At 32.7% G+C, this 231,869-nt stretch overlaps 8 protein-coding genes and 2 long non-coding RNA genes across 24 annotated transcripts; 4 read left to right on the forward strand and 6 right to left on the reverse strand.

Moving 5' to 3' along the window:
- Positions 1-9,240: 9,240 nt before the first annotated feature.
- LOC132704099 (sodium- and chloride-dependent GABA transporter 1-like) lies at positions 9,241-37,609 on the reverse strand. Of its 6 annotated transcripts, none has more exons than XM_060673865.1 (11): positions 37,494-37,609; positions 31,222-31,482; positions 29,599-29,862; positions 29,452-29,545; positions 28,458-28,584; positions 26,293-26,531; positions 25,311-25,527; positions 17,675-17,827; positions 14,149-14,352; positions 12,069-12,236; positions 9,241-9,501 (listed from the first exon to the last, which is right to left on the reverse strand). In XM_060673865.1, the coding sequence occupies exons 2-11, from the start codon at positions 31,475-31,477 to the stop codon at positions 9,352-9,354; spliced, it is 1,872 nt and encodes a 623-aa protein (XP_060529848.1). In that variant the 5' UTR covers positions 31,478-31,482; positions 37,494-37,609; the 3' UTR covers positions 9,241-9,351. The 6 variants fall into 6 exon arrangements, with proteins under 6 accessions (XP_060529848.1, XP_060529847.1, XP_060529851.1 ...); XM_060673864.1 differs by lacking the exon at positions 37,494-37,609 and adding an exon at positions 34,958-35,014; XM_060673868.1 differs by lacking the exons at positions 31,222-31,482; positions 37,494-37,609 and adding exons at positions 30,379-30,495; positions 30,548-30,702.
- Positions 37,610-38,903: 1,294 nt separating this feature from the next.
- LOC132704101 (uncharacterized) lies at positions 38,904-66,139 on the reverse strand. The gene is made up of 9 exons (XM_060673870.1): positions 65,782-66,139; positions 60,110-60,209; positions 59,752-60,004; positions 58,428-58,644; positions 55,862-56,167; positions 53,954-54,235; positions 47,923-48,144; positions 40,168-40,383; positions 38,904-40,111 (listed from the first exon to the last, which is right to left on the reverse strand). Exons 1-9 carry the CDS (start codon positions 65,909-65,911, stop codon positions 39,960-39,962), a joined length of 1,878 nt encoding a protein of 625 aa, XP_060529853.1. The 5' UTR covers positions 65,912-66,139; the 3' UTR covers positions 38,904-39,959.
- On the forward strand, positions 40,377-50,528 carry LOC132704102 (uncharacterized). The gene is made up of 5 exons (XR_009619228.1): positions 40,377-41,002; positions 44,028-44,197; positions 47,874-48,065; positions 50,025-50,346; positions 50,419-50,528. It is a non-coding gene; the product is annotated as an uncharacterized LOC132704102 (long non-coding RNA).
- A 4,038-nt stretch (positions 66,140-70,177) lies between the features above and the next one.
- On the reverse strand, positions 70,178-82,007 carry LOC132703724 (protein PTHB1). 4 transcript variants are annotated; one of them, XM_060673157.1, is made up of 11 exons: positions 81,705-82,007; positions 81,556-81,644; positions 79,832-80,096; positions 78,515-78,765; positions 76,674-76,973; positions 76,398-76,623; positions 75,527-75,774; positions 73,610-73,899; positions 70,864-71,169; positions 70,576-70,777; positions 70,178-70,519 (listed from the first exon to the last, which is right to left on the reverse strand). In XM_060673157.1, exons 1-11 carry the CDS (start codon positions 81,968-81,970, stop codon positions 70,365-70,367), a joined length of 2,598 nt encoding a protein of 865 aa, XP_060529140.1. In that variant the 5' UTR covers positions 81,971-82,007; the 3' UTR covers positions 70,178-70,364. The 4 variants fall into 4 exon arrangements, with proteins under 4 accessions (XP_060529140.1, XP_060529139.1, XP_060529141.1 ...); XM_060673156.1 differs by having other exon boundaries at positions 70,179-70,516; positions 76,674-76,976; XM_060673158.1 differs by having other exon boundaries at positions 70,180-70,519; positions 76,674-76,976; positions 79,832-80,076; positions 81,705-81,845.
- A 169-nt stretch (positions 82,008-82,176) lies between these two features.
- On the reverse strand, positions 82,177-84,697 carry LOC132702895 (pleckstrin homology domain-containing family A member 3-like). 3 transcript variants are annotated; one of them, XR_009618985.1, is made up of 7 exons: positions 84,435-84,697; positions 84,271-84,387; positions 83,994-84,146; positions 83,813-83,934; positions 83,539-83,688; positions 83,343-83,430; positions 82,177-83,084 (listed from the first exon to the last, which is right to left on the reverse strand). XR_009618985.1 is itself a non-coding variant. In XM_060671754.1 (6 exons), exons 1-6 carry the CDS (start codon positions 84,484-84,486, stop codon positions 83,395-83,397), a joined length of 630 nt encoding a protein of 209 aa, XP_060527737.1. In that variant the 5' UTR covers positions 84,487-84,697; the 3' UTR covers positions 82,177-83,394. The 3 variants fall into 3 exon arrangements, 1 of the variants encoding a protein (XP_060527737.1); XR_009618986.1 differs by having other exon boundaries at positions 82,177-83,280; XM_060671754.1 differs by having other exon boundaries at positions 82,177-83,430.
- Positions 84,698-84,844: 147 nt separating this feature from the next.
- Positions 84,845-86,084, reverse strand: LOC132702897 (uncharacterized). Of its 2 annotated transcripts, none has more exons than XM_060671756.1 (3): positions 85,891-86,084; positions 85,538-85,836; positions 84,845-85,415 (listed from the first exon to the last, which is right to left on the reverse strand). In XM_060671756.1, the coding sequence occupies exons 1-3, from the start codon at positions 85,943-85,945 to the stop codon at positions 85,335-85,337; spliced, it is 435 nt and encodes a 144-aa protein (XP_060527739.1). In that variant the 5' UTR covers positions 85,946-86,084; the 3' UTR covers positions 84,845-85,334. The 2 variants fall into 2 exon arrangements, with proteins under 2 accessions (XP_060527739.1, XP_060527740.1); XM_060671757.1 differs by having other exon boundaries at positions 85,345-85,478.
- A 1,097-nt stretch (positions 86,085-87,181) lies between these two features.
- On the forward strand, positions 87,182-89,638 carry LOC132702896 (uncharacterized). The gene is made up of 3 exons (XM_060671755.1): positions 87,182-87,341; positions 87,907-88,032; positions 89,289-89,638. Exons 1-3 carry the CDS (start codon positions 87,293-87,295, stop codon positions 89,561-89,563), a joined length of 450 nt encoding a protein of 149 aa, XP_060527738.1. The 5' UTR covers positions 87,182-87,292; the 3' UTR covers positions 89,564-89,638.
- Positions 89,639-89,953: 315 nt separating this feature from the next.
- On the forward strand, positions 89,954-93,342 carry LOC132702894 (endoplasmic reticulum resident protein 44). 2 transcript variants are annotated; one of them, XM_060671753.1, is made up of 5 exons: positions 89,954-90,149; positions 90,509-90,584; positions 90,676-91,038; positions 91,088-91,477; positions 91,562-93,338. In XM_060671753.1, the coding sequence occupies exons 1-5, from the start codon at positions 90,102-90,104 to the stop codon at positions 91,888-91,890; spliced, it is 1,206 nt and encodes a 401-aa protein (XP_060527736.1). In that variant the 5' UTR covers positions 89,954-90,101; the 3' UTR covers positions 91,891-93,338. The 2 variants fall into 2 exon arrangements, with proteins under 2 accessions (XP_060527736.1, XP_060527735.1); XM_060671752.1 differs by lacking the exon at positions 89,954-90,149 and adding an exon at positions 90,254-90,408 and having other exon boundaries at positions 91,562-93,342.
- Positions 93,343-93,519: 177 nt separating this feature from the next.
- LOC132702893 (potassium voltage-gated channel subfamily H member 8) lies at positions 93,520-229,152 on the reverse strand. Of its 3 annotated transcripts, none has more exons than XM_060671750.1 (16): positions 229,080-229,152; positions 212,121-212,224; positions 179,087-179,320; positions 170,366-170,503; positions 165,479-165,615; positions 150,543-150,777; positions 142,235-142,392; positions 134,042-134,237; positions 128,879-129,061; positions 116,254-116,453; positions 111,677-111,926; positions 108,343-108,535; positions 104,023-104,107; positions 101,278-101,441; positions 98,718-98,958; positions 93,520-95,471 (listed from the first exon to the last, which is right to left on the reverse strand). In XM_060671750.1, the coding sequence occupies exons 2-16, from the start codon at positions 212,194-212,196 to the stop codon at positions 94,887-94,889; spliced, it is 3,075 nt and encodes a 1,024-aa protein (XP_060527733.1). In that variant the 5' UTR covers positions 212,197-212,224; positions 229,080-229,152; the 3' UTR covers positions 93,520-94,886. The 3 variants fall into 3 exon arrangements, with proteins under 3 accessions (XP_060527733.1, XP_060527731.1, XP_060527734.1); XM_060671748.1 differs by having other exon boundaries at positions 165,479-165,669; XM_060671751.1 differs by lacking the exons at positions 179,087-179,320; positions 212,121-212,224; positions 229,080-229,152 and adding an exon at positions 176,489-176,646 and having other exon boundaries at positions 165,479-165,669.
- On the forward strand, positions 109,684-114,244 carry LOC132702899 (uncharacterized). Its single transcript, XR_009618987.1, has 3 exons — positions 109,684-109,772; positions 113,703-113,782; positions 113,905-114,244. It is a non-coding gene; the product is annotated as an uncharacterized LOC132702899 (long non-coding RNA).
- Positions 229,153-231,869: the final 2,717 nt, after the last annotated feature.

A 231,869-nucleotide genomic window follows, 5' to 3' on the forward strand; every position in this document is an offset into this window, starting at 1 on the left:
TTTTATTATTATCGAATGGCAATAACACAGTCTAGTTTTAAATGTTAATGTTTACAAAGGTTAAATCTTAATATCTAGGTTTTCAATCCAAACAACAGCCGATGGAACGGCCCTCAAGAAGTCTGTTGTCGTACACTGGCTCTGTCTTTTTTCGCACTCGTATGCTAGGTGGCGGATGGTTTGTCGCCTTGCACAGTCGCAGCAGTTGGTTTCTGATTTGCCCCATTTGTGCAGAGAGTCCGCACAAACACCGCATTCTGTACGGATCCGATTTAGGGAGCACCAGGTTCCTCTCGGTAGTGTAGAACCTGGAACAGTTTGGTTAACGTGGAAAACGCTGCAGATATCTGGAGGAACGCTATTTTGCCACATCTGAGCCCATTCGTCTTGTAGGTGGAAGTTATTGGATATAAGCGCTGCCGCTGTTTGAATTGGAGGTTTTCTGGAGCGGAGCCTGTGCCCTAGTTGAGCGATATCTTCATGGATTTGGAGTTGGGGATTGTTTTGTATTTTTCTAAGTTCTCTGCAGAGAGCTTCCGATTGCCGGAGATGGGCTGGTGGAATGTTGCAGAGCGCGGGGAGCCAATACGTGGGTGTGGATTTGATGGTTCCGCTGATCATTCTAAGTGAGTTGTGGATTTGGACATCCACTAGTTTTGAGTGGGGGCTATTCGTCCAGACAGGAGCGCAGTATTCAGCTGAGGCACCCCAGCTGGTACCACACAGTTTGGATATTATGTTGTTTCTTGTCTTAAGTTTGGCGGCTACGTTGCTTAAATGTTTTTTAAAGGAGAGTGTACGGTCTAAGGTGACGCCCAGGTATTTCGGGTGCTTGTTATGTTTTAGTAGGGTTCCGTTAAATTCGACGTTGTTGTTAAGGTGGAAGCAAGAAGTCTCAGTTTTGGTCGCACTCGGTTTCAATCTCCATTTCGCAAAGAAATCATTCATGGCCATCAGATCTTCGCCCAGTACATCTTCTGCAACGTGGAGGTTTTTATGTCTGAAGCCAAGAGCCATGTCGTCGGCATAGTTAAATTTTTTAGAGCGAGTTTCAGGTAGGTCTGACACATAAAGGTTAAATAGCAGAGGGGCAAGGACAGACCCCTGCGGTAAACCATTATTTAGTACTCTCTTTTTACTTGATTGATCATTCAAATGCACTTGGAATGAGCGATCGCTAAGCATGTTGTCGATAAGGCTTGTAGTTGCTTTGCATCTGGTGATGTTCAGAAGTTTGTATATAAAACCCTGGCGCCAGACCGTATCATAAGCCGCGGTTAAATCTATGAAAACGAATGCCGATTTCTCCTGATTTTGGAAATCAGCTTCTATGAATGTTGTAAGGCTGAGAACTTGATCGCAGCAGCTTCGGTTTTTTCTAAATCCCGCCTGCTCTATTGGGATATGCGGCATGATTATGTCGGATATGCGGTTGTATATTAGTTTTTCCAGTAGTTTATAGCAGGAGCTGAGTAATGCGATGGGTATATAGCTCTCGGGTCTGTCTTTATCTTTACCAGGCTTGAGCAATGAGATTATTTTTGAGTTTTTTAGTTTTGGTGGTATATAGCCATTGTGGAGAATCTCAGAGTAGAACTTAGCCAGCCAAGCCTTTGTTACAGATCCACTATAGGACAAGAACTCTACATGCAACCCATCATAGCCGGGCGCTTTTCCTGTTTTCATTTCCTTTATAGCGTTTTCAATCTCCTCTGTTGAGAAGGGTTTAGCGAAATCGGATTCTCTTGTGATGTTCTTTTTTAGCTGGGATAGCTCTTTTCTAATTTTGGTTGTGTGACTTTTGTCGTTGGGCGCTCTGGAAGTTGAAACAATATGGTCCGCTATCTGATCTGCGGATACCGCGGGGTCGTTTCTCACAGGTGGAGAACCTGATCCGAGTTTTCTTATGAGGCTCCAGGCTTTTCGGATCGAGTGTTTGAAGTCCACATTGGCGACGGTTTGGGACCATTTATCACGTCTAGCGTTGTCAAGGCTCTGCAGTATTTCGTCAGCGAGATCAGGGTCTCCGCTGTTGAGATATTCCTCATATAAGGATTGACTGTCCTCATGCCAGCCGGGAATGTACTTTTTTCTATATCCTCGAGGGATGGACTTTTTTGCGGCGGCGATCACCGCTCCACAGAATCTGTCATAATTTTTGGGCTTAGCCGGGATCCAGTGCAGAGTTCTATCCAGAATGTGTTGGAATTTTCCCCAGTCCGCTTTATTGAAATTCCCTTTAATGTAGAGTTTTATGGAAATAGTAAATTCTCGAGTGGTCAGTGAATTTGTTAAAACAATAACATTTTGAGGTGCTGAAAGAAAAACCACTTCGTGAGTACTTTCTTTTGTATTTTATATTGATTAGACCGATTTAAAACTAGTTTAAATTGATTACTTAGTACTGAATTAGACTATTTTTTACGTTTGATGTACCAAAAATTAATCGGAAACTATTTGTCATATTAGCAGACAAAATAATAAGACGGCCTATTCATAGTTGGATTTTGTTGTTTAATAGTAAAACCAATCATTTTTTGGGTTTAAATTTATGCGATCACCAATGTTCGTGTTAAAAATCAATTAAAAGCCTTATGTAGTGTTAGCAGACAAAATAATAATTTCTGCGATATATTTTTTGTCATAGTTGCTCTTACTAAAACATGGGTTGCACGATTTGGCAACAATGAAAAATGTTATTGCCTATGAAGACTTAGAATAGAAAGCGGTTGAACTACATTCAAATAGACTACTGCCAAAAGTTTCACAAATTCCAACAATTCGGAATATAGACGCTACGGAGATAAATGCGACAAGACGACGTAGAAGATTTTCGTCGAATGTGGTGAAATGGAGAACCACTTATATGCGTATACGTGTACGAGCTGGTGTAGCCAGGAGGCGAATAACTTAGCGCAACTTCTCCGATTTGATAAAACATTATGTAGCGAACCGAAAACTTTGAATGTCTTATCCCCATGTCGGTTTGGGATTGGGAGTATAGACGTTTCGGCGTTTTATGTCCTTTGTGCGAAGCGCAGGAATTATGGAAATTGCCGTGGAGATTTTATTGGAAAATATACAATGGGTTATAAGTTATAAGTAGTTTTTCTAAAAAAAAGTAATTGTCCTTATTAAAATAAAGGTTAGGTTATTAATTTTCCTCTCTCGTCTCTAAATTAAAATACGAAGATTGGAAACTATTGTGGCAATATGAACTTTGCTGATTCCCGTTTCGAAATTACTGGTGGAGAACTATGCTAGTCCATAAGGTTGAAAAAGTCTTTTTGCCTCTGCTTTTGAATTATATTACTACCAATTATTCCAATTAAATTAATTAATACAATAAATTAATTGTAATTTATAGCAAATAATAATATGCGACCGTGTTATACTTTGCTTATTATTCTAATAAGTTCAATGTTACTAATTCTATAGATTCAGAATATTCACGAAGCCCTTACTATACAGGACGACTACTAATAATTTACGTAAAATATTTTTAATTTATCCCAAAAAGAGAAAATTCACAAAAGAAACCTATTCTATGATTGGAGCATTTTATAATTTTCTTTTGTTGTATTGCCACAAAATGGAGTCATAACTACTGATGATGTATCCTTCCTTAAGAATAACACCAAATTTGTATATTATGGTTTCGATTATAATTTATATTTATCTAATAATTTACGCGAATTAATTTTAACTTTTCCCAAAAAGAGGAAATATACAAAAAGAAACTATTCTATGATTATAGCATACACATTTATTTCTCCTTTTATAATTTTCTTTTGTTGTATTGCAACAAAATGGAGTCATAACTTCTGAGGATGAATTAGAAAAATTTTGTAAAATATAACTTGCGTTTGATTCTGTATGATACGATTATCCTTCCACAATAATGACACTAAATTTGTATATTATAGTTTCGATTATAGTTTATATTTATCTAATAATTTACGTAAAATATTTTTAATTTATCCCTTACAGAGGAAATACACAAAAGAAACCTATTTTATGATTGGAGTATTCTATAAATTTCTTTTTTTGTATTGCAACAAATTGGAGTCATAATTTCTGATGATGAATTAGAAACACTTTGTAAAATATAAGTTGCGTTTAATTCTGTATGATATGATCCTTCCATAAGAATAACACAAAATTTGTGTATTATAGTTTCGATTATAGTTTATATTGATCTAATTTACTGAAAATAATTTTAATTTATCCCAAAAAGAGGAAATATGCAAAAGAAAACTATTCTAGGATTGGAGCACACAAATTTATGTATCATTTGATTTCGAGGAATCTTCACAGGTGCTGGCAGCTGTTAATCGCCATTTGATATTCAGAATATTTCGGAGAAGCACTGCCTCCAAGTAAACGTTGACAAGTCCGTTTTTACATTGTTTGGACGTAAGAAAAACAAAAGTTCCTTTCTACTATTTTTATAGATGACAAAGCAATATAATGACATTGTAAAAAATTTAAGTCTACTATTGGTTGGTGAATTACGGTTTTCAAATCACATATCTAAAGGCCTTCAAAAAGTTTACTACAGCAAGGTTATTTAAATAGAAAAGCAAAAGTATTGTTATGTTTTCACAACTTAATTTCTATGATGTTATCTTTCATCCATGTTTGAATCACGTTGATATTTTTCGTATCCATAAATTACGAAACTGCTGTTTGAGGCTGATATTCGTTGTAAGAAAATTTGAGCGTATAATTCACACCCTTAATAGTTAATAGTATATTATGCAACAAGTGCGGTAAACGGGATTTGACTCACGAGTTTATTTCACACGAGCGGAGCGCCGCGGAGCGAGTGTTTAATAAACGAGTGACTTAAAAAGTTTACCGACCGTGTTGCATGCTATACTTTTTCTACCATCGTTAGTTCCTGGGTACATTTTCGCAAAACAACACGAATACATTCACTGACATGACCGTCAGAATTGACAAACGTCAAAATTCAAGGCTTGGGAAATTTTTCCGAAAACATCCGATCGCTTCCAAACCCGTGCATTAAAATTGTTGTTACATTGTGTATAATACTTTATCACAATTGTCACATGTGCCCTTTGCAATTCTTAGACCTTAAGTTTTCAGTTTCAGTGATACGTCACTGAAATTAACCTTTTCTAAATTTATTTGCTTTTATTTATTATTGACTTGTTGATTATTGGAAATAAAGACCTTTATAATAATAATAATAATAATTATTATTATTATTATTATTATTATAAACTGCTTTTAGTATAGTCAACCCAAAGCATTGTGCCCACAGTATCTGAGAACTTATAGTGTTGCTTATTTAGCTCACTTGTGATGTTCCATGCCGTGAAGCAATTTAGAGTGGAATTTTAATCAACGTTCTTTGTGTCAAATAAGAAACCACAGAGCGCGTGGTCCGTCCCACAATTTATCTGTTAACTAATGTCGAAATCTTATCTCTCAATTTTATAACTACTGTTAACCATACTACTTTTGAATTTGATTCGAAATTTACAATTTTCTTCATTTTTGCCATTTTTAAGAGTTAAGGATTAATTTTCGATCACATTTATTGGATCGGATTTATTGCTAATTCTAATCTCGCTTGTTGCTCTATCACGGACAAATTATGGGTAATTCCGAATATTGCGAAGTAGACTTAAAAATGCGGCAGATATTTATTTCACTTTTCTCTGCCGTTTCGACGTTTTCTTTTTAGCAGACGATACACCCGAAATCAAATAAAAATGTGACCGATATCGGTTTTCAATAAATGTGTCCCGGTTATGTGCTTCCTCCGATATTCCGAGTTTTTGTTCGCCACCAAAGGGATGATCCAATGCGTTATTAATTTAACGGGATATAAAGTTTCGTAACTTGAATTTACCCTCGCAGTGTGTTCTCCCAATATCGCGTTATAAAAATAAAGGGTTTTCGCATAGACTGTCTCCAAGCTTTTTGGTGCGGAAAATCATTTAAGTAAGTTTTACGCGATTTACAGGTAAGTTTCGCTTAACACTATATGCGTAGCTTGGAAATCTAATTTGCACAGTAGTTGTAATTACAAAACTTCGCTGAATGTAAATATGATTTCAAGCGACCACAGTAGCCTGTAGCAAAATTCATACTGGTCCTACAATTTTTAGAGTAAATCACGAAATTTTAGAATTAAAAAATAAAAATAATTGCGTATTCCAATCCGGACGCTTTATTTGTACTCTAGGGAATATCGAACAAAATAAATAAGAACTAAAAGTTCAGGTTTTCACGAAATTATATATTATGACATGACAATTGTTTCGACAACACCGTCTCTTTATCAAATGTCATAATATATAATTTCGTGAAAATCTGAACTTTTAGTTCTTATTTATTTTGATAAATGGATTTTCATCAAGTAAAAGCCACCTCAGTTCAATTTTTGAAAGAAGCTGAAATTGATTTCTTGGCTACTTGGTATTTTAAATTGCTTCTACGTTGCCGAATATGTTCCCAAAACATTTGGTTTTTTAACAAATGGCTGCAAAATAAGGTTTTTTCCAAATACATAAAATTGAAAACCAGCAACAGAAGTCCCGCTGCAAAGAAAGCCCAGATCCAAGAACGAAGACACGAGTATAGAAAATGTCATAATATATAATTTCCTGAAATATGAACTTTTAGTTCTTATTTATTTTGATAAATGGATTTTCATCAAGTAAAAACTATGTGAAATTATTCTGGAATTTCCAAGCAGGATTAGTTATGTCTCAAGTTATACCTATGAAAATATTCTACTAACCTTTTCAATTGGTCATACTGAATTTTCCATAAACTTGACGAAAATACTTCTCCAAATTCATGTCATTTTATTTACTGGCTGAAAAAACATAGCAAATATGAATTTTGTAATAGTATGGAAAATTTCTGTTGACATTCATATCATAAGTATTCTCTCTGTTTTGACGAAGATATTCGAAAAAATTCTGTATTTTACGATTTATGTACAAAAAATAATGTTTCCGTAAAGGGTTTGGTATGTCGAAAGCTTGGGATAAAAAAATGAATTCTGTTTTAGTGTTTTTAGACTTTTCGAAGGCATTCGATACAATTAGTCAAGGGCTGCTGGTGGTTAAAGTACGATACTACGGTTTCAATGTAGAATCTTCTAATCTTCTCAAATCGTACTTAACTTTTAGACTTCAATTCTTTCTGCTTTTCCTTAGTTATATTTCTGATATCTTGAGATCCTTAAAATTCTATAAAATTTAATGGAATTGGAAATTGAAATTTATTATAAGTTCAGCCCCTACAATTATAAAGAATTTGAAGCATACATTAATTATGACCTTCAAACTTTAAATCAGATATCTCAAGACCACAACTTAAAACTTAATCCAAGTAAATCATTTTTTATGGTGTTTGGGAATGATAAGAATGTTAACTTGCTAAAGGACAAATTACATACAGCGATCAGCAAATCAAAGTTAAATTTTGAAGCTTAAAAGATTGTGCCAAGAATCTGGGAGTTATCCTAGCAACCAAACTTAGATTCAAAGAACACTTAAAAAAAATATTTCAAAAACCCTTTAAAATATAACAAGAGACATATTTTAAGTAAAGAAATGAAACGAAATTTTTTGTTTGTTGTTTGTTTTTGTTTGCATCAGGAAAGTGGGAAGCGTGTTCAGATAGTACAGAATACATGTATTAGGTTTATCTATTTTGTGAGGAAATTTGTTCATGTCTCACACTTATACAATGATATAAAATGGCTCAAAATGAATGAACGAATAATCCTAATTTGTCAGTTTCCATAAAAAATAGCTTAATATTTCATATTACAATATTAATATTAGAAATAATGCCAAACTAACTTTTATTCCCCATCTTCTAATTCTCTATTATAATTTTATAGCGTTAATATAGTATAGTATAGTAGTGAACTATGTTTGTCTTTGTTTGATTCAGTAGACTAGCCAAGGCCCAAATCTTGGACAGGTAAATGAAATTATTGCTTTCTAATAACTTTGTCATATCATATTGTTCAAACAAAATCATTATTATTATTATTATTATTATTATTATTATTATTATTATTATTATTATTATTATTATTATTATTATTATTATTATTATTAGTCTCCACTAACAAATTCATAATTTAATAATAAATTCTGTGTTAGCTAAATATGTCATTAGTTTCCAAAAATGTGTATGCAAACGGGCTTTAGCTTTAGTCTATCTAACCTGGCTGGGCCGTATGTATTTAATTATTAAAGTAACGGCAAAAGAGTGTGACTAGGTGCAGTCGAAGTTTTGCAAACTTTGCAAACGATTTCTGAATTTTTAAGCAAGTGGAAGACCAGAATTTTTTTTACCCCAAAATATGGTAATCCCAGCTTTGTTATGGAAACTCGAGTAGAAAATTATTATTTGAAATAATGTTTTTAATCCAAACGTGTTTCCAAAGATTTAATGCACAATTCATCTCTTACCAAAAAATGTGTTGTCGTCTGAACTTCAATCAATTTGTGGAATAAGAAAGCATAATTCGATCAGTCAGTAACTTTACCCTCTCCCGGAGCTGTTCAAGAGATCTTTTCTTAGTGTGTAAAAATAATGAATAAACAAGGAAGCTTAATAACTAAACTGTCTTTTAGAAATGCCCTTTTCAGATAGGTATTTTTTGTATGTTAAGCTATGTTAAAATGTTAAAATTTTGTATTTCCTTCGTTCATTTTTTTATTTGTGTTTTACCATCTCACCATGTATGTAAGGTGATTTAAAATGTTTCTCCGCAAATAAGCGTTAGGTGTAAAAACACTTTTCGGATCTTGATGTACTGATTCTCGCTGTTTATAATTTGATTTTTTGTTATAACCCTAAATAATCAATTAAGGGTCTTTATTATTATATAGAATTTACGCAATTACTGAACAAAGGCGGAAAAAAGGCCATGAGATCTACTGTCGGGCCGCTGCCGACTTAAAAGTCATCTAAACCTAATGGGAGTGACTGAAAATACTAAATACGCTAAGCTAATGCTAATGCCAATGCACATACCAATACGAAAGTCCATCAAAAGTGTGTTTTTATCTAGTGGGTATAACCAAACAAGCTACACCAAGGGGTCACCATCGAAGCTGTAATCTGTAATCAGAGAAACGAACGTAAATAGGGCTCTAGAACTACAGTGAGAGTCACATTCCTCTCTTACTCTTACTTCCCGAAGCTATTAATTAGAAACAATCTGAAGGCAGTTATTTATTTCAAGAAAACTTCATCTATAAACAACAAACTAGAATCACAAAAATATTTATTTAAATATCATAAGCTAGTAATACAGATAAGGTATGAGGAACTATCTTCTGGTCAGGAATCTTCTGGTTTAGTAGTTTCAAAAAAAGAAGGAGACGGCGTTATTAACCCCACACTACTCTGCGTAATTAGTTGCCCGGTTGACTTATCGCACACGGAAATCTTCCTCTGCTTTATAGTCGGTACCAGTCCATTTCTCAAGTTCTGAAATGCAACAAACATCACCATCAATAAATAAATCCTTGTTCCATTACGTGCTTAATAATATAACCAATAAAATACCTTATCCATGTTGCGGAACGGACAATATCAATTTTTATTACTTCCGCATTGATAAATCTATAATAACATGAATAATGTATACTTTCGATGCGCCAAACATAAAGATTTATCGAACGACTTTGTCTATTCTCGTTTTTAATTTAGTTATATTTTAGTAATTATGAACATTCCTATTTTTGAAAGAATTTATATACAATAGTACAGACATAAAAAAGTCGTTTATGACAAATTAATTCACTTTTACACAATGACAGATTGTTTGTTGTTGTGTGACATGTATTTCACAGATCTACTTGTTACCCTATCCGTTTATAATTTTTTCTAAATTTCAACAGCCGCCTAGTTTGGACAGATGCAATTTTTGTTACTTTTAAGGTAATATTTACTCACAACAAAAAAAATCTAACTTGCAAAAAACGTACTATTATACTACACACAATTAAAATTTTCATTGACTAGCAAATAGCTATCCGTCAAATTGAAGTTTTTTCAACAATGTAATTAAAATTTTCCAAGACTTAAACTGGACAAATAATAAATAGTGATATCATTATGAAGATGTTGTGCAAAACCGAAAATATTATCTAATAAACTTCCACAGGCTACTGTAATACTTCTCATAAAACTTCTGGATTTCTCCTGCATCGGTTCTTGTTGAGTCGAACTAGCTAACGTTTCCCCAATCATCCTGTTGGCATCTTCAGAGCTTGACTGTACCTGCTTTTATATTGTTTGAGGGAGATTGAGCTAAAACCCCTTAAATCTAACATTGCAAAGCCTAAACGCATTGCTACGAACACAAATGAATATTAGGAAAAGAAAGCTCTCGACACCTTCCATCTGTAACCAAAATTATGGAATCGCTACGTCGATGATACTTTTGTTATTTGGCCTCATGGTCAACAATCCCTAGTAGATTTTCTTAAACATTTAAACTCTATACACCCTAACATACGTTTTACCATTGAAATAGAAACTAATAATAACCTCCCATTCTTACACATTCTCATCAACAGAAAATCAGACCTAACATTGGGTTATTGTGTTTACAGAAAACCTACGCACACACACGGCTACCTTAACGCATTGTCACATCACCATCTGGCCCAAAAATCATGGGTTATCAACTCTCTTGTTGACACAGCCGCAAAACTCTCTCAGCCCGAGTCACTGAACCCAGAATTAAATCACCTTACCTCAGCTCTTCTCTCTAATAATTTCCACATTAAAGATATCAAGCGTTCCATCACAAAATACACTTCGCCACAACCTTCCAATAGCAATGAAACCGAAAGAAACGCCACATCTTCTTATATTCAAAACTGACCACATACTAAAACTTCTAAAGATATATAACGTTGAAACCAGATTTACCACTTGTCCAAAAATCTCTCAACAATCTTCGATCCGTCAAAGACAAATTTGCATGTGAGATGCCAGGTATTTACAGCATTCCATGCATATGCGGCAAAGAAACATTGCAGAGACCGGACGAAAAATATGAACTAGGCTCAAAGAACTCTTTCATGTTCTTAAGACTAAGACAAATAAACTCATCAGCAGTTGCCGAACACAATCAGGAAACCGGACATAAAATTTTATTCGGTAAAACTAAAATTCTTGCATGTAGTCAATTCTTCTATCAACGAAAAATCCGAGAGTCTATAGAAATCTGTAAAGCAGGTATAGAGTAAAATGCGATCCAGTTTCAGTCAAGCTCTGAAGAAACCAACAGGATGATTGGCGAAACGGTTGCTAGTTCGAGTCAACGAAAACCGAGGAATCCAAAAGTTTTATAAGCAGTATGAAATATTATCATTTAACGGATTTGAACGTGCTGCATTATTTCTGCGCAAAACATGCTTCTTGTCTAGGGGCGAGCAAAGATTTAATTGCCATTTTGATTTTTTTTATCCTATGGGTTCGGCATTTGCAAGTGTTCTGCGAACAAAATCACAATAACAAAACTTTGAGACGAAATCTATTCTTTAACTTTTTACAATTTTCAACTTCTCATATAATTAAAAGATTCTAAGGGCTAATCAATCACTACTAACTAAATACTGTGTGTGCTCATGATTCTACTCTGGACATTATTTTAGAAAAATGGCAGATTGTTTGTTGAGTGACATGTCTTTCACAAACCTATTTGTTACACTATTCGTTTCTAATTCTAGTTTGGACAGATGCAATTTCTGTTACGTTTAAGGTAATATTTATTCTCAACAAGAAAAAGAGTGATAAATTTTAACTTGAAAAAAAACGTACTATTTACTACACACAAATAAGTAAAGCGAATAGACGTTTTTTCATTAATGTAATTAAAATTTTCCAAGGCTTACACAGGGCAAATAATAAATAATGATATCATTATAAACACTGTGCTATATGCATGTCTATGTGCATAATAAGTTCTCCTCTGCACATTATTCTTTATAATAATAATAATAAAAACTATCATTGTTTTTGTCGAATTTACGAATACTGACCTTTAAAATAGAACTTGGCTGACAAAATGCGTAGAAGACGGCATATAAAGGAACCCATAACATCGAAGATAGGCTAATTCCAAATCCCAGGACGTTAGCCCAAAAGGGATATTTGTATTCGCCGTAACGCAGAGTCTGATATTCCAGGCATTGTCCAACGAAGATCACCTTATACAATAGCGTGACCAAAATTTTCATTTCGAATGAGAAAACATTAAATGTTTTCGTGTGATGCTTTCGGAAATAAATCAATTCTATATTTTGGGAGTTCCATATATGTATATATAATTCAGAAGATACAAATTGACGCAAGGTGTGTTTAGAATTTGCGAACGGATTTTCCAGAAAGGCTGCGTGTTCACGTAGGTGTACCTAATATCTAAATGGAATGAGATCGAGAACGCGACAAGAATTAAATTATTTTCTAGAAATAAATAATGCCACATACCTTTAAGAGTAAAAGCATCTGCATTACAGCAGCAGTGGAAGCGCGAAATATGGGACGATAAAATGGAATAATAAATTAAATTACATTTTAGCGCATATTAGTAAAACCAAAAAATGATAGTGCATACCTTTTTGGTTCTCTTCTATCTCTACACTACATCCAGCTTTTCAAAACTTTAATATTTATGACACGAAAAAGCTACACAACAAAACAATTTTATTCGCTTGGGAATTGGCTAACTTGTTCAACTTGAACGACACTACTCTTATCTATGTAAAATTCAGTAGATGCAAATGGAGATTTGGAAGTTTGAAACCAAACTTGTGATTTATTTAATGGAACTCCCTGTATATTAGTTAATAATTTTATTAGACTTGTTATGAGCTTTTCGGAGCATATATGTTGAATTTATTTTTAATAGTAGGTTATCGTAATAGAGATTTTTTTGACATTAATTTCTCCTTTCAAGAACTTATTTACCTATCAAAATAAATTTGTGTATGTGCTATACTAAATGTGCACTGATAATACAGCTTTATTATGTCTAATTTTCATTGAATAATTGTCATATTTTGGGTAAACAGGAACCATAGCAGGATGAAGAGAAGAAAGGAAGACAAAAATTGAAATAATAATTACTACAGTTTGACAAATATTTGCAAGACATATTTTTATACATACATTGCGTTGCAGAAATCAACCACAGATTAAAAGTCATACATTTTTAATGGAAGACCTTGTATATTACACGCTTAATAAAATCCCCTAAAAATTCTGAACATTATATTCTTATACCGAATCCCATAGTATTTGAGATATATGCGCTTTAAAAGCAACATTCAAAAATTAAATAATATTCTAGAATTTAGAATTTATATCTTAAGTCGCTGTGAAGTACATCTTCACCAAAAAACACTATGCTTGTATATAACTATGCTCCTTTTATCAAATACAAAATGCTTTATTCGGAAAGAAAAGAAAAGTGAATTTTGGAAACATTTATTATACCAAATAAGAGGGCAAAATTGGCTCAAAGGCCTGTAATAGACGTTGGTAGCTAGATTCGATGAAGAGGCTTTTTGTACGGAACATGCTGGTTATTTCGTTTGAGTCAATTTATCGCTTTTATTTGCTTTAACAAACATTTCCAAAATTAATTGTTTTTTTCTTTCAGAATAAGGCATTTTAAAATAAAAAGAATTTGTTTTTGAAGTCTGTAACTGGTATCTATCACTGTCGGTTATAAACAAACATTTTGTTCTTTGGTTACGGCCTACTTCACTGCCACTTAAGATATAAATTATAAATTGTAGAATATTATTTTATTAAGGGTATGATATAGAGGGTGGTCCATAATAAATATAAAACTTGTCTGTGGGTGATTTCTGCAACACCCTGTATATATGGAAATATATCTTGCAAATAGCTTACAATTTTTGGAACAACTTTTGTATTTGCCGTTTTTTTCCCTGGTCGTTAAATATAGAAGTAAAAAAGGAGGGGGACAATATAAATGATCATCCTGTACATATTTTTTTCAATATTAGGTACCCGAAAGCCACACATCTGCCTTAATTTATATAAAATAATATAGTTTTAACTTTTGTACATCATAAAAAATTTTTGTCTCACCAAAATGACGGCCGGAGCAAAATATTTCCAGCAAATCCTCCAGAAACAATTGGGCCTGAGTCCCATCATCTGTTCGACGCAATCGCTTAATTTGTCAACGCCGAATACCCACGAGATTGCCACGGTTTGGAAAAAACAAACCCACAGCAGCGACATCCCGCTTGCCGAATAATAATCCATTAATTGGAAAATGTACATCCCTCCCTATAGAAAAGGGTAACTAATATAGCGGGATTATTAAGCGGAAATGACAATTTGACGGAAATCGAAACACAAGAGCTGCAAATTCGATTACGGTAATGACAAATTATGCTCACAGATCACAACAAACATTCGTAATACAGAGTAGTTCAAAAAATTAAAATATACAGGGTGTTTGCTAGTTGGCTGTCAATAATTAGGAAAGAAATTTAATCTCTTGGATTCTTTCAATCCGACGTGCAGTTTTCGCTTAAAAAATAAAAACCTCTTCTCGGTATAGTCGTAAGAATATCGTTAATATGATAGCATGCAGTGATGCAGTCATTATTCTTAAGTACAAACCCTGGGACGGATTAAAAAAAATTAAGAGAACAAATCTGCTCATAAATGAATAAAGAAATCAGTGACGTGCCAGTGACTGTCTATGAACAAATTATATTTTAGTTAATTAGGTCGCCACTGGCAGAACTTTTTTTTATGAAAAATAAAATATCTATTTAAAACAAAATACCTAGATTATAACTAGTGTACTTCAAAAAAAAATCAATCACATTAAATATTACTTTTACAGTTTTAATGAAATAATATAACATCCTAACAACAAGATAAATAATAAACGATTTTTATTTAAAAAAAAAACACTACCTACTATTAATAATTTTTAACAAGATTGTCTGTTAATAAATTAATAACAACCTTTTTAAAAAAAAGTGGAACATAGATACTAGATAGATTGTAGAAAGTGTTCTCCACCTTGAAGGATACACGCATTTTCCTCATATTGCTGCGCACTCTTTGAAGTATACATCCAGTGTTTTTTATTAAATCGCATGGCTTTATTACGTACTTTGTATTTGAAATATTTAAATAAAACAAATAGACAGTTACATAAGAAAGAAATAATAATTATAATAATTCTCTGCGATATTCTAGAGCTTTTTATTTTGTTAGCGAAAACCGTACATCGGATTGAAAGAAATCAAGAAATTAAATCTCTTCAGCAATTAATGAAGATTGTAAGAATAATTTTTATTTTGGGAGAATTCAGTGGCGTGCTATCAATGTCTGCCAAAATAGACAAGTTAAATTCTGTAAATAAGTCCTATTGATACATCGCATATGTGTGCCAAATTTGCCAAAACTTTACCACAAAGCATCTCATACGTTCATATGAAGTTGCCATAATGGCTCCTTTAATTATTGAAATGCGATTGGAAAACACCCTATATATATATATATATATATATATATATATATATATATATATATATATATATATATATATATATATATATATATATATATATATATATATATATATATATATATATATATATATATATATATAGACATATATATGAATTATCACTTTTTAATCTTTATCAATTCAATCTTTCTAAACCGTTAAAAATTATTCCAACAAAATTCGTTTGGTAAAACCAAGATTACTGATTTTTCAACTGAAAAACAACTTATGCGAATATGGGTTACACTGAGAAACTTAAATGCTTTCTGTGAGCTTTTTGTCACAGTGCCAATGCCATACCAATTTCGTTTCCTTCATAAACCGTTGTTGTTAATTATTTTTATCTGTTATATAACATTGACTCAATGGCTAAAAACAAAAACGTTGAAAACTATAACTGCCTACTAACCAAAACTAACCATAGAAAGGTGTGACTATATTATCTTTTCCATCAATTGAAAATTTAAAAGATATTATTAAAAAAGAAATCAAAAAATTGGGTTATGCTGAAAAACTAAAAAAAGTAGTACTCATACTATTCTACCAATATTTATATGGAAATATAAATACAAAACAAACTACATTACATCCTCACAGATGAGCGATAGGATTAGATTTAAAATCGGTCGTCACCGTTCAAAAAGAGAGCCAGGCCACAGCTTTGTTTCGGATTTACTTGAAGGTCTGGGACGATTAGAGATATTTAAAATTTAATAGCTAAGTTTACAGAATGAATTATACAGACAGACGTTGATGTACGCGTTGACGAATGCGCATTCCGAAACGTTAGTGTGCACGCAAATATGTGACGATTTTCCGCATACACACTAACGTTTTTGTATGTACGTTTTTGAATGCACATTCATCAACACGGAAAGTGTGTCTCTAAGGGCCCCAAAGGTGCTTCTCTATAACAGCTTTGTTCGAACTGCAGTCAGAAACCGATTTGGAACTGTAAATTTCTGCCACGCAACTGATTTTTGTTAGGAAAAAATATTAATCGTATCCAAAACATCAGTTGAGTGCCAGAGTTTGTAGTTGCAAACCGGTTTCTGACTGCGGTTGGAATAAAGCTATAGCCTCAGATGTTTTTTTTTGACAGTAGACAGTATGTCAACCAAAACATTTTAATTCTACTCTGAATTGACTTGTTATCGGACGTAAGTGGCAGTAGTGGCCGTTAAAGTTAAATTAAAGTGACATCCACGAGATCACTGACCTACAGTTATTTAAGTAATGAAAAAACGATCGACAAAAAATAGAAACCACGGTAGATTTGAGTGAAGCAATTTATGTATTATTCTGTGAACTTTGCTTTTAGTTTCCATATTGGTTGTAAAATCTTGTTAAAGCTAACACAAGAAACACCAATGCATTAAAAGTTTAACATCGCTTTAGGAAGCGCTAATCTGAAAATCTAGTAGAGATTGAAAGTTTAACATAAAAGTTTTATAGTTTGTTGAGATATTGAAGATATTGTAGGTTCATACAGGGTACCCTCAATTATCTGTAGCGGCGCTAGTTTTAGATTTTTAAATAAGAGCCCCTTTATATTTGTTCATATTTTAATTCTTCGCCAAAAATTAAATTACTGTTTAAGCTATAGCAGAATTTTGATTGATGATGATTTTGATAATATATATAAATATATTATATAAAATTGGTATAACATTTAGCCAATGTAACCACAGAAGAAAATGTTTTTGATCTAATAAAAAAAAATCTACTTTGCAATATGCAACGGAAAAAAGTAGTGTTTTTAAATGAAATATCCACTATGCAATAAATCTTTTTTAAGAAAAATAGTCATAACTATCATTTCGTGCATTATATCCTCTATCTAAATTAAACAGTTACAGATTTAAGTTAGATTAATTTTTTACATAGAACCGAAAAATATGGGGTGTTCTACTTAAAAAGTTAATGCAGCTACAGAAAATTCGAACATGAAATTAATGCGTTCTCAAATTTCCCGACACATTTAAGAACTCTGCTTTATCCCTACTAAAGCTAGTGTAGTGGTTAGTTCCATGTGGAACGCGGTGTACAATATCAGTTACTGTTTGTTCAGATACTTACATGGGTGACCATTGGTATTCCGAGCAGGAACATGACCAGACAAATTAGAGCAGTAAACATTTGCCTGCGCGGTCTAAGCTGAGTTGACCAATTATCGATCAATCCCGTTATAAACGACTCGACCAGACAGAACTCGCTGTCAATACCAAGAAGCTGAAACGGAATTAATTGAATCGAGGTAATGTTTAGAATAGAAAGAGGGCCGTAATTTAGACGTAATTACAATATTGAAGTTCGTCCTGATAAATGGACGCTTGCTTCGCTCGAAGAGATTAAATAAGGCCGTCAATGAATTTCCAGTTTGTAATAAATATCGTATTGAATTAATAGCTGTTTGCTTTGTTCGAGCAGAACTGCAAACTATGCATGAAAGCTTTGTGCGGGTACTGATAAATTTAATTCGGAGGGTACCCGTTATCATTTTAATTTTTGACAAGGACGATGTTACAGTTTACGTGTTATACCTTTAGTTGTATTATTTTACTTGTACAATGGCAAGTACAATAACTGGAATACATTAATAAGACTTAGTCTGAGGACAGAGCAACAACTAAAAATGTGGACCAAGCGAGAACTTGCATTTATTCTTTTCCATGCATTTTTAGAGAAAAGAGATTTATATATTATATTTCATGTCTTTATGTATTTTTTTTTGTTTTTGCATATCTATGCATTGTTCTTATAATTAAGAAGAGGGTGTAAGGCAGTTGTAAAGTCGTGGAAACGAACGAAATGCCAGCTGCAATTGTCAATCTAAGAACCTAAAACGATCATGGCGGTATCTTCAAATGGCAAATAAAAAAAAACATGCTGCAAAACGTATTAACTTAAACAACATGCAAGAGAATTGCTAAATCCAAACAAACACGGCTATGTACGATACACTACAAATTCAGTTTTTTCGCTAATTCTTTGAATATTGACGCAGTTATAAGAACCATACACACAGTTAATAATTGAGAAGATCCTTACAAACCAAAATGGCAGCCTTACTACACTGACAAGGAAATCCATGCATAAGCGGCACAGGATTGTCTTAGGGAAGTTTCTGGTTTTCAATTTACTTGCTGCAAAGACAATGCCAAAGTTCTAGTTATTTTACTTAACGATGGACTTAGTTTTTCAATAAACTGAAATTTGAAGTAATTTTGGGAGGTAGATTGTTCAGCGTTTACTGGGTTGGTTGGTATGTAGCCTAGTTGTATGCCCTGTCCTCAAAACTATTCTGTATCCCAATTTTTTGGCTTCGTTTAGTTAGCAGTACCGCTTTACTCTCCTTTGATACTTACTTGGGGTCACCGTAGCAGTAGTGCGCGTAGTGTTATTTTAAACGCAATGAGAGCGTAGTATGAGAGTATTTGAAGAACAAACTTGGTTAAAATAATACAAGTTTGTGGATATATAGTGAGCGTGTTGCGAGTGCTCCTTAAATTTTTGTGCCGGAAAGTATCAAGAGAAAAGAATCATGAAACAGCTATATATAGTGTGTCGATTGAAAAATCGACAAAGCACATACATAATATATTTAATTGTTGCTTTTAATCTTAAAAATGATCAATTGCACTGAAAAACGTTCAAGATATGAACCGGTTGCTTCAGATCAAACCAATTAAATATGATAAATGTACTTTTCGCCAAGTTATGAACTGTAATAATCTCAATATTCTATTTTTTCGAAAATAATCCTGCATAGAAAAATAGGGGTGGTGCAACAGAAAAAAATGTGATCGAAGCCCCAAACGTTGCACTTAACTATTTAATGCCTACACGACGGATAATGTGTCGATTGATCCGCTGGAAATTTGCCAGCTAGGTATAATACTTATCGATCGCGAAGAGGCGTCGGCTATATATAGCACAATATCTATAAATTAACACCTTATCAATTGAGAGATCAACAATTTACTTATATTAGGTAAATGGTCTCGTTATTGATATTTGGCTTTTAAGTTAAGTTCCGTCATTTTATATTTGTGTGTATAGATTTGTCACTCGTTCCGGTGGCAGAAGCTGTTTAAGGGGTTTATGATTTTACTAGTTTACAATTAAAAAATTCGATAACCAGGAAACGACCATAATACAAATATTTTGTCAATAACTTTAAAATGAAAGAAGATATCGAACTTCGACTTTTACAGTTTTGCCTATAAATTTTTCACATCAAAGCTATTAGGTTTTATTTAAATTTGCGTGATATTTGACACTCTTGAGATAAGAAGATACTGTGACAAATTCAAAATCAAAATAATAAAATTTAAAAAGAATTCAATAATTTTCTCATGTAGTCACTGTAGTCATATATCTTACCCATTAGCCCGGTCACTATTGGGTAACAGTGTCGTGAAAACTTCTACTCATCTTCTAACCAGCAACACACCTTTAGGCGCAGACGAATAAGAGTATTCAAACCACTCGTCTATGGGCGAGCCAAGATATAAATGGAAATGTCTTAATGCATGTCTACGAAGGCATATTCGCGATTTTCATTATTTTGGTTAGTTGTCTTATTGTTTTTAAATATGTTCCATTCATAGCGAAAGGAAGCTACAAATAGGCAACGAGAACATTCAAAATCGAAGAATACCTAATTTTTGATTTGCAATCAATCTATAGTATTTCTCGAAAAACTTCGTTGACAAAGGAAACGTTTTTACAGTTGTTAACTAATCTTTTGACTAGGTGTAACTGGTACATATATTAAAGAGAGCGAGAATATAGAACAAGCCGGAAAGCCTAGAACAGAGATAAAATTGGTGGGAATATAACTAACGAAGACTAAAACTTTAAAAGAGTGACAGAATTCAAATATCTCGGAACAATCATCCTAGGATCCTAGGAAATAAATGGGAAGCCAATGTCTCTAAGCCCTTCAAGATCGAAAGAAGTCGCCAGGTTAACCAAGATCAACCCATATGTGACGGTGATACGAGTGAAACGAAGAAATCTTAAAGCCGATACGCGATAAGGCTACCGAAACATGGAGGATGAGAACCAACAAAGAATTGGAAGAGCTTTTTGGAGTCACTAACATAATCAAGGAAATAAAATCCAGAAAACTCCAATGGATCGACCACGTGAGAAGACTTCCAGACAACAGATTATCAGGGCTTGTATGAAAGAAAGCACCAACTAGAAAGAGATATCTGGAATGACTTCCACTTCGATGGCAAGCTAACATAGCAAAAGAGTCTATGGTCATTAATAAAGGAGGTCTCGATGGGCAGTGGAAATGCCCATGGGTCGTCAAGTCGGCTAAAACCCACCCAGGGTTGCAACGCCATGGAGCAAGCAAAAAAAAATTACACTTTTTGTGAAAAAGTTGGAAAGGTCCACAAATCGGGCCGCGTTTCCCAGTTTTTTAACATATTGCGTTGCTGTAGCCAGCTGTAGCTATTTTATGAAATTTGTTATTTATTCTAAAATGAAAACAATAGAATAGCAGATGCCGTCTAAACTGCAGCAAGGAATAACTTTTAAAGAAGATGGTTACAACTAACGGTTGACTCAGGCTATAGGAAGGCCTTACCAATAAAATAAAAAAAATTGTAGGTGAAAAAACACAAAACGTGGAAAAATGAAAATTAAAGCAAACTCAAACTTTACAAAGAATAAACTCATTACAGTTAACATCTAATAAGTAATAGTAAAATTGTTAAAAGAAATAAAAACTTTATAAGTTAAAGTAATTCATGATGAAATAAAAATTAAATATTGTAAAATTTCCTCCAGATTTCCATACAAACAAAATAGACCACAAAATACCAAAGAAGTTCCTCCAGATTTCCATACAAACAAAATAGACCACAAAATACCAAAGAAGTTCCTTGGTATCGATCTGATGATTTACAGACTCCCCATCTGTTCCAAATTATTAACCAAAAAATGAAAGCATAATGAGAAAGGATCTGAAAATAGAATGTGACTAACCAAGGGTGAGGCTCGAAGTTAGACAGTCAAAATTAGGCAACAACTTGGATGTCCCAATCCATCTGCCGATCAGTTTATATGGCGAATTGATGACACTGGCGGACAGTAATTTGAAGACCCCTGATCTGGGGTAACCACGCGATGCTCGTTCATGCTGACACAGTTGGGCTGTACAGCTAACAATTATTATTGGTGGCTCGACTCTCGTAAAGGCAAATTGGATACATTTCCAATCTACGAAGCCGGTTTGAAGGCGCCCGAGCGTGCCGTTGTATCGATAAATCGCGAGGGCGTTCATTAAAAATAAAATCGGAAATATCGCAAAACTCCGACGCCTCCCGATCGACATCAATTTTTCATGTGACATAAGGAATTCGATAGAAAAACAAGGTGCCTGATTGATAAGTCGCCCGACTTTACTGGCACAAAAAACAACGAAAATCGTGTTACATTCATAAAAAATGTAGCAGGATGCGAGGGGAAAATCGTTTGTGAAAAATATGTTACGTAGTGCGGGCTACAGGGTCCGTTAATGAAGAGAAAATTTGAAGGTCGAAGTTTTTTCCGACGATATCACCACTTTCATAAAATCATATTATTTTTTCTCTTTTGGCACATTAAGATTTCAGCTTTCTGCCCAATTTAACTTCTTAAAAAAACCTTTTTATTTCTTATTTTACTGGAGTTTTAAATTATATGCTATTTAAACTTGACTTTTCGAATAATAATAAATTAAGAAATAAAAATAACTAAGTTTTCACTTATAATTTCCTTGGAGCTTGATTTATTTCCAATGAGTCAATTGTAGTTAAATCCAATCTTATCATGCAGGTAAAACCAAAATATTGTGCAATTCCATATATATCGGAAGAAAAGGAAAATGGTTTAATTATTTTACGTTTAGTGTTGTTCTGCAAAATATATTTTTATTTTTGACAATACTAAATAGTTTTATAAAGAAACTTCCACAGACTACTGTAATACTTTTTACAAAATTTCTTTATTCCTTCTGTGTTGCCTTTTTCCTGTGTCGAATTTGCTAATGTTTCGCTAAACATTCTGTTGGCTTATTCAGAACTTGACTGAAATTGGCTCGAATTTTACTCTGCAGCTGCTTATATATTGTTTAAGGGGGGCGGAGCTAAACGAGGGACATAAATATCGTCTCGGATGACTGATTCCCATATTGTACACTGACCTTTTTGTTACGTTGTAGAGACCATAACGTTATACCCGATTTTCTTAAAATATCCCATCACGTCAAAACCTCATCCGCTTATAAAATTCTTCGAAAATCTAGTTTCGCTTTACTTCGAGAAAGAATTCATCATACCCGTAATGAAATAGACTAAATCGTTAAGGCTCTTGTGTCTCTACATCTTGAAATGGCTTTCATCTTGTCCCCATCCGGTGGTCATGAACACAAATGAATATTAGGAAAAGATTCAAGATATTCTTACGGACGGATCATATCGTCAACTTAAAAAAGATCCTACGTCATCTATGGATCACAACTTTAAATCAATTGTTAAGATTTCTTCTCTTCTCCGTGCAAAAATCTATCGCCCCTCATGATTCTAAAATTCCTTCCTCGTCTCTATGGACTCCCAATGATTTACAAACCAGGATTATTTTATTATTATTATTGAGTTGGAAACTAATAATAACCTTCCATTCTTAGACATTCTCATCAATGAAAAATCACACCTAACATTGGGTCATTGTGTTCACAGAAAACCTACGCACACAGACGTACTGAATCCAAAAGTTTTGTAAGAAGTAATACTAAATAGTTCAATTAATTTTAGCAACTATCTAAAATCATTGGTATTTAATTGGGATAACCATGCAGCGGTAGTGGAAACAGTGAAAGTCAGTTTAAGGACTGTCCAGCAATTTATATATAAAAAATCAAAGTATTATGCTAAAAATACTAAAAACTGTAAACGAAAAAATTGTTATAGAAAAAACAAAGAAAACTCTCGTCGTCCCTTTTAGAATCGTCGTCTTCTAAGTTGTCCTCGAAGGGAACAATGATCATCAATGCTACTTCAACATCCAGTACTTGTCGATCCTGCCAGTCCCTTATTATTTTTTCTGGTATGTTCCATGAATTTATTGCAGTACTAGTGGTGCCTAGTGTGATGCAAAGCATTTTACCAAACTATTTGAACTTGCACTCATTTAAAACCATCACCAGCATGTTTGTCGTAATATGATGTAGAGCCTGATGACCATGTATACACAACATTTCATCTTAAACGTTGATAGAATCAATTTCAACAAATTTCGTAAGAATGACAGACTGCTTTGTCAAATACAATTAAATCAAAAAATATTTCACAGTTCATATTATCAGAATAGTCCAAATTTTTGTTGTGGAAGAAAAAAATTATCTTGCACCTGCAATAAATCCTGTTGAATGCCCAGCATGCAAAATAATAAAATCGTTTAAAATTATAAGATTTTTATTTTCATATTTTGTTTAGAGGGTACAATTAAACAAGATGAAAGAAAAACAAAAGTGAAACTTTATTGTTATCCGACCTGCATGATAAGACCGGTTTTGGCTATACTTACTATACCATACACCTGTCAGCAAAATTATCAATCACTAATTTTTTTTTTGAGCTTTGAGGGTTGGACTGGAGATAATTTTCAAAATATCCGGAACCGGCAAAAAGAAAAATCATATAGAAATGGGTTGGTGGATATTTGGTTATTGTTCAGGTGGAATATGTTAAAAAGAATTCTCAAAGTCAAAATTACACTTTTTAGTATTAATGTTACAATGCTAGATATCCAACCACAGCACAAAATAAGAAGGAAAACGATCTTAGATTATATAATATAACCTCCCCATTTTAAAAAATAGTAATGCCAGATCCACTTTTTATAATTTGAATTTGAATAACAAATAATTACCAAAAGTAATAACAATTAAAACCTCTAAAATTGATTTTTTTTACTTTTTTACTTCTTCGAACTATACCATCTATTCTGACACAATACCGTGAATTTATTTTACTTATTCCTAGTATGAAAGATTATCGTTTTTAGCTTTATTCAAAGGACTCCTATCTTATAAGTGGTGAGATAGATAAAAGGCAGGTATTTTGTTATAAAATGATGGCACAAAAATGAAAACCCGACGTCCTACATTCTAAAATCAGTCAATAAAGTGGTAATTTAGTTGGAATGAAAATGTGGTAGCATGGTTTTTAAAAGTTTGTTCTCGTGAGGAAATTGGTACTTTTCTGTGCACACAAATAAAAGCCTAAGGTGAAATTAGTCCTCTTGTTTCCTAATAGATTATTACTGTTATTATTATTAATTAATTAATTACAAATTCGCTTCAGATGAATGAATATCCTTCTATTTTTAGAAAAATACCACACTCATGCATTTTATTTGTTTGCAATATCATTCTTGTATATATTTTTCTAATGAACCTTATTAATAATATTGTTATTACTACTCCTTCACCATTATTCTATTTAAAAATGTACCTAATAATAATAGGCAGAAAGAGCAAACATAAAAAAGATTATGGAAGAAATAAAATTCACCGTAGAGAAATAAGAACAGATTTTATATATAACGCTGTGGGTCATATTTCATAATTGAACATTTTAAATTTTTGAATTCTTCTTCTAATAAAATACAACCGCAGCAAATTCTCGAAGGAAAAAGTTGAAAAATCTCTTACCACCAGCATGATGAAAAACGTCGCTGCCCAGAACGGCGATCCGGGTAATTTAAGGACTACTTCCGGGTAGGTTAAAAAAACAAGCCCGGGGCCACTCTTAACCACATCTCCCACATCCGAGTGTTGCTCGTGTGCTAAATGGCCAAGGATGGAGAATGTAACTATTCCGGCAAGGACCGATGTTAACGTGTTGATGATGCAGGTAATTATCGCGTCTCTAAAACATTTTCAGAAAAAAAAATAATATTTTTATGAGGCTTCCGTACCTAAGTAGGTAATAAATCACAGATTTCAATTTAATGTATCTGTTATATAGAAAAACAAACAGGACAATTAAACGAAACACATTTTGATTATAACCAGGATGTCTCCAAAATGTGCGAAAAAAAATGTTAACCCAAATTCTGGACGAAATACGACAATCTAAGCAAGTGGGCACTATATGGAAACTTTTTTATTCTTCACATACAAAAGGTTATATTTTGGTGTAAGACTTGAAATAGAACCATCACATACAAAATTTGTATACGTAGCTATAGTTGTACATATTTCAGGTTTCAGACCATGGAGAACTTTTTATAAAGAATAAATAAGCTAAGTTTCCCATATGGTGCCGACTTAATTGCACACCCTATCTTTATTTATTTGATTCTAATTCTTATTCTTCTTTTTTACTATTGGATAAATGATAATTTTAATCCGTTGAAATAATATGTCAGCATTATTTAAATTTTTGTTGCCCTTATTTCTCTTTTGTAACTAATTTGAAATAATCCTAGGGACTTCATAAGCTATTAGACAGTCGCCGAGTCAGTTTGCATATTAAATTCTTGATTTAAATTTGTAACAGCTGCCCTGTGTTATTAAATATACGCTTGCTTGACTAGTGTTGGTAAATTTTGCTGCTTTTATGCAATTCATTAGTTTCATTGCAAAAATGTGGTAAAAATTGATTAAGGTGTCGATTCAAATCCGCACTCACTTATACGAATTGTGATGGAATTTATTGTAAGATCCAAGAGCAGGCAATGCGCCGCATCCGATGCTGTAAGCAAAGAATATTTGCGATGCCCCGTCCATCCACGGCCCTGGAGTTGATAAAACCTCCCAACGGGGCGTTACGTAATAAAGCAGACCATCGCCTGCGCCCTCAAGAGTCACAGCCCGCACGAGCATGATGAGCAATATTACGTAGGGGAATAGCGCAGAGAACCAAATTACCTAGAACGCGTTAAATATCATTTTCTATCTGAGGAGACTGCTTTCGCTGCAAAATGGCACACAAATAATTTATTAATTAGTCTACAAATTGCATTTCTCATTACGTTATCAGTTTTAATAAGTTAAATTACAAGTCATACTTCACCAGAAATATAACAAAGCCGCAAATCATAATTAATTAATCAGTGCCCTACTCGCTGTGAAAATATTTTTGAAAAGAAAACTTCTATGGTGCAACCTGATCTTTTCACAAAATTTTCCAAAAAAAAAACGAACCAAAAAGAATTGTTACAACTTCACATAGAGTATAAAAAAACATGTCAGAGAATATTTAAAATTTTGAGTGAACCTCCACTTTTTTGCTAAAGGACAACTGTACAGAGTACAAAGACGTTTATTTTGCAGCTCTTAAATATATTCGTATTGTTGGATGACTTTTAAAAAACATTTATCGACAAAAAAATCCAATCCATTGTGTGATTGCTTTCCATTGCATTCTTATAATTTATTTTATCTTTTTCTCGAACTCGTCATTTGTATAATGAGCATTTGTGTTTAACTTCGAACGCGCTCATTGCATTGCTTTTATTTCTGTTCGAGCCAGCATCAATTATTATATAAATCGATTTCGAATTTAAAACAAAGCTAATGCAGTTTTCGAAACGAATTACTGAGTATATTTACTATTAATTATTTCCTCTGCCGGCTAAATGATAAAAAATCGTAAATCTAACATTGAAGAGGAGACAATACGAAACCAAATAATATAAATTATTGTTATTTGATTTATTGTATTCACTCCTAAAACAATATTTATTATTCCCTTTCAAAATTCTCATAATTATTAATTGAAATTTGGAGCAAACAAAATTATATTCAATCATCATCAATCACATAGACCCAAAATATTTATATGTACGTAAAAAGGTATTAGATATGCTTTGAAACCCAGCTAAGTGTACAATGATTTGTTTGAAAAAAAAAGATCAGAGTCTTTTCGTGTGAAATAATAATTTCTAGGAGATTCGGGAAAAATTTCACTATTTCTTCTTGGAAGATTTAAGCAGGTTTTTAAAAGCTCGATTGCACTACTAGGAATAATTAAAAACTTTTCATTTTTTGAGAGAATTTTACAAAAATCGATACTTTAGACAGCTTAGTCAAAAACTGATCTGAGCTTATAGGCAAGCTCAGAGACAAGCTCAACACACTGGCATAAGATCCTCCCATATCCCTTTAAATCCCAACTTATAAATACAGTATCTAAAAAATAGGTCAATGTCAATGTTGATTTTTAAAATGCATATTAATTAACAACTTCTTTTATTAGAATAATTGTAACACAAATTTTCATTTCCAATAAGATTTTTCAAGCATTCGTTGCATGTTATGTATTTTTATTAAACTAAACAAAAGTTAAAATGGTATAAATTTGTGTTTTTTCTTTCAAAAAATCTGCTAATCATTAAAAAATTGTAACACATAAAAATAAAAAAAAAAAAATATGGTAAAAGAATCTTGAAAGTAAAATTTGGTGAGACGTAAATATTAAACAAACATTTTTTTAATTACTATTTGCAGGTTTTTGCTAAAAAATAGACAGGATCTGTGTCTAGATAAGGATGCACTAGAATTTAAGAAGATATCTCGAAATATACCGGAGATATTAATAAATATACATTTGACATTTGACATCCTGTATATTGTAAACAAAGCTTTCAAATTTAAAATGGCAAAAGAAAAGGCTTATTATGTTATGTAACATTCTGAGTAAAGCTATTAAAAATGTTAAACGCAACAATCACATTTCATATAGTTAAATATGATATAGTTATATATAATATAGTTATTGCCAAAATATTCAAGTTTTTTGACGTAAACTTTTGATAAGCACACTGTACCATTCTGGCGGACATTATTACGTACCTTTCCACTCTGGTGCAATCCTTTTCGTACAACAAAGTAAACCAGCAACCATCCGATGAGCAGACATACGAAAAGTCCCCATTGTATATCCAGGGGATTTGGATTTGTCATTCCGAGCACTTTTCGCCTATAAATTTTGTAAATTTCAAATCACGCCATATTCATCTGTGGAACATTTCATAAGTAAGATATTTTATTTCAACTGTTCCCATTAACAGACAGTTTTTAAAGTAGGTAAATTAATACGATTCTCACACAAAAAAATGCTTTTTCTAAATCCCGTCCACTTATCGTGCAGGGAGTACCGTGGTTATAACTTATTAGTATTATTAAAGGTATTTTGTGAAAATACAATGGAAATATATTTGTTTTTCTTTTTTTAAACAAAAAGTTTTGCCAACTTTACGTCGTGATGAAATTTTCTTAGTTTTCCTCTAACGTATTTTAGTGTTAAGAAAGATCCCTGGATCCCACTATAAATAAAAAACAGTTAATGAGTATAATGAGTCACGAATCGTGCACCTTATTGAACCGAGTATTTTCAATTTTACCATATTCTAAAACTTTTGACTGGTTTAGTTAGTCACGCTCACATTTTTAAACAAAACTGAAGCTATATCTAAATTTTAAAATTCTTCAAAAGGTTAAAAAAAAACGTATTTAATTACAGCATGTTTATAATATCATTTAAAAACCATGATTATTCAGGTATAAATTGACATTTGTTTTCACCATCAAAGTCCGAATCGACCTATCCGAGATACTATCAAATTATTAGAACCAGCATAACGAGCTAATTACAATTTATTTTTAAAATTACCATATTTGAATAGAAATTCAGCTGCAAGGGTGAGTTCTTAGTCTGTAGAAATCTTTTGCTATCTGGCAAATTTCAACGCCATTTTTTCCTTATCCTTATCATTATACTTGTACATTGTACATTAAATTAAAATAAATATTCAGTCCGTTTAGGTACAATTTGGTGTAAACTTACTCGAAAAATTCTTCGACTGGGGACGAACTCTTATTCACTTTTTCGCTGATATTGTGAAGACTTGAATAACACTGTTCGGTATTCCACCAGTTTTCTGGAAACAAAAAACTTTTCAGGCTCAACGTATCAGCTGAAAAAAATCCTCACCGCATCCTGCCCACGGAAGTTTTGGTAACGCAGAAAACGTGCTGATTATATAAAACAATGTCCACGCAATAATAATACAATAATACACGTCCAGGAGGAACACTATTGTCATGGTTGCGAATCCGACACCCTTCAAAATGGGACACAGTTGACCCACGAACGTCATCCCACCTGATCCCAAGTACTGTCCGATCGCGACTTCTTGAAAGAACAACGGAATTCCGCAGAATATCATCGATATCGAATAAGTTATTAAAAAGGCTCCTGAAAGGAATATACACAAAATGACGTTTCGAAATGGAGAAGTTTGGAGGTTACCAAATTTCATAAAGAAGTACACAGTGGTTGCCAAACTTTAAACCACATTTCACTTTTCTACAGAAACGCGGTGTATAATTCATATATTTAATTGAAACTTTAATTGATTACTGATATCTAAATAATAAATCTTCCAAAATAAAATCTTCCGTGTTTCCATTTCCCGTACTAAGCAACCATTTTTTTTTTCAAAGAAACTTCCACAGGCTACTGTAATATTTTTTACAAAACTTCTGGATTCTTCCGGCGTCGGTTTTTGCTGAGTCGAACTTTTCGCCAATAATCCTGTTGGCTTCTTCAGAGCTTGACTGAAACTGCGTCAGCAAGTTCGACTCAGAAAAAACCGAAGCACGAAGAGTCCAGACGTTTTGGAAAAAGTAACCATAAATATTTTAGTAAAACTTATATCCAAACAGAGCTTAAATTATGCAAATAGAATGAAAGGGTTATTTTTCTCCTCACTTGTTTGAAATATTCAATTATGTGGAAACTGTCACTTTAAGATTCATTAGCCATGGTCGCGAGCCACCTCGAACGTTTCCGATACTTTAGTCACGCTCACTGATCGGTAACTTTTAGCTACGGAAGAGTTAAGGTCACGTCACACTTCACTTAATGAATGTATTCGTACCTTCTTGCAAGAATCCAAACATTTATATTTTTACTTAATAATAGTTAATAGTTTGATTTATTAAGCTACTGGGAATAAATACAAAAAAAAGTAAATAAAGAAAGTGTGCGAACATAAATGAACTAAAATCAAACTTTATAAACGAAACTTATACTTGTTACTATCACCATTAGAATGTAAAACTTAAGAAAGCTGTATAAAGGGTGCCTTTTTTTATTTCTCTCTTATACACATTGTGGAGAACTTCTTAGACTACTGCAGTGCAACAAAAACGGCTAAAAATATCAGAAATCGTCCGATCGCTCCCAAATACGCAACTGACGTTTCGGAAATACCCGAAGTTGCTATAGATGGTGGATAACAAAGCTGATACATTCCGGACGCTTGATTTGCGCATAATTGAAATTATAGAACGTTTTCGTGAAATCAATACTTAAAAGCTGTAAAATTTTGGGGTCAAAGCTTATTCATACACCGAAATTCCTATTCATAATATTTTATTTATATCTTTTTTAGTTTTGCTACTATGGACCTTCGAAATAAGCCCACAATTTTTGTTTATCCACAAAAGTTGTTAGTCAAATATTTGCAATTTGCGAAACATTTGAAATAACCGGGAAATCCCGCGATTCCGTTCGATATTACTGCGTTTGCTTAACGGACAATTTCCCTACCTCCGCCATTTTTATAGCATAAATAAGGAAACCGCCAAACGTTTCCGAGACCCACCGACAGGCTAATACAAGACATTAAGAAGTCAAGCTTATTTCCCCATCCTCCTCTATCGTCTTCCTCCGCCACAGGTGGTCGATAACTAACCCTTTTGCTATCGTCGTTTCCTGCATTCTGTTGGATCAATTTAGGGCCCTCGGCTTTATTTCTTTCAATATCGTCCTTGCCGTCGTCCCAAAAGTACAATTTGTTCGACATTTTATCTGAAAAATGAAGTTTTATTTGATTAAACCGCCTACGCCTTCATTTTCGCCGGTAATCGTATCAATATAATCTGATTACTTGCACATTCAACTAAGTTCCGTGCAAGAATATCTTTTTCCCTTTAATTTCTGTATAAATTAAAGGGTTTTTTTATTTGGCTATATCGCCGATATAATGTTCCACCATATTGGAAAAAAGTTTGAAATTCTGAAATTAGGGTTAATTTGTCTAGACGGAATCCACTGTAATTCGATAAAAACGGAAAGCATGGGCGTACGGAAAAAGATAATTTTCCATATTTTCTGTCCCATAGCGTATCCGAGTGACAATGACAGGGACACCGTGTATCGTAAGTAAAATTAAACTTTCAAAAATGATTACTGTTTGTTCCTTAAGTCTAGTTTCTTGACTTGAAGTCTGAGTTTCTTTTTAATGACAATAACTTTACAACATAACAAATAAAGATAGATGTTCTTTCTCTTTCTATTGTAGAAAAAATATAAGTGAATACAGACAAATGTTATGTATACCGCTTGAAAACTTCACATCACTTGTGTTGGCCTTTTGTATAAAAAATCTATTTTTCTATATTTTTGGTGCAATTTGTAAAAGGTTCAAAAATACGAATATAACATAAGTAGCAAAAGCTGACGAAAATGTTTAACTTGTCTCAAACTCGGTTGCACTCTTATTTGATTTGTAAGTAAAGCGATTCGAGGCTAATTATATTATAATGAGCACGCTATCAAATACTTTCCACCAGAAACGCTAAAATATATTCTGAAATATTTATCGATTGATTATATACAAATTTTTCAAAATCAAAGAAATTTATTTAAAAATTCACCTAAATATTTGGTTACAGCTGATATTAACTGAACCGTATCGGTCAAAATCTTTTTCATTTTCGAAGCGAAATCTTAGCGTTAAAAACAAACAAATATTAGCAAATTATGCAATTATAACCAAGCACAGATATTAATTGTTTAAACATTTTTAAATATTTTTCTTATTGTATTCAATTATATATTTCGTCTGTTTATCACTTATATATTCCTAATACGGTGCTCAGGCACCTCTATATTTTGATTGCCTAAATAAATGCAGATTTGAAGTTTTGCGTAGTCATACAGGTTGAGGGTTCCCATTTTCTGACATATTGAATTAAAACTTAAATGCAAATATACCAGGGAATACGAGAAAAAGTTATTTGAGAAAATTGTTCCGAATGTTAGTGTAATCTCACATACCAAATTTTATGAGAAAATTCGAATTTTTAGTTTATTCGTTACTTTGGTACTACTCAAAATTGTATATTTTATTTTTTTATTTATTTATTTAAATAGTTAGAGAGACATAACATAAACATTTACTCTAATGTAAAAACGTGAGAATGGGAAAATCCTGAAATTAATAATTATAGTTAATGGGGCATTATACTTTTTTACCTTAGTAATAAATTGCAAGTCCAAATCGTGTCGACCATTGTACTTGGAGCGCATGGAGAAAGTAGTGAGTAGTAGTGAAAATTTTAAAATATTAGTTCTAGTCTAGAGTGAATACGGGGAACCAGAAAATTTAATCTATGTAATAGGTCAGTACAATTAAACAAGTTATTTGAAATTTTAAATAAAGTCAGATCACTAAGAGACGCAAAACCAAATAATAATGTATGTGGGGATATACTTAGTCCAACTTATACCATACATACTTCAAAAACTTACGCTGAATTTTTTCCACGCTGTTAATGTGACAATTGACCCATGAGACCAAACTACTGATACATACTTCAACTTTGACCTAACGTATGAGTTATATAATATTTTTATCATTTCTGTATTTTGAAAGTCTCTGGTGCAACGTACGAAAAATACGCAGCTTTTTGAGGCTTCTGCCAGTACATTATTAACATGAGGAACAAAGGGTAATTTCGAGTTGAATATTACTCCCAAGTCACAAAAAGTGTTAGAAGGGGAAAGAGTTGTATGAAAAAGATGATAGTCATATTTCAGAGTTTCACTATTGGTGGCAAAATTACACTTGACTGTATTAAGTTGCAAATTTAGGGACCAATTGTGTGGGATGGAAAGTAACAATTTCACACTTGTAAAATCATTAATGTCAAAAAGATTAAAATTTCATTTTATTACATTGATTTAGTAATAAATTGAGATAATCCGATTGTTTGGTGATTTTGATCATAGTAGCAAAGAAGCTGCTGCGGAGCTTAATAGGAAACATCCGCAACGTGTTCCCATCAAACACGCTTTTAATCATTTTGTGAATTGACCGACAAAAATGTAATGGAAAAAAATTGGTATGTTGGTGTATATTTTCCGATACTTCTAAAGCGAAGCACAATATCAAAATTTGACCCTATTTGTTTAGTAGGCGGCGTTCAAAACTTAAACTGCAGTTGATTGAGTTAAAAAATGTGAACTATTTAAACTTCAAATCAGTAATGATTCAAATATGCTGCCTGCATCTTAAATGCGATACACTGTATAATCTAGGGTTCATAGTGTGTTACTAGAGCGTGTTAATGTGTGTGATTGTGGAGAAAAAAAATAATACAGAGAGTTGAAGTAATGGATATGCACTTTTTTAATTCACTGCTCGGAAAATATTACGCGAGACATACCGAACCCTTCTAATCCAGAAAACACTGTTTACCTTTCGAAGTAAATATTTTTAAACTTACCGGCACGTCAACAATTCGTGTTAAAGTTGCCTGTGTGGACCTTAAACTAAAGCTAAAGCTTACATCGCCAAGAGCTTGGATCGATGCACAAAACAAAGACAATTAACTACTCATTTACACCATTATGTCACGAACTTGAGGCAGATCAAGTTCCATGCGACCAGGTGGAGGTCGTGTTTCTTTTAATTGGATTGGCTTAAGCAAATTAGCTTTCCGGATATAGTGTTTTACATAAAACCACAATTACAGCTCGATCTCCATATATTTCTGAATTTTCAATAATAAGTTTATTTGTTATACAAATGGCGTCAATGAATTGACAGATACGATCATAGAACAACAAAAAAGAAATTTAAGTAGACTCAAAAAGGTAAAAAAAAACAAAAATGACATGAAGCAGATATGATTGGAGAACGGTGAAGTTGTTATTGATAGTAGTAACATTTTCCGGCCTCCGGTTCAATTGTCCTTGGTATCTGACTTTTATTTAGCCTTGTTATACTAGTGGAAAATCAATGATGAAAATTTGCAATAGTAAATGGATTTTTACACTCTATCTATGTTAAATAATCAAGTGCTAAATGGAAAGCTGTTGTTGTCTATTCGAATCTCACAATATGGTCATGGTAGCACCAATTAACGAGTATTAGATTAGGGTACAAACCTTTGAAACCAAATTCATTTTGGCTAAATTAAAATGTTTATCAACTTGCTGATCTATATTCAAAGGCTTTCGACGGTCATGTAACTAAGCGCAGTTAAAGCATATTTACCATATCTTGCCAAGACGTTGAGTTCACCCATCGCATCACAACCGTTACACCATATTCTGAAAGTTTACTTCCTACTAAACGGTCAGGATTACAGTTTCATTTTTGGCATTCAAATTTGAGATGATATAAAAAACGAAAAAAGCTATTTTAGGATATCCATTACGAGACTGGGTATATAAATAAAAAATGACGTTGTCGGATGGCGTACTTGGCTTTTTTTATCAGAGCAAATTTCGAATTTGGTTAATGGAGTTTCGGTATAAAATAATCAAACACTTCGGTGCCGACGATGGGGATTTTCGACGCAATGGAATGAGAGCCGCTTTTGCTTTGATAAACAAAACAGCAGAAAGTTGTCAAGTGAAAGGTATATACGGTGTACCAAATTAAGTGAGAGCTATTGCTAATTTTTTTATTATTAAAGATACCAAGTGGCTTAAAATATTAGCTGATAAGACATGCTTATTAAGATTTACAAAAAAATGAATGTGTCATTTCCAAACATCGGTAAAACTCGATGCGATGCTGCAGAAGTTTGTTCTTAGGTCAATAAGCAAGAATGTTATGTAAATATATTAAACGTGGTTAATATGAAATTTTTAACGATTATAAAATGACGCATTTAGTGAAATGAGATATTTATAGGTTACAAAATGTGTATTAAAAAAGCTCCGAAAATGTCTTGAACATTATTTAATCTAGAGTTTAGATTTAGTTTGTTAAAAAGCCGAATATGAGAATATTTCGGTTGTTTTTTTTAATTTTTGCTTCATCTTGTACAGGAACTAAAAAAGATTTGCAAAAATTTGGTTTGAAAAGTTTATTTTTCTATTTTAATCGCTAGTTTGCTAATTGAACCTACTTCGTGTCTCTCAAAAAGTTCAAGAATATCATGATTAATATTCATATAAAAATTTAACACATTTTTCTGTCATTTATTACGACCTCGTAAAAAATTATTTATTTTTATTGTCTTAGTGTTTAATTTGAAGTTTATCTTATGAGTAACGCAACAAGTGATACAGCCAGAGAATTTATTACAACTTTTCAATTGAAGAGAGTCCGATAATTCAACTTTGCCTGTCGAATAAACGAGTTTGTTTGTAATAATTGGCTTATTCTACTCCGCTTTTCGCACAGTAAGTGTACTGGACGCGCAGGAAAATGAAATCAATTTTCCGACGATAATTTCATAAACGATTTGTTTAGTAATGCTAAATGGGTTTAACGAAGTTACAATTCCAACAATTGCCTGCCAAGAGGCCTTTTCCATATCGGTTAATTAAAATGAGTTTGACATTAGGATAAAAATAGCTGCGTTTCGTCACGTGGTAGAAAATATCGTTTCCTGAGAGTACGCGCAGATTTTAATTCTATTTTCCTTAAGACCGAAACGTATTGTTCGAAAATGCAAACCTTGCATAGTGCGTTAAGGGAAATTGAAACATTTGCTCGTAAAAGGTCGTAAACGTGTCTTTGTGTTTGCCTAAGATGAGCGCTTTTACAATTAGAAATCTCAAAAGATTTCCTGGTAAGGAAATGTCAATTTACGGCGAAGCATGTGGTGCTTGTTTCTAAGACACCCTTTATAAAATGTAGACGTCTGGAAAGGATTATTTTGATCAGGTTACTTGTGATAGTACTAATAATAAATAATAACAATAACGAAACTGTTCTTTATTCAGATGGACGTCTTGGTATAGTCATCTTTGTCTTCCTGTTAGAAATACTCCTGGGATCGATATATAATATTAAGAAAAAGTAATTAACAACAAGAAAAATGTACAAAAAAAATGTTTTTCCAAGATGTGACACGAATGTAAATTAACTTGCAATTTTACGATAAGTTTGAACTATACTGATAGAGATTACAGGTTAGAACCATTTTTGTTAACATAAAAATTTGTTCAAAATTTCGAATTCTTCGGAATATAAATGCTTAAACCTTTGTATATAACCTCGTAGGAGCCTTTGAATATACCAATTATGTTATTGGTTCAATATTTTGCTAATGAAGCAAATAGCTGAGGAGCATTGATTCCATTAAATGCTTCTAAAAATGTGAATTTTCGCAACCTCTTAGCGCAATTGCTGCAAAGATAAAGCTGTGAAGGGTCCAAAGAGAAAACGTAAATTTATTCGAAATTATGTATATTGACTTTGCACTTTTGGAGACGTCGCAAGTGTTGTCCCTATGACGTCACATTAAACTTATTACATATTAATATTACATGTTTACTTATCAAGCAATAATATCAAAGAAATGTTTCAATTCATTATGTCGACTTTTTTACTAAAATGCCGCCTTAACGATTTAATTATGTTATAAATTTTTCCAATGAATAAAATATCTGCGGCAATAAATTTCTAGACAAACCTATGGTTAAATTATTATTTTTTAAGTAAATGGTGGAATAAGTTTTGTCCTTTTTAAAACTAATTTCATTATATTTTCTATTCAATATTTTATTAGAAAAAAAGACGATAATTAAATATTATTCGGCCATTGGTTACGTATTTAGAATAACCTACTAACCTGTTAAATATCTTCCAAACTATTTCCATGAAAATGCGTTTATTAATAAACACTGCGGACGTACGTGGTGATGCAGACTCGCACTTAGTTAACTAGTGGACTGCAACACATTCTTCGTTTTGCTTTAAATTGCCACATCTGTATCAGCGATATTCAGTTTTTGTCGGATCCAATCAAGTCAATAATAACGATCCACGGTCGGTGATTGTTTGGCGTTTCTCCATCAATAATAATCAGTACGCATTGTTAATATGTCTTTCACAGACGATTTCTAATTTGAACGGTCGAAATTCGAGACTTTTTCCCAAGTTATTCGAATTTTTAGGTAACAATTCAATATCTCAGAGCTTAACGCTGTATGGATATCGAACGAGACCGCAGACATTCTTTCTGCATAGTTTTTATGAATGAAAATTAAAAATTTAATAAAATACCAAACGATAAAAAAATGAATATGTCTACACAGGGAATTTTGACGATAAAATGTCAATAAAATTTTTATATTTTCATAGATTAGGAACAAATTCAAATTTCTCATCCCAAAAACCCTTCAGACACCAATTTTCCTTCAGAAATGGGCATTATTTAGAAAATTGTTTAGAAAAAAACATAAATTAAAATTAAACTTTTTCATTCTTTGTCTCAAAAAGTAGCAATTCAGATCACACGTTTATAGTAACATTGTAACTTAAAAAAAATTAGTAAATCACACTTTGCAATATTGGATACTTATTAAGTAACACTCTATATTAACAAGTCGTCACTCTTTAACAAATGGGCATCCTCAAAATCCTGCGCGTTTTTTGAGATAGTAACATTCGCCGTGCAATTTTCTTTGCAATATATGGAAACTTTTCCCTTAAATTTGATTTGATTTTTTCAAAAATTAAGTTAACTATTTTTTCTTGAACATAGCACTTATCATTTTTTGCAAAAGCTTTATTCATTAATTTTTTTTATTTCACAGAAAACAAATATTCGTGTTTGTGATTTTCTAGGGTTAATACGGCGATTCAAATAAAAAGTTAAATAAGTTTGAAATTTAATTTCATAAATTCTTTTCTTATTATATCTGAAGATATTTCTCAATACGTGCTTATACACTGTCAATATTTGGAATACAGTCTGTTACCAACAGAATAAAGGAAGTCAAATTCACATTTTTTTTCCAGAAATGTTGTCCAGAAGAGACAGAAATACGATATTTAAATTTAGACCTTTTTAGAAAGGGAAACAAAAACCCATGTCAAATTAAAAAAAAAAGTTTAATTAATTAATTAATGCAACTTTGTCACAAAAATGTAGTCAATATTTTTACTGCTTTTAAATCGTAGATTTTGTTTCTATACATTCATTTGGACAGTGTGTGTATCTTCTGTCTCTACTCAAACGAAATAAAAACAAATCGCGCTAAAATCAACAGGTTTTATTACGGAAGAGTAAACAGTTTCTAAACTATAGTAAATTAAAGGTACATAGTTTGGGGCGTAATTTATTACATTTTCATGATACGCCGACACGAAATATCACGTTATACAAACGACGTTGTGTAAATGTTTTACTTGGCGTTTAGTCAATCCAAGCAAATCGCCCATTTTTAAAATGAAAAAATGTCCTTCAGTAAAGAAATTCTCAAATTCTTAACTTTTAGAAAATGCTATTTAGATGTCGTCACTTGTTTTCAATAAATGACACTGTAAAAAATCGCAAAAAATGTGTCCTTTCGATCTGTCCTTATGGGATACTCCGTTAATATTGAAGATACGAAGATGCCGTTTGAACATTGTTCACTCTACCTTTTTCATGTTTGAAAAATTGTGCCTACGGATTCTGAGATACGAGGGAAAATTAAAAAAATTACCATATCTAACGTACTACGACAGATATTTCGATTTTATAATATTATGTTATGCAACAAATGTGTTTAATAAACGAGTGACTAAAAAACTTTACTAAACGTGTTGCATACCTATACTTTTTCTACGAACGTTAATTTTTCGGTAAATTTTTGCAAAACAACACGGATACATTCACTGGGCTTAGAAAAATAATTTTTTATTGCAAATTATTAAAAGAAATTAGATGCGGATTTTTTTTTGCCCAAAGTAAGGCTTTAGGTGCTTCCTAAGATAGTCCAATTTAACATTTATTTTCTCTATGTATCATTATCTTATTTTTATTTTTTCATTATTTTTAATGTAGCCATGAAATGTTTTCTATTATGTTTTCCAATATCCTTATGAAAAAAATATGTGCAAACGGCATTTCTGTGTCTTTAATAATAAAGGACTTCGCCGTAAGGATAATTAAAAAAATAAAAAGAAAATGAAGAAAAATAAATGTTGTGGTAGGAAAATCCTCTCTTCATTTGTTATTAATAATATATACAAATCGAAAATCTTTTCGATTTAACTCTATATTTATAAATAGGGCAAGAATCAAAAAGTCATACATAATCCGTAGTCCTTAAAGCAAGAAAAAATCAGGTCCGATGTAATTTCCACAAGATGGAAAATTAGATGGGGTCGCCACCATTTCGCCGATATCACCAAACTGAAAGACCGTGTCGAGACCTTTCGTCCAACCAACCGATTTTTCATCACGTAACATCCACATTCCTATAATGCCACACGAAAAAGTGCATAAGTTAATAAGATGTAATATCACTTCTTACCCGGATTTTTCGCTAGGAATCTAATCACAACGACCCCGTATTTGGGCACCCTGACCGTATCCTTCCTCACCGGATTCAGGAGGTTTCTCTTGAGAAGGTGATTTGTCTTGTCCAGATCCTCCACTTCTTGCCTACTTACTGGTCTATCGAATTGTCTGGAACCGACCACGTAAAAGTGAACACCGTGGAAATGGAACACGTGCTCTTCATCGCCGCCTGGAACGCGAATAAAATAATGCCACACCAAGGTGTTTTTGCGTAGAAACTTTGCACGTTGTCATCCAACTAACCAATTGTCAGATTGAAGTTTAAAAAAATAAAACAGTGTCACCATAAATATGTGTAAAATTAGTGAATGATACAGTATACTTATTTCGAATGGCACCATGCTGATTACCAAAAACGTATTTCGCTGATTATTACAAAGTATGGGTTAGTAATTGACATTGACATTTTCACATTGCGTAGACTTTTAATTTCATTTTTATAGATACCAATACGTTTAAAATTATCAGCAGCGATCATTCATCAACCTATTGTATCTTTTAATAGGTACTATTTACACATCTTCTGGATCCCCCCTGCGTTGTGGATAAATCGAACTTGCTGACTTTTCGTCAATCACCCCCTTGGCTTCTTCAAAGCTTAACTGAAACTGGCTCGCATTCTACTGAGGCCGGCGAAGCTAAAAGATGGGCATGAACATTATCTCCGATGACCGATTCCCATATTGGTGAAAAGGAACCGAATCGCAGTTAAGATTGTTTGGTTGTTTAGAAATATCTATTAATTCTGAGATTATTCTTTGGTAGAAGAACTGATTACGTGCAAAAAGGTTAGTTTGATAAAATAAGATTTGATATTCGGTTTTATGATTGCGTTCGGAAATTGCTGATGAGTTTATTTGTCGTAGTTTTAAGGCTCTTTTAGCCTAGTTGATATTTGTCGCCCTGCTTCTCCAATGTATTCTTCGATATGCGCGGAGTGCTGTAAAGTACTAGTTACTCAAAGGAATTTTGTCTTTGGCGGATCGAAGATGAGAGATTTTTGGACCAGTGGTAAATTGGGTTTTAACATTATATTTCTTCTTCTTTCTTTGGTATGTGGTCAGTGATGTTTTGAATGCAATGCAATATGTTCACAGTTTCAGTCAATTTTCACTTTTTCTTTTTTTGTGAGACAGAAGCGTTAGACGTGTTTTGTGTGCTCAGCGAATTTATGCACTCAAAAAAATGTGTAAAAAATGGAATACAGTGCTACAAAACATTTGAAATGTTGACATGCATTTTATTCCGAAGTGTTGGATATGAAACGTGTGGCAGCAAAATTTGTTCCGAATCTGTTTAATTTTAAGCAAAAGGACCGTCGAAGGAGCATCGCTCAAGAGCTGTTAAATGACGTCAATATTCCTGCGCAAAAAATTCATAACTGGTGGGTATCATGGGTATATAATTGTGACGTCCAAACCAAAGCCGTCGTCTCAATGGCAGAATCCAGACCGCCAAGACCGAAAAAAGCACGTCAAATTCGATCATATATCAAGGATTTGCTTACTGTTTTCATTTATTATCGTGGCGTAGTACATCAAAAGTTCTTACCACAAGATGGTAAGGTCAATAAATAGTTATTACCCTGAAGTTATGCGCCGTTTGCGAGAAGTAATACGAATACAACGTCGGGAATTCTGGGAAAAAATTCATGGATTTTTTAGCGAAAAACAAAACCACAATCATGCCTCAGTTACCATATTCACGGGGTATGGCATCCTGCGACTTTTTCCTGTTTCCAAAACTTAAGAAACCCATGAAAGAAAAGAGGTTTGGAACGATTGAGGAAATAAAGAAAAAATCGTGGGAAGAACTCAAGGCAAGACGTGCTTCGAGGATTGGAAAAAAATGTTGGCTCAAATGTATTATATCTTACTTTGAAGGGGACAACATTAATTTTCATGAAAATTAATAAGAACTAAAAGTTCAGATTTTCACGAAATTATATATTTTTACAAAGCAATTGTTTCGACAACACCGTGTCAAATTAATTAATGTTGTTGTATTGAAGTTTAATAATGGAGAGGTATTTAAATCTAATTGATCCTTAAGCAATACATTTGAATGTCTCATTTTTGTTAATCTCCATGGCTTCTAATAAATGTAATTTTCTACTTTTTCTGGGCTGTATGTAAAATATCAGAATTGTCGTCAAAAATGTGTTTTGCTGTGTTTAAGTGTGTAGCATAATTAGAATCTAGACTATTGTTTTTAAACGCTCTTTTATGTTCGTTAATGCGTTTCTTGAATTGTTTTAAATTGTTTGTTTTAAATTGTTAAATTAAAATTAAACTGATCTAATTCTAAGCTGACATAATTATCTTTTATCCTTGAATTTGTAAGACCGTTACATATTACAGTATATTTTGAACATCCTTAACCATCTTATAATATGTGGTTAGCATAATCAGCTTCAAAAACTGAAAAACACCACAAATTACTGCTTATCTCATCACCCCAATATTTTAAGGCGCATTTCCATGGTTCAACTTGGGGGATTATCCTGGATGTATCATCAAGTGATTCCGACAATTGACAAAAAAAAACAGATTTATATGTATCAATAGTTCATTTAAAAATGTCGCCGTGCACGTGTAGGAATTGCGGTACTTAGAGACTATCTTTTAAGCAAACTAGGAACACAGAAAAAAAAGACGTTGGTGAATCCAAGAAATATTATTGCTTCTAGCACCCCGGATCAATTTCGTTCAATATTGATTCTAGTTTGTGTTCCAATTTCAATAATTCATCCAAGTTGATCATGCAAATTGAATCGTGTAAACGCGCCTTTAGATAACATTTCACGCCTACGAGGCACACAAATCACCACCTCCTACATAATTGTAATTTTCCCATTCCGCGTTATCGGTCAGCCTTAGTCAGCAGAAGTTTATTTTTGCTCTTGCTTATTCGCAAACGTAGCTATAAAGAAATAGATATTTCCTAACGTTTCCTGCATGAGAGTAGCTCATTGTTTGTAATGTGCTCTTTGTTGAAAATAGCGTCCTAACGTCGAAGACAAAAAAATTTAATTTTGTCTACTGCAGAGATCGGTAGTTCAAATGACATTTTTCAAACTCTTAGAACTAAAAGCACCCCTAATAATAATAATAAGCTTTATTGTCGAACAATAATATAAAATATATCTATTTACAAGACAAATCATTAATTTATGAAACCGAGAGCCGCTTAAATTTGGTAGAAGGCCAAGTATCGCGTTGGTACTTTGTCGGGAAGTTGCAAGTATATCTCTGCAGGTGTAACGTGCTATGTGGGTGAGCGCATCAAAATTTATTATTCCGATAATTGTTATGTTTCTTGAGCGCCACCCATCACCAGAGCAATTTGTGTTGTGACACAATTTATTATCATCAAAAATTGTAAAATCACCATTTAGTTAAAATATGCATAATTTGAATCTCCTTCTTATATTATAGTTAGGAGAACTTTAAAGGTTATAAGTAAATTAAGTTAATAGTATCGGCATACAGTACAGGCTCTATATATCCCATCTAGTAACAACATTACTGTAATTTCATAATAACCTAATTTCGACTAGAACATACTCATTCGTGCTATCGCTTCCAACAAAGATTGGTTTCCGGCATTATTTCTTCTCATGTCCCTGGTTGCATCATGGTACGAAAGTCGTATAATAATTTTAACGTCGAAATTCAGTTTCGTTTAAATTTGTAACGGCCTCGTAAAGATACTTTATCGCTCCATTAATTTTGTCCTAACGAAGTACCTTTCACACAAGCTAACTTTGAATTATAGTTTGTCGTAAACTCGTGTTTCAAATTAATTTTCTAGAGCAGCGTTTTCTGTTTTGCTTGATGGATCAAAATCGATGTCTCAGCGACCGGCTGCGTTTCCGCTTTGTTTAAACGAAGTCAGATGTGTTACGAAATCTTGCACAATAGCATCGATAGTGTTAACTATGCATGCCAGAAGGGAAAAAGAAAATTACCTCATAAATCCTGGTAAAGTATAATTATATTAACTTATTTCTTTCAGTTTCGCCGGTATACAAAAAATTTCTAATTTTTTGTACAGTAAAATCAGTAAAATTGAAAGTTTTTATACAGGGTGTTCGGAAATTGAGTTCGGAAACTTGGAGGGAAGGTTCGACGTTCTAAAATAAAGTGTCACTGGAGGGCACTTTACCTATGACATTTTTTTTTAATTTCATTATATTTTATTTATTTAGGCTGATATTGCAAAGTAAGACAGATTGCCTTAAGCAGAATCCCAAATTCTCTCTGGTTTTAAGTCGATAAGTCTTATCGTTTAGCCACAAATCGACTTTTTTATTCTCGGCCCGGATACTTCTAATTTACAGAACAGCATTATTAAATTGCAGGCGAAAAATGGCATAAGTCAAAACAATAATAAATGTTTAATTTAAGTAACATAAATACAATTAACATTTTCGAAAATAACAAATTATGAATAATAATCCCGAATTAAACAGTATACAACGCTAATTACAATTCATTTTCAAAATGCCCACCATTTATTTCTAAACATTTTCTTGTACATTTTAAGAAATGCTGTTGAACACGAAAAAATAAGCCGAACTTATTTCTAATGATTTCGCGACCGTATATTATTTTTTGTCGTTGATCATTGAGGTCTGTTATAGGTGTTTCGAACACCAAAGACTTTAAGTGCCCCCAAAAAAAGAAGTCCATCGAACAAAGATTTGGTGAACGAGGCGGCCTGCCTGATTTAAATACGTTCGTACAGCTAATACAAAATGGGGTGGAGCACCATCTTGCATTAACCACATGTTTTGTCTCCACTGCAGCAAAGGTGGTAATTCCTCTTGGAAAAATCGCAAATACATTTCCCGATTAAGCGATCCTTTTTCAAATTTCAAGTCCTGTTAGGCAAAATCACATTTACAGGTAAAATTCGGGCCGAGAATATCGACTTGAAGCAAGAGTGACCATTTTTACGGATTTGCGATTCTGCTTAAGGCAACCTGTTCTATTTTGCAATATCAGTCTAAATAAATAAAATACAGGGAAAATAAAAAAATGTTCTAGGTAAAGTGCCCTCTAGTGACAGATTTCTGAAACACTTTGATTTTGTAACAATGACTTTTACTAAATCAGGTGTGTGTAAATGCCAGCTTATTCCGTTGGGAATTAAGCCCACTGTATAGCATTTCCTTTTTGACATTATCAAATTTCGAAAGTAATTCGCTATTGATAAACAAAACGGAAAAAACATTATGAATGAATAGCTTGTTGTCTTCATATATACAAATACGATATATAAACATGTCTTTGTCGTTCTAGTTGTAAAGGTTGAATACAAGAGAATAAAATTTGAAACTGGCACGTAAAACACATATAAGACGATAATTTTTGCATTTTAAATATATGCCTTTAATTTTTCAAAGAAATTTCCTCAGGCTACTGTAACACTATTTACAAAACTTTTGGAATTCTGGTTTCGCCAATCATCCTGTGTGCTTCTTCAGAGCTTAGCTGAAACTGTTGGCTGTTGACATCTTCAGAGCTTAACTGAAACTCTTTTAGTTAAACAGGATGATTGGCGAAACATTAGCAAGTTCGATTCAACAACAACCGACCCAAGAGAGATCCAGAAGTTTTGTAAACAGTAAATATATGCCTTATGTCTACATTACTTCGGAAAATACATTAAACTGCTATTATCTTTCTAAGTTGCCAAGGCTCATTATTATAAATTTTGATTTATTTTTTTAAAGAAAATTTCTTTTAAAAAAACATAGGATAGTTAATTATTAATTAATTTTTAATGTTTTACACTATTATTATTATTATTATTATTATTATTATTTTCTTTTATAATTTCAGAAAATTTGATTTTTTTTTTAATTGTAAAATTTAAGTTTTTTTTTGTTATAATGTTGGTATGGCATGTCTTTTCTTTTTTTTTTTCGGATGGGGTTTCAATGTTTCCAAGCCTTTTATTATTATGATTGTTATTTTATTATTTGATATTCTTTATTGTCATTTACACTAATATCTAATCTTCTGAGACGACAGAAATCCGTACAATTAGGCACATACAGGTATTACTTTACCTAGGTGCCAGATTAGCCATAACGATGTGGGGCATATGTAACAGTGTAAGCATAGTAATTATAGGGTTTGCTGTGTAGCAATTATTGCTGTGAATTAAATTGAATTACATCACTCTCTTAAGCATCTATAATACTAATAATAATAATAAACTGTCTCTATTGAAAACCAAAATATTACAATATAAATAATAATACAACACCACAATTGTCAGCAAAATACATACCCGTATATACATCGTTAATACAAGACATAGACGCATATCATAACTGCATTATATCTAAAAGATTTCTGGAAAGTTACCGAAGTGTGTCTAGGAACGCAATATCTTAAACAATGATGAGTGCCTCGATTATGAATATCATTTCCTCTGCAAAGTTTATCAAACAAGTACGACGGGGTCTTACTGCAGTTTAGTAAAAAAAGCAAAAAAGCAAACTGAACTTTATATCGGTCCTCCAGCTTGAGCCAACCCGAATCAGAGAGGCACGGTGAAATATGGTCATATTTTCTGAAGTCGTTGGAGTCTCTCCTGATCTCGATTAAGTATAGCTAACCAAAACTAATATATCACAGAGTTTAAGTTTCACTTATTTACTGAGAAACTATTTATGAATATACAATGTCTTCCACTTATAGAAGGATTTTTAAAACACTGAGCCCACATGCTTAGAAAACAGCAAGTCACCGTCAAACCATAATACTAAATTTTTACACCCGTCTGAAGAAGGAGAAATAATATCATCATTTGGCGTCATCTTAAAAGAGGAGTTTTTTACAAGATATTCCCTTTTATTTCTAAATAATAACATCTACGTTTTGTTAGGATTCAATAAGAGGTTGTGAGCCGCAGATACCTCCGACATTATTTTTAAATCTAAATTTATTTTAGTAGCGGCATTTAAAGCTTCACTAGCAACAAAACATAAATATAACAGTATCATCGGCGTATTGATGAGATTTACAAAATTTAAGAAAAGTAGAGAAGTCAGCTGTATAAACTGAGAACAGAATAGGTCCCAGAGTACTCCCCTGGGGAACACCCCTCTCCAAAGCAATGGTATCTGAATGAGTATTTCCTACCCTATAGTATCTCTGAACAAGAAAATTTTTAAAAAATGAAATGCCGAAGAATTGCAGTTTAGCTAAGAGAAGGAAATGATCCAATGTGTCGAACGCTTTGCTTATAGTAAGAGTATGAGACAAGATTTTAATTTAGAATCCGCTGCTCTCGATAAATCATCAGTAACACGAAGCAAGGCAGAATTAGTGCTATGAAGAGCTCGAAACCCAGATTGAGTGCCTGGGAGGATTTTGTTGTCGCATAGGAACATAATATAATCAATAATCTATATCTCTATAGCTTATTAATAACAAACAGCATTTTTTAATATCACATTCTTTTACCCGTCTTTTCACAAATCGTGGGGCAATTGACAGGACTTACTTGTAATTAATTTTAAAATGGTTTTTGCTTCATATTTCAATACACAATGATTTTTTCTGTTCATTATCAATAATAATTTGTTTATGGGTTGTTTACGTATATTCCGAACTCCCAAAACTGCTTTCATAATTTCAGCAACACTCTTCCAATTCGCGAAAGGCAACCTTCAAATATTTATACTCACTCTGATCGATCAGAACGACCTCAACCGAAGATCCGAGTTTTACAAACTGAACGTGGACACATTCGCAAACATTCCGATCCCTACATCGCTGGGGCGAAACGAATTGGCTGCAAATGACGTCAAAGGGAACATCCGAAAATTGTGTAAGCAAGGGCGATGACGGAAAACTGAAGGTGTAATTGTTGACTCTGTAAACTTTTGACCGCAAGTCCGTGAATCCACCTGTAATGTTGAAATTTACCAAATAAATACGTCCCAAACAGAATATAATCTGTTGATATAGATGATATTTTGTTGCGGATGGTATTTTTTTGTGCGTCGAATGTTTGCCGATACGTTAAGTGCCAAACTATTATGCTATTACATTTAAAGTAAATATTAGTGTGGGTGGTCAGTACAAACTCTCCATATTATTGGTTCAGATTTTAACGCATTTACTCCTGACAATCATTTATTTAGTTGAAATCAGCATTCATCATTTTTAAAATTGTTAACAATTCGTTAGTACCACATCAACTTAACAACATTGCATTTCGCTATATTACATTTATTATTTTTTTAATTTTATTATAAAGATTTTTTGATATCGAGAACATAATGTTGAAACTTGCTGTTATTAAACAATGTTTTTTTTTTATTAAAAGAGGTTGAATGTCAGTAATGTTTGATCCAAGATTGTCAATTCAATATGAAGTATATCATTAATGGTTTATGCGCTGTAATATTCATTCATTCGATATATTTCAAAGGCTTTAATTTTTTTCATTGTGGTCACTTTCAGTGTCCAGGATTCCGTCCAATGTAAGAATTCAGAAGAAAACACTGTTAAAAAGGAATTTCTTCATTTTGAGAAAAGTGCTACGGGCCTGTTGATTTCAAGCTTTAACCTCCAGATCCTGGTAAAAATATTTAGCAAACCAACACCCAAAATACTTGAATTTAGCTAAATGTTGAATCAGGTCGTTATTTACTCTTGTTGGCTTCTTCAGAGCTTGAGCGAAATTGGCTCCCATTTTACTCTGTAACTGCTTATGTATTGTTTTAGTAGACATAAATCGCGGTTAAGTTTGTTTGGTTCCTTCTTTGGTAGAAAATTGATTACATGCCTTCCGAAAACAACTCCACACTTGCCACGGTTGTCCTTCCTTACATTCAAAACATCACTCACCACATATCAAAAGTTTTTAAGAAAACGTTAAAAGTAGATTTACCACATTGTTCAAAGATCTCTCAACACCTTCAATCCGTCATAAACAAAATTTCGTTTAAGATACTTAGAGTTTACAGCATGAATAGGCCTGAGACTACGACATCAAATCTTGTCAAATCTTATTGAATAAAACTACAATGCTTGCATGTAATCAATTCTTCAAGCAAAGAAAAATTCAAGAATCCATAGAATTCTGTAAGTAACCAAACAATCATAGAATAGAATTTATTGACCACATTTTGTTCATACAATTATAGCTAGTCATGAATACAATATGTAGAAAAATATGCATATTAAAACAAAACAATGAATCAATTGTATAAAGAGTGTATAAATTATATAAAACAGTGTATAATACATAAGAACAGGAACAGTGTAGATAACAAAGAACAAGACGTTTTTATAAATAAACCAAAGGAAGCAACATCAACAAAATTATAGAAGGTCATTGCACAGACACTTCTTTGACTTCAATAACATCGGGAGTATCCATGTATTTCCCGATTGAGTAAAACCAGTGCTTTTTAAAAAAGGTTAAGATGTTTTTTTTGTAATTTTCTATTACTTAGAACTTCCACGTTAGCTGGTAGTTTACTGTACCAGTTTAAGTTTAGTGAATTATTTTGAATTTTGGTATATTTGAATTTTGAAGCACGAAGTAGCTTGTTATTTCTAAATAGTCGTGGTAACAGGAGTTCTCACTGAAACTGTCTATGTTTTTGTATATTGCAAATAATTGATAATAAATATACAAACCGAAAGTGGCATAAGTTCCAAACTTCTCCAAATTTAAACTATCGTCAAGCGTTACTCCCCAGAGCCCTACATTCTTGCCCTCCAGTAGATTAATATTAGTTCAGAAAACAAGACGTTGTGTCTTATCTGTGTTTAGTTTAAGGTTATTGTTGGTCGATCCAAGTTGCGCCATCCGCTCAACATTATCAACATTAAGTCATCGCCATAAGTCACAAACGATGTATCGTCCGAATAAAGTGTACATTTATCGGGGAACAGAAAATGATACAAGTCATTGATGTAAATAGGGAATAGTAGCGGGCCCAAGACAAAGCCCTGAGGCACGTCACTGCTCACAACCCTCAACTCCGATATGTTATTGTTAAAGACGACACACTGTCTTCTGTCAGTTAAATATGAGCGGATAAGATCCTGATGGTGACCACGGCACGATATCTGCCGAGCTTCTCCAGAAGCAGGTAATGAGAGACGCAGTCGAAAGCCTTAGTGAAGTCACATAGCGTGAGTGCAGCTTGGTCCCCCTTTTCCAGGCCCTCCGCCACGTCTCCCACAACCCTGCGAACCGCCTGCACAGTGGAGCAGCCGGTCTTAAAACCAAATTGGGAATCCCAAATGCATTTTGTTTTTTGGAAAAATCGTGATAATTGATTTTTTAAAATATCTCGAAGATGTTACCAAATATGGGAACTATTGATATGGGTCGGAAATCATTTGGACACTTTGTGTTACCTTTTTTAAATATTGGAACCACCCTCGCGACCTTAAATGGGGCGGGAAAACTTCCACTATCAATACATTTGTTAAATAAAAATGTGAGAGGTGTTACAATCTGGTTCATAATGTCCTTCAAAATAATACTATTGTCATCATAGTCATAAGAACTAGATTTTTTCAATGCAATTACAAAACATCGTTTTCTGCAATCCAGTGTAAGAAGAAAGATGAAGTTACATTTGGGATTTTATTTAAGCACTCACTCTGTACTTCAGGGTTGGCAGTTAAAGAGACCAGAATATCAGCGGCAACATTGGTGAAAAACGAATTAAATTCATTGGGTGAAAGAGTGCTTCAAGGGTCACTTTTTTTATAACAATTTCTTTCATAATTCATAATTTTCCATGTATAAAGACTGACTAATATAGTTATCAAACACTTTTTTGTTTATGCTCTGGCTTTTTTGTTGTATCAGCAATGTTTTTTATCGCTGTTAACTTATTTCTCATTTGCTTTATGTCATTAAATAATCCATTAACCTCCACTCAGGTCTTTACCTACCTACCCACAATCATTCGAGACAATATTGATAGCCGTCCACCCAATTTCATTTAAGCCCTAAAGAAGTCAACAGAATGATTGGCGAAACGTGAGCAATTTGGTTTGTAAATAGTATTTTAGTAAAATGTAGAAGTTTTTTTGCAAAATTACGAAGATTGATGTTTAGTCGTTCGTTCATTGCCAGCTATCGAAACTCTATTCAATAATTCTCAGTTCTCAATTTACCTAACGGAACGGTATCGACAACGTCCCTTATATAGCTCACAATCGCTTAAATTTTGGGAAAAAAATTATTCAGATATTGTAAAAGTCATTTAGTTTATTAAATCCTATATTACTATTCTATGTAATTTACTAATTAAAGTATAAAATTTACATATTTTCATACATATAATTAAGGAATTAAAATACATAAATACGCCACAGAGTCGCTAGTAAACCAATTTTAGCAGATGCACCAGGTGCCCTGACTGCGAAAATGAAGCGGAGTGGCCATGTAGCCATGTAGCTAATTTCTTTGGTAAAAATGTTATGCCGCCATTTGCAAAATGAAACTGCATGAAGCGTTACCGCTATTACTCAATAAATTTGTGCAGTGCTGCATCTAGAGCGTCAAATTCAAATTCGCTAACGCCAATCTAGCAGTTATGCAAACTAAGTTCCACCTCTCTAATTGTCTACATTTTAACTTAATTTACGTTGTATCGCAACGCAACTTTGCATAACCTTAAAGTTACGTTATGTTTTAAGCTCGATGATGGATGTAAATTCAAACAAACTTTCCTCTTCCTAGAATGGTTCATTTTATAATGTCGACGGTACAAAAGATATAGACAGTAGAAATATAGATTGGAACTAAAATGAAATAGGTAAAGTCTGTTCATAGATATAAGAAAGTGACTAACTGATACGAATTAAGTAAAGACCCGGGCAAGCTGTAAGAATTAAATATGGCCGAAAAGGTCCGTACTTTGCATAGAATTTAATTATTTGGGGTTTTGTTTGGAAAGATACTAAACAGTATTTATTTATTTATGTAGGTATTTATGTTTCAATCTAAAATAAAATTACAAATTATTTTTATTACCTACTCAAATTACTAAAAAATAATTCGCGTAATATATCAGTATCACTATCGCTATCATCGCCTGTTCTAATTATTATTTGTTCTATATTATTTGCAATATGGATATACGATTGTTCTGCTTTTTCTATATGTTTAACAGAATTTTCCCAACTTTGTGGAGGGATGTTAAAAACTTCGGTTTCTATAAGTATGAGGACATTGGACATTGGACACGGGACACGGGGAAAAACATTGTTACGACGAATGACAAATTTCAGTTGGTGCAAAACATGTGATTAAATATACAGTGGTAAGGTGGAAGCCTTAAAACTGTATGCCCTAGATTTTGTGCACAATTATCATAGACTTATTCGTTTTGTAGGTTCAAGCTTTGTAGAACTTCAATTAATTCCTTTTTGGTATAATCTTCGTGAAAATAAATGTCGTTATTATACACGTAGTTTTGGATTGTTGCTTTTGTGTCACATGAGGAAGGAGTTTTTGTCAACTATCTACTGTGATAACTTGCATTGTCCATTACAATTACGCTCTTAGGAGGAATGTTTGGAACTAGTTTGTTTTTAAACCAACTTTCAAATAAATCAGCGGTGGTGTCTTCATGATAATCCAGAGAAGAATCTTTAATATTTTTCGCAGACAGAGAAAGTCAATTTGGAATCCAACCATCTTTAGAGCCAGCATGCAAAATAGTTATTCTTTTACCTCTTTTTGATAGCGCGTTTGTTTTACACTTATCACTTGAGTCAACCCAACCCTTTTCCGGGGTATCATAAGTGTCGAACCAGGTTTCATCCAAGTAGATAATTAGCCTTTGTTGTTCTCTGTAAATCCTAATTTTTTCTAAATATTCCAGTCGCCATTTCCGAATTCTAAAAGATTCCATTAAAACTTGCCTTTTGTCAATTTTATTCAATCTAAAACCCATGTGTTGAATACACTTCCATAGGGTAGTTCTGCCACATTTAACATCGGTTTCATCTTTTTCAGCTTCCTAATTAATATATCTAATGTAGGCACGCTTTGTTCCTCATATAACTGCTAAATTTTGTGTACTATTATATCTTGATCACTTTCATCTACACTCGCGAAAATGTCGGCATGGCTTCTTTTTTTCCTCGCTAAAATGGGATTATTCACAATTTTCCATACAGTTGATGTTGGAATTTCCGTCAATTTGGCCGTTTCTTCTAAAGATGCTTGCTCGCTGGCACTACGTTCAATGAGAGACAAATAAACATTTTTTATAACGTCCTTAGTCTCAATAGAATAGCGTTTTCTACATTTGGGCAGGAGCAACTCCTGAGATACACTAGACTCGCACACTATTCAACACACGCTGTACTACACACGAAATAAGAATGATTACTAATAAACTTAAACTAAGTAGTATACCAAACCAAAGAATATTAAACGCAGGTAGTAGGTATAAAATTAATTTCTGTTACGGACCACAATTTTACCTGAATTTAAATTTCGAAACTTTAGATAATAATCTTGTTGCATTGTATGTTAATGACCACCCTTGGATAATCCCATTCAAAAGTAATTGGTCACTTTCTTGTATCTATGAATAGACTATAACTGAATGCTTTAAAAGTAACTATTAAAAAAATATATCAATTTAGCAAAAAATCAGTCTTTTTTTATGTGCTATGAAAAGAAATAGGCATATCTCGCGTTAAAGGGAAAACAACTTAGCTTACCGTAACTAGTTTCCTTTTCTCTGTATTTGTAATCGATTTCGAGGATAGCAGTGTGATCAACTTCCCGGTTCCTCAGCTCTTCGTCAATTTTGATTAAAGCCTTGACGTCCTGCAAACAAACTTTACCGATCTGAGTGTCGCAGAATGAGGTATTGAAGCTTCTAGCTATCTCGTTTCTCGAAACTGAATTCTTTGTGGATTTCTTCACCGCCTCGTAGTTGATAACTGCCAGACCACTGAGTTCGTTTCCGCAATTGGATTTCACATTTAAAAAGAAAGCGCCTACGAGTAAACTACGTAATAATAATCATATATCATAAAAAACTATTTACAAATTACTTCAAAACCAAAGCAACTACCATTTCAAGTATACCAAACTATTTTCGTATTTATTCATAGGCAACTTAGATTATAGAGACATACTTTTGATTAGAATGATAGACTTACACAACATTTGTTTAATAAACCAGAAAGCGAAATGGAAATTGAGTATAAAACCAAAAACAATTGCATAGGATTAAAATTTAAATTAAGATCGACAAGAATCAAAAATTCTTTAGATTATTTATAAAAACAAATATAATTTTTTTTAAGACTTTTTTGAATAATTATTTATACTTAATTATAAATTTAAAGTTTTGTTTCGTAATTATTTTATATAAAACGTTTATAACTGTAATGATGGGTCATCGCCGATGAAATCAGAAAATAACTTCCATTTTACAGATCAGAAAATGCAATAGTGACATTTATAAGTGTGGAAGGAAAGAAATTAATCGATTTTTAATTCAGTTTTTTTTTTCGGAATGCCTCTGGAAGATTTTTGAACATCTTTAACATCTCCATCAAACCTGGAAAACCTTATATATAAAAATCTGCAACTTTAGTAGTCGACCAAAAAAGTCATGGAAGTACCGTAAATTATCCAAATTGAATTTTTTTCAATTATTTATGATTTTATAGGTTTTAGTTATTTAAGCACGTTTTCTGACAATTTTTGTTGATGATTGATCAAAACTAACCAAAACTAAGGAAAACATGAAAGCACTCAGGCGAACGTATTTGTGACTGTTGTTCCAAATATTCTGCCAAAATCAAGTAATAGTCGAACTTGTAAGTACATTGAGTTTCAGAAACAACTGTATGGAGAAATTCTGAAAAAGTATACCTACAGTTCTTCTATTAAACAGATATCTATTAGAGGTTATAAAGTGGACGGTAAAAATTAATTGATGTCGCCAATGATATTATGATATTATGACCTTCCCAATTTTCCTTATAAACAGTGATTTGGTCATATTATGGGAAAATAGAAATTGACGAATTGTCAGGTACCATTGGTATAAAATGACAGGTGTTATTGGTTATGGGTTGAAAAGGAGATTTTTGATGCATGAACATATTGAATCACCCTTCTTAACATCTTTTGCCATCGTCACTTTAAAAGTATTTTTTAGAAACAGTGTTTCTAAACTTGTTATGGGTAATAAATTTTAGCTTTTATTTGTTAGAAATGTTAGTGTAACATTTAATGGTTAAATGAAGTGGTATTTTATATTTAATCATTTTTTAATCATACAAAAATTAGGGCAGTGCTTATATTAGTTTTACAGATCGAATTCGATGATAATTTGCCAAAAAAATGGTAAATATGGAAAGCATATTTTGTGGCAAAAAACGCATAAAAATGGGGAAGTTTGTAAATGCAGATTTAATGGTGACGTTGTCCGTCTATATCCCCCGACTTTACCGAAGCGATTTTTTAGTGGATAATAAAAATTAGATTTTTATGCCGGATTTTCCCGTAGGCAAAAACAAACCCGCGAAATCCTCAACGCAAACAAACGAACATTTCCCACCGCCGAAACCGAAAAACTCATACATGCTTAATGAAGTTTTTCCTCTCACCATTTTCGGCCGACGCTTTCAAAACGAAATCTATCCTTTCGCCTTTGGCGAGCTGCACGCTGCTCACTTCGTACGGATTGATGGCGTTACCATCCAATTCAATTATTTTTAGCATGTGCTTATCTATGGATAAACTGACGGGGCAGCCAACCGATCCGCCCGTATGTGCTGCCCTAAATCGGTATCTCTTGCCGGGTTTAACATGGTAAACTGTCAGGCTTGAACCTTGCTCGCTCGGAGCTCTGCCGTTTATCAGTAAAGCTTTGGGGACGTCTTTTTTGGCCATTCCGTCGTACGTGAAGTCTCCTGAAATAAGGAAATTGTTTAAAAATTAAATAGAGCCAGGTTCCCGTTTAACGTGTGGAAAAAAAGTGTTAAAAAAGAAGAAGAAATTTTAGTTTGGTGCAACTGAAATTTGATTAGGTTCATGTCATGTTATAACTCGTAACTAAAATGGCGTTTATCAACCTTTTACAGAATCGTTAGAAAAATTAATAAAATTTTTATTATTATATGTATATAATTATAAATTTTCTTTTATTTAACTTTCTTCAATACTTATGTTTCCAACTATATCTCGAAAACAGTTTGTCTAAAAATGTTGTCTTCCGAAATAAGAAAACTGTTTAAAAATTAAATAGAGCCAGATTCCGGTTTAACACCTCAAAATAAGTCTATAGCGTGTGGAAAAAAATAAGTTTAAAAAAATAAGAAGAAGTTTTAGGTTGGTACAACTGAAATTTGGTTAGGTTCATGTTATAACTCGTGACTAAAACCCCATTTATCAATCTTTTACAGAATCGTTAGAAAAATTAATTAAATTTTTATTATTATATGTATATAATTATAAATTTTCTTTTGTTTAACTTTCTTTAATACTTATGTTTCCAACTTACGTTTTTCTTATAATATTGAGTTTTTAAGGGTTAGTTTACGTCATATGTGCGTAAGTGTAATACGTCATTTTAAAAAATAGTATGCTTGGGCTATATCTCGGAAACAGTTTGTCTAAAAATGTTGTTTACCACACTACTAGATTCTACGAAACAATATCGATGTATACCATTTTTTATCTTTTTGGTATCTTACAGGAGGTCCAAAATATGATACCACTATGCCATGCGATAACGAACCGACTTTCACGACAGGCGGAATTCCGCATACAAAAACCTTAAACTACTGGTCGGTAGAAAATCCGGAAAAATATTTGTTAATTAGCTCCGTAAACTTTTCGTGTGGTTGAAAAAGTAACCAAATCATTGGACCCATTTTTTATAGCCCGACGATGAGTGGAGAAATCTATTTACGAATTTTAATGGCGAGGAGACAGTATGTTTTAGAAAAAAATCAAGATCAATGAATTGGGGAAAGTTATATGCCATAGCACCACTTCTTGTAATATTGCTCCAGTGACAGAATATTTTATTAATACGGCACAATATTTTGGTGTCAATGGCCCAGATACTGTTTCTTTTGTGGAGGTATTTAAAAAACAAAAATTATTTTGGAAGGCGTGACATTAAAGTCCTAATGATTTGCATCCGGACTGCATAGTTAACGCATTAGATAAGTTAAAAAGAGAGAACCAAACGTGTATTCAGGACAACGGAGGACATTAGGGCAATATGTGATCTCCCACAAATTTAACAAACTTTATGGTTGCGCAGTCAAATATGGTCTTGCTCATCACGCATACATATATGAATATTCTCTTTGTTATTGTTGAGTTTAAAGTGATGTAGTTGTAATTTGCTTTTTATTTTGTTTAACTTAAACATACCGGAGATTTCAGTCAACGTGGCAACAGGGCGCTGCGCGCAAGACGGGCCTAGCCTAGGCTTTTGCTAGACCAGTGACAACAACTTTGTAGTGTTATGAAGTATACGTTCATGGCGTGGGTCGCGAAGTCGTCAAAATTTTGAGTCCATTGCCGTTTTATTTCAATAAATATTAAGTGATGGAAGAAACGCTTGTATTAAAAAACAGTTACCTTTTCGTCAATAATTAGGTCGAAATTAATAATTGTACATTGTACAAACATTCATTATTATGATTTTTGTCATTTTTTGAAAATATTTTTTAATATTTAGTTTTTTTTTCAACTGAAAAAATTATTCTTTTATCCCAACTGTCATACGTAAACAAAAGACGTGGAGTTTTCGTGATTCCATGATGATTCTTTGGGAACTATGTGACGATTTTATTTCGAGTAATTCTTACCTTAATGTAAAAAATCACTATTACGTGATATGTTTTTGAAAGCAGCGTAAAAAGGTAATTTCTTTTTAAGAAACAACATAAATGCCTCCCAATTAAAAAAAAAAACATAACTTGTGTTTTCATCGGGGTTTTAAAGTATGTATGTCTATTTGAATATGCCGATTTAAGATTGTGAAGCATATAGCCCATTTTAGCCGACCACACGCAACTATTTTCCAAGTGCGGCCCTGTACAGACGTATCATCTTTCATGGTCGGCCCACCCATTTGCGAAACTGAATTCGAGCAATAAAAACCTGCTCCCGACGTTAAACGTACTTTGTAACATCCTATTCAGTTTTTCTTACCTGACCACTCAGATATAAGCACAATATGATCTTTGGAATCGAAATCGTAAAGCTTTTTATGAGGCTCTATTTTATCCGCTTTCCTAACGACCAAAGCACCGAAAAGCCCCCTCGATCTGTCGTTGTCTGAGAAGGCGTGGTAAAAGTGTGTCCCCGCGTACGATGCCCTGAATTTGTACTGGAACGTTGTGAAGCTGGGAACGGGACATTGCGTGATCTGAAAATACATATTCATACAAACCTATTTCCTCAATAACTGTTATCGTCTCTTTTGCTTTATTTTTTTTTTAAATATTGAAGGTGCTACAAATTTTTTGTGCAATATTGTTGTGGCTAATAAGACTTTCCATTTGAGCGTTTGGTTTTCGTTATACATCATAGCATATTCGCGGGTTCCTGATCATGTTCACTGAACGCCCCACTCCTCACCCCACCCAAATCCCCACCAATGAACCCTCCACTCCTCACACACCAATGAACCTTTCACTCCTCAATAAAACCAAAAACAAGTACACACTACAAACAATAGCAATTTTTCCTTATAAATTTTTGACCTACTTAAAAATTGCTATTTTTTGTGGTCTGTTCTTGTTTTTGGTTTTACTGAGGAGTGGAGGGTTTTTGTGTAAGGAGTGGAGGGTTCATTAATGGGTGAGGAGTGGGGGGTTCATTGGTGTGTGAGGAGTGGAGGGTTCATTGGTAGGGATTTGGGTTAGATGAGGAGTGGGCAGTTCAATGAACATGATCTGGAACCGGCGAATATACCCTACTAATATGTAATATGAATTAATTAATTTTTAGTAAATTAAAAGTATTTAAAAAAACATCTTTATAGACAATTTCAGAGAATGCAGATTGTCAGTTTATATCAGCAACACACTTTAAAACTACTTCTGGTTAAGGGAAGGGGAAAGACTTTTTGCATTTTACTCTGTACAGTTTTTAGCTTTTTGGAATTCTGTTAAAAGTTTGTGTTAGATGCTTCTTAAAGTACAACATACGACTATATTTTTATTGCTTCGGCCCGATGTATCGTAAAAGTCAAACCCCAGGCTCTAGCAGCGATTTCCTTCCAAGTCAAGTTCTTTGAATCGCTTTTTTTTTCCGAAGTACAGACTTGTAGCTTGTTAACTTGCTTACTTTGTAGTTGCTGCTCATTCTCTTAGAAGCGTTGATGCACTTAAGGACTCAAATTTAATAATATTAACCACCTCTTTCGTCATCTACAGTAACGATCGTTATGTTTATGATTAAATATTAGGAGGATATAGGTTACTTATTGGTATTATTAGCTCCATCATATTTCATCAAGTGGAAAACTTACCATTGGCACACCATCCATGAAGGGAGTTTCGGCATTAGGTTGCCCCCTCCAATGCAACGATACGCTATGACCAGGAATTTTATTTATCACATCAACTATCAAAATGTCGTTCTCGCAGACTTGTATAGCCGGCCCTGGTAACTGTCGATTCGCAGTTATAATCCCGTTGGAATTAGAGGTGTCGGTCATAGCGCAAAATATGTTATTGCAGTGGGATGACGTGGAGGAGTTGTTTCTGCAATCTTGACAAATTCTGTAGACCAAATACCAAAAATTGGTTGATTTCTTAAGCACCTATCTCAGAACGGATCCAATTCGTTTCTTTTTAACTCAACAGGATTTTTTTTAATATACTCACCGATTATCTATATGATACATTTCGATATTCAGTTTCACCCGGCATATCATAGGCCAGTCTAATTGATGGCAGGGTCTATCACAGCTCTTGAAATTTTGATCTAAAATTAATTCAAAGAAAAAATCACCCAAGTCACATTTTATTACTTTTTTCAGAGTCAACAGTAAATATCAACCAGTTTACGAATAGAAACCGTTAGTCTTAAAATTAATATGGAAAAAGCCAAACACGGTAAAAAGAATAACAATAACGATACTATATAACATAGAGCTAATAAGGTCTGAAGACAGATAAACCACATTTCCACTAAGGATAATTAAAGGAAAAATAAAACATCAATAGGATTAATTATTTGCTCATTATTCCGGTTGGCAATAGATTAAAAAGTTTTACTCTCATCGAGTCAGGAGACTTCTGTTTAGTCTACACTAGGTTACACCAATAGTGGCTATTATAATTACTTGTTTCACCATTTAATATATTCCGGTATTTGTTTCTAAAAATGGTAATACTAAGTTTGAGAATGAGAATACCGGCCAAAGTCAGCAATTGCTTGGTCTTAAAGTGAAACTATCAAAGACACCTTCTGTCACCTCCAGATACAAGTACCTCAAGATAAATAGTATTTTAGCATGGCACATATCAATTAGTTGTTTTGTTGTTAATATTATCTTAAATTTCGTAAAGAAAACACTGACTTTATTTTTGACAGCGGTTTTTTAAATTTAGATTTTGGGCTACTGTTTTTCCATTGATCTTTGTGCTATCTATCTCTTTAGCAACTTTTACAATAAGAGAAAATTCATTTATTTGTTTGGGGTTATGAAAATATTGCATTTTATTAGAAGACATAACCGCCATCGTCTAACTAACCCACACAATCAGGTACAAGAAGTTCGAAAATACTATTTAGGTAGGTAATAAACTATGACGGTCCCAGGACAAAACCCTGAGGCACTTTTATCGAGACGTATGAGAAGTGTGTTTGAAGTAATTTTGTTGTTGTTTTTGTTTATTGCTCTGAATTATCTATCCAAAATCGTATTGTTCTCCACGCATCCAATGTCTTGGTTAATTCTCAAGAAACCGCAACAGTACGCTTCTTCGCATCCATGTCTCCAAACAAAGCAAAATTTTAATTTCAATTTTATTATAAAATGTATCATTTGACTATAACTGAATCTTCATTTTATGAAATTATCACGGAAAATCGGACACATCGTGATATCTACAAATATTTTATAGATGTGAAAACCCCTACGCCTACTTCTCGAATGGAGAAACCTGTACGAATTAAAAAAGAATTTTCTTAATCAGGCATTAATAATTGCAAAAACGCATCGGTGAAAGTTTTCGCGGTCAGCGAAATGGTACTTGCTATCTGTTGCTGATGGCAAATCTGGGACGTTGCATTAACAGTAAATCGCAGACACCTCATTTTTAATCCTATTTTCCAGTACCGCGAAATCAGAAAACTCTTATTTGATGTCAGTTTAATCCACCAAAGAAATTTTCAATAAATCAAGTTTATATTAGCAATAAAAACAGCAAAATTCAAATGAATAAATAAATAGAGAGTATTTATTAGTCAATTTATGCTAAAATACAACAAAAATATTTAAGATGATCAAATGTTCGACTTCCTCATTTAAAATAAATAGCCAGGTGACATTGCATGCATCATTCATAAACTATGCACCTGCACTTTTACCAGGAAAAATGTATTTAATGCATTCATTATAATAAATATGTCTTGAAAACTATTTTTTATCAAATCGAAAATAGTACTGAAGTGGCTTTTACTTGATGAAAATCCATTTAAATTAGTTAAATAAGAACAATCGTTGTTCAGATTTTCACATAAATATATTTAAATGACAGCTGTTTCGGCAACACCGTGCCTTTATCAAATGCATTTGATAACTAAATTAACTAAATCGAAAATATGCAAGAGTTGGTTTTCAAAAATTGCATAATTCAAGTTTTTCGCTTTTTGCAAAAGAAAACAAGTGTGAAACTTGAATACCGAATTTAAAACATGGAAATTTGCTTAGAATGAACTTGTAACTTGTAAGTTCTCAACTCACAATCAATGATTTTTAAACAGTACCATTTTAAACTATTGTCTAAATCTCTTAAGAAATACGGCAGAATGTTATATTTAAACTGTTTTGAAAAGATGAAATAATGATCATATTAGACCCGATGTCGCCAAACAGGGAATGTTATAGTCGGCGACAAAATATACCACGATTAGCTTCTAACTATATCAGTTGTTATTATTTAGACAAATGCTAAATCTTTAAACACTTCAATTTCTCTATTTTCCAAAAAAAAATGCTTAAAGGCAGTTGCCGTGTTCGGTAGTCTTTGAGAACCGGTCACAATCTTCTTCCTTTGTTATGAATTTTACTGCTTGGAAATATTAAAATATCTCCATGTCGTGTTAAAAGGTGTGTTGAATTTTATTGACGGAAATAATTTACAATGCAATTAGCTATCTTCTTCTATTTATGTTGTAACTGTGTTGCATTACTTTCATGTGGGGTCGTTAGAAAAACGCATTTGTTTATTTTTAATAAGTTAATAATATCTGCAAAAAATATTTAAAACGCTTGCTGATTTGCCTTTATTACTGACGTAACTGCCAGTGTGTTAAAATGTTTGTAAAAATCGGCTATCGCAACAAACGAGGAAAACAATCGAAAGTGGTGCTCAAAGCTTACACAAATGGCGTTGTAGGTAATCGAATTAGATTAATTTAATGGTGAATTCTTTTCCGGTATTCGATTACCTAATGCTTTTTCTCTGCGGTCAACATGATATTTACCGAGAAAATTATATTTCAGGTTCCAAGCGTTTATTTATCGAATCGAGTTCAGAATACGGAATGTCTGGTTGTCCCAGAGTTAAAGGTTACTTTAAGTCTGCTTGTTATTTGTGATTTCCAAATATTAAAATTATAATGAAAAATCAAAATCGATAAAATGGACCAGGTTTTTGACTAACCTAACATCCAAAGCTAAAAAAACAATCAAATCAAAAATAGAGAATATAACATAATTTTTGTTCCATTGTGACTGTTGGAAAAAGATTTAGTATACCAGAACTATAACACGAATCTAAATAGCAAACTATAAGGTTGTTCGGAAAGTCATTTCGTTTTTTCCGGTCAGAGGACTTAATTACGTTTTTTCGAAACCAACTTCACACTTAAGCCGCATAACCATTATATGTCTTGAGAGCTGATATTGCAAGGCTTGTGTGTGAAAAAGTTCTATTAATTCTACGCAGTAGTTTTTGGTTGGTGCCCGTTTAAATATGGAGAGCAATAAGCAGCATTTTCGTCATATTTTAGTTTTTTACTTCAGAAAAGGTAAAAATGCTGTCCAAGCGAGAAAAAAAATGACGGATGTGTATGGAGAAGGCGTGTTAACAGTACGCAAGGGCCAGAACTGGTTTGCAAAATTTCGATCCGGCAATTTTGATGTCGAAGATGCACCACGGTCTGGAAGGCCGGTCGAAGCTGACAAAGATGCGATAAAGGCATTAGTTGATGCAAATCGACGAATAACCACACGAGAGATCGGTGAGAGATTAAATTTGTCGAATTCGACTGTTTATGGCCATTTGAAAGGCATGGGCTTAATCTCGAAGCTCGATGTGTGGGTGCCCCATGTTCTTACGGAGCGAAATTTGTGTCGTCGCGTTGACGTGTATGATTCGCTCCTCAAACGTCAAGAAAATGATCCATTTTTGAAGCGGATTATTACTGGGGACGAAAAATGGGTTGTATACAACAATGTTAAACCCAAGAGGTCATGGAGCAGAAAAGATGAACCGGCTCAAAGCGTGTCAAAAGCCAACATTTACCAAAAAAAGGTGATGCTCTCCGTTTGGTGGGATGTCAAAGGAATCGTTTTTTTTTTGAGCTTTTGCCGGACAATACAACGATTAATTCAGAAGTCTATTGTCATCAACTGGACAAATTGAATGATTCACTTAAAGAGAAGAGGCTCGAATTAATCAACAGGAAGGGTGTAGTGTTCCACCAGGATAATGCGAGACCCCACACAAGTTTGGTCACTCGCCAAAAACTTTTACAGCTTGAATGGAGCGTACTGCAACATCCACCATATTCTCCAGATCTGGCGCCTTCCGGCTACTATTTGTTCCGGTCCCTGCAAAATTTTTTGGATGGCAAAACCTTTACCTCAAATGAAGATGTCAAAAACCACCTGAACCAGTTTTTTGCCAGCAAGGACCAAAACTTTTATGAGAGGGGAATTATGTTACTGCCAGAAAGATGGCAAAAGGTGTTGGACCAGAATGGCCAATATATAATTTAATAAAATATTTATTCATTATACGAAAACTGTCTTTCATGTTCCCCAAAAAAAACGAAATGACTTTCCGAACAACCCAATACTTTAAAAAATGTTACTTTTTCATGACCCAATGTACACAGTCGCTATGGACTAAGTGCCACTAACCAAGCAACTGCATGGTGTGTTTTGCTTGCTTTGGGTCCGATAGTTCCGTTTTGATTGGGCTACCACATAGACCAAATAATGTAATGCACGTCATATTTACATAAGAATTTGTTACTATCACATTTCCGAAACTTTTCCCGGATATTTCACTTATCATAAATAATATAAACATACAGTTTTCGCAGTAGCGCAATTTTTTGTGAAAGGAAAAAATACAGCATAAACGGAATTTGTCTAGCCCTTTTGGTTTATGTTTTTTTTTAATGATATATAAGAAATATTTAGGCTATATTATTGCAACATAATTTCAGCATTTGGTATTGTCAATATTTACTTCATGCTTAAAATGTATCGGATTTCTGTTCTAAAAATGGTAGTTTACTCTAATGAATTATCTAGCATATTATCTACCAATTTAGAAATGCAAAATTTTGAGATTAATTATCATAATAACTGTACATACCTTAAAATATAATTGTATTAAGGTAATCAAAATGGTACCTACCAGCCTATTTAACAAGATTTTAAAATAGTTGCAGTGAAAATCAACAAATACAACTATGGCCTGTTTCTTCAATATATGGGTCTATATCAATTAGCAATTTTCGCTTCTGACACATTAGTTTTTTTAATTTTATGGCCAAAAACAATGCAAATAATAATTAAAACCATAAAAAAGAAACGTATTCTGGTTTAATGCAAAAAATACTGGGTTTGAAGTTATTTGAGTTTTAGCTAATAATCCTAACCGAATTTTCATACGAATAATGAATGAAATGAATGAAACAATTATTAAGTAAAAATATTGTGAAGTTTGGAAAATATTTGGAAATTTTGTAGGCAGTAACTTTAGTGACCCGATGGAAGATACTTGTGTTCTAAATTTCGTTTAGGTATTGTTTTAGGTATCGTTTCAGAAATAACTTAAAAAAAAAATTGGAGTCAATGAAAAAGGCGTCATCTCCTGAAGAATGCGTTTTCGGGCATATGATCATTTACCAAACTGATGTTATTTTCAATATTCTTTTTTTAATATTATTTTTAATATTCCTAGGCATTAACGTATTTACATATTACTCTAAACCCCAAATGTTTAATGTTGCGATTTCTGTACAGATTTTTCAAAATAACCGTGACACTGAATTTAATTTACTTCGAAAAATGTTCTTAACGTCTTACCTGGCATGGGAGTCAGATACAGTATCGTGACCACGGCGGCTGCCATCCCTAATACTATGGACAGTCTTAAGAGAATATTTTGACCAGCGGACATTGTAGAATTGTTATTCTTTTCAGGATAACAAGTCATGTCAAAAACACTTAGCCGGTAATAATTTTCACATCGAACCGCAAACGCCAATGAAACATTATTTTTGCCGTTTCACATAACAATTTCGATTACTTTTTCACATAACGATTATAATATGGAAATACATTTTACATTACTTTTATGGGTAAGATATTGAAAAGTTTAATGTTCAATTGGCTGGTCGCAGCGCATTTGTCGGCACGTAAAACAAAACACCGGAGCGTAACATCCGTTGCGGACGGCAAGTGGGAGAGGAGCGACTCTTTCTTCAATATCGTGAAGAGTTTGGCCTGCAATTGCAAAAAGGGAAAGTAGACTAAACGTACACCGTACGTCCAAACCGCATACTGCAGTTGCAATCTAGAGCAATCTGCTTCCTTGGATAATATTTTTAGTCGTATGAAGAAAATGAATACTTTATTTCATCCATTCATTTCCTAGTCTTTATTGTTGAAAGGTCTAACTAAATTCAAAATGGCCTACACTACCTCTGTCAAATCGTGAAAGATTTTTTTTTATTTACTGGTACCTTATAGGCATATAATGTCAGAATTTGTTAATGGTCCGGCGTATTGGTAAATAAAATTTAATGTTCTTCCACAAAATATTAAAGACCGAGAAGTTAATAGTGTATTATGCAACAAGTGCGGTAAACGGCATTTGACTCACGAGTTTTTAATAAACGAGTGAGTTAAAAAGTTTACCGAACGTGTTGCATACTATACTTTTTCTACGGTACACTTCGCAAAACAACATAAATACATTCACTGGCATGACCGTCATAATTGACAAACGTCAAAATTGAAAGCGTGGGAAATATTTCCGAAAACATCCGAAGTGACGCTTCCCGCACGCTCGATCGGTGTGTAATTAGGTATTTTACAGACGGGAGTAGAAAATAGTATATTATGCAACAAGTGCGGTAAACGGCATTTGACTCACGAGTTTATTTGACACGAGCGGAGCGAGTCTTTAATAAACGAGTGAGTTAAAAAGTATACCGAACGTGTTGCATACTATACTTTTTCTACGACGGTTAGTTTTTGGGTACACTTTCGCAAAACACGAATACATTCACTGACATGACTGTTAGAATTGACAAACGTCAAAATTCAAAGCGTGGGAAATATCTCCAAAAACATCCTATTGCTCCTAAACCCGTGCGGTAAAATCCCGGAAATGTCCGAAGTGGCTCGGATTCGTGGGAAACGAAACTGACGTAATAAAGCGATGTTTCCCGCACGCTAGATCGGTGCGCAACAAGTGCGGTAAACGGCATTTGACTCACGAGTTAATTTGACACAATTGGAACGAGTGGTTAATAAACGAGTGAGTTAAAAAGTTTACCGAACGTGTTGCATACTATACTTTTTCTACGACCGTTAGTTTTTGGGTATATTTTCGCAAACCACGAATACATTCACTGAGATGACTGTCAGAATTGACAAGCGTCAAAATTCAAAGCGTGCGTTAAAATCCCGGAAATGTCCGAAGTGGCTCGGATACGTGGGAAACGAAACTGACGTGGTAAAGCGACGTTTCTCGCACCCTAGATCGGTGCGTAATTAGGTATTTTACAGACGGGAGTAGAAAAATAATTTTAACAAACTCAAACTTAAAAGTTTTGATGTGTGATTCTTAACGTTTGTTTTTAATTAAATTAAAGTGTCTTAGGTATGGACTTTGTCACAAACGTATGCTATAATTGTATTACTAATGTAATATAAGCTGTGATAGATTATTATTTTCTTCTTATTGACTTATGTAAGTACTTATGTATATCATGAAATGAATAAATTGATTGATTGATTAAACCATTGAGAAAAAAATGTGTACCTTTTGTTTGTGAAATGAACTAAGAAATTGAGTTAACGGCGACAATATGCAAATTACATATTTTATCAAACTGATCAACGATGAAAGCTGATCTAAATCGGAAATGTGTACTTTATTAACAATATGCATATATAAGGAAAAGAAAGAATTTTTAGAACATATTCTGAGCAATAACACACGATGAACTTAGTTAACTAATTACTTATATAAGCAGGCTTCGTTAAACTTAATATAGACGCGCCTTTCTTTCGAATCGCTCTCTACTATTTTGACGTTAAATATTAGCGGACCCGTAACAGAAATAGCAAACAACTAACGGTACCTGTAAAGTTTGGAGTGTTACATCATCATATATTAGAACTTCGGTGAAAGTAAAGTTACGCAATGCGTGAAAGTGAAATAATATTAAATTTATTAGATACTTTAAAAAATAGGTGCGACTTGTTTATGTTCAGTAATATTGTTCGCGAAATCGATAAAGCTTCTGCTATCAGCGTACTAGCTATGTCACAGGCGTTGTCAATGAATTAATCTGTTTCAGTAAAAATTAACAAGCAAAACTATATGCTAGTTACCCATAACTCGCCTTCAAGTAATGAAGAAAGAAAATTTTATTTACTAGTAGGTAGACTCAAGGTTTGAACTTAATTATTTTGGCTCTTTCCAAAAGCCTAGGAACAACAAAATTGGATAAAGGTAGCGAAAAGGTAATGGAATATTTTTTACTGGAATAATAACCTAACTACAACAAGATCACCTATAAAATCAAACCAATTGAGAAATCAGAGATTTGGACTGAATTTTTTAAAATATTTAAATCATCATCTAAAGAGCTCAGAACTGGTGTCCCACAAGGACACCAGTTCTGACCTTTATCTTTAATATTTATCTATGATATATTATATATATTCTTCACTAGACAATTATATCTCCTTGTGTGCAGATTATACTGCTGTTGCAATGACACCAAGGAGTCTCGACAATCTGGCTCCGTTGGTCGCAAAGGCAGTAAATGATATGACCTCATGTTGTAAGCATAACCATATTTGTTTCAATCAACCCAAGATAGAAGTGATGTTATTTTCATTTGGATTTGAACAAGAACATGGGTTAGAAGATAAATCACTCAAACAGACTAGCGGCGTTAAAGTTTTAAGTTCGTTCATATCATAAGCAGTAATTTGTAGTGGAGAATCCAAATGAATGGCGTATTAAAAAAAGGATATGCATATGTTTTTTTGTTTGGTAACTACTTTAGCTTTTACGATTATGTTATTTCGGGTATATTCAATCGTCCTTGTCTTATTGTCCGATGATGGTGCCATGATGATGGTAAGTTTTTGCTTCAAAGTTGAACACTCGGATAAATCCATAAAGGCACTGAATGGCGAACTATAACAATTATTTTCTAAAAATGTTACTTCCAAACTTTGGTAACATTTTTTTCCGCCAGAGGTCTCATTGAATATTGAAATGTTGTACACCAATAGTGAACTGAAGTTTTGGTTCAGCAAAAACGTATTATTCACAAAATAATACCACAGAACAGAACCCTGTTCCCAAAACTAAATATATTTACGTTTCTCCCTCTCTCTATAATAAATAGAGAAAGTTGGTTTACAATTTTAGAGCCAGTCTTAATTTGCAAAGTTACAAGTTAGCCCTACGATTTTACCAATAACATTATATAAAAAGCTGCTTTTGCCCAACCAGTATTGCCTCCACATTTATTATAGAAAAAAAATTAAGTTTATTATAAGTAAGATTTTTTAATTGTTTTTAATTCTATCAATGAAACCATTAATTGCAGTAGAGTATGATACACTCTGCGTTTTCTTTTTATGTTGGTGGATATTAATTTTATGTTTGTATGGTATATATTACAAAAGACAGTTTCGTCACAGGAAAAAGCAAAATGCCTAATTATTTATAATAATTAAAAACATAAAAATCATTGTATAAGACAATGAAATAAAATAATATTACGTGAAAAGACCAACAAACACAGAACACAAACTTTTATTTTATTTATTCAGAGAGTCTACAAAAAACATTTGTTGTCAGTAAAGTTTTTTTTTTAATTCCTTATGGTTTACATCTCTTAATTAATACGACGGTGATTTTGTATGGCAATAGTTTTTTTTAACTAAAAGTTATTTTTTATCTTGTCGAATAGGAATTTTTATGTATATAAATTAAGTTTTGGTTAGTTAGTAAGTAAATATATGTCAGAGTTTTTTTTTTAGTTTTGGTTACTTGGTTATTCCTTTTGGTTGGACAAAAATCGAATCTACTGTTCTCCCCTAACATACGATATTGAAAGAGCAATTGCACCGAGCATCCTAACGAAAAGTACTTAAGAAAGAAGCAAAATATGAAACTAATAAGTTTTTAGAAGACTTTATTAACCTTTGTTGAGACTTAGGCTTTTTTTTATCAGAGACATGAAAGCAGAAGGCATCAGTGAGAGAGGATATACCAACAGAAATTTAATTGAAGCTTTTGCGTGTCCATTGTATCAGCGGTTAATAAATTCATATTTTTTTAAATGAAACGCAAACTCCAAAGCAATAACCGTATAATGTTTAACAGCCACTAAAAACGTGCAGTTACGACTTTAATTTTCAACACTTTCGATCATTTTATGTCTTCGGTTTAATAGACTCTTTCTAGCGGATAACAATCGCGAACTAGACTCTCCGAATTGACTGCCAATCGGTTTTTCTATGTTCTCTTCTTCCCTCGCCGAATCGATCGTCGATGATTGCTCTTCTGAAAGCAAAACTCACTTGGGATTAACTTTTATTGACCTCTGACCCTCTGCTAACCTTCGAAAAGGCTATCTCTTCGTTTGGTAGCTCGTTGCTTGGGTAAACGCTCTAAAACGTGAGCAAGATGTTTTTGTAATTTTGTGATGTCTTTCACTTCTTCGAAACTCGAATGGGGAGCCCGTAGCTTATCTTTTTCCGTTTTCGCCAGTACCGTTCGTAAGAGGTAACTCAAAGATGCATCAACGACGTCCTCCCACGCCTAAATTCAAACGACACAATACCTGACAGTTCCATTTTACAGCGAAATAAATAACACATGACAATTTTTCATCCCTTTAAGCTTACTTGAGTGTCGATGTCGTAAACTTCACTGCAAAAAGTGGAATTTATCATCCCCAACAAATCGGCATCCAGATCCAGTAAACTTAGTAGCTGCCTCACTAAATGTAAAACGCAAGACAAGCGCACCTGAGCGTTTGATAGATTGCCAATTTCATTTTCCAATTTCTCAGTCGCCTCCACTATATCCGAGTGCGTGTCGTTTAGGAGCAGTTCGAGATTTTTTAACGTAGCTGGATCTTTCGACTTGAACTTACTTATGAGTCGTTTTTGAATCAGCCTCTGTTGAGCGCTTAGTTGAGACAAATCGTTCTATAACGTAATAGAAATTAAATTAAAACTGTCTTTTGAAAATTAACCTGTAGGAGCCTCGAAATGAAGAATAGGTTGAAAAGATTACACAAACTCGTATAGTTACACTCATACCGCTAAATTTAAATTTTATACGAAATTTAATTTAAATTGGGAAAAATGTTCAGACCTATCCCAAATTTTTTGTTATTATTTAATTTAAATGAAATATGGGACATAACCTTGCATTTTGCGCAAAAACAAACTAACAATTTTTTATCAATTGACGTATTTGTTAGCAAAATGATTTCTTCTGAATAGTTCTTTTATTTTCGTTAGTTCGTTTTTTAGAAATATTAAAAATCAAAATTTTAACATATAACATAAGTGATGGAAAACTGAAATAAATTTTTCAATTTAACAAATAAACTCTAATACCATACAGTTAATAATATACACATCCGAATATACAGAGTGTTCAAGGCGTTTTGGAAATAAATTTTGAACACAATTTGTAGCTCGGTTATGCGTAAACTTATCGAAAAGGTAATAGCTGATCTACATATGGTTTTTAGGTATGATCCAGTGGCGTAGTCAATGTTCTTCGGAAACAAGTAAATTTTAATATTTAAATTAAATTTTTAATAATTTTATTAGGCTTAGTGTTAGCTTTTAAAAATATATAACACCCAAGAACTGTTTTAAAACGACCCTTATTTTCATTTTTTAATTATGAATATGCCATGGAAAGTACAGATTTTTTTGATCATATATTACATATTTTATTACAAAAAGTTTAGTTACCCGTCAAAATGAACTTGTATGTACGAAAAATTATAAAGGCGAGATTGCAGACAATTTTCGTCCTACTGCGTATTTTCCAAAGTCTTTCAGGCTTTTGGTAAAAGAAAGAATTGTATCGTAGTTTGATAACAATAAAGTTTTGGTGGAGAGTCAGTTAGGGTACCTTTCGAGGAAATCAACATTGAAAGCAATTATAGCGAATCTGAAAAATGTTTTGGAGGCTATTGATGGTAAGGTTATTCCCTGTTAGGCTTTGTTGGAACTTTCGAAGGCTTTTGATTGCGTTAGCCATGAGTTTCTAGTAAACAAACTTGAATTTTATGGTATGAAGGGTCAAGGTTTGAACTTTTTTAAATCTTAGCTCAACGACAGACGACAAATCGTTACGTTACTTAACGGTGATGTTTCTGAACCACATTTTGTTTCGCTTAGGGTGCTACAAGGCTCAATACTGGGACCAATCCTTTTCCTAATATTTATTAACGGCTTACCCTCGAATATAAGATCGTATATAGTTTCTTTATATGCAGATGACACAACAAAACTCGGTTAGAACACTAAGTGACGCAGTATCTGCAAGTACTCAGACGATTGTTGATGCAGAAGAGTGGTTTCCATCGAATCGTCTTAAATTGAATGAAAATAAATCGGAGGTTGCCTTTTTTTCAAGTGTACCTGACGTTAGCTTTCACAATGCTAAACTTCTGGGTGTGTACATAAAGAGTAGACTTAACTGGCACGTACATATAGTTATGCTGGCCGAGAGATTAAACCAAGATACATTTCAGATTCGAAAACTTAGCATATTGTTGAGGGGAAATTCATCAGATAGAATCTTTTAAATTAAAAAAAAAATGATTCGAAGTTTGTGTTGTGCACAAAGTAGGATCACTGTAAGCCACTATTTAAAAAAATAAAAATACTAACAATTTTCATCCATCAATGCATAATGTATGTCCATGAAAATAAAAAAGAAATGAATTTCGACTTTCATATGTATGATACCAGACATAAAAATGATCTATGTGTTTCCTATCATCGTGTAAACAAAATTCAATAGTCCATTAATTTCACAGGTATTAAATTGTGTGTGCGTAAACTGTTTGTTACATAAATTGTATGTTTACTGCGAAAACTCATATTAACAACTTTAAATGTATTGTTTATAGATATTTGTGCAATAAATTATTATTATTATTATTATTGTTGTTGTTATTGTTATTATTATCGAATGCGCATTGACTTATTATATACAATTTCTAAAAATTGAACAATTGAACACTCATAACAAGCCCAATACAATTATTGAAGACATACAGGGTGTTCAATAAAAAAATAAACTTAGTTTGTACATTACAATTTGTGAAGTTTAGAAGAAAACTGACTACTGACCCACTTTGAAGATATTTTTTATTTGTTTACATTTTTGGTTCGATAATATTAAGTAGGCAATGATTATAAGCCTTCCATAATCATTCGTTTAAATCGCATGAAAGATTCGATACTAAAGGTTGTCAATTTTAAAATTATTTTAAATTAATAACCGCCTAATCGTCGCCGAAATTCTTTCACTTTACAAGGCAAGTTGTCCCGATCAATTAATCGCCATTAGAGAAAGTTTGCGCGGCATCAGATCAGAGAGATTTGTTCAGTTTACCTGTAACAGAGACACGTTTTTCTTGCAATCGAAATGACGTCGAACATATTCGAACAGTTCGTCCACGGGTAGATCCGGGTTAAAGGAAATCCGGAAATCATCCCTGTTTCCCTGGCACTTCCTCAATCGCCAAATCAACTGCTCGACCAGTAAACTTAATGAGGCGAGCGAATTCGACTGTAAACGATACCTTTCCGATGATTTCGCTAACAAAATTGTTCCCACCGCGCCAGTGTTATTTTTCAAGGCAAAAGACTTGCTAACTTGAGAAGTCGGTTCGTTGGCGTATTCTAAAAATTACGGGTTAATAAATTTCAAGTCCAAATGTCAACACGTTTAATAAAGTGCTGGCAGAGGAGGGTCGTCACCTTGACGTCATTAACAGACGTCTTGTTTACGTTAATAATTGGTCGGTTCGCAACTTGGGAAACATAATGTCGCAGCATTATATTCAAGCAACATTCAAAAAGAGTTTCAACAACGGACTTAAACAGGGTTATTCACGCTATACGGCCAAAATTAAAGGTTTTCAAAAAATTTTAGTTCTGGGATATGTGAAGTCCCATTATGGTTAGTTATTAAAATTACTTTCGTGCTACACAGGTGGTACCAAAATTATTATAGTAGCATCACCTCTAATATTTTTAAAATGGAATTATAGTATTTTTAGATTCAACGATCAATATAAGGTTTTTCATACCCAAATCTTAAGGTTTTTTTTTTAATAATTTGAGTTTTGCCAAAATGTAATTTAATTCTAATCTCGCTAAAACATAGGAATTAGTTAAATAATGTCAGAGAAAGTTTCAGTGGAGCGTAAGAGCCAGCTTATACAGGATGACGAAAAATTGCAGTAAAGTATAATAATAGATAATATTTTATAACCCAATTATATATCTTATACAGGAGAAAAAGTATCCTAATCTAATAATAACTGCAAGTAACTATAACTTGGTTAATTTAAATGGAGTATTCTATAGCTAGGTAACTAACGTTTTAGCAGACTACGTATAATTACTGTATTTCCGACAAGATAAACGTTTTCTTGGAACCAGTTGGTATTTAGAAATTTAGTGTTATTTTTGATAGTTGTTTAAATGTTGACATTATTATTGTGATGCTGCTTAGTCTCAATCAAGATATACGTAAAAGAAGAGCGAATTAATATGATTTTGTATTTATAAATTAATATTATTTTTGATAGTTGTTTAAATTTTGACATTATTGTGGTGCTGTTTAGTCTGAATCAAGATTTGCGTAAAAAAAAAAGCGTACTGATGCTTGGAAAATATTCTACAGATGTTTCTTCAGTTTCACTTATCTTTATTAGTTCGTTTGTATTAGTTAGTTGCCGCGATAGCTTGAATAAAAAATACTTTTCAAGTTCATAACTTTTTTTTAATATAATAAAGTATAATTGTTATTATTCATATTATTGTTTATGCTATAATTTGGAATCCTTAATAAGACTCAGCTAAGGCAATTAAAAAGCATATACTCTCGTAAGTTATAAATAATAGCATTTCATTTAAGTTAATCAAATTATGACCACTTAAAGTTATTAGTAGATTTCAATAATTTTTTCGCCACTCTCTATATAATTAACGTGCAAAATATAATCCATGGTTAGACAGTTCTGGAGAATTCGCTTGCATACTTTAAACACTCGTTACTTAATATATTTAAGATGTTTGAGTTCGGTTACATTTTGACAAAATTTAAATTATTCAAAGTTTAATCATAAATATTCTTGAAACTTATTTTGATTGCATAATGCAAAAAAATCTAAAATACAGGGAATTGTATTTTCAAAAATACGACTTTGACGATTTGCTGACGACCCTCTTGCTACGTGAGATGTGAGGTGCATGAAAAAGTGACACATTAGTTACAAAAATTATTACAAAGCCGTAATACCTGAAAATAACGTATTTAAAGGAACGTGGCTGTGAGTAGTTGTCAGTGTAATTTTGTGTTCACATTCTTTTTCGGGATCACAGCTGTCCAGTAGAAAATTCGCGGGTAACATGACATTCCTCGTTAAAGATCTTGGAACGCCAAGGGTCGAAATCACAGTAGCTGTTACGGTCACGAGAAGGCTTGGCACTTCCGAAGCCTCTTTGAGGAATACGTATGACGTTAATGAGGTTTTTTCGCTTAAATTGCTTCATAATAAACAGATAAAAAAAAACTGTTAATCTCTCATTTAAAAAAAAAGCACTCAGTAAGCATTGCCTTTCTCGAAAATTTGGATTCGAAGTGTGAAGCTGGAAAAAGCTATTTCGGATATTGAAAAAGTTTAAAGTATTGATAAAAAAAATTTGTTTTCCGGTTGAACACAACAAAGGATAATTTTTCGAAAATATATAATAGATTTCGCAAAAAAAAACGCCATTGCACTTCACGAAAAAAATATGCAAAAGGGATTTTTCAATTAGTAACAGAGGCTGTTAACCTCAAGATAATCCGACCAATATTTTTGGCAAAAAAAAAGCATTTTCAATTTTTAATCCTTTTTTAGGATTGGACAAGAAAAATACAAAGTAAGCGGCGTACATGTTTTAAGTCCCCCGTTGTATCGAAGAAAATAAAAAATGTTCCGATCCATGCCTTTTTTGCCTTAGAACGCATAATTAAATAAGTATTAAATAAAATATGTATATATTCAAATAAGTGAGAAACCCCAGAAAATACTCGCAAGTTTGTACATATTACTATTTAATTCATTTTATGGTATCTTAAAATGGATGGAAAAATTTTAAGTTTACAAAGACAGTGCCGTAGGTACCTAAAAAAATGACAATTTGGTATCGCTGCTAAAGGCCTGCACACGAATACCGTAATCTGAACTTCTTGATGAGATACTTGAGGCACGATGTCGATGTAAATGGGACAAACGTAGTCCCATGAGACATTTTCAAAATTGTAATCACCGACCGCACCAATTTCACTTTTAACTCCGGCAGTAACGTGGACTTGAAAATCCTTTTCGAAATTACTTTTTAAACCAATATCTAAAACCACAAGCGAAAGTTATAGTACAATGAAATAAACATCAGTTCACCGTTTGCGCTTGAGTTCCGTATGGTTCTCTCCAAGTCCATCAACTCTTCATCTGCCTTTTCAAAATCTATGTCTTTTATGCTTAAAGGAGGCGCCACGAAAAAACTTGGCTCGGTTCCCAAATAGCAACACTCCAATCGACCTTCCTCGCTGAGCAAAACCAACGATCCTTTGACATTTTTGAGGCAAGCACGGCTTAAAGCTATCGGCATGAAATCCAAACTTGCTGACCAATGCAATGTTGCATTTTGGTAAATCAATAGATTACTTGTTTCCGAAATCACCAGACAAAATACATGATCTTCTAAAAGTATTCGCAGTATTGAACTGTGATGTTTAATTTTTCCCATATAGCCAATCCTAATCTATCTATCAAACTAGTTCCGGTAATTTTTTCCATGCAAATATTATTTGGTGTGGTGAAACGGGTAGTAATAGGAATTGTTTTCTTTCTTATAAATCTTATTACTAATTATATTGTTATTGTATATTAGTTATATTGATTCGGAAGTCTACATGTTTAGGATTTTTGGAGATCGTTAACAGGTGATTTGTGAAATTATTTCAAACGTTTATCCTTCGTCCGACGTCATTTTTAAAAATGGTTATTAATTAATTAGACAACTTCTTGAACTTCTATGAATTAAAAATAATTCAAATTTTGATACTCTTTACTCATTGATTTGTCACAAAAAAATAAAAATTTAATCTCAATTTTTCAAGAAAGAAAAAAAAAACAAGAAATATATAAAATATTGCTTAAAAGTTAATACATATTTTGATAAATAATTGTGAATTATTATTTTTTTAAATAATAGGCCTGAAAAATACATGCTGCTATTTTCGGGCCAATACATTTTTAACGTTACACTTAATAGCATATTAAGCAAAGAATAAACGCCATTTTAATCACGAGCAGAGCGCAGTGGAGTTAGTTTGTGGAGTATAAACGAGTGACGAGTTTACTCTACTTTTCCTACGCTTTTGGATTAATTTTGGCCAAACAGCACGAATTGATAAAACGTTAAAAAACCATCCATGACTAAAATATACCAAAAACATCCTATTAAAATACCGGAAATGTCCGAAATGACTCGCGTTGATGGTTAACGAATCTGACGTTTAAATTAACAGAAGGAGGTATAGAATATTACTTGTATTTTGATGTATATATATATATATATATATATATATATATATATATATATATATATATATATATATATATATATATATATATATATATATATATATATATATATATATATATATATATATATATATATATATATATATATATATATATATATATATATAAATTGATTATTATAAATTTTTCCACTCCGTTCTGTAAAATTCTCAATTGTACACCGCTCTAGCGTGCGGGAAGCGTCAGTGTCTGGGCTGTTTTCGGAGATATTACTTAAATTCTGATGGACATTTCAATGAATTTGTTGTTGTTTTTCCAAAAAAAATTAAAGGTCTTTGAAAAAGTATATTATGCAGTACGTTTGGTAAACCTTTTAATTCACTCGTTTATTAAACACTCGCTCCGCTCGTCTCAAATAAACTCGTAACTCAAATGCCGTTTACCGCACTTGTTGCGTAATATACTATATTATGTAATGAAAATATTTATATGATGAGTTAATAATTTCAATAGGAATATATCGGTAAAAGTAATCAAACGGAGACACCTCATTGTCCCATTTTTATTAATGAGCAAGAGAAGGACAACAATCCCTATTACTAGCCGTATTTTACTACTGTAAAATTTGCCTCACTTTTGACTGATGCCGTTTGCATTTCAGATCGAGTTCACTGAAGTAATTCTTCCCTTACCTAGGGGGTAAACATGAAAGGCGACAGGGCAGTAGTCAAATTTCTTCATGAATTTGAGCTTTCCGCTGTCATTCATGCAAAACAAATTTCTTTCGCCCAATACCAAGACGGACACATCCTTGTTCTTCGTTTCGACGACTTTAATATCCAAAGCAGCTTCGCCTAAATTATAACTCCAATCGGAAGCGATTTTCGGCTTCGAATAAATAGGATCAGAAGACTCGTCGGCTGCATCTGACAGGATTTTATATCTAAAACACCAGAAACGATTCTGATTGTTTTGTGTATAATTTTCTAAATAATTCCCATTTCTAACTTTCAAAAATATTATATTTGGTTAAAAAATGAATTCCTCAATCATTTTTACTCTATTTATAAATTTATTGAATGTTTAAATAATTTTCTTTTCGAAGTTTAAAGAAACTTTTTACCTTAAAATTCCCCCTGTGAAATACCCTGTAATAATGACGTTAACGATAATAACTATCTCTTTCTTATTGCGCGTGACATAACAGGGAATTATTTAGATTCTAAATTGACTTTCAACGGCCACACTGAAAAAAGAGTTGTGAAAGTTATAAGAACACTTGACTTCATCTGCAGTGGATTTTTGATCAGTTACTGCCGCTGTTAGACTCCACCAACCGTTAACGGGATCAATTTTAGAGTTCTCTACCACAGTTTACAAACATTTTTATAATATGAAATGCAGCTTCAAATTTAACAACAAAATGATAAATTATTTGAATTATAAGTTCTACAATTTCGTCTATTATCCGAGAAAAATGTGCCTATATTTTGACATTTGTTTTTGTATATATTTGCTTAAGCGTTGAAGTAGACTGTAATAAGATAAAGTATTTCTACCGAAATGCTTCGTGGCAGAAATATTTTCGTTCTGTGTATTTTAAGAGCAGCAGTAAAGGATAAATAGAATGTTAGTATCATTGTCTGTATTTCGTATGTAAAGTGTACTCTGTTCATGTACTCTTATAATTAAATAAATTAGGGACACTAAAATTTAAAGGTCAAACACGCACTCTTGCAAACCCTATCAATTTACACATCTTTAACTATACAACTGGGGCAAGTTGATAGGAGGGTCAAGGAACCTTATATCATAGGACGCATATTTCCTTGACGTCGTGCAAGTCAAAATTAAGTCTTCGAATATTTTAATAATTGTTCAAAAATTAAAACATGTGTTTCCAGTATGTCGACTTCGTTTGTTTTAAAATTTACTTGTAGCTTTTTTTGCTGTCCATTATTATTTAATTTACAGAATTCCGTTGAAGAAAAATATTAAGTGTTTCTTACTTGAATGACATTAACTCCCAACCCGTATTGGTCGTAACGAAACTGTCACTACTTTTGACGTAAACGATTGGTCCGGGTAGCAGAAAATCAGGCAATACCACGTACGTGCCTTGATTTTCCTGTTCGAAAAACACGAGTAAACCATCCAAAGTTTGAACGCAAATAAAATCTCTGTTCTGTAGTCCGCCAAAAGGTCCTATGACCATACTTGCTGCTGACTTTCGCAGTTTGTGTTCGTATAAGATCTGAAGGAAACACTGGTTACCTGAAAGATCCGCCCACCATTTTAATACTTTTGATTTTTTAGAAATTTGACTGCACATCAAGAACATCATTCGAACTACGACTTATTACAGGAGATAAAATTAAAAAAAAAACCAGATCATCCCAGTTTTACAGTTCTTGTAAGCTGGTCAAAGCATCCCCTGATCTGCCAAATCTGACATTTTTTCAGAAATTTGTGAAAAATTCCAGTTATTTGAGAAAATTCAAAAAAAATATGTGGTGGATGCCAATTTATTCTCTTGCCTAAGTTTTTTGAAGTACGCTGCACAAAACAATTTATTTTATTCACAATTGGGACATAAAATACAAATACAGAAAAAGAGGAGTTACCTATTTAAAACACAAAATATATATAAATTAAAATATTAGATATTTAGTTCCTTTTAAATAAATTACTATAACATAACACTTTTTACAAAACTTCTGGATTCGTCCTGCGTCGGTTTCTGCTGAGTCGAACTTGCTGACGTTTCGCCAATAATCCTGTTGGCTTCTTCAGAGCTTGACTGAAACCTTGACAGAAATCAGCTTCAGTCAAACTCTGAAGAAGCCAACAGGATGATTGGCGAAACGTCAGCAAGTTCGACTCAGCAAAAACCGACGAAAGAGGAAGTTTTGTAAAAAGTATTACAGTAGCATGCCGAAGTTTCTTTGAAAAATTTACTGTAACGTAACATTAACATAAACTTCGAAAACAACAGAAATATTTTGTTAAGTTCGTATGTTGATAGAAATATAGAAAAAAATTGTCTCTGGAGTTGGTTAATTAATAAAATATAAAAAATTATATTAATTTGAAAATTTTGAATCGATAGGTATAGGAAAAGCTTACAAGTGTTCCGTTTAAAAAATTATGCAAAAACTAGATGACAGTTTGTCAAGTTCGCAAAGATTTTCGAAAACCCATCTATGAGATGTTTTACTAAATTGTTAATAATGCATTCGACTGTATTAAAGTCCGTTTTTAATTTAATGGTAACAGTTTGGAAGATATATAAGTTCATAAAAAAAGTGTTCGAAGTGTTTTCGGAGCGCGAGCATTGAAGATGCCAAGTGAGATTTTGGCGAAACGTCTGCAGGATTCCAGTCGGAGTTCAACAAGCGAACGGATGATATCCCGGAATATAGTGTCATCACATTTTTCCATCCGCGAATCAATACGTGAATATATATATATATATATATATATATATATATATATATATATATATATATATATATATATATATAGAAATATATATATATAGAAATATTTAGGATGTTCAATTAACAAAAAAAAGTATATTTCCACGCATTTATGAAGCACTCTTTACAATTGAGAAGATTAATGAAATGTTCGTCTTTCAATTTTAAGCAAAATTTATTAGCACAATTTTTCGTAATAGTGTTTAACTAAGAATACCACTTTTGCGCCACCCTTAATATATGCACACCCTTACCTTGTTCGTTTTTTCCGTTTTTGCTAACCACATTGTAAATAGATAATAGTTTAGAATGCAAAACAACTAAATGTAATTCAGTCGTTCCCCTAAAAACAAAATAGTCTCGCCATATTTTCATAGAAATGCCATATCCAAATAACACTTACGAGGCCACTTTTCCGCAACCGACTTGCAAAATCGGCTCGTCGAATAACTTTTCTATCAGTAAATCGTTTGGGCGAAATCCACCCAAGCCACCCGTTTCTGTTAAATCGCAATTGGGGCTAAAAATTCGTAAAGTTCCGCTCTGACTTCCCGTTACAATATAATCAAATTCAGAACGCAGTTTGGCTGCGATCATGGAACCCTGGTCGAAATATTCGCCGTCTTCGCTATTTGTACACCAAAACTGCCTAACTTTAAACAAGGACATTGCTAAAGATGTTCCCTTGACGTCAATTGTGGATTTAAACCAGCGGTTAGGAAGTTTATCGATTATTTTGCGAGTGTCAACAATGGCTTAAAAATCGATAGTCCCATATATTATTTTCGTACTTATTTGGGAAACAAATTACCTCGAAATATTCATTCTAATATCGGGCATTTCGAAAAAAAAGAACATCTGATTGTATATTTGATTTATTTTAAGCACACAATACAAAATGTTTTACAAAAATCCTATTTGGTAATATTTTAGACATACATACACGTATAATTAAGAACGACATATTGTTTCCAAAATGCTTGAGAGATTCTGATGAAAATTATGTAAGAAAAACATAAATTTTGGGTTTTAATTAATATAGACCACATTATATAAATCCACAATAATTAGATAACAATAACAAAAAAGCTAGGTACATATATCACACTTTCTAATTTAATTTTTGGCCAATTTGATGGTTTCCACTACTTAACAAAACAGGACCGGATGGACTAGAACCCACTTTATCCCCTCCACATGTAAAACGCATATTTTGTCTTTTTGGAACCCTTATATTGGGTGCATTTTAAACAAAATGGATATTTACATCTTTTATATAATAAAAGATTTGATATTAAAGCATTGTATTTCATAATACGATGTTCATTAGTATACAATAAAATGTAATTATAAAAATAATTGTTTGTATTTGGAGTACAAATTTGATGCAAGTATAATATAAGGTCAGAAAAAAGCATAAAATGTATGGAAGAGTTATGATAAGTACACTATGGGAAAATGGAAATGAGAAACCAATTGCAGCTCCTTACTTATACTTATTCCTAAGCAAAACTGTTTGCTTTCTCTCTACAAACATTTTTTAAATACAAAAGAATAAGAACCACATTAGCGACGACCTTTTATTTTCAATATACTATTTTCGTTTTATTGTTTTTATGGATTTCTAGAAACTAAGCATAGAAACGAAACAGTGTTTTATTATATGCAACATAAAAATTATAATAAAATAACGCTAACTTCATCTCAGATTCAAATAATCATTCATTTTTTATACCTACCTTATTCTGTCACTAAATCAAATTTCATTCTTCTTCCTCACAAACTGAAATAGTAGTTAGAATAAAATATTAATATTAGAGAAACAATAATATTTTATTCAAATATTTCATATCTAGTCACAAATTGTGGAAGACAATGACAGATAAAGCTAACTCACAGAGCAGTATCCGAAATTTCCTCTGCAAGCATAGGTATATGTCACTTCAAAAAATTTAAACTCAAAAACAAAACTGCAACAACTAAAACTTTTGACTAGAAATATTCAAATGAAATAAGAGCAACAAAAAAATAACTGCCTTACTGCTAATTTGCTTTCTGTCGGTTCGGGTTTTATTCAGTTTAACTCTTCACCACTACAGCCTCACAGAATGTGATTTATTCAAAACTTGCTGGAAAATTAAAGATATTAATTGCCTATACATTACCTTATTTAAAATATAACTAATTGTCTAATTGAAAAATTGTAAAATCAAAAAGTTGTATTATTTCAAGCATACCTTTTTGTTTGGAATGACTGGTGGCACAATGGCATCAGTATTATGTGGCAATTCAAAATTTTCACCATTAGATAATTTCATACATTCCTCCAATGTCTTTATAAATGTATCACATGTGGCTCCTAAGAGCCTTGTAGCTTCATCCATTTGCTAAACAAAAAAAAAATAAAACTACTTGCTTGAAAATTTGAAAACAAATCTTTAGGCAAACTTTGAGTGAGAGAATAAATCGGCATTTGAGAACTTTTAATTGTATTGTATTTTGTATACCTACTTCAAGTTCCACTCCATTGGAGTTTTGGGTTGAGTTTTTAATAACATGAACTTGTTGCATTAGAAGGTCGCAGTACAGTTTCAACTCTGACTTTTTTGATTTTAAGGTGTCTGGAGTTTCACCTGAAATGATAATTGTGATACTCAATCTAAAGAACTGACATTGAAAACAACAAATTTACCATTTTCTTTAACAGCCTTTGTTTGGACACATGCTTTTGCAGTTCCTAGTGCTACTAACCATTGTTGTCTATCTTGAGAAGTCGCGGCGCGTAAATACATGTGCTGTTCACCGGGAATCACAAGATCCATTCTAGTGTGGTCCACCGAACTGACTAAAATTTCATACAATTTGTTACAGTAGACTGGAATAAAAATAATCAAAAAAGAAAATTGTGCTTCACAATGTCACCTTAATATAATAAAACAAATGATTATAATTTATTAATAATGTATTACCATTAATTTCACATGTCTGTACCCTCATAGAACCTTTACACCCTTGGTTGACTTCATCTTGAGATTTATAGTAACTTAGTACACCGTTTTCTAATATAAACCATCTGGTCTGCCATCCTAAAAAGAGAAATTTTAAGAGGTTCTATAAAGAAACACGAATTTACCATTCCAGTAATTTGTCCATTTCCAGAGAACTCCTTCCATCTTGCTGGACATATTTTGATCATAATATGGCTTGCCACTTTTAATAAATGAACCACAAAAAACAATGTCCTTTCCCAGCTGGTACTTTCAAATTAAAATCACCGAAATGTTCAATATTTATCCAATACAAATACACGCACACATTTCACCACTCCTTAGATGTCAGGGACAGTATACCGAAATGGTCTAGTCCTGCAAACGTCACAGGATACAATTGTTGCCGCGGTGTTATGACGTCATAAAGAAATGGCATTCAAATGCTTAAGTTTATAATTTATAATAAATAAAAAATAAGGAAAAAAACTAGATAAAATTGAAACAAACTCTGAAGAAAAACAAAGGGATAATTACCAAAGACAAATCTGCAATATTACTTAAAAACACATGTAATAACATGAATGTCAATTTTAAAAATACATAATTACACACATATTATATTAAAATGAAAAAATTTAACGTAAGTTGGACAAACAAAATTGCTTTGTATAAAATTCACCTTAAAACTAAGTAACAGCCTTACATGGACGGAATATAGAAACGCTGAAGTACAATAGTAACTTAAATTAATTTTCCAGCAAAACATAAACTGCTAAATAACATTTGATGTATCCTGTTTCAAGATTTTTAAAATGGAACTTAAAATTAAAGTACAGCAATAAATAAGGTGGTAACATTAAATTTATAACATAAAATATTTTGAAACTTTTTCAAAGACTTGAGTACTTTAGAAAAAATACTATGGTCTATAGTCAAAGAGATTTTACATATATGTCAAAAATGTGCTTTAGAAAGATTCTTCTTCTTCTTCCCTTGGTAATGAAACATTTTAATGGCAGGTGTTAATTATTTGACTATGGCTATCATAAAAATCCCAGACCTAATGCAAGTGCCAATAATAATGTAGAAGACATAACAAAACTTCCTAAATACATGGCCCGTGACTGCAAAAAAAATTGATTATTTTCATTTCACAAATAGTAAAGTTGTGGCTGATTTTTCGGTACCTTCAAACACAGATACTTGCTGTTGAGTAGTTTAAATAAATAAAAATGTAAATACTCACAATTATGTAATAATTGCACCTGTCTCCTTTACAACACTCGGAACATTTCCAATCTTCATACCAAATGTGAGTACAGGTTGCCATATTACTACTCCTATACTTTGCACATTTATCATTTGTTGAACACCTCTTTGATATGTAATATTGCTTCAGGGCTCCTTCTTGAAAGTATGGAGTTGTGCCCCAACTTATTTCTGTCAAGCATACATCTTCCCCATATTTACAAGTTTGTATTGTTCTAACACATTTGCCCTTATTATCTTCTTGTTTATCACATACATAACATTCAAGCGTTCTACCTGCAAAACAAAACCCACAAAATAATTGCCACAACGAAATTTTCAATCACTTACAGCTTTCACACAAAAATGTTAAAATAATGAAAAAAGGAATCGCATAACTAATCATATTTGGAGGGGAAAGCGACCTACAATCAATTTGCCCAAAAAAAATCAGTAATAAAATGTTGTTAATGCCCAATCTTTTATAAGAAATTATAAACAAAATAGTTACTGGCTATTCACAACAAAATCAACAACGCCCAGCATAAACCATAGATACATAAAAGCACGGAATATTTAAAAAGTAAGGCTTGGATTGGTTAGTCAATATAATATAATGGTTGGACCGTATCGATATTTGAAACAATTCGATCGCAAAAGAAATGTATTTGCTGAAAATAATTAAACAAGTTTATGCAAGTTTACGCACACCTATCCTTGTAATATGGCCTTCACAATTCATTAAAATTTCATACTCTTAAAGAAATAACAAAATTTTTATATATGTAATTCCTATTTATGAAAATTCGCTTATTGATTTATATAGCTTTTATTTAATTAAATATAAGGTTATTCATAAGAGATGGGTATGTCCGAACAGTAGATACTGACAATATTCTGATTGAGCTGAATATGCCCTATACAAAGGTATCGGTGATACGAGCGTTCCAAGCTTAAATTTTATTTTGAATTTTCTCATTAATTGATTAATTGAGATTTAAAATTAAAAATTAAACTTTTCGGAAATCTTTACTACCTTTTAGGTGAAACAGGATCATTTCGCCCGAAAAGAAATAATGGTGTCTCAAAAACTATCACCTTTTCTACTTTTAAGTTTTTATAAAAAAAAAAAAACAGAAAAAATACCTTGAACTTTTTAAATGCAAATAATTCAAAAATCGACAGACAGCCTAAACAAGAGTACCATTTCCATGAAAGATTGAACATTCTTATAAATTTTTACCATAATTATAACACCACAGATAAAAAAATTATTCGATTTCTTTAGATAATACGGTGAAACAAGCGCCCTCTAGAAACAACGTGCAAATAAGTTTAGAGATTTATCGAATCTCCTAGTATAGTAAAAAAAAGTATTACAGCAGCCTGTGGAAGTTTCTTTGAAAAATTACCCAGTATACCAATATCTCAAATTAAGCCAATATTTATACCACTATATTAAAAACCAATATTTTCTTAATTTCCCTTACCTTTTCCGCGCATTTATCGGAAGTAACACCAATTTTCTCACTTCTGTTAGATATTTAGTCCCCTTCCACACAATACGCAGGCGCACTTTTCTTTGCCGCCAAAGCGGGATTATTTTTGCATCCCTCGCCTTGCATTTCCCCTCCCCTCGCACGTATCCCCCTATACTCCCTTTGGGAACGGGAGTGAATAAGGTGTTGGAGATTCGCTTCCGTCGCTGCCTGCTGCAGTGCTTTGTTATGCGCAAATTTAACCCGAAGTCAAAATGAATCGTGTGCTCATGTTGCTGTTATGGATAATATCAGAAATTTGTGGTAAGTTTATGCTACATTTCGTTTGGATGTTGTACACACGTTATTATGACGTAGAATATGTTACACTTTATAAAAATAAAAATAGCTTTAACTCTCTGTTGCATTTGGTTGTCAATTTTTTAAACTGTTTTAAGGAATTTTCGCTACAAATTTAAATTTATCTCCATTTTGATATTTATTTTTCAGAGTGTCACTTTTGTTTTTAAATAAGTAATGACAAATAAAACAAACTTTGCATAAAAATTATTGCGCCAAAAATTAGAGAATATTAAACAATATGGTGCAAATGATCTTTTAATTATTGGAGACTGCTACATAACCCGGCGCAGACCTCTCGATGCTGTGGGAAATTGGAGCTGATAGATCGATATCCGGTTGGAAATTTAAATGCATCTTTTTATCAAAGCTGAAATTATGAACGGTATTTCACTACCGTATTTTTTTTATCATCCAAATCGAAAAATACAATTTGGTTAATTGAATATTAGAACTTCTTTCGCTTTCGTTAATACGATAGGGACAAAAAGTATAATAGTAATAATAACAATTTTTCTTTTTTTGTAAGGCATTTCGGCGGGAAATTTATCGTGCTATCAATGCACTAGAGACAAAAATGTCGAATGCGGAAACGAAGATCTTAAGCCATGTTCTTCAATATCCGATAGATGTGCAATTCACATATCCAAGAGTGGTAAGTTTTAACCTTGACCCAAAAGGTGGACCAATTGAAAATTACAATAATTTCAAATGACATTAAATTCAAATTTACTGTAATAGGTTTTTCAAAACTTTGAAACTTTGTAAGGAGCAATTATATTTTTTATAATTTCTATCCCCGTAAATAAAACAGAAACATCCATTTCCTCTGTAATTATATTTTTGAAAATACTAAAATTTTTTGACAGTTAAATACTAACAATATTAATAATGATACATAAATAATATAGGGTAATTTTAGTACTTATCATTAAGGTTCATTGTTCTGGTTTCGTAAAAAAAATATTGTTTTGAAGAAGAATGTTATTTCTGTTTTAAATACTAACAATATTAAAAATGATACATAAACAATATAGGGTAATTTTATTACTTATCATTAAGTGTCATTGTTCTGGTTTCGTAAAAAAAATATTGTTTTGAAGAAGAATATTATTTGTGTTCTTTTTTTTTGTAAAGTTGATTTTGAATTAAAGATTAATATTTAAAGTCATAAAAATTTTACTTAGAAAGACGACCTGCCTATGAGCTCTTTTTTTTTAAATTGCGTATAATAGGCTCGAGGATTTAGTATTTTAACTGCGATAACTGAAATGAAAGACCTTCGAAAAAAAGAAAAGACGCGACAGTTAATACTATTTGAAATGAATGATAAATCTCATCATTTGAAGCAAAAAGGTTCTTATAAACATGAGTTCCAATGTGGATCAGTAGCGCAGCAAACTTTTTTTATTTTCAATTTTAACAAATTTTGTTCAAGAATAACAGGCAACAGGCAAAATTAACTGTTAAGTTTATATTTATCTCGAAAAATTTCGACGGGGTGGAGGGGGGAATAAAGACGCCTCTAACCCCTAAAAACGTATCACCCTGTTGATTTTAAAAATCTTTAGAACTAATGAAAAATGAACGAGATATTTAAATTATTAGAAAACAATCAATAAACTTTTGCCTCAATCAGTAGCTCTGGTTAAAATGATGAGATCCATCTTCACTCATAGCAGTTTGTACCTTAAAACCTAAATCACCCTGTATATCGCTAAGATAAGAGGCGGTCCCTAGAAATATATAAGCATACATATTTTAAAAAGTTTGTGTTTAGATTTTATCGAACACGTTAACTAAACACTTGTTTGTAAAACAGTGTATAATTATATAAGGCAGATATAATGCGCATATTGTGTTTCCCTGTACTGTATGTTACGTTTGCACCTTATTTCGATTTTTTTGTAGCTAAGGATGGATTTTCCGTAAAACGCGAATGCGGCTTGGCGCCGTGTGGTTTCGATGACGAAATGGTTAACAGAGGATTGGGACTTGATAACTGTGACCGAAGCAAAGAGGAATATTCCTGCACCTACTGCTGCAAGCAAAGCGGATGCAACAGAAACGATTCTAATGGCAAAATTCCATCGCTCACGCTTATCGTGTTCATGTTGATAACTCTGCTAAACCTTGCTCGTGACTTTATTCCTCCTTATTTCACGACAAATTCTAATAACAATTGAAAAACTTGTAAAAATAAAAATCTATTGTGTTATTGGTTCACTTATTAGATGTAATAGTTACACGTAAGTAAGAAACAGATCACTGATATCTGAATTTCACTTTTATTCATTGATATATAAAAAATATTCAGTAATGGTCCTTTAATTATATAAATACAAAGGTTTTTAACAAATTAATTAATCTGTGGAAACTACATTTCTTGATTTTGGGCCAAAAGTTTGGTTTTATAACGAGTAAAACCACTGAACTAGCATGGTTTTCTGATATTTGTACGCCAGGTTTTGTCGAATTGAACCACTATCTATCGATTGTACGACACGGTCCTACTTTCGGAAAAAGATTCACTAACATGAATACTTTCTACATTTTGGCGTCCCAACAACGCTGTGTTCTGTGGTCCGTGTTTGACATTGACATTCGGTGTAATGATAATACTACTTCGGTTACTATTAGGGTTTTCTGAGGTTAATTATTAGTATTTTCTTTTATGTTAAGTGGAGTTTTAACATTTTTTTTTAAACGGCGTTAATATAAAGTATGATTTATTTAAATTACTCCAAAATAAACTTTTTTTTAGTGTTCACGGTAAGTAAGCTAATTACGTTATCCCGGAAATTTTGCCACGACATGGAATTTTTCAAGTACATTATCTGATTTTTCATTACAATTTGCATTAACATAAGCTGTAACATTTCTAGCCATATGTAGTGTTCTGTTATAATTTATTATGCCTAAAAGAAATAAAGTAATCATAACCTTAGTTATGTGTTGGAAGCCTGTAGTTTATTTGCCGAATATTTATGGGGCAGGTTTATTTTTGAACCTGCCGTTATATTTACTTATTGTATGTATATTATGTATTTAAGGTATATTTTCGTAGTATTCAAATTTGACTGAAATAATTAGATATAGACCTTATTTTTTATCTATTTATTTTGTTACAGATAATATGTTCCTTCAATAATCCTATAGATAGTGGGGCTGTGCAACTTACACAACAAAATTTTGACATGACTTTAGGTATGCTTTTAAGCTGTTATTACCTTTTCCTTAAATTTTTAATACCACATGTGCAAGTTTTTATAACACAATCTTGTGTGTTCTCTTTTAGCTTCCAATGAATTAGTTTTTGTAAATTTCTATGCCGATTGGTGTAGGTTTAGTAATATCTTGATGCCAATATTTGATGAAGCTGCAGAAAATGTAGCTAAAGAGTTTCCTGAGGCTGGTAAAGTCGTAATGGCCAAAGTAGATTGTGATAAAGAAAGCTCCATAGCCACAAGATTTCACATTACCAAATATCCAACTTTAAAAGTGATTAGAAATGGCCAACCAGCAAAAAAAGAGTATCGAGGACAGAGATCTGTGGAAGCTTTCACTAGTTTTGTTAAAAGGCAGATTGAAGATCCAGTTAAAGAATTTAAGCATATTAGTGAATTAGGAAAATTGGAATCTGATAAACGAATAATTATTGGTTAGTACTTTTCACTATAAATAAAAACTTTTGACCATGTTTCTTTAAGGTTACTTTGATCGCCGAGATCAGCCAGAATACAGTATATTTAGACGAGTAGCTATGAATTTGAAGGACGATTGCCAATTTCATGTTGGTTTCGATGAAGCTTCTCGTCAAATGCATCCCCCAGGTGAACCGATTGTTGTATTTAGGGCAGATAAAGAAAGATCAGTGGAAGCAGATGAAACTTATCCAGGAAGTTTGAAGAACTTTGATGAGTTGCATATTTGGGCCACTGATAAATGTGTGCCTCTAATCAGAGAGATCACCTTTGAAAACGCTGAGGAATTGACCGAGGAGGGTTTGCCGTTTTTGATATTGTTCCACTCTCCTGAAGATAAGGAGAGTATTAAGAAGTACAATGAGGTTGTTAATAAAGATCTCTTATCAGAAAAACGTAAGTTATTCAAGACTTATTTTTCATTATACATCAATGAGCCAAACATGTAGAGGTACCTATAAAATATATTTTTTTTTGCAGAAGCTATCAACTTTTTAACAGCTGATGGTAATAAATTTGCGCATCCCCTCCATCACTTAGGAAAGAGTGAAAAGGATCTTCCTCTTATTGCTATTGATAGTTTTCGGCACATGTATATGTTTCCCAATTTCAAAGATATGGAGATCCCAGGAAAACTGAAACAGTTCGTAAAAGACTTGTATTCGGGAAAGCTTCATAGAGAATTCCATTATGGCCCTGATTCAGATGATCAAGGTACCGACAAGCAGCCTACTAAACCACCAGAGAGCACTTTTAAAAAGTTGGCGCCTTCTAAGAATCGGTATACTTTACTTAGAGACGAACTTTGAATTTGTTTGCTAGTGGATGTGATTTTTAAGTGAAAGTGCAACATTTTCGATGGTATTAAACTATTTTAAGTGCTAACAGAATTTCGTCACATTGCAACAGTCCAAATTAGCAAAAAAAATTTAAAATGTTACATTTATGAGCCTTAAACACTTCTTAACGTCATTTTATTATAAACCCATGCAATGTACTTCTACATTAGCCGCAGGTACCAAGAAGTAAGACATGAGGAAAATGAATAAGTCTCTCCAAAACTTCACTTTAAGAGTGCTAGTCTTTCAGGTGATATTCTGTCTTATAGAAAGCAAAGGATTCATGAATGGCGAGTTGTATGTATTCATTTTTATTTGCTATTCAAGCCTTTTTAAGATTTTGTTACTTACCTCGGAGACTTATCTGTAATGATACATACACATAACTGACACTGGGTGAAACTTCTAAGTTTTATGTTATTACTTAGTTATAAGTATAGCTTATGCCATTGTATTGACAAATTTTTACATCACACTTTTTTAAACAGAGCTATTTGTCTCTTAAAAAATCTATTTTAGTGATTACAAAATTAACTGCTGGACACTAGAAGCTGATAAACAAAAAATGTTTACTGTTTACTTATATGAAGGTGATTTTATTCACTATTCTTCCATTTACTCAGAGGTTTTACATTTGTAGAATTTCTAATTGTGGTGCTATAGTTTTTTAAATAAATTTCAACCAAATTAAGGAAAACACTAAAGAAATCTTTTTGTATTATAGCTTTCCTTGCTTATGTATTCAAAGTAAAAGGCACCAATTTTGTATTATCTTTACTAGTTTATAGGACTTTTAATTTGATCTTTTGTAGGGATTAATGGGAGACTTTTTATTGAACCTAAACTTGCTTAGGAAGGCTGTTATCGGGTACGTAATTTTTTTTAAAATACAGGTTGTAATCTTTATTAATAAAATTTGCATTTGGGCTGAAAACGGTTACAATTTTATATATTTTTTATGGGGTAGTGGTCAAGAAATTAAGGTTTAAATGCTCAAAAACTATTCCCATAAATTATTTCCAAAAACTGCAATGCCTTGCTTAATGTTCTACATTACATTGTTGTAAAAATACTTTTTCGTTATTGCACACACAGTAAACAATTTTTGTTTTGTGCCATGTAAAAAGTTTTTCACATTTAATTTTAAGATGTTTTTTCTTGGTATCTGTGTCAGTTCATTTGTCTTTCAGTATAAGAAAGCATATGTATGTATCATTTGTCTTCTCAGAGTTTTGTGACCCTCCATCCCTAGTTAATTTTATCACCTACTTTTAGACAATGCACATTAACTTCTTCATGTTTGTTTTGTTCTGTTTATTTTTTGTTATGCTATTTTTAGCACATATTACAAGTTCTAAACAATATGTGTTTTTAAGTAGAGAAAGGCTGGTTGTAAATAAACTGTTCACCTTTTTTTATAAAAAATTCTACCCCTATGCCCGTAAAAATAGAAAATCAATAAAATGTGCCACGTGACTTGGAACACTGAATTTTTAAGGGAAATTAACAGAACATTTTTCAACGTTTTTATTTTAATAAGAAACATGCAATATAAACATACTATGATAAATTTTTCCTAAATGTACAAGTATTCGTTCTAAATTTCTGGAATGCAACACATAAAATACTTACTGATCTGTTCATATTTTGTTATCTTAAGTGGTTTGGCATTCTTAAACGTACTGGACCAAATTCTATACCGCTAATACATTTCTTGATAATTAAATAGGTACTTATAAAAAATATAAAAAGTTTCAAGTTCAGAATAAATAAAAAATATTACATAGCCAAGACAAGATATGTATTTACAATAAAATTCAAATCTACCCAAATGTACAATAATGAAACCCTTTAATTACAAATATATTAGGAATATTTAGAGAGATAGTTTTGATCACAATAGAGGCACTACCTTTGTAGATCACATGATATGCTTATTCAATATGTAATTACATTTATAAATCTATTATTTACATTATTATAACACAAAAAGAAAAATGAAATTTTCAGTTGCTGAGGTTTGCCCAATTTCTTAGGCAAGCAGAAAAGATAGGAAGCAAGGATTTTGTTCTAGTTAAATATACATTAAAGTCAAGTTTATTTATAATTTGTTCGACACGTCTGTTCATATTCAAGTCAAATAAGTCACGTATGCAAATTATTGTTTTAAATGGTTCGGACTCGCAGGTATTTTTTCGTGAATCCATGTTCTATGGAAAGATGGCGACATCGTAATCTCAGTCACATTCTTGACAAATCGGTTAAACATCGAGGTTTATTCAAAAGTTACTTGGTGAAACGAACTTAAATTAATTTTTTTGTTAACCCTCATCCTTTACTTAGTTTTAGTCAATATATTGCCTAGATAATTAATGAAATGCACAGCTTTTGGAAAAAAAAGTTCGATGCGTTCATTCATACCAAATAACGCTTTTGAGACCAGTTTCAAAGATTCCGGGACCCAATATTGAATATTTTAGATATTACAGGCAAATAAAAGATAGTTGAAAGATTCTTATCGGAAGGTTATTTTTGTTGTAAAAAAATAACGAAAAAAAATCAAATAAAAAAAACTCTTAATTTATAATCAGGGGCCCACGGTTCTATATTTTTTTGCCCATCTGGTATGTAAGTTTCATCTTATTTAATTTTTGTATTCTCCTGTGGGTCTTTTAATTTAAATTTAAATTAGCTTTAACTTTAAAATAAATTAGGGTAGAACTTACAACTATTTTGTTTATTCGTACTTTCGGACTTGGCAGAGTATACCGAAACGGAACTATGGTCTAAGCAAAGTATAAAGGAGTTCAGAGCAGAGGAAATTAGAAGATTTAAAGGAATTATGGGATTATAGGGATAATATCCTGTTTCACCGAATAATATATTTTGCATACGATTCGGGTTTAAAATTAGCGATATGAACGCTTTTCGTATAACCCTCCCAGAGTCCTTGAAACTAACCAAATCTAACTGTCCACGCTGTTTCTGTATTTGAGCGCCCTCTGTTGCCTGTTCGAACTTACATTTTCGAAAATGTGCACCCTTCGGTTGTTACTCGACCTGGATCGGGTCCATAAAAATGGACATTCCTCGGTACTTTCTTGTTCGTTGTCGGTCTCATCGTCCATAGATATGTTACAATCGTAGCCGCTATTTATATTACATACAAAACTTTCACTAATTTCCGATTTGCTCATCGAGTCGGGACTACTGAAACTTTTCTTCAGGTTGTTTTTATTGAGAATTTTCCGCGGATCCAACCCCAACATTTCCAAAACGGTTTTGGCGTTGTTCTGGACGAAGCTCTTCAGCTCTTCGTCTTCTGTTTGCGTTTCCTTGTCTACGAGGGTGATGGGGGCGTAGTTTTGCGAAGGAATCGGAGGACCCTCCCAGCAAAAGATCTCCGGAGGATGCGAGTTGCTTCGGGCCAACGTCGACGAAGAGTGTCGGAAATCGGCTATGTTAGGGTTGGAATGAGCTGAGTATTGAACTGAACCATGAGTGGAAGTGGGCGTTGCCATTTCTTGAAGGGCTTGTATTGCGTTGCGTACCTGCGTTATGAAAATGTCACATCGCATACCAAAAGTATGGAAAAATTAAATGATAAAAACCAACTACCAACTTTATTGACTTTTGCTAATGTTCAATGCGTTTCGACTTGGAAACCATATTATAAACGGAATACAAATTTTTCAAAGAAACTTCCACAGGCTACTGTAATACTTTTTACAAAATTTCTGGATCAGTTTTTGGTGGTCTACGGTGGTCACGGACATAAATGAATATCAGGAAAATATTCTTACAGACGGATCATACCGTCAACTTAAAAAAGTTCCTACGTGATCTATGGATCATAACCTTATGTCTGTTATTAAGGCTTCTTCTCTATCAGACTCCCTAAAAAAAAATCTGTTTGCCGCCCATGACTCTAAAATTCCTCGTCTCTACGGACTCACACACCAGGATTACCTCTTCGACCTATTATCAGCACCATTGGTTTTTCAACATATTCCCTTAAGTTTAGACGTAGAATCCCGCTTTGCCTAAGTTCCTATTTCTGAAACTCTCAACATCATTTCAGATATATTAAAATCCGAGAATCTGGAACCGAACCTTCTCACCTTAATCAAAAATGCTTGTCTGGAACATATTTTTTTATAACGGTAAAATTTTTGGACAAACGTCGGGAACAGGTATGGGTTCCCCACTATCACCATTCATCGCAAATATATTTATGGAAGCCTTTGAGAAGAAAGCTCTCTACACCTTTCATCTAAAACCAAAATTGTGGAAATGCTACGTCTGTGATGGTTTTGTTATTTGGTCTAATGGTCAAGAAACCCTACTAGATTTTCTTAGACATTTAAACTCTAAACACCCTAACATACGTTTTACCATTGAGTTGGAAACTAATAATAACCTTCCATATATTCTTATCAATAGAATCTACGCACACGGACCATCCGGCCCAAAAATAATCGGTTATCAACTCTCTTGTTTACAGAGTCGTAAAACTATCTCAGCCCGTCACTGAACCCAGAATTAAAACACCTTACCTGTGCTCTTCTCTCTAATAATTTCCACATTAATTATATTAAGCGTTCGATAAAAAATACAGTTCTCCACAACCTTCCAATACCAATGAGGCCGAAAGCAATCCTACACTTGGCACTGTGGTCCTTCCTTACATTCATATATCAAAAGTCCAAAAATTTCTCAACATCTGCGGTCCATCAAAGATAAAATTCCATTTGAGATGACAAGAGTTTACAGCATTCCATGCATATGCGGCCAAGAATACATTGGAGAAACCGAACGAAAAATATCAACTAGGCTCAAAGAACATGAAAGAGCCTTAAGACTAAGACAAATAAACTCATCAGCTGTTACCGAACACAATCATGGAACCGGACATAAAATTTTATTCGGTAAAACTAAAATCCTTGCACGTAATCAATTCTTCTACCAACGAAAAATCCGAAAGTCTATGAACAACCTAACAAACTTAACTGCGACTCGGCCCTCTACCTCTAACCAATATGGGAATCAGTCATCCGAGACGGTGTTTATGCCTCTAATTTAGCTCCGCCCCTCTCAAACAATATGTAAACAGGTACAGAGTAAAATGCGAGCCAGTTTCAGTCAAGCTCTGAAGAAGTCAACATGATTGTCGAAACGTCAGCAAGTTTGACTCAGCACAAACCGACGCAGGAGGAATCCAGAAATTTTGTAAAAAGTAGAACGGGATACAAAGTTCTTTATCTAAGTCAAGACAAAATGTTAAAACCAAGAGACAATCTTTATCTTTATCAGGGATCGCATTCTGGCTCCATCCTGCTTGATATAAATAAATTTGATTTGTTTTCCATAATGTTGATATCCACTGATCATTTTAATGCTTCTAACCAATACTCGACATTCAATCACATTTATGTGATATAGGTGACACTTCATTTTATAAGTGCCTTTGAACTCATATGTTCAAAGGAAGCTAATTAATTTTTGGAAGTCTTTTTCGCTCACCATATAAATGTTTTTACAATAAGAGCATATGGAAGCTTGCATTTAGTTTGCAGATTTAGTGCTGATTTATCTCAGACTGTACATCAAATTTTGTATTGTGCCTTTCTTTGTACGCTCGATGTTGAAATATGCGATACTGCTATGGTCCTTTTATAAGGTTCATATAGATAATAAAAAAGTTTTTTTCCTGAAGTACAAAAAATTCTGAAAACACTGGAAACACGAATTCTACGTTTCGATTGATGTTTTGTCTTTAAACTCCATTACTGGTGTCATTTTGACCGTGTCTAATAATTATTAGATATTTGTCAAAACTCGGGTCTAGGGATTTATTTTGTTTATCTTTTACAGCGGCAAATTATAACTTGCAGGTCATAGTCCACTTACCAAAATGAAAAGAGTGGCACCTATGTCACATAAAAGTTATTGAAAGGCTATATTGGTTTAAACTCCTTAAAATGATTAGCAGATCCCAACATTACCGAAAACTATAAGTTTACCCGTGAAGCTAGCGAAACAAAAGTTGATTTTTTTTCTATGTTTAATTTATTTGCCTGTTGCAGTTTTTATTATTATATTATATTTTGTAAAACAATAGAAAAACAAAATAAATCAACTTTTTAAGTTTACTAAAATTATAGACGAGAAAAGCACCTATACAAAGTCTTAATACTAATTCGTAAAACTGAGCCATGCTTAAAGGACTACCTAATGATTTTGGAGATATCTTTGAAACTTCTGTTGTGATATAGACAAAATAAACTACGAATAAAAAATCTTGTTCCAAGTTTCATAATTTTTTTTAACGACCATAAAAGGATTGTAACAATACTAAAAAGAATAAATAAATTAGGGTAATTTTATTACAAATTCTGTTGTGATATAGACAAAATAAGCTAAGAACAAAAAAAGTCTTGTTTTAAAAACTACAATATTAATTATATAGATTTTTAAAATGTATTTTACCAATGTGATTTGTCATTTGAATCGTAAAAAATCGCATTTGTCAGATTTATTCAAACTGAGAACGAATAATCATCAAAATTCATCTCCCAATTTAAGAGTTTCCAAAAATATAAGTAATTGTTAATTGTTTCTGCGTATTGATGTCCAAACAAAAATAACTATTTTAAAAATGGTTCGCTTCAAAAATATGCCTTATTTGTTATAATTTCTTGGCTGTTAGAAGCTTCCGCTACAAACCGAATACAAATAAAAGTAAAGAACAAAGCAATCGAAATGCAAATAAATTTATTTTATTCATTTAGCCTTACCTCAAGACTTAACGTTGCCACATCTTGATGTAACGTGGATATTTGATTATCGAGCCTCTCGGTGCTTTCCCTGCTCTCTATTTCGCTCTTATTATCGATATCTTCAGTCGAATTGTATTTGGATTGGGAAGTGATTACGCTTCGTTGGCGTTCCACTCTTTCCCGCAGCATTGCTAAGTGATTAGTAGCTACGCCGCCAATTCTAGAACGTCTCTGCATAGTGTCGTGGAATTCTTGTAATCTACATCGTGGTTGATTTCCATTTGTTAAAATATATTTCTATTCGAGTGTTTGAAGGGCACGAAAATTGGATTTTATTAGCATACATAGCATACATATTACGGAGATGACATGGACACATACAAAGTAAAAATAAAAGTAAAACAACATTTCAATTACAAAGGAGGCTTCTTTTTATTTTAGTTCTTACTTTGACTCTATATGCGCTAGTGAGTTTTTTTGGCTGTCTTTATTCGCATAATTTTAATATTTATTTAAAAGGCTTTTGAAAATTGACTTTAATTCATTTAGTAAAAAATACATATTGAACAAGTACTTTCTATTTCGTAATTTAATTTTAATTGAAATCGTCGTTTAGTTGAATTAATTAATTCTTTGTGTTGTTCTTTTGTCATTTATTTTCACATTCTTGTTTCCATCACATGGTTTGTGATTTGAAATGGGTCGCATTGTATTACGTATCACAGACGAGAGTGATCTGTTGTCACCTAATAAACGGACCAAAAAAACATGCTTTTCATATTTTGGAATAATTATTAGTAATTATTTAGCGAGTACCAATTTTCCCTCTAGAGTGACAAATAAATTTAGGATACACTGTCCAATAATAATAAAATTGATTAAAATATGATCTTCTGGTGCATCCATTTGGAAAAGTGTCCTAAAGGTCAAGTGGATAATGAAATTCAGTACGGGTAATCCTTTTTTAGTTCGCAATATATTGAATAGGGTGTGTTAAATTCGTTATATATGACCTTTTACTTTTATTTTTATTATTGTTACGTTAAAGACATATAAACCGTAGGATTTCGAGCCATTTTATTACGCAGAAGTATCATGAAACGTGATGATCTGTCTTTTCAATCTCGGCAACAATCTTCTAAAATTCTCGATAAAAACATTCCTATGACTGAAATGAAGTGAAAATATTAATTTTCGATGTCAAATTTGTTTACGAATTTGAATGAATATTGTTATTTTTCTATATTTTATACTGTAAATCAAAACAAGATTTAGCGATAAAAAAAGATAAAAATAAAAATAATTTTAATAAGATATTTATTAAATTTTATTTTTAATATTACTATTTTAATAAGATGTTTATTAAAATGTGAGTCTAGGGATTTATTTTGTTTCTCTTTTACAGCAGCAAATTATAATTTTAATCTTTCCGTCTTAAATCTCCATGGACATATTAATGACAAACTTTGTTCAGTTTCGGGTTTTCGTAAATTGATAAGATGGAATACTCAAAATCAAATATTTCGCAAGTAATTCAGAAAATAGTAATAAATATGGAAAAATAAGCCCTTAATCATTTTCAAATTTTAAGGCGTTGCCAAAAAGTGACTTGATGTAATTGCTGCAACCGCAAAGACGTTGTCATGACAGAAAACTGCATAATCGTCTATGTATCCCTCAACAGCCCTTGCAGGAATGTATCTTAATGATACAACACCTTCTTCAATTAATAAAGGCATTTAAAAACAATCAAATATTATAAAACCCTAGTGAGATGATCTAACACTGTAACTTTCACTTATTAATCCGTGTAGTATTATAGTATTATCTTCGGTATCAAAGTAAACTAATTGTTTCTTTCGCATATGTTCTGAGAGCTGTCATAATCAAGACTACTGACTCCTCAAAAATAACGTCAGTTGAGAGTTTATTTTTTTGATTTTAATTATATTTTTTCCAATATCTCTGGTTAAATAAAGATATGAAATTAAGCTTTTATTCCCCTTCATTATTGGTAACAATTAAACATGCATTTAAAATTTTTGAACAAAAGGTAAGTGAGTTCCCCCTAGCATCTATTGTTAATGTTAAATTAACATTGTTTTAACGTAGAATATAGAGTAAGAAACGCTCTTTTAAACGTAGCTTGTTTGGTCCTCATGACCGAATCCGCAATTATAAACATTTAAATAATTAATTAATCTTTCTCAAAACTTTGTTTTAGCAGAAAAGGGCAAATAAGTTTAAGTTTAAAAAAATCTATATTGACTGATATTATTTCTAATAACTCGGCCTATTAATACTTTGTTCGCAATTTCTTATGACATCTTATATTTTTTTTCCGATATGCAGTAGAGAACTGTTCTTGGTGGAACTTCCGGTAGGTGCCAATTCCGTACAGGATTACCCTTTTTTTACGCCACCGTTAATTTGTTAGAACAAGTCATATTTTATTAACAAAATAGGCCTTATCGGAAAACATTCCGCTGGCGGCAGCTGATCGTAGAGTTTTGTGTAAATTAATTCGCCACGAACTCCCAGTTTCTCTCAAAATTAATTAACAAAATGAAACGCGTACCTCAAATTGAATTTCGCGTGTCTGGGGCTGTTAGTCAAAGCGTGAATTGGTGATCGGTTTGGTGAAGTCGCGGGCGATCGTCGTCCTTCTTCGTGTGCGTTTTCGTCGTCTTCGCTGATGCTCGGAAGCGTGAGAGACGTTATCCCGTTTCCTTCGGATTCTTGCTACAAATCGAATGGAAATGAACACAACAACATGCGAAAAGTGTCGCGAATGATATACAAAATTAATTAATCATTAATTGGAAAACTTTTAGCTCGGACGAACATTCTGGATATACGCTCGATTTATTTGCAGCCGAATTATTCAGTGGAAGGGAATAACTAAGTTGCGTACACAAGGTGGCCATTTTAACACGCTTATTATTTACGATAGGGTTTAAAAGAAAACAGTAATAGTCTATTTCACAAATCTGTGGAGTACTAAAATAGGAAATTACGCTTAGCTCAAGGCGTAGCTTAACTTTCGCCAATAAGAGGGATTTTTGAAAGAAGATTTGCCAACCTTTCGCTTGTGCCATATGGGAGACTATCGTGAACGTTCTTGGATACTATTTTGGTAAAACGATAACATATTAACCGGTTGATCCAGTAGTAGTTATGGATAACCAAAAGTAAATTATATCTATCGAGTAAAAAAAATTTTGTAATTAAAAATAATTGGTAAAGACAGAACTATTACATACAACAAATGTACACAAACATCGTTTTATAAAATACGCCGTAGAAAATGTAGCAGAAAAACATATTGCAACTAAGTTGCGAACATGGGCTATGTGCGAACTAAATCCTATAGAACTTAAATGAAAAACGCAGACTCCAACTTCATCTTAGAGAAAGCAGGAAATTATCGACTGGTTAATTATCAAAAATATTTAATTTGCTGAAAATTTGATAAAGAAGGAACAATATATGGCAATAGCGAACTAAATCCTATAGAACTTATATGGGACCAATTGAAGTGATTTGTAGCAAGACACAACACGACATGTAAAATGAAATAGCGAAAATCAGTTCATCATGTGATTAAAGAATTATAATGCCAAGAGGAAATGACAATTCCTATGTACTATGTACATAATGGCTAATTCTTCTTAAAATAATATTCTTCTTTTTTACTATTTTCGGTGTTGGTGAATGGATAACAGTAGGCAATATCGATAAATTGACCCACACCCTGCATTCAATGTCAAAAAATGAAACTTCTTCCAGGATCCCTTGGGTCACTCCGTAGTTTAGTCCTTTTGCATACCTATTGAAGTTTTATTACTCTACACTTTTCTGAAGCAGACTTTAATTACTGACAGACTCGGTCAGATCTTGAACGCGTTATACTTATTTTATTATATATAATAGCACGGAATAATTTAAAAAAATGGATTTAAACTTCTAAATGATAAGCGTATATAAAAAATAATAAGGAAAATGTTTGCATCGCAAAGCAGTAGCAACTCTAATAAGATATCGTCTCCCGATTTTTATATACAAATATATTTATAATTTTTAGATCATTGTACAATTAACAATATCAATATTAGGGGGCTGGGGGGAAACTGAATATAGGGCTTACGCGGACTGAAGGCAAAGCCAGAGTGGGCACCAGTAGGCAATGAATTAATGGGAAGTCTACATTTTTTAAATAAAACCAGAGTGGTAGGTTCATAAAGATATATTTTTTTATTAGTGTTAATTTTTATTCTATAAAAAACTTCTAGTAGCCAGCAAACTCCAGCCAGCAAATTCTCCAAACCTTAATCCTATTGAATACATCTGGGATTATCTTAAAAGGGAAAATAAACTTGAAGGATGCTCCGGGAGATAATTAGAAATTTAATTAAATATATGCTCCGTCGGTGTGCATAAAATGTAATAGACCTTTTTTTTTGAGCTGTATGCGATTTTTGTTAAAAAAATATGAATTTCACTCAATACTAAAGTACTTTTATTTTTGACAAAATCAAAAAATGTCATTTAGGAAATTTTGTAACAGTTGTAAACTGCGTTTAACTCCAATTAGATCTTTGGGCGATAAAAATTAAGTTAGGATAAAATTTGATATTTAAAAGTAGTTTTTAACTCTAATTAACTTTTGTCAACATCATTTTTATATTTGATCAAAAGGAAAGACACTTTAGTCATGCATAAAACTCATATTTTTTCACATAAATGGGTTTAGTTCAAAATCTAAAAGTAGTTTCTGAATTCTTATCAAATCATCAAATCAAAATAAAGCTGCTTTGCTCTTGAGTACAATTTATATTTGTTTTGATCATAATATAATATTATTTTTTCTGTGTTCATTGCAAGAAAGTAGTAATTTCTACTAAAAAAAAACGATTAACACTACAGTACAATTAAAAAAAAATAATATCGAATTTTAATTAGAACTGCTTGATCGAATATCATCTTGGCTACCCGTACTATTACCTCCCTTTTTTATGAAATTTCAAAGAAATATTTGAAGATATGCTCAGTGTTCTGAAATTTTAATCGAGTCTATAGGACTCTTCGGATACTAAATATTGACTCGAAGGATCTTTGAGAATGCTAACTCTAATTCTACTTAATTAAACGCAACTGCAATCCGGGCTCGTTCGAGCTAAAATGTTCCGGTTCGAACGCACCTTTAAATTTAATTGAAAAAAGGACTAAGACTATTGCAGTTCATATAAAATGGAAACAAATCAAATTAGAACCTAAACAATAGTTATAAAACTGGGTCTTAATCGGGCAAAATATATATTACCTCCGCTTCGTAACCTTCTCTGACGTTGAAAGTCAGATCGTGCTGAATGTCGTTGGCAAATTGCTGTTGGTATTCGGGATACAACCTGGAACCGCAATGCTTTTGTTAATTAAATAACTGTCTGCCGCTTAGATTTCGGCTAACGATAGTCTATTGTTGTTGTCATCTCTGGATGAAATCGCAATTTTTCAATATATAAAGTATTACAGTACAAGATACTCCCATTTATGCCAAATCACTCATAATTCAACTCAACATACAGTTTCTCATAAGTACCTCACACAACTCCGTGATTTTAATTTATTTTTATTTCATTTTTAATATCTGGTAATCCTTTGTATGGTAAACTGAAACGCAGATATAGTACATTAGAAATTGATTTATCGCATAGAGGGTGTCCAAAATTTGCCAAAGAATTACATCATGTTGAGATATGAAAAACTTAACACTAGGTTTGTAGTGCTTGGATTTTGCACTCCGTGGCTGTGTAAAAGAAGTAATGTACCCCTTATAGAAATGAATTAATAAATACTGACGATACCGTTACTACTTTAAATCCGGACGCACATCAAGTGTCCATTACGTGAATAATACTAGTTAGGTTATTAAGTGTTTTAATAAAAACATTATTATATAGAAGTAATTATTGTAATGACTTTGTTTATTTATGTCCTTCATGATCAATTCCAAAAAAGAAAGAATACAGTACAGTGAATGGAATAGAGAATAAAGTGAGGAACGTTAAAACTCTCTTGCAAGAGGGAATAAAGACAGTGGAATGTGGAGAGAAATAGAAGAAAAAATGTGGGGAACTGAGAATACGCTAAAAAACATTGTAGAGTAGCTTATTATGTCTCTGGACTTCATCAACTCTAGTTTATTTGATTTAGGAATGATTGGAGGTGTGTGTGGGCCTTAAAAAATGAAATACGTGGGTTCTCGGAAACTATTATTGCAATTTATCTGACATTTATGGTATAACCTTGAATGATATATTGAAAGGACTTTGTCTTTTGATTGATTTTTGATAGACAATATGAAAGAACAATACGAGGTGTTTTCAAAAAGTAAGGCGACTTTTAAGTTTTATCCAAAAGTATTTATTTATTTATTTTATTAATATTAAAATTAATGTTGTCCCCTTCAAAGTAATCCCCCCAGATTTAATACACTTGTACCAACGGATTTTCAGTCCTCGAAGCCCTTCTAGTAAGCACTTTGTGGTATAACCTTGAGTTCTTCCCGCGATTTTTTTTTTATTTCCTCAATCGTTCCAAACCCCTTTCCTTTCATGGGTTTCTTGAGTTTTGGGAACAGGAAAAAGTCGCAGGGGGCAATGTCCACTGAATCTGGGTGGCTGAGGCATTATTGTGGTTTTGTTTTTGGCTAAAAAGTTAGACAAAAGCAACGATGAGTGAACACGTGCATTATCGTAATGCAAAATGCATGGATTGTTTTCCCATAATTCTGGACGTTAACAGTAAGCAAAACCGTGACATTTGATCGAACTTGACGTGCTTTTTTCGGTCTTGGCGATTCTGGGTTCTTCCATTGGGACGGCTCGGCCTTCGTTTCGATGTCATATCCATATGCCCATGATTCTTCACCAGTTATGACTTTGTTGAGTATATCAGGATCATCATTTACGTCGTTTAACGGCACTTTAGCGACGCTCCTTCGACGATCCTTTTGTTCAAAATTAAGCACTTTCAGAACAAATTTTGCTACTACACTTTCCATGCTCAAAAATTTGGAAAAAAATGCATGGCATGAGGCAATAGAAATGCCGACGTCATCATCTACTTCTCTAATAATGATTCGACGATTTTTCAACACCATTTGTTTCACATCTTTAACGCTTTCATCAAATTTTGCCACACACCATACAACAACATATAGGGACTTGCATTTGAAAAAACGAAGTTTTGCATGTGAATGATTGGTAAATCCTGTGTGTTCGTGTACCACACAGAAATTCACAAAAGAAATAATACAACGGGTGTTCTTTTTAGAAGAAGAGAGTTGGTTGCTGTGAGTGACTTGTTAGATACCCTGGATAAGCATTTTCATCACATTCAGCATATTAAAGCAAACAATTTTAGTATATCAAATTTTACGATGAAATGAGTTGTAGTGTAAATAAACCAAATTTGTCGCTGGTCTTGTAATTATACCACGAAACAACACGATCGCACTGTATGCCTCGCTTTAATAATTTTGATTAAGTAAAAAAAAAAACGGACGACTGATAACGGCATTTAGAAAATATCGGATTGCAAAGTAATTATTCTAAGGGCAACGGTACAAACGAACGAGTCGATTCAAACGCGCTTGAAAGCAAAGGACGAAAACGCTAGAGCCTCGCGGGCACTAACGTAATTTCATTTGAGTAACGGAATTAATAATAAATGTATATCACGTTCGACGCAGTGAGTAGAAATTCCTTTGGCGGAGGAATAAAATTGTAAATAAAAAAAAGTTGCGTTGTAGTTTTCCTTAAAATAATATATTTTTTAAACTTTTTAGCAGTAACTTCTATGATTTAATCGAGGGTCTTAGTATATTTGCATATTTTAAAAAAATTAAGCAATGGATTCAGAAACATATTTATTGCCAATTTTTTTAATTGATATACTAATAAGAAGAAAATTTAAGGAACCACGCTGTCAAACAAACCCATTACAGTTTCTTAGCCTTTGTGTTCCGTAAATTGAAAAATGAAATTACAAAATTTTCTAACGTTGATTTATTCCTTTGTACTTCTTTTGCTTCTAAACCGTTATATGAAATTGCCAATGTTTAAAAAAAGAAAACGTGTAGCTTGTAAATCCTTATTTATATAGCACGAAATTTTGACGATGAATGCAATTGGACAGGCTCACTACATTATTTCCAATGTAATGTGTTCCGTTGAAAGGAGACAAGTTACGCTGCTAGGTTCATATAGAAATGTAGAAAAAAGTGTGAATTTCTACAACTCCTAAAACAATGGTAGAATGAACGTTTTAAATTAAATAAATTATTTCATATTTTTACATGCTATATTGTGCACGTGAGCTACATTTTGTATTACTTCTTGTTTGTTGTTTCTTCTTTGTTTTTGGTTTTCTAAACCATGTTAATAAAGTTTAAACAATATAATTCTTACACCTAGTGTAAAAGTTATTCAGTCAAAGATTGTATCTGTGCGACTTTTGCCACTAACGTCCAGGACGGTCAATTTTGTCAGACATCACACCCAGCCGATTATTTTTTATGGAAGTCTCTATTATCCGATTTAATATACGTAGCAAAATACGACGTCATTATGGCAGAGATGGGAGATCAGAAGTGTGAGATGTCAGTCGTTTGTTTTATATTGAATGTAATGACCGCCAGATTTTATAGGTCACTAAATAACGTGTAACTGACAATAAAACTCACTATATAGTTAACTCAATTATGGGACGCTGCTGCAAGAAAACTTAGCAATTAATTAGAATCAAATTAAATAAAAATAAAATAAAAGGAAAGAAAACTGATGCAAATATTTTTTTGCCAAAGCCGGTTCACTTAACCGTCTAAAGTTATCACCTTTGTTTACTTATTTATGCTGACAGTATTGTATAATAATTTATAATAATATTAGATTATTCCAATGATAATCTAAACGAAAGGGTCAAAAGAAGGGCAGAAAAATACCACAAAAAAAAGCAATCAAACGATTGGTACATGACCTATAATAGCAGATCTTACAAAGAGCTAAAAAGTTCATATAAACATAAGTCTGGATATAAGTGGCGCGTTACTTATTTGTATTGACCATAGCGCATGACAAAATGTAAATTAATAACACAAAAACGCCATTTCCTAAATCTAAATCTAATAAGAAATGTCAAACGATTGGTATGCTGATATCAGAAAGTTAAAGCAGTACCATCCTAAAATAGAGAAGAGAAGAAGGGTCGATTATTTCAAAAAATGTCTTGTATTCATTAAACCATTAGAAATTTATTTTTTAAGTGGAAAACAGACAATATTCTTACTTATTTTGTCATGATACTGTGGAAACTATTAAATACATAAATACAGATATAGCGCGTGGTCAATAAACACATTTCTAAATAAACCGAACAATAAAAATTTGTAATAATAATTAATTAATTCACAATAACATTTTCGACGAATCTTTTATTCTAAACATTTTTTGTTTTTGTTGTTTATATTGAAATAATGGACTCCTGTATACGTGGTTTAGTTGAATATTTATCGTAATATAAATACAAAAATCAAAATTTGAGGTCGACGTTTTAGAAAATCAAACATGTTGCAGAAACTTACCTTAGCACGTCCACTAAGCCCTGCATATGAATGCATTTTAAGTCGCAATAGGTAAGGGCACGTACGTCACTGCTGGACTTAATCACGATATCCTGATTACCTGAACCACGGTTGCCACCATCGTTCCCTGACATTCCGTTTGAGGAGTGCTGGAGGTGCATATTGATATCCGACCCGACGAGGTCTCCTTTACCTGAAACAATTGGAAAAACGTTGCCGTTATGGCCAAACTAACCTGCGGCAATTAAAAAAAAAAAAAACCTAGAGAATTATGGCAGCCGATTAAATACCATCCCGCGTTAAAAGCCGCTTGATGGTCGAGTATAAATTTGGATTTCGCGGCTCCATAGTCGCCCGGAGAAGCCTTTGGATTATTTATGGATGAGGATATAAAACGATAGCAGTTGGAGTGTAATTATAAACGCACGCGAATTATTTAGGCTTTATATACAGCCGTGCACTGAAAATGCTGAAAGGCCTATTACTTTTTTCATGTTTTTCCGAGCCGCGATAGTCGAATTTTTTTTAACAACACAAATATGTTGTAGGTATGGCAATTGAAAGACCAGTAAAAATTTTACCTTAGATTTGTTGTGATTTACAAATGTGAACTAAAGATTTGTTGTTGCATTATTAACCCGGATTCAAATGAAAGACTTCTTGAATACATATGTAAATTATTATTCAAATGAAAACCAATGACGTCAAAGATGATGTAGTCCAAGGCACACCACTGGTGAACAAGCTTTTCAGCATGGTTAAGTTAAAAAAAAAAAACTATCAAATTGTTCGAGATCTTTGAGGTTTAGGTTGTTTTTCCCAGGGAAAGTAGTGCTTATTTACTTGTGACTTATTTTTGTGTTAATAAAAACTAATAATAATATACACTAAAACACATTACATTTATTAACCTAGAAATTAATGTTTTGCAATTAAAAGAACTTCAAAAATGCCTTCTTCCCTACTATTTACCATTTGTCATTTTATTTCAGTGCTTTAGGGTATTAGATTGTGTATATGTCGCCTATAGCTTGAATAACACTGTCTACGTCCGACTGGTAAAGCGCCTTTATATTGGACTGGCGGAAATATGAGAAATATTTTCTGTAGTTAATACTAAGGATTTGCTTTTTTTTCTTAACATTTTCACATAAAAATATTGTTTTTTACTCTGAGGTTACGATAGAAATGACTTCGAAAAAATAACTAAAACTAAAAAAGTGAATACAAATGGAAATATAGAAATAACTACAACAGCGTTTTGCACCCCTCTGTATATTTTTCCTTTTACTTTTGTTTTTCTCAGGTCACTACTTTTTCAGTCTTCTGGTAAGACGAATTACAAGGGTGTTTTCCAATAGAATGTGATCCCTCAAGGGCATGATTTTTGCACCAACTTTGAGAAGATAACTTCACGCCTGAGATACAGGGTAAGAAAGATTTAACTAATAAATAGTTTCATATTATAATATCTGTCATAGATATTTTTATTTCCACCATTTCTAAGCAATTTTAATCAGATAATTTTTTAAGTACACTATAATATCTACTTTTTCTTAAAAAATTACTGCTAGGTATAGTAGTGAAGACAGCTAAGACTTATGACATATTCTTTTTAAAATAGATCCAAAAATAACCCCCCTAAATGTTGACATTGTGTGACCCAGTGCATATAAGTTAAATGTGTTTTTTTTTAAATCTTCAAATAAAAGATATATTATTTTTCAAAGAAACTTCCACAGGCTACTCTAATACTTTTTACAAAACTTCTGGATTGCTCCTGCCTAAGTTTTTAGCTTCTTCAGAGCTTGACTGAAACTGGCTCGTATTTTACTCTGTACCTGTATATATATTGTTTGAGGGGAGCGGAGCTAAATGAGGGGCATAAACACCGTCTCGGAAGACTCATTCCCATGTCGGTGACAGGTAGAGACCTGCGTCGCGGTTAAGATTGTTAGGTTGTTTATAGATTTCTAGATTTCTAGATTTTTCGTCGGTAGAACAACTGATTACATGGAAGAATTTTAGTTTTATGGAATAAATTTTTATGCCAGGTTTCATGATTGTGTTCGGCAACAGCTGATGAGTTTATTTGTCTTAGTCGTAAGGATCTTTCTTGTTTTTTTAGTCTAGTTGATATTTTTTGTCCGGTCTCCCCAATGTATTCTTTGCCGCATATCATGAAACGGGACATAAAATTTTATTCTATAAAACTAAAATTCTCGCATGTAATCAGTTTTTCCACCAACGAAAGTATATAGAAATCTATAAACAACCGCGACTCAGGTCTCTACCTGCCACCGATATGGGAATCAGTCATCCGAGACGGTGTTTATGCCTCTCATTTAGCTCCTATATATCAGGTATAAGCAGGTACAGAATAAAATACGAGCAAATTTCAGTCAAGCCCTGAAGAAGCCAACAGGATGATTGGCGAAACGTCAGCAAGTTTGACTCAGCAAAAACCGACGCAGGAGGAATCCAGAAGTATTGTAAAAAGTAAACGATAGATTTTTAATGTCAGACTAATCTGTAAAAACACGAGTAGAATTGGTTAGAACGTTAGCTTGATGTTAGAACACTAATTAGAACATGCTATGGTTTATGTGACACTTGCTATTTACGTATTTGCTCCAGCCGTGAGGTGAATTAATTGAATATGGTCGCAGGATCAATTTCGGAGTTGCCAAATGACCCATTAAATTCGAATATAACCCTATATTTTCGTGTAGTAATCGAGAACATCGTCTCGTCTCTGTAAAAAGTAGCGACAAATTGGTTTTATTGGACAGTTCTTTGCCGTAAAAAAGGGATCTTATCTACGCCCCTTAAGTTTTTTTTTCTATTACGCTCTGGTTTTCTTTTTCCACTTACTTTGCTCGAGCGGATGTCGTTGATAAATTTCCTACACAACAAACGTTTTCCGGACCCTATAGCTACCATTCATATTAATTCATAGTCATTAAGATACAATCTTTCTCATTTTATTAAACAATAACTAATTAGTCATCTTTTGACTATCAGTGGAACAAAAAACTTTGTTAATATAAAATTATGATCTTATGATTGTGACATAAATATAAAGAAAGGTTAAAATAATATTTTTTGTGTCAAATTTCTTTGATATACTATAACATTACTTTTTACACCAACTTGAGTATTTAGACATATTCATTGGTATGACGAATTAATGGCATATTCCAAGGTTCGAGGAAGGCTAAACTATTGACTTATGAATTCCATTACTTTTTTATAATGATTCTATATTAATTACAATTTTCGACTGTTAAAAATATTTGTCTTTGAAAACAAATCCGTCCTAAAATTGGCCTACCTAATATGGCGACGACCATGTTGTTCTGTACGACCTCCATGGATCCGTTGCAGATGTAATAAACGTAACTGAGGGCATCCCCTTTGTGAATCAAGTATTCGCCTGGTGCGCAGAAATTCGCCCTTATGTGGAGCGATAATAGTTTTAAACATCCTTGCGATGCCGCTTCGAATATGGGCAGCTGGAGGATTTCTCTGTGTAGATGCATCGAAACGTCTCCCCGCAACTCCTCCGGAAACTCTTTTAAAGTCTGTAAGAGACAATTTACGTGAACTACGTCGTAGTAACATGAATCATTTTAAAATGTAATGGGCGACTTGAGGATGCGACTTTTCGCAAAATCTAATCACGGCACATTTCGAGATTTTTTAGTGCAACTCTCATGAGTAACAAATATCAAGAACCGGAAAGCATTTGTGTGTAAAAATGATTTTTGGTGAAATGAAACTTAAAATGATGTACCAAAAATATCCGTAATTAGATCTGTTACTTTTAATACATAGCCTAAATAAGCTGGATAGAATACGATTCTTTTTGGATGATTCCAAACCTAAACCACAACACTGACCATATATAAGTTTTATCAGTGATATATATGGATGAAAAAAATCCAACAATGTACTGGAATGAACATTAGTCATACTCGCTACAGAAAGGCGAGAAAACTTTGTTGTGGTTATCGCCGACCTTCGATTAGAAGAGGTACATGAAGAGGTAGAAGTGATATTATGACGTTTAAATATTTAAAATGGAAAAATCACTATCAAAAATTCATTATTGTTTATACCGGGGAACAAGGTACTGCGTACTGAAAATAAGTTTTGAGTTTTTGAAATTGTTGGGTCTACAAAATAGTATTTAGATAGATTAGAGTATTGAGTAAGACTGGGGCATTTTTTTAACACTCTCTGGAAGTATGTGCGGGGGGGGGGGTGCTAGAATATTATCGAAAATAAATATTGATAACTTCAAAAAGGCTTAACGCATTTTAATACACTTGGAGTCTCTAAAATGGGCTTCCTAGGCTATCAAATTGGTAAGGCTACTGCGATTGCTTGCTTTGCCGGCAGATAGAGTTTCATAACATAATAAAAAAATAAAATTTGGTTAATTAAATACGTTATTAAATATTTAAATTGGGGCCAACAATTCATTGAAAACCGCATCTCAATATCTCTGATATAACCTAAAACATGAATAAAAGATGTACGAGCTAAAGAAGAAAGTTGGATTGTGAAAATCGCTTCTACATTATGGGTTGTCATTAATGTCTAATTATCCGTAATTTACAAATTTATAAAATCAAATTTATTTATATCAAGCAGTATGGAGCCACAATGCGATCCCTGATAAAGATAAAGATTGTCTCTTGGTTTTAACATTTTGTCTTGACTTAGATAAAGAACTTTGTATCCCGTTCTACTTTTTACAAAATTTCTGGATTCCTCCTGCGTGGTCGGTCTCTCCAATGTATTCTTTGCCGCATATGCATGGAATGCTCTAAACTCTTGTCATCTCAAATAGAATTTGATCTTTGACGGATCGAAGATGTTGAGTGATTTTTATATTATATTTTATATTTCTTTAGAACCTTTGATATGTGGTCGGTGATGTTTTGAATATAAGCAAGTATGGGATTGCTTTCGGTTTCATTGCTATTGGAAGGTTGTGGTGAAAATACACTACAAAATACACTACACACTTAGCTCCGCCCACCTTAAACAATATAAAAGCAGGCACCGAGTAAAATGCGAGCCAGTTTCAGTCAAACTCTGAAGAAGCCAACAGGATGACTGGCGAGACGTTAGCTAGTTCGACTCAACAAAAACCCACGCAGGAGGAATCCAGAAGTTTTATAAAAAGTATTACAGTAGCCTGTGGAAGTTTCTTTAAAAAAAATGGTATCATTAATTTGGGTTAAATATCTCAAAATTTGCAAAAGCTATAAAGCAGAACCTAAAACAAATGTGAAAATAATTATGTTTAACTGAATGACGCAAAGAATGACTTCTGACTTTATATTTAGGAATATCCTGGAGTAGATGCCAATATTCAAAAAGTAGAATCGAAAATTAAATCACACCAAGAAACTAACCAATCATGTATGTAAGTAAACAGCTTGCTAGTTGAAAGTATAATTATTTCAAGACTGTATTTTTTTATTTGTTATTTGAGTTACTACCACTGATCTAGAACTTTTTTACTTAGTAAAATTGTGCTTTTTACAGACACATCTAATTACACTCCCCATTTACAACATTAACGTTGGTTAGAAAACTGTTGGCATGAATTTCTATATCATTTGTCAAGCAGGGGCATAACGTAGGAAGTTCTGGCTTGTGCTACGTGACGAAGGTAGACTGGTTGGAATTTCAGATAAATGTTTTTTATACCCTGAGAAAGGCGCAACATCCCTGAATTCCGTAAAATTAAATCATACTTTTGAAAATGTTCCCATAACATATGGGGTCAAACGGCCACGATTCTGCGATATTATTCATGTCTGACGTTTCATTTGAAAACTAAACACGAAGTTACCCGAGAATAAGGAAAAGAATAAGATTTCAGGATTCACATTTTCCGACAAGGCAGGTAAAGATTTACGCTTCCGGAATAGAAAACGAGCTTCTCAATCGCAACTCTAGCTAACGCAATTACTGCTAGTTTTAGTTTTTGACATGTATATTCCATTTGTCTTAAGGACGCCTAAATTGGATTTTCCACGCTGTATACGATAAAAGTTAAATCTACTCTGCATCGCATTCCAGGTGGAAGATGGGCTTAGAGGAAACACCATAACCTGATTTCCAGCAGCAAAATACTCTCCGACAAATTTCAGAAGTTTCATTCGCTCGTCCGGATAAAAAGTTAAACTGGTCTTCAAAAAAAAACCCAATAATTTTAATAGTTTTTGGAATTTTTCATTTCCCTCTTTTTTGGTATTTTCAAAACCGGATTTTTGTTGCATAGAGAAACCGTTTCATTTCCAGATTCAAATTAGATGAATTTTGGAATTTTTCATAACCCTGTTTTATTTTCAGATTCAAATTGGACGAAACATTTAAAATGAATTAATTGCCTTTCAATTTCGTGGTACAAATTTTCATAAAATCCTTTCAAGGTATGATCGAATTTAAAAATGCAAATTTCGTACGTAAATGTCGTGGGAAAGAATTATTGTGCACTTGGATGACGACGACAGTGAGAGTAAGAGTGAAGCTGACCAAAGGTCAAATTCATTTTTAATTATACTTATTTATTTTTGACATGGTACCAACTTTATATACGTACCTAGTTAGCTACCTAGTACAGTGATGTGTGTGATAGTTTTTTGACAAGGTGCTTTATTCTATGCAACTAAATTATTCGATACAACTCTAAAGAACTCGTAATCTCACGTGCTTTCAATATAAACCATTTTTCACTTTTTTCTGGAAACTGAAAACCGGCCACTTGCTGAGTTCTAACGAAAATGAAGAACAATGAATTCGATAGACGTCTAGTCCTACTATACCAATATATATTGTACAGAGTGAGTCAAGGATTGAGTAAAGTTAATTATCTCATTTTTTTCGAAAGTTGTGAGAAAATGGCAAAAGGTTTAAAGATTGTTAGAATGCACAATTTAAAATTATTTTAAAATATACAGGGTGAATAAAAAAATGCGACGAATAAAACATACATTTTTTAAAAGTGGCAAACTCTATTTTTACTTTTTGTTTTGAATTCGTTTTGAAATTCTTGTACTTCATTATTAATAACAATACTTACTAAATACTAAACTAACTAAATAATACTAAACCAAATAGTTTTTCCAATATTTCATTTTTTCTAAAAACATATACAAGTAGAAGAGCATATTTTTGAACATTTACTGCGCCATAATAATATTTAAAAACAAGATAAGTTAATTTGTAGTAACAGGTATTTATTATTATTTACTTTTTCTGCGAATTCAAAATTTATTGTCTATTGCTTTATCTACTGCTACAACAAAGTTTTTTTTCTTGTTGATTTTTTAAACTTAACAAAGCCCTGTTATATTATATTATAGCAATAGTTTTGGAAATAAAGAAGGGTAAATATGCTATACTAAGAAAAGTTATAGGTTTTTGTAAGGTGTTTCAGAAAAAACAATAATATATATGATGTATATTTAAAATGATCCAAATATATTCGTTTATTTTGAACACCCTGTTGCATCTAATTCAGATACCGTAGTATATATCTTATAGCAATAGAAAGGTGCCTGCTGATATATCAACAGCTCGAGGAGCCAAGTATCTCTCTATTCGACCTCAATAATAGGTAAAGGTGCATGGTTTTTGATACATCAACAGCTTGAGAATTATCTCAATAGTCAAACTCAGTGTATATCTAACAGCGCATGGTACGTTAATATATCAAATAGTTGTGCTACTTTCCTAGTTGTATTTTTTAGTACTTTGCCAGTTCAAAAAGCTGAATTACCAAAAGCAGTTCCGACCGGTGGTTCCGCAACTTCAGAAAAATTTAAAGGAAAAACATTTTCGTCACCAAAATAAAGAAATTGTCTATAAATAGAATTGTTGGCTTACCTCGTGAATGTCAATCCCGTGATTAAGCGACCACATAGTTTGGAAATAATCCTGCATTCGATTTTTCAGTTCCTTCGGGATTTGATGTAAGGTAAAAAAGTCCTTGAGATCCCTCCATTTCATCGTATAAAGCGATCTTCTCGAATACATCCTCTGGATAATGGCGGTAACGTTGCCGAACACTAAGGCGTGCATTAACGCTACAAAAGGGAAAAAAAAATTAAGATAAACGGAATCGTTAAAATGGTTGTTTTGAACTGGGCGAGCAATCTGCATAAACTCTCGGCTGCCGATAAAATATTATTCCGAGGATTTCCATAGAATGCTTGGCATCCGTTTTGTCAAAATTGCTTTATAAAATGTATACGGGATGTCCATGGAAAAGTGGCCCCCATTTCAGGGAAAATTTGATTATTTATTAAGTGGCTTCAATAATAGAAATATTAATAACAGTGTGGACATAGGTTTGTTACTACTGACGCAAGTTCATCTCTGTGAACTTGGGCACCCTATTATGTTACTTCATTGTAACACTATTACTATAAAATCGAACAAGTTTGCTCCATATGCCTCTTTGTAAAAAGCGACATATTATTAGATCTAGATTTTTTAAAAATTCCTAGAATTATGAAGAAATATTAATTACTAATTATGTTATTATATTTTTTTAAAATGCAATTATTTAGCTTGCAAAATTAATGAAAAAAATGCACAAATTTAAGAATTTTTGTAAATTAAAATTATATTTTTAAAAACCCATAAATTATTAATTTGTGAATCCATTTAAGTACTTTCGTATATTTTTACTTCATATGAGTATTTAAACGAAGCACTTCTTATTATCACGATGGCCTACCCATTCTTTTTTACTTTGTGAATATATGTTGACATGTCATAACTGAGCAGTTATTGAATGAAAATATTCTTAAAGGACGTTTAAAACTTAAAACCTCTGAAATATATCCACAAAGCTTTCAGAATGTGTCCTGTTGCTATCCTGTCTTTATAAAAGAATATTCTACAATTTTCATGAGCAAATATGTAGAAAACTTTATTTTTTAGCATATTTGCCATGCGAAGTATAGTATAAAAAATATTTAGATTTATTGATATTTGATATGCAATGGTAAATATTTTTTGTAGGTGCAATTTAATTAAAACATTCAATATATACTAAGCTTTTAACCAAATGTAATTTATACCACTATAACTTCACACATACTTTGTATTCTTTATTCTCCATGACTAAGTTGTGACAAAAACGATTCCCTTTTTTGAGAATCTAAGGTTTGGGGCAGGAACCGCGTGTCTTTTTTTCAATAATTTATTTAAAGAAAACGATTAAATTTTGATTTGTTTATAGACAGATCAATGAAAAATTTCCGTTTGCCTCAAAATTATTTTAACATAATATGCTGTTATTAATATTATTTTTTTATTACTTAGTTATTTCTTATTTTAAAATTATCTTTAAATCTGTTATATTTTGATTATTGTTAAACCTTTAGCCTACATAATATAATAAAAGAAAGATACGAAAGAAAAAGTAAATGAGGTTTTTATGATATTTTGTATTTTTTACGTATCCAGTTTTGTTTGAAGTCTGTTGTGTTGGCTATTTATGAGTAAAGATCGACAAATAGAAGGAAAACGTATAGAAATGGTAAGAAATAAGCGTGTTACTATTTTATGTATTTATTATTTATTTTATTCTTATTGTTTTTTAGCCATGATGTAATTATAATTTAACGAAATATTTTATATTATTATTGCAATAGTTTTTTTTTTTCTAAAAACAACTTTAATTTATTACAGAAACTCTATTTATTTAATATATTATTTAATAGTAATTAAATAATACAATTAAATACGTATAATCTGGAAGGGAGCATTATGTCCGTTAATATGCCCGACATTTCTTCTCACATAAGCCACCTACAGAGTTCTCTGAAGGGCGCCATGGGACAATATATGGCCCTATAGCACTTTTAGGTATTTAGGTATTATTTAAAATTAACTTGTGCTGAATGTCTAATTTTTTGACAATTTGTAGTCAATGGTTGCACTTCCAGTTGCATTTTGGGATTCAGGAGATCCGTAAGATAACATGACTTTTCTCTTTTTTTTTGTTTTTTTTATTTTTATTTAATTTTTTAAAATTGCATATAGGAGGCTGTAACCATCATAAATACTCTTTACCGGGTCACTCCATCATATGAAAAATTGTAAATGAACTTTTCTTTACTGTACTGTAATGAACTATTAATTTTTTAGGATAACCTAATTTTTTCAAATTGCACCCTAGTGGGAACAAAAGCTTTTTAAAGTCGCTACTTTTTTTGCAACATGTTGACACCAAAGTTTTTAAGGAAGGAAAAAACCAGAGAAGTAAATACATTTTTATAAAAACAAAATATTATTTAGGTGGCTTTGCTTCTATTCATCATCATGTCGGCATGATTGAAAATCCTGACCGTTTGTACATTTTTATACATTATCATGGAAAACAATATTTAATTTACAAATGGAGAAAAAGTTGATATGTTTCTGATATACGGGGAATGCAGAAAAAACTCTAGACAGTCCCGTGCATTCTGTGCAACCCTCTATCCGGGACGTCGTCTTCCTGCACATTGTTTCTTCAGAAAGCTGGAATTGAAAATGAAAAATCCACAAAATAATCGACATGATAATTTTATTATAAGTGAAGAAATGGAAATCAATGTTGTGGGATACGTCAACGTAAATCCAGCTGCGTCGCTAAGAGAAGTGGCATTAGAATTAGACATCTCAAGAGAATCTGTGAGGAGAATTTTAAGAAAACACGGCTATCATTCTTTTAAGTATAACCTTTATCAACATCTTTATGAAGCCGACTTTGTAACATGAAAATAATAATTTAGTTAACTTAATTTTGTTCACTGATGACAGAACAGATACTGGTCTTTAAAGAATCAAAGAATTATTCGTCCCGGACAGATTCAAGAACGGTTCGGAATCAATGTCTGTACAGGACCTGTTTTTTTTTCATGGTGTCTTAACTGGTGTACGATACTCACAATTCCCATGAAATGAAATTGAAGACTCGTTAGATGATTTGCGTCTTGCCGTGACATTAAATATGTATTTTCAGTAGGATGGCGCGCCTCTCCAAAATTTTAAAGACATCACTGAACACCTATGTGATGTTTATGGGGATAGACTAATCTCAACACACGGTCCAGTCAATTGGCCCCCAAGGTCACCGGACTTGACACCGTTAGATTTTTTTGTTTGGGGGTACGTGAAAGACCGTGTTTATGTAGCTACTGTGTTCGACCTACAATAATTGCAGCGGAGAATATCGGCTGTATTTGATAGTATAACTTCAGAAATGTTAGGAAGGGTTACACCGAATATAATTTCTAGAGCCAGGGAGTGTCGTATACAACATTCTATGAATGTTTCATCTTAAAATAAATTGGTTATTAAGTAAATATCTATTGCACTTATTTAATTCAATTAAATACAAAACTCCAGTTCCAAAATAAATGCATGTGATGTTTTGTGTCAACGTAAAACTTGCCCTACAGTAACACTCGTTGATACCACTTTCAAATCGATTCTACCGACATTGTAGAGGTTTTATTTTCAGATTTTTAAAATATTGTATTGAATTATCCCAGATTTCAAAAGGAAAAAAAATCTATTCTCTTGTTCTACTGAGTTTCCGATAAAAAGTGCTGATCGCTTATGACGTACGTATACATGCAATACTTAGTTTTTGACTGTTTCCCCATAATAAAACACTTTCAACAAAAAAATTTGATTGTTGAATCTCAGAAGAAATTCTTCCTTGAATTTTTGTTTTCTTTTTAATTACTAATCTGTTTTTTCCTTTCCACTGCATGAGCTTGTCGAGAGTTTCTTCTGCATTTTTAATCTTACTGACTTGAGTTTTTTCTGCATTCCCCGTATATCAGAAACATATCAACTTTTTCTCCATTTGTAAATTAAATATTGTTTTCCCTAATAATGTATAAAAATGTACAAACTGTCAGGATTTTCAATCATGCCGACATGATGATGAATAGAAGCAAAGCCACCTAAGTAATATTCTGTTTTTATAAAAATGTTCTACTTATCTGGTTTTTTCCTTCCTGTGAGATTATTTTTTGACCGTTTTGTTAATTAATAGCTCATTACATTAAATGCTATTTGCCATTAGACAAATAAATAAAAGTTTCATTTACAATTTTTCGTATGATCAGGTGGCCCGGTAAAGAGTATTTATGATGGTCACAGCCTCCTAGACGCAAGTTTCAAAAATTAAATAAAAATTAAAAACAAACAAAAGAATGATAAAAACCATCCTATGTCACGTAGAATGATCTCCTGAACTCAAAAATGCAAAAAAGTATAGATTGTCCCCTTTAAAATTCGAAAGTTACTGTCGTTTCCGCTCAAATCAGAAGTTCAACTATTGGCTACATATTGTCAAAAAAATGGACATTCAGCCTATGTTAATCCTTCCAAATTTCAAATCGCGATGTCAAGCTGTTTAAAAGTTATCCCATTTTCTTGTGTCACCCGGTGTATTCCAACTTATCGGTATTTATTTTTTCATTTTTCTTGAAGAAATTTTCAAGATGGTTCAAATATATTTAAGGATAAATTTTTTCTTGGAATAATTTTCCTACTTCTGTATTAGATTTTAGAATAATTTATTAAAGTATTGAAAAGAAATAGCGATATATTGTTATTACATTTTACTGTAATGGTTGTACATTTGATGTATTCTTTTATGTATAAAAAACTTTATTCTGGAAGTTTTAGGGTGCTGATCGGAATTAATATTATGCCTTCTTTTTACCTTTCGGTAAATAGTCTACAAATTCAATTATAAATTTCCTAAACGTTGAACACGGTGGATGGAAAAGTACGCCGTAGGGTTGCGTTTTAATAGCTATGTTTCATTGGGATTTTCATAAAGTTTGCGTCCGTATTATTGAAAGCGCGGTAACTTACGTAAGTCTAATAAGAAAACTAACTAATTTACCGCGGAAACTTAGGTTTTAATAAAAATATGGAACGTCACGTTAAACGTTAACGAGCGTTTAAAGTTCCCGGAAAATTCGTGGACGTTTCGTAAACAACGTAAACATTTTCTTCGAAATATAACCGAAGATTTTCTGCAATTTCAATTCCGTGTACTGAGCAGGCGAATTCGACATTTTTAGTTTGCCCTGAGTTTGACGGTTTCGTTTTAATTTGAGTTCGAGTTCGTTTAGATTAGTTAATATTCATTTCTTTTAAGCGGGAGTTTATTAAAATGAGCGAATTGGCTACCAATGAATTCATAGCAAGGCTTTTCAAGAAATCAATTAGAATGTAAAAGAGTGTCCGGAATTATTCGGGAATACCAGACGAAAATCTAAGTACCTATCGCCGCACTTTACATTTTGTTTCATTGTTGACCTTAGAAAAACAATTTTTTAACATTAGTATTTAACTAATTTTGGAACGACACAGCTTATAACTGATGGCTCCCAAATCAAACGAAAATTATCTTTTTTTTTTTCAAAAAAATTTAAACTTTTGGATATTTCAATAAATATCCGCCACGAAATAATTTTTCCTTATTATTTATATAAGAATAGAATCTGGCATATCCAAGAAATTTAACAATAAAGTATTTTAAAAATTTTCAATGTATCGCTTAACTATACAGGATGTCCCGAAATTAGACGTCAATATTTTAACCATGTATTCCGTTACCCAAAATAAAGATAAAGGTTTATATAAACTAGAGTCGGAAACGTCTTCGTTTTTGACATACAGGGTGTAAAATTTGAGGTCATGGATATTTTATGTAAATATTTTCGTAAAACAAAATATTTTTAAATAAAATTTGGTACAGTTACTAAACTTTCTCGGCTCCATTTAAGGAACTAAAACTTAGTATTGGATTGTCTTCAGGGGTGGGTAACACAGGGGAGGCGTGGGAAAAATTTGGCCCAATTTTTTTGTTTGTCTAATTTTAGTAATTTGGACTGCAGAATTTGAAAGTCTGAATGTTTCTACGTAAATAAAATACCCTTGTCGCACCTAGCTAGAAACACAGTTTTCGAGAAAAATTCTTTTGAAATTTTAATTACAAATCTAGATTTTCTGTTAATGTTAATACGAGCTTTTTGAGCACGTTCTTTAAAATGTAAAGTTTATAATTTTTATTGGAATAATTAGCTTTAATGTTGATAGTTTGATTTGTCTTTCGTTAATAAAATGATTTATAAAAACAATCTAAGTAAAAACTATTTTTCACTCACAATGAACAAAATTGAAAACTGTGGAATAATTGACACTTAATTTTTATTTACAGAGCAAAACAAACAACTGAAACGCGTCATTAACTTCCAAGGCTTACTAATGATTATCTGCGCCTCGATTGTAAACATTAAAATAAAAAAAAGTGCAATTACATTTTCAAAAGCATTTTTCTCGAAAACGGTGTCTTCTAACCAGGTGCGATAAAACTTCAGATTTTTAAATTCTACAGTCCAAATTACGAAAACTTGGGGCAAATTTTTCCCACGCCTCTCCTGTTTCACGCGCTCCTGAAGATAATAAATCCAATACTAAGTTTTAGTTCGTTAAATAGAGCCTACAAATTTTAGTAACTGTACCAAATTTTATTTAAAGATTTTTATGTGTTTGGAAAATATTTACAAAAAATAGCCTCTTCAAATTTAACACCTTGTATGTTAAAAACTAAAACGTTTTGGACCCCAGCTTATATGAACTTTTATCCTTATTTTGGATCACACATACGTCGTTAAAATATTGACGTCTAATTTCGGGACACCCGGACGGAGTGTCTGAGGTAGTTACTGAAATGGACACCAAAGGCGCAATTTCATACTGTATTTTAAAAAATCTTGGCGTCGTTGAAAAAGGCTTTCAATCGTGTTAGACGATTAGTGATTGCTTGCCTTGTCACCAGATGACATAATGGCAGAAAAAAACGGGAAAAAGAACAAATACAACGAATAAATAAGTGTCAATAAACTAGTGAAAAACTCATCTCGATGTACCTATTTATCCTATCCTAATCCAATTATTTCTAAATTATCAAATAAAATCTCTTATTTATGCTATAATAATATATATAAATAAAATAAATATAAAAATATAAATATTGTATGTTATTTCTCACATTCCCATGAAAAGTACCGTAGGAATGAAGACTAATAATAATTATTTCAATACAAAATTAATAGTAATATATTAATGCCAGGCTGGTAGTAATGTCAGCTAACGGATAATTGATAATTTTGTGCGGTCTAAAGTAATAAAAGTAATAAAGACAAATAACAAAAAACTGGCATTCTAAATAATAGGTTAGACGTTTATTTGGTAAATTAGGAATAATTTAATAATAATTTTAATAATAACGAGTAAAGGACAAATGCTTCACAAAAAGTTTTCTTCTTCATATTTTCGGATGGGTTTTCACTTGATTGTTCAGCCTTTATTAATGATCCACAAATAATAGGCTAGGATCAGCTCTTTTCGACGAGTCTAAGTTTATTAAAACTTCTTTAAGAGTTATCGATATATATTCCTGAAAATCTTAAAACATCCCCCACCATTTTTCTTGCAAAGATAGAGCAAACATCAGTAAGCATAGAACTATGACGAATATTCCATCTTTTTGTGGAAACACACAAAAAAATAAATGTCCTGGGTGACCATTTTAGAAAATAATTTCTAACATTTTCCCTTGAAAGGTTTAGTTGATTTTGTTTTTCAATTCTCTAGGATTGTCTGTTTCTCTATTACTCTTACTGGAATATCCCGTATAATCTAAATAATTTCCAAATACCCAATACCTCCCATAGGATGTTATTATGCTTCCTGTACCTTGATATAATCGCTAGTTACAGCAAACAAGGAATTACTAGTTATTTCAACAGGCTAACACCAAGTAATAAATAAACAACCAACAGACAATAATGATTTTTTTAGGAGTAATCTACATTTTGTGAAGGAATTTGAACTTAAATTCAACAGGATTTTCACATACGTTTTGGATATTATAAGAGAAGGAAGGTTTCTCGTGGAACTTCGACCGTCATTACTAAATTACACACTACATATTGAATTTTGCACGTGAACGTATGCATAAAGAATTTAAATGTTTTTGGAAATATTTTTAATTCAAAAAATATATTCGGCAACGCATCTGGCGGAGTAACTGTTTGGTAGTTTTTCCAACCATCCATTTTGAACCTATTGGCCCAATATAACTGGTGCGCCCCGATTAATTGTTTATTCATTAGCATATAAGCAGCTTTTCCTATTAATCAACCTTGATCGCTTGAAACAATTGGCCAAGTAACAAATACCAAAGTAAAACATTAATTAGTGGCATTTTCATTCAAGTTGCGTTTTACCCAATTTTCAGCTTCCATTTGCGTTACCGAATTCAAACAGCGTTTTCTTAGAGTAGGTATCGATTCGATGTCGAGGTCCGACTATATTCAATTGAAAATCGCTTGTGTTTGACGGCAATAAATCTTAGCTGTCGATCTCAGACAATCCGGATGGTTCGTAAAAGCTTAATATTTGGAGGGGGGGGTTATTGAAATTTAGTGGATATTGGGATTATACATATCGTGCATCGTTAATTGAGACCAGTTCTCATTGGAAGGCGCGACCATGGTCTCTCTGTTGGTGGTCTATTATTAATAACTCAAATCTGGTTGTGTTCCGAGCTTTGGAGATGCATATTTCTTCAAACCCAAATAGACCTTGTAGGGGGTTTTGGAAATTTTGTGAGTTATTCATCTTTAATTTAGAGCAGTTCTCATCATTTCCGATAGTTGGTGCACTTACAATCAACTAGATCTCATTATTTCTGAGTTCAAGCAGATGCGTTATCCTGAACAGCTCAGATACAATACAATACAATTCTTAAAATATCTTCCTTTCGGATTGGAACAATTTAAACTTGGGGACCATAACTATGTTTTAATAATCTCAATCCCTTTTAAATAGGGGTAGTAGAAATAAAGGTGTCATTTTACGACGTCAGTTTCGTTATCGTTAGCCTTTTCGAACAAGACTTCACTCAATGTATTCGTGTTATTCAAGTTCAACAAGTTCGCAGTGATGTCTGCGTAATATATTTTCACTATGTTTTTTGCCACATCTTCCAGGATGTATTTCATAATCGGTCAATTACCTGGTTGCCGAAAATGGCAACCACGAAGCTATACAAATCCTCTGGTCTGCGTCTTGGGTTAAGCTTCTTAATCCCCCAAACAAAAGATAATATAATATTAATAAAGCTAATTTTGACGATATAAATACCTACCTATCAAAAATAGACTAGAATCGAACTCTGACAGTGGTCACGTAGATACAATGAGAGATCAATTTTACAACATAATAAACAGAATCGTTCAACAAAATGTACCAATTAGCGAGATTAAGTCTAATTTTCATGTCTGTTTTAGTTTTAAAACAATATCAGTAATAAAAGAAAAATCAAATTTCATAAACAATATAAAATATATCGCGACCAATATTCGTATGATCGATTCCGTTAATTACGAACCGTATCAAAGTAAATGATTAGAAACGACTATAATAAATATATTGCAATCATAGAGACCAACATTTTGGAAAACTCAAAAAAAAATTGGAATTTTATTGGAAGTAAAAGAAAAAACAATGTCTCAATTCCATACATAGTAAAGGACAACCAAACTTTTGCAAGGGGTGGTAAAAAGGTTGCCGAAGTGTTTGCGCATTCTTTTGAAAGTGTGTGCATTAAATCAAACACAATTCTTATGCAAAACTTCAAATTGAACAATAATAAAAGGAAATGTCAAAACTTAAATGTAGACAAATGTCCAGGACCGGATGGCATTCCACCTGTTTTTATTTTTATTATTTATTTTATATTTACATTTATATTTAAGTGAAATTACTCCAATTTTTAAAAGCGGCGAGAGAAAGGATGTTAAGAACTATAGGCCTATAAGCAAGTTGTGTGCCTTTGACAAAATTCTAGAGAAACTCATGTATGACAGTGAAGTATTTTTCCCGGTATAAAAAATAAAATAATCCAAGAACAACATGGTTTTTTCCAAGAAGGTCTCTCGAAACCAACTTACTGAGTTTCTCTGAATTGGTTACTAGGGCAATTGACGTAAAGGACAGGTTGACGTAGTCTACACCGACTTTAGTAAAACATTCGACAAGATAGACCACCAAATATTGTCGACTAGGCTTGCAGAGGTCGGGATTGAGGCCGAAATGGTTAGATTGTCCAGCAATTTTCTTAGTGATAGAAAAGGAAGAATGACGATGGACATAAATCGAAATTTCTTGGCATCACGTCCGGTGTACCACAGAGCAGTCATCTTGGCCCTTTGTTTTTTATAATATATATTAATTCAATATAAAAATGTTTCAAACATTGTAAAAGACTACTACTCTTCGCCGACGACTTGAAAATATACACCAAGATCGAAACCTCCGATGACTGTCTAAATGTCCAAGAAGATCTTCTGCGCTTGGAACAATACTGTCAAAGTAATAATCTTTTCCTGAATCCTGTCAAATGTTCTAGTATATCATTCACCAAAAATGTAGCAAAAATAAACTCAACATACAATATCAATAACACCAACTTAGAGCGAGTGGCGGAGATTAGAGATCTGGGGATAACGCTGGACGAAAAATGGATTTTTAAGACTCACATAAATAGAGTAATAATCGAATCGAATAAAACGACCGGTTTCATAAAAAGAAACTCAATAACTGCTGCTGTGAAAATAGTATATTATGCAACAAGTGCGGTAAACGGCATTTGACACGAGCGGAGCGCAGCGGAGCGAGTTTTTAATAAACGAGTGAGTTAAAAAGTTTACCGAACTTGTTGCATACTATACATTTTCTACGACCGTTACTTTTTGGGTACATTCACGCAAAACAACACGAATACATTCACTGACATTGTCGTCAGAATTGACAAACGTCAATATTCAAAGCTTGGGAAATATCTCCGAAAACATCCGATCTCTCCCAAATCCGTGCTGTAAAATCTCGGAAATGTCCGAAATGGCTCGGAATCGTGGAAAACGAAATTGACGTGGTAAAGTGACCCTTCCCGCATGCTAGATCGGTAGGTAATTAGGTATTTTACAGCCGGGAGTTGAACAAATATTTTTTAGGATATAATATATATAACACCTTAATTAAAATGTGAACTTCTAACAGTCTTTATATTATTACATCACTTTGCACCAGTTTGTCCTGATGAGTGGTAAAATTAAAATTTATTTGTAAACCTATCTTTCTAAGATAAAACGGGGATGCTTTTTTTGGTACTTTGTACTCTACGCAACCTAAATTGTGAATAAATAAATAAATGAACACAAAGTTTTTGCAAATTTGCTATACGAAATAATTATTTCTTAATCAAATCTATAATTTTTTGTTTTCTGAATAACAGAGTTAGAGACTTCCCTGTGCGTTATTTATAATTAAAACTGAACCAACTCAGCATTTCGGCAAAATAGTCTTCAAAAATATCCAAATTCAGGTCTTCTTGGTAATCTCCTACATCGCACTGCTGAAAGGTTATCAAACTTTCTTTTAAAAATCAATCTTTGCTTCCAATATTGACTGACGATTACCTTCTCTTGATACCTTGATACTCGTTGACGGGCGTTCCACGGAAATTTAGAGGGTACTGAGTACTGTTTTGTATTTCCCAAGTATCTCTTGCCAGTATAAGTGCTGTACGGTTATGATTTTCCCAGCCAAAAAGTGAAAGTGATCCATAAGTTGCCTTTGTATCAAAGCAATATTGTCATCCTGGCCAACCTCCATTAAAATCTAGTTTACGTACGCCTATGACCGATAATGTAATTGATGGGAATTTCTCATTTTATTACCCCATAGTCTTCTGAAATAGCCTATAACTTATTCTTCGGTTGGTAATTGCAATTTGCTGTTGAGATATCAAACCTCATATTTATATAATTACCTAATTACTTCAATAAAGCGTACCTAGAAAATAAGCTAATTTTCTTTACCACTGACAATTTCAAAATTTAATGCTACAGTTTAAAAATTGTTTAAAGCGCATGGAGCATCTGCAGTTGGCAAGATGGACAGGCAGACATAAGAACATATGTGCGGTTAGCAACACTGACCACAACGAAATGGCATTTAGGTCTTCCGCGGATGAGACATTAACCACAACCATGAGAGGATTTTAGGGACCATTGCACATGGCGGACGTTGCTCCCAATTAGTGTCGTTTGATGTAAAATAGTGTTTTGTATATTTGTTAAGTAAAGTGATAGAGGCGCAGTGTCAATAAATTTGGGAAATAGTGTTCTTCTTGAACGGACAAACCTGTAGCACGGTGGTTTAGTCCAGACCCTTTCATTAAGAAAGCATCTTTTTAAGAATTTTGAATTATAATAGTAATATTTTTGTAAACTGGCCAAATTGCCTTAGTTGCTGGGTCAAAAAAACCAGTAAAATAAAAAAAATACAACCACAATGTCGTGTGATGTAGGCGGCCTAAAAAGTAACTATTATTATATACTACGGCACTTACCTCCGATTAACATAACGCAAATGCTAAAAATTTTTTCGTTGGTTGTATTGGCGCTAACGTTTCCAAATCCCACACTCGTCAGACTCGAACAGGTGAAATAAAGGGCCGTCACGTACGCATCCGTATTCGATACGTTCGCCACGTCGTTTATTTTGAGCCGGTCCGCTAAAGCTCTTATCCAACCTGCAAAATAAATTAAAAGCATTTAAACGCTTTCGCTAGTCTTCTTTTTAGTGGATTTTTCGTGTAGCATTTTAAAACAGAGTAGAACAGAACTTTATTGACCATTTCCTACGTAAAATTTGCCCCTAATGGTCGGTCACTAAAAAAAAAGATAGCGACATCCTGCAAAAAAAGAGAAAGTATATAAATGAGTTTTTTTTATAGTTATGATAATCGTTATTTTTAACATTAGTATTAAATTGCTGCTGTTTTATTGTGTGAGTAATGGGGAAACAGACTAGACAGAGAAAGAGAGAGAGAAAAGAGGGGAGAAAGAGAAGAGATAGAAAGACAGAAAATTAAGCAAAATTATTTAAAACTAAAACATTAATTCGTGGATTTTCAACCCAAAAAAATAAGGTTTGCGGTATTTTATTTCGAATTTATGTCCTTTTGACATTCTTTTCGCAAAACAATTTAAACATATTTTTCGGTCAGAATATAATGAAACAATTTTTTTCCGGCATAGCTATTTACAACTCATCGCGTTTCAGGGAAGTATTTAGATTGCAGAAGCAAATCACAAGAACAATGGTATCTAAACCTAAGTTTTTCTCTTGTCGTCAACTATTTCGTGATATTGGAATACTAACTCTTTCTGGTCTTTTTATATATAATTGTTAGCATCTAATCCTACTAGCTATGAGCGACTTCAAAATCTTAATTTACATTAACGTTAAGGAGCAATTTTGATAAAAAAAATCCCAGGCATAAATTGTCAATAGTTGCCAATAATCTGATTGTTTTGCTGATAATTATTTGCCTACTCCCCTGAAACAGACAAATAGACCTGAGAGTATAAATGCGGCGTATAAACCAAGTTCATCATGCTCTTTGTAGCTTAAATGATTTTTTTAACTGTGACAACATATTATTGTAATCGTTTTATATTTGTATATTATTCTAATGTTTAATTATTGTAATATATTGCTTATATTTTTGACATTATCCGATACCTGATATAAGTTATCTTTCAATCTATCGATTTTTTTGAAAAATATAAGGAAAATGAAAACATACGAAATACATACTTGATAAATTAATAGGGTAAATTCGAAATAGTTAAACGCTAGAAACATGGTGTTGTCGAAATAATTGTCATGTGAAAATATATAATTTCGTGAAAATCTGAACTTTTAGTTCATATTTATTTTGTTTAATGGATTTTCATCAAATAAAAGCCACCTCAGTTCAACAAGGGTCTAGTTGCTGCAATAGCTTTCTTACTTAATCAGTATAATTAATGGATGACAAATTCTTCTACGTCAAGTGGTACGGATTTAATACAAATGAAGACAGACAGATTTTCGCATAGAATGGAAAGGGTAAGAATTACGTTACAAAATTGGGAGACACGTATTCGGAATCGATCGAAATACCCGATTTGATAATGAAGTTTAAATGGAGGTTGATGGCCTGCAGCTCTCCGCCGAACCCTGTTGTATATTCATTTCGTGTCTGAAAGCAATTCCTCCTATTTAACATTCAAATGTATATAATCTTAGCAGATTCCAAAAATGCCACGTTTTCGTTTGAAAGGCTATTGGTAGTTTAGTTGATTTTTGAAGTAAGCTGAATGTAAGGTGAAAAAACTAAAAAGTCGTTGATCTCTGGTTCCAAAAAAAAAAAAGAACGTAATTAGATCTCTTTTCGTTCTAAAAACCAACGCCCGTCTAATTTGATCGACGCTGAGACTAAACAAAGCGAAATAAAAGAACTCGATAATTTTAGAGTCCTTTTAAAATGTATGGAGTTTTGGGGGATGTAAAATGTAGCTCTATGATTAAAATCAGTGTCATATTCTCCGTCATTGCGATTCAATTGCAATTATCGTAATTCAAAATTTACAATCCAATTCAAAGGGCGAACATTCCGGTTAAAGATTATGTCGTCAGCGTTTTGGCTGAACGGTTTACATTTTAGCTGAGTTTCATGTCAGTTTTATTCTATAGAAAGTTTTAAATAATGTGTTATGTTTTAATGAAGTCGATAGTGAAAACCAGTTATAGAAAATACAAAATTAAAGTTGTTATTAGAGATGAACTAAATTATATAACCAGGAAATATGTCATAAACAATTCGATATTGTTCAAAATTATATTATCATTTTGTAAGAAAACTGTTATGAAAGATATTAATAGCCATTTTAAAATAGTAATATATGTATAACATAATAACCGATGTTATCAGTTATATACAATATATATATTTTTTAAAACGAACTTAGTGTATATGATTAGCAATTAATGTCATAAAAATTTTCCTTCTATTGTATTTGATAAATCCTAATTATAAAAGCATTGCAATGTGTATTATTATAAACATAGCTTTACTATTTAGTTAGTCAAATTATACGCAAAAAAATGTGGGTAAATTTATTTTTCTACTCCCGTCTGTAAAATACCTAATTACCCACCGATCTAGCATTCGGGAAGCGTTACTTTACCACGTCAGTTTCCCATGAATTCGAGCCTTTTCGGACATTTCCGGGATTTTACCGCACGGATTTGGGAGCAATCGGTTGTTTTCGGAGATATTTCCAACGATTTCAATTTTGACGTTTGTCAATTCTGTGAACAGTGAATGTATTCGTGTTGTTTTACGAAAATGTACCCAAAAACTAACGGTTGTAGAAAAAGTATAGTATGCAACACGTTCGGTAAACCTTTTAACTCACTCGTTTATTAAAAACTCGCTCCGGTGCGCTCCTCTCGTGACAAATAAACTCCTGAGTCAAATGCCGTTTACCGCACTTGTTGGATAATGCACTATTTTCCTACTCCCGATTTACATCGATTTAGCCTTCAGAGAGTGCCATTTTCGTTTCCCATTGATCAGAGCCACTTCGGACATTTTCGGGATTTCACGGCTTGAATTTTGCCATTTGTGATTATCATGGCAGAAAAACTAACCAAAACTGACGGTCGTGGAAAAAGTATAGTATGCAACAGTTCGTTTATTAAACATTCGCTCTGCTCATGCCAAATAAATTCGTGACTCAAATGCCGTTTACCACACTTATTGCATAATATACTATTGTTTTTTAACCTACCGAGAAGGAAAATTAATTTTATTACTTTTATTACTATTTAATTTTATTTTCTCCTTTTCTTCTATTTTGACTATTCCTTTAAAGAAATATTCATTTTTGTGCAAGTAACCTTAAATACTCTATTAATTAATGCTAAGAATTCTTGGTATTAACACGTTTTGTTTCAAAACATTTTTGATAAGTTCAGCGTCCTAGAAGTTAAAATAAAACTATATTTTGACCTATATTATTCCTGTCACAATTAATGAAAGAACGTTGCTAAGAGTAAACGGTAAAAAATGGCTCGATATTTAAATGTCGCAAGCAAAATGATAATCCCATGAAACAATATGAATTACAATTACTATTCCATCTTCCTGAACCTCTTTCTCTCGAACACCTTATTCTGCATTCGGAGTTCTTTTTATTTTAAAGATGTGATTAATTGAAATTCGCTGTCGCCTCCAGATACTATGCAATCGCCAATTTTTTTCACAGCTTGACAAAAGGACGGGCAAAAACTTCCAGAAAACGTAATTTACATCCTTTTCTTATAAAGGATAAGATGACGAATGTGCGATAATGTGTTCTGAGAGCGCAATTTATCACTTCAAAACAATAAATTTTACCCAAGAAATTTGCATTTACGATATTGACTACCGCATTTTTTGTTTTTTAGTTTCATATCGGGATTCGACAGCTAGATTGTTATTGCAGCGTTAGAATAACCAATGCTACTTACTAGCTTGCTTTATCTAAAACTCAATCCGTTGACCAGAAAATGGTTGTTGCCAAATCTTCTTTGTTTTAACAATGAATCGTTATTTTTATTTATTTTTTTTATTTATTATGAATGACGTGTCTAAAGTGTACAGTTATAGAAAGAGACAACATTAGCAGACCGAATTAATGAATATAAATATAAATATAATAATCAGTCAACAAGCTTTCGAGGAATTTTATTAATAAACAATGTTTTCAGTAGATTACCTCAAAAAAGTTTGCATTGAAAGATTTAAAACGTTGGTAGAAAAATTTAATTAAATATATTGAGTTATTATTAAAAATTAATTAAATTAATCAGCAATCAAGAAGTTGCATAAATACAAAATATTTGTCAAAACTATTTTACTCAGTTTTAATGTTGAAGGAAAATCTCTGTATCTTCAAAAAGACATTTCTGGCATACTAATTGTGTAGATGGATGACAGTCATTCGAGCAAATGTTCCGCGCGGTTAGGAAGGGGGACAAACAAAAAGGAACAATATATCTCTCTGATGAGAAATGCAACGATTAAACCGAATCTGAGTGGGCCGAAAAGAAGAAATTCGAAAACGACTGGATTGGAAAATAAATAAATGTTACTTACTACAAGGCCGCCACAATCAGACGAATTGATTGAAATGTGAAGAAGTAAACGAATAATGTCTTTTCCGAATTCATACACAAAAAAACATTATTAGTAGCGGAAACTACATTTCCGATTCTTCCAATATATTTAGGATTTTAAGAGAAACCGAATGGATAACACGTGTCCAATATTATATAGGATTGTCCAAGAAAAAAAGTATTTTCCTTTAGTAATAACGTTTACTCTTAATAATATAATTAGTTTTTATTTATTAAAAGAGTCAGCAATGCTGACTAAAAATGATCAATAGTAAGGAAAGCGATATTGACATTATGAACAGAACTAGAGCTCCAGCAGAGTTTTAAAATTTGGTGAAGTTTGAATGCGTTCCTCTATTTTTTAATTAAGCAAATCGCGAAAATATTGTGTCTTCATCAATTCTTTTTCAAAGAAATCAAACAAATGGACTAATAAATAATAAATAATTAATAAATGAAATTCGTTTTTCTTTGGAGAACCCTATATATTTTAAGTGTAATTCGTTACATTTTTACTTACCTAAATCGGTCTCGACTTCTTTCTCCGCGATCACGTACCATATGCAAGCTAACCAATGGGCTACTAAAGTGAAAGATAACATCAGAAGTGTCAGAATCATCGCGCTGTATTGGGAATATCTATCCATCTTTTGGAGGAGTCGTGCCAAGCGAAGAAGCCTCGTTAATTTGATCAGGTGGGTATGAGTTGGACCGGACTGTAACACAAGAACAAACAATATAAATTATCGATTACGTCTTCAATTCGATCCATTTAATACTCTTAATGAAAACTTTCGTTCTTCACTTTGAAAATGATGGTGGTCATTTTTCTTAGTGTTTTTCAAGTTTCATTTTCATTAATTATTTAAGTGGAAATTAAATTGTTATAACTTTCCAAAATTAAAAAAAAAAACATTAAACATACATTTATCGGAGGTATCATTCAAAATTTTTTGTTTAGGGTATTTTAAATATGCAGTGTAAATATGAATGTTTCTTAACAGTTGTCGAAAAAATCAGTCAATCAATAATCATAATTGATCTTGAAGACATGCACCTACCCTGTTTCCCTGGAAATCATATAATTAGGTACCTCGTGAATATCAAATTTAATTAACGGAAACTCTCATTTTGTCACATGATATAAGGTTTCACGAAACCCTTATTGCTCATCGGCCGACGTTGTACTACCAATCGGAGCAGGACCGTTTTAGAGGAACTTCCGGAATTGTGTGAACAATTTTCGCTCGCTCCAGACCATTATATAGACCATGTTATTTTTAACCATAATTAATGTACAAAAAAATATTATTTTCATGAACTAGCAAAGTGAAAAAAATTGACGTTTGACCTGACACTGAAAAAGTTATATTCTTTTTGAATTATTTGGTAATAGGTTAATATTTTCAACATTTAAGATAAAATGTAAATCATTGTAATAGATTTACATTAAAACAACAATACAAAGACATTAAAAATGTAAATCAATAACGTTTAAAAATTAATGATGTTGACTAGCAATAAATGTATCGACTTTGATAACAGCTGTAACACACAAGTAAGACAGGTATCTAATCGGATGGTAACTACATGTTCTACTTATTCATTACTATAATGAAAATTACCATTAGACAAGTTGTCTTAATGAAGAATTTATAAATATAAAATATATTCTGACTATTGTAGGACTTGTACAGGGTGCCCTGTCATTTAATTAATTTTTCTTGTAAGTAATATGCATTAGTATTTAGTGTTAATTAATTAAGTAATAATTAGCAACATTGCGCAAAGCTTAATATTCTGTTTTTAATATGACTTCTTACCAATGCCTTAAAACGATTGTGAACAAGTTGATAAGGGGCTAATTCCCAGTTTTTAATTTTTTCCGCCAATTAAGGCAAAACGGTAAGTCAGAGACCCGTAGTATGTTATACAATTGAAATTGCTATTAAAGTTGCTATTTGAAAATCCAATAATATACAGTCTCATTTAAGAAAATTGAGAAAAGTACCATTAATAAGCAACCCAACAATGATGGTTTAAACATAAACCGAATTCTGTAGATGATCACTAATAAGTTCGAAACGGTGAATCACAGACCCATACTCATATGTATCCAAAAATGTAACAGAATGTAGGGTGTTCTATTTTAAAAATGTAAAAAGTGGCGATTAAGAAAATGAAAGAAATAAAGGTCTTTTAATTGAAACACTTTTTGTATTTCATTTTTTGTTTGTAACCCCCGTAGATTTCGAGATAAGGTATAGGCCTCTCTTAAACGGGCCACCCTGTATTACGGAACTGAAAGTGGTAAAATATGGTTTAAAAATACTCGACTTTCGTTTCGAATTTTGTTACATTTATAATAATAGTTAAGATGACTATTTTACATTAATATCTGAAGGAAGTCATTGTGTTTAGGTTCAGGTTCAAAAAGAATTAAAAAATATTTGGAGCATAAAAAACACAAAACGGGCCACCCTGTACAACTTATAACGGAACTGAAAGTAGCGAAATATGGTTTTAAAATACTCGATTTTCATTCCGTTTTTTTTTACATTGATAATAATAATTAAGATGACTATGGCACATTAATAGCTGAAAGAAGTCATTGTTTTGAGGTTCAGGTTCAAAAAGAAGTAAAAAATATTGGGAGTATAAAAAACACAATGTCTACACAAGTCCCATTAAGAAACAAAAATCTGAAAATTACTCTGATTTGTTTTTTTTTTATCTTTGACGCTTGCACTTAGGTTTAAACTTTAGTTTTTAGGCTTTAAAAATTTAAAAGATGCTTATAATTAAGATTTCACAATCTAAAAGGACAATCAAAATTCAAACGCTATTTTTAAGTGCAGGTTTTTAGTATTGTACATGCTGAACCAGTGAAAACACAGTACAGACATATTTGGCCTCAGTTGCGTGTAAAAAAAGTTACTTTGTTCACTATTTGGGTTTTCGTACCGGTTTCGAGTTTAATATAAACTTCAGGAAAACTTTCGACGCGTACAGAAAATTGGTGTTGGATGATAACGTGTAGTCGAGATATCTCCCTGCGTTGTCCGAAGATTAAATTAATGTATTACAGGGGTTGAATTTAACACATGTTAACCAACGTCGTCTGCAATGCGGAATTAAACACGGCAATATTCACAGTATGCAGTACGTGGGCGGTCATTGTGTTTACCAAGGTAGCCGGTACACAAAGAAACAATGGACAAGTGCTATAAACGTTTAATTAATTGCCTAAGTCTATAGATTTTAGTTTTTTATTTCGTGGCAAAAAAACGGCAGCTCACGTGCAATTGATCGCCATTAGTCTCAATTTAGAGAACAGTGCGGTTCATTACGCTCAGTTCTCGAAAGGAAACTAATTTTTCACAATTAGTCGGGACAGCTAAACTAGATTAACTTGCACAAATTTGACACGTTATTCCATTGCTTGATATTGCCAAGTACGAAATTTGCATCTACAGCAAAAAGAAAGGATTACCTACTATTGTAAATTTTTAGAACCAACGCGATTTCATTGTGCTTTAGCTCCCTTATTGAGAATAAACATTGATAATAATAATTAACATGACTAATATATTTGTGAAATAAACAAGTTTTAAGTATTTATTTAACAGTAGCGAATGTTAAGTCTTTTGGAAAGGATGGCCGAAGAATATATGTATTACCAGCGTATATAAATAAACATTGATAATAATAATTACCAGAACTAATATATTTGTGAAATAAATAAGTTTTAAGTCTTAATTCAAGTGCAGCAGGTGTTAAGTATTTTGGAAAATATCTGAGAAGAATATATATTTTACCAGCATGAGAGGATGTCTTTTTCGAACATTGCAGATTTTTGTTTGAACATGCGAAATGTGCAACATCTCAGATAGCACACAAAATCCCCAGGTCAATGTCGAGGATATTCTTAGGATATACGTTAGCATATATACTAAGGATATACTGTAAAATGCATCCCAGGGATATGCTCTGAATGGATAGTTTGCGGATTTACTGTATACGATATCTGTGGTATAGATATCCTCTAAATAGGTAGCCTGGGGATATCCCCTTGCGTCATAATTCGAATAGAAACCTAAAGAATTAAATTTTGAACAACTGAGAAGGAAAATACTTGGTTTTTTTAGATTTGTGGTGTTTTGGGAGACATTTTATTGGCAACGTTTTTGTGCACATCTACGGCGACGTCATTGTTGGCAAACCCTAAAGAAAAAGCCGAATTAAACTGTTAAAGTCAACTTGTTTTTATTATTTTTGGAAACGAACGAGACAAGAAAAGTGACAAAATTACAAAAACGTAACAATAATATATTTGTTTTCATAAGATCCCCTTTGACAACACTGTTCGGCTGCAGTCAATGACTACTCGCGATCGTGCCGTGCCGGACTCGCTCGAGTCTCGTCGGCTTCTCCTCCGTCTCGTCGTCCGCCATCTTATCTGCCTTGTTTTGGCGACTTGGCATCTATTTTGACTATTAATTGTGCTGTGCTTACTGCTTTCAGTGCTTTCATTTCAGTCATTTTTTGTGGTATTATTGTTACTGAAGAACTAATAATGCAGTAAAGCTTTATGGTAATATATAACATAAGATGTGATAAACTTTAAGTTGAATGAACCATTGTTGTGTAGTCTACCAACATCATGTCTTGTGTTTTATTATTTTGCTAGGTCAATGAGATAGCAAGATCAAGCGGCGGCAGCAGTTATGAGTTTGTAAAACAAGCTCTGACTCCGCTGATTTCAAATGAACTTCCAATGAAATTTAATTGGTTGGGCATAAAGAAAAAGGAGAAATTTTCAAAATTAAAATTGACCAAATTAATACTTGGTAGGTAGATATTATCTTTTTTAAAAATAAATAGGATGTAAATATAATATGAATAAAGTATAAGAAATATAATTTAATACAATATATATTATGGTGATTACTTTTGGTTATTGGTTATATAGTATAGTATACCTCCGAACAAAATTATTTTTTTAGTTATATAGAGTAGTTAGTATTTTTTTTTAAATGGATGCAAGAATCACCCTGCAAATACAAAGTATTAATTTTAGAAACCACCCTTCATAAAGTACAATTTTCACATTAAAATGGTTGTTGGGTTAATTCATGAAAACGTTTTTCCTATTTTTTAAAGCTTGTTTTCATTGTCATAGCAGGTACCATCACGAGCAAAAAAAACTAGGTTGGTTACTGTCAAACTGAAAAGTCGCATTTGTTCTAGTTTTTTTTTGCGCGCGATGTTAATTACTCTCATGAAATAGATCTTAGCGATGCAAGTTTAATGAGGTTTGCGTTTAATGAAATGAAACACATAAATGTATACCTACATCATCGTGGAGATTAGCATCTAACATCATTTTCATGAGAGTACTATCAGTGTCAAATCAAGCCTTTTCTTAAAATTCGGATGTACGGTTTTATAAATCTGTTTTTTAGGCATATAAGATATCAGTCTCGTTCTTTTTTTTATAAAGTACAGATATATATAAAACCTGCCTTTCTGAAACCTTAAATATTTTCAGATGCGCATAAGAAGGCAAACAGATCACAAACATGTGAGAATTCAATAGCTGCTTGGCTGAAAAAAACTACTTGCATCAAAGAATGTCAGAAAATCTGTCAAATATTAGTTATTCTTTTAGAGTCTAGTTCAAGATATAGTGTCTTACTTTATTTTTAAGATAAGGGGTGTTTTTTTTCGATGTATAGAATTTTAAGTTGCAATAAAACAACGATGGATTATTCGATTGACATGAATTTTATTTATCCGAAAGATAATCTTGTGGGATTACATTTTAAATATGATTTCTGGCATATGCCACGGCTGGCGTAGATGTAGTCCAATCTGGACGTCCAATTTTCGATGACTTTTTCCAACATTTGTGACCGTATATCGGCAATAACACGGCGAATGTTGTCTTCCAATTGGTCAAGCGTTTGTGGCTTATGCGTATAGACCAATGACTTTACATAGCCCCACAGAAAGTAGTCTAGCGGTGTTAAATCACAAGATCTTGGATCCAATTCACAGGTCCAAAACGTGAAATTAGCCGGTCACCAAACGTGTCTTTCAAGAAATCGATTGTGGCACGAGCTGTGTGACATGTTGACTTTTGACTTGTTGAAACCACATCTCCTGGACATCATGGTTATTCAATTCAGGAACAAAAGAGTTAGTAATCATAGCTCTATATCGATCACCATTCACTGTAACGTTCTGGCCATCGTCATTTTTGAAGAAGTACGGACCAATGATCCCACCAGCCCATAAAGCGCACCAAACAGTCAGTTTTTCTGGATGTAACGGTGTTTCGACATACACTTGAGGATAGCTTCGCTCCAAATGCGGCAGTTTTGTTTGTTGACGTAGCCATTCAACCAGAAGTGCGCTTCATCGCTAAACAAAATTCGCTTATGAAAATCGGGAACAACGGCAATCTCGTTTTGGGCCCATTAGACGAATCTACGCCTTACTTGATGATCGTTTGGCTTAAATTCTTTCGAGTTGGATTTTGTAAGCACGTAAACCAAGATCCTTCCATAAAGTGGATGGACACAGATCCAATTCCTGTGCTCGATTGCGGATGGACTCATTCGGGTCTTTCTCAATGCTACGCTCTACAGCAGCAATAGCTTCTTCTGTACGCACCGTACGGCATCTCTGGGGATGCGAGTTATCAATAAGAGTAAACGTGGTGCGACAACGTTCCAAGGTTAATCGAGTTAACTGCACTGATGGACGATTTTGTCGACGATAAAATGGACGTAGTGCGCGATACATATTCCGCACAGAACCATTATTTTCGACATAAAATTGCACTATTTGCAAGTGTTGTTCAGGCTTGAGTCTATTCATGATGGATTTCCAAACCAAACTGAGAATAAATCACTTGACAGCTGTTAAATCGGTCGCCATCTTGAACAGTAATGCCAACTTAAAGTTCTATACATCGAAAAAAATAACCTATTAGTTTTAGCTAGGTTTTTCTATATTTTTGCTATATTATATGCCCATAATTTTTTCATATCAAAAGTGTTTTATTAATGGTATCAATCGGCATTCCTTCAAGTTTACCATCAAAACCAAGTTAAAGATTACATGTTAACTGGAAAAAACTTCTGCATTTCAAATATCGCCTGATATTCCAGTGATGACTTCACCAACCATACCCAATAGGTTAATTCCATCACGCGCGAGTACCAAATACTGGGATAGAACTTTTGTAGTCGTGCAACTAATTGAAATACTGGACATTACCTTTCCCGCATTTCTCATAGGCTGTTGAAAATAACCTAGTAATTAAGTAAGGTCCACTGGAATATCTATATAAGATCCTATATCCTCACAGTCGGATATACTAACGACATCTCAACTAGTACAACTGGATATCCTTAGAATGTCCTAACAAACATCCTACAGACATACGTACCTGATATACTGTAGACCTTCCAATTAGTAACATGAAATATCCTTGAGACGTCTTAAATATGTCTCTTAGCTAAAACTGTATATCCCTAGGATATACGCTATGTCCCGTCAGATATCCCGACGATGCTTTACGGACGCACTTGTACTATTTGGGATATTCACGAAATAAGGATTACCACTTTTATTATTATTACCATAATTGTAGATATAGGTGTAAAATGAATACTAAAAATGTGACTTATTCATTACAATCAAGCTATACCACTTGCTGATACTTTAACAAATATAAGAGAAAAATACTTTCACTCTTTGGTTAACTTTTATCAGCGTTGAGCGAGATGATCTTAGAGCTCCTTTGTTGTGAACCATAAGCGAACTACCAATGCAGCAAATATAAAATCAAATTATAATTCGTATTCGTGTTTCAATTTGGTTGGCACATTAGAAAAAAATGTAGTTTATTTGAATCACAATAAACTTAAGGAAATAATAATCAATACTTTTACAAAAACAAATAAAATGTAATTTTAGTTCACTTAAACGCGAAAGATTGTAATAAAAAACTTTTAGCACCAGAGTTGAAAAAGTGGCATTGGACGTAATGAAAATATAAAAAAAATTGCTCTGTATTTTGTTCTACTTAAAAGGAGTTCGTGTTGCTGATATGTTAATTTTCTTTTTTGTTTGTCAATACATATTTATTAGAATTGTGAGATTGGATAATTATTCTATACTTAAAACAAATGTTTATTATTCTTATTTATATTTTTACAATTAAACCGGTCTTTAAGGTTTTAGGGTTTCCAAGATGGACCCTGGACATTACTGAATTGCTTTCACAGCGTCCATTAGTGGTTATCGACGTAAAATTATCTAGTTTTACTATATCGATATTCCGTCGACAAAAAAAAACGCGTTATCGGCGTTTCCAAATACATAAATTCCGATTAAAAAGTAATTAAATTTCCAAAGAGTCGTTTTACATCCATATGGTGGAACGCGAATCCCTAGTCAATACCCAAATCCGAACAAAGTTCCCATTTAGGATCCTTACTCTCAGGGTACATTTCGCAGAACAATGGGTAATGAGATAGTTTATCCATTAACTTTAATAGTTACTCCATCCAATCTGATGCTGTATATTTGTAACATTTTCTAGGGACTGAAATGTTCGCATTATCTTGTTTACATGTTTTGTTCGCTTCGCATTTAATGTGGTGTGCTGATTTTGATAATGTGACTAATATAGACGTACCTCTTCACCGTAGAGGGCATAAAGCAAATCAAAAGGGAGGGCGGCCAACAAATCTACGACGAACCAAGTCCTTAGGTAGTTAACGGCGATGGATTTCCAGTCGGATACGACTTCCCCTTTTCTATTGACATACGTCGTTCGGAGATTCAATAATATATCTGAAAATAAAGCATACTAGTTGAACCTTCCGCATCCTTTCTCTGAAAACCAGAGCATATTAAATTGGTTGGATTTTTACCTTGCAGGCAGAAAAACAAACGATTTTCGTTAGTAACGATATACTAGAAACATCATTAAAATGAACGGATCATATGGATCTACAATAATATGGTTCCTCAAAAGATATCTCATAATCTCTTTGAAATATGGAGGGAGGTAAAATATCACTATTTTTCATTAACGGTAAATATTTTAATAAAATATTAATTATTATTATAATTATAATTAATAAGTCCATTAGGAAAAAAAATAACACCAAAGATAAGACATCCTACATATTCAATTTAGAAAGTGGTAAGTTTTAGCCATCAACTACGAAAATGAAATTGGTTTGATAGTAAAGCGGAGTGTGGTAAACGGCATTTGATTTACGAGTTTATTTGGCACGAGCGGAGCGAGTGTTTAATAAACGAGTGATTTGAAAAGTTTATCCAACGTGTTTCATATATACTTTTTCTATGAGCTTGAGTTTTTGGGTGCGTTTTTGTAAAATAACACACGTCAAAACTTCAAAATTCAAGCCGTGCTGTAATACCTCCGAAAACATCCGATTGCTCCCAAACCCGTGCGGTAATATCCCGGAAATGGCTCGGATTTATGGGAAACGAAACTGATGTCGCACGCTTAGTCCATGTATAATTAGGTATTTTTTCTACTCTTTTCTGTAAAATACCTAATCTGAAGTGAATTTCTTGTCCCACGGATCCGAGTCATTTCGGACAATGCCGGGATATTATTGCACGGTTTTGAGATGGCCGTATTTGTCCAAATCGTATCGGGGCGCTTGGTGCTCGTTTTCCTCGATAGAGAATAATTATGATTTGTTTACATAAAAATGTTTTTAAAATACATCTACATACATTTAGCTTAAAAGATTCAGTTGCATTTTAATTAGTGAAAGAGCCAAACCTATCACTAATATGTTTGTTTAAAGATTCTCTGTTATTTTAAATAAATCATTGCGGTCATAGTAAAATTGTATTTACGTACCTTTTACTCGGAAAATTGCATACGAAGATTATCATGAATCATAAAAGGTTAATAAAAACGTGTGGCCAATTGTTCTCACAGATATAATTATGATGATGATTTTTAAATTTATTCAATAAGCAATATGATTTGTCAATATCTTCATCTAATACTTCAGCTGCGATTATTTTGAGGATATGGTTGTCAATTAAAACACTTTTGATTATGCAAAAAATTAACCAGCTACCAAGAATTAAAAAGTAAAAGTTACCTAAGTAGTTATCAGGATAACAAGTATGAAAAAATTGAAATAGCATTAAAATTTTAGAAAAGAACTTACTTTAAAGGGTTAAATTGTAAAATCAAAATCCCTTAGGTGCCAATGAAATACCTACCTACATCTTCATTGCAGTATGTTTAATAGAAGTTACAAGTTTTTTTTAGCTTAAGCAATAGCGTAAATTGTTGTTCTTTATATCATGTCCAAGAACCTCTACTTTATTTTGTAAACTGTTAATTTTATTTTGTTTGCAAGTACACTGTATAGTGGAAACCACCTATATAGAGAATTAACCAAAGTAAAATAATTTAACGCCATTTTATAAATTAATTTGCTATCTGAGCCGTGTTTACACTTGTATTTAACCTATCTCTTTATTTGGATAAATGTTTCGGCCGCTTTCGGGTGTTTGTTTGTTGCCGTGGTTTTCCCACGGTTTTAGGGGCAATCGGATGTTTTCGGAGATTTTACCCCACGGCTTGAATTTTAACGTTTGTCGATTCTGACGGTCATGGCAGTGAATATATCCGTGTTGTTTTGCGTAAATATACCCAACAAGGAACGGTCGTAGAAAAAGTATAGTATGCAACACGTTTGGTAAACTTTCTAGGTCACGAATTTATTTGGCACGAGCGGAGCGAGTCGTTAACCGCACATACTATTACAGGAGGGGGGTAGAAAAAATAAATTATTTCAACCTTATTCGAATCTTGATTAATATCCTATCTCCTGTTCAAAGATTTTCAATTAATTTTTCTGTTTTAAATTCTAAAATAAGCAATGAAGGAAAACTAAGCAAAAGCCCATCGGATTATTATTTACTCATGAAATATTTTCTCTTCTATATTCTATATGTATCTTCTGGCAAATAAAACAGAGACCAGGGAAGATTTCTAATTAGCAGTCACCGTACATATTTCCATTAACAAACCCAACAGCCTGAGCCTAATCAAATTAAGAAAATAAACATCTGAGTTGGTATATACACCGACTCGTCTAGGATGAAATGATAACAGCAAACCTGGAATTCCTAAACAATTTAAGTGACGCCGTCGCCTTATATTTCTATGGGGCAGTATACGCAAAACAAGGTATACATATTCATGCTTTTCTCGCCGCATATTCTATCATATTATTTTGGAAAATGGGAAAATTAGCCCGTATACTCGGCAGATATTGTTTAACGCTGACATAGGTGAAGGCTACTGTTTATATTTGGACGTGTAATCTGTTTCCTTGAAGTGCGGATTCACGAAAAGCCAAATTACTTTCAATACGTGTTAAGTTAGCGGTCGCCCATATAATAAGTAAGTAAATAAATTCACTAGTAATTTCGATCATAAAAATTTTCTTTTTGTATTTAAATCTGATTTTAGATTTTTTTTTTATGGTGTTCGATAATGTGTAATTACTACACTGATCTATTGTGAGATGTTGCTAACGCATTTAATTGTCTCTGTCAAATAATATCCCCTCTTTCAAAAAAGTGTCAACATAAAAAAATATTTTCTAAACTTTTTCTGTTAAGCTGTCAATTTTTGTTATTTATTAACTAACTATGCCACATCTTAAACTTACTATTTATTAACGAATGCACATATCTTTATTTAAATAATGTGCTATCTAGAGATTTATCATTATTACGGATATGGATTATTTCGACTGCCAACCAATTAAATATGTTACACATTATTTCAATCTAGATATTAATAGTGAAAAGCGTTGTATTGAAAATGACTGAAAGAAATAGTGAAATAGTGAAAGTTTTATGTAATAAAACATGAGTGTTACAATTACCGGGAAAACACGTGCAGCAATTCATTGCAGTATGCAGAAAAGCTACATTTTCATGAAATCAAAGGGTTTACAAACAAAAATGTCTTAGCAATCTTGGATTTTTAGAATTTTGAAAATTTCCATTTTTTGAAACCTCTTGCAGCTCGGTTGTACGTAAAGTTGAAAACAGTGGCTTGGGAATCCAGCAAATTTTGAAATATACGGAAATATATTTTTTTCAATTTAATATTTTATTTTTTTTAGGCTTGTTATGAAATATTCAAAAATATATAAAACACGAGAGCTATTTGAAATAAAAAAACACTTGCGCTTGTGCTAATTTAAATCCGCATCGATGCACCCCGATTATACCTAATTTCTCGTAATTATCATTTTAACCAATATATATAAACATTAAGCATTTTAACAATTTTAATGGGGACTTGTTTGATATAATTTAATACAATAATTAATTATTTATAAGTTTTTTGAACAATAAACCGTCAGTTCGAGATTTTGTTTGTATATTATGCATATCATTTATTTGGTATAGAATAAATTTTCAGCAGAGCAGAGTTGCGATAAAATTGTTGAATATCATGTTTTTAGTTTATTTTCCAAGAGTTGTTCCTACCTAAAATGATTTTCTACTTGGTAGTAAAATAGCTTTTTTTCTTACCGTACCCATTATCCATAAACATGTTTTCATTCCACGATTAAATAATTGCTATTTTCGTTACAGTTAAATCTAATAAATGTTAGATAGTTAGTTTTCCATTAAATTTTAACCACGTTTAAATAATTAGTATCGCCACCATTTTCCTTAATCATAAAAAATAAAGGCAAGTTTGCAACCGGTAAAACACTTATGGCCAGCGTCATGTTTAATTTAGGGAAGGGACACGTTAATATGTGTTAACATGGCGAGCGGTGAAGATGCTAAATGTAATAACGCTAAAGAGTAAACACCTGTGACAATGCTTTAGGGGCGGAGAATATTGAACCCATCCCAGACGCTTTAAATGAACGCGTCCATTTCGGAGGACTGTTCACTGGGTGATATGCGTGTTTCGAGCTTGCTGTTTAGTTTTAATGGTAACCGGATATTCAATGGTTTATATACTGCGGAACCAGTCTCAAGCGAAAGTCATATTGTATTTTAAATTGTTTTTTTTTTGTATTCTTTGGGCTAGTCGGTATTTGCGGCTCGGTCGGTATTTAAATTGGCGAGTGTTTCTCTCAAATTCAACATGGCCGGATTATACAGGGTACGGCAAAATGATAGGTACTATTTGGCATGTTAATAAAAACCAAACTACATAAAGTAAACATTTTTTAAAATTATTTTTGAAATGTACATTTATGCCATATAGGAACGTTATTTTTTTAAAATGATGTCTTTTAAATGATGGGCATTATTGTCGATGCACTCTTGTAGGTTCTTGCGGAAGCGCATCATTACCCGATGGATCATTCTTTGGGGAATTGAGGCAATTTCTCATCTTATGGCTACCTTTAATTCTTCCAAAGTCTTGCTCTCAGGTAACCCCCAAGACAGCCAAGATCACCCCACAAATACACCACTTTGTTTAGGAACATTTCTTGAAGAAGATTTAGTGAAGGACGCGTTGTGTGCGATGTAGCACCATCCTACTGGAACCAAAGATTTCTCTTTGATCGTTGTTCAACTCGTTCACTTTTGGACGCAGGAAATTATTAAGCATATCAAAATATCGATCTCCGTTGACTGTTACCGTTATTCCATCTTCTCCGAAAAAGTAAGGACCCCACATGCCGAACTCCGAGATTGCACACCAGACGGTGGCTTTTGGACTGTGAAGAGGTAGCTCATGAAGTTCCTGTGGACTATTTGCTGACTAATAACGGAAATTTTGCTTATTTATGGTACCCGAGAGGTCAAAGTGAGCTTCATCGCTAGACATGAATACAGCGCCTCTGGGAATGTTTTGAAGAATATCCCGGCATAAATTTGTACGAGTTTCAAAATCTCTTGCGCTTAATTGCTGCACTACCATCACTTTGTACGGATGCATTTGGAGTGAGTTGTGTAAAAGTCTTCGAACACTTCTATAGGGAGTTCCCAAAGCAACTGCATGCTTACGAGCTGAACGCCTCGGATACTGTTGTACGGAAACTCTTACTGCATACACATTTTCCGGTGTTCTTACTGTCCTTGGTCGGCCAGAAACCCACCGACGAATTGTTCTTCCATCCGGAACCGCGCCATGCCGACCAACATCAAACTGATTACGAAAGGCGCGCTGCGTCGCTATTACAGATTCCCCATTTCTAATAAACTCCTCGACAACGGAAGCATGATTCACTCAGCTCCAAGCCATGTCAATAACTGAAAATGGCATACTTTTGTCTGCCTAATGCGAGTACGTACAGAGTGTTGGCGGTTTTACAAACCGAACAACCACTATTTGAAATCCTGCCTACCTTTTTGCCGCACCCTGTACAAGGGAACTTATTAATCGCCCATAACATAGCTGCATGTTTCTCAGCTACAAATAAGGAAAAGATTTAACGCAAACGTATAAATATGGGTCTAATAACGCCTAATAACGCTTTGCGTGGAGAAACAGAGAATAATATACGAAGTGTGTTCAAAAAATAAGTTGACTTTTAAGTTTTAGCAAAAAGTATTTATTTATTTATCAAAATTAATGTTGTAACCCTTCTATTTAACCTTCCCACTTGTGCCAACGTTTTTTAGTAGTTTCTGGAATAGCCTTGAGTTCGTCCCCTGATTTTTTCCGTGCTTCCTTAATCGTTCCAAGACTTCTTCCTTTCATGGGTTTTTTGAGTTTTTTGAGTGAGCAACTGGAAAAAATCGCAGGGGGCCATATCCGGTGAATATGGTGACACAAGCAACGATGAGCGAGCAGGTGCATCATTGTCATGTAAAATACATGAATTGTTTTCCGGACGTTTCCCTCGTATTGCTTCTCACAAAAGGCGCATAACTTCCAGGTAGCATTGACCGTACGACCTTATGGTAAGAACCCTTGAAACCTTGAAATTTGATCGAACTTGACGTGCTTTTTTCGGTCTTGGCGATTCTGGGTTCTTCCATTGAGGCGACTGGACTTTGGTTTCGACGTCGTCACTAGTTATAACTTTTTTGAGAATATCAGGATCATCATTGACGTCGTTATTGTTCAAAATTAACCAGTTTCGGAACAAATTTTGCTGCAACACGTTTCATGCCCAAAATTTCGGAAAAAATTTCATGGCACGAGCGAATAGGGATTCGACAATTTTTCAACACCATTTGTTTCACTTCTTCAACACTTTCATCAGTGATTGACTTGGTGGGGCCTGCAGAGCGAGGTTCGTCATCGGCCATCTTGGAACAGCGTGTACAACGTATACACGTCTAAAGCAAAACACGTCTAACGCTTTTGTACCAACATAACATAAAAAATATATAGAAGATCGAATGTACATAGCCCGCCCAATTACAAGTCACCTTACTTTTTGAACACACCTCGTATATCCAATTACATATCAACAACATAATGATTAAAGTGATACAACACTTTTCAGCAACTACAGGGTGACGCGCTTAGGAAATAAACCAGAAAAGCACGCTTATCCTTACTCGTAGGTACAGAAACGTAATTCATTCAAATACGTTCCACGAAAGAGTTTGGGGTAACTGAATGGTGGAAGACTTTCAAAAATTTACCGCCCTTTAGATGCAGATTATTTTACAAATTGTGGGAGACAAATGGGAAAAAACAAATCGTTTCTGAACCCATGTTTATATAATTTTTTTTCTTAGTTCAACCTGAGGACTATGCTCCTAAGCTAGAGATATATATTAATAAATCACCGTGTATATTACAGAATATTGTTTTCAAAAATATTATAATTTCATAATAAATTTTGGTATAACTGTTACATCAAAAATTTTGGTGGTTATTTAATTTTTTTGCTCATCCAAACAGAAAGAAATATATTTTTATATTATATTTCTGGGTCATAAAAGTTACAAAATTTAACAAAACTTAACTTCACAATAATTGACGATATTTTTACCAACTCGTTAAGTTTCAGTTCGGCATGTTTGTTTTTATTTTTAATCTAATTTTAATTATTATTGATTCCACATATGAAAAAGAAGAGGATTTAAATCAACACATAAAGAAAATATTTTGCAAATTGAAAATATAAGTAATCGCAGGTTGCAAATGATTAATTATAACAATACAACAAACTTAATCAATATGAAAAAAGAGACCTATGCCATTACAAAGTACCTCCTTGAATTTGACAGTGACAATTTTAAGTCACACAACAGAACTTTCGGTTTTGGTTCTACAGGTTTGATTATCTTAAAAATTTGAGAAGGAAAATATTTAATAACAAGACTATCAAAAACGCCGCATTGCTGGATATGTTCTTTTCAGAACGTCCCAGACAGGTTATTAAAATATGGAGCCTAACCTCCCTAAGGTTATTTAAATCTAGTTCGCCCAGATGACGATACGAGAGTAAAACACCCGCTGAAAGTTTCATAATACGCGCGTTAAAAACCACTTAATTAAAAGAAGATCAAATATAATGGCATCAGCGGAGCCATGCCAAGTTATTTTTTGCGTCGCACGGATTAACCTTTATTATAAGAATTTTATTTTACCAGATTTTTTATTCCGAATACTGTTATAAAGATTTTAATTGGTTTAGGTCTAATATAATAAACCAATTTGGAATTTTTAATTGGGTTGGATTTATTCTGATTGCCACTTTAAGATTATGTCAAATTGTCGTGCTTTTGCTAAATGGTTTTCCTTATTTGTATGTAAATCTTTATCAATTTTTTTTTCACCATCGTCAACTAAAAAATATGAAATATTGCTTGTGCGTGGTTTCAAAATGTTAAATGTTCCTGAAGAGCAAAACTGGTCCGGATGAGTCTTCAGCGATCCCAAAATCATGCGTATAGCGCAAAATTAAATTTCATTTTCCGCGTTTAATTCGGTTTGCATAATTTGGATTTACATTTCATTTCCATTGACAACAATTTTCGCTTACCTATAAAAAACAAGGCCTCTACAAACACATCCATAATTACTGAGGGTCGTTCCTTCTCCGGTCTGAGGAAGCTGGCATTGTAAGGCACTACGACGGCTACGTAGAACGTAGCTATAAGGATGAGCCAGTCCCAGGCGTTTTTGAATATGCCGTAATGAGAAATTATGAACCTACTCTTCTTCACCGCCGCCGTTTTGTATTCCGGCAATGGTTGAGGCGTAGAACTTAATAAATTCTGGAATAAGAAATTTTAATGACAAAAGTTATCGGAATATGAGAACGCGCTTTATTTCTCGCCTGTTTGTGAGGTTGCAAAAAGGGGAGATCGTTTGGTTTATGATCGAATTCGGTTAAAAAGGAACAGCTTTGGCATGTTTTTGGCAAAGAGGTTGTTTTTTTTTTGCAATTTATATATTCTTAAAAATAATTTTTGATACCAGCCGTGATCTATATAACTGCAACCAAATTGCAATGGCAACACCGTGAACGAAAATTTCACAACAGAAAAAATCCTTTCTCATTGTTTGATTATTTAGCGAAATATTATTAGAGAAATTATACAGAAATATCATAGATAAAAGAATATTTACTATAAATATAACATATAAATATTACATTCATATATTACATACAATCAAAATATTCAAACATTCAAAATATTCACGTGCTTCTAGCGTTTTAAGAAAATTATTTGTCAGGACTTTTATTTAAAAAAAAATTGTGACAACTAAATTAAATGGTACAGAATACCGAAATACACATTTAAATTGTACGGGGTGGGCCCCTAATAAAGCCTGTACGTATTCTCGGGAACAGATTTTAGAACAAAAAAGTTTATACAAAAGTTTTATGGTTTAAATTAAATTTTAAATTTATTAATTTGTTGTATATACAGGGTGTTCGATATAAATTATAGAGACTGTTTATTGGAGTTTTGTCTAGTTTCGACAGAAATTGAGATTATATATTTTTTTATACAAAAATATGTTCTTAGTAAATATGGTCTTCCACGGTTGGCAGTAATGGCTATCTTAGACACATTTTTGGAAGACCCTCAATTTGCAGTATTCATTTTTTTTTAATGAGAGGCCCATGATTTTGATATATGTGCTGTACCTAAATCTAAAAGTTTTCGAAATTTTTAGGAATAAACTCGCTGGCGAAAAATACTGATACCTAATTATTGTAAAGAATCTTATAATGGCATATGTTTCTTATATTTTATTTAATCTTAATTATTGTTTCAACGAATGATGGGACAATTTATTAAGATTTCGAAGATTTAAATAAAGTTTTCATTAATAGTGAAAAACTCCTCCTTTTTGAAAAAGGGCATACTAATATTATTATGAAACTTCCTTTTTATCCTGGTAGGCAGTGATAACCAAATAAGTGTTTATAAATATTTTAAGTGACGTTATAATTAAGAGTCAGAGTTTGTGATTTAAATCAAACAATAATATTATTAATTAAGGTAAAAATGTATACGGTGCAAGAAAAAACAGATATGCTTCAATGTTTTGTTGAATGAATGTTTATACCGATCGAAGGTTATAGGGCCAATTTTATTTAATGAACACTTACACTCTAGACGATAATTAAATATGCTCAGAAAGGAAATACAACCATTAATGGTAAATAAAATACGGGCTTGTGAACGATTTTTAAATAAAAATTACAATCTTTGGATAGGACAAATTGGAAACATCTGGTGGTCACCTCAAAGTCCAAGGCAATTAAAGATATGGTATATAAAGAAAGATGCACAACTGTAAATGAACTACAAAGTTGTATTAGAGAAGCTGTAGTCCAACTAAATAACATCGAATTTGTTTCTAATGCTATAACCATATAGACGGACATACCTACTATAGATATTGTTTTACCGTAGTTTTTACTTTAATTGTTACTGTTGTTTGATGCTCTTATTTGTTACTGTTACTTGATATAAGTTTTAAACTTGTATCATAATTATACATATTATTTTACATCGTTGACGATATAAAAAATGATGACCTATAAATCTCTCTATTACCTTATATACAAAAAAGACCCATCACCCATTGCAAAAATCGTTAAAATTCTTTTAAATAATTAGGTGTCGGTATACAAACCAAATTATAGATAGTTTGACCCGCTTTGAGAAAAAATATCAAAAACATAGGCGTCTATTATAAAAAAAAAATGAATACTGCAAGTTGAAATTAAAAAAAAAGTCCTCTAATTTAAGACACCCTAAATAATTTTAAAATACCTAGTCATCGCAGATCGTTAGAAGTCTTCTAAATAGGTGTTTAGAAGGCCATATTTACTAGGAACATAATGTTGCAAAAAAAATGTAATCTCAATGTCTGTCTAAACTCCATAAAATTCGAATAAGTATTAAAGTTACCTTTATTTGTGGCAAATTATAAAAATATCAAAATATACATGGTGTTCTATTTAAAATTTTAAAACTCATGTCGGTCACTTTTTTTTATCTAAAATACTGAGAAAAGGTACAGTCCCCTGATAAAGTAAAGTAAACATTGTAAAATCACACAAATGATAAAAATCATGATAAATCAATCTAACAATTTTTTTTAACATGGATATCAGATGAGATTGGTGTAACTGCTTTACTTGCTCCAAAAATCCAATACAAGGATTTACCATTTCAAAAAGTTATTTTCTAGAAACACAACCAAGTAACAAAATTGGGAAATATAATCTCTTATTACACTTATTTTCCCTTCCTATTAAGTAATTCTGAATAAAATTTGCAGCACCTTAAACCTTAAAAACCTTTTCGTCAGTATCAATTTTTTTTTAGAGACAACTTTGTTTTAAAGTTTATGTGTAAAATAGCTTATGACATGGTATCATTCAGAACTCGTGGCAAAAATAATTCAATTATTTATGAGAACATATTATGAAAATAATAATTATTAAGGGGTTTGGTTAAGTTTAATAAAAATTACCTTTTGGTCTATTGTCTTATAAAGAGATAGTATTCTCTTATGAAGTCAAACTCTCTATATATACCAAGCATGCAGCAAGGCACAGCTTAAGGTGGGCTTATTCAAAAGCGAGTGACTATAAAGTTTTTTATTTCGTGATCATATAACTTCTCATTTTATTGTTTCTCGCTAATGATCGGTATAAGTTCAAAAAAACATTAATTTTTTTTCAATTTGTGTACAAAACAGGCTCCAAATTGGATAATTCGGCCACTCCTCAACGTCGAGAATTTAAACGAACGGTTTCTTACTTGGCCCCAACTTTCAAGGCAATTTTTCACCGCAAAATCTCTTTTGACAGTAACTCGTAAGCCAAGATGATTTGTCCGGGAATATCATCGGATTTATCCACATCGCCGTTATACGGATACCCCAGAAAAAAACAGCCTTCAGTATAAGACCAAAAGAAGAAATACTTAAACTGCGATCACGTTTTAGTATAAACGAAAGGTTCAAATAAAGCTACCACTTTATAATACCTTGGTGTTCACTAACCATGGTTTTCGGCATTCTGCATTTGCAGGGTACAAACCTCTAAAGGTTTGAAACTAGCTGCGATACTAGGGATGCGATAAAAAACGGGAAGAAACACATATCATATAATAGAGCGTTTTGCGATATTTGCGAAATAGGCTTCCTCTACAAAAACTGAACATCGACTGTCACGACGTGCAGATTATATCAAAGCTGTATTGGGGTCAAGCCGCTAAGGTCAGAATAAATAACGCTCTTTCCGAAGAGGTCAACATACGGAAAGATGTCAGACAGGAAAATCCTTAATAATATTAGGTACGCTGACGACGTTGTTTTGTATGCCGGTTCTCTCGAGGATTTACAGACTAAAAGACTAAATTGATGGTGATAACAAAAAAGAAGCAAGCAATAGAAACAAGTAAGACACTGCCAATACCTTGGCACCATAATTAATGAAGGCGTTCAACATAAACAGGAAATCCTGACGAGCATTGAACAGGCAAGAAAAGTCTTCATAAAAATGAAAAATTATTGAGTGCTCCGGACCTATCACTAACAGTAAGAAGAAAAATGATCTAATGCTATGTATTTCTCGCGTTGTTTTATGGCTTGGAAGGCTGGACGCTGAATAGAGAAACCACAAGGAGGTTGGAAGCTTTTGAAATGTGGACTTATAGACGCATTCTGAGAGTCTCGTGGATGAGTAGAACTAGAAACGAGGAAGTGTTAGTTAGAATGGGCAAAGAACTCGAAATACTCTTTACCATTAAAAAACGCAAACTTGAATTCCTGGGACATATATCACGCCGTACAAGATATGAGCTAATGAAACTAATTATGGAGGGCACACGAAGTGTAGGGCGCCGAAGAAACTCTTGGTTGCGCAATCTTGGTCAATCAATGGTTTGGTTTATCGCCAATTGAATTATTTAGATCAGCAGTATCAAAAGTGAAGGTAAAGTCTGTTCATAGATATAAGAAAGTGACTCGCTGGTACGAATTAAGGAAAGACCCGGGCAAGTTGTAAGAACGAAATATGGCCTAACAGGTCCGTACTTTGCTCAGAACTTAATTATTTGGGGTTTTGTTAGGAAAGCTACTAAACAATATTTATTTATTTATGTATGTATTTATGTTTAAATCTAAAATAAAATTGCAAAATTATTTTTTTTACCTACTTAAATTACTTAAAATTATTCGCATAATATATCAGTATCACTATCGCTATCATCGCCTGTTCTAATTATTATTTGTTCTATATTATTTGCAATATGGATATACGATTGTTTTATTTTTCTATATGTTTAACAGAATTTGTCCAACTTTGTGGAGGGATGTTAAAAAATCGATTTCTATAAATTTGAGGACATTGGAGTTAATTGTTACGACGAATGGCGGATTTCAGTTGGTGGCAAACATGTTCAATGGGATTAAATATACAGTGGTAAGGTAAAACTGTATGCCCTAGTTTTTTTGCATAATTATCACACTTTTGTAAGTTAAAGTTTTGTAGAACCTGAATTAATTGCTTTTTGGTATAATCTTCGTGAAAATAAATGTCGTTATTATACATGTAGTTTTGGATTGTTGCTTTTGTGTCACATGAGGAAGGGGTTTTAGTTAACTGTCTACTGTGATAACTTGCATTGTCCATTACAATGACGCTATTAGGAGGAATGTTTGAAACTAGTATGTTTTAAAACCAACATTCAAATAAATCCGCGGTGGTGTCTTCATGGTCTTTTTGATGGCGCGTTTATTTTACATTTATCCGTTGAGTCAACCCAACCCATTTCCGGCGTTTCATAAGTGTCGAACCAGGTTTCATCTAAGTAAATAATTGTAACACACGAAATAAGAATGATTACTAATAAACTTAAACTAAGTAGTATATCAAACCAAAGAATATTAAAAACAGGTAGGTATAAATTTTTTTTCTATTACAGACCACAATTTTACTCCAATTTAAATTCCGAAACTTTAGGAAATAATCTTGTTGCATTGTATGTTAATGACCACCCTTAGATAATCTCATTCAAAAGCAATTGGTCACTTTCTTATATCTATGAACAGACTTTAGCCATAATGACCAGCAACCTCTAAAGGAGAAACTGATACAAGAGAAGAAAAAGAAATACCTTACCTAATAGTATTGGTTGTCGAGTTCACCCAGTAAGAGGTACTTTTACTTTACTTTTTGGGGGAGTCCCTTAAAAGCCAAGGCGGTATACTTTGAGACACACCATACTTTAATGTGTTCAATTCTATTGAAGACTCGACTAGCTCAGCACGGCACAGTTCGCGATGTGACCAGACTGCGACCGCCTAGTGCGCTCTCTCCTTAATTTAGCATTTTAGCACCTGTTGCGCCCGTCTGTTATAACAAAGTTAAAACGTAAATTTCGCCTCCAGATAAATCCAAGCAATTATATAATCTGACATTCCGACTTGCGTCTTAACCGCGTCTTAATTTCAAAGTAGGACTTGGCCATTTCCAGCTGAGTAAAATATAAATCAAAATCGGTTAATCCCAAGCAGATTTTACACCAGACCGATCTGCGAATCCCGTTTCATTTTTAATGCCATAAGCTTTTCGCAGGCTGCCGAAAAATCGATAATCTGTTCCGCCGTTAATATTCGATATAAATATTGCCACGAACAACCAAAAATTATTTACGCTACGATCCATTGGACTTTTATGTGTTGCATTCGGTCTGTATTCAGTCGGAACAAATAATTTGTTCCGTATAGCTGCCCCATAATTATAAAAGGGTAATAGAGAAACTGCAGTAACAAAACTGAATTGAGTTTGGTGATATGTCAAAAATTTTATGAAGATCAAGACAATTAAACATATACCGGGTGCCCATTAATAAAGGACGCTGGCTATATCTAGGAACCGTGAAAAAGGGGTTTCTCAAAATAATCTATATCAAAATTAGTTTTTTTTCCCCGTCCGTAAAATACCTAATTACACACCGATCTAGCGTGCGGGAAGTGCCACCTTACCTCGTCAGTTTCGTTTCCCACGAATCCGAGAAACTTCCTACATTTCCGGGATTTTACCGCACGTATTTGGGAGCAATCGGATGTTTTCGGAGATATTTCCCACGCTTTCAATTTTGACGTTTGTCAATTATGACGGTCATGTCGGTGAATGTATTTGTGTTGTTTTGCGAAAATTCACCCAAAAACTAAAGGTCGTAGAAAAAGTATAGTACGTTTGGTAAACTTTTTAACTCACTGCTCTATTAAAAACTCGCTCCGCTCGTGTCAAATAAACTCGTGAGTCAAGTGCCGTTTACCGCACTTGTTGCATAATATGCTATCAACATTACTTACTCGAGATAAGGAAACTTTTTTGCTTGAACTATTATTTTTTAACTCGTCAAATTAGGGGTGGGGGAAGGGTCAAATATTGGTTTAGAAAAACTTGAATAACTTTTTTTTGTGGCTAATGCGATTTAGACGAACTTAGCTTAGTTTTAAGAAGTAATTATAGGAGCTTCGACTCGCATATCAATATCAGTATATTAATTGTTTTACAAATCGGTAGGAAGCGCTTCATGTCAAAACAGTTTCTCGAAAATTTCAAACATAATGGTATAAATATTTTTGCTAGGACGAAAGAAGGGAAAAGACACAGCAAGTAATGGAAACAATATCGTTTTTCCCCTCCGATATTTAAATAAAAATTAATTTAAATATACTTTCTTACGTAGGTATAATAGAAGCGGTATTAGGCCACTTAACCTAAGCCTACTTAGTTATTTTACCCTTTTCTCCACTATTGACAATAGCATGTAATATATTAATAAATTATATTGACGAAACATTTTTTAGCTATAGTTGATTATTGGCGGTTATTATGGACAAATTAGGAAAAAATCAAATTTAAATCTAGTCGAAAATATAAGCATCCAACGTCACGTCTGTATGTTTAATAAACACATTTTTATTTATATCTTATAAAGATATTGTCATGCCGTTTCAACTATTTGCTGTGTTTTTTTACTCTCTTTCATCCTAGCTCAAAATATTTATACTATTATATTTAAAATTTTCGAGAAAATCATAAAAACAGCTAATAGTGACATGAAGCATCTACTTCTGACTCGTAAAAGAATTAATATGGTGATATTGACATGCCAGTCGAAGCTCCTATTCACACCTAAACTGAGTTCGTCGAAATCGGATTAGAAAAACAAAAATTAACGAAAATATTGGACCCTCATTAATGGAGCCTCTCTAAAGTTGCTCACACCTCTCCAGCTCAGCGTGTCCAATGAAATAGGAAACTCTCTGGCGTTGCAAAAATAAAATCAGGGGTTATTTCAGGTTCCATTTTGGGGCCGGTGATGGTTACCATTTTTATATAGAGTAGACTTCGCTCTTGTCGCATTGTAAAATATGAGTTGACTTTGACTTGAAAAAGATGTTCCATAATAAGGTGAAGGCTCGAGAGTGGTACACGGCTTACAGAGTTTCTTTGAATACAATAATCCCAACACTTTCCTGCTTAGAGTGCTTGAATCTTTGGACAGCTTTGGTCTATTTAATTTAAAGCTTGCGCCATGGGGAGTTTTCCCGACCTTTTTTCTTGCCAACACAACTATATGTCTGCCTGCATCAGTTTACTTTGCACGGATATTTTTATTGTCATCATTGTCATCTAGTATAAACCTTTATAATTACAACTTAAATTTAAATGATCAAAGTGTAAAAAGAACTGTTAATATTTTAAGAACTTTATTTGTCTCCAGTAGAAAATTAAAAGGCTGAATTGTTTGTTAAATTAATTGTTGCCTTTAATGCCCTATTTTGTTATTACTTTACATGACACGAGTGACACTTGCAAAATTAAAGAAAGTTTATCATACAATCCACAGACATTCCTGACAAAAATATTTTGAGGTCTGAAATAAAGAATTTGCTTAATTCCAACTCACATAACAACTTTAGCTTCAGTTGTTTCAAACGCTCTCACTTGAAATCGTTGTTGAGTAAAATTAAAAATGAAGACCTTGTGGTCACCAAAGCTGATAAGGGCTCTTGTCTGGTTATAATGGAGAGGAAGATAAGGTTATGGCTTTTTGGCAGTGGATAATTTTCACTAGATTAATAGGCACCGCACTAATTCTTCCTTTAACAGAATAAAAAAGAATTTAGCTCAAGCTTTATTAACACTTGAATTTTTCAAAACTTATTAAGAAAGATTATATCCTACGAATCGCAAAACACCTTTATTATATGGGCTTCCTAAGATACATAAAGGGGGGATCCCCATTCGACTCGTAGTGTCTTTCACAGGTTCACCTTGTTACAATGGATTAACATAGTTCTTAGAAATACAACTGGCTTTCGGAGTATCTATTCCACCAACAATTTAGTGGAGCTGACCAGTTACTTAAAGAATATTGACATTCCATCATCTGAGTGCATTGATTTAGTGAGCTCTTTATTAAATGGCACCACTTTAACAAAAGTTGTTATCGATGGACTAGTTCTTCTGTTGACGACTGCGGCAGAACAAAATTTCTTCAAGTTCGATAATACGTTTTTTAGACTAGCAATGGGTTCTTGCTTGTCACCTTTTTTAACTGAAATTTTCATCAATAACCTTGAGAGAAAAATTATGGATAATCAATTTTCCACACATTTAATAGCTTACAAGAGATATGTGGACGATATTTGCGGATGACAGCCAATAAACGCTTACCGAATTCCTAACGTTTACCAATTGTTTACATGAGAAAATTCATTTTACGTTGGAGAATGAAATCGGGAGTATCTTACCGTTTCTTGATTTTCTATTAGTTGGGGAGAGTCAAAGAATTGAGTTCGAGATCTACTGAAATTGGGATACAATTTTTCTCCAATTCGCCATATTCCCATAAATTTGCCAATTTAAATTCTTTATTCTGCAGGCTTTTTCAAAGGAAGCACAAGAAATTGACAGTAACGGTTATCTACTTTGTTCAATCAACAAATTATTTTACAAATTTGCAACGAATACCAGTATTATATAATAAAATAAAAACCTTCAGAACGCAAGTTCCAATGCTTGACTTATTTCGGTAATATTTCGTTACGCCCAGCTAAGTTGTTCAAGAGCAGAAAATTATCTATAGCGTTTAAAACAAACAATACATTAAAACAATTCATAATAAAAGTTAAGAATCCAATTGATTATTTGTCTAGATCAGGAGTATATTCTTTGAACTGTGAGGATTGTAAAGCAATTTATATCGGATAGTCTGGCATCAAGATCTCCATCAGGGTTCCGAAATATCTCAGTTTGGTGAAAAAGTACAGCCACACTGAGGTGATAGAAACCAAATCTGCTTTCGCTCCCCGTCTTTTGTCCACGGGACATAACTTTGCCCAAAGAGTAGAAAACTAGATCTTCTGGAGAAATTAGAAATCACCAATGACGTTTTTAATTCTGACCCGACATTAATTTTTAATAATATAAACTGCAGGTCTCCGGTGCAGGCCTGTTTGGTGTTTTTTGTTTTTTTATTTTTATATTTTTTACTTCTTAATCGCAACATTTCTTATTTCATTTTTTAGTTCTCGGTAAAATCAAACGGATTCAGTCTCATTCCAATTTGTGTCTGTGTGCTTTTGTGCTGACGTTTTTGTATGTGCGTATTCTTAATTTATGTAAGTTGTTTTATTATTTCAAAATAGTATATTATGCAACAAGTGCGGTAAACGGCATTTAACTCACGAGTTTATTTGACACGAGCGGAGCGAGTGTTTAATAAACGAGTAAGTTAAAAAGTGGCTCGGATTCGTGGGAAACGAAACTGACGTCGTAAAGTGACCCTTCCCGCACGCTAGATCGGTGCGTAATTAGCTATTTTACAGACGGGAGTAGAACAAAAAATTGCTTTTATAGGTCTAATGATGCTCGTGTCAACGAAAATATTACACATTTTAGAAATAATAATTTTTGAGACACCGACTTCGGACTTTAATTTAATCCTTACCGTTTTAGAGAACTTATTTATTTAAAAGAAAATCCACTTTATGTCACACACACATAAATGATTTTTATCCGCTGTCAGCTCAGAACAAAACAAAATTGAAATTAAATTAAACACTTTAAATAGACAACAAATCGGTTTATTTAACAATCCGGAAATTAACATGTATATTTATTGGGTTAATTGCGCCGCTAAAATAAATATAATTTCAATTTAAATCCCGAACTTTTTAGGTATGAGTCACAAAAGCAAAGTGCCATCCTATATAGGCTATTCGGGGGGTATTTTTAAGATTTCCAAACATACCATATTCAAAATTCGCGTAATGGGAGAAAAGTGGTCTCATAAAATAATAATTTCGTAATGCTAATATTTAGAATTCTTTTAATTCTAACAGAGGCAAAGAAATACAAATTTCATCAACGACATGGCGAAAATAAAATTGCACTTCGAATTGTTCACGATATTCGTATTAACCCAGTGGCAATTTGCGAACGAAATGTCAGCAGAATTTAAAATGGGGATCTTTTTAAAGAGCCGAATGAAATCGAAAAAGAGCAAACAAAAATTAAGGGCGTAGTTGGACTAGCAGCCTTTATTTATTTAACAAAACCACTATACATAATTTATAAGCAAGCACTATTTCACGGATTTAGTTCTCGAAGTAAAATTTATTGTGCCAAATGGTAGCGGGATTAGCTATTTATTAAAAGCTAAGCTATCTAAATTTTCAGCTTTTTTTTTTGCTTGAATTGAGTAAATTGGTATCGATTCTTAAGGGTGTGAATCTTCTGATGATTAGAAGAAAGTTTAAAAATAAAAAAAAAGTGTTAAAATTTTAACAAAAAATAGATAATAAATCATAATTTTGTCTATTCACACATTCAATATCATACCTACAAGCACGTCAAAATATATTGATGCAAAAAAGGTTTAGTAGGCACCGCAACAAAGTATGAAAAGCAATAATCTAATAAACATTTTTTTTTGCATTTATTTATAAAGAAATGTTTAATGGACAAAGTTTGACCATAAAATTTTAATTTACAAAAAAAAAAGATGTGTATAGAAGTTCATAAAAATATTCATAAAAAATAATGATACGAAAATTATGATGAAACGTTTTTTGTTACGTTAAGTTTACGTTTATATTAAATTTAATTCTTAAAATGAGCACAGGATTCTCCTCTTCAATCGTAACTCAATTAGCAAACACCCTGTATATCCACAAATACAAAAAGAATTAAAAGGAGTTATATAAAATGAAAATTAAAAGTGTCGAATGATGTTTTTCTAAATTATTCAAACACATTTGTTTTCTTAGATGTTCTGAAAATTTTCCTTTTTAATTAAAAAAATCTGCAAGCAACCGTCTTTTATTTGCACTTTTGGAAGGTTAATATTTTTGTAGGAGAAAATTCGGTACTAAAAACACCGAAATGAAATAAAAATGATGAAAATTTTAAAAATTAATAGTTTAAACTGATTGGACTAAGTTTTTCAAATTAAAATCAGATGAAAAGTATAACTTTTAGGAAAATCATTTTCAAAATCATTTCTTATGGAGACTCAAAAATGAAAAAAAACCTTATTTAGGTCTACAATTTTCCCATTTTATGTTACAAGATCAATACATATAAAAACTTATAAAAACTGTATATATTTTCAAAGCGAATCTGTTCTAGGAACCGAATGGACAAAATATCAATGTGTTCTTTTTCATTTTTAAAATTCAATTCGTGTATTCCATTTTGCAGTATAAGTTGGACTTGGCATTTACGTTTATCTTGTTCAGATATTTGCATTCACAGCTCTGCCTCTGAGGTTAAGAGAGTTATTTATATGCAGAAAGGCTATCAGTAGAACACTTAAATCCCATTTTGTCTAACAGGAAAATAGCAAATTCGCTCTCTGAGGCACGAGTAAACTTTGCGTTCTCTGCCTTTTTCATGTTTTTTGAGGTTTGAGTTTAAGGCAAACGCGTTGTTTGATAAATTTTATTTAATATTGCGAGCAGTTTTTTCTTCACTCCAGAAAATGAAGCCGTTTTTGTGTTTCTTATGGCAGTGTAAGGTGGTCAATAGTTATTAAAATATCATAAGAATAATAGACAAACATATTATTTAATTTCTTTTTGTGTGAAAGACACTCGAAAAGACATGCAGACAAAATGGTCAGGCAAAATAAAACTGACCACTTCATTTCGCAATATTCGAGGCACATGAAGGTACTCTGGAAAATATGTTCCTTGTTTATTCATTTCTAGTATTTATTTATTTATCGTTTTCCTTCGTTCATTTCATCTGTAGCAAGTGGTAGAAGATATAGATACAGAGAAGAGGCATTACTTTAAGCTAAAAAAAGTTGACAATGATTTCTTTATTGGCATACGAATGGCTTCCTTCTGCATTATAAATATGTCAACAACAGCTGAGGAATAATCCCATAGCCCCGTCCCATAACAGAAAGAAAAATAAACCATAAGAAGAGTTTTTGCCCTAACCAAACCTCTAAGGCGGTGGAAAACGAAAATGTTATTTTTCAGCTAAGGCTTATGGTGTTTCAAATTCAAATTATTCGTCACTTTGAATAACAAGCACTCTTATGGACAATTTGCTATGGAATCTTTGGATCTAAATTTAATTTAACATAATCCGAGCTTTATTTTTTCACAGTTTTATGGACAGTTCTTCGGCACTCTTAGTAAATGAAGTAAAGAGAATGATAAAGGTCGCTTATATAAATGATAGAGAATAGCGGGCCCAGGACAAATCCCTGGGGTACACCGCTTAATTCTGTTTCAAGTGATAAATGGACATGCTATTCCACAAACAGGTGTCTGCTTTGCAACTACGAGGTTGTAAGATAAGGCGGACCATATGTACAGTGTGTCCCATTTAAGAACTCTTTGTGAAATATTTGTTGATGGATCGATTTTGATAACTAAAAACGTAAAATCTAACTATACTTATTTCCATGAAGTTTGCGCTGAAAGATTACTGTAGAATATTGGTTTACGATCAATCTTTCTTGCTCGATAGATCTTACTAAAGAGAAAGTCATAGCAAAGTGACACAGTCTTTTGAAGCGGAAAATCGAGAAGTACTTTTAGAGATTTTTTCAAATCCGATTCATATACCGAACTACTTAAAATACCAATGATCAAAGTTGTTAATGCTTTAAAAAAAAATAAATATTGTAAACCTTGTAAAGAACGAAGAAATTTTAATTATGCAAAGGTCGAAAATAAAGTTTAAAAATACTTTTTATGGGACATTAATTTTTTAGTATCATCTTAAAACATTAATAAATCTTAGTATTCGAAAGATATAATGTAAACAAAATTAAAATATAAATTAGCGAGTGAATTGGACTCTCGAATATTCGCTTCTACATTGCAAACTTGGTTTTACAAAGGAAACGGTATGCCGACATCAATTAATTTTGATATTTCTGCTATTTTCATTACTAGATGAGAATGAAATTAATTAAAAAAATATAGCGTTGTAAAATCTGTTTCGTTCATATCTAATCCTCTTTATTTATTTGATTGTAAGAAAATCGTTAGTGTCTTTTAGTGAAATGGATAAGACAAGAAAAGAGTTATAAAAATTGAGCTATAAGCAAACATTCTACAGGAGTAATACATAACCGCACGCATTATTTCTAGCACCCTGTATTCAAACTTCATGGAAATTTGTATAGTTAGGTTTTATGTAGTCCTGAACTACAATTCGTTGACACTTTCTTCTTAAAGAAATCCATAATAGCCCTTCTCGATATTCGATATCAAAAATTAATCACAGTTAGCCGTGACTTCAGATTGATGTAATAAGAATCATAAGGTTTTAATGAGAATTAGTTGACACATTATTCTTAAAGAAATCCCTAATAACCCTTCTTGATATTTGCTTCAAAAATTAGTCCCAGTTCGCCATGACTTCAGGTAGATGTAATAAGAAACATAAGGTTTTAGTGCGTTTTTAAAGGATCTATCCAAAAAAAATCAAAATCAAACCGTAATCAAACCCTGTATTGAAGCATTATAAAAATTGGTTTGTTTTGGTTCGAAGTACCCCTGAATAAGAATTAGTTGCCAATTCATTTTTTTAAATTAAAAAAAATTAATAGTTGTTCTCTTTCTTTTGGTAAACATTTCCAGTTGGCCATGATTTTAAATTGAAGCAATAAGCAAAACAAGATTTTGGGGTACTCTTCAGAGACCTATCCAACAAAAGAAAAATCAAAATCGAACCATAAACAAACATTTTACAAGGATGTACAGTTCTTAAGTGGGACACTCCGTGTAATTTTTCAGTAACAAATTTCTGAGTCGAATACCTTGACACAAAGTCAAGTCAACTAGTTGAACTTAAAATAAAAAAAATAAAATGTCTAGGTGTTGAAAAAATAGAACTATCGCGTTTTAATTTAGTGATCGGTCAGTTCGCTTTCAAATTTAGCTACTTACATTATTCAGCTTCAGTTTCGTTTTCATCTTATCGGGTTTATAGTGGCCGCTTAGCTGATAGAGAACAGCCCTCGACCTTCTTCTTCCATAATTCGCCGGTGGTGCATCGGAATCATCCAAGTCTCCGTTGGCCTTGTCTGCAAGGAGGCAAGAATCAGCGGTGCCGCGAAATCGGGCGCCCAGAACGGCAGCTACGATAAAGTAAAAGACATAAGAAATAGAGAAGAAGTTACATCTGGCTTAGTAGTAGTTCAGAGAAAAAACAGTTTGAAAACACAATTACAAATAGCGTATAACCTTCACATAACACTGTACTTCTCTAAATAGATAATGTCACCATGCATATATAGTACTAGCTTGGTGAATTCTACTTTAGGGATGCTGGGATTTATTACTAGAAATTTTTGTACTTTCTCGAATCCACTAACACCTGATTTTATATCATGGAGTGAACTGGAGTGTGCGTCAATAATATGGTCCATTTTTCATTGTTATGGCGGTGTATCTCAGTTATTATTAGAGATAGAGTGGTGCAGTCTCCGCAATACTGTGTGTCATTTTCATGAAACAAAAGATGCCATTTCCTATATAGCGCGACACAGAAAATTCTACCATTTCAGTTACCCTTTGTATCCGGTGGAGTGCTCAGATCAAATTTTTAAAATAGATATAGATATATAATTATAGAATAGAATATATAATAAACTCAAAGAAATCACTCAAACGAACTTCTACCAACTTTCAGACCATTGTATAATTGTATAATACGTAATTGTATAATACGTAATTGTATAATACGTAACGTACGTATATTTGTATAATACGTAAAAACATCTATAATATTTCGTTTTCATCATCTCAATACCATAAAGGGTGTTTAAAGTACAAAGGGTAATTGAGGAGTGGAAGTAACAAGTAATTTGTAAAATTAAATTACTCCCAGAGACAAGTATTAAACAACACGCTTTGTGAGGCAAGTGCCAATGCCTATGCTAACTTAAATTTTATAACGGTGTTACATAAATAATTAATTTGGAAAATTATTGTAAAATATGAGTCAATCTGGCCAAAAAAAGAGTTGGAAAAACAGTAGTGGCCGTTATGTTAACTACACCATTCCGTTAAAAAATACTTTTTCTACTCCTTTCTGTAAAATACTCAGTCACTTTACCACGTGAGTTTCTTGTCCCGTGGATTCGAGTCACTTCGGACATTTCCGGGATTTTACAGCACGGGTTTGGGAGCAATCGGATATTTTCGGACATATTTCGCCGCCTTGAATTTTGACGTTGTCAATTCTGACAGTCATATCAGTGAATGTATTCGTGTTGCTTTGCGAAAATGTACCCGAAAACTAACGGTCGTAGAAAAAGTAGCAACTTTTTTGGTAAATTTTTAAGTCACTCGTTTATTAAACAATCGCTCCGCTCGTGCTAAATAAACTCCTGACTCAAATGCCGTTTACTGCATTTGGTGCATATTATAATATATCCTAACATTCTGAAAAATACTTACTTATACACAGTGACAAGAAAACAAACCATAAGAACCCATATTAATTACAGACCAAGAAATATTGGTTATTACACATGGGCAAAATCTGATAAACAATGTCCAAATTTAAATGCTAAGGACTTTCCAAAACCAAAAAAGGACACTATGATCTACTGGATTGTGGAGTTGGTGCAAATATCAGAACAAGTAGGAACACTAAATCTCAACTGGAGCTTCATCAAACGAAAGTTGACAGAGCTAGGGAACTTCTAAAAGGGCATACAGGTGAGTCTTTACTTCCAGAAAATTAGGTATGGTGCTTGCTTCTACGTTGGTGCATTCTAATATGTTTTATTTTTCGCAGCTTTCCTGTTATAACTTCTAACTATATAACTTCTAAATTATAACTTATATATATATATATATATATATATATATATATATATATATATATATATATATATATATATATATATATATATATATATATATATATATATATATATATATAATTTAGATAGCTGACACGAACAATGATTATATGTTTTTATTCGCTTCGCTTTTCAAATATGAGATTTACCAATAAAAGATCTATAACCCTCTGGTGTGACAACATTGGTCAAAATAACAACAAATACAAATACAAATGATATCTTTGGTAGCTCACAGCTTTTCAGATTCAATACGGATTAACTTTCTTATTACCGGGCATAGCTTTATGCCCTGTAACCGGGATTTTGCGAAAAAAAAATAATGAAATCATTTACGCCAGACGATCTCGCCGACGTCATTCAATTATCAAGGTACAAGCCACCATTTGAAGTGATCAATATGGCCAATTTTCAACTTTGTGATATAAAAGGGCCTGAAGACCTAGTTCTAAAAACTCCTAATCAGCACAGCAGTCAAAATGCAGATCGACAGGGACAACAAATGTGAAGACTAATGCTAAACTACTCGGACTACTACCAGAAAACAAAATATATGAAAACCAGAAGAAATATTATCTAAGCAATCTAAGTAAGGCCTTTATAATAATATATAGTAAGTATAAGTATCATTTACGATATATTTTGTTGCACGTTTAAGGTTTTAGGTTAGTTATGGTTGTTAAGAAACTCTTAAATGGATATGCAATAATTTTTAGGTTAAAACATCTTTTTAAAATATTCAATGCCACGTGTCCCGTTTCTTTTTTCATTCATTTTAAAATTTCTATTTGCAGTTGTGTTTTATTAACTAGATCAGTGGATGTTAGTATTAGTTTTCCGTTTGCCTTGAATGTGTTTTTTTATGTTAATAAAATGTTAAAACGAATATTCTCCATTTTATTACATTACAACCGAGCACCGTATTGCGAAAACCGCATCGTTTTATCTCTAATAGTAGCTGAGATACCCACGTAATATCAACGTAGGTTTTTGAAGTTTTTGCATCTTAGAATGGCTAATAGTTCCCCGTAACAGGGAACTAAAGATGTACAATTACAAAGTAAATTGAAAGTTCTGTCAACAGCGAAGATTCACATACAGTATCATTATATAATATATAAAATCTTTCGCAATCTCCTCCAGCACCATTCACAAATTCAAATGTTTTATGGGAAAATCGTAAGAGCGATTTATATAAAAAGTTGCTGATTTGGAGTATCGGTAAGGTAGATTGATTGGGTAGTCACAAAAATAAACGTGACTTGTCTGTTTTTTTGATGAATGACAAAAAAAAAACACGGAAGTATTTTTTTTTCCGGAAAATGCTATTCTTAGTTTTCGAATTTTTAATGCTAAAAAAATGCTAAGAAAACAACGATAGTATTCAGGCTTCTGTAAAACTGTAAAAGCAACACTCAGTACAAAATATTTTAATTTCTAGTGTTACAATTTGTGAGATTACTTTCTCTCTGGTTTCAAATTAGACACGAAATATTTTATTTATTTATGTATTATTACTGGACCATTACCAAATTTGATACAAACAAATGATGTATTTTGATAATTTGCGGAAAATTGACGATGCCAACAGACGTTTTAATGATATGGGCACATTTATTGGTCTTTCTATTAAATTCCATGCATTTAAACACTTTATAGAGTGATTATGACATGGAAGGCCACAATAATTGCAGCGAAAATTTGAGCTTTATGTTTATGTAAACGTTAACCAAAATGTACTGCAGTCAGTGGTAAATTACGGAACCTATAATTCAGTTACCGACGACCTATACAAATAGCCTAGATTCACCACTTCTAATCGATGTTAAAAGCATTGGCCACCCAAGTGCTTACCAAATACCACGGAAATATATTACCGGCTTTTAAGTGCTCAATTAGTCATTTTCAACAGGTTCAATTACTTAGATTATTATACCTCTAGGTAGAGCTCACTAAAATTGTTCTTTAAAATGGCTTCTTAATTCTTCATCACGACGACATATGAAAAAAGTGAGAAAAATTGTTTTTAAATTTATTAGCTATAATTTTGAACACCCTCTACAAAATTCATAAAATGCAAATAGACTAACAGCCCCTTTGGACATTTTTCGACTTCCATATCATGCCATGATAAAAAAGTTGATTTGGGCAGAAACTGCCCCTTAAAAAATCCTCATTTGTATTTTAATTAAGTTTTCCAAACGTGCAATTTTCAAAATACACGGTGAAAGTTATTGGAAGAACAACACGGATGATGGAATTCATTAAGTGTAGCCGAAGGCTACATTGCACACTTCATGAAAATGTGAGGTTGCGAAAAAAAAAATGTCATGGAATAGTTAGCCAGCGCAAAACACCAAAAACATGAACATTGGTTGATCCAAAAGAAGCTTTGGAAGCATTTTCTGGCTGTGGTAGAACGAGGAAAAAATTAAATCGGTAAGTGGAGAAATTTTTACAGTAAATTGTAGTTTACGTAACAGAACCTGCACGCGTCATTTTCCTTGACTTGAATTTGCCTACTCGTGCCGAAGAATTGCAATTTTGATAGTAAACGATATATAATAAGAAAATATCCATATCAGAAATACGCACAATTTTTATCACGATCTGACAATAAACATTATACGTTGTTCGCCATTTTAAAAACAAGGATTTATTGGAAAACGCATTTTCCGAATACCTCGAGTAAAATCCCGTACGTGCGGGGTAGACTAAAAACCGATAATAGACAAACACACTGTTTAATTTATCTTTGAATATAATCCAGGTGAATAAATTTCGATAAAAGTGTGTCAAGGTCCGATCAACGCTTTGTGGAAGGTAAAATGCACTGCGATTCTAACAAAAACATGCACCGCTGAGTAAATGAAGCACGTTCAGATTAATTTGGGAATTCGACGTGTTAGAAATAAATCCTGCGGTGATATTTCAAGGACCAAATAGAGAACGCAATACTCACCGCTGTCGTATAAATCACATTCGGACATCTCTGCCATTTTGGTGTTGGTAATATCCTTATGAGAGGCGAGATAGAGGACGACTTCCCTCTTTTCATTCTTGATGGGTACAATATCGAGCAAGCACCAAAACGGCGTTCCTGCAATAAGTAAAATGCGTAAATTAAAACTCCCTGCGTTGTGTGGAAAATGTCGACATTGTATAAATTTTATGATTCCGCGAGGAAATGTGAATTTTTTGAAAAACAATTTTGAAAGGTAATAAATTGCGAAAATCACCTTCCAAATATCAGAACGGTCAATATGAAACGCTTGCAGGAGGCAAGCGCATGTTTAATGCACACTCATGCATACTGAAAAGGTGCATTTTCATGATATATAGGAAACATTATGAGGTGAATTATTAAGCAGTTTCCAACAAGATTGAACTTTAGAATGAATGAGAAGCACCTCGACAGAAGTTTGCCAAGGTTGTGATTTGTACATATTTCATAAATTTTTGATATGCTTCTTTACTAATTGAACATTCATAAATATAGAAACATAAAAAGACAATCGTATAGTATATCACCTAGAATCCGAAACAGAATCATAAATTTTAGATACCTACGTATACATAATTCTATATCTAGGAAATAATATTTTATTAAATAAGCATGTGCGTCTTTTACTGTGGAACTGTCTGTGAAAAAGGCAGGCAGAGGATACATTTCGAGATGTATTCATAAAAAGCTGCTTTATAAAGCCAGTTAGATCATTTGAATATAAAAACCATTACTTCTATACAATTTTTGGATAGTAACCAAACGCTGGTTAAAGTATAATGTATTATAACGCATTGTTAAAATATACTAGTGACATTTCGACAATTTTTGTTGGTTGCCACAGCAACTTTCGCAAAATCGATGTTATTTTGTTGTGAATACACCCTGTATAAAGTGTCCTTCATATCTTGTCGAACTTCAAAGTTACGCCAAACTTAAGTGAATATTAAAATTTGTACAGATAATTGCAATTTAAAATTATATATATTTGAGAGTCCATCCCTAATGTTTTATCATTCAATACTTACCGGACATGAGTTTTATTGCCGTCGGCAGGTAACTTACATAATTGCCGTCAAAAGCCAGAACGATGAAGAAGGAGGCAGACTATATAGAGTGGAATGTACAATAACCTCTTTATTCTAGTAGTATTTTTGAATAATTGCTAAAGAATTGGTTCCGCCTCGAAATAAAATTAGAACCATGCCAGAAATAATTGCAGCAATTTAGTAATTAGTTACCAAGTGAGAAACAGACATAATACATTTCAAAAACTTATCTTCTGTTGAGTGCTCACGAAATTGGTATTAAAGTAATGAATAAATCTTATGCCAATTGTTCGCCTAAATTATTTTAATCCTGCAGCTTCGTTTCAGTATATCATTCCTTTTCCGCCATTTGTTTTTTGTAGGCGCGATCCATTTTTCCCTATCGCGTTATCTTTTTGTAGTGCGCTCGTTTCTCGCTCTCAGCAAGTCCGAGGAAACTGAACAATTAATTTTCCGCCACGCCCTGCTAATTACAATTTTTTGCCTGTTACGTTTAATGCTGTATTTATTCAGTTTCGTGCAGCAGCAGACATTGTTTACTTTTGCCACCAGATATAATTTTTCGATCCCTGTTTATCTACACGGAAGTTTTGTCTTGCAATGAATTTAAAGTTTCTGCCTTCAAGTCGATAATTATTTGCTCGAAAATTATAGACTGGTAGTCACCAATTTGAGAATTTAGAAATAAACCTGGTCCTTGAACCTCTTTTTTTTTAATGGAATTCCCTATATATGATTAAATTTTTTACATTTTAGATTAATATTTTGTATTTTGGAGATCATTTTTTTTTTAATTTGCAAAAAATATCCAACAAGACAATAATTCCTTATTGTCGAAGCGTTTTAGGTAGATTTTTTTTTACTTCTTTTAAGATATACAGGGTGTTTACAAAATAATGCACATGTTGCAAAATTTATAAATGTAAATTTTTAATCGTCACCTAAAAGGCTTATAACATGTTATACTTATGCTGAACCGTTTTTAAGTTTAATATATTTTGACAATTTAATTAGATAGTATTTGTCAAACAATTTATCAATCCAAATAACTGCTTATAACAAACGAAATGGGGGTTTTTGTAACTGAAAGATGTGAGTTTCCTCTGTTAAATATTTCTTTTTTTGAAAACTTACACTAGTCAGACCAAATAATTCATTCTAAAAAGTGTAGATTTTCTTGATATTTTTTAAATTTAAAATTTCGTCTGTTGACGTATATTTAAGTACAATATTTGTTTACATAATATAAATTAATAAATAAAATAAATTGTTTGATAAATACTATCCATTTGAAATATGAAACTATATCGCCATGGGTTACTACTAGAATTGCATTATTCTAGTTCTTCGTTTTTAAACCCAAAACTGTTCAAAATCGGTATGATATGTTTGGATTAAAAAGGAATCGTTCTTTTTATTGTCCCAATAAAATGCAATGCAATGTAACAAAATGGTTTATTATTTCGGTACTTTTCGCGAAGTAGCTCAAAGAAGCTGTAACATATGTCACATAGAAAGTTTCATAATTTTTCATATAATCTAAAAATTTAATAATATACAGGGCATTTAATAGTATATTATGCAGCAAGTGCGCTAAACGGCATTTGACTGACGAGTTTATTTGACACGAATACATTCACTGACATGGCCGTCAGAATTGACAAACGGCAAATTGAGGGCGTGGGAAATTATCCGATTGCCCCCAAACCCCTAATATTCGAAAATGTCCGGCTCGGATCCGTGGGACATAAAACTGACGTGGTAAAGTGACGCTTCCCGCACGCTAGATCGGTGTGTAATTCTACAGACGGGAGTAAGAAAAAATATAATTTGCTGTTTTGCTTGAGAAGCCAACGAAACAATGTCCCAAATATTTTAACAATAGGCATAGTAGCCTGCATGGCCACAACACAATTTTTTAATACGCCGTCGAGTTTGCGAAGCGTTTCTGTTCTGTTTCTGAAACTATGTGTCATGAACTCGTAAAAAATGACAGTTCTTGAAGATGAAATCTTTATATAATTATAAAATGATTAAACACTCCCTGCCACTTTTAATACGAAAAAAACTATTCAATTAATTTAGAACAACGATCTGCGCAGCAATTTTCGCAAGGAAATTGGAATCGTGGAAGTAACAAACGCTTTTGCCGAACGCGTTCGCTAACGTAATATGCAAGCGTATATGCAGGCAATAAATGTGGCTTGCGAAAAGCCCTGGGATCTGAATGCGGGTTAAAGAAAAATGAAAAAAAAAAACAGGAATAATAATTTTCCAAATTGAAGTGCTCGAAATTGCTTTCGTGTTTTCAATTCGTTATCTATTCGAAATTTTACGTTAGTTGGATAGATAGAGACATTTATTTAATTCCGAGCACTACAAAGAAAGTAGGAAAGAACAATGAGACAAGGAAAAAACAAAATTTTCACAAATTTATTCAAACAAACGTAAAAAAACTGTTATTTTGTATGAGGGAAAGACCTTATTTTTATTTAAAAGCATACAGAAATTTTGACGCAGAATATGTGTTTTTAGTTAAAAACGACTTGGGATGATTTTTGAGCTTTTTAATATGTAGATGTTTTAACTCCTCTGGAAGGGAATTGTGGAGATGTAAGCCAGCAAAGACAGACTGTAATGAAAAAATAAAGTTTGTGACACGTTACTGTTTTGTCACGTCAGTTCTAGTGAAGCTGAACACTATACACAAAACGAATAAAAAGAAAGAGAGAAAATTAAATTAGAATAATTTAATTATAATCTATACCCTATATAAAAATCAATTTTTTTCAATGTCATTATGTCAATTTTTTCTTAAATTTAATTAAAAATAGGTGTAGTCTAATTCAATTTGTTTTGGAACATGGTGTATACACATGTACAAATAATATGTATTTATTTTGAATCTTTGTTTAATTTAATATTATAATCCGATTAACTGAACCATTATTTCATATTTCAGCTATAGCTGGGCTCCTTCCTAATGACAATTTATAAACAACCAAGGGGAACCAACCTCTAATAGAAGTTTCGCTGTTAAATTTGATAATATATATTTTGCATCTGTTTTGAAACGGCAGAAAATTAGTCCGACATGTTTTGTCTATGCCCAAAACCTAACTGTGAGATCAGTGACGTCTCAGCAGTATGTCTTGAGTTGAATATATTACGCAAATTAAAGCTTTAAACCGAATTTTTTTAACCAAATCAGAAAAAAAAATAGAAACTTTTTAAAGACGCCAAAATTAACTCCCTGCTGTTCTTTGATGTCAGGAGATCTTAATTAAGTACAAAGAAAAACGGCAAATGTTAATTTAATCTCCTAATTCAAAATTATATTTCGCGAATTTTTTAAAACTGCCTGTTTTATGCTTTTAGTTTACAAGAAGTACCAATGGTATTAATTATGATAACAGAGACTATTAATTCAAACTAAAAAACCCTAAGTAACCTCAATATTAGTTACCTAACAACTAATAATTAACCAAAAGAAAAACAAGAAAAGGGTGAAAACTCAAAGCTCCCAAACTAAAGCTCAAACCATATAGCCTACCCATGTTGATAAGATCTCAGAAATGATGTTAGTTTCTCTTCTCTTCTAATTTTAAAGGTTACTTGAATTGCCTTCATAAGGCTGATTAGCTATTTCACATGCAAATAAATGTATTTTAACAAGTTTTTGGTTAGACAAAATAAATTGAACTTTTTTACAATAGTCCCACTCTTTTTTAGAACCCATATACAGTATAATGACAGAGACAGAGTATAATAACAGAGAAGTTTCCACGCGACATTAACATTCATCGTTATTCGCTCTTCGCCCTTATAAGAAACGCACAACTACAAACAAACTTATTGGGTTAACAGACAAATTTATGACGGTCCTCAAAGGCCCTAAAAACTTCGCCTTAGGGTTTGCGCAAAAGTTCTATATTTTGTTATACAAATTCTCCCGAGACGAGACGAAAAATTTCCCAAGCTCGCCGTTGAAGGTAACATGCTTTGGGATACGCTTATTAATTTAGTCTCGCGTTTGAATAAAAACACCCGAAGATAAATGATCGCAACTTGGGACGAACGTAACATTGTGTTCGGCAAATATGTTGGAAAGATATTCTTCATCATCGATTAACCAAGTCCCAAATGACAATTATTTAATGTATAATTTAAATAATAATTTAATTTTGATATAATTTATTGTAAGTAATACAATGCAATTTAGGTATGAAAAAAAAATATTGTTTTAATTATTTTGTGAATTTTGTGTCTTTTTTAAATCAAAAATTGTGTTTTCTCTCCCACTTGGTACGTCGGCGGTTGATATCTTGTAAATCTTGGAGACGCAGATAGACATAAAATTTCTCCATATATATTTATTAATATACGGATTCTACGGTTAATTTTAGACATAATTGGTATAACATTTTGCTAAGGCGAAAAGCGAAACTCTTATTTCAAAATTTGCATTTTTCAAAAAAATGAGCTGCAAAATGTTGGACCTGGACAAAACTGTTACCGAAACTACGACTACTTACATTAACACAATCAGTTAGGTTCATGTAGAGTGTGCCAATAATAGGAAAAACGTAATATTGTATTCTAGTTTTTTTACGCAGTATTTTTTATGTTATTTCTAATATGCAATGCTTCCCCATTTAAAAAAGTTATTTACTTATCTGCTTTAGTTTTGATTTTATTATACAAGTATTTCTTTTTAGCAAAATAAAACTAGAGGTATTTGCCCATTTTGTGTATTAAACACGTTGACAGTGGATATTTTTTTCTGGTACAGTATTTTAAGACACTGCTTGATTTAATGAGCAAAGTAGAGTAAAATTAGTTCTCCTAAACTATTCTTGAATTTTTCTATGCTTGTATTTGAGAACTTACCAGAACACGAAACATGAAAGCAAAATTGTGAAAAATAAGTTAGTTTTTGCGTATTTTAATGTGTTATCAAATCGATAATTATCGTCATGCACTTCCCTATATTTTATCATTACGTTCGACTGTAAATCCTATACTATTTTACCACCATCAATAATCGCACATCATCACAAATCACGTATACGCGGCACATATAAAGCTATCACGTTACGGGCTGGCATAGACCATATTTCTGCTGGCAATATGCCATGCCATTATCAATCGTAGCGACGCCATAACAAAATTTACAATATGCAGCGCTGGGGCGAGCGTTAACCACTGAACAGAGAAATGAAAAACGTTCCGGTTAAATTTTCATTAACAGAGCAATTAGTTACGAATCGCAGTTGAATATCGCCGTGACCGCCATGTAGGTGTAATTTGATATACAACACTTAACATGAATATAAAGAGACGCTGCTTACCAATATCGGAAACGGTGAAATACAATCGTTTCCAAAATTAAAATTTTGTGATTCAATCCGTTAAGTCACGAAAAAAGACTGAGATAATAATAATAACTACACATCAAAACTGGAAATAGAAAAATCTGGAAATGATAAACCAAAAATCAGTAAGGCAGTCAAACAATTAAGGCAAACGGTAAAATTGTAGCACAATTAGGATTTTGATCAAACAAATTTTATTTTTTATACCAACAAACGCATTAAAAAATAACATTTTAGTACAGAATATGACCACCTAGATTGCTAATATATGCTTCCTAGGCTTTTATTGAGGTTATTGAGGTCTTCTTGGAGAATTAAGCACCACAATTTAGCAAATGATTTCGTGCTCGAAATATTAAATTTTCTGCTGATACCGTATAGCTACTAGACATATAGAGGCCTTGCCTATGCTGGCAGTACAGGAACTCATGAAGCAACTATGTAAAAAATTTTAGAAAAGTTCGTTTCAACGTGGGCATGCGCGAGATTTATAATTTCGTTTTTAACCAATGGCAACTCTGGAGACAAATTCTGACGTAGGACCCATAAGACCTTGCGAGTTTCAACAAGCAGCATAGCTGCTGACACGTTGTCAATGTTTGGATGCGGCATTTTTACGGCAGTGAAAATATGTCAAAATCCAATTGAATTTTCAGGCAAAAAAGAAGTCGTCGGCGTCAGCATAATTCAGTAATTAATTTAGCGTTTTTGTTCTTCAAGCCCTGTAGCTACGAGCTATTTTTTTTTGTAAATCGGCGTAAAGTATTAGTTTTCATAAACTCATAGGTTCAACCTCCATTGAAATAATGTTGAGATGCTAGATATCGCACATGAAAGATCTAAGTGAAAAAAAGTTTTCTTATGCTTTGTTCTAATTAAAATTAAACTTGCAGCTTAATTGTTTTCTTATATTTCCCGTAATCCTTGTACATAAAACATATTGCGTCAACATCCTTCGTAGCTATTTACGTGTGCCTAAAAATGTAGGGAATTCTGTTTAGTAAATTCACATGTACATATTTGTGTAAGTCTATTGTCCGGTTTGGTAAATGTCAAATATATAGGCATCACTTTTTCTATAAAATCCTATTAGGTCTTCAGATTTGCCACATTTGCTGTAATTTCGTAGAAGAACAAAGTATTGAAAGCACAAATTACACAAGTTTGTGAGTACGGTACGGAGATTGACACCAAAAAGAAACACAACATTGGGCAAGGCGCAGACTGTTCCGCGGTCAAAAGTAATTACTTAGCTCGGCGTTGCCAATTATGTTGCGTTCTCATAAAAATTAATCAATTTGCCGGAAAAATTACGGCAATGCAGCAAATCAGTCAGTTGGGAGGTGACGCATACGCAAAAGATCCATACCTTCTCTAAGAAAAACTGATAGCCACCTACGGCGCATCAATTCTTACCATAGTAGGGCCTCTATATTATCTATATATGATGGACGTCTCTGAAGCATATTCCACGCGTGCTTGATGGGCTTTACGTTCGACGATTGCACAGGGAATAATTAAACGTCAATATAGTTTTCTATTAAAAACGCTCTTACTGTCCTCGCAGTAATGCATAAGGAAAAACAATAAGTTTCAAAATGTTTTCACTAAACTGATTCTTGCCCAAATCGATACTTGTCGACTCTTTGAATTGTTTGTAAGCGACATACATTTTCAGGTGTTCTCCAACCTCTTCTTCTTCTCGAGTCTGGCCAAATGTTCATTCGTCCATGCACGCCCATGTATCTCGCAGGATCTACCCTAATATCGTGCAATATGGTGACGGCACATGTTATTAACATGAAATTTACTCAAAGTCTAATCACACTGATCAACACATTACGATAGTTTGGGCATTTTACATTTTTTTCAAATACCACTTTTTTGACTGAAACTGTTCAAAAAATATATATATATATTTTTAAGATTTTTGTCAATAATATTTTGCCAAAGTACTTTTTTTAGTTTTTATTTAGTTTTGATGTGTATATATATTATAATAGCTATTAAGCTTTCTTTAGCAATTCAATTCAATTAAAGTTGTGCTAGTGAATGTGATCAAGTCTTCAAAATCTTTTTTATTATTATTATTGATATTTCATTACGCAGTATTACGTTTTATATATTATTATGATTATTTTATTATCATTTATTTCTTTGTTTTCGGTTGTTATTTTATTTCTTTTTTTTTTAATTCTCAGAAAAAATAAAAAAATCGAATTTCTACTGAATGAAATGAAATCCCTAATACTTACCATTCTTTTTGTAGAAAATCACTTCCAATTTGAGTTCGTTTTTTGATTCCAGTGCTTTATCGATTTGACTTTTGTGTTCCTCTTTAGTCTCGGGTCCGTACAGGAACTTGCAGGCGCATCCTTTTTGCATTATTTGAGCCCTGGCGAAACCCGTCAGCTCGCAAAAACCATCCGAACAATAGACGATCGGGTAAAGTGTGGGTACCTGAGCATTTCCTAGGACGAAGTTACTGTCTGAAAAGAAAGAAAAACTGATTAATAATATGCGAATATTTTTCTACACACAGTTCATAAGAACTAAATTTTTCAGATGTGCCTTAGATAAATGAATATATAATAATTTAGTGAGCTCAAGATTTTTATTAACTCTTAAATGCAGGTAGAGAGGGTTCCAGCTTTTGCAAATTGTCATAATTTCCAATAATATTCTCTAAAAACGAGGAACGTGTACAATATGTGTTAAATTTAAAAATATGGGCGGGTCGGTTGAAGTATTTGAGAGTAAAATTAAGATAAACCTATGAAAGTATAAGCATATGTCCCAAACCAAAACAACTATGAAATTTAAATTATAATTGAAATACTTCTTTTCGCATAATTAGAAAAATTGGCAATTTAAAGTTTTTACGTATATAGTTTACAATGTAAAAAAAATGAATGTATAGGAATGACAAAGCAAAAACTGTATAGTTTTCGTCCTTTATTTTGTCTGGTCTATAACACCAAAATGATGCACAAAATGGCGTAAGCTAATAATAATTAAGCATTAAGCATAATTAAGCATTGGCCCTTCAGCTTCTTGCGATGAAAATTATTTAGGTAGACTAGCTAATGCGATGAACTGACAAGGCAAATTATTAGAACGGCTTTATTAACTGTAAAACCGAAAATTAAACAAAATCTAATCCAAAATCCACCCGTTCGGAAAGTGTCACTTTTTTACACTGGCGAGCAAAAAATTTAGGTCACTCAAGAAATTTCAAATAATTTGTAAATAGTGTATTATGCAACAAGTGTGGTAAACGGCATTTTAGTCACGAGTTTTAATAAAAGAGTGACAAGAAATTTACCAAACGTGTTGCATACTATACTTTTTCTACGACTCTTCGTTTTTGGGTACATTTTTGGAAAACAACACCAAAATGACCGTCAAAATTGACAAACGTCAATATTCAAACCGGGCGATAATATCTCCGAAAACATCCGATTGCACCCAAACCCGTGCGGTAATATCCCGAAATTTCCGCAGTGACTCGGATTCGTGGGAAACGAACCTCAGGTGGTAAAATCATGCTTTCCGCTTGCTAGATCGGTGTATAATTAGGTATATTACAAATAACAAACAATCAAATAACAAATTATCAAATAATGTAAGTTCGACTTAATTAGAAATTCGTTCCAGTTCGTTGAACATTTATCTTCATAAAACTTATGATTGTTTGGTGTATTTTAGATCTTAGGTGTATTTAACTGGTATAATGCCTTTAGATCCTATTGTTGTGTAACGTTAATACCAGATGGTCGAAGAAATCAAGAAACTTCAAGAATTGTTGATAGGAATCTATGTACTGTCCAAAATGTATACCAATGGTACGAATAAACTCACTTGATCACTAGAAGACCAGGATCGGGTAGAAGAAGGATCATCACGTCGTAGAGTATGGTGGAGACCCGGAATAAGATATGGCCCAGGTTGTATTGACTTGCACATCTTGGTTCGGTTAAGGTTTGGGCGGGAATCAGTTCGGAAGCACGCACAGAATTGACCTTTATAGAGAATGGCTCTCTGATAGCTCACAGGTACATTACGGAATTCCTGGATGATCATGCTATGCCTTTAATGCTAGACCCCACACCGTCAGAATTATCAGTCAATATCTGGATGAGGTGGAAATACTCGGTCTGATTAGCTAGCACTCAGTCCAGAGATGAATCCCAACGCACACATGTGGGGGTGAGACTAACTAACCAAAACTAACCAACTCCAAGAAATGCACAAGATCTGAGAAAGATGCTAATGCAGGAATGGAACAATCTCGATCAGAACGTAGTCTATAATTGAATGCAAAACATGCTTCGTCGATTAACAATAGTAGTAAACGCAAAAGGAGGGAATACACGTTATTAATTTTCAGGTTTTTTTCAATATTGTTAATCGTTACTTGTTTCTTTAGTTACAGATAAAAATTAATTGGGATTTGTTTATCATAGACATACATAGACAACATAATTTAAATTAAATTAAATTCAGTTAACCAAATAGAGTAAGACAGATAATTAACTTTTTTCCCTAATTTTTTTAAATAAATTTATGTTCGTCAGGTTACTTTAGTCACTGGTGTTTTCGGTGCAAAATCAAACTCGTGAGTTTATCAAACTTTTTGCATAATATACTATTAAGATAAGGTAAGTATAAGATATGAAAGTATGTCGCAATAACATCAGTTTTAACCAACCGACGTACTCTGGTGACAGTTTAAGAGGTTTCATGAAAAAGTATAACGTTTTCTATCTTGTCTCTCTTTCTCGCGCTCACAGTTTAACGCGTTTCACGCTAACCGTTCTCACGAGAACAATGTTTCCCATTTTAAGAAAAAGAAGCCTGATGTTCGTCGGGTAAGAATTGATCCCCAATGTGAAAAGACCCCATTCGCAGATTGGTTTAAACGGAGCTATTTATACGGCATTTTAAAAAGTTTTTTAAAGTAAATTTGTTTTATAGTCCATTTGTAGTTTACTCATTTTTAAATAAAGCAACAATTGTTTTATGTAAGGCCGTTATAAAAATATTTGTTTGTTTTGGTGCGGATTTCGAGTAGCGGTTTTGAGAAGTGAATAGGCAAATCCAATGGCGAAACGGCAAATTCATTGTTTAGCTTTTATGGAAATACCTATAAAATAAATTCGCTTGTTTACGAATATTCCGGTCTATAACCAATTTAATCGCGCATTAAATAACGAATATAGTCGTTTTGAAACCCCATTAAAATTACTAAACATATAAAAGCTATTAGTAGTCAGTGTATAGTTGTTTTTGTTCATCGTTTTACCATGAATACAAGTATAAGTCGCAAAAAATTAAATTGCGCTCTTCATATGCGCTTGCGGTATTGCATGAAAATTATAAAGTAAAATTGTGAATGGGAAAAAATAAGCAGAAAATTTCACTTTCCAGATCGAGTCGGGAAAATTATAATATTATCATGTTAATATAAATTGTTTTAGGGCAGAGAGCAAAATGAAAAATTCAATTATACTGAATTTGAGTATCGAATATTTGGGACGTTTTGAGTTCTTGTAATAAGTTGATAATAATCTTATCATGTGAGAAAATATGAGTGACAAATTAAACAGAAGTTATAAATCAGAAAATGTTTTTTGGTATAATAATTTTGTGGACGACCCATTGAGAATTTCAGATTTTAATTACTGCGTATCAAGCTTTCAACCTGAAAATGTTAAACGTTGTAGATTCATTAATTTCAGTGTAATTTTTTTCCTCGGTACTTTACTAGAAAATAGAAAGTTTGGAAAGTTTAATGACCAATATTTATTTTTGTATCAATAAACAGTCTAATTAAATTAAACAAAAATTAGTGAATCGATATAGTTTTTTTAGAAACATATAATAAAAAGAAACCTAAAAAACGAAATGATAAAAAAATAAAATACTAAAACTGTCGGTTAAGAAAAATGATTACAAGGCTCATTTCCACTAAATCGAATTCCTAAAACACAATATTACAGTGGATGTTTCCAAAAACGTTATGCTAATTTCAAGGTTTGTTTCTTTAATAAGCATGTGTCAGAAAATGCCCCCACAAAATCATTTTTTTATACATTTCTGAAAAATTTAAAGACACCTAAATAAAATTTATACAACACAAACACCCTTTTAGGTCATACAAGCTGCTGTAGTAAAGCAAAGTTAATTTTGCGTTCACGATCGTCAATCGAGCTTTTTATGGGGATATTTTTAATGTTTTGAGCAAAAATGATATCTTTTTAAACAATTTGCCATAAAAAAGGTACCTTTGTGTAAAGTTCTAAACGTAAATTAAGGTTAAAGTTTAGAAGATTACTTTAAATAAATTTTTTAAATTTAAATTTTTGTAGTAAAACAAAAACGGATTTTGCGAGGTCCTTTTTAGGTTATTTTATTTATGAGAGGTCCGTTGCGCCCCAGGGACTAACTTTAACTAAATTTACCCAAATTTTGGAGAAGCTTCTGGCCGTTGTACCCCACTCTAAACAAGGAACGTTACTGAATAATAACTACTTTTCTATAGATTAAAAAGTTTGTAATTTGTATTTGTAAGATTTTGGAAAATAAATTAATTATGATTCGGTTATCATAATATGGAATAGCTTAGAATTTTTAAGCGGCCATTTTACCCCTGGTATTACTCAAAGGGCTAAAAATGTAAAAATAACTAGAATTTATAAGATAAAGCGGGCTTCCTTGCCCCAGGGGGCCACCCTGCAACACCCTTCCCTACCCAAGAAATTAAAAAGGACGTTTTTTATACACCCTGTATACGGGTAAACGGTGTTTAAAGGAATGGGATTTTTTCAGTTTATCCGCAATATCCGAAAAACGACATACAGACAACAATTTATTTATAGTATTTTCCGAGCGATCTAATCTAAAATTGAATTCTAAAACTCATCCGGATCGGGAGCGCGGCCGCAACATTGCTTTTCACATAACTGATAAAGTATTTTTAATCGATTGATGGTCTCGCGTCCTGCAAGTTTCATATGGCTCATCGAACCGCAAAATGTAACATGCGGACAAGTGGCAACGTAAAAAGTTCCTTGGAAAATATCGAGACCGCAGTTGCTCGATAGGGAATTTTTCAATCGAGTCGAGAAGTACGAAATTGGGAAAAAAGGGAAACTTCAAAAGTTTTCCCGCTACGAAACGAAAGTAATTATCGGTATAAGGAATATTAATAATTCCGTAACACTACGAAATTAATTTTTTGAATTATGAATTAAATATGACCTCTAGAAAAATAAATCTGGCTTTCGGTGATTTATACAGACATCATCGGGTATTGTATTGGTATTGGTATTGGTATTAAAGGGGGGCGCCCTCGCGGGCGTCCAAGCACTTAGGCCACCAGATGGGTCCGTTGTGCCCCCAGGCCGCTCTAGAGGGCGTCCAGAATGCCGCCCCTCCTGTAGAAGGTCAGCAACTCCTTTAGCCCAATACCGTGCACTGAGTCCGGATCGATCAGGGCCGTTCCGAAGACTCCCAATCTTGCCCATGTCAAGGCAGGGCACTCGGTGAGCAGATGATACGGGGTCTCCTCCCCTTCCATGCACCACCTACACTCCGGGTCGTCTCCAATGCCTAGCAAGCAAAGATGCCTCCTAAGCCTGCAATGTCCTGTGTAGGCCCCTGTTAGTGCTCTACACTCCCTTCTGGTCAGTCTAAGCAGCTCCCTGGTCCGAGGAAGGGCGGGCCCATCCATCATAAGCCTCGCCTGCCTCATTCCCGGAGCAACTCTTCAGCCCCCCGCGGCCCGGTCTCACGCCCAGGCTTCGAGAGCTTCCCGCCTCACACACTGGGCGATCCCCAAGCGGGGCTCTGGCCCTATATGCTTATGCGAGGAGCCCTCCCTGGCTAAGGCGTCCGCTGCCCCATTGCCCCGGATACCGGTGTGACCCGGGACCCAGACCAATGTGACCTTTCTCTACTCAGCCACCCTCCTCAGTACCCCTTTGCACTCCTTTATCAACAAGGAGCGCGTACGCACTGACTTCAGCGCCATGAGTGCAGCCCTACTATCCGAGCAGAAGAAGACTCTCCTGCTTCCGTAGTTGATCCGAAGCACCTCTCTGGCCGCCATCAATAAAGCGAAAATTTCCGCCTGAAACACAGTGCAGTACTGACCCAGAGGGACCGACAAGCTTGATCCCGTTGTCTCGCAGACATCATCGGGATTGCAATGTACCTCTAAATCTCAGTCATACATATGGACGGCTTTCATCTTTATTAAGTTATTATACAAACTTTGAATTACCGTAATCGAAGGCAGGACCGTGAAAAATATTAACTATTGCACAAAGTTATATAAAAAAAAATGCTACAGGAAGTTAAGGGTCCATCTGAGACAAAATAATCTCGAGTGTATAGTGAACAGGAAATGCATTAAGTAATTTTATTTCTTGATTAACTAAATTTAAAAGCAGTTAAAATTGCACTGCAGACACCCGAATAAAATTATTAAAGTTGCTGGCGTTTCGCCAATCAACCTGTTGGCTTCTTCAGAGCTTGACTGAAACTGGCTCGTATTCTACTTTGTACCTGCTTATTTATTGTTTGAGGGGGAGGAGCTAAAAGAGAGACATGAACATTGTCTGGGACGACTGATTCCCATATTGGTGAAAGGAAAAGACCTGAGTCGGGGTTAAGATTGTTTGGTGCTTCTAGATTTCTATTAATTCTCGGATTTTTCGTTGGTAGAAGAACTGATTACAGGCAAGAATTTTAGTTTTATCAAATAAAATTTTATGTCTGATTCCGTGATTGTGTTCGGCACCTGCTGATGAGTTTATTTGTCTTTCATGTTCTTTGAGCTTACTTGATATTTCTCCAATGTATTCTTTGCCGTATATGAATGGTGTATCTCAAACCGAATCGTGTCTTTGACAGATCGAAAATATTGAGAGATTTTTGACCAAGTGGTAAATCCTGGTTTCGACGTTACAGGTATTTCTTAAGAACTTTTGATATCAGTGATGTATTGGATGTAAGGAAGGACAACAAGTGGCAAGTGTGGGGTTGATTTCGGGCTCATTGTCTTTGGAAGGTTGTGGTGGAGTGTATTTTGTGATTGAACGCTTAATATATCTAATAAGGAAATTATTCTGCTTTCAGTGAAGCGGGTTAAGATAGTTATACAGCTCTGTAAACAAGAAAGTTAATAATCGATGATTTTTGAGCCGGACCTGTGTGCGCAGGTTTTCTGTGAACAAAATAACTCAATGTTAGGTCAGATTTTTTTTTTATAAGAATGGGAGTTTATTGTTAGTTTCTAATTCAATTGCAAAACATATGTTAGGGTGTATAGAGTTTAAATGACTAATAAACTCCCGTAGGGATTCTTGACCATGAGGTCAGATAATAAAAGTAGCGTTTCCATAATTTTGGTTTTAGATGGAGGGTATCGAGGGCTTTCTTCCATATATATTCACGTTGACTGATGATAACGGAGAACCCATAGCTGTTCCGGACGTTTGTTCACAAATTTGACCGTTATATAATCTTGAGATTTTCATGTATAGGACTTTAGTAAAGAGGGATTCTATGTCGAAACTAACCAGAATATCTTCTTTTCAATTGTTCTATGAAATGAAAGGAGGAATTAAGTAGCAAACTATCAGTTTTCCCTGGAAATAATTTTAATATAGAAGCTAGATATTTTGTTAGACAATATGTTGGAGAACCAATGGTACTGACAATAGGTCGAAGGGGTAATCCTGGTTTGCGATTCTTAGAGAGTCTGTAAAGACGAGGAATTTTAGAGTCATGACGGGTGACGTTCTTTTTCACAGATTCTGAGAGAGAAGAACCTTAGTAACAGATTTAAGTTGGCGTTAGGATCCGGCTGTAGGAATGTCTTGAATTTTTTCCTAATAACCTATCTCAAGTTATCTCAAATCGAAAACACCTTGAAACAAATCTCAAGACAATCTCTCGATATTTTATCTCACGGTGATACTTTAGCTTTAGGTTGATTCCAGGTTGTAAAATTATGTTTCCAATAGATGGTTGAGTAACAACAAATAATTGCCATGCATGCCAGACTTGGCCGCTTTATGGCACGTAGAACGACGAAGACAGCAAAGCATCCGCTATCGTCCGCTTCCAATGTTACATTTGTTTACTTACTCTTTCCAAAAACTTCGTGGCACTGTTATGCAAGTCTCCTTTATTTATCATTAATTTGAAAAAAAAGTTTTTATAAGTGTTCCATAGAGACGAACGGCAAACATTTAAAAATATTCTGAATCCTACAGTGTGCCCCACCGAGAACTCGATCGTCGATTTGTTATAGGAAAACTCTAGGTCGTAAAAATTTGAAAATTTAAGTTTGAAACTTGGAATTAAAATAAACATGGTGGTGGAAGTCCTGCAAAAATATTTTCAAGATGACGGTACTTCAGGATGTACCGGAGGTGGTGTCTACTTTCTTATATTCCCCGGAAAATTCCAGATATATTTTACCAAACCAAATTTTATCATTTCTGTCCCATTCGAAATCCATAAAAAAATTTCTCTATTAATTTATCCTGGAGAAAATTGTCTGTTGAACAAATTTATTTAACAATTACGATTATTCATAATGCAGGATGTTGAAAAAATAACAATTATTTTCCATGCCGCTGGAATATAATGCAAAGGAATCTTAATTTTTCATCCTGAATAAGGCATATAAAAATAGGTGGTTTCCATTGGACAAGTATGATTTTCGCCAGTTTTTTTCGAGTGTTATTTTTTGTTATTTTTTTAAAGTGCTCTATTACTATTAATCAAAGTTATGAAATACTTTTTTTCATCAGACCATTTTGAATAGAAGAAATTAATAGAGATATAATTTTTATTCTAGATATTGTTTGGATAAATATTAAATTAAACTATAGGACATTACACACGAACCATGTCTAGAATTTTCGGGGGAATCAAAAAAAGCAATAAAATGTAGCGTGTTGAATTTACAATAGGAATTTACAATCGGAAAGTCAAAACTGAATTGATTTAAAGCTTTTGTATATATTCAATATCACAACTCAAAGTGAATATAAAAATTTAAGCTAATATTAGTTTTTTTTAAGTAACTCTCAGCAAAATGTGCATGAAATAAAAGTGCAATTTAAATCCGTAAACTAGCAAATTTGATTTATGAACGCAAAGAAGACGGTGGAAGCAAAGTTAGGGGCAAAAGAGATTCGAGAATGAGGAAAAGTTGACGTACGTTAAGACTGTTTTGGGCATCAGAAGGCAATTTCCAAAGTAAATGTCACTGCGAACGGAATGCAAGTTCATACATTATTGAAAAGGGGTTTTTTGATTCCATTTTCATTGACCCTTCCTTGCTGTATCCGGTTAATTAGTTTAAAAACTTTGAAGCTTCACTCATACACTTTTGAGAACTCAAAAATTATCAGGTTGCAAAGTATATTTCACGCCATCGGTTTACACCTCCGCTAAAATTTTGCAAGTATTACTTTAAAACGTCAGCCTTGTGACCCTTCTACGGTAAATTTTGGCTGCGGATGGTATTTTGACTTTTGTTGGTTCTGATAATCACATTACGCGCCACTTTACGCGCTGTTTTGCAAACATGTTTCCAAAAACTAAATTAGAAAAAGTATGGTATGCAACATGTTGGTAAACTTGGTCTCTCTCTATAATAGGTTGTTAGAACTGAGAAACTCTAGTATGCCTTTTATCAGACTTTACGCATTTTCATTTTTTTTTAATGTTTTATAATTTTGTTACTTTATTATTGTCAAGGAAGATTTTTTTTTTAATTTGGTATATCGAAATAATTTCGTTATAAGTTAAATGTTCTTTTAAAGTTTTAACATCTTTTATCGAGTTTATCGACGTATTGCATTCTGTAGTTATTCTAGAATTTCGTGGTTAGTGTTTGCGTACATTTTTACCATACAGTTCGAATGACACTTACTGAGTGACATGTGACGCGAACATCAGAATTAAGACATGTCACTGAAAACATAAATTTGCTTCGAAACCCGTAATTAAAGTGCAGGCAACGTCTAAAGTGACTCCTGAGAGTGGCTAACGAAGTTGAAGTCTAAAAGTGACATTTTCCGCATGCCTGATCAGTTTATAGTGTTCAGCTCTTGCCCCTGCATCACTGTTATTGAGGTTTCTCTGTATTTTCATGCTCTCCCGTAATATTCGTTTCTATTCATCATTTACAAAAATAGCTCAACTTATCGCTGACTGGGGAGCCCAGAATATATAATAAAATAATTTGTTTTCTACTCCGGTCTGTAAAATACAGGTCTGTAAAATAGTATGGAACATGTTCGGTAAACTTTTATTTTATTCCCGTCCGTAAAAGGCCTAATTACACACCGATCTAGCGTGCGGGAAGCGTCACTTTACCACGTGAGTTTCGTTTCCCACGGATCCGAGCCATGGTTTGAATTTTGACGTTCAGCAATTCTGACGGTCATGTCAGTGAATATATTCGTGTTCTTTTGCAAAAATGTACCCAAAATCTAATACGCAGAAAAATGTTATGCAATATATAAGACAATTTAAATACCACGTGCTTTAAGCTCCAAATAAAATCTAGTGGACTAGTCGGTAAGTAAAGTGACCTTAATTTAATTTAATTTTTCTACAGAAATTTTACATAAAGTTCGCATGAACTTTAGTGGTTTTTACAGTTTTTAAATGATCTTGCCAAGACCAACTGTTCGATTTTCAAATACAGTACAAACAAAAAAAAATTCAAGATTAATACCTGCTGTTTCTTGTTTATACGAACTTAAAAATTTAATCCTCTGAAAAACTCTATCCTTGGATGATTTTTCTTCCAATGCTAGACTTTTTCTTTAAATAAACTACTTAGTGATCAATTGTAAAAGTTAAATAAACAACGTAACTTTTTAAAACATATGTCAAGTAGAATTTTGATTAAATCCCTGTATCGGATACTCAATTTCATTTTAAGATTAAAGCCTATAACTTATGCTGGGCGCTGAAATCAATTCATTTGGCCAACATTAGCATGTTTTAAAATTACAAACACATGAAATGTAAACGGTCAAACTCACGGAAAGGTTTAAATGCCGGCTTAGTTAAACCGAGTACGTTTAAAATAGCACGTAGTTTTCGAAGTTTGATTATACTCATACTTTTACAATTTTTGAACCGTCAAACTTTACGGCAAATAAACAAAAACTTCCCGTTATAAATTCCGTGTTTAACTTTGAAAATTAAATTCCTAGGTAAATTTAAAAGCCGTTTGGGTTCGCGCTTGATAAAAATGTGTGTTTAATTGTATGAACAATATTATCCAGTTAAAAATCAACGTTGACATTTTTCTAACATTTTCTAATCGTGGACGTCATATAAATTAATAAAGGTTTATGAAAATGCAACACAAGAGATTACTTTGAATTACTTAATGTTACAATAGAAAAACACAACTAATAATGGAAATTGTTGTCTTTCGCTTGCTCTTTTATAATAATAATAATAATGTGTTTATTCTGTATTCTGACAAATTTTAATTAAAAATAATAAATAACATTTTGTATATCCACAAAATAAACAGATGAAAATTCTGTAGAAAGTGGACAAGTGACTTCAATAAATGTTTAAAGGAATTGCTACATAATTTATATAAAAAACAAAGTCTAACTTACTTAATATTAAAATTGTAAACACAATTATTACTTTCAATTTGATATTATGAACAATAAAATCTTTCATGTAATTCTTAAGCCTTTTATTTTCGACATTTCCCATTTTTTTATTATTTATTTTTGTATATTTCTTTGTGGTTTTTTGCTTGGAGGCTAACAAACTAAATTAAATTTTTTGAGATTTAATACTTAATAATGTTTTTTTACACTTATGTATTATCACATTTCCCTGTTCTCTATTTCTTGTATTGTAAAAATGAGTTATATTTTGTAGTTTGTTTTTTTTTTTTTAATATTTTAAACCGTCGTACAGTACTCCTCAACATCTCAAAATACCATATTGTAAACGTGACTGCACTAAGGCATAATAAAGTGTTTCCTAAGTATGTTTTTTATAAAATTGGAAAAATTGGAGTGTTTGTATTGTTTTATTAATTACTTTATTAACTAATATATTATTAATTTAGTATTATTTAGTAATCAAAGAATAATTTCTTTAAAAATTTGCATGGAGTAAAATTTACAATAATCTCAATACTTCCGCAAACAAATCTATACACTTTAAAATCCAAAATGTTTAAGTCTCTCCAACGTTTAAAAAATTTGCTGATTAGAAAATAACAGTAGCATATTCAGAAATATTAGTTCAAAAAAGAGTTAAAATTCCATATAATTAGAAATTAATTATTTTTGTTTTAAATGGTTTCCCACACTTTACTAGTTAAATACGTAAATAGTTAATAAAATTAGTTAGTCTCCAACTATTGATTAGTGATTAAACTTAATGTTCAATAAAAAAATGAGTGATAATATTAAATATTTCAAAAAGATTTTCCAAAAATTTAATAAATATAATATAAATATAAATAAATAATATTATTTGGTATTATAAATAATAAAATTCTAATAGTAAAATTGTGAAATGAAAATGTTTTTAAAAATTCAACTTTTTTGAAAATTAATTTCATATTTCATGTTACTCTCCCCAATCATATTTTTTGGAGAGATAGAGCAAAAAACATTAAATAAAAAAGATTTGAATTTCTGTCATCCCATAGCAGTAAATTTCAAAAATTCTATAATTTTCTATATTTTTCAGATTGCTAGGACCGGCCGTTTTCTTAATATTGCGCGTTGCTGCTTTTACTAAAACACCGGGTATACATTACTGAAATCATATGCCACATAAGAATTAACCGTTTCATAAAATATTTATTGATTAACAAGCATCAAAGGATTAACAACTAAGACAACTAAATATAGAGAATTCTGACAATCAGTATTAAGGTCTATGACAAAGAAGAAATTGCAATCATCACTCGTCACCCTCTCAATAAAATCTGCTTTAAATAATTCGCAAAATTGAATTTTGTTATCAAGATTTTCATTATCTATATTATCGCAATTCCGTACATTACATATCGTGTAATGGAGGAATTTTATAGGTTCGAGCTGACGAAGGTTTATCGCAACTGCAGTATTAAATTGGAATTAACGGTTCCTGTTGTTCTCACCTATCTCCGACGTTATCTGGAAACTTATTATTAAGGCCACACGTGAACCCGATATCCACCCATAATTGAATTTCATATATCATAATGTCTTGCCTTGAAACACACATCGAAAATGTTCCGTGACATACAAAATCAGAACAGTATCGTTTCCTTATGAAATTTGAGAATATATATATAATCTATCTCTTCTACCCACGTCTAATAATATTTTCCATCTACATCCGTGCCGCTGTATATGGTTTTATCAGTCACTTTTTAAATATTAGAACTTAATTTCTTCAGGAAGATAACACCTAATAAAACTATTACGAAAAAAATTAAAAAACCAAAAAGATTTTTAGTAGCACATAGTAGACCAATTGTACGATTTTCAAATATATGCGTCTCATCAGTACAAAAAAACAAAATTGAGGGTTAAGTCCTGCATTTTCTTGCTTATACGATCTTACAAATTTAATCCTCTTAAAATCAATATCTTTGAATATTTTTTCTTCCAATTACAGTATTTTTCTTTAAATAAACTATTCATGATCAATTGTAAAAGTTAAATAAACAACATAACGTTTTAAAATTGTGCATATTCCGTTGTTTATATGACATATCCAATAATACATCTCTCTCTCTCTGTCTAACGTACGCGAATAGGTTTAATGATAACTAGTAAATATTTTCTTTGAATGGTACGAAATTTAGTAATGCGAGAATCTGTTATTATTTTTAATTTGTTAAATTGTGATTTTTTCGTGACGGTCGCAGAAAAGTATAGTATGCTACGCGTTTTTTAATAGTATATTACGCAACAAGTGAGATAAACGGCATTTGACTCACGAGTTTATTTGACACGAGCGGAGTGAGTATTTAATAAACGAGTGAGTTAAATAGTTTACCGAACGTGTTGCATACTATACTTTTTCTACGATTGTCAGTTTTTGGGTACATTTTCGTAAAACAACACGAATACATTCACTGACAGTACCGTCAGAATTGACAAACGTCAAAATTCAAAGCGTGGGAAGCATCCCCGAAAACATCCGATTGCTCCCAAATCCGTGCGATAAAATCCCGGAAATGACCGAAGTGGCTCGGATTCGTGGGAAAGGAAACTGACGTGGTAAAGCGACGCTTCCCGCACGCTAGATCGGTACTCGTTTAATAAGCACTCGCTCCGCTCGTGCCCAATAAACTCGTGAGTCAAATGCCGTTCACCGCACTTGTTACATAATATACTATTTTCTACTCCCATCTGTAAAATACCTAATTACACAACGACCTAGCTTGCGTGAAACGTCGCTTTTCCACGTCATTTTCGTTTCCCACGGATCCGAGCCACTTCGGACATTTCCGGAATCGGATGTTTTCGGAGATATTTAACTAACGCTAGTAGAAACAGTATAGTATGTAATATGTTTGGTAAACTTTTTAAGTCATTTGTTTATTAAAGAGTTGCTCCGCTTGTGCCAAATAGACTTATGACTCAAATGCCGTTTACCACACTGGTTACATATTATACTACGAGTTACTTTTATAGGTGTGGGCGAAACACGTCTAACGTCTTGTAGATAATTATTTTTGAGACCTTCACTTCTGACTGTTTATAGTTTTGTGAAATCAGGTATAGCATTATGGAATTGACGGGTCAATTTTTTTTGTGTCGATTGACAGAAACAATTTTTAAAATTCAATGAAATTTATATTTATTTATTTATATTGTGCGATTCGTCGCCGTCGCGTCGTTCTGAGAAGTAAATGGAGTGGGTATTTTTATTCGAATTCCCTGATTTGCTGAGTATCGTATTTAGGTATTCCTTGAAGAGGGTTATAGGTAAGTCGGACATTAAAACATTTTGATCGAATTTGACTAGCCAATTAACAAATGGTTGATGGTCAACTGACTAGCCCCGACACTAACCACTAACCTTTTTGTTCACGCTAAAAGTGGTAGTGGGGGTAATCGAACAGTTTCGGAGATAAATGTCGACATCCCCAAAAACGCGAAAGGCAATTAAATAAACATGGAGTCCTTTATTTAATTTATCAATTGATAAAAGGTAATGCAGCGATATGAAAAAGTAGTATTTTAGGTGTCATTTCGACGGGCTGTTATTAATATCAATTATTTAATTAATCAGTTAATTAATTAATATCAATATTAGGATATCAAATGATGTTTTTTAGTGAAACCAATTGGTTATTAATTTATATTGCTATATAGCCACAGCTACAACCTTTCAAACATTTATTAGGCGAAGTTTTTATTTGACTTTGTTGTATTAAACTTGTAATAAATTTTCTGTATAATAAATTCACATGTTTATGGATACACGTTTCTATATCCATTGTAGTTCAGTAAATTAACGATTTCCAACAGCAGCATATTCCTGCAAATTTACGACCCGCTGATAAATCCTGTCCGAACTTTGCGACAATAATCTGATAATGGAAAGTTTATTTAACCCATTGGGTGACAATAAAAATATCGATAAAAGTGATTTTCATAAACTAATGCACGGATAATGTCGAAAATATTCGAAACTGGCCACCAAAAAAAAAAAAAAAATTACAACCGACGCTGCTCGGACGAATTTATTAAAACGGATGAGAATCGAATTTTTGATTGAAGTTCGAAGGTCGTCTATTTCTCACCATCCTTGCTATAACCCCCTGCGACGTGGGATAATTAAAGTTATAACGAAAACAACCATTCGTTACGACCATTTTTTGCAACGAATGAAACTTTTTCGTGCTTCGGCATGAGCATATATATTATTATGTGATGATGATGGAAAAGTAGTGTTTCTGCTGTGGCACGTGTTACCCCATGCGGTTAAAGTTGTCGGAAGCATAAATTTATTTATATTTTCGATCGTAAATGGCACCCTTTTTTGTAAAGCTTTCTGCTGAATAATACGTGAAGCAATAGAGAAGATTTAAAAACACTCCCGTTTTTACTGAAATGTCGATTTTTTGCTGGTTAGTAAGTCTATTTATTTGAATTATAATTTTTATTTTTTGTTATTAGTACGTTTCATACATTTAAATACATTTTTTTAGCTTTTCTGATTTAGAGTCATGCCATTAACTCATTCCTGGTAAAAGGTAAACATTTTTACAATAAAACTAACTAAACGGTTAGATTCTTATCAACAACAAATAAATACTATAACAGCTCTCAATTACCCTTCCCAGAGAGATAAGGTATGATGTGTTCATAGATTTAAGAAAGTGACCAATTTCTTTTGAATGGGATTATCCAAGGGTGGTCATTAACAAACAATGCAACAAGTTTCGGAATTTACATTCAGATAAAATTGTCGTCTGTAATAGAAAATAATTTTATACCTACCTGTGTTTGATATTCTTTGGTTTGGTATACTACTTAGTTTAAGTTTATTAGTAATCATTCTTATTTCGTGTGTAATACAGCCTGTGTTGAATCGTGTGCGAATTATGCAAAATATGTGCGAGTCTAGTGTATCTCAGGAGATGCTCCCGCCCAAATGTAGAAAACACTATTCTATTGAGACTAAGGAAGTTATAAACAATGTTTATTTGATTCTCATTCAATGTGGTGCCCGCAAGCAAGCATCTTTAGCAGAAACGGCCACATTGACGAAAATTCCAACATTAATTGTATGTTAAATTGTGAATAATCCCTTTTCAGCGAGGAAAAAAAGAAGCGATGCTGACATTTTCTCGAGTGTAGATGAAAGTGATCTAGGTACAATACGGCGTAAAATTTACCAGATATACGAGGAATAAAGCGTGCTTACATATCTACATATCTTAATTAGGAGGCTTGAAAAAGATGAAACCGTTGTTAAATGTAGCAGAACTACCTTATGGAAGTGTATTCAGCACATGGGTTTTAGATTTAAAAAAATTGACAAAAGGCAAGTTTTAATGGAATCTTTTAGAATTCGGAAATGGCGACTGGAATATCTAGAAAAAATTAGGATTTACAGAGAAGTTTTTAACATGCCTCCACAAAGTTGCGCAAATTCTGTTAAACATATAGAAAAAGCAGAACAATCCTATATCCATATTGCAAATAATATAGAACAAATAATAATTAGAACAGGCGATGATAGCGTTAGTGACACTGGTATATTATGTGAATAATTTTAAGTCATTTAAAATAGATTATAAAAATAAAATAAATTGTAATTTTATGTTAGATTTAAACATAAATACATAAATAAATAAACATTGTTTATTATCTTTCATAACAAAATGCCAAATAATTAAATTCTAAGCAAAGTACGGACCTGTTCGGCCGTATTTCATTTTACAGCTTGCCCGGGTCTTTCCTTAATTCGTATCAGTTAGTCACTTTCTTATATCTATGAACAGACTTTACACTTATAGGTAAGTAGTCTGTATATTGAAAAGTTTAGCGAAATATTTCAGGGGAACAGCTAACTTATTTCCGTCAAATTCGCCAGGGTTATGTGTGATATTAATGACCCAATTGTGAGCCCGAAATTACCTACCCATCAGTCTAAGGATTACGCGTGTCCAATCGCATGTCAAAATGAAGGATCACGTTTGCTACATAAGACTGAAATGCATGTTTTGCGGCAACTGTAAACGGTAAAAGTTAATACTAAATAATTAAGTGCTATTGATATAAAACTAAAAGAGAGTAATATATAAATTTTATAAAAAATCTTATATTTTATTCATTTTTTTTTAAACAGAATAGTTCGTATTGCTTCCAAACTGGACGTTATCTCCTTTTCCATTTTCATAAATTTCGTTTCATAAGCAAAAAAAGCAAAACAGTTTCCCGAGAAACTGAAATCTTTCGCGCTCAGTTCAAACTTTCTATTAGTTTTGTGTTCACCAACAGGTGAAGGATGTTTCGCTACGATTGTACCTTGGTCCGGACAACTGTTCAATTAAGGAAAGTCCACTGAAACTCTGGCGAATAAAACTTAATTTCTCGAGTTTTCCATTATAACTTTTGAGGATCTCGTTGCTTATCTCGCTAAATCAGGCGCGGAAATTTAAATTTGCTTTTTTATTGTCCCCGCTTAGAACCAGTTTGAACCGGAAAATGCACGGGAATACTTTTTTCCGGTGTCTATGATTTTTCTATCGTACGTAAATAAAAGCTATGCACTCAAATTAATTTCAAACGGGGAGCGACTTCACAAACGAGAAATTATCGCGTCTGAACGTTTCCTTATAATTTTAAGGGCATCAGAATGAATTGAAAGCTAACGGAGACTTTAATTTGACTAATTAAAGTTCGCGTACCTAGTTCTCCAATCTGATAATTAATTAGCGTTTGACATTCTCGAAAATAAGAGAACATAATAGCAAGCAAGCAATCAAAATTTGCATTGTTATTTGTTTATTTTGTTATGTTCTTGATTGAATAAAATTTGTGTACCTTGATAAGTAATTTGAACTAAATTATGGGTGGTTAGATATTAATTTGTTGGAACAGGGCGTTCTGTATAGTAAGGAACAGCAAACTCATCTTATATATGTAGATTTCTTTCTATAACTTTTTTATTGTCAACCCTTCAAGATCCTATAGTTTGCTATAGGATTTCTAATCCTGTATACTAGCATCATACTGTCAGAATAAGACAATTATTTAAATTTAGGTAATGTAAGGCCAAATATTAAAACATAACTATTTTTGAAATCTTAATGCTTGCTTTTATAAAAGTATTTTATTGTGGATTCATCGTGCGTGAAGGAAGCTGCACTATGAGAACCTCATTCTTTTAGCCTAGTGGGTGTTTTTCTTGCTCAAAGATAATTAAAATCTCAGTTGGTCCAACTCCAATCTCAAGTTTGAAGAAAAATAAGGAAAGCGATAATTGAAGATGAGGTACGAGGCAATTATGTAGACTAATGCCCCTGCTTGTATTCCTAGGGATAATAATAATCTATATAAGGATTTGAAGTTAACGTCATTTACCTGTCTCTGATATTGGCAGTGAAAATAATACTGCCAAGAGTACCGATCAACAGACAGAAGAATCTGATCAACAGAATGAAAAGCTAATTGTATGGGCAGTACTATCGATAATCGTGGTGTGCCCTACTTGTAAGTTGTTTTCATGTGCTATATGCACTGCATTATGTCACTATAGTCCTATGAAGATCGTATACTGGAGCAAATAGAATCTTAATTCAGCAAAAGTCTTTGGCTGTTCTGCTCTTTATGATTTACAGAGTAAGTTAAAAGTCGCGTCACGGCTATATATCCCAGGAATTATTAGATTTAAGTTTATGAAATTTAGTATGGAGGTTTCTAATTATATTGATTACATAGGCGGCTTTGCCATATTAACGGGTTTTTCCTAAGTTACAAAACTCTCTTAATTTAAATTGAAAAATCATGTTTTTTTTATTATATTTTTAGATTGCGCTTAAAATTCGAAGCATTTTTCATATAACATTAGTTTAATAACAATAGAAGATATTCAAAAACAAAGAAAAAAAGTTATTTGTTATAATAAATGCACAATCTGACATCTTCTGCTATATAATAAGGTATTAAGCGGTCTGTAAATTCCCGTAATATGTTTTGAAGAGCATTCGGCGTTGTAGCTCGAATTTCGGCTCTTATTTGTTCCTCTAAGTCAGCCAAGGTTTGATTTTGTACACTTTAGTTTTGAGGTGACCCCAAAAAGAAAATCTGAAATCTTTGTTTTTAATAAATATTTTTTATTATTATTTCAGTTTACCATAAATTATATTCTAGTTTATTTATTAAATCATTAATTATTTTCGATTTTTGCAATTCCTGCAAAAACGGTTGAATTGGGGTATAGGGTATGTTACATGAAGAATTTGTAAGACAAATCCAGGCATGAAATAAAAATATACCTTTTCCATTTAAAATAAGAAACTTCCCAAATTTAAGTCCAATAATTTCTGTTGACTCTAGTTAATATTTATTAATTGATGCAAATTTTATCGCGCATCTAAATTTTACTTCCAACACCCGTATTTTTTTATATTCAAATTTACCACTGTCTAGATAATCAACACATTCGAAATAGCTATTTCAGGAAAGAAGTCGTACCCATTTCAAGCCAGTGCTGCATGGATTATATGAAATATGGCAACATTCAATCCTGTGAAGCTATCAGAAGTTCCATTCGTCATCTCCCTAATACATCAAACAGCTTCAAAAATGCCCTTATGGTAAAACAGTCTCTTACAAGGATATTGAATAATATAAATATGTCTTACTCATACAGTACCCCATGTTTGAAGGGTTTCTGATATTGTATTTTAATCAAAGATTGAAAAGATTGTTAGGAGAAAAACATACTTTGAAGGCGTATCATTTCGTAAATAATTCTATTTAAAATGACACTTGAGCCTGTATGACACATTTTATATAAAAGAAAATTTGTCATGATTCAAAAATCTCGCGAAAAGGATCAATCCTCACGACACGAAACCATTCTGTAACCGACTCAACCACTATGCAATCATGTTGTATAAAATTCTATATACATCTTTAAGGTGTGTGCCAGTGTGGAATTAAGTTATACAATAACTACAGAGAGCTAATAACTATTTTGATAACGTTATAACTGTTATACATTTCTGGAATTGTATTGTTTTTCAGTTATCCCATAGCGCAGCTACAAGACTGCTTGCAAGCGGAAAAATGTGCGGCCTCTTTGGTTATATAAGTATTGTTCTGATTCTGGATAGTTCACTATCAGAATTAGCAACTCTTATAAGAATATCGCATGACAGTTTATACAATTTTATGCAACAAGTGCGGTAAACGACATTTGAGCCACGAGTTTATTTGGCACGAGCGGAGGGAGTGTTTAATAAACGAATGACTTAAAAAAAATACCAAACGTGTGGCACACTATACTTTTTCTACGACCTTTAGTTGTTGGGTACATTTGACGTGACATGACAGGTACATGAACGTCAGAATTGACAAACGTCAAAATTCAAGCCGAGTCGTAAAATCTCCGGAAACATCCGATTGCTCCCAAATCCGTGCGGTAATATCTCGGAAATGTCCGAAGTGGCTCGGATCCGTGGAACACGGAACCAACGAGGTAAAGCGACGCTTTCCACACGCTGGATTGGTGTGTAATTAGATATTTTACAAAAGGGAGTAGAAAAAACAACTTATTTTGTTGCCTGGGTGCATAACTTAGGTTATGTTAGATAAAGGCCGATGACGTTGCGGTACATCATTCGCACTCCGATCGGTAAGCGCGATAACCCCACACCCGACACCAACCACCAAGTAAGTAGATTCATAAAACTTTTTTACATTTTTTGCCCTCTCCTCCCTTCTCTTCTTTTATCGAAAGAAACTTCAAATGTAATTGGTCCTGACAGGACAAAATTTGATAACAATGTTCCCGTCTTCATTGTTTCAAATCCTGCGTCGGTTACTAAACGCAAGTTTGAGTGCCTACCGGAAAATGTTATTAAAAACTTTTATATTAAATTCCGTCGGTCAGAGTTGCAGCTAGCGGGAAAGGCAAATAATGCCTCCTTCTGGAAATGCAAATGATGTCGAAGTTCTTTGCGTACGACGAATCAGCCCAGACCGCCTGGGATAAGAATAGCTGTATTGAAAAATCGAAGAAGGAGTTTGGAATTTCGTTTTGAGGCATCAGATACATTTTACTTTAAGTGGTAATTGGATTATGAAACGTTCTTAAATACCTATATTACAGTTTATTTAGTTTTTATTTTATTTTTCACAAAAAATTGAGATAGTGGAATTGTTTAGGCAATATTTTTCCGAATTTAAAATTTGTATTTGTTTTTACACTCCTTATAGACATAGGCAGACATTTTTTTGTAATTTCGTACTTTGTATATGAGGAAATTTATTATTTTAGGTGTGACACGGAATTTAAAAATTTTCTTTTCAGTTTCTTTTTGTAAATGATCCTGGATTTCTTTACAAAAATATTTATATTTATTTATTATTATTTTATTGACGGCACTGATAAGCTGCATAACTGACATGGTGCCAACTTTTTCATTTTTCTCCACTGCACAGTGCTGTAGACTGCACTGCTAATTCATATTTTCAATAAAATTTTGGACGCTGCTTCTTTAAACAAATACGTATTTAGTAGTGTGGCATATTTAAAAAAATACTTAAGTGAAAAATTCATATAAAAACAAAAATTCTAAAGTCTTGCTTCCACTGTATAGTAAGAGCACTTAAGTCAAGAACAAATACTATCATTGCAAGTGAAGCAAAACAGCTTACATAATATGCAAAAAGGGAAATGGCGTACTTTTTAACAAAGATCAGGGATCATAGTGAGATCAAATTTCCATTTTGTTCGATGTTAATCTATAAAAATGTGAGTTCAATGTTTTATCGGCGTCATAGGTTATATAGTCTGTTAGGAATTCATATAAATGAAAAGTGTAAGAAAAACTGTCTTTGTTTTGTATTTTTTATTTGATATTTCTTTGATATTTATATTCTTTTTTTACTTGCAATAATGTACTTGTAAAATTGTACATAGTTAATAAAATTATATTCCCTTTTTTTGCGTTTCATGTTTGATTAATTTTATTACAATATTGCTCGTTTTAACATAGCAAACAAAAGCAATTTGTTGGTTTCTCGAGTGAAGTTGATGAGCAAACGTGATTTTGAAATTAAGTGAGGAAACGGAAAGTTTCCGAAAATAAATTTAAACGTGCCAAGAATTTCCTAAAGGAATTTAAATTTTAAAATTTAAGCCAATTATTTCAATTGAATCAATTTCTAAGCAAAGCGTTTGGGAAGTGTTGTAGTTAGACAAGTTAATTACACAAAAAATTTTCTGATTGGTTACAATTGAATTCAAATGTTCCAATAATGAACGATTTAATAAAATAAATACTCAGAAACGTCGGCATATTTATTTCAAAAATATCTCGATAAATTGTGAGTCTAGTGTGGTGTGCAAATATCCAGTCTAATCGAATGAATTGAATTAGACTTGCCTCAGAAAAATGATAAAACCGAAACCGGACCTTTTGGGAAAATTTACAGATGATTTTTTTTCTAGGGTATTTTTACCACATTACTGCAACCATGACCCTAGTTTCTGAAAAATGCCAGCACCTCGTACCATAAGAATTTTTTCAATAAAAAACTCAACGACAAGCCGACAGTTTTGGCAAACTTTAGGCGACTTATGATGGAAATAAGGAAAATAGGCCTTGAAATCAGCAATCCTCCGGACCCAATATTTTCCATAAAAAAATACTTAAGGGAGCATAAAAAAACATGTTGACTTTTACCGAATTATCTGTGGTAACAGCGATTTGGATAGTCTTTTCAATATATATTCATGTTACATTACAATATCATAAGTATTATTTACAAATAAAATGTTTTATACGGCCAAAAAAATGGAAACTTTTAAAACCTTTTAGTGTAGTGAGTGTAGGTTATGGCAGCTAAATGAATATTATCCAGAATGAAAATAATAAACAAGCGTTTATTATACTTAAAGCTTATGGTAGCTCAGAAGCTTAGTAGCTTAGTAGCTTAGTAGCTTAAAGCAAATAGTGTATTAGTTTTAGATATATCGCTATTTTTCTAAAAATGCATGAACGAAGGTAAATTTTGGAGTAAAACTAAATCATTGACGAACTACTAATGAAAAAAAAATAAATTACATTTATTTTTAAATTATTATTTCTTAACTGTAGCACGCAAACAACTCTTGAGTTAAAATTTGTTGCTTTTAACTACTAACTACACAAACTATCGCGTATGCAAAGCACTTTATCAAAAAAACTTAGCAATTCAGGCAACGTTGTTTGTGGCGCTAGTTTAAACTGCAATTTTGTGGACGGATTCGAGAAATAGTTTTGCACAGAGCGATATAGTTTGCTAACCGAATTGAAAATAGAAGCATTTGTTCTAAATTGGAAACAATAGACGGTCGAAAGCGCTTATAAGCGGACATTTCGCTTATAACCGTGGCACATATTAAATAATTTTTCAGCCCATTATAATTGTACGGCGCACTTTTTTTAAAATGATATAATTAGCTAAGCCAAGAGCATAAAGAGACGAGGACATCTTTTGAATTCGATTTGATTTGGCGGATGAAATTAATTAATGTAGTAATTGGAATAACACAATGTCGGCTGTTTAAATGTAGTGACTTATAGTGACTCACCCGGCCATCAAAAGAATCAAAACTAGTTCTTGAATAAAAACATAAAGCCTTTCTGCATAACAGTATCAACAAGTTTAGATAGATACTTTACTAACCACTGGGTATATTATAAAAACAATAATAATAAACGATAAACGATAAATATTTAAAAATGAAATTTTTTTCTACCTGTATCCTAAACTATACCGACTTTTTTATATAGTTATTTTTTTATTAATAAAAATGTCAGCTCATATTAATTCGCTAGTAGTTGTGGTTTATTTACGACTTTATTAGAGCAAAAATAAATTATAGACCACAAACAGGTTTAAAATCATTCAAAAAAAATTACATGAGTGAAAATGTAATTTCTTGAAGATATTTCAAAATATTAGCACAGCAATGATGTGAAAAATTCTGAAATGTCGGAAGCACAAATCTATTAATATATCTGGGAAACAATATCGAAAAACTCCTTATATAGTGCATAATATAAAATAATTAAAGCGCAAATATTACTTAAAATAGAGTCTAAAATAGTAACAATTGTAGTTTATAAGAATGAGTAACGCAATATAGGCAGAAACAGTTGGTTGCTACGCAATGTTAAATGCGATAATTTAGCACAAATTGATAAATAAAACTATTTTGCATGAAATTAGGACAATTTTGAAGAGAAAAGTTGTTGGAAATGTCAGAAATATTATATTATGCAACAAGTGCGATAAACGGCATTTGACTCACGAGTTTATTTGACGCGAGCGGAGCGCAGCGGAACGAGTTTTTAATAAACGAGTGAGTTAAAAAGTGTACCGAACGTGTTGCATACTACACTTTTTCTACGGCCGTTAGTTTTTGGGTATATTTTCGCAAAACAACACGAATACATTCACTGACATGATCGTCAGAATTGACAAACGTAAAAATTCAAAGCGTGGGAAATATATCCGAAAACATCCGATTGCTCCCAAATCCGTGCGGTAAAATCCCGGAAATGTCCGAAGTGGCTCGGATTCATGGGTAACGAAACTGACGTGGTAAAGTGACTTTCCCGCACGCTAGATCGGTGAGTAATTAGGTATTTTACAGACGGGAGTAGAAAAAAGAAATTTAATTGCCCGGTTAGTTAAATTCGAACGATTTTTGATATATTTACCAATTTTTAAAACAATATTCTTTTTTTTGTAATTATCATTTTGTAGTTATTAATTGGACACTTGAAATTTTAACGCATTTAGAATTTAAAGCACATCAGTCAATCGATTGCAGGGCCAGTAAATAGTCGATTGCGAAAGAACATAGTTCCAAGAAGATTTTGAAAGAGACTATCACGTATTTTAGTTTTGGTGTATTGATTCCTTGTATAACATATTTATGTTAATTTATACAGTAAAGCCAAAATAGAATCTGCAATTGGCAGCTAATTAGTTTTAAAACGAGTGTGTCAGTTGAACTAAAGGCACACGTTCTGATGAGTTTTAAGTTCAAAATTTGTTAAAATTACTGGGGATATCATTGAAAAAGTTAAATAAATAGAAAACAAAAAGGATTACAATGAAGGTGTATTCATTTCTGAGGTTTCTTTCATTCAATATTTCCTAAAAATCAAACCCGCGATATGTAAGTCCATTTTGCTCGGTCCAGATGAGAAACTGTTTTTTTTCTATTAAAACACTACAATTAAGACCATCCCATACAATACCTTAATACGAAATTTCTTTAATGGCCTGCTGAAATCTACCTGATAATTATTTTTCTTGGAAAAAGTTATTTCTATTAAAATTAGGGACTTGCGGGGAACTGTTAAACTGACCTAAGCCATTTTATTTATCGATTCCATGGTATTATTGTTATTGTATTTAATCAATGTTTAAAATTGATGATTTTACTGTATACATATACACTACTTTATATAAGCTTTAGGTTAAGACAGGACATGACTTCGTGATGTATAAAATTATTATGACTTAATATTTTTCAAAAATTGTGTGTTCTAAATATACTAATAAACGTTTCTAGCAAATTAGTGCCAAAGCTCAATACCCCGTATTTGACAATTTTTCACTTTTATCTTGAAAACAATATAAAATTTACGTTTTCCAGATACAGCCATCGAAATAAATAAATTATGTGCAAGTAATGAACTAAAGGACTACGCAAAAGGCATTACCTGAAATCTATTTTCGGCTACACGAAATAACACGAATTACATTGAACGAAACCTAATTTTATTCGCGCACCCGGTAAACTCGTTACTCGCTAAAGACAACTGCCGAAAGCGATTTTCACGACCCACACGCGCAGAAAACTCCCCGCTTTCGGCAATTGCCATTAACATGTACAAGTGTTACAGGCAATGTTAACCACGGCAATCCAAAGCGAATACCTCTATCGTTAAAATGCACCCTGTTAAGTGCCTTAGCAATCTTCTTATGGTGCCTTTATGTAGGCCATTGTGATTTAAATGCGTACACACGAGATAGTCGTTTTCCATTTATTTAATCTGCTATTCGTTTGGGAAAATTAAACGCCTAGTTTTCGATGGGTTTTGTCGAGTTTTGTTCGTAAATTCGTTATAGCGCAAAACCAAGCTAAGATAGTACTTAGTTGTTCAAAGCTAAACCCGTCTTGTTACGTCATTCTATTAGATTCATCCCGAACATGGAAATATAATACAAAATTTGACTAGCATTCGATTCCTAATTCAGATTTTCGAAATTGTCACCAAATTGTCGCGATTTAACCAAACCATCCAATATAAACTAACAGTTTGTTAACATTGGTTCAAATGCTTGTGGCGATAGAACGTATTTCGTATGATTTGGTTCAGCCAATCACGTTCTAAACTTGGAAGTTATTCAACACATTAAGCAGCTCATTACCATTTTATATGACTGTTTAAATGATATTTAGAAACAACACACTTTTCAATTCCCAAAAATCAAGCATCTAGCGTTTCCCATGAGGTCGAAATTTTTACGCACCGTAGTGAAATACCGCTACTGGTAATCAGGTGCGTTTAGAATATGATTGGTGCGTGTCCATTAGGAATATTTAAGGGTTTGTCGTATCGTTAAAGTCTAGGTTTCTAACTGACATGTAAAACCTGACGCGTAAGCCCAAATCGGCAATTATTAAATTACATTTTATGAACTATTATTTAATTGTATAATCACTATACAGTGTCTTTAGGTTAAGTTGCACATTGCAAGCAATGCGTATTTTGTTTTCAAAAACTCAAAATCCATGTTTATTGCAATAACCTCTTTTGCTCTCAGTTTCGTGGGTCGGAGTTTCCTTTCATTCTTGCTCTACGCTGATGATCTAAAGATGTTCAAAAATATCTCACGTATTAATGACATTAACGTGTGGCAGTCTGGGCCTTGGTTATATTTATACTGGGAGGTCAACAGACTATTCCGGAATTCCTGTTATTGCATAATATTTTCTTGGATAAAAAAGACCTAGATATAAATCTAGACACTAAACTTCCCTTCGAGAGTCAGAATCAACAGTTCAAATCCATCAAGTAATTCACTGGTGATTCTTTATAATTCGTTAATCAACAAGCTTTAAGAAAAACTCAAATGCGGTTTACCGCACACGTTGCATAATTGCATAATATATTTACTATTAAAACATAGTAAATAGTCATAATAGGAAAACTTTACCCACCCTTGGTTAATGACACTTGTCAATCCTAATTCATGCCAAGTTTACAATATTTATTTTAGCGCCGTATTTATTGATATTAAGTGTCATTTCCCCAATCTTTTTTCCATCTCGGTAAAGAGGAATGTAATTCGAGTAGAAATAGAAACTTCATCTTAAGTATTCCTACTTGCTGCATCAAAGACAAAAACAAGAATAAATTTACCCTTTAGTCAACTCTCTCGCAAATCAAGTAATCATCAAATTAAGTAAAGTTCCTCCAACTTGATTAAGAGACGAATCCGCACGACCTCAGCGACCGAATGTTCAATGTTGTTTTAGGAATTTGCAATGATTTCCAAGAAAGGCTATTTCCGTCTTGAGCTATTTACTTAATTCACATATCGACCAATAACAAATTCGATTTCTTGCTACTGGGCATTATCCAAATAAAGCAGAAAAAAAAATGTTTAAAAACTTGCTCACTAAGTTGTATGCAAATGTTCGTATTAATTATTATTTATGAACAATTAATTATAATGAATATTGTATGTGATTTTTTGGGTTTTACGTTTAAATATTTATTAATCAAACTGCGAATAAGCAAAAAATATTTGTACGTAGGATCGTCGGTTGCAGAAATCATCGATTTAAATTTTAAATATATTTTTCATTTTAAATAAATTACTTCAATATTCAATTTCTTTTTTTAAAAAATCCTAAAGATATAACCGCACAGTCAGAATCTATGATTTTTGAGTCGATTGTGGTTTTATTGCCTATTTTTAAATTTTCGTAAACGCAAAGAAATAATTTAATTAAATTCATTTGAATTTAAAAGTTTTCTCGATAACCGAGACTAGCACCAAAGCTGTCTGTCAGAAACAGCTTAAAAGTTTACAGCTTGGCACTAATTAAATCTGATTTTCCTAATTCAACAATTCGGTTTTAAAGTTCGGGTACAAGTTTCCCGTAGTAATTTTCGAGAAAAGAGCCAATAATCCCGAAAAAAGATGCAATTGACAAGTAAACAACATGACACTTAAATAGATAATAGAATTTCGCCAAAATTTAAGTAATTTTGGACAGGGTTCCCCAAACCTCGCCCGCTTATTAGAAATATATAAAGAATGGAAAAAGATTTAAAAATTGGGTTGCAGTCATATGAGGCTATGACGTTCAGTTTAAAAAAATCTAGGACATTCTATCAAAAATTTTGAACATAGCTCTTTTATTTTTTAGAAAATATTGCGAAAAGCATCCACCATGGAAATAATGAACTATCTTCCAACCATTTTAGTTTTGTCTCTTTCGTTAGCGACTTGCCAAACTTATGCACATTTTGCAAAATATATAAATATAAGTTAAACGTTAATTTTAAATGAATTTTATTGGGGAAATAAAAAGAATGCTTCATTGGCGATCTAAAACCATCATAACATACCTTACCTATTTCAAACCATTTTGGAGTTAAAATCAAAAAACTGGAATAATCCAATTTTAGCAATTTATTTTATTTATTAATTTATGTTTCATATCTTGATATTGCGAATTCATATGCAGTAAATTAAGAAGAAAAACTATAACATGTCCTGATGGGAGCAGAAACAGTGCCATAAATAAACAATAGAGCGAGTTTTAACGATAAATAAAATGCACAGTTATCAGTCAATAACACTACAAATTATTCATCTTAAAGACTCAGCCTCAGATTTTGATAAAATATCAAGGGGATACAAAAAAAATACAAAAAAAATACAAAAAAAAACAAAATACAAAAAAAGGAGAAACACACTTCTGGGTCACAAAAACTCCGATTTTGTTTGTTATATTAATCAATCGTTGTTTATATATGATTTGAAATGACACAAAATCTCATAATAAATTGTTTGATAGATACTATTTAACTCAATTGTCAAAATATATCGCCATGGCTTATTTCTAAGACAGTTTGCCTACATTGCAATATTCTAGTTTTTTCCTTTTAATTCTACAACAGTTCAAAGTAGGTTTGGTTGGTATGGTTTGTTATAATACTTTTAGATCTTCTGGTAGACTTTCATCACTTTATATGATAGTAAAACCTCTCATCACCAGGATGTCCAGCAATTTATCCACCTCCAAGACGGTCTACCTCTGGATTTTCTTCCGCCAACGCAAAACAGCTATAATTAATCTTGCATAGATGTCTTTTTATAAAATTTAATAACAAGCAAATTTACTTGGAATTTTGTGTGAAATAGTTAACTTATAATAAAATATTTCCATAGCTATATTTTAAATTGAAAAGTCTGGGATAATTTTAGAAATATTATGCATCTATATTTTGCGCATATAGTATATTTAAAAAACTGACAGATATAGGACATACCATTTAAAATAATAGAGTTGGTGTATAGCTTGAATAGATATGGCAACACTGAAATGCCCCAAACATTTTAAAAGCATTCATTCTCAGCTACATTAACTATTTTCCGAAAATTGAAGAAAACGGTACAATACGAAATTTCCTTCATTTTCATTACGCGATGGGCGTTATTAATATTTTGAAAAGGCAAACTTTCTCGACCATATAGAGAGGAATGCACCAAATTTCATTTCAGAATAACCGAGAGGGGGGCCATAAAATCCGGGGGATGGAAATTTTTCCTACTTCTGTCTGGCCAGATTTTATCCTTATTCGCGGATATTTCGGCGAGTATTTTTAATTTATTTTCTGTCTACGGTTGCGAAATGCCAGATTACAATGCATTCGTTGTAACAATGCGCTGCGGTTATTTGTAAAGACGATTAGGTAGCGTCGGAGACGTCTGTACCGCGAAAGACCGGCGAAATGGCAATTTGGAATGAGTCTAGAGTGTCTACGTCCACAAATTACTCAAAAAGACAATTGAAAATGCAATGCAAATAATTAACGGTCACTTTGGAAGCGGCTTTTTTAATTACTATAATATTTTAAAATCATATACGGGAATTTTGAAAATAACATTTATTTTTTTGAAACTGATAGGTACCTCTTTTCCTTTTAAAAATATAAAAAATAAAATTCTACTGTTAAATTATCTTGAAAAATATTTTGTACAAAAAAAATATATATATTTTCACGTATTGATTCACGGATGGAAAAATGTGATGACACTATATTCCGGGATATCATCCGTTCGCTCGTTGAACTCCGACTGGAATCCTGCATCCGACTGGAATCCTGCAAATCTTGCATCCGACTGGAATCCTGCAGACGTTTCGCCAAAATCTCACTTGGCATCTTCAATGCTCGCGCTCCGAAAACACTTCGAACACTGGGAGGTTATCAGCGGTGCGTGCGTTATTTATACCCTGCGCGGGAGATGGTAACGGTGCTGCTTGTGGCTCCGCCCCCCGAATCGCGTTGTTAATTTCGGGATGTCGCAACTACGATTGGGCGAAATTAACAAGGCGACAAATATATATATATATATATATATATATATATATATATATATATATATATATATATATATATATATATATATATATATATATATATATATATATATATATATATATATATATATTAAATTTAGCAAGCAAATGTGCAGTTTGGGAACATCCTGTTTGCACAGCTTTTGTGATTCAATTGCGGTTTTTTTGTTTTTGGAATCCCAAAATTATAATTAAATATTTCCATAGTTATAAATTAAATCCCAAAGGTTTGGGGTAATTTTCGAAATATTATGCATGGACGAGAAAGATCACTATTAGGTTTCGGATAAATAGAGTTTACTGTTGTCTGGATTCGTTTCTTATTTATAATTTTATCTATAATGGAAGGATTGTAGCCGTTGTTCAGTGCAATTTGTTTAATGATATTAAGTTGTTTGTTGTAATTTTCTATTGAGAGTGGCGTATTAAGAAGTCTGTGTATAAAAGAGTGAAATGCAGCCATTTTCTGTGTATAGCGGTTATTTGAGCTGTTATGTATGACTGTCTCCGTTTGTGAAGGTTTATGATAAATGGAAAATCCTAATTTATTTTGCGTTTTCATAATAGTAAAGTCTAAAAAATTAATAGAGTTGTCCTGTTCAATCTCGATAGTGAATTTTATACGATTATGTAATGCGTTAATGTAATTTAAAAAAGAATTCAATTGTCTGTCGGTTCCAACAAAGCAAGCAAAGACATCATCCACGTATCTATACCACCCTAGAAAACTTTTACTTAAAGGATGTTCGAGTATGATATTTTCCAAATTATCCATAAAAATCTCGACTAACAAAGGACTAAGTGGGTGTCCCATAATCAGACCTTCCTTAGAGATGTAAATCTGTCCATTAAATTCAAAATAATTTTGGTCTAAAGATACTATAAATCAATCTAATAAATCTTGTTTCACCAATGGATTAACCTGTTTCCGAGATAGGGTGAAATCTACTAAATCTATCACATGCATAGGAGGAATACTGAGAAATAAGTTCTGTACATCAATAGACAATAGAGTTGCGTTAGAGTGAAATCATTCGAAACAAGAATTATCTTTAAGTTACCGAATTTAAGTTTTATCGCCAAAAATGCATTTTTCCATAACATAAGATAAAATGCCCCGTTTCAAGTAGACCGAAATACGAGATTTTCTTGCTATAAAATCACCGCTTTCGAGAATTCAATTTATTCAAACCCGGCATAAACTGCGACGTGCATTACTCAGCAAAATCTAAACCCAACGGAGCATCGCTAAGTCGAACGGATGAAACCTGTAAATCCATCAAAACATCATAACAAAGAGGACACTGACCTGTTAATCGCAAGTACTTTTGAGAGGTCGTTTGTCAAAGAATATACATATAACAGCCGTTTTTAATCAACCGGCAATACAGGCAGCTGCATTTCGTTGAAAATATGTAAAATGCCACATTTGGTGCCCATTTCGTAAATCACCGGGAAATTTGTCCTGCTATATGTGACAAAACCTATTCCATATACATATTAGGTCAAAAAAATTACCTGTTTGTAACTAAACCGGTTTGCGACTGGAATTATCATCGGAAAAGGTTAGCGAACTCAATCGTATCTCTGTTCTAAAACATTTTATTGGTCGAAGTGATGACGCACGAAAAGTTGCATCTTAAATATAAGAGGTCCATAACCCGCATTTGTAATGCATTATATGTATTATTAATAGAAACTCTATTACTGCAACATCAAACTTAGGTGAGTTCATTATTTCGGGCGGATCGCGTCATGTCAACTAAATATACGAACCAATTTAATGAGCATCGAAGTTATTTTGCGTTTATGATACATTCGGAGGTTCAACGACGTAGGTGTACTTACGAGTTCCGTCGAATCGCGTCGCTATAGTATCGAGAAATGTGTTTTGGGGCGCTAACAGCCCCCTCCGGGCTGGCATGGGTCCTGGGAATTTTTGCAGGACTATTCTGGAAACAAAAAGATAGCGTATTAACTTTGGGTGTTATATTGGGTGAATCAAAATTAAAAACTAAAATCGGCCACGAAGTAAGGTTTTTCAGCAAAGAGGCAGGTGGACAATACACCAATAATTTATACGAATTCAATTGTTTAGCACGTAAAATTGTCTTTTTCATCTAATGTACATCAATTTAGGTAGTTTGGTTATTTAAAAATAATACAAAAAGAAAATAACTTACAGTAGTGGTTTTAAATCTTTTTCTACTTGCGCCCCCCTTTAAAAAATAAATTTCATTTTTCTAACAATCTAATTTCATAATTATATTATAATTTATTTAATGGACTACAAAATAATATACGATATTGTGTAATAATATAAATATAAAAATTAATTATTTATTATAAGAAATAATAATTTTAAATGTAATAAAAAGAAAAAATACAATATCAGAATGATATTTTGGAAAAAGCTGGATGCCCCCCTTATAGTATTAACACTGATTTTACATTATTACATTCAATTTAATATTTGTAGATATTTGTTTTCTCCAATACATAGCTGGTATTTTTCTATGCGTCGTGAATGTTCGTAATCACTAGTCAGTGAGAAGATATCCTTCTCCAAAGTAGTTCTCAGTCATGTTCCCGCGATAATCTCCCTTCAAATATGCTCTGTTAGATAGCATTAGTCTTCTCTTTGTCGACGGGCCCCATGAAATCTTCATGAGAACTTTTAATTGTTTCTCTTGTCAGTAATTCACTTCCCATATATAAAATATTTTGTTTTCTTTATGCTTTTCAAGTATTTTCTTCGCCCACAATCTCATCGCTCTCAAATAAATGCTCTTGGCATTTATACTTTTTCCATTACTATTACAGTTTTTTACAGTCTAGCTCGACTCCTTCAAGTGGCATATTTTGTATCGACATCAAGGTTTCCTAGTCTTCCTGGATTTTCCTGGGCAGGTTGCACTTGGACTGCTGTACTTCTTTGGTACAATAATATATTGATTTTAAAATCATTTTTTCAAAATTTCCTTATATCGTAAACAATGATAAGGATTATTACAGATTCTTTGGAATTATTAATCTATATTGAGCTGACTGACATATTGCCCAATTAATGATGTTATTACAATATGGACATATACATAGAAATAATATGTGTCTACTTTCTCTTTTGTGCTGTATTTGCTATGTATGGACTTTCTTAAAGGTATTTTAAAAAAGTATATGTTTATATTTGAGTTTCACAGTACGCAACGCGGTGAGGAAGTCTCTGTAAACACAAGACTTTTTGGAAGTGTTAATCGATCGAAAAACATTAAACGTCCTGTTGGGTTTGTTACTTCAGTTTTGAGCTGTTTATGTTTAACCTGCTTATTTTCGATATTAGAAAGTTTCATGTTTAATACACCACGTTGCGGAAGTTATTCTGTTCACACAAGCACCGATCCTAAACAGGTTAGAAACTAAAAATTGTTTTTAGATCGAATAGTAAGTTAAAGGATACTTAAAATTAAATGATGTACCGATTTTTAAAAAGAAACAATTTATTTGGTGATTAAAATGGCAGATGGTTTTTCCTGCATTCTCCGAAAGACTCTTTCCTTTAGAATTGTGCGCTACAATTTTTAAACAAGACACCGGGTGATAACACCAAAAAGGTTTACACCCCACCTCATTTTCAGAGTGCGTGTGATTTTTTTAATGAAATGCTCCGTCGTGCTCCCTGCTTTGTTGGACTTTCCATCTGCTTTTTAATGAGATATTCGCAGCATAAACGCAGGAAATTGAGACATTTTCCGCTCCGGAATTTTTTCAATTAATTTTTAAGCATTGTTCCGCTTAAAAATTGATATTTGAATTACCACGTTCCAAGAGAAAACGAAACACCCAAGATAATAGACCAGCAATACTAAAATAAAAGAAAATAGTCAAAATTAGTAGCTAATATTGGTAATTACTTCTGACAAGACATAAAAATTTAATTTTTGCCAGATTTGCAGAGTCTAAACTTGGCGGGCCAAATAAAATGGTAAAAAGAAAGCAATGCTCACAATGAGTCTAAATAGTTTAATATTTTATTTTTTTTTTAGATAGCAAGCCAAATTCTTAAACAAGAACAAACGGATTTAACTCATTCTATGAGTTCATATTAGACTAACTATTTTATTAAAGGCGAAGTTAATCGATTGGGGATCTAGGAGTCACCTACGAGTCAGGAATTTTGTGTTAGTACATCGATAATAGTAACCTACTTTGGAAATGAAGCTTTTTTGTTATATAGACCATTGAAAGAACATTGAAATCATTTGCCATTGCGTTTTCCAATAATGGACGATTTACTTTCGTCAAAGCAATGAGCCAACTCTTGTCACAAAAGGTTCTTATTGATTAGATACAAAATTCGCTTAATAGTTCTCTCCAAGTGTTGGAAAGTCTATACAAGCTGCGTTTAGTGTTCGCAAAAGACTATTAATACTAACAACTTGACCTCAGAAATAATGAAAACTGCTTAATCAATCATAATTCAAAAATAAACTCCTAGCGCGAGTGCCTTCATGGTGTTTGTATGCGTATTTCGAAATCATGGGGAAAAAATATAATTTTTCAAAAAAACTTCCAATACTTTTTATAAAACTTCTGGATTCCTCCTGCGTCGGTTTTTGTTGAGTCGAATTCTGTTGGCTTCTTCAGAGCTTGACTGACACTGGCTCACATTTTATTTGTTGTTGTTTTATGTATGTGGTGTTGTTGTTATTTATGTTTATGTTTATGCCCCTCATTTAGCTCCGCCCCCTGAAACAATATAAAACCAGGTTCAGTCAAGCTCTCAAGAAGCCATCAGGATGATTGGCGAAACTTTAGCTAGATCGACTCAACAAAAACCGGTGCCGGAGGAATCCGGAAGTTTTATAAAATGAGAAAGCATATCTTGATTTTATCTGTTAATATTCACTGTGAAACAAAGACCCTGCTAACAATGTGGGTTTCAATATCAAAGGTTATTTGCGATATCCCAGAACCACCCGATACGTTTGCTGAACAGGTAAAAATATTCGAAAGACGCATCTGTCGGTAGGAAGCGTCTCACATTTAACGCAGCACCAAAAATATTTGTGGAGTTGGATTTTTTGTATTCGATTTCAGTTTAAAAAAGAGGTTTTATGATATGCCATTTAAGTTCATCTTTTTCCTGACCGTTAAGAATTCGATGTTCTGAATTATAGGAAAAGTCTTAATTTTATTTTGCATATAAGAATACATAAAAATTGGTTAGTTAGTTGTTAACTGTGTTTATCTAGAAGTCCGAAAAGTGATACTTTTACTCTCGCAATGGAGTTGTTTTGGGCCAAGATATGAGCTGAGAAAAATACATTTTCTCAATAGTTATGAACGATATTTCATCTACAACTTCGCTATTAAACAGACCATAGATATATTGCAAGCATGTTACCACCATAAGTTCCCTTCATACAAACCTCGTAAATCAAAATGACCCCAATGTTATGCAGAATAATTAGGACTCCAGCAGGGCTTCTGCTTATCTCCAACACTTTTGATAACATATATTTCAAGGTAAATGCTTTGGTGTGTATCTGGGTATGGATGGCAGTTTTCAGGACACCCTGGTATTCTTATCATTCTTATTCTTATTAGTTTTGACCAACCGTGTATGAAAAATTATGTACAGTAGAGTAATAAAAATCTAATAGAAGCCATGTTTTGGTTGAAAAATAAAGAAAATAATTAATTTCTAGAAAACCTCTAAATATATTATATTGTATTTATTATTCAAAAGCAATAATAAAGTAGTAGCGGATTGGAAAATGCAATGATATACATGGTATTAAAAATGTTTTAAATCGATAGAGCATCACCGCTTATGGAAGTCAAATTTTCATTTTACCGTTCGTTGTAAACATCTAAGGTACCATCAACGGTAAAACACCCCAAATATAATCATTTTTTATTAGTATATGCCAATAAACCTACAATGATAGAAAATTTTATGAAATATCTGTGATAGTGGCTGTCAATAAGGAATTACAGACATAACTAAATCGGAAAACTACAATTGAATTAACTAAAATCAATACTGCTTGTTCTGGCCAATTATTATTCCGCGTAGAACCTTCGGAACGGCATCTATACCTGATCAACAATTAATTTGACTGAAACTACCGATACTGCGCGATTAAGCAGTAAGACGTAAGCTTGACTGTAAATCTCAGCCGCCGGGAGGTCGTTATCAAATAAAACCACATCGTGTGGAAGCCTATTAAGTTATTACGAGGCAAACGGTTTCCGAAACTCGACTATCCCATCTCATTAATTACGTGTGGTATATAACTCAAAAATTCATGGTTTGGCAGATTTTAATTTAAACATATCCAACGTTGCTAATGTTCTATTGACATAATAAAATTTAACTTTTAACTTTGAAATTATTAATATAATATTATTCAATAATGGTATGGATCAAGCACGTGCATATTGTCACTTTAAGATGTCAGCTTCGAACCACTTCGGATATTTCCAGTCCTTTGGCCACGGATGTCTATGGTGATACGTGATGTCTATGGTATTATATTAAAGTAAATAAAATGTAGAAAAGACATGTTGCCGAAGGAACACAGACCGCATTGCATTTTAAAGTTTTATTGATAACATCTAGGCCACTAGCCGAAATTCATAGCAATTTTTGATAGTACCACACTAACATGATTCAAATTTAGGTAAGTGTGTATAATTTCGAAAATTCACGAAAATAAGAATATGGATAAACATATCTTCTTTCTATAATATGACAACAAAGGCTGTCGGTAATCCTGACAGGCCACCGCCACTTACGAAGACCTCAAAAGTGCCAACCACAACTTACGAGGTGTGTTCAAAAAGTAAGGCGACCTTTAAATTTTATCAAAAAATATGTATTTATTCATCAAAATTAATGTTGTTCCCTTCAAAGTAATACCCCCCTCCAGATATAATACACTTGTGCCAACGTTTTTTCCAATCCTAGCAGCACTACTGGTAAGCACTTGGGTTCATCCAGCGATCTCCTGAATCGTTCCAGACCTCCTTCCTTTCATGTGTTTCTTGAGTTTTGGGAACAAGAAAAAGTCCAATATGATAACTGAGGCATGATTTTACCACAATTCCGAAAGATTTCTTCCTATTGCTTTTCGCAAACGAAGCATAACTGCAGGATAATACTCTTTATTGACCGCACGACCTTGTGGTAAGAACTCTTGATGTACTACGCCGCGATAATCAAAGAAAACGGTAAGCACATTTGATCGAACTTGACGTACTTTTTTCGGTTTTGGCGATTCTGGGTTCTTCGATTGGGCTTTGGATTCGACGTCATAACCCTATACCCATGATTCGTGGCCAGTAATGAGCTTTTTGAGCATATTGACTAAACGGCATCGGCTCTTGCGAGCTGCTCTTTCGACGGTCCTTTTGTTCAAAATTAAGCAGTTTCGGCACAAATTTTGCCCAAAACTTCGGAAAGAATTGCATGGCCCGAGCCAATGAGATGCGAGCGTCTTCAACCACTTCTCTAATAGTGATTCCATCACCATTTCTTCAACGCTTTCATCACATGCTGGGGCCTCCAGAGCGTTGTTCGTCATCAACGTCTTTTCGGTCATTGTACCAAGTGTTTTGCGCCACTGTGTTCCATTTTTTACACTAAATCATTAATAGCAATAAGATAAATGCCATTTGGTACAACCCGTTGCTAATAAATAACATTATAGCATAAACTTATTGGGTATTACTAGTTTATTATTGCCGCACTGCAGTTTGTCATTGAAACTTTTTGCATTTCAATTCGGGATCGTAACGCCAATTAAAAAATGACGTTTTTGCTTGTTGCAAACTGTTTATTCTCGGTTAAACAGGAACAGAAAATAAATAAAGCAAAGCAAGGCGGAGTAGCTCATTAATTTTCAACAGAAAAGTTTTGCGGCTTATTAGACGTCAGACAGAGACTTACAATAGTGTAAAAGTACAAGCGATACTTGTGCAAAGTTCGAGTCACGTACTTTAATTTCGAAACTCGGAAACAGTTTAACAAAGGGATGGGCGATTTAATGAAGTTTGTTAGTGAAACTTTGTTGTGGCCAGTTTAGGTCGTTTCGATTATTTTATTGAGTAAAATTTTCGTACACCGTTGTTTGATTTATTACGCTTGACGTTAGAGGTGGGATCAAACTCTACAGGTAGTTTTCATGGGACACCACATTATAATAAATATTATTATATTATATGATATAATTACTATAATATTATAATAAAAGCAAGCCTCTCATAGTGGTAGTTTAAATTTTGCAAGACAGTTATAGTTTTTGAGTAATGTCTAGACCATTAATTTTTATTTTAATGTCCATTTCAGTAAAGTGCAGAATAATAAAACTTCTTTAGTTACTACAAATGACTACAAAGTGATCGAACGATTACTTTCATTGTTTGACAAAATTCTTTCTTTTTATCGTTTTTATTGTTATTCATTCACTAACACTGAAATAGGGAGAAGGACATTCGACCCTCTCTCAAAAAATAATTATCGTAAAAGCTTATAGTAAAAAACTTGACTAAAGCGAATCTGTTGATAGACTAAAATGAGTCGTTCAACAACTCTAAGTTTGACAAAATTACATTTAGTTCCGGAAATATTCGATCACTCCTCACCACTTTCCCTTAAGAGAGCAAAACTCATTTAACGGAAAGTAATAGAATGTATCCCAGCTTTGCAACGGTGTCCATTTTAGCTGTTGTAACATATGATGATTTCGCAAAAAGAGAATTTAAAAGTCAAGTGTGCCATTACGCTCAGCATTTTCTCTTCAAAACTTTAGTGATATGTTTTTTCACCACAAATCTTTACGGAAAATATTTTTCGAGATACAGTCAAGTGCAATTCTTAAATGGCCACCCCGTGTGTACACCGTGTGCCAAATAAAACGACCCACTATACGATCTTTAAACCCATAGGAAATAACGAAAAAAAGTTTCGTACAAAAGTTTCTTGGACTCTCCTGGGGATTTAAAATATTATAAATTTGTTGATACAGGGTGTCCCAAAAGTGTCCCCTCCGACATCAACTTTGTTATTTTAAATGGAACATATATTTTGACATATTTGGAATCCTTGGTCATATTCTATTAAACATTACACAAAAAATATATTAGATAGAAATTTATTTACAAAAATCATAATACTCATCATTATCTGAGAAAGTCATATCCTCTTAATGTTATAATGAACGGGTCGATGCAACGGTCTGAACGAATGAATTAGCCAAGATCTCACTTTTTTTTTATTTCTTTAATAACATGCTGCTTTTCGCCAGTTTTCTACCATTGCTTAATGGCTTGCTTAGTAGCTTCAGGTCTTTTATTTTTAATATCGTGTCGTTGGCTACAAATCCTTTCTGTTCCCATATTTCTTGTACAGGGTGAGTCAACGATAGAGTAAAGTCTATTATCTCATTGGTTTCAAAAGTAATGAGAAAATGGTTAATACAAAAGATTGTTACGATGCACAATTTAAAATTATTTTAAACTATACAGGGTCACTTAAAAAAGCGTCACGAATAAAATATAACACCCTATTTTTAAATTTTTTTTGAATTTGAAATTCTTCAACTTTTTTTATTAATAATAATATATACCGAAACCAAAAAGCTTATATAATATTATAAATTTTCTAAAAAAATACCATTTTTTTTCAATTTAAATTAGATGTAAAGTACATGTTGGTAAAATGGTACAACATTTTTTTTTCTAAAAAACCTTACAAAAACCTACAACTTTTATGAAGCATGCCATTTTCCAATATTTACCCTTGTTCCTGTCTAAGACTATTGTTATTTTAGTTGACCATGACAAAACTATTACCTAGTCAACATTAAAAAATTAATAGCAGAAAAACTTTGTTGGTGAAAATAATAGCCAAATTTTAAATTCACAGAAACATAAATAATATTAAATACCTATTACTACAAATTAACTTATCCCATTTTAATTATTATTAATTTAATTATTATTATTTCCATGACTTCCGGTGTTGTAAGGAGATTCACATAAACACGATCTTTAACATATCCACTTCAAAATAAATTTAGCGTTGTTCACTTCTTAATCGTAATGCTGAGGAGCTCTATCTTGCTGAAACCATATTTATTGTATTTGTTGGTTTCATTACTACAACTATCATCAAACCGTGCCACTCACTGAAGAGATTGTCTAGTTGGTATACGTGTATTAGGGTACTTCACATTGTAAAGTATAATTACCAAGAAAGTATCTTTTTGCCTCACCCAGTATACAAATCATATCAACCAGCGTTAGGAGAAACAATACTTTTCTTTACTATACTGATACCACGATCAATTTTATTAATTTATTTACTCAGTTCTCGGGTAAAATTTTGACATCTAGTGATGGCCAACTAATATAGGAATAGTATTAGACAGAAAGAAGGATAAAATAAATCGCGATGTATTAAAAATGACACACATACATATATAAGTTGTAGGTTTTTGTAAGATCTTTCAGAAAGAATAATAATATATATGGTGTGATGATCCAAATATATTCGTTTATCTTGAACACCCAGTAGCATCAAATTCAAATTCCGTTGAATATGACTTTAACGTCGTCTTCCAATGACTAACATGAAATATAAGTCAAGTGTGAAAACTAGTATTTTTTGGAAAAATTAAAATATTGTTGAAAATTTTTAAAACAAAATTTTAAAATAGGTTGTTCAACTTAAAAAATGTGTTTTATTCGTCATGCTTTTTTGAGCAATTTGTATACGTTAAGCTAATTTTAAGTTGTGCATCTTCAAAACTTTTGTATTTACCATTCGAAATCAATAGTCAAATTCGGAATTGTATTTACCTAACAGATAATATAAGCAACAGATACTATAAGTAAGATAAGTAAACCTAAACCTAAATTAACTTCTGAGATTTACAATATTGATCAAAGTCTGCCTATGCTTGACATCCAAATTGAACGAAACTGGGAGATGGCATTTTAAAAAGAAATTGTTTTCACTAGATTATGCATAAAAAGTTGAGAAGCTATAACAGCTCCGTTCAAACAATGTCATTTTTTTAGTAGTCGTGAACTACTTTCATTCAAACTCGTCCCGGTCGTGCGATTGGAACCAATTTATAAAACATGATATTTTCGTTGGCATTTTCATGAGTGGCCATTTTAAAATATAAATGTAATAAAAAAGTCACAGTTGTGTTTAGTTTACTTCCCTAGGAATCGATATGTATCGACAAACACGCTGTAGATAAGTTATTCCTCTCAGATACCTTTAAGTATTTATAAAATGAACATTACGAGAAAAATTTTACGGGTAAAACGAAAATGCTTTTTAGGCAAAGGCCCTTTAGGTCCTCGGATGTGTCTAATGAAAAAAACTTTTTTCATTGCTTGCTTTTAGTTGCTTCGACGGCACAATTCCTAAACGGCTTACGTACTCACTTGACCGATTCGACGCAAAACGGATTTAAAACGACCTAAAAGTTTTAACATAAATTTACTGAGACCATAAAAAATCATCCAATTCTGTCTGGCGCACATTCCGCCTCTTTCGGCGTGTATTTTCGACGAAGATATTTCGTGGGGTGGCACTTTTTTTCTCCCTTATCGGGATTAGGAACTTTAATAAAAACCTGTAAGGTTCTTCTTAGGGTTACTTTATTCTGACAGATAAGCTTTAACTCGATTTAAATTTAAAGGAAACTATAAGAAGCGGGAGTTGTTAACGTCATCTAAGCATTTATCGCCATTTTATTAATTACATTAATTTTTAGTCAATAATCAACTAATTAATTAATTAACTTTACGATTTCAATTTCAGGTTCTAGTATTTTCCTATAAGTGGGAAAAAAATGGAGGGCTATAAAAGAAGGTATATGCCAATGGTGATTTTTAGAGACAAAAAACCAAAATATACACTTTGTAGACCCAATAAAAAAAAAATCAATAAAATATAATTTACGTATAAAACTAGATGAAAAAAAAAATAGATTTTTTTATAAACAACAAAATATTAAACATTCCTTCAAACAAAGCAATGCACAAGCACGAAACGATTAAGGCGTCGCCAAGTCGAAATATTTCGCAGATAGAGAAAACTGAAAATATGTAGGGAAAGGAGGATAAAATTCTAAAACGAAGTTGTGTGTGTATGTATGGAATATAATACTGAATTTCAAAAAGTTGGTATGTGATGCGTTAAATATCAACTTCGACAGTAAACAATCTCTGTAGTTAAGAATTTATTCCGCATTAAGGGCAGGAATTTAAAGATAACATATGACATTCGAAATTGATATATTTGTTGTACACAGGGTAACCCAGTAATTGAAAATGGCAAAACAAGAGATTCTTTAGATAAAAATGTAACGATATAACAAAACTCACCTTAGCCAAAAGGTTAATTAAATTAAAAAATTAATAATAATCGAGTTTATGCATAAAATTTGGCAAGTCGAGGTTGTTTGACATGAGACATTCATTTTCGTATATAATTTTTTCTACCCCCGTCTGTAAAATACCTAATTACCCACCGATCTAGCGTGCGGGAAGCGATTTTACCGCTCTGTTTTGGGAGCAATCGGATGTTTTCGGTGATATTTCCCACGCTTTGAATTTTGACGTTTGTCAATTCTGACGATTATGTCAGTGAATGTATCCGCGTTTTGCGAAAATGTACCCAAAAACTAACGGTCGTAGAAAAAGTATAGTACGCAACACGTTCGGTAAACCTTTTGACTCACTCGTTTATTAAAAACTCGCTCTGCTGCACTCTGCTGCGCTCCGCTCGTGTCAAATAAACTTGTGAGTGAAATGCCGTTTACCGCACTTGTTGTATAATATAAATATACTATTGGAACAATATCGTGCATTTGATGCTTACTAAGTTTTTTGCGCTTTAGTGTATGCAAATGTTTAATAAAGATATCACTTCTTATACATTTTATTTATTTCACCCCGAGTAGCCGTTTTCGAGAAGTTTGGGTTTTAATTGTTCAGTACTCATTAGGTAATATTTTAAATTTCATATTTTTATGCCATCAATTTTAAAATAACCAATGATTGCTGAGCTAATATAATAGTACAAACCTTAACAGCGTTTTCAAACTTCTACAATGAAATAAAATACAAAAAATATCACCATTACAGAATAAAAATTCTTAAAAATTTTAAAATCTGGGCGCCTCAGGTTTGGAATCTTCAAATAACGTTTATGAGCTCGACACTCATTATTATTCTCTTGTGCGTATAAACGTATAATATAGCGCAACTCCACATTGGAAAACAAGTTATGTCTTGGCATTACCTGAAAACTAATCAAAAACACCCAAGCTACTGACAAACGGCAAAGAAATTTACCAGAACCCAAGTGCCCATCTTGCATGTCCACACGAGACTTCAATAAGAAAATTTTAAATTTCAAATTCCTCGAAATCGGTTCTTTTTTTGGGTAAAAAAATTTAAAAATTGATATCTTTACTAAAAATCTGCATACACTAAAAGTTAGGAAGTATCAAATCTTCGAAAAGTGCTATACGTAACGTACTTGCCCCAAAAATATTAACGAAAATGGATTTTTCTTGTCAAGAAACTCCGATTTGCGAAATTTTGTTAGAAAAGCTCGCTCATTTCAGGAATTATTTTTAAAAATTAAAAAAATTTGATACCATGTATCCTGTCAGTATCAACAAAAATACAATGTTTGAAGCCTTTTTATTGTTTTTGTAATTGTAATTATGTCAATAATATTTGTTACATTTATCTTATTCAGGTTTCACGGTCTCAACGATTTCACTTCCATCTGTTTTAATCGTTCTTTTCGATAAATAATGGTGTATGTAGTGTATATAGAAAAACGATTAATTTTAATAGTAAAACATCATGCAATTAACTTCGTTAAAGTCTCGGCAAAAATAATCTAGCAGATAACGAAGATAGAAACTTGATTTAGTACCCGAAGAATACAAGAAAACAAATCGCTGCATTGTTTAGGTTTATTAATTATCTACCGACTGATTAATTAACAGTTCTTGTAAAACAACAAACAAAAGCGGGTTTAAAAATAAACCCGGGTTTTGCCGATCAATGAAATAATTTATTTAACTGGTTCGGCATTTCTGCCCCCGTTTTCGCAATGGTTTCGGTTTATTTTGGATAATGAATGGGTGTATATCAAAGTAAACTAAAAATAAATCTCGCGAAAGTATTTTATAAAGAAAAACAACAGGTCACGATTATTGACTTCCGCGAGGCAAATCGCTGAAAATTTGCCAAATAGGCTGCCAAATGTACTGATATGACATTTTTACGAGCAGAATATTACGAAAAAATAACGTATTATTCAAAATCAACTTAAAACCTGAAAACAGTCATGCCACATCCAGCTGGCCAAGAGCAACATTGAAATTTCAATTCAAACACTTTTTATTTCACTGGGATTCCCGTACAAAAAAAAATAAATTCATAATAGTCGCTCCAAACCAAAATATTGCGAAAACAAGTGGTTTCTAATAAGAGGATCTTTTTCACGTAAAAATTATACAGGGTTTTACAAAAAGAAATGAGCCTTTGCAAGTGAGAAAAGACATAAGTAACAAGTAAAAGAGAAATTGAAAACAAATTAAAATGTATCATGTCAAAAAACCACCATCCATAAGAAAATACCACTAATCAAAAGGATAAAACACACGAATGTACAAAACAAATTAATAAAAACGAAATTTACAAAATTTAAATAACACTATGCCAATCCCAACGACAAACACTACCTTATCTTCTTCTTGTATATTGTAGAAAGCCCCTTCAAGTAGAATTTAAACACAGTTAAAAAGAGACAGCTATAGCAGAACCGATTGGAACCATAAACGAATAGATTTAATGGTAACAATAAATATTTTTATTGAATTTTTCGAAATTTAGTAACCCCGTAATATGTTGTTATGATTGTGATTTTTTCATGACGGTCGTAGAAAAAGTATAATATGCAACACATTCGGTAAACTTTTTAAGTCACTCGTTTATTTAACACTCGCTCCGCTGCGCTCCGCTCGTGTCAAATAAACTCGCGGGTCAAATGCCGTTTACCGCTCTTGTTGCATAATATACTATTTTGGATAATGTCTGGCATGTCTTCAAACAGTGTTATATAACTTTGAGATTGCTGTATTCAAATAAAGATATATTATGGTGTGACATGAAAATACATTTATGTAAGAGTATGTTGTCTCTCGCTTGTCTTACTGCAATATTGTATATTACCCCTGCTTACACACCGTAACCTCTTATCGGCTACAGAAAATTCAGAATATTTATTTCTAACTTACGCAAAATTAATCCGGAGCATTCAAAAAATAAATTCGTTCAAAATAAAAATTATTTTCAAATACAACTTTCTATGGTCTTTAAAACGTGTGACAAATTTCAGCATTCCTAAATATTTGGATGACAAATTAGTATTTATGAAATCAATTCATGACCTGAATTTAAGACACCGAGCCACGTTCACTATGCCGTTACAGAGAACTATGCTTTCTTTTACTTAATTATTGTTATAGTTTTATGTTTACTTTTACTTACTACATTGTAATTAGATATGGGTTAAGTGTGAGTGGCTTTAAGGCCAGATTTCGCCCATGTAATCTTAATAAAGACTATTATTATTATTAAATCACTGCGAGAAAAATAGGACACTCATTATATTTATTTAAGAAGTTATATGCCCGAACTATAACCGTTGATAGATTGCTTTTCTGATTCAGCAGGTGATATGAACGACGTAAACATAGTAATTGTTAATAAAAGAAAATATCGTTTAGCACTTGACAATTTGGTAAATATTTACAACTTGGTCGGGTGCCATCATACAAGAGGAAATTGCTTCGATCATAAAGATTCGGGCTATTTTTTGCTTGTTATCCAATACGATAAGCAGATCGAACTGTAATTCTGTTCAAAAAAAAATTTCCTAAATATTTAAGTGAGAATCTTTACTTCATTTAATTTAATTATTCAAATAATTAATAATCGATTAACAAAAGGCGAGTTCTGGATAGGGATTTATCTACGACAAAGGCAATAGCGAAACCAGGTTTTCCATGACAGTTCATAGGAAAAAAAATCATTTTAATTGCCGAAGTTTAAAGAAAAATGCTTTTGTCATATACTAATTTTGCATTTTTATTTTTATAAAAACTGTTACTGTCCTATAGTGTTTAATATGTTCCAAATTAAAGTTTAGTGTAATATAAAGAAAAAAAAAAGCAAATAATATTCAGAGCCTACTAGAATGAAAACGAAATTGTCAATAAAAGAATACAATTTTTTGAGGTTTTGCACAGTCTGTTCAACACCAAAATGCAATTATTATTGCAGCAAAAATTTGACCAGTTTGGTCAGAATTGAAATATGGAACGAAGACATCAGGTTTGGGTGCCAATCTCTCCAAGAAAGAAACAATTCGCTCAGAGAGATATCTCTTCGCTTCATTCAACTTTTCTTGTTTGAGATTAGTTAAAAATTGTCACTGACAGATTATGACAAAATGTATCTTTTGTAGGTTAGAAGCTAATGATATTTTATCATTTTTAATATAAGCCATGAAAATTATCTTTAAAATATTACCACTACCACAACGGAATTGATTCGTAACGGCACTAATGGTGATTAGTTACCATTCGACCAGTGTCCCAAAAAGTCCCTATTGTCGCGTTAATTAGTTACGATTTTGTCATATGTAACTTTAAATTATCAAAACAGGGTATAAATAAAAAAATTATGAATTTATCAAATAGTTGGACATCCATTAACCGGCGGACACATACGTTGAATTATAACGCGTTAATCGAGCTCTGATATATTGAGGAAATTTATTCTGTTCTCTGATATCCACTGACTGTCAGTTTTCCGAGTGCGAAATGATTAATTTAATAAATGAAATCAGGCTGTTTAGAGTTCGAGCGATCTAGGTGACACCCATTAAATGTTCCGTGACATTAATAGATTTGTTATTGTTCAAAATATAAAACGGTAAGTAGAAATATGAGATAACCCGTCCTAATTAATCGAATAATGGTTGTCGCGAACGAATGAATTTGGACATTTTTTTTTGTCGGTTTATGAGTTGCTAATGTTTAAATGAAGCCAGCCAGATGATGATATTTGTTTGGGAATAAGTATACTGCTTAAATGCGGGTAATTATCAATGTTTTCTCTTAACATGACGTCGCATCATAACAAAATTTGGAAACACTAATATTGAGCAGAGTCAAACTCGGTCCAACTTCAAAGGCTTCCCTTGAGGAAAAGGCAGCTTTTATAACCGCAAGCGTTTCTTAATAAACAACTACAAATTTATATTTCCAAACGTAATCACTAACCGTAATTAAAGCTATTAAAGGAAATTGTCGTTCTTATATTAATCCCACTTCTGAATATTTTTAGCCGCTGATCTTATTTTCTTACGTCAAACTAAAGTTTCGTAGCTTTTACAAAAATTTAATTCAATTTAATTTAATTTAATTAATTTCTAATTTAATCTTATTTTCTTACGTCAAACCAAAGTTTCGTAGGTTTTACAAAAATTTAAAGACAATTACCTACGAGATACAGTTAAGATTCAGTATCGAACAACATTAAACAATGAAAAAACAGAAAATGTAATCGACATTGTTTTTTTTTCCTTTAACACCATTTATTATATTTCAAATACATCCCTTTTTATTGGTCTTTAAACTGGACACCTATTTTACTGAAATGTCGATTTTTTATTAAAATTAACCAGGCTTTCTAAAATAAAAAAAAATAATTTAAGGATAATTTACTATGGTCCTTCGTGTGCAGCAGTGATTACCAATGTTCAGATTTACCTGGCCTTTATCAGAAAGTAATGACAGGTTGAGAATTTTTTTTAATAGAAAAATATAAATATTAATTATAATTTTCTGGATTATGGTTCAGAGGAAAGTTCTAAACTTAACGACGGCTATATAATATATACAAGCGAAGCAAGAGGATTAGTTTTAGAAGTCAAAATTAATGTTCAAAAATTTTTGTGGAAAATGTAAGTTTTTAAAAAGTTATATCGCTAAAAATATTAAAGCAATTTTCATTAGAGATGAATAACCAAAAACCAAACCAAAAATTTTCAAAAACCAATATCTATAAAAAGATTTGAGACATCAATATTGAACAATAACTCTTTCCTAATATAAAATCAAAGGAGGCTCAGCTTTACAAGATAAAAAAATATTTTTCCATGAAACTTCCGCATGGATTTGTAGGTATACTTCTTTTAGATTTCTCCTGCGTTACGTATTGCCTCTGTCTCGCTGGAGCTTCGCTGTCTCAAACTATTTCAGCGAGCCAGACTCAACACACGACGCAGGAGATACCCAGAAGAAGTGTACCTGCAAAAAAATAATTCTTCATTAAACTGAAACCGAATTAGCATTTCTCAGCTTCGAAAATTATAATTATTTTGGTTTTAAGAAAATTACGATTCTCTGCATCTTTTCAACGACTAAAACAAACACAGCAAAAAGTAAAACAAAACCGCAAAGTTTTAATGCAGATAGCTAAGTAAGTTAATAGAAAACCTAAAAATCAAATAGCACTTTTTCCATTGAACTTTATGAAATACGTGAAATTAAAATTTAGGAAAATTTACGGAACATCCTGGAAAATTTCGCAGCGTTTTCCTACGCACCGGAGCATTTTGGTTTTGCTTTTAATTAGTCAAAATTAATGGACAATAAGGATCATTACAACTACGGCCAATAAACTTACTAGAATACAAAACCATCCGTTAAGTCGCTAGGAAACGCGATACACAAAAGTTTTTTTTACCACGACACGTTTTACAATAGCTTCCTACATGTCTACATTTTCCGCTGATCTACGCGCGAACGAAAACGTGATCGTGGAACTACGACGACGACGTGGATCGGACGGGCATAAGAAAATAAACCTGTTGATTTTACAAGTTTTCGCGAATACGCTCTCGAACTGATTTCTCCGTGAGGTTGGGGGCGCAAAGGAAATGCGAACTGCGAGAGCTTGTATTCCCGGGAACCAAAAGCGTATCCCGCCGGAGTATCCCAAAAACGCTTGCGCGCCTTTGGTACATTACCGCGCGATCTCAATACTTTCGCTAAAAGCCATTGTGATAGTAGTAGCAATTATTATTAAAAGTACTCGATGAAAATTGCATATTTTTTCCACGAATGCGGTGGTTTAAAATTCAATTTCGGTACGTCGCGTAGGTCGCTTTGACGACGAAAAAGTTTTTTTCTACTCCCGTCTGTAAAATACCTAATTAACCACTGATCTAGCGTGCGGGAAGCGTCACTTTACCAAGTCAGTATCCTTTCCCACGAATCCGAGCCACTTCGGACATTTCCGGGATTTTACCGCACGGATTTGGGAGCAATCGGATGTTTTCGAAGATATTTCCCACGCTTTGAATTTTGACATTTGTCAATTGTGACGGTCATGTCAGTGAATGTATTCGTGTTGTTTTACGAAAATGTACCCAAAAACTAACGATTGTAGAAAAAGTATAGTATGCAACACGTTCGCAAAACTTTTTAAGTCACTAGTTTATTAAACACTCGCTCCGCTCGTGTCAAATAAACTTTGAGTCAAATGCCGTTTACCGCACTGTTGCATAATATACTATTGGGAGTACGATATTCAATCGCACCCTTTGCTGTAGGCACTCAACAGTTTAAAGAACATTAATGTACTATGTGAGTTTCATGTTTGCGTCGCATGATTTAGGTTGGTATTGGTTAAATAATAGTTCGTTTGGTGTCGTTCACGATGGATTCATCCGAGGTTTCAACAATAAAGGAAATATTTGCCGATATCAAATCCAATTACAAAACTAATTGCTAAATATCTTTAGAGTTACTTCAAATTTACAAAGCGCTCAATCTGCGTGAAAAAGCTTGTTAGATCTACTAGATCGCATTCAAACTTTGGGAATTAGATATTGCCTAGGTGCTTTTCCATCAACACAAGTCCAGAGCCTCTACTATGGATCTGGATTGATGAAACGAAACCTACGAAAAAAAGTGGCAATGACAACACATAAAACTACTGTAAAAGCACAACAATGAATTCCTATTCTCCGATATAAAGATCTACTACAATCGAAGAAGTATTACCCGTCCTTTGACAATGAGATATAGAGAGTACTAATGGAACTGATAGATGATGATGCAGGTGACAACTGCAAACAACTTGTAACCAAGAAGAAAACAATTCAGACAATTGGTTAATGAAAAAATCCGTCAGGACAGGCAAAGCATCTGGATTGGATGTAACATCTTGCTTCGAAAAACTATTCCAGAAGTGACGGCAAAGTATGAGCACACAGACTGGAAGCACAATCCTTACCCACAAACATCTCCTCAACGGTGAACCTCCTCGAATGTATGGTTTGCAAAGACAATAACACAAACTAAAACCGATTTTTGAAAACAACTTGAAAAAGGAACAGAACGTGTGTATGCGATGGAGATTAACAGCTAAGGGTCCTAGCAGCCGATGCTGTAGATTGGATTTGTTTCCGTGGGTAAAGTTGGATTGCACAACTTATGATTGAGTCCGTAAAGGATTTAAAGTTTGTTCATAGACATAAGAAAATGACTAACTGATACGAATTAAGGAAAGACCCGGGCAAGCTGTAAGAATGAAATATGACCGAACAGGTCCGTACTTTGCTTTGAATTTAATTATTTGGGGTTTTGTTAGGAAAGATACTACAATACAATATTTATTTATTTATGTTGAAATCTAAAATAAAATTACAAATTATTTTTATTACCTACTTAAATTACTTAAAATTATGTGGCCTTTGTTGTTCTCTGTAAATCCTATTTTTTTCTAGATATCCCAGTCGCTATTTCCGAATTCTAAAAGATTCCATTAAAACTTGCCATTTGTTAATTTTTTTAAATCTAAAACCCATGTGTTGAATACACTTTCATAAGGTAGTTCTACCACATTTAACACCGGTTTCATCTTTTTCAAGCCTCCTAATTAAGATATCTAATGTAGGCACGCTTTGTTCCTCGTATAGCTGGTAAATTTTACGCTGTCTTATATCTTGATCACCTTCATCTACACTCGAGAAAATGTCAGCATCGCTTCTTTTTTTCCTCGCTGAAATGAAATGAAATTTTCCATACAGTTGATGTTGGAATTTTCGTCAATGTGGCCGTTTCTTCTAAAGATGCTTCCTTGCTGGCACCACGTTCAATGAGAGTCAAATAAACATTGTTTATAACTTCCTTAGTCTCAATAGAATAGTCTTTTCTACATTTGGGTGGGAGCATCTCCTAAGATACACTAGACTAGCACATATTTTGCATAATTCGCACACGATTCAACACACGCTGTATTACTCACGAAATAAGAATGATTACTAATAAACTTAAACTAAGAATATTAAACACAGGGGGGTATAAAATTATTTTCTATTACGGACCACAATTTTACCTGAATTTAAATTCCGAAACTTTAGGTAATAATCTTGTTGCATTGTATGTTAATGACCACCCTTGGATAATC

This window comes from Cylas formicarius, unplaced genomic scaffold (genome assembly GCF_029955315.1).
Source record: "Cylas formicarius isolate icCylForm1 unplaced genomic scaffold, icCylForm1.1 PGA_scaffold_6__28_contigs__length_40554024, whole genome shotgun sequence".
Classification (NCBI taxonomy): domain Eukaryota; kingdom Metazoa; phylum Arthropoda; class Insecta; order Coleoptera; family Brentidae; genus Cylas; species Cylas formicarius.

What these genes read in the sequence shown, in the direction of transcription:
- LOC132702896 (XM_060671755.1), top strand. Translation starts at nt 87,293, where the DNA reads ATGAATCGTGTGCTCATGTTGCTGTTATGGATAATATCAGAAATTTGT. An exon ending in GATAATATCAGAAATTTGTG is followed by an intron (nt 87,342 to 87,906) that starts GTAAGTTTATGC and finishes TTTTTTTGTAAG; the next exon opens with GCATTTCGGCGGGAAATTTA. An exon ending in AATTCACATATCCAAGAGTG is followed by an intron (nt 88,033 to 89,288) that starts GTAAGTTTTAAC and finishes ATTTTTTTGTAG; the next exon opens with CTAAGGATGGATTTTCCGTA.
- LOC132702894 (XM_060671752.1), top strand. Translation starts at nt 90,292, where the DNA reads ATGCCTAAAAGAAATAAAGTAATCATAACCTTAGTTATGTGTTGGAAG. An exon ending in AAATTTTGACATGACTTTAG is followed by an intron (nt 90,585 to 90,675) that starts GTATGCTTTTAA and finishes GTTCTCTTTTAG; the next exon opens with CTTCCAATGAATTAGTTTTT. An exon ending in TGATAAACGAATAATTATTG is followed by an intron (nt 91,039 to 91,087) that starts GTTAGTACTTTT and finishes TGTTTCTTTAAG; the next exon opens with GTTACTTTGATCGCCGAGAT.
- LOC132702895 (XM_060671754.1), bottom strand. Translation starts at nt 84,486, where the DNA reads ATGTCCAGCAAGATGGAAGGAGTTCTCTGGAAATGGACAAATTACTGG. An exon ending in ACAGACATGTGAAATTAATG is followed by an intron (nt 84,147 to 84,270) that starts GTAATACATTAT and finishes ATGAAATTTTAG; the next exon opens with TCAGTTCGGTGGACCACACT. An exon ending in CAGTCATTCCAAACAAAAAG is followed by an intron (nt 83,431 to 83,538) that starts GTATGCTTGAAA and finishes TTAATTTTCCAG; the next exon opens with CAAGTTTTGAATAAATCACA.
- LOC132702893 (XM_060671748.1), bottom strand. Translation starts at nt 212,196, where the DNA reads ATGCCAGCCCGGAGGGGGCTGTTAGCGCCCCAAAACACATTTCTCGAT. An exon ending in ATGCCCTCTACGGTGAAGAG is followed by an intron (nt 134,238 to 142,234) that starts GTACGTCTATAT and finishes CTTGTGTTACAG; the next exon opens with TCCGGTCCAACTCATACCCA. An exon ending in TTGCGTTATGTTAATCGGAG is followed by an intron (nt 116,454 to 128,878) that starts GTAAGTGCCGTA and finishes TCCCTTTTGTAG; the next exon opens with CGTTAATGCACGCCTTAGTG.
- LOC132704099 (XM_060673864.1), bottom strand. Translation starts at nt 34,988, where the DNA reads ATGGGTGAACTCAACGTCTTGGCAAGATATG. An exon ending in CCAGTCGAAGAATTTTTCGA is followed by an intron (nt 28,585 to 29,451) that starts GTAAGTTTACAC and finishes CAAAATTTATAG; the next exon opens with GCGAAAAGTGCTCGGAATGA. An exon ending in TTGCTCCGGCCGTCATTTTG is followed by an intron (nt 12,237 to 14,148) that starts GTGAGACAAAAA and finishes CTATTGTATAAG; the next exon opens with GTGATCTTCGTTGGACAATG.
- LOC132704101 (XM_060673870.1), bottom strand. Translation starts at nt 65,911, where the DNA reads ATGACTTGTTATCCTGAAAAGAATAACAATTCTACAATGTCCGCTGGT. An exon ending in AGAAAAGGAAACTAGTTACG is followed by an intron (nt 48,145 to 53,953) that starts GTAAGCTAAGTT and finishes TCAACATTACAG; the next exon opens with GTGGATTCACGGACTTGCGG. An exon ending in ATTCCTAGCGAAAAATCCGG is followed by an intron (nt 40,112 to 40,167) that starts GTAAGAAGTGAT and finishes GTGGCATTATAG; the next exon opens with GAATGTGGATGTTACGTGAT.
- LOC132702897 (XM_060671756.1), bottom strand. Translation starts at nt 85,945, where the DNA reads ATGATTAGTTATGCGATTCCTTTTTTCATTATTTTAACATTTTTGTGT. An exon ending in AACATTTTTGTGTGAAAGCT is followed by an intron (nt 85,837 to 85,890) that starts GTAAGTGATTGA and finishes TTTGTTTTGCAG; the next exon opens with GTAGAACGCTTGAATGTTAT. An exon ending in GGTGCAATTATTACATAATT is followed by an intron (nt 85,416 to 85,537) that starts GTGAGTATTTAC and finishes TTTTTTTTGCAG; the next exon opens with TCACGGGCCATGTATTTAGG.
- LOC132703724 (XM_060673155.1), bottom strand. Translation starts at nt 81,970, where the DNA reads ATGTCCTTGTTTAAAGTTAGGCAGTTTTGGTGTACAAATAGCGAAGAC. An exon ending in GGTTGCGGAAAAGTGGCCTC is followed by an intron (nt 81,645 to 81,704) that starts GTAAGTGTTATT and finishes TTTTGTTTTTAG; the next exon opens with GGGAACGACTGAATTACATT. An exon ending in AAACGGAAAAAACGAACAAG is followed by an intron (nt 80,097 to 81,555) that starts GTAAGGGTGTGC and finishes CGGATCTTTCAG; the next exon opens with GTAACCAGTGTTTCCTTCAG.